At 44.0% G+C, this 288,358-nt stretch overlaps 3 protein-coding genes across 8 annotated transcripts in view; 2 read left to right on the top strand and 1 right to left on the bottom strand.

Annotated features, from left to right (window-relative positions):
* Positions 1 to 4,925, top strand: part of SYNCRIP (synaptotagmin binding cytoplasmic RNA interacting protein) — a 40,665-nt gene extending 35,740 nt beyond the window's left edge. For 3 of the 6 annotated variants that reach the window (XM_082249075.1, XM_082249073.1, XM_082249071.1), the window contains exon 11: positions 4,174 to 4,925. In XM_082249075.1, the coding sequence (XP_082105201.1) occupies positions 4,174 to 4,212 (39 nt within the window). In that variant the 3' untranslated portion in view covers positions 4,213 to 4,925. Of the gene's footprint in view, positions 1 to 4,170 lie in introns of all 6 variants that reach the window. The other 3 variants (XM_082249074.1, XM_082249072.1, XM_082249070.1) reach the window with 1 other exon arrangement.
* Positions 4,926 to 69,931: 65,006 nt separating this feature from the next.
* On the top strand, positions 69,932 to 201,137 carry SNX14 (sorting nexin 14). Its single transcript, XM_082251197.1, has 29 exons — positions 69,932 to 70,116; positions 95,152 to 95,272; positions 96,633 to 96,709; positions 96,794 to 96,872; positions 99,550 to 99,593; positions 99,957 to 100,044; positions 102,476 to 102,560; positions 102,654 to 102,810; positions 107,170 to 107,245; positions 118,794 to 118,838; positions 118,936 to 119,016; positions 119,165 to 119,279; positions 120,431 to 120,586; positions 120,864 to 120,988; positions 122,715 to 122,773; positions 125,802 to 125,828; positions 129,145 to 129,277; positions 135,447 to 135,648; positions 142,416 to 142,499; positions 159,191 to 159,291; positions 159,705 to 159,816; positions 160,024 to 160,064; positions 160,855 to 160,974; positions 162,827 to 162,950; positions 164,880 to 165,044; positions 165,776 to 165,871; positions 172,527 to 172,618; positions 174,534 to 174,590; positions 200,877 to 201,137. The coding sequence occupies exons 1-29, from the start codon at positions 69,980 to 69,982 to the stop codon at positions 200,913 to 200,915; spliced, it is 2,838 nt and encodes a 945-aa protein (XP_082107323.1). The 5' UTR covers positions 69,932 to 69,979; the 3' UTR covers positions 200,916 to 201,137.
* A 74,493-nt stretch (positions 201,138 to 275,630) lies between these two features.
* The window catches only part of NT5E (5'-nucleotidase ecto), a 167,828-nt gene continuing 155,100 nt past the window's right edge, over positions 275,631 to 288,358 (bottom strand). Inside the window, exons 7-9 of the mRNA XM_082252485.1 lie at positions 285,437 to 285,586; positions 279,552 to 279,752; positions 275,631 to 275,853 (exon numbers count right to left, since the gene is read on the bottom strand). Coding sequence (XP_082108611.1) covers positions 275,672 to 275,853; positions 279,552 to 279,752; positions 285,437 to 285,586 — 533 coding nt within the window. The 3' untranslated portion in view covers positions 275,631 to 275,671. The remainder of the gene's footprint in view (positions 275,854 to 279,551; positions 279,753 to 285,436; positions 285,587 to 288,358) is intronic.

Genomic DNA, 288,358 nt, shown 5'->3' with positions numbered 1-288,358 from the left:
ACGGTCATAATGAATGTCAATGGCATCCGCTGACATCCGATTTTCTTCCTTTCAGTTCTATTCCGTTTTTTGGAACGGAACAGAACCCTATTTTTGTTCCGTTTAGAAAACGGAACGGATGCAAAATCGGATGTCAGCGGTGACATCCGCAATGCCCATAGACATACATTATGTCCGTATATCATCCGCAAACGGATGGGATGATATGCGGACATACGGAGCGGATGACACAAGTGTCATCCGCTCCGTGAAAAAAAAAGTGCTGGAGCGGATCGCAATGCGGTCCGCTCCGTGTGAAAGAGCCCTAAAAGACCCAAAATATAGTTGTGTGTCCAAAGCATTAAACATTTCCTTATGGTAGACACTGCAATCTTAACTCAAAATATATATGTTCACTGAAAATACTATACTACCTTTTAGAAATAATTCACAACAGGGTAGTGTGATCCCGTACAGTATCTAGTAAATCAGCCTGTGTGCTTCAGGTATCCTGATCAGTGCTTCAGTTTGAATGTGGTATATATTGCTTTGTGCACCTTTTTACTTTACCTTTACTGTCAATGTGCCACATGCAAAACTTCATGTTTGACTTGCTCTTTACGTTTATTGCAGCTAGCTAAATTTCGTAGCCTGCAAAAATGTGCTACCTAATCTGATTAGCCATACCATCAAAACTCTGAAATGGCTTTGACTCTTCCATTACTTAAAGCAAATCTGTCAAATATTAAGTCCATTGTTGCGTCTGTCCCATAAAGACCTATTAGAGTACCAAAATACTTTCCTGTTATTTGATGTGGGTTCCATTTGGGTCCCACCGATGCACTCCATCCACTTATGCTTTTTCTTGGCTATATCTCTGTGACATAGCCACTGATTGCATAGGCAGTTGGTCTGTGTCTCAGACAGCTTCTGTGAAGGTTACAGCTGCCATGACCCATGTGGAGCCTACAGCAAAGGACGAGTATTTTCAGCACTTTGGAACAGTTGCAGCAGCCTGGCACAGTGGAGCAAAAGTCAAAATGTGAGCATCAGCACGCACAGCACAGTAGATATGAATGAAAATGAATTTTTCCTAATACGTTAGCGCAAATAGTACACTGCTTTAATGCATGCTTCACTGCAAGTGCTTGCAGCATGAGATGTGCACTGTGAAATGTATAGGTTCTGGTAATGCAGTGTACCTAAAATATTCAATAAAGGGCTTTGCTGCATATGTGTTTCTGCAGCACAGTATGATGTGAATGGGCCCTCAAAAAATAAATATTCCTCAAGAATAAATGGTATTCACACTTTTTTGATAGTGATTTTAATCAAGGCTTTTGTGGGTGGCTACTCATATTTTCGTTTTCAACTGATTTACCCAGTTTTCAATTAGTTATAATTTTTGAGCCTATTCATGTTGAGTTTTATAACCAGGTATGATTCTAGGCCTGAATAAAGCAATTCATTTCATTTTGGCAGTTTGTTCATTCTAGACTTACATAAAGTACTCAATATGATGAATGCTGATTTCCAGAAATTCAGCCACTTTGTAAAAAGTGAGGGCACGTTTTGACTTGAGTCCAACTTGAGTGCATGACATTTCCTGGAAAACTTCTTGTTTTACATTTGACAGATTTATTGCTCTCCGGAAGAGATGTTGGGAACAGACATGAAAGAAGCACACAGAGCAGCTATGCCCCTCCTTCCCTGCTGCCCATTCACAGAAGCCTTGATATTTTGTAATTGTATTCACATAATACCAATGTTTCTCTGATTTAGAAGGGCGGCTATAGCAGCTGCAGTAACTCTGTTGAATAGGCAGAGATCAGAAGCTTCAGCGTTGGGATCCTGGAAATACAGTGGTAGCTGTCCTGTGAGTACTATAAATCTGTCGGATATAAATAAGACAAATCCAGGAGATTTCATGCTCCTCCTTGTCTAATTTCTGCTTTGTATTGGGGATTAAGGGTTTAGTTAATGCTTACTCTAGCAACTGTCGCCAAGACTAGCATGTCAATATGTTCCTATGAAAGAGAAATCATCTCCCAATGTAGTCTGCAAAAAGTGACACTTCTGGGAGTATCTATCTTTTTATCCCACTGCGTTCAATGGTTTCTCATGCCAGTGTCCACATCTTTATAGGACACGGTGATGTGGAGGCTAACGGGAGTTACCAAGTTTCTGGGGACAATTTTTCTACATCAGCGCTTAAGCAGTATTTAATTTTTACAGGGTCATTTTAAGGGTTATCCCCAGGGTTGCTTTAGGCTAGATTTTCCACGAACAGCTGTGTACAGTATATTTTTAACTTGCTGCACCAGCCAGCTTGCGTTTCTGCATCACTTAGTTGAATATTGTTTTGCCAGGGCAGTGCATCCAGTTAATCTTGTATTCTTGGGAATGACAGACATGATTTAATGTTGCATAGAGATTTACTTGTTTTTCATATTCTTTTCTTTAGGATATATGTAGTTATTTTCAAGGGGCACATTTGTATAGAAATTAGCCAGGCAGTCAATCCAGACACAAGCCAGCTTTTAAAGTGCTTGGAAACATATGGGCCTAACCCTACCACCTATTTGTAGAGTATATGGAAACCTATGGGCAAGTAGGTCTCTGGTATGTATGGCAAAATGCCATTGCCTGCAGGCTTGTAGATTTAAAAGAGCACCATAGGTATAGGTGATCTTGTGTCTGAGGTTTATCAAGGGTACTAAAAGTTTTGGCTTGAAATTCAAGACCTTAAGGATCAAGACAGTTTTTTTTTTTTTTTTTTTTTTTTTTTTAAACTGGCACAGAGGACACTTTTGTAGGGTCTGTTCTTCCGTATGTCCATTTTTTTTTTTTTTTTCATCAAAATATTTTATTCGAATGCAAGAAAAAGGGGTTTACAAACTTTGCTCCAAGGAGCGCATGAAAATACAACAAACATTTTGAATAATAACACGTTGTACAATGACGAGGCAGGTAAAGGTGTCCAGAGCATGGGACACAGATTGTGGCCATGTGGGTAACAACCAAAGAGGAGGTAACAGTGCATATACAGAGGAATGGAGCAGCCCGACCCACCCAGGGGGTCAATCACAGTTGGGCTCTCCAACACGTCAATACCGGGAGGGTTAGGGAAAAAAGAAAAGAATAGAGAGGGAAAAAAACAAATGCATAAAGAAAAGGAAGAAAAAAGGGGGAGAGGGAGGTGATGGGCAGTGAGAGGGAGTAGGGGGGGGAGGTCCAGAGGGAACAAAGAAGGTTATAGGAAAAGACGAAGGCCGAGAGGAGAGGAGACTAAGGCCGAGAGGAGGAGAGAAAGTGTGTCCGTTTTTCATCCATCCGTTTGCGGATGAAAAACTGACATAATGTATGTCTATGGGATTGCGGATGACATCCGCTGACATCCGTTTTTGCGTCCGTTCCGTTTTTTAAACTGAAGTAAAATGGGGTTCTCTTCCGTCTCAAAAACCAGAATGGACGCAAAACGAATGTCAGCGGATGGTCATCCACTAACGTCCGGAATCACATAGACATACATTATGTCCGTTTTTCATCTGCAAACGGATAGGAGGAAAAACAGACATACAGAATCCGCCTGTGTGAAAGGACCCTAAGAAGCAAATACGTGGTTTTTTTTTTTTTGTTTGTTTATGGCCAACTGGCTCCTGAAACTATCCCGACCTTGGTTTTTACAAAAGCAGAAATCCAATATGAATAAAAATATTACAGCTCCATACTAGTTGTTTAGTTTGGAATATGATATAGTTACATTAACAAATGCAGTTGCCATGCTATTCCAAATGCCTTTCTATAGTTTGTCAAGCAGTTTTTCAGATAACCATTCCATTTAAATGTTTTGTCTGTTAGCATAAAAATCTAAAATTTCAAAGCCTTTTAAGCAATGTCTAACTTTTTCTAGCTATAGTTTAGTTTTACTTTTTTGTACCTTTTTTAAAAATAAAATCAGTTTGTGAACAAAAGTTTAAATTAAAAAAAAAAAAAAAAACTTCCAAAACTCAAATCCAAATTAGCAAGTTAGTGGCAATCATATACCTTAACTGCATGCTTTATTTTACTGTTATTCCATGCATGAGTATTCCTTTTTTATGTTGAAATTGAAAATCTTGCTTTTTTTTTTTTCTATTTTCCTCTAAATATGAACTCTGTCTAATTGATGCCTTTTTGTTACCTGGCTAGCAGGGAAAAGGGGTCGAGGCCGGTCCTGACCTGTTACAATGAAGACTGACTTGGTATGTGGGATTACACCAGAAGCTTGCAGTGGAATAATGGTAAGAAAATCAAGAAACCATAAAATCTCAATGTATAGGAGCATTTCTGTCGCAGAAGACCTTCAAGCAAAGATCATGGATTCTAATATTGGACTTTGAACTAATATGTGGACTTTGACATGGATTCCTTTAACTTTTTTTTTTTCTTTTTTTTTTTTTTTTTTCTTTTTTTGCAGTGCAAGTTATTAAACTTAAGTTACTTTAAGTCTTTCTTCAACAGAAGTACTTCACAACTTTATAGAGTATTTGGTTTTATTGTACAAACGATAAAAATCTGCCTACTGTAGGTTTGTTTTCTTAACGTGTGGTTCCAATGGTGTTTGCTCTGCCATTTTTTTTTCTCTTTAAGCTTATTATTGAGCTGCTTTACCCGTGTTAACCTGAGCATTTTGATCAACATTTGATTGCATATATAGGCCTGCAGGAATCCTGCCTATTAAGCCTGCCTGGTAATGTGAAGACTCTCCCAGTGGTAGGACACATTAATGTTAAAAATTGGGCCCTTGAGGGCTGGTGCATTGTGTAGACTGTGCTGCAGATGTTATAGTGGTTAAAGCAGCGGATAATGTGCAACCTATAAATGGCATAGTAACCTAGTGTTTGTTCCGCTTGAGATGCGTTCTGAGGAAATCATGCTATTCAATGCAGGTCTAAACTCTATTATAACACCAATGTTTTCGACTTGTTAAAGTTACTTTTTAGAGCCTGCCACTCCTGACCTATTTTTGAGAATGCTAGTTGACTGGCAGTATTAATGAGCCTTCAGGTCTAGGTCCTGGTTCACATATGTGCGATGACAGACCTCGCATGTGATTCGGAGCGCACTGCTCTGAAAATCATGCTATTTCTATACGATGTGAATTCAGCCATACAGATTGGCTTAGTTCGCATCAGATTCGGACACAACTCGCAAAGGACCCTTTTTTTTTGGTCTGCACCAGAAACTGATCGCATGGGTGTTCACACCTATGCGGTCCGATTCATGTCCGAACATTCGCACTGCGATATGCGAACTGATCTGGGTGTGTCAACTTTGTATTGACACCCCCGCGATTTGCATATGGCAGTGTGAACAGTGTGCCTGCGAGTTGAATGCGATGCAGGAATCCGCAGTGGATTCGCAGGGTTCCCGCATTGCATAGATGTGAAGCGGCACTTAAACCGTGGTATCCTTGACCAAGAACAAGCATGCAGATCTGGAAAGTCAGATATTATCTGTATCTTTGTTTCAGGTGAAAGGGGCAGCATAACAGGAAAGGTCAGCAATAGCTGCCTGTTTAGTTAGCCTACATTTTGGGTCGGTTCACACATGCGTGGGCAAAGTGTGTGACTCTTGAAAAAATGGTCTGTGGCCGCCCCTTACATATGTGAACTGGCTCCATAGAAATCCAGTTCAGTTCACATGTCATGCGAAATTGGATGCGGTTCAAAACCCATTTGATTTGCATATATGTGAACTGAGCCTAAAAGACAACTGCAATACCTGCTTAAGTGGGTCTGGTCTGCCCTGCCTTGATCCTTATGTCATCTAGCATTGAGCCATGGAGCAAAATCTGTGCAAGTAGCGCTAGTGGTTGACAGCTATTAAGCAATAATGCACATAGATCAGCCCTGTCCCGTAGCAGCGCTATGGTACTAGGGGCAAAGAGTATTGCGTGTGTGTTCTAGGTAGATTGGCTTAGGAGAGTGAGGGGTGGTTGGAACAAAGATGTGTTGTAATAGAGTTAAGACTGACTTGTGGGTTAAATTAAAAAAAAAAAAAAAAAAAAAGCGGAACAACAAACCTTGCAATTTTATCTTTATCACCATTGGAACCCTTATTTCTTTCTCCCTTCCAAAAGCTATTAATGAATGTGTTCTTACAAGAATTGTGTTGAAATACAGAAGTTTCGGGTGTAATCATCAGAGCCAGTTAGTCAGGCATTCCAGATAGTGGTTCTTTTCAGAACCTTTTTTAAAGGGTTGGTTAACTACCTCAGTAGCAGAGGATTGAACTATACCCTGTGTGTACTGTATATAGAAAATCTTTGTTGATAAAAGCCAGACTTGTTTAGTGTGCCATGAGGAAGCAACTCTTGAGCTGTACCAAATGTAATATTCTTCTGATGCCTTTAGTGAAAGGCTTGTGAGGCTTCCTGATGAGTCCAGCAACAAGCCTAGCTCTTGTCGTATTTTGTGGCTGAAAAAGCAGCCTTTGCTCTTTCAGATATATTGTAGTTATTTGGATGTATAATAGTTTAGCGAGATGTTACTTTTCTAAGACATCAAATGTTCCAAAAGTACATCAGCAACTTGCTCAAAGTACTGCAGTGTCCCTTTTTGATTAATCAGGCTTAAGCTTTAGTGTACACTTAAGCATGATCTTTTGGATGAGATTTGAAAATGTTCATAAAACATACTACATAGCTTAATCTTATGAATTGTCCCCCTTATTTCGACCTGTTTTATGCATTTCGCGTACTGGCGTTCTGCGGGTCAGTCACCTTGTTTCTATAGCAAACAATATAATTACAGTGCAGTACAAATCTAGGCTTACTTTAAAAATTTCTTAAGCACCTTGATAAGTGGTAAAATAGTGGCAAGTCCTGTAATGGAGCACATTTTCCACTGTATAAAACACTTCACTTTAAAGGGGCACTGCAGTCAAACTACATATTCATTAGGCACCATAATAGTTGATCAATCCTGTTACCCTTGGGTAGTTTCATACTCTTATTTTTTTTCCCAGTTAATGCAAATTTTAAGCAGAATAAATAGATCTGTCATCTGTTAAAAAAAATGCTCATGACAAACAATCATTTTTGCATTCCTGCAAATAAAATTGTTTTATACTGTAAGCTGGAGGCGAGTGTAACTTATTTTTGTAATAAAAGTTTTTTTTATTTTTTTTAAGTGTCATTAATATAAGTGTGTGTTAGTCCAGAGATTGTTTTGATTTATAGTCATACATTGCAGTATGTTTTTGTACTGTACATTACTTCTATCATAGTGTTTGCCAAGAAGTCTGTATGCTTTGTTTTTAATTGGACTTTTTTTTTTTTTTTTTTTTTTCTCAAACGTTTCATTAGTAAGGAGGATAATTCTAAGATTCTGTTTGCAAAGTTCACATTATAGAAACTTCAGAGATGTAATTACAAGAGCTGAAATATTTGTGCCCATCTTTCCCCAATTTTGGCTTTGAAAATTTGATATATAGCACATTTTATAAAGAAATAGTATATAGTATTACAATTGGATATTCTTAATTACTTTTTTTTTGTGTGTGCAGTTATTTTACTTAAAAGAACTATATTCTAGCTGTGATGTATTTTGTGTCAAAGCATGCAGTAGTGATCTTTTAAAGCTGCCATTTTTGAGTCACCTTCACTGTGTCAGTATTTAAAGAGCAATTTTATGTAGATAATTAACTTGAAGCGAGCACACAAGTGGAAAATAAGACACTATGAAAGCAAGCAAATACCTTGAATAACCAGAGTGGTTATTGATAAGGTTAGGATAAACTATTTTATAATCAAGTAAATGCATTAAACTACTTGGTGATTTGTTAAGGGCTTCATATACTTGGCAATGGCATGTGGGATTTCTATATTAGAGCTCATGTAGAGGAGCACTTAAATATCTGAGCCCTGCCTGTTGTGGGCTACAGTTGAAGCAAACGACAGGGCCGTCTGAGGCTGCCTAAAGGTTTTATTAAACCCACATCACATCAGCTTCCATTCAGCAGTGGCTGTGTATAAATGAGTACTCCTAGAATTAAGGGGGAAAAAAATCATCCGTTTCTTGTTTACCTCAAGTGGTGTTTAGACTAGGTGAGGGTCAAGTGTGCACTGTAAGTGCCTGGCCCCCTCCCAAGTTTTTGATTTTGCTGCTTCTACAGCCCTACAGTGGTCATCCTAGATTCCTTAGTCTCAGGTGTTTGTATTACAAACTCCTCGTTAAAGGTGGAACTCAAGTCAAGCGTTCTGTTTGGATTGAGGGGGGATGGGGAGGGGGGAGTACTCTAGACTTATTGCACTGACCCCCATTGGGTCCATTTTACTTGTATCCTAGAGACACAACAGGAACTTGGGAAATCTAAAATAGGGGAGCACAATTTTACAGCTTTGGTTGGAGTTACACTTCTTGACCAGAAGGTTTTACCCCCCCCCCCCCCCCTCTTGACTAGGCCATTTTTTGCGATACGGCACCACGTTCCTTTGACAATTTCAGGGTCATGTGACACTGTACCCAAATAAAATTGATGTCCTACCCCCCCCCCCCCCCACACACAAATGGGGCTTTCTTTTGGTGGTATTTGATCACCTCTGCGATTTCTTTTCATTTTTTTGCACTATAAACAAAAAAGCGACGATTCTGAAAAACTGTATTTTTTTACTTTCTGCTAGAAAACATTCCCAATTAAAAAATAGAAAAATATTTTTTCATCATTTTAGGCAAACATGCAATCTGCTACATGTTTTTGTTAAAAAAAAAAAGAAAAAAAAATCCCAATAAGTGTATATTGGTTTGCCCAAAAGTTATCGCGTCTACAAACTAGGGGAAAAATTTGTCATTTTATTTTTACTAGTAATGGTGGCAATCAGCGATTTTTTTTTTTTTTTTTTTTTTTTTTTTTTTTTTTTTGCGGATTGTGGCGGACAGATCAGACACCTGACATTTTTGGGGGACCAGTGACATTACTACAGTAATCAGTGCTAAAAATATGCACCATTACTGTAATGACATTGGAAGGGAAGATCAAAGGGTTAAATGTGTCCTTAGGGGTTGCTTTCTAACTGTGGGGATGGGCTTGCTGAATGAACACAGTCCTGTGTTCCTAAATAGGAGGAACACAGGATCCCTGTGTTTTGTTACTGACATAACAGCGGTCTGCCGTGTTTACATTGGCAGACCGCCATTCACTCTCCACAGGGAGCAATCTTGGGTGCCTGGTGGACATAGCGGCCGCCAGACCCGCTGATTGGCTTCCCCTGTGGCCAATCTGCGCGTGCCCCCACTAGATTTCTCATGAAGCGGCGTACAGAAACTTAATTTTGCGGGACAGAGCCAACCTGCCACCGCATAAGTACAGCGGCAGGTTGGCAAGTGGTAAATGGAACCTGTGAAAACAAATACAGGATTGCCACTTTGATTCTTTTAACGGTGCATACTTTTAATTTTTTAGAATAATTATGCAGCCATTGAAGTCAGGACTGTTTGTTCTAAATGCTTGCTCAGTCATTGGCTCATAAGTAATGAGTGGCAATTGCAACCCGGAAGTTTTCATATTTAAAGTTAGGTTAGCAATGTCTGCTTCTTTTCAGTTGCCACAGATGTGGACAACCATAGTGATAGCTTTTTTAATTGCACAGGTTTTATTACTTGTCGCCATAGAGATCAGGCAATGTTGACCTCAGTCAGCCATGCAGATACTGCTTCAAAGAAGCTATATGCTGATGAATGAAGTCCACATCTCAAGTGCCAGTGTTGATGAGCCCTTAGAAGATTCAACAAGCTGGAAGGGTTTCTTATGCTTAATTTGCCTGGCAATGTACACAAAATGCGAAGAGGTTTTTTTTTTTTTTTTTTTTTACAACCCTTTGGTTATTTTTGTACCAGGGTCAAGCAGCTTAAGTTCTTCCACAGAGATAAAGAAAAGTTTTAGGGCCATGTAAATTTCCTCGTACAACCAGTTTATGGTACAATTTTAATTTGCATTAAATTGTCCGTTTAGATTTTGTTGGGTTCAGTGTTAAAAACACCTTATTTTGTTTTTGCTTGCCAGCTTTTCCACTCCTATGCATTATACCAAACCACTTCATAGTACTAATGGGGAAATCTGAACTCTCGTCTAAACTCAGTATTGCTTGGAATTAGTGTTTTGAAAATAGTTTGCTGCCTAAATTCACCAACATAATTGAAAGGTCTGAATTGTGTGGTTACTAATTAATACAACATATTCCTATCCAGCTGTGATGTGACTCAGCCAATAAAGTTAATATAAATGTATACACTTCTGCCACCAAAATGTCTCCAAAACCTCAATTCCATTGATGCGACTTCTTTTATCTTCCATTCAAAATATTTGCATACAATGGTTTGGCAGAACTGGATGATGAGGCTTGAAAGTATTTTTGTTTTTTTTTGTTTTTTTATTATTCGCTACTTTTGCCAGTTGGGTTGTAGACATTTATAACATTCATTTTGGTTTTGGGACTGCACCAGTGATTTGCATTTTACTGGCTTTGGATTTTCCAAACATATTTTTAAATGTATATAAATAAAGTGATTTACAAAAACATATGATGCATTTGTTTTTTTTTCCCGTATATATGCGTTTAAGCTTTTATTTTCAATACCTTTTTAACAAATGTGCAACACATTGCATTACTAGTTTGCATTTTTAGTATTCAATTATATTATATTTTTATTAATACTGGAGAGCATTGGGTGAATGTTTTAATCTGTATCTGCTATGCTATTTTGATTAATACACTTGTTTTAAGAGAAACATGACTGCTTTTACATGGGTACTTTGCCATGTTTCATTTTGGCTAGCTTGTGGGTTAGAACTCCAGGATGTAAAAGGAAGAAAGGTGAAAGTTTTTAGACAGGAAAAAAATGTGCTGCGCTTTGTGAACCCACTTTCCCTCATGCACATATGCAAAAATGATTCAAAAAAAAAATATAAACAAACCATGTGCTTAACAGGATTGTGAAGTCATTTTTTTTTAACATGTTATACTTGCATGCCCTGATTCCCCCCCCCCCCCCCCCCCTCTTCTCGGGTCCCCTGCCAGTCCCCCTCTTGGTGTGCCACCGTAGGAAGCAGCTTCCTATAGTCACGCACCTGCATGCTTGAGCCCAAATCATGGTGCCTGCAGACAGACAGCACAGCTCTGCCCTGCTCATTCATCACAGAATTTGAAACCTCTGGCTCCTCCTGGTTCTTATCTGCTCATAGTAAACTGCTTTAAAGAAAAATGGGCTAGCAGAGGCAAAGTCTCACTAAAGCTCCTTTCACATGGGCGGTGCGCCCGATGGAGTCCGTTCTGCTCAGCGGAGATTGATCCGGTGAGCAGGCAGATGACAGCTCTGTCTCCGCTCTGTGAGCAAAGATGGAGCTATCGGATCACCGCTCTCCTCTTTGGGAGATCAGATGAGAATGGCCGCCTGTCCATTCTCATCCTATCCTCCAAACGGATGTAAAATGGGGTTTCCATCAGACCGAATAGCAGCGGGTGTCAGCGGAGATGTCTCCGCTGACACCCGCTGCTCCATAGGGCTGCATGGAGCTTTCGAGCCAGTCTGCATGAAAAACTGACCGGCAGATCGGATTGGAAAGCATGTGTGAAAGGGGCCTAAATATTGAGTACCAGCTTATACTTTGTTCTTCCTTGCCAGCAGTAGTTGGCCTGCCCACAGCTGTGGGAGGCTTTATACAGTTAGTAAAAGCAGTATTGTAATGCAGCTTGTATTTGCAGTAACTTGGCTATGGCAACTTCACCCAGGAATCACAGCAGTCCTTTGCAGCTATGAAGTGGGCAGAAGAGCTTCTGTCTACGTCCTTTTTTTGTGATTTAAAAAAAAAAAAAAAAGTTTGAGAAAGATCAACCACACATAATACAGAAAAAAAAAAATTCATGAGATTCCGTACATGAATTGTAGTGTCAAAGAATGCTCATATAACCTAATCCTGACATTTTATAGAGGTAAAGATTTTGCTCCGAAGCTTAGCTGTAACCCAAAACAGCCAGTCCGTACTTTTTTGATAGCCTTGGACCTTACAGTAAGAATCTATCCATAATTAAGTCTACCCGACCCAGGCCAGGTATGGCTAGCCAGTTTCCCCTACACTCTCAAATGTATATGGATTACCCTTGTGTTTGTGAATCACTTTTTCATATCGAAGTGTGGTGTCCATCTGATCAGCCCACATCTGCATTGTTGGTACAGTCTGGGAGATCCAGATCATAAGCTTACAGGCCTGAAACACAGCCCTACCAGCTGCCTCTTCAAAGAAATGCATCCTGTGCGCTACATCCTCCAAGATGCCCAGGAGGCAAGGCGTAAAATCCAACGTATATCTATAGAAAATGCATTGTTGTCCCCAGGATAGACTCCAAGTATCTGAAGTTTTGGACAACCCCAGAGAAAATGGATAAGGTCTTCTGTCTCTACAACACTTTGGGTAAGTAGGGTCTGTGCGCAATCCCATAGTGTGATATTTGATAGGAGTGTGATGTACACTTGATATTATAGTTGAGTAAATCTGAGACAGAAAATACACACAAGAAAAAACTAGCCGGTGCTCTGATCAACAGTTTAGTATAGCCCTATGCCTATTGATCCTCTGGGTGGCAGGAACACATCCAGGCAAAAAGCGCAAAGCCACCCTAGTGTAACTCTGCTTTAATGTGGTAAAATTAAAAACACTACAATGGTGAAACTAACATTGTTGAAAGATTGATTAAGCATTAAGATTCCACTGTGGCCGCACTCCTAAAAAAACATATAGGCATTGATTACAAGTGTGGGACTATAGCAACTAAATAAACAACATAAACCTGACAGGTGGTACTAAAAACAATACATTTATGTAGCACCCTACAAGGTAGGTGCTAGGCAAAAATATAGTGGGCCTTGGCTGCCTAACAGCAGGGCCTTGATTTTCAGCTGGGCTGTCATGTCTCCCAGGTGCTGCCATTGAGAGGGAGTCTCCCCACTGGCTCCATAAGAGTGTTCTTATTGGGCAGTGGAGGAAACCCAATCAGACACATTCAGGCTTGTATCTACCCCAGGAAGGCAGATTCTGCCGCACTGCATTCTGGGAGTGGGTATAAGTTTGAGGGGAGCACATGACGCAGCATCTTTGGCGGGAAGCAGAGTCCCAGGAGGGAGAGTATGGCTCTTTCTCCTGTCAGAAGGATCGGGTGTTGAGGACCAGCGGAGTTGAGGGGGCCTAGTTTCAGGAAAGCATTCCAAGTTCGTGAGTACTGTAACTGCCCTTGGGGGTCTGCCTAGCTGAGAGGAGATCGCCTCGGTGAAGGTCCAAGGGATCCAGGAGCTAGCTAGCGGTAAAGGGGGTGCCAGAAGACCCTGAAGTGTCAGAGGGGGTGCCTAGTGAGAGGACCCTGAAGTGCAGAGGGGGTGCCTAGTAGAGGACCCTGAAAGTGTAAAGGGGGCGTCAGCGGTTGGGCCCTGAAGAGTTAATGTGTACAGCGTACAGTGTTGAGTTGCTGCAGCACAAGGAGCTACCTCAGTGGAGGGAGCTGTTCACAGGACTTTTGAGCTTAACAGTGTGTCAAGAGTCAAGTCTCGCTACAGTCCAGGATCTTTGAGTTAACCAGAGGGTTACAAGTAGAGTTCTAGCACAGTTCAGTAATAAAGCATTTTTCAAGCGTCAGTAAGTTTTGGTCGGCATCCAGCTGGCATCAAGACAGCGCGAACAGGCATTTTTCTGCAGTGTCCCAGTACCTAGTTGAGCCAGAGGAGTATTCCACTCATTCTCTTCTCCCATCCCCATTCTCAAATAAACAAAACAAACCAAAGATGCCGGAATGGTCATTGTCTCAGCTCTCACACTTGGGTATTCGGCTTAAATGGGCTGAAGGTGTCATCGGTAACAATGGCAGACCCATATCAGGCCCAATGTCTGGAAAACCTGCTACATTTATAAAGCTGTATCTGCTCCCAGTGTACACTAATGTTAAAGTTAATAATTTTAATATGCTTAACCACCCATGGATCAGGCCTTTTTCTGACACTAATTTACAAGTTAAAATGAGTATTTCTCTTTCGCTCATTGACACACAGCTTCATATCATCTTTGACAAGTGGGTTTGCTGCTCTTCCTAGGAGTAGGACACTAGGCGGAAAAGGGTTAACAAAGCTTAAAGCGGAGTTCTGGCCTCAGGGGTCAATTTGAGCTAAAAATACCCCCGGGACAGTCAGGGCTAGTACATTCCATAATGGATAGCCTCTGAACTGTCCCGGGTCGCACTTGCCTGTAAGAAGAAATACTTACCTTGATAATTTCTTCTCCAGCGCTGCCATCTCAGGTGTGGGCAGCTGAAGCCGCAGCGTCACTCTTGGTGACGTCTGAGTCCCACAATGCACTGCACCGACCCCGCTCGTCACTTCCGGTGCAGGCGCGGAATCCCTGTACAGCTTCTGGGCATGCCCAGAAGCTGTTAAGCAGTGAATGCCTCGCCTGCACCAGAAGTGACGAGTGGGGCCGGTGCAGGCGCATTGATTCCTGGGAGCGATGACGTGCAGCACCCAGGAATCATCGTAAACCGGAAAGTGACGGCGCTTGCCGCGGCCGCAGAGGGAGGAAGTGGAAGGAAGGTGAGAATATTTTCTTCTATAATGTAAGTGACCAAAAAAAAAAATTGCCAGTATCCATTTCTTTTTCAGGTTGCCCTCAGCAAGCGAATGGCCCAAAATCGATTTTATTGATTTTGAGGCCGGAACTCCTCTTTAACCATGCCTATAAGGCAGTCCCAGGGGGTATATTTCCACTTCCTGCTCTAGGATCTGATTTTTCTGCCTAGTCAGGAGTAATGACCTAGCTCCCTGCTTGGGATCTGGTGAAATAGGTGCTGGTGGATGCACTGTGTGTCAGTGCGTGAAACTTTAAAAATTTGAGGTTTGGCTAACCAAGTCCATTCACACGTTGCTCGCATCCCTGCATCAGGGGGATTTTCTTGACCCTATCGACATCAAGGATACTTACCTTTACATTGCAATATGTGCCGGTCTCTAGTGCTTATGCCGCTTTGTCGAGGGGGGGCACAATATCAGTTTGTGGTGTTGCACTTTTGGTCTCGCCTCTGCTCCTTGGGTCTTCACAAAAGGGTTAGCCCTGGTGCTAGCGTTAACGCCAACGGGGGATAGTGGTACTGGGCTACTTGGACTATACGACCTCCTGCAAGCGGAGTCTCCTACTGCTCTGGTGGAAAACCTGGCGATCACCATACAAACTCTAATGGGAGTTCGAGTGGATTCAGAATTTTCAGAAATCTGCTCTGGTTCCGTCCACAAAGTTGACTAGCTGGGTCTGACTCTGGCCTTAGCCAGAGTGCTCCTTCCTCTGGACAAGTTCCGGAAATTGCAGGCTGCAATTCGTCTCCTGCTGTCTAGCAGATGGTCATCACTCCGGACTTGCATGCGGGTGCTGGGCCTAAAGTCTACCTTTTTTGAAGCAGTTCTGTTTGCACAGTTCCATACGAGGTCCCTGCAAAGGGAGATTCTGCCTAAATGGGCAAAGACTCTGCTGTCTCTGGACAATCCGATCCGGCTGAGCTTGGGATTGAAGGAGTTCCTGATATGGTGGCTTTGTTCTTCGACTGGGCAAATCTTTCCTTCCCCTTGTATGGGACAGTGGTCACCATGGATGCCAGCCTCTCCGGCTGGAGAGGCGTCCTCGGCAAAGACTACCGATCAATGTCTTGGAACTCCGAGCGATGAGTCTGTGCCTGGACCATTGGATGGATAGTCTTCATGGAAATTCAGTGCACATTTATTTGGACAGTGCCACAGCTGTCGATCACCAGGGGGGCACAAGACGTATCCTTGCGGTTCTGGAGGTAGCCGGCATTCTAAGGTGGGCAGAACGGTTTGTTGCAGCCCTCACTGCTGTACACATTCCGGGGGCAGGCGTTGGACCAAAGGGGAGTGGTCCCTTCATCTGTAGATGTTTCATTTGTTCTCTGTGGGGGGCATCCCCAAGGTGGATCTGTTGGCGTCTCGGCTCAACAGAAAAATGCAGAGGTTTGTGGCTGTTATGGGGTCTTCTGGTGCACTCCACAGCTGCGCTGCTGGCCCCGTGGGGTCGGTATCGTCTGCTTTATGCCTTCCTTCCAAGCTTCTGCAAAGACTTCTATGTCGGATTGAGGCAGACAGGATTCCGGTTATCTTAGTGGCACTGGCCTTGCTGGGCTTGGTATGCCCTTCTGGTGCGGCTGGTCACCAACTTTCCTTGGAGGCTTCCTCTTGGGAAGGATCTGCTGTCCCAAGAGCCAACCTTCCATCCTTCTTTACAGTCGCTGGCTGTGAGGGCTTAGCTGTTGAATGCCCGGTGCTAATGGATAGGGGTTTGTCTGCGTCAGTGATTCCAGTGCTGTTAGAAGCTAGAATATCTACTTCTAAGGAGATCTACCATTGTATGTGGAAGACCTACATTGTGTGGTGTGATTCTCTTGGGGTTCATCCTTGCTCTTTCGCGGTGGCTCGGATCTTGATCTTCTTTCAACTGGGGGGGGGGGGGGCTTGAGCAGAAACTGGCCTTGAGTACTATCAAAGGTCAGGTGTCTGCCTTAGCGGTCTTCTTTCAATGGCCCTTGGCCACACACTCCCTGGTACCTACTTTTCTTCAGGGAGTTAGGCACTTGGCCCCTCCAGTGCAGTCTTCGTTGCTGCCTTGGGACCTCATTTTGGTGCTCTGTCCCTCAGAAGCCTCCATTTTGAGTATCTTTGGAAGATTCCCCTGCTTACGCTGTCTCAGAAAGTGGCCTTTATGGTGGCTATCACTTCTTCGCGCAGGGTGTCATAATGGCGGCGTTATCCTGTCCACCTTACTTGATGGTTCTTTGTCCCTGTCCGTCGTCCCTTCCAAAGGTTGTCTCTGATTTTCATTTGAATGAAGACATTGTGTTGTCTTCCTTGTGCTTCAGGCCAAAATATCCAAAGGAAATTGCTTTGCATGCCTTGGCTGTGGTTTGGGCAATTAGGATGTACCTGGCACCTACAGAGTTTTTAAGGAAGTCAGTCTCACTATTTGTGTTTTTATGGATGGGCCTCTGAAAGTGTTGTCCGCTTCCTCTGCAACCATTTCCAGATGGATCAGACAAACGGTGATTCAGGCCTATTCTATCAAGGGCAGGTCCCTCTCTTCCCTGTCAAGGCGCATTCTACTCGGACGCTCAGTGCCTCCTTGACCTTCTGTTGTTGGGCGTCGGTGACGCAGGTTTGCAAGGCGGCCACCTGGTCGTCGGGGCACACTTTCACAAAGTTCTATAAAGCGGATGTGTTGGCATCTGCGGATGCTTCCTTTGGCTGCAAGGTTTTGTAGGCTGCTGTTTAGAGGTCCTGGTCCTCTGAGGGTGTGTGTTTTTTTTTCAGGTGAGCTCCAGTTTTTAGTTGGCTCCTGTTTACCTGGTTGGCGGTAGTTAGCCTTGGGACTTTCTTTTTCGCTGTTCCCACCCCTTATGTTGCTGGCACCCTTGTGGATCGATGGCTGACGCCTGGCAGTTTGGGTGGCTGGCTGGCCCCCTGTTGTGGGTCAGGTGGCTGGCTTGGTGTCACCCTGTTGTGGGTGGGTGGCTGGCTTGCAGGAACACTGGTGGCGGCTGGCTTGGTGTCACCTTGTTGTGGCTTGCTTGCAGGAACACTGTTGTGGGTGGCTGGCTTGGTGTCGCCTTGTTGTGGGTGGCTGGCTTGGTGTCGCCTTGTTGTGGGTGGCTGGCTTGCAGCAACAGTGTGGTGGCTGGCTTGGGGTCACCCTGTCGTAGGTGGCTCGTTTGCAGGAACACTGTGGGTGCTGTGGCTGGCTTGCTGGAACACTGTGCTGGGTGGCTGGCTTAGGGTCACCCTGTTGTGTGGGTGACTGGCTTGGTGTCACCCTGGCCTGTTGTGGGTGACTGCTGGCTTGCTGGAACACTGTGGTCACAGTGGCGGGTGGCTGGTTTGCTCGCTGGAACCCTGTTGTGGACTGGGTGGCTGGATGCTAGCCTGCTGGCACCCTGTTCTGTTGTGGGTTGGATGGCTGGTACTCTGTGGCTGAGGCCAGGGCCTGTGGATGGGTGGCACTGTGACCGGACTGCAGCTGGCTTCGCACGAGGCTGTCCGAGGCGTGGGAGGTGGTATTAAGGCAGGGACCGTGTGCAGCGTGTGGTGAAATGACGTCAAGTATGGGCCGCGCAGGCGTGGGAGGCGGTGTTAGAAGGCAGAACGTGTGCGTGCAACATACCCAATGATGTCACTAAAATATTGGTAAATCCAAAGGCTGATTCCGATATATCGGGGAAAGTGCATATCGGCCAGTGATAATCGGTCGATCTCTAATATAGCCTGTGTGGCAATCCTAAACGGGGAGATAGGTGCTGGGGGCAGCACAAGGCTGCACCTAGCTGATAGCCAGGGAACCTGTGTGTAGTAAGTTGGCAAGGGTTTATTTTCATGTTTCTTTGTTTTGTTTTTATTTTTTTTACCTTGTATATAGTGTAAATAAACCGCACCTTTTGTCTTTTTCACCTACAATGCAGTTTGCTTTGCCTAATTTTGTGACGTGAACTCGTGCAGGGGGTCACACACACCTGCTGCCGAATGAACCCCTCATAATTTGTTGAGAAAGTGGCAGTTTTGTAAATGCCAGCATGGAAGAGTTGCTGAGACAGATTGTTGTGGCAAATGCCAGTCAATAACAAGCGAACCTTGAGCAAAGGTGTGCAAATGAACAGTTCCAGCGGAGTCTGGAAGCTCACCAGCAGAGTTTGGAGCTTAGCAGCAAGTCCAGCAGCAACCTGAGGATCGCTTCATAGACATGTTGCAGGAGCGGAGACTCCAACAGCATGTTGAGACATTAATGCAGCAGTGTCCGCAGACCAGCGAGGCAAGTGGTTCCACTAATACACCATGATTTTGTGTGAGCCGTTTACTGCCAGAAATAACTAGTGAGGATGATCCTGAGGTGTTTTTGACCACATTTAGGACTGCTAAAAGGGAAAAAATGGCCTAAGGAGCAGTGGGCTGAACTGGTGGCCCATTATTATCTGGTGAATCACAGAAAGCTTATGAACTGGAGTCTGACAAACCAAAAGAATATGATGTGCTGAAAACAGAAATACTGGCGCAGCTGGGTGTCACCCTGGCTGTCTGGGCTCAGCGTGTGCATAACTGGACTTTTTGGCTTGGGAAACCCCTTGGTCCTCAGATGTATGAAGTCATTCACCTGAGCAGAAAGTTGCTGGAGACTTTGACCGCTCCAAAGATTGTGGAACGTGTGGTTATGGATAGGATCTCTACCAACTAAAAGTGGGTAAGCCATGGAGACCCAGAAACTGCAGACAAGCTTGTGGATCTGGTTGAGAAGAGGTGCTTAGCCACAGAGAACCTGATCTCCTCCCATGGAATCAGACTTTCCACCCTAATAGCAGACCATCCCCAGCGGCGGGTAAGATGATACCAAGGGGTGAGGGCGGGGGTTCTTCCTAATGTCTGGCGAGAGCAGCCTGGGAAGTCAAGGCCGCAAGAGGCAGCGAAAAAGATTATTTATTGCTCCCGGCAAGAGGGACAAACTGCAGCAAATTGCAGCAAATTGCCCAGTTATGGATGAACCTATGCAATGTGACTTTCTAAGGGACAGACGTTAGTTTTGTACAGTCGCATGCACGGCTATTCGGGGAACTGAGAAAGATTTATGCCAAATGTATATTAATGGCCGTAATGTTGTTAAGTTGCTGGATTCAGGTAGCCTGGTAACATTGGTAAAAGCTGAATTAGTTACTACAGAGGTCTCTGGGCATAAAAAGGTAGGCTCTGTCAGAAGACAGGTTAATGCCTGCAGGCAAGTCCCTGTTCCTAAAAGCTCCCGAAGAAGAGCGTCAGTGCGTGTTAATGTGCAGGTGAACCAATATGGAATGTGAACAAATGCGTGCATGCATGCACAAATATGCGCGGCGCATCCCGGGACAGATAGGGCCCAAATGGGCTATTTAAGCTGGATTAGCACCCAGGATCAGTGCTGTCTCGCCTACAGTGTTCTGTGATTGGCCTGTTACCTGCATCTGCTCTTGAAATACTGACCCAGCTTGCTCTTGACTATTCCTGCTCTCCGCCTGCATCAACCCCGGCTTGTTCCTTGATCATTCTCCTGTCTCTTCATCTGTACCTGACCTAATTCCTCTGTATGACCTGGCTTGTCTCTCTGCTTATCTTCCAGTCCGCTTGGAGCTACCAAGTTGCTAACACCTGTCCATCTGCTAACATCTGGTGTCCTACTCAACCAGCAGCCTAGCAGCTTGCACGTCCACTGGCACTCGTGCAACTCTGCACTCCTGTGCCACCTGTATACTCTACCAGGGTCCCTGAGTCAGAGGTGTAAGAGAGGCCTTCCTCTGCATAAACCAGGCTCTACCCACCAGGTATGTGACAGTACGAGACAGCCATGTCTGAGAGGAACCTCTTCTCTGGATGAACTGTGTCAACATGTAGCCGGCCTCACACAAGCCGTCAAGAACCAGCAGGAAGGTTATATTGGGCTTGAGGAAAGTGTCCAGACTTTATCATCGCCCTCCACTTCTCCCAATGCTACTTCCTTATCTTCCGCTGGAAGCTCTGCTCAGCTACAGTCATGATGTTCCCACCAGAACCCAGAGTGCCTACTCCAAAAAGGTTCTCTTGTGACCGCAGCAAATTCAGGACTTTCTGCGTGGCTTGTGAACTATACTTTGCCTTACAGCCCGGCACCTTCTCTTGGGAAACCACTAAAGTTGGATTTGTAATTTCTTTGCTGCAGGGTGAGCCCCAGTCATGGGCTCATCTACTGGAACAGAAGACCACTTCTCCAAACACTTTGTCCACCTTCTTCAATGACATGGCTCAGATCTATGAAGATTCTCAGTTAACTGCTGCTGCAGAAGCAGTACTCCACACACTCCAGCAAGGCTGCAGAGCGGCCGGGGATTATGTTTCTGATTCAGGCACTGGAGTGTAGATACCAATTGAAACGATGCGGCTCCTTGCTACCAGTTTGGCATGGATCTTTCGGAGGCCTTGAAGGGCGAACTAGCCCGAGTTGGGGTCTCACACTCTCTGGACGATCTTAAAACTATCCAGATTGACCAAAGATTGAGAGAGCGCAGATCTGAGCGATCTGCTGGACCTTATCGCCCTGTATGGATGTTACCACAGATTGCCAATTCACCAGGCCCAAATCCTTTTGAACCCTCAGCACCTGCTCATGAACTCTGACGCCAGAATAATCTGTGCTTATACTGCGGGGAGCCAGGTCACTATGTGAGAACCTGCCTAGCCAACCCCCCTAAGTGCCTGTCTATTTCTTCTGCCAAGTGACTAGTCTCATCTAGCTCACCTCTATTCTGTTACAGCTTCCATGAGGAACTATTCAAGTACCAGCTATTATTGATTCTGGGGCTTGCAGTTGCTTCATTAACCTATCCTCTGCTGCTGAATACCAAATACCTTTGCAAGTCATCAAGTCTGGATTAGTCTCTCAAGAGACCACCCCATTACCTGCTACCATTACTACCAATCACAAGGAACTATTACGCTAAGATGCCATTGCCTTACCCTTTTTCCCTATTATACTAGGCATGCCTTGGCTGCAGGCACACAACCCACACCTAAATTGGGTTACACAGGAAATTCAGATTAGATCACCCTACTGCAATCAACATTGCCTACTGCAATCAACATTGCCTATCGGAACTGCTATGTTCCCTGTTATGTATGGATTCTGACCCTGAAGCATGTAAACCTGTTCCTGTTGCATATCAGGATTTGTTGGAAGTTTTCAGTAAAAAAAGGGGCAGAAACTTTTCCTCATAGGTCTTACAAATGTCCAATTGAGCTGCTTCTGGGGGCCGAGGTGCCTTTTGGAAGAATCTTTCTTTTATCTGAATTTGAACTCGTAGCTCTTAAGGATTACATTGATGAGTTTGAAGAAATGTTTCATTTGTCCATCTACCTCTCCGGTTGGGACTAGCATTTCCTTTGTAGAGAAAAAGGATCATTCTCTTTGACCCTGTGCCAAACTACCGTGCGCTCAACAAGGTCACAGTCAAAAACTAATACCTCTACCCTTGGTACCTGAACTTTTTTCAAGTGCTTAGGTCAGCAACGATATTCACAAAGCTGGATCTCTGAGGGGCGTACAATCTGGTTCTCATACTAGCTGGGGATGAATGGAAGACAGCATTCCGTACTTGATTTGGGCATTTCGAATACATAGTGATGCCTTTTGGCCTGTGTAATGCCCCTGCCACAGTCCAGCATTTTGTCAGACATATTTTGAGATTTTTTTTTTTTTTTGGACCCTTATGTTATCTATCTAGATGATATTCTAGTTTTTCGTCCTTCATTAGAGATTCACAATGAACACGTAAAGAAGGTGCTGACTCGACTCCGACAGCATGGTTTATATGCCAAACCAGAGAAGTCCGAGTTTGAGCGTCGGAGCATCCAGTTCCTAGGAATAATAATCTCTACAGAGGGCATAAAGTTGGATCCCCAAAAAGTTACTGCCATTCTGGATTGGCCGGCTCCCACGGATAAAGGAATACAATATTTTGTAGGATTCACAAACTTTCATCTATCAGAAGTTCATCAAGGGATTTTCAGCCATCATTTTTCCTATCACACAACTGACCAAGCATAGCAACCGGTTTTCATGGACTCCCGAAGCCCAATCTGCTTTTGAGACTCTCAAATAGTTGTTTACTTCTGCATCTATTCTAAGGCATCCTACCCCAACTCTACCATACATGTTGGAGGTTGATGCATCAGAATCAGCAGGCCAAAGCCATTCTACACCCAGTTGCATTCTTTTCTCATATTCTTTCACCGGCAGAAAAGAATTATGATGTAGGGCAGTTGTCCTCAACTCCAGTCCTTAGGGCCCACTAACAGGCCACATTTTAAGTATTACCTTGGGGAGATGCAGACTAGAGTGCTGCAATCATTGAGCAGCAAATGAGATCACCTGGGATGTATTTCAGTTATCTTGCAAACCTGGCCTGTTAGTGGGCCCTGAGGGCCAGGGTTGAGGACCACTGATGTAGGGGACCATGAACTTCTTGCAATTTAGGCTGCAATATAAGAGTGGAGATATCTACTGACTATAAAAACCTTTGTAGCACCCTACAGGTAGGTGCTAGGTAAATGTAAAAGTAACAGTTTCCTTCACGTTCCTTCTTGCTTGCCATCAGAGCAGCCCTCAGTGCTTATGAGGAGTGAATACATATGGACTTTTGTATGGACTGTTTTATTCACATATGTATTTGATATCTATATCTTGCATGTAACCCCTCAGTGTGGAAATTGTTGGTCCCTTATTTCTTGCGCCAGTATACATAAATGCTAGGTAAATGTGTAGTGGGCCTTGTCTGCCTAACAGCAGGGCTGTGATTTGTTTAGATAGGGTGTCAGGACTTCCAGATGTGCCTGCTGAGGGGAGAAGTAGGGCAGTGTGGGAAGCCCAATCAGGGGACTCATCCCCAGCATGTAACTACCCCAGAAGGCAGATTAGGCTGCAAAGGATTCTGGGAATGGGTATATGTTTGGGGGGGAAGTGCGTTGCACGGTGTCTTTGGCGGGAGCAGAGTCCCTGGAAGGAGAGTGCGGCTGTCTCTACTGTCTGAGGAAGTTGGATGTCTCAGGGTGTCGCCTGCGTGTCCAGAGGGAGCTGATTTGAGCTGAGGGGATCCGGTGTGCCAAGAGCCTGTGGAGAGAAAGAGGGGGACCAGTCCCAGGAAAGCCTACACAGGTTGTGAGTAGTGAGGATTGCCCCTGGGGGTTTGCCTGAAGTTAGAGGGGACCACTCCGGAAGAGGTTCTGGGATCCAGTGTCAGCTAGCTGTAAAGGGGGTACCTAGGTTGAGGACCCTGAAGCTACAGAGGGGGTACATAGTCAGTGGACCCTGAAGAGTTCAAGGACTAAGGGGGCACCTGCAGTTTGGGCCCTGAATGGTATAGAGTGTACCAGTTAAAGTGACAGCTTATACAGAGTTCTACTACATACTACCTCAAGCTGTCAGGCGGGGGTAAAGTATTCAGTGACTTTCACAGTGCAACAGTATCAGGAGTTCTACAGTTCTCAGTTTTGGATCTTCTGGACTATAAGTTGATGGATTCAGCACTTCTTTTGTTCTACAGTGTTCTCAGTGTCGGTGAGCGTTAGCTGGCGCCAAGGAAGCACCAACGGGCATTTCAGAAGTAAAGTCCCAATTTTAATTAGTTAAGCCTCAAGGAGTTTCTCACTCATTCCCTTCTCCCATCCCCTAATTCCAATAAAAACCACAAAGATGCTGAAGTTGTCGCTGCTTCAGTTGTCACACCTGGGGACTCTGCTCACATGGGCTGGAGAGGATTCCGGTACTAATGGCAGACCCACATCAGGCCATAGGCCTGGAAACCTTGCTACACCTTGAAAACTTGAGAACAGCAAAACATTTGAGGCCATGTCAAGCCAGGTGGGCATTGTTCTTTTCTAGGTTTGCCTTCCATATATAACGTAAAGGCCTGGGTCAAAGAATACTACACCTGACGCTCTATTCCGCATGTTTGGTAAACCTGAGGAAACAGAGCTCCCTGAGAGCCGGTTCACACTGCCGCGACCTCTAAGTCGCCTCATAAGGGGCGACTTGTTAGCACGACTTTCAGCGCGACTTGTATGATAGACGACTTTGTATTTGGCCAATCAGAATATGATGGTTCTGGGTCATGCTCAATCACACAAAAAAAGTTTATTAAAAATTGTCGTTTTTGATAGAGAGCCAATTATTGAAAAAATTATTGAAAAAAAAATGAGATTTCTTTGGATTTAGTGTCTGGGGGTCTAAAAAGTGTACCTGAGAAGTTTCAGCTCTGTAGCATGTCCAGAACCAGAAAAAAAGATAATTTTTCTTAGAATTTTTAGTAGCACAGGGATATGGCTCCGCTCCACCTGGGCATTTTTGTTGCAGGCATTTATTGGGCATTTTTTGGGCGTCTTTGGAGGCAGGCATGCCACCCAAAAAATGCCCGATAAATGCCTGCAACAAAAACACCCAAGCGGAGCGGAGCCATATCCCTGTGCTACTAAAAATTCTAAGAAAAATTTTTTTTTTTTTTTTCTGGTTCTGGACATTCTACAGAGCTGAAACTTCACAGGTACACTTTTTAGACCCCCAGACACTAAATCCAAAAAAAGTCATGCCTGCCTCCAAAAATGCCCGATAAATGCCTGCAACAAAAACGCCCAGGTGGAGAGGAGCCCTATGCCTGTGCTACTAAAAATTCTAAGAAAAATTATCTTTTTTTCTGGTTCAGGACCATTTTAATGGAAAGTCGGATCACAAGTCGCTTCAAATAAGATAAGGAGGCGACTCCCATTGAAGTCTATGGGACAAGTCGGATACAAGTCGCCTCAAAGTAGTACAGGACCCTTTTCAGAAGTCGGAGCGACTTCAGTAGTGCCAATTAAGACGGCACTCATTGATTAACATTGCTTTTGTTATGTCAAGCGTCTTGAGGGCACACAAGTCGCGGCAGTGTAAATGGACTCTTACACTATTCTGTCCCCTGGAAACTTCCTCCTGTTGCAAAAAGATATCTCTCAAATCAAGCAGGCCACTGTGGGAGTTCCCTCTGCCCCCGAGATACCCTTACAAATATGGGATGGACTATTATGGCTTTAAGACAAGATCTTTGTTCCAGAAGAAGTACATGTTCCTGTTCTGAAGTTGTGCCATGACCATGCGTTAGCAAAACACTTTGGAGCCAGTAAGACAACTGCGCTAGTACCACATACATTCTGGTGGCCCCATTTGGAGAAAAGACTACAGGAAATATGTGGAGGCATGCACCACATGTACCCAAAATAAGAGTAACAGGACCAAAGCATGGGGTCTGCTTAAACCACTGCCAATCCCAGACAGACCATTGAGAATGATTTCGATGGATTTCATTGTGGAACTTCCTTTATCAGAAGGTTGTACAGCCATCTATGTAATGGTTGATCGACTGTCCAAAATGGCACAATTTCTACCCATGAAAGGCACACCATCTGCTGTGAAAACAGCACAGATTTTCATTAGAGAAAGAGTAAGGCTCCACGGGGTCCCAGCTAATATTGTGTCTAATCCGGGGGTTTAAATCACAAGATTTTGAAAAGCTCTCTCAGAGACTCTGAAGATCGAATTGTCCTCTTCCTCAGCCTATCGCCCCCAAACAAATGGTCAAACGGAAAGGAACAACCAAACCCTGGAGCAATACTTACATTGTTTTTCTTCCTTCTCTCAGAATGACTGGGTATTATTACTTCCACTAGCTGAATTTGCATATAACAATTCCAACCGCTCCGCTACTAAACAATCTCCATTCTTTGCCAACTATGGCTTTCATCCATCATTTCTACCCAATACAATTCCTGAATGCTCTGTTCAAGCTGTGATAGAAACAGTAACTTTCTTGGAATCTAATAACAAACTGTTGCAGGAAACAATAACCAAAGGGCAGGAATACAACAAAAGAGCTTTTGATAGGAAGAGACGTAGGGAATTATTCGTGGAATCCGGCGATCAGGTATGGTTGTCTACAACCAACTTGAAATGAGCTTGTCCATCAAGGAAACTAGGACCTAAGTTTGTGGGGCCATTCCAGTGAAAAGAAGGATTAATGATGTGGCTTAAGAATTTGAACCACCATCTTCCTTTAAAATCCACCCGGTCTTTCATGTGACCCTACTCATACCAGCAACCCCCGTTCCTTTTCCTGAGAGGAATACAGACCCCCTGAGCCGATGATAGTAGACGGGGAAAGGGTGTATGAGGTTTAGGCAATATGGATTGAAGAAAAAGGAGAAATCAAACCCAGTACCCAATCAAGTGGAAAGAATTGGCCCTGAAGATATTCTTGGGAACCGAAAGACAACATCCATGCCAGAAGACTCATCCAAGCATTCAACCAGGCCCACCCAGAAAAGATGGCCTAGTTGGGGCCATGTCAGGAAGGCTCTGTCAGAAGACAGGTTAATGCCTGCAGGTATATCCCTGTTCCCCCTGAAGCTCCCGAAGAAGAGGCGCGTTAGTGCATGCTAACATCTGCACGCATCTGCGCAGGTGAACCAATATGCGCCGGAATGCGAATGAAGCGCATTCTGTAACAGATGAGGACGCCCAATGGGGTATTTAAGCTGTATAAGCACCCAGGATCAGTGCTGTTTTGTCTACAGTGTTCTGTGATTGTCCTGTTACCTGCATCTGCATTTGAAATACTGACCCAGCTTGCTCTTGACTATTCCTGCTCTTCACCTGCATCGACCCCAGCTTGTTCCTTGACCATTCTCATGTCTCCTCATCTGTACCTGACCTGATTGCTCTATGTATGACCCGGCATGTCTGACTGCTTATCTTCCAGTCTCCTTGGAGATACCAAGTCGCTAACACCTGTCCATCTGCTACTGGGGACATCTGCTAACATCTAGTGTTCTACTCAATCTGCAGCTCAGCCACTTGCACGTCCACTGGCACTCATGCGACTCTGCACTCCTGCACCACCTGTATACTCTACCAGGGGCCCGAGTCAGAAGTGTAAGAGAGGCCTTCTTCTGCATAAACCAGGCTCTACCCACCAGGTACCTGACAGTGGCTGTTATTTGTGTGCATGGGGGACCACCAGAGAGTATCCTTTGGCCACAGTGTCTTTTGAGCCCCCCCCCCCCAACAATTTTCCAAATTTCTGGGAACCCTGGGATATTCCTGACCCCCCCGCCTCAGGCTCGCCCCTTTAAACCAGGAAGGTAAATCCCAGAAATCCTCTGAGAATGGTGAGGACTCTCCAGCATTCCCCTCGTTGGTATTACCAGGGTAGACTCGAGAAACTGGGGAGGAGTCTACATCCTCAGACGAAAACGTGCCATCTGTTGAGTTTTCTGACCTAGAGGTTCACAGGGAAAACTTTGCCACTGAACAGTTAAAAGACCCCACACTGAAAGGAGCACGGAAAAATGTGGTTAAAATGGATGGCCAACTAGTGAACACAGATAAGACTTGTGCTTACCCGTATTTCATTGTGGAAAGAGATCTATTGTATAGAGTTGCTCAAAAGGGAGGAGAATCCATTGAGCATTTTGTGGTGCCCAAAACTTACAGGAAATTGGAGTTGGCCAATGGGCACATTCTTGGAGGTTATTTGGGGGCAGAAAAAAACAGAGACAGAGTATTGCAGAGATTCTTTTAAACTGGGATCATTAAAGAAATCGAAGATTATTGTTCCTCCTGTCCTGTCCTCAGAAGTTGGCACCTATGCTACATTTCTGTAACCCGCTGTTACCCCTTCCCATCATTGATGTCCCCTTTCAGAGGATCGCAATGGATGTCGTAATTTCGTTGGTGAAGTCCGCTAGGGGGCATCACTTAATTTTGGTTATAATGTCACCCCGCTATCCAGAAGCGATTCATCTCTGAAATACCTCTGCCAAGACGATAGCAAAAATCTGTTTCCTATTTTTAGCCATGTGGGTATTTGTAAGGAATTGCTTACAGACCAAGGTATGTCCCGGGTTATGAAAGAGCTGTGCAAGTTGTTCAAAGTGACACAGTTGCGTACATCCGTGTATCATCCTCAAACAGCCTGGTTGGTTGAAAGGTTCAACATAACCCTAAAACAAATGTTAAGGAAGGTGGTGGATAGAGATGGAAAGGATTGTGACTGTCTAATACCCTATTTGATGTTTGCCATCATGGAGGTACCCCAATCCTCTACAGGTTTTTCACCCTTTGAGTTACTCTGTGGGAGACACCCAAGAGGGCTGTTGGACATCACCAAGGCAATTTGGGAAAGTGAGAGTTCTCGTCACAGGAGTGTGATTGAGCATGTCGCACAGATGCAAGATAGAATTGCACAGGTAATGCCAATCGTAAAATAACATTTGGCCCAAGCGCATTTAGCACAGCAGATGATGTACAATCATGGGGCTCAGACCCGTACATTTTCCCGGGGGGATAGGGTACTAGTGCTAATCCCTACTGTTGAAAGCATATTTCTGGCCAAATGGCAGGGCCCATAGAAGATAATTAGTGAGTGAGCTGAACTACAGGGTCAGACAACCAGGAAGGCAAAAGTCAGGACAAATATATATCATGAATCTGTTGAAGCCTGGAGGAATAGTGCAACACTGGTCACAGAGACTTGGTCGTCACCGGCTCGGTCTGATTGCTTGGTTCCTAAAGTTGAAATAGCAGTCACCTTATCGAAACCCCCAACAACAGGAAGTTAAAGAGTTTATGCTCCGCAACAAAGAGGTTTTCAGGAGCTGCCAGGATAAACATCTGGGGTAGAGCATGACATTATCACCCTGCCAGGTGAAAGGGTGAAACTAAAACCCTATCAAATACCAGAGGCCCGTTGGGAGACAATACATGGGGAAGTACAGAGAATGCTTGAATTGAGTTTGATAGAGGAGTCCCAGAGTGACTGGTCCATTCCCATAGTGTTAGTACCCAAGCCTGATAGATGCTGGTGATTTTGTAACGATTTTCCACAGTTAAAAAGTTACAAAATTTGACACCTCTTCCATGCCACGTATGGATAAATTGATCGACCGACTGGAAGCAGCCTGGTACATGACAATGCTCAATCTGACCAAAGGGCATTGGCAGATTCCCCTAGCTGAGTCAGCAAAGAAGAAAACTGCATTTGTAACCTTGGGTGTGGCATTCCAGTATAGAAGAATGCCCTTTGGGTTACAGACTGCGTCGGCAACATTTTCAGTAGAAAATTCATAAGATTCTGCGGCCACAGCTTACCTGGACGATGTGATTGTCCATAGCACAGATTGGGCCTCACATCTGCCAAAAGTTTAAGCTGTTAGATTCTATATGGGAAGCTGGGTTTAAGGCCAATCCAAAGAAGTGTACCATTGGACAGGAAGAGGTAAGATATCTTGGGTACACTAATTGGGAGGGGAGTAATAAAACCCTAAATCAACAAAGTTGAAGCTATACAGAGTTGGCCGTGCCCCAACAGCAAGAAGCAGGTACAAGCATTTTTAGGAGTTGCTGGCTATTATCGGCGATTCATTCCCCATTTTGCTTCTCAGGCTGAGCCCCTAACCAACTTGACAAAAGGGAAGGAGGGTGTCATGGTTAAATTGTGTAAATTGAAGCAGAATTCCAGTTTTTAAAAAAAAACCTTATGTAGCCAGCCAGTGTTGTATTCACCTGACTTCTCTAAGGACAGCGTTGTATAGACTGATGCATCAGGTGTTGGGTTAGGAGCACTGTTGTTGTCCCAGGTTGGGAAGGGGGAAGAATGTCCAGTCATTTACCTCAGCAAAAAATTGAAATTCCACGAGGTGAATTACACCCTGATTGAGGAGTATTTTTTTTTTTAAATTTCTTTATTGAGAACAAAGCACCGTACAAAAAGGCAGTAGGAGGACGGGAACAAAGTCACTCCAGTTAACAGAAAAAGTCAACAGTGAAATACAGCAGCAGTCAGGCACGAAAGTGAACATGGTGGTAACAAATACGCAGTGACCGTGTACAGATCTATGCAGGTGCCTCATGAGAACAATCTGCAAAAATATAGCAAAGGAAGGTGCACTCGGTGAATTTGCATGCCAGGGGAGGCGCAAAGACGTGCCGCCAACCCCTAACCGAGGAGATTGAGGAGTATTTAGCTGTGAAGTGGGCTCTGGATTTCCCTTGCTACTATCTGCTAGATAGACATTTTGACCTGGTTTCTGATCACGTTCCCTTAAAGTTGATGGCTTAAAACAAGGAGACCAATAGAAGGGTAAATAGGTGGTTCCTTGCCCTACAAGAATTAAACTTTACTGTAAAGCATCGCCCTGGTGTTCAGGTGGGGAATATGGATGCTTTGTCTCGGGTTCATGCATGCCTGACTACTTGTGTTCCAGCCCCAAGGTTGAAACAAGAGGAAGGGGGTATGTAACAGCAGGCAGGTAAAATTGTTTGGTTTTATCCAGGTTTGCAGGTATGTGTGTTCTAGATTCAGGCTCTATGCAGATTTGTTCCACTGGGGGGAAGTGCTGAGAGTTCTTCAGTGGTAAAAGTAATGAGCCCAGCTGAAAAATAAGTTGGCTCATTAGGGTCTCTACAAAAACTCGCAGCCTGCATAGAGCAGTGGCGGCTGGTGCTCAAAATTTTTTTTTTGGGGGGGGGGGGAGGCGCAAAAAGAAAAATGTAATTGGTATTGCTTCGCGGCAAAAAAACGCGGTAAAAAATTGCGCTACTTTGAGGTCATGGTACAGGCATGGCACAGGTGATGGAATAGGCATGGCATAGGTGATGGTACAGGTAGGGCACAGGTGATGGAATAGGCATTGCACAGGTGATGGAATAGGCATGGCACAGATGGTACAGGCATGGCACAGGTGGTGGAATAGGCATGGCACAGATGATGGTAAGGTCATGGCACAGGTGATGGAATAGGCATGGCACAGGTGATAGAATAGGCATGGCACAGATGGTACAGGTGATGGAATAGGCATGGTACAGGTGATGGAATAGGCATGGCACAGATGGTATATGCATGGCACAGGTGATGGAATAGGCATGACACAGATGGTATAGGCATGGCACAGGTGATGGAATAGGCATGGCACAGATGGTACAGGCATGGCACAGGTGATGGTATAGGCATGGCACAGGTGATGGAATAGGCATGGCACAGATGGTACAGGCATGGCACAGGTGATGGTATAGGCATGGCACAGGTGATGGTATAGGCATGGCACAGGTGATGGAATAGGCATGGCACAGGTGATGGTACAGGCATGGCACAGGTGATGGTACAGGCATGGCACAGGTGATGGAATAGACATGGCACAGATGATGGTATAGGCATGACACAGATGGTATAGGCATGGCACAGGTGATGGAATAGGCATGGCACAGATGGTACAGGCATGGCACAGGTGGTATAGGCATGGCACAGGTGAGGGAATAGGCATGGCACAGGTGATGGTATAGGCATGGCACAGATAGTATAGGCATGGCACAGGTGATGGAATAGGCATGGCACAGGTGATGGTACAGGCATGGCACAGGTGATGGTACAGGCATGGCACAGGTGATGGAATAGACATGGCACAGATGATGGTATAGGCATGACACAGGTGATGGTAAGGTCATGGCACAGGTGATGGAATAGGCATTGCACAGGTGATGGTATAGGCATGGCACAGGTGATGGTACAGGCATGGCACAGGTGATGGAATAGGCATGGCACAGATGGTACAGGCATGGCACAGGTGATGGAATAGGCATGGCACAGATGGTACAGGCATGGCACAGGTGATGGAATAGGCATGGCACAGGTGATGGAATAAGCATGGCACAGATGATGGTATAGGCATGGCACAGGTGATGGTAAGGTCATGGCACAGGTGATGGAATAGGCATGGCACAGATGGTATAGGCATGGCACAGGTGATGGTGTAGGCATGGCACAGGTGATGGTGTAGGCATGGCACAGGTGATGGAATAGGCATTGCACAGATGGTATAGGCATGGCACAGGTGATGGAATAGACATGGCACAGGTGATGGAATAGGCATGGCACAGATGGTACAGGCATGACACAGGTGATGGTATAGGCATGGCACAGGTGATGGAATAGGCATGGCACAGGTGATGGTATAGGCATGGCACAGATGGTATAGGCATGGCACAGGTGATGGAATAGGCATGGCACAGATGGTATAGGCATGGCATAGGTGATGGAACAGGCATGGCACAGATGGTATAGGCATGGCACAGGTGATGGAACAGGCATGGCACAGATGGTATAGGCATGGCACAGATGATGGTATAGGCATGGCACAGGTGATGGAATAGGCATGGTACAGGCATGGCAGAGGTGATGGAATAGGCATGGCACAGATGGTATAATACACAGGTACCCCCCTATCAATGCAGAGAGAGACCAGCGTGCGTGCCCCCTTCAAAGCACCAGACTGTGACAGTGTGCAGGCCGGCCCGGTCCCCCCCCCCCCCTGGCATCACTTACCGGCTCAGTCTCACTGCTGCTGCAGGTCTGTCTGCGGCCTGCGGGAGTAGCGTTTCTCTCTGGGCTGGCTCTGCGTTCTCTCACAGCAGCGTCGGAGTGTCACTCCACTGTCTGTCAGTTCAGGTGGTCACTCCTGTAGACTTCTTCTGCCTGCGGACTGCTAACGAGTTTTTCATCCACGGAGTTCGCCTCAGTAGTCGAGTCCTCACACGCTCTCCTCTATCTCAGCCGGGCGGGAAGTTCTCGGGAACGGAAGGTGATTACGACATGACGCCGGTGCGGTGCACTGCCCCCACTCGTCACGTCCCGGGATGTCCTCCTGTGATTGGTCCAGGCTAGAGTCTGGACCAATCACAGCCAGGAGTCCAGGAAAGTGGGAGTGTCGGGGCGTTGCTCTGCGCCCCGATGACCCCCAGAAGGCCGCCAATCGGCGCCTCTGTCTGCCTCCTCCCCCCCCCCCCCCCCATACCAATCACTAAGTCCGGCGCCCCTAGTGGGCGAAAAATAGACTTTTTTTATTTAACCTTTTTTTTCTTCTTCGTTTTTTTTTTTGGGGGGGGGGGACGGCGCCCCCGCGCCCCCTATTGGCCGGCCGCCCGCCACTGGCATAGAGAGTTGCTCCATCCTGGAACCAGTTTTGTGCCTATGTAGACTGGGGGAGCTTGATTCCTGCCTGTGTGGTGAGACAAAATCGTATGTCCTTTGTGGTGAGACATAGCCTGTGTTGCAATCCTCTTAAACAAAAAACCCAAATCCTAATGTCCTACAAGGTATCAGCTCTATTTCCTACAATTTTAACATACTCACACTCCAAAAATGGATGCAAGCTCTACCCTTATCTACATGCTTCAAAAATATCTTTCAAATCATCTTTGGGGGTGGTAAATGTGTGGCTACTACCATCTGCATACAAAAATTACCTGTATTGTAGAAAAAAAATATAAAATCCACATATACATCATACATCACAAGACATCTTAAAAACAAATTCCAGCCAGCCTGCTCTTATTTATATTGCTTGTATATGTCAAACAGTGTAACTATCATACTGGTTGTCACCACTTGTACTGACTGTGTAATCATCTCATATTCTGCTACTTGGCCATCCATTAAACAGATTTCCTACAGTCCCTCGGAGGATGGCAGCTGCATCTTAAACCAAACAAATTTATCTTATAAAGTCTTTGTCATATTTATTAATCACTTTTCCAAAAGAGAGATCTGTCATTAATGTTCATGAAACTGGGACTAGAAGTAGGACTACATTATTCACACAGTGATTCATGGAGTGTAAGTGGTAGCGTGTCCCAGAAATTCCATTACTTCATGATCCAGAGATACACACACCGCGTTAGAGTACACTGTGCTTAAAGGTCCAGAGGAGGTCAGTTATGTAAAGTTTCTTGCCCTTATGGACAGACTCTCCCTCTCAGGAACATTTGAATGGATTTTGGATCAAAACACTGTTATAAGTTTCCTGTATCACAGTCCAGCTCACTTGAATCCTGTAACATGACTGTGGCATATATATATATATATATATATATATATATATATATATATATATATATATATATATATACACACACACACACACACACACACACACACACACACACACACACACACATATACACACCTTTCTGTGAGCTGTGCTCCACACAGACCCAGCTCCTATGGCACAGTCCTAGGCCTTAGTCTTTATCCCTATTTGGGGCAGAGGACATTGCCCCATAGATATATATCACTTGGCAGTTACTAGTATAAACAGAGTTTCTATAGAAGTATATAGTACTTATCAGATAGTTGTCATTGGTAATGGATTGCTTTCACCGGATATCATCACCACTATCTGTGATAGGTTCCATGGACGCCTGGATGGTCAGAGGAGCAGGTAGCTGGGTGGAAAGTAAGCCTGGCCAGTTTTGCCAGGTGCCCTAGCTGCTTCAGAGGCTATTAGCCTCTGGTCAGGCTTCATTTCCTACCCTTTTTTCACAGAATACTAAATTTAAGGCAAAATTTACACAGATTATCAATAAATGCTCTTTGATACTATGACTCTAACAGTACAATATCTACAGCAGGAGCAGTTTATTATAAATCAGCAGATACTGGACATTGAAAAGCAACCTAATGAATTTTCTAAGATTAAGTATACAAATGAAGAGAAATCCACCGTGTTTAGGAGAAATATTGAAATACACAAATGATCTAAATTGGAGTTGGATTGTGAGGACTATGCTAATAATCGTGTCTGTAACTGCACTAATCCCCATTACTTCCAAGGCAGGCCCTTCAGTAGAGGGAAAAGAAACCAACAGCATTACATGTCATCATTTTCTCTAGCATCAACAGGTTCATCAACCAATATATCAAACTCCTGTTTTTTTAGGCTCAACGGCTACAGGTTACGGACAAGGAGGAGGGGAGGTAAACGACACAAGAAATCCACCCTCCAGGGGAGTCACAACGAGATTGCGGAATCGGCAGAGATAATCGAGAATGTGGTACACAAAATTTCTTCTGTTACCCTTACTGATATAGAGACTTGTGTTTTGAATAGGGGTTTGGGCTTTTGTCCAAAAGAAAAAATTAACGATTTTGTCGTTTAATTTACATATTAGGTAAAAGCATACTATTCTACCAGACTCGATGTGAAATCTATTAAAGCGGAGTTCCACCCAAAAGTGGAACTTCCGCTTTAGGGAGTCCTGACCCCCTGACATGCCACATTTGGCATGTCATTTTTTTGGGGGGGGGAGCGGGTACCTAGTTTTGACAGGTACCCGCTCCCACTTCCGCTCGGAGCGCCGCGGCGCCCTGAACGGAAGTTCTCCTCTCCCCCTCCCTCCCTGCAATCTTCTGGGACACGTCAGAGGTCCCAGAAGATTGCCGGCCAATCACGGCGTGCAGCACAACTCGCGCATGCGCAGTGGGTACCCGGCTGTGAAGCCGCAAACTATCACAGCCGGGTGCCCACAGCAGTGATGCCGAGGGAGAGGATCGAGGCTTCGGGCGGCCGCATCGCTGGACCGTTGGACAGGTGAGTGAATGGCTGGAACTCCGCTTTAATGTATTACCACTATCCATTTGTAATTTAAATCTGAGAATGAAAAATAAGTCGGCACCTCTGACCTCTTTTTCAGCTGTAGAGGTATTTATTGATAAGGTAGCTAGGGATATTGGATCGTTTCTGATAGACAATACTAAAACTTTTAGTCTAAAAGGGACCATACACCTAACAATTTATCTAGGGTTGAAGCAGATGTGGTATCTTCCTTGTTGACTCGGCAAGAGATTATTATCAAACCGGCTGACAAGGGGGTTGTGGTCATGGATATGGATAAATATGAGGCTTAAGTGCTGAGACAGCTAGCAAATACACAAACATATAGATCTTTAGATACATGTCTGGTCTTTCAAATTCAAGCTAGGATTAAGAAGGTGGTCACCTCCGCTGTACGTGTAGGAATTATTGACCATGACAGAAAGTCTTTTTTTGTGTGTGAAATCTCCGGTGTCCCCGGTTCTATACATGTTGCCGAAGATCCATAAAGATTCCTTAAAACCTCCTGGGTGACAGATAGTGTATGGGATGGAATCACGACATCAATTTCTTGATGATTTCTTGATGCATAAATGCTTAACCCCTTGAATTATAAACACCAGATCATATATATACGAGACACAGGGGATTTTCTTCAGAAGATAAGTGAAATGACAGTCCTGCCCGATTCTATTCTAGTAACTTGGGATATTAGTAGTCTTTATACAAACATTCCTCATGACTTAGGTGTGGAGGTATGTCGTTGCCTTCTTAACTAGTCTGGGGTCTATACGATTAAGCAGATGTTGTTGCACTGGAAGATAATTATTTTTTGTTTAAATATACACATTATTTGCAGATTAAAGGGGCAGCGATGGGTTCCAATGTTGCACCCCCCATACGATAACACGTTCATAGTAATGATAGAAATGTTATTTATTTAGGGAAACTGATTATTTTTAGAAAACTGCCAAGGTTGGTACAGGTTCATTGATAATGTGTTGGGGTGTGGGTGTGCGACACTGGAACCTTAATTTTGTTTAACGATTATTTGAATTTTTTGATACCAGGTTTGAAATTTAATATCGCATATAGGTTTAAAGAAATTGCATATCTAGATACCTTATTAGGAATTAAGGATGGTAAAATTGAGAATAATCTGTACATTAAATCCACAGATTCACCCTACTGGCGTTTTTAAATCAATCCCTAGAAGCCAAATATCCTGAGTAATTAGGATTGTGAATAATCCAGATGTGCGAGAAAGAAAATTAGATGGGATGGAGGAAAGACTCCAAAAAAAGAAAGATACAATTTGACTAAAACAATTGGTAAGTAAAATACCCAGAGGAGAATACCTTTTGTGGTACAGTTCCATCCATTTTAACCTTGGGTACAAAGAATTGTACGGGGACACTGGCATATATTAAAAGAAAATTATCCTTTTGTCACTGAATTTCCCGTACCTTCTTTACCCTCGGATAGGAAAGGTAGTGCGAGATAGGCTGGTGAAAACTGTTCATTATACTGCACCCAGCCCTATAACTACAATACGGTCTCATATTCACGTTTAAGCTGTCTACAGTGTAACTCTATAATTAAAGGTAAAAGTTTTACACATCCACATAAAGGACATAATATTACTATAAAAAAACACTACACGTCAATCAAGTTTTGTAGTTTACATCTTTAAATGTCAGTGTGGTTTATTGTATGTAGGGGAAACTGCACAGAAGGTTATAGACAGAATTGCTAGACACAAATACTTTATTCAGGATAAGTTAGTACAGCTCCCCCTAGCAAGGCATTTTGTAGAAGAAAAACATTCAGTGTCTCCAGAGGCATAACTAGAACCTTCAGGGCCCCAGTGCAAGAAACCATAAAGGGCCCACCGGACCTCTGGCCAGGGCCCTTCCCTTCAAGCCTGGGGCTCTTCTCACTGATCCTGGGGCCCTCTACTGTCATTGCGGGGCCCTTTATTAAAGTCCCGCAGTGGGACCCTTTCACAAGTTCTGCAGTGGGGCCCCTTCCTGCCATCTTGGGGCCTCCCCATGGTGGTGGAATGCCAGGGCCTGGTCACAAGTGTGACCTTTGCAATCCTGGAAGTTCACCCACTGGTGTCAGTAGTTTTTATTTTTTGGTATTTTACATGTATTATTTTTTATCATTTTTTTTATTCTTTTACAATGTCACTGACTATGACTCTGTCCATTCAGAAAAGGAAGGAGCTGGTAAATTACATATTTACCAACCCCTTCCTGGTTCTCTATTGTGACACATCCAACAGCAGGGGAGCACACAGGGGCCCAGAGACAGCAGAACAAAAGTGAACTGAATAGGAGGAGTGGCGGGGGCCGCATACAGAGGAACCATCTCCTCCATTTTCCTCCTGCAGCTACAGGAGGAAAAGGGAGGACAGTGATTTCTCTACATGCTGCCCCTGCCGTCCCTCCTATCCAAGTGAGCAGGGGAGACGCTGTAGTTACGCCCCTGAGTGTCCCAACTTAAGTTCATGGTTATAGATGGAATTAAAAAAAACAGAGAAGCCAGCGATCGTGAATTTTTATTAAGGAGTCTTGAGGTACAATGGATAGATACTCTTGATAGTTTACAGCCAAAAGGGTTAAACTCGGAATTGGATCTTTATCTTTTTATTTATTTATTTTTGTTTAATATTGATGGTTTATAAGTCTATTTTGATTGATATTGGATGTATGTGATATAATTTGATACATTTATTGTATATTTTTGTAATAATAGAATGACATTTGGATGCTCCTGACAGGTGTGGGGTGACTGATCTGATCCACTCGAGCCATTTCCTTGTCCACCGAATGATGTATTCAACATGTGATAGTCTGTTTAAATTGTTAATTGATAGGAGAGGTGGTTCCAAAAATACATTGTATTTAAATAGTGACGTATAATATTGTCACTAGATATGTTCCAGTCTGAGGAGAGGGGTGCTAGCATGAAAGCCCGAAACTGTTATTGAACGTATTTTTGACAAACTGACATGTTTGTTTGATTTTGATCTTTTTCAATAAAGACGTTTATGTGCAGCAATCCCTCTGGATGTTTGGTCTATATACACTATCTCAAAAAAGTGAGTACACCCCTTACATTTTTGTCAAGATTTTACTATATCTTTTCATGTGAGAACACTGAAGAAATTACACTTTTCTACAATGTAAAGTAGTGTGTGTACAGCTTGTATAAAAGTGTACATTTGCTGTCCCCTCAAAATAACTCCACACACAGCCATTAATATCTATACTGCTGGCAACGAAAGTGAGTACACCCCTAAGTTAAGAAGTATTATGGAAAAATCCACGCTTAGGATAGAGGAGGGTAGTAAGGTAAGGGCACTAAAAAAGTCAATCGGCTGCAGCCCACTTCGGAATATAACGCCAAAGGATTATACACTGAATATGCAAAAAAGGAAGGAAGTGTTTGGCGCTGCCAATATGTATGTAATAAATAGAGTGGTTATTAAATTGTTATACCTGGTGTGTTGTTTATGTTGTAAAAGTGCAGTAGTGTAACATAATATCACATAAAACTCATAATCATATAAAACAGCATTAAAGAGGAAGTAAACCCTCCTCAGGAAGTTGTACCTATAGGTAAGCCTATATTAAGGCTTACCTATAGGTACTGTAAATATCTCCTAAACATGTACCGTTTAGGAGATATTTACCTTTAATGCAGCCAGTGACGTCACTGGCGCATGCGCTCTGAAGGAACGGCAGATCGTGCCGTTCCTTCAGAGCCCCGTGCCGTGACCGTCGGCTCCCGCGCGCGTGCGCGGGAGTGACGTCACCGCGGCTCCGGCCAATCAGATGGCCGGATGCCGCGATCCCGGAAGACGGGCGACTATACATGTCGCCCGTCATACAGGTAAGCGGACGGCACGGCGGGGGCTCGTTCTGAGGTAAGTATTTCATAATGAGCTACTATGCGATGCATACTAGCTCATTATGGGTTTCTCTTTCAGGATGTAAAGAAGAGAAAAAAATTTTTTCTCGGTTTACAACCTCTTTAAATAAATTACATGTGATGCTATAACATGTATAAAACACTGTAAAAATGAGTAAAAATTGGTGCCTCTCAAGTGCAGGTGAGAAAAGTGATATTGTGATACGTGCAGTATGAGTGGTAAGCACCACCCAAACTTAAAAGGAGAAAGAAAATGTGCCCACAATGATTGAAGTATACAAATGTATATAAAGTGAGCAAGAATAAATGGATAAATAAATATGGTGTAGAAAATCACTATACCGTGAAGCAAGATGACGTCAGTACGACGAAACATGTAGAGTGCAGTGCTACTCCCGATGACGTCAGTACGACGAAACATGTAGAGTGCACACCGCATCACTTCCGCTTTTTTTTTTTATTGTACCGGCTTGGGACGCAGATCCGATCGGTGGAGCAAACGCCGCTCATCGCTACACCGCTAAAGAGGACCTTGCGGCTCCTATAGCATATGATTGCATATTTCTGCTGCCACTTATGTGAGTACCTGTTTTTACTTGGATAGAATAAAGATTGTTAAAACGTTACTTCACTATTGGAGGCATTTTCTTTGCATATATCCTGGGATGGCCATTATGGAGCAATAAGGTTGGGACATCCATAACATATACACTACTCATTCTGGACACGGGTGACGGGATTGAGCAAAGTGGACCAGGTGTTAAGCGAACCAGGCGACCGGACCCCCCTTCCTTGGGAGCGATCCCTAAAAATATCGACCTGCATTCTACCCCTGTGTGGGGAAATCTTTCTGGTAAGCTCGGTATTTAATAGAAAGGGGAGCACCGGACCCACGGCATAGGGGAGCACCTGACTAATTTACACCACTACTATCCACCCCGCGGCACCAGAATTTTATGGCACTTATTACTACTACTTTGGACTGTTTTTACTATATTTGGCTTTGAGGACTTATATTTTTATTGGCAATATACTCCTTTTAAGGCATTTATATTTATATTTCCTGACAGACTCCATGGCAGCATACGTTCGGGTAGGCTCCGCCTCCTCTTCTACCTCATAGGACCCCACTCCCATAAATCTTTGCTCCCTTTCAGCATCAGTGTTCCTTTTTCGTCCTCCTCATACATATGTCTGATGTTCCTACTATCTGGTCCTGTATATCGGTGGCAGACTGAGTTTTGGAGTCTCCGATAAGCCCTGGCTCTTAGCGGGGTATGGAGGGGACAATGGAAGAGACCCTTAGCTGGAGCTATGTGGCTTGGCCGAGAGAGCCCTGCTGCTGCGGGTGGCCCTTTATTGCCCGAAGGCACAAGCCGGTGTTGCGTCTCCTGGACTCGGTTATGCTATCGGAGGGTGGTAAGCCCTTATATGGGACCATTTCTTTTTCCTCATCGTCTTACTTATCTTTCTTTTATAGTGCTCGTGTCTAGGGTGTTTTTTATCCGTTATTGCTTAAGTTTTGTCAGTTTTTGCAGCTTAGAACTTACTTGTGTTGCTTCATGGCTGCGCCACGGTCTTTTGCCGCTACTTCCGGGTTGTCCGGCGCTTCTGGGCATGCGCAGTACGCTCCGAGTATTGGAATCGTCTCGCATGCGCAGTAGCGCGGTCTGACGTCACGCGCGGTTGCGCAATACGGCACGTCGCGGTCCGGCGGTCTATTTAAACCCAAGATTAGACCGGAGCTGGTGGGAAGGTCGGCATTTCGGTAGCCTCCCCCAGACTCCGGTCCTGTGGTTAAGGTAAGAAGATTCCTTCACCCTGGGGGTCTTGTTTTTTTGGGGGTAATGGGACTGATGGTTATGTCCTCTTCCTATTAGGATACTTATCCCTATCTAGTGCACCATTGAGATTACTCGAGCTATGGACTCATCGCCGCCCCCTAGTGGCCAGCCTGCTCTTTCTAGGTATGTGCTGGTTTTGACAGTTTTATGCCCTGTTTCTCTTTCATCTTTCATATGGCTTGCTGTATATGTCTGTCTCAGCTCTCTTAGGTCTGATCAACAGCCCCGCACACGCAGCGAAGACAGTCATTCAAATACGCAACACCGGCGCTCCTCATCTAAATCTAAGCGCAGCTCCTCCCACGGCAGGGGACGTGAGGTAGAGCTGCACGATTAATCGTATGAAAATCGCGATCTCGATTCACCCCCACTGACGATCTAAACCTGAAATATGCTCGATTCTTTGCATAGCAGAGAGAACAGCTGTGGAAAAAAAAAAAAAGCCTCCCGGCAAACGCCTATCAGCATTCTCCCAGTAACTATAAACAAAAATGATTACATTTTATCTTTTCCTTCCCTCTGCCAGGGAGAAAGGAAGTTTAACCTCTTAAAGACTGGACCTTTTTCTGACACTTGTTGCTTGCAAGTTAAAATCAGTTTTTTTTGCTAGAAAAGTACTTAGAACCCCCCAAACATTTTATATATTTTTTAGCAGAGACCCTACAGAATAAAATGGCGATTGTTGTAATATTTTATGTCACACTGTATTTGCGCAGCAGTCTTTCAAACGCAATTAATAGACTTTAATGAATAAAAAAAAAAACGTAACAGTAAAGTTATCCCAATTTTTTTTTTGTTACACAGAGAATCGTGATCTTTATTCCAAGCTAAAAAATCGTGATTCTCATTTTGGCCAGAATCGTGCAGCTCTAACGTGAGGGCCAGTCTTCCTCGCACCATGGCAGCTCAGAACGCCCGCAGGGGAAAAAATGCTGGGGTTGCCGTACCCTGATACCAGATGGTTCCTCCTTGTGCAAACCCTGTTATACCCAAGCTACGGGTGAAAGGGAAAAAACGGACCAACATATTGAGGAGGTGGTGCGCAGAGTTTTAAAGGACTCTCTGGCTGAGTTGCATAAGCCAAGCACTTCTGCAGGTCCGTCACGCTCTCCTGACAGAGATTTGTCGGTTCAGGATCCGTTTGAATCTTCCCAACCCAGCCATCCATCTGTTCTCCCGTCAGAGTCCGATTCGGATGACTCCGGTACTGGATTTGAGTTTGCCCTAGTGTCTCCGTTAGTTAAAGCGGTGAGAGAGGCCCTTGATTGGGAGGATCCTGCTGTCTCTTCTCCTAAGCAGAAGAAATATTTCAAGCAGTTATGCAAAGAGCGCTTGAATTTCCCATTTCTAGAGGAACTGGGAGATATAATGTCTGAAGAATGGAGCAAAGTGGAAAGGAAAAATTCCATGACCACTAAAGTAGCGAAGCTCTATCCTTTTAAACAGGAAAAGGTGAAGTATTTGGAGTCGTCTCCTAGTGTAGATGCCGCAGTGATGCGTCTGGCGAAACATGTCACTCTCCCAATGGAGGATACAGCATAATTTAGAGATCCTTTGGATCGGAGGATTGACGCTGATCTCAAGCGAGCATACCTATCAGCCGGCATGGCCTGTAAGCCAGCAATGGCTTTGGCTACAATTTCCAAGGCCATGGAAGTTTGGGTTAATGCCCTTGAAGATACTCTGGGAGGAGTTTCGGAGGAAGTGCTCCAAAGTTCTCCTATCCAGGAGCTGAAGATGGTTGCGGACTTCTTGGGGGAGGCTTCCTTGGACACCATTCGCCTCTTGGCCCGGGTTATGCTGGCCTCCGTTACGGCTAAACGTGCCCTTTGGCTTCGGCCGTGGGTTGCTGATGCTGCCTCTAAACAGGCTTGGTGTAGGATTCCCTTTGAAGGTTCTTCCCTCTTTGGGAATAAACTAGATGCAGCCATAACCCGGGCCACGGGCAGAAAATCTGGGTTCCTTCCCCAGGACAAACGCCCAAGCATTCAGAAGCGCTCTTTCCCAAGGAGGCAAAACGCTAATCGCTCTAGGGAAGCACGCAGCTACAGACCAGGAAAATCCTATGGGAGAAGCTGGAAGTCAAGACAGACCTCCTTTCAGAAAGGCCCCAAGGGCCCTTCGTCCGGTGACTGGGAGGCCACCAAATCCTTTTGAGGTTGGACCCGTCCAGTCTGTTCCGGTAGGGGCCAGGTTGCTCCAATTTCGGGACGTCTGGGCGGCCTCGATCCAGGATCCCTGGGTTCTAAATGTTGTGTCTCAAGGGCACTCTTGGGCGTTCAACAACGTTCCCAAACCCAGGTTCATTGCAACTTCCCTTCCTCCTGCAGCAGAAAAGAAGAAGGTTCTTCTCAGTTATGTGGATACCCTACTGGATCAACGAGCTGTCGTACTAGTTCCCGAAGAGGAAAGGGGTCAAGGAGTATATTCGCCTCTCTTCCTCGACCAGAAAAAGAACGGCACATGGCCTTGGTAATAGATCTCACTTATCTCAACAGATCTATCCGTCGAGAGAGGTTCAAGATGGAGTCCCTAATTACAATACAGCATTCGGTTCTCCCAGGAGATTGGTTGGCATCAATAGACCTAAAAGATGCGTACTTCCACGTTCCTGTGGCAAAAGAGTATCATCAGTTCCTCCGATTTGCTGTCAATCATGTCCACATGCAATTTACATGTCTTCCCTTTGGGCTCTCGACTTCGCCTCGCACCTTCTCCAAGACGTTATTGGCAATCGTGGCTCTCATCAGAACCAGAGGTATCAGATTACATCATTACCTGGACGATCTTCTTCTGTCCCAGGACAGGGCCCAGTTACTGATACATCTGGAGCAGGTGATTCGTACTCTTCAAGAGTTCGGGTGGATTCTCAATTTGGAGAAGAGCCATCTGGTGCCCACGCAGTCCCTGGTATTTCTCGGAGCACTGTTCAACACGTTGAATTGCACCATATCTCTACCAGAAGAGAAAATTCCAGTAGTCCAGAGCAGGGTGGCTCTCGCTCTCGCTCTCGCTGCCTCCCATCTCACTGTTTGTCAGTGTCTAAAGGTGGTAGGGACTCTAGTGGCTACCTCGCCCATGGTGAAGTGGGCTCTGTGGAGGCTGAGACCCTTTCAGAAGGGGTTTCTCCACCAGTGGACGACAGAGAACCTGTCACAGATTATTTATCTAACACCATTCATGAAAGGGTGTCTTCCTTAGTGGCTACGCCGTGCAAATCTAACCAACTGCCACTCAATTGCTCCAATTTCGTGGGTGACGATAACCTCCGACGCCAGCAGTACCGGCTGGGGAGCTCACTGCCGGTCAGAAGTGGCACAAGGCAGGTGGAATTTCGCCAGTCACTGAGTGGTGTCCAACATCCTAGAGCTACGAGCCGCCTTCAAAGCCCTCCAGGCTTTTCACCATCTGACTCAAGGGGCCTCAGTGTTACTCAGGATGGACAACACCACGGCAGTGGCATACGTCAAGAGGCAAGGTGGAACCCGCAGCATGTCTCTACTCCAGGAGACAGATCCAATTATGTCTTGGGCCCAGCAACACCTGGCCAACCTTTCAGCGGTCTTTCTCCCGGGGGGTATTAAATACGGAAGCAGACTTCCTGTCCAGATTCCAGTTGGACAACAACGAGTGGTCCCTCCATCAGGAGGTGTTCAATTGGGTTCTGTCTCTGGGAGTCTCACCGGAGGTGGATCTTTTTGCGAGTCCACACAACAAAAAACTTCGGAAGTATTATACGAGGTTCAGGGATCCTCGAGCCTTCGGAGTGATGGAACTTCCAAGTTGCATATGCCTTTCCACCGGTGCCAATAGTACTCCAATTCCTTCGGAGACTGAAGATGGAGGAAGTAGAGGTCATAGTGATAGTTCCCTTCTGGCCCAACAGGCCTTGGTTTCCTCTGCTGTCCCTTCTCAGCTTCAGGGATCCGATCCCTCTGCCTCTCAGGCCAGACCTTCTATCGCAGGGGCCTACTCTACATCCATGCCCTGCGCGTCTACACCTCAAGGTCTGGTTCTTGAGAGGGAGAGGCTGGAGGCCCTCGGATGTCCAGAAGAAGTGATTCCCACTCTTATGAGCTCAAGAAGGGCTAGCACCAACAGAGTGTATGAGAGGATCTGGGCAAGGTTTCTGAGTCATCAAGCCCAGGGTTTGGGTCCAGCAGGGGCGCCTACCATTCAACAAATTTTGAGTTTCCTGCAGTCTGGTTTAGATCTGTCCCTCTCGGTTTCTTCTCTCCGGGTGCAAGTTTCTGCCATCTCAGCTTTCACCGGAATTCAGTGGGCAAGACATCAACTGATCCAACAGTTTTTTAAGGGCGCAGTCAGGCTCAGGCCTCAGAGAAAACCTAGATTCCCGAAATGGGATCTCCCGTTGGTCCTGGACTTCTTTGCTTCGAAAGAGGTTGCTTCCATGTCCATCAGGGAGCTTACGCTGAAGACGGTATTTCTGGTGGCTATCACCTCTGCCAAGAGGGTCTCGGAGATACACAATTTGGGCTGCAAGGAGCCTTTTCTGACCTTCTTTCAGGACAGGGTGGTCTTAATCCCTATGCTGGGGTCAAACCCTAAAGTAACATCTGTCTTCCACGAAAATTCTGAGATAGTTCTGCCCACCTTCAGAACAAATGAAGAATCCTTAGTCCATCCTTTAGATGTGGGAGACACTCTGAGTCAATACTTAGAGGCCACATCCTCCTTCCGTCAATCGGACTTCCTGTTTGTTCTTCTCCATGGGAATAAGAAAGGAACACGTGCATCTTCAAGAGCGGTGGCTGCATGGATTGTTCAGGCTATACAATGAGCATATAGAGCAAAAGGCTTGGCTCCTCCAGAGGCGATTACGGCTCATTCTACCAGAAGCATTGCTACATCCTGGGCAGTTTCAAAACACGTTGCTCCTGATGTGATCTGCAAAGCAGCCGCTTGGTCATCTGTGAATACCTTTCTTACACATTACTGTGTTGAACCTGCTGCTTTATCTTCAGTTAACTTTGGCGTTCAAGTTTTGTCAGTTGACAGTGCCAATTAAAGTTTTTTCTTTGTTCAGCATCTTCCCACCCGGGAGTGTATAGCGAGTTATTTCCCGAACGTATGCTGTCATGGAGTCTGTCAGGAAAACGGAAAATTGATATCAAATACTTACCGTAATTTTCCTTTCCTGATGGACTCCATGGCAGCAGGAGTCCCCTCCCAATTCCTGAGTAGGCTAGTTACAGAACACTGATGCTGAAAGGGAGCAAAGATTTATGGGAGTGGGGTCCTATGAGGTAGGAGAGGAGGCGGAGCCTACCCGAACGTATGCTGCCATGGAGTCCATCAGGAAAGGAAAATTACGGTAAGTATTTGATATCAATTTTCCGTTATATATACACTTTGAATTTGTATTTTTTCCACCACCTTTTTACTGGTTCACTGCATTTTTTGATCACTTTTATTACGTTCTTTCGGAACCTTTTAAGGCTGATACTTTTTGTTGATCACTTCCTGGCACTGTTTTACTTTATTCACGCAGCCGGGTTCCAATATCCTTTGTCACATTTATTATATTGATTATTCTCTTGGAGGATCTATTTTTTTCTGCTTCACGGTATAGTGATTTTCTACACCATATTTATTTATCCATTTATTCTTGCTCACTTTATATACATTTGTATACTTCAATCATTGTGGGCACATTTTCTTTCTCCTTTTAAGTTTGGGTGGTGCTTACCACTCATACTGCACGTATCACAATATCACTTTTCTCACCTGCACTTGAGAGGCACCAATTTTTACTAATTTTTACAGTGTTTTATACATGTTATAGCATCACATGTAATTTATTTAATGCTGTTTTATATGATTATGAGTTTTATGTGATATTATGTTACACTACTGCAATTTTACAACATAAACAACACACCAGGTATAACAATTTAATAACCACTCTATTTATTACATACATATTGGCAGCGCCAAACACTTCCATCCTTTTTTACACCCCTAAGTTAAAATGTCCAAATTGGGCCCAATGTGTCAATATTTTGTGTGGCAACCATTATTTTCCAGCACTACTTTAACCCTTTTGGGTATGGAGTTCACCAGAGCTTCACAGGTTGCCACTGGAGTCCTCTTCCACTCCTCCATGACGACATCACGGAGCTGGTGGATGTTAGCGACCTTGCGCCCCTCCACTTTCCATTTGAGGATGCCCCGCAGATGCTTAATAGGGTTTAGGTCACATGATTGGCCAGTCCATCACCTTTACCCTCAGCTTCTTTAGTGAGGCAGTGGTCATCTTGGAGGTGTGTTTGAGATCGTTATCATGTTGGAATAGTGCCCTGCGGCCCAGTCTCCGAAGGGAGGGGATCATGCTCTGCTTCAGTATGTCACAGTACATGTTGGCATTCATGGTTCCCTCAATGAACTGTAGCTCCCCAGTGCCAGAAGCACTCATGCAGCCCCAGAGCATGACACTCCCACCACCATGCTTGACTGTAGGCAAGATACACTTGTCTTTGTACTCCACACCTGGTTGCCACCACACACGCTTGACACCATCTGAACCAAATAGGTTTATCTTGGTTTCAGCAGACCACCGGACATGGTTCCAGTAATTCATGTCCTTAGTCCGCTTGTCTTCAGCAAAGTGTTTGCAGGCTTTCTTGTGCATCATCTTTAGAAGAGGCTTGCTTCTGGGATGACAGCCATGCAGACCAATTTGATGCAGTGTGCGGCATATGGTCTGAGAACTGACAGGCTGATCCCCCACCCCTTCAACCTCTGCAGCAATGCTGGCAGCACTCATACGTCTATTTCCCAAAGTCAACCTCTGGAAATGACGCTGAGCAATGTGCACTCAACTTCTTTGGTCGACCATGGTGAGGCCTGTTCGGAGTGGAAGCTGTTCTGTTAAACTGCTGTACTGTCCTGGCCACCATGCTGAAGCTCAGTTTCAGGGTCTTGGCAATCTTACATCCTAGGCCATCTTTATGTAGAGCAACAAATCTTTTTATCAGATCCTCCGAGTTCTTTGCCATGAGGTGCCATGTTAAACTTCCAGTGACCAGTATGAGAGAGTGAGAGCGATAACACCAAATTTAACACACCTGCTCCCCATTCACACCTAAAACCTTGTAACACTAACAAGTCTGCTTTGAAACCTTGGCTTGGGAGAGACCTTGCTGATATAGTATAACTACCTTGTGTCTAATTGCTGTCCTCAGTCTTGCCATGGTTTATGACCTGTGACATGAAACTGTCTTCCACAACCTCCCCTTAGTAGGAGAATTTTGCTCTTCCTCATCCAGTTTTAAGTCTCCTACACAGCTGTTTCTGTTTCAGTTAATTACGGTGTTTCAACCTACATATGAAATTGATGATCATTAACATCTGCTGGGTATAATTGGTTAATCATAGACCTTAATTGAAACCTTAAGCAATCCCTGACTTTGTGCAAGTGTACAAGTGTAAGAATTGATGCTGGCTTGAAATCAAAGGGTAGTCACACCAAATATTTATTTGATTTAGAATTTTCTTTTGTTCATTCACTTTGTAAATTGATAAAAATAAACAACTAAATAGATTTTTTTTTTAAAGCATTCTTACTTTTCTTTCTACATTTCTTCACATCTGCCTAAAACTTTTGCCCAGTAATGTATATATACAGTATAAACAATGCCCAAGCACTCAAAAATATAAACTCAGTATGTAAACTAAACACAAAGGCTAAGTTTACATCTATGCATGTGGGGAACACGCGCAAAACTTCATGCTTTCCCAACATGCACAGAAACGCGTTGCCCTTTAGCAGACGCACAGCAGTGCTATTATTTTGGCATGCTTTTCCGTGTTGCTATTTTCAATGGGCTGCCCTTCATGTGATGCATAAAAACACATGCCTGCATTGGTGGCACCATGTGTGAATCATGCCTAACTGTCACTAGATACAAAATAACAATTCCTCATGAAACCTAAATCATTCTCTAAATAAGGGGTCGGCAACCCCTGGCATGCATGCCAGACATGGTACGCAGCCACATATATGCTGGCATGTGAGGAATGCCTGGGACACCCATCTCCCACATGTCAGCAAAGCTGGCCGGAAGTTCCGGGTGATTACACAGAAAGAAGCACGGTTGGAATCATCTCACTGCCAGCCTGCCTCTTTTCTCACCCATTTCACTCGGCTTGCATATATCTGACATTGCAGTAGTGGATGGCTGGATGTAGGACTTTGTTGTGCCGTGTCACGCCCCCGCCCTTCCTCCTCCCTCCCCCCCCCCCCCCTGCGCCTTATCCCCACATGGATGCTGTCTGCTGTGTCTTGTTCAGTAAGCTCTTCCATCCTTGGACTTGAAACAGGAAATGCAGCAGGTCGGCTCTTCCCCACACTGCACACAGCTAATCTGTTTCTTTTCCAGACACAACCTTGATTACCACAGCATATAGCCGGCAGTTGTAGTTCTGATCTATGAAATCCTCAGCCTGCAACAGCCAGCTACACACTGTGTAAATCCAGGTTGTGTCTAGAAAATAATCGGATCTTAGTTGTGTGCAGTGTTGGTGATCTGAGGTAGGAAGTTGGAGGGTGCAGAATTTGGGGTGATCTGAAGTGTGAAGGTGCAGTAATTGGGGCTGATGTGAGGTGTGAAGGGGCAGTAATTGGGGCTTATGTGAGGTGTGAAGGTGTGCAGTAACTGGGGCTGGTGTGAGATGTGAAGGTGCAGGAATTGGGGTGATGAGAGATGTGATGATGCAGGAATTGGAGTTATCTCAGGTGTAAAAGTTCAGGAGTTGGAGCTGATCTGAGGGATGAAGGTGCAAGGATTGGGGCTGATCTGAGGTGTGAAGGTGCAGGAACTGGGGTGTTCTGAGGTCTATAGCGCAGGAATTGAGCTGATTTGAGATGTGAAGGTGCAGGAATTGGGATGATATGACATGTGATGGAACAGGAATTGCAGTGATGTGAGGTGTGATGGTGCAGGGATTGGGGTGATCTGAGGTGTAAAGGTTCAGGAGTTTGGGCTGATCTGAGATGTGAAGGTGCAATAACTGGGGCTGATCTGGCTTGTGAAGGTGCAGGAATTGAGCTGATCTGAGGTGTAAAGATGCACGAATTGGTGCTGGTTTGATGGTGAAAGAATTGGGCTTTTTAGAGATCTAAATTGAGTTTGATCCAAGGTGATGGAATTGGGCTGATTTTAGGTTTGAAGGGGCAAAGCTCAGTGTTTAATATTCACTGTTATTCAAGTCGTTACAGAATGTAGTGTAGAAAAATTCATTTTCATGATTGAGTGTGGGAAGTTGGCCTTTTTTATGTAGCTGGCACTCTCAATTTCTTAAAAAATAAATTTTGGCACATTATGTTTAAAAGGTTGCCTAGCCCTGCTCTAAATAATCAGTGTTCACACAGTTGTGCTACCATGCAAATAAAAGTAAACACTATGCTCCGCTCTGTTTTAAGTGAGAATTGGTTTTTTTTTTTTTTTTTTTTTTTTATAGAGTGTTTACTTTGTGGTGAGTTTACATTTTTAATTGTACAGAGTTTTGATCAACACAGGGTTCTGTAATGGTCATTAATTAAATTCATATTATCTGGACATACAGAGTGATTGGGGAATGCTTATATAGTGATGTGTGCCAGCCTGAGAGATGTCCGTCAGCTGTGGGGGGAGCTGCAGATTCAGCTGGCTCCCACACATATACCCCCTGCTTTTCCAACCCAGCTTGTCAGTGTAACCCTTCTCATGTCCGGGAAACAAATCCCTCCTGAGTCCTGACATGAAACACTGCCAACTTACCTCCCCAAACAAACTTTCCTCATAGCATTGTCTCAACTCACGTCCCTCCCTACACAGTGTCCGCAGCAGCCAGCAGTAGTAGCTATGATCCGCTCTGACAGCCCTGGGGATCAAGGAGGATTGGAATGAATGAGAGCTCAGAGTGAGGCCCCATTCGCACCTGAGTGATTTGTAGCTCAAATGTTTGAAGCTCCAAAATGCTCAGGGAGAAAATGATCAATTAGTCTGTATGGTGATGGTTCACATCTCCACTCCAAATCGCCTGAAGCTAAACACTTAACACTCCAAAAAGTTTTGGCGCTGCTTTTGTAGCTTGATTTTGGCAGATTGGTGTTTCTTTTCTATGTACAGTAATCTTTATTTGCAAAACAGAGAACACATCGTAGCCAACAATCCCCTATTTATGAGGGGTTGCGAATACAGTAACAAAGGTAACTGCATTGGCGAAGTGAACTACAAACACAAGGGGCATAAAAGGGAAGGAAGGAAAAACTAGGTAGAAGGGAAGAGGTGAAGCATCGTAACTGATGGGATCACCCCTAGTTTGACCCAGTGGTTTCCATAGGCAGACTTTCTGACTGTACAAAACACGAGACCTACGTTGAAGGCCAAATCAAGCACTCCAGGGTGTCCCACCATGAAATGGCCCCATGGAGATTGGTGTGTTTCTGAGGCAACTGAAAGCAGAAACACATAGCAGCAAATTATGTGTAGCACCCTACAGGTAGGTGTTAGGCAGACAAGGCCCACTATACCTTTACCTAACAGCAGGGCCATGATTTCTTTTGGTTAGGGTCACGGGTGTCATGGTTTCCAGGTGTGCCTGCTGAAGGGAAGTCTCCCCAATGGCTCCTGTGAGAGGCTTCTCATAGGGTAGTGGAGGAAGCCCAATCAGGGTACACATTCAAGCTTGTAACTACCCCAGAAGGCAGATTATGTTGCAAAGGATTCTGGGAGGGGGTATAAGTTTGGGGGAAGCGTGTGACTCGGCGTCTTTGGCGGGAGCAGGGTCCCAGGAGGGAGAGAAGGGCTGTCTCTCCTCCTGTCTGAGGAAGCGGTTGTCTCGGGGTGCCGTCCGAGAATCCAGAGAGTGCTGAGTTGAGCTGAGAGGATCCAGTGTGCCGAGAACCAGCGGAGAGCGAGAGTCCCAGGAAAGCCTACACAGGTCGTGAGAACTGAGGATTGCCCCTGGGGGTCTACCTGAAGAGTTAGAGGAGACCACTCCAGAGGAGGTTCTGGGATCCAGTGTCAGCTAGCTGTAAAGGGGGTACCTAGGTTGAGGACCCTGAAGTAACAGAGGGGGTACATAGTCAGTGGACCCTGAAGAGTTAAAAGTGTAAAGGGGCGCCTGCGGTTTGGGCCCTTAATTGTGCAGAGTACCAGTTGAGTGTTGCAGCAATACAGTAATTCGAAGCAAGCTACCTCAAGCCAGTGCCAGGCTGGAGAGAGTGGTCAGTGACTTTGCAGTGCAGCAGTGTCAGTAGTTCTATGCTCCACAGTCCTAAATCTTCTGGACCTAGAGTCGAGGATTCAGCAATTCTGTCAAGTTACAGGGTGTTCTAAGCCTCAGTGAGCGCTGGCTAGCGTCGGCTGTCGTCAAGGCAGCCTTAACAGACATTTTCTGGATGAAGTCCGAAATTGTATTTAGTTAATCTTAAAGGAGTATCCCACTCATTCCCTTCTCCCATCCCCTTTATCTACAATAAAACCACAAAACCAACATGCCGGAGTTGTCAATGTCTCAGTCCTCACACCCAGGGTCGCAACTCACATGGGCTGGAGAGGTAACCGGTAACAATGGCAGACCCACATCAGGCACAATGCCTGGAAAACCTGCTACATTTGGGGGCTCCTTTGGGATTTTGCCATTAGTTACTGGGCCAGTTGCCCTTGGCAACAGCAAAAAGAAACGTCCAAAAAGTCAATTTTTGTGTCCGGAACTGCTATTCAAACGCCAGGCCGGGTGTGAGACTTCAACCATGGGAGGCAGGGAGAGTGGGTGGAAATTGGAAGCCTACATGGAAGGATGTTTGTGGCAACGTAAATGTAATGTGACAAAGACCTTTTATGTGGATTATGAAATGTATTCTGCTATCAGAAAATGGAGAGCAGGAGGCAAATGTGTCCGAGTGTATGAATGCTGCAACTGCTTAACAGTGAGAAGCCCCAGGATGGGCAGTGAAGATGGCGTCAGGGGTCCAAGGGAGGACAGAGAAGAGGACGGCGGAGGTCCTAGTGTAGACAGTGAAGATGGAGGCCCGGGGCCTGGTGGTGGTGCACGCTATGTGGAAGGATGTTGACCGGGCGTTTGACAGCGGGACATTTATTCTTTATACAGTCAGGTCCATAAATATTGGGATATTGCCACAATTCTAATCTTTTTGGCTCTATACACCACCACAATGGATTTGAAATGAAACAAACAATATGTGCTTTAACTGCAGACTTTCAGCTTTAATTTGAGGGTATTTACATCCAAATCTGGTGAAGGGTGTAGGAATTACAACAGTTTGTATATGTGCCTCCCACTTTTTAAGGGACCAAAAGTAATGGGACAGATTAACAATCATAAATCAAACTTTCACTTTTTAATACTTGGTTGCAAATCCTTTGCAGTCAATTACAGCCTGAAGTCTGGAGCGCATAGACATCACCAGATGCTGAGTTTCATCCCTGGTGATGCTCTGCCAGGCCTCTACTGCAACTGTCTTCAGTTCCTGCTTGTTCTTGGGGCATTTTCCCTTCAGTTTTGTCTTCAGCAAGTGAAATGCATGCTCAATCTGATGCAAGTCAGGTGATTGACTTGGTCATTGCATAACATTCCACTTCTATCCCTTAAAAAACTCTTTGGTTGCTTTTGCAGTATGCTTCGGGTCATTGTCCATCTGCACTGTGAAGCGCCGTCCAATGAGTTCTGAAGCATGTGGCTGAATATGAGCAGATAATATTGCCCGAAACACTTCAGAATTCATCCTGCTGCTTTTGTCAGCAGTCACATCATCAATAAATACAAGAGAACCAGTTCCACTGGCAGCCATACATGCCCACGCCATGACACTACCACCACCATGCTTCACTGATGAGGTGGTATGCTTTGGATCATGAGCAGTTCCTTTCCTTCTCCATACTCTTCTCTTCCCATCACTCTGGTACAAGTTGATCTTGGTCTCATCTGTCCATAGGATGTTGTTCCAGGTTGTTGTGGCATCAACAACCTGGAAAGGAGCTTGGACATTGCCTATCAGGCGCTGGTTGGGGCCAGCATAGAGGAGGGAGGAACAGAGGAGACGCAAGCAGCAGAGGTACGCAGCTGGGTGACTGTTAGGAAGGGTAGAGGGATGAGTGCCAGGGAGGCCAATCCTGAGTTGGTACACCCTAACAAATTTGCCGAGTTGCAGGTTGAGGGGGATATCAACTCAGGGGTGGCAGAGCTGGAGAACGCGCCCTCCCCCAGCTGCCAGGGGGGGTCGGCTCCAGGAAGAAGGGGGGCGGTAACTCAGGAAAGGTTAGAAAGGTTGTGGTAGTTGGGGACTCAATTTACAGGGCAATCTGTAAAAAAGATCTCGTGAACCGAACAGTTTGTTGTTTACCGGGCGCCCGAGTTCGGCACATCGCAGATCTGGCAGACAGATTGATGGGGGGGGGCTGGGGATGACCCAGCGGTCATGGTGCATGTGGGCACTAATGACAAAGTTAAAGGTAGGTGGAGGATCCTTAAGAACGATTTCAGGGACTTAGGTAATAGATTGAGGAAAAGGACCTCCAAGGTGGTTTTCTCTGAAATACTGCCTGTACCTCGAGCCACACAGGAGAGGCAGAAGGAGATTAGGGAACTTAACAAGTGGCTAAGGAATTGGTGTAGGAAGGAGGGGTTTGGGTTCCTGGAGAACTGGGCTGACTTCTCAGTCGGCTACCGGCTCTTTAGTAAGGATGGGCTGCACCTTAATGGGGACGGTACAGCTCTTTTGGGGAGAAAGATGGCCACCAAGTTGGAGGAGCTTTTAAACTAGGAGACGGGGGGGAGGGCTCAGGAGCAGAGGACTGAAGGCAGCTGTAGGGTCAGCAGCGACAGTAGGTCCACAATGTCAATTGGCAGGTCTGTGCGGGAAAATCTCAGACCAAACAGGAATAAACATAACCGCCAATTGCGCTTAACTTCCGTAAAACTAAGAGGGGTATATGCTAATGCCAGGAGCCTAGCTAATAAAATGGATGAGTTGGAAATATTGGTACATGAGGAGGACATAGACCTTTTGGGAATAACAGAGACTTGGTTCGACCCCTCACATGACTGGCTGGCCAATATCCAAGGGTATTCGGTGTACCGGAAGGACAGGGTAGGAAAAAGAGGGGGAGGGGTATCTCTCTATGTCAAGAACAATATAAAGGTGATAGAAAGGAGTGACATTACGGATGGGATGAGCATGGATTTAGAATCTGTGTGGGTTGAACTCCATAGGGAAGGAGAAAAGGGGAAAGTAATTGTGGGGGTTTGCTATAGGCCACCTAACCAAGGGGAGGAGGTAGAGCTGGAATTCTTAGCACTAATGAGTAAAGTGGCAAAATTGGGATCAGTCGTCATATTGGGGGACTTCAATTATCCCGACATTGACTGGGACGAGGGGACTGCACACTCACAGAAGGCCCGCCTATTCACGGAAACCTTACTGGATAATTACATGTCACAGTTGGTGGATTCTCCGACTAGAGAAATGCAGTCCTGGATCTATTGATCACTAATGACCCAGACCTAATCTCGCAGGTAGGAGTCCAGGACAATCTGGGCTCTAGCGATCACAGGATGATCACATTTAGTATAAATAACAATATAACAAGGCAAGTGGGGAACATAAGAACCCTAAACTTCAGAAGGGCAAACTTTCCAAAATTGTACTCATTGATGGAAAGGGTAAACTGGGACCAAACCCTGGGATCCCTGACCACAGAGGAAAAATGGGAATGCTTTAGGAACATATTAGGCAAAGGCATCTTGCAGTGCATTCCTATGGGAAATAAATTTAGAAGAGACAAAGCCAAACCTGGCTGGCTAAACCGTAGCGTCAAAAAACTTATTAGGGGAAAAAAATTGGCCTTCAAGAAGTATAAATCAGAGGGCACAGTATCGACTTTCGAGCAATACAAGGAGGCAAATAAGAAAAGTAAACAAGAAATCAAGATGGCTAAAATCAACTTTGAGAGACAAATAGCGGAGGATAGTAAAAAAAACCCAAAGAAATTCTTTAAATATATCAACAGCAAAAAAACTAGGGCAGAGCATATTGCACACATAATTAACAATGATGGGAGGATGGTTACAGAGGACACTGAAAAAGCAACCGTGCTGAATGCTTTTTTCTCGTCAGTCTTTACACAGGAAACGGAGGGGTACACTGACCATGACTGTTTGGTTAGTAGTAATACACAGGACTTGCCACTATGGCTAACAGAGGTTGAAATCAGGGAAAGGCTGGATAAACTCAACACAAACAAATCACCAGGCCCGGATGGCGTACATCCGAGAGTACTCAAGGAACTCAGTAAGGTTATATCCAGACCACTGTTCCTGATCTTTGCTGACAGTATTAGGACAGGAGATGTACCAGGGGATTGGAAGAAAGCTAACGTGATTCCGATATTCAAAAAGGGCCAGAGGCATATCCCGGGAAAGTATAGGCCTGTCAGCAGGGCAGCTGTTAGAAATCACGGGGCCCCGTACAGTCTATCTGATGGGGCCCCCAAAAGCCCGCCCCTTACCCCGCCCACCTGCCTTAAAAAAATGCAGCTTTGTCTTCCAGGGATAGTTATCTTCGAAACAAAGTCGGAAGCTGACGGTCAGGCCCCCCTGATAAGTAACTTTACAGGAGGCCCGATGGTACCCCCTTTATTGGCAGCCCTGGGTGGACCCAATCAGACCCTCAATTTACCTCTATGGAGCAGCGGATGTAAACCTACTTGTGTCTGTTTACACTTGCCTACCTCTGATCTGGTCCGATAAAAAAACCCTAAGGGGGTCTGTCCTGCTCCATCTAGGTGGTCGGGTGTAAATAGACAATGGAGTCCATTTACACCCCACTGCCCATAGAGTAGAGTGGGCTCTGTCCATGTCTGCTCTGCATAAACTGAGTGGACATGGACCTGTCATCTGCCCACTCTGCTCTGATCAGTAGAGAGATCCTCCGCTGAACAAAGCGGAGTCCATCCAATGTGATAGGGGCCTAACGCAGGCCATAGATAATGCGATTTTATTTCCTGCAACCATAGTCAGGAGAAAACAATGATTCTGCCACCTGGTCCCCTTTAGGAGAACACAATGATTACTTGCTAGCTGCTAGCAATAATTGCATGTGAAATCTGACAGGCTGGTTGTATGCAAGTCTATCAAGTGGATCAACTTGGGTACAATCAGCCTGTCCATAGATGGTTTGAATCTCGGCTGGTTCCTGCAGCCATCTCACTACCTGCTTAAACTTCTTGGTACAGTCTATAAGGGAACCTACCCTCTTCGGTGGTGGCTGTCACTATTCACCACTATTGGATTTTTAGTTATCACTATTTGGGTGTTATCATCGTTTGTTTTATGGTTTTACGCTATGGCGTTTGCCTTTTTTTTCCTTTTTTTTCCTCATTTAAACGTATCCCTGGACACCTGCATCACCACGGTACGGGTTGCTGCCTTCTGAGGTCTGTGGATTCGGTTCCCATTATTTTGGCTACAGTATCTGCTACTTCTGGTAAGCGGTACCCGCACAAGTCACAACGCATTTTTTCCCATTTTTGTTACTGGTTTACACTATGGTGTTGTTTTTCTCCTTCTATTCATATACCACTGAGGAGATTTACATCGGAGCCCTATGAAGCTTGCTGTGTTCCACATTTGAAGACTCTGCCTTTAATTTCTTGGCTCTTTAATGATTGGAATCTGGTAAGCGGTACCTGCACAAGGGTCATCATTTTTCCCTTTCATTTATGGACATTCACATGGACTGTTTCATTTGTTAGCGCAGCTTTATTTATATATTTTCTTCTTGGGGTGTCAGTCGCACTTGAAGCTGCTGCTTTGCTTTTTTGAATTAGCGCAGTTGTTTTTTCTCCTTTATGGTTCCTGCAGCACCTGCCGGGGATTCGAACCATATATGGCCGGCTGGACCATTTTGGTCTTTCATTAAGCATTGTTGTCATGGATAAATGGATCTCTCTTCTTTCTTTCTTGTGTTTGTATTTGTCTGAGCTGCGCCTCGGTGCACTGCCCTGTTTTGCAAGCTTTGTTTTACCACTTACTAAGTCCCGGTTCACATTATTGCGGCTGCGGAGATCGCATGTAATTTGGAGCGCACTGCTCCTTCATTACATGTGATCTGATGTGCGGATGCGAATTCAGCCATACACTTTGTATGGCTGAATTCGCACTGTATCCGCACCAAACTCGCACATGACCCTTTTTTTCAGCAGCATCAGGATCGGATCGCACAGTGGTTCACACTTGTGCGATCCGATTCTGTGCGTACTGTCAGATCGCACTGCGATATGCGATCAAACTGGGGGTGTCGTTAACATTTAATTGACACCCCCTGCGTATCGCATATGGCAGTGTGAACTGCCAGAGGTGCGGATGCGATGCGGGAACAGGCTGCGAATTCGCAACCTTCCCGCATCGCACAAGTGTGAACCGAGCCTGAGTGTTTGTTGTTGCTGCAATGTCTACAAAAGTTTAATAAACATACCCTTTAAAAAAAAAAAAAAAAATCTATGCATTTCACTGTTCTTTCTTCAATGATGATCTTCATTATCATCATGATAATCACACAGTACGTGGCTCAAAGCACCTGTACTGTGTGAGTGTGACTGTCATGATGATAATGATGACCATATTTGGCTGCTCCCTGCTATATAAATATATATAATATAATATGATATAATATAATATATATATTAAAATAGGCAATATACCAGGGTATGGGGAAAGGTGTGTGCTGTGTCATGTCATGAGACTGTACCTTTCCTGTGTGACTTATGCCAGATCCCTCTGTGTCTGCACTGCTGGACAAGCTGCTGAGTGGAGATCACACAAGGACTCATCTGTGTGCCTGCCCTGCACGGATCGTTTCCAGTTCCAGGCTCCAGCTAGCTGCCCCTAGCCTGCCAGCACTCTTCTGCCTGGTTCCCTCAGCACTTACTGGCTAAAGGAGTCAGGCAATGTGCAGGCCAGCAGCGGGGACTTACAGAGCCGGGACTTCCACATTACAAGAAAGTGTGTGCAAGTCCGTGGGGACGCCCGAAAATGAAAAAAATAGTCCCCAGAGGCTGCAGCGATCTCCCGGCTCTAGAGGTGAACAGATGGGGCCCCCCCTCAGCCCAGCAGGGAATATGAATACCCAGGACTCTGGCGGGGAACAGTATATTATGTACACTAACTGACTGTACACAGTCACATCCTACATGAAGTCTGAAGCTGCCGGCCGGGCCCCCCTGATAAGTGACAGGCCCAGGGCCCCCTACAGAAGGACCGGTGGTACCCCCCTATCAGCGGCCCTGCCTGTCAGTTTGACATCAATAGTATGTAAACTTCTGGAGGGGATGATAAGGGACTATATCGTAGAGTTTGCTAAAGACAACAACATCATCAGCAGTAATCAGCACGGGTTTACAAATGGGCGTTCTTGTCAAACCAATCTATTAACATTTTACGAGGAGGTGAGCAGTGAGCTAGATAGGGGGAGACCAGTGGATGTGGTGTACTTGGATTTCGCTAAGGCGTTTGATACAGTTCCCCACAAGCGCTTAATTTCTAAAATAAGATCTGCAGGTATCGACAGCAGGGTTTGCTCTTGGATACGGAATTGGCTTAAAGGGCGTGTCCAAAGAGTGGTAATAAACAGCGCATACTCAGACTGGTCTGAGGTAGTAAGCGGGGTGCCCCAGGGCTCAGTCCTGGGACCAACCTTGTTCAATTTATTCATAAACAACATTGAGGTCGGGATCAGTAGTTCGATATCAGTTTTTGCAGATGACACAAAATTGGCCAGAGCAATAACTGCACAGCATGAAGCAGATATCCTACAGAATGACCTGGACAAAATTACAGAGTGGGCAACGACATGGCAAATGAGGTTTAACGTGGAGAAGTGTAAGGTTTTGCACTTGGGGACTAAAAACATAAAAGCACAATACACGTTAGGAGGGGAACCCTTGGGGGAATCAAAAATGGAGAAGGATCTGGGAGTCTTGGTTGATGATAGATTAGGCAACAGCATGCAATGTCAAGCGGCAGCTGCCAAAGCCAGCAGAATATTGGCATGCATAAAGAAAGGGATGTATTCCAGAGATAAGACTATAATCCTTCCACTTTATAAAACTCTGGTCCGACCGCATCTGGAGTATTCTGTCCAGTTCTGGTCGCCAGTCCTCAGGAGGGATGTGTTGGAGCTGGAGAGAGTCCAGAGAAGGGCAACTAAACTAATTAGGGGATTGGAGGACCTTGACTATGAAGAGCGTCTACAATCGCTCGATTTATTCTCCCTGGAGAAGAGACGTCTGAGGGGGGACATGATAGCAATTTATAAATATCTTAATGGGGATCCCAGCTTAGAAAAAAAGCTGTTCATTCGAAGGGATTGCATGAGGACTCGGGGGCATACAATGCGATTAGAGGAGAAGCGTTTTAACCTCAGGCAACGTGGGGGGTTCTTTACTGTTAGGGCTACAAGATTGTGGAATTCTCTACCACAAGAGGTGGTTTCTGCGGGTAGTATGGTGGCTTTCAAAAGACTCTTAGACTTACATCTCAAGGATCAGAACATTCAGGGGTATGTGAGATGATTACAGCCACACACACCTACACAGGTTGAACTGGATGGACTATTGTCTTTATTCAACCTCATCTACTATGTAACTATGTAACTATGTAACTGTGAAGGCTTTTTTAGATGTTGTTTGGCAAACTCTAATCTGGCCTTCCTGTTTTTGAGGCTCACCAATGGTTTACATCTTGTGGTGAACCCTCTGTATTCACTCTGGGGAAGTCTTCTCTTGATTGTTGACTTTGACACACATACACCTACCTCCTGTAGAGTGTTCTTGATCTGGCCAACTGTTGTGAAGGGTGTTTTCTTCACCAGGGAAAGAATTCTTTGATCATCCACCACAGTTGTTTTCCGTGGTCTTTTGGTGTTGCTGAGCTCACCGGTGCGTTCTTTCTTTTTAAGGATGTTCCAAACAGTTGATTTGGCCACACCTAATGTTTTTGCTATCTCTCTGATGGGTTTGTTTTGTTTTTTCAGCCTAATGATGGCTTGCTTCACTGATAGTGACAGCTCTTTGGATCTCATATTGAGAGCTAACAGCAACAACAGATTCCAAATGCAAATAGCACACTTGAAATGAACTCTGGACCTTTTATCTGCTCATTGTAAATGGGATAATGAGGGAATAACACACACCTGGCCATGGAACAGCTGAGCAGCCAATTGTCCCATTACTTTTGGTCCCTTAAAAAGTAGGAAGCACTTATACAAACTGTTGTAATTCCTACACCTTTCAACTGATTTGAATGTAAATACCCTCAAATTAAAGCTGAAAATTTGCAGTTAAAGCACATCTTGTTTGTTTCATTTCAAATCCATTGTGGTGGTGTGTAGAGCCAAAAAAGTTTAGAATTGTTTTGATGTCCCAATATTTATGGACCTGACTGTGGTTGCTGCACATTTACTGTGGCGATCGTAGTCGGCCATGCCGAGAAGGGCAGTGGGGCTAGTCCCGGAGCCAGTATGGAAGATGAGGATTGCACGTGTGTGGCAAGGAAGAGGAGTATCGGCCGTGCAACCAGCAGCGGGATGCTACTCTTGCCGAGCAAGAAGGGACAGCTGGCTTCAGTCAGAAAAAACGCAGTGGATGCCCTAGTGCAATTGAGATGGGCGGACGTGTGTCTAGCAAGTGACACAGTCCGCTTTGCAGCTACTTCCCAAAGGTTTGCAGCGAAGCAGCATGGAAGGGGAAGCATTAAAGTACCGTGCCGGAAAGCACGCCACGTGCAGGTCTGCACAGTGGGAGGAGTAACCGCCCAATATGGCGAAAGGGTGGAGATAGCGGGAACCTCCGGCCAATCAGGAGTGATCCAGGGGACTCTATTAATATTCCTTCCTTCGGGTGCGGCTGTGCGGCAAAAACGTGTAGGAGAAGGACACAGTCCGCTTTGCAGCTACTTCCCAAAGGTTTGCAGCGAAGCAGCATGGCAGGGGAAGAGTTACAGTACCGCGCGGGAAAGCACGCCACGTGCAGGTCTGCACAGTGGGAGGAGTAACCGCCCAATATGGCGAAAGGGTGGAGATAGCGGGAACCTCCGGCCAATCGGGAGTGATCCAGGGAACTCTATTAATATCCCCTCCTTCGGCTGCGGCCGTGCGGCAAACACGTGTAGGAGAAGGAGGCATGTCGTTCACCAGAGGAGCGAAGAGTGTTCCCGATATTACTGCCACCATGGGCAAAAACCCTGCGGAGCAAAGCCAGGAGCAGATCCAACAGCCAGATCCCCCCCCTAGTATCCGGATGGTGCCGGACGGCGGACTCACATTGTGCACCAGAGGAGGTCGAGAGTTTCTTGGAGTGGTATGTCCCCAATGTGTCACCATTACTCTGAAAGTGAAGGCGTGGGTTCAATGTGGGCAATGTGGTGATCTGCTGCTCAGGGCTGAGAAGGGTGAGGGCCTCACCCAGGAGGTGACGGGGAACGAGTCCAAGTTCCTCTGCGGAGCAGGAAGGGGCATGTTCAGGTTGATGATGCGGCTGGATGCCCTGCCAGCAGTCGGTGGGCCTACAGTCTGCGGGAAGGGAGTTCAGTCGCAGAGCTCCATAGGGAGGGGATCCGTGTCCACCCAAACTGTAGGAGAGTGGCCAGAAATGGCTACAGCAAGGGCCCTAATGGGATCCGCCCCTATTACTGTCACACAGCCTGTCAAGACAGAAGTCACCCAGCTGTCCTCTTCCAGCACCAGCAGTGAGGGTGGGAGATGCCCTGTTAGAGTAGATTCCCCATCATTTTACATGAAATACGGATCATTTGAAGACGGCATGGATGAGTGGGGATCGATGGATGAGACCGAGTGGGAATGGGGGTCAGAGGCTGGGAGCAGCTCCCCAGGTCCCGAAGTGACTGAGTGACTGTGCCTTTAGACCAGGTAGCCAAGGAGAAATCGCCCAGAAATTGGGGTTCTGTGATGCCTATGTTGCAAGAGTCCCAGACCTCACCCCGCCGGGGAACATTGCCAGGGCCAGAGACCAGAACACAGCCTATGAAGAAATGATTCAGAGGATATGCACCCCTTTTTCTCCACCAGGGAGAGGAAACCGGAGGACCCTTCCCCGGTTGTCTAGAATGCAGTGATGGATGCAGAAAAAGGTTGCATTGGAATACGGGTATGACTACCCTTATGCACCAAGGGAAGTGATGTTGCTAGTAGAAAAGTATAGGGACTTTTGGTGCGATTAATTCATTTGGGATTACCTGTTTGTCCCAATACCCTACCGGGACTATCCAGAGGAGGGACTAAAAGAGAAGTTTAATAAAGTAAAAGTCCAATGGTATTACGGGCACTCCATCTACAACGATAGGGTGGAGGTCTACCGCCCGGATGGGTCAAGACATGCTTGGTCCATCCGGGTCAAAAATTAACAAGGGGAGTATTTTCAAGTGCCCCGCCCTAAGTACTACATCTGAGGATTGTCAATGCATTTAAAAGGAGGAGATTCAGGAGCAGAAGAAAAATTGTGTGGCCGGCTGGCTATCACAACTGACCAAGGAAACTTTTAAAGGATATAATGCTGGAATTCAAGTTTACAAGTGGTTGAAGTTTAAGACTGACCCCTTGGGCCATTGGGCCAGGGTCCTTGGAAAAGTCAAGTGTTGTAATATTAGACCTTTGGGACTATGGGTCCGGGTCTTCTGGGAGATTCATTTTGTGTGCTAGGTCCCTTGGGCCATCGGGCCAGGACCTTATGTGGATTACAAATGGCTGTGTGGGACTTTATCCACAGTCTTTACAGATGAAGATGTTGCTACAAAGTTCAAATGTCTAGGAACTTTGGTGGGGGGTGCCCTGCTGGACCCCTGTGATGTTTCCCTGATTCAGCAGGACAGTAGGTCATGAGAGACTGTGGCCTGCCCTTTTTGCTCACTGAAGTGCTCAAAAGGATAGCAGAGGGCACTGTACTTCACTTCAACAAAAGAGGACTCTGTCTAGACAGCTAGTGTTAGGGGACAAGCTCTTCCAGTTAAAGGAGGACCCTGGCGTGTCAAGACACTGGTTAGCAGAGGCAGTCAGGGAGGGAGAGGAAAGGTCGCGCTTACATCTAATGAAGGAGGATCTTTCCACTCAACTGTTCAGATAGTTAGGCTTGTATTTCATATGTGATGCAGTTGACTAACTTTTGCTTCCTTTTTCTCTATACAGGTGGGACCACCTTAGAGATAGACAGTCAGGATGTTTGCATTGTATTTTTCTTTGTTCTTCTCCACCAGGTGAGTTCATTTGGTAGGGGGTGCATCCGTTAACCATGCACCTTAAACTGTGTATCAATACGAAAAGGCCAAAGCTCCAAAACAATTGGAAAATTATGTACAAAAATGCTCAAGGATGCACGATAAAACACCCAACGCTTTCTATTAGGCCTGATCACGTTCCCTTAATAGAAAGCTTGTATCATGGAGAGGGGAGGAGCCTCTGACCCAGCCAGCTAATCAGCTTCAGTGAACAAGTGAATTGCTTTGTTTGTACATTGAAGAGAGAAGGCGATTAGCTGCTCGGGTCAAAAGCCTCTCCACTGTACACAGGGAAGTGATCCGCTAGCCGAAGGGAGATCCCACGGCCATGTTTTCACAGCTGGAAGCTTCGGCCGCCCTGATGATCTGACGGGTCACACACAGAGCACCAGGACAAAGCCAATTTCCCGTGATTTTTCCTGGGACATGGACAGACCGGGACATGGGTCTTAAAATCATGATTGTCCTGGGAAAATTGGGACTGTTGGCTTGTATGCTGTACTCCAATGGCCTCCACAGTCACCAGATCTCAATCCAATAGAGCACCTTTGGAATGTGGGGGAACAGGAGATTTGCATGAAAAGATAAAAATTCCTGCGAGCAACCTTCCTAATATAGATCTTTAAAATGCCGCAGACACTTCACTTCTCATAAAAGTGTAACAGAGCCAATAAATATAAAATAGTGTTGCGCAAAGTAAAAATCGAATCCAATGTGTAAAACGAATTGTTTCAAAAATAATAATAAATATATGTAACCCTCAGGTACTGGATCCCGATTCTAAGATCTGGTGTGTATAAAATCCGCCACTGAGAGATAAAAATGTAAAAAATTTTATTAATAAATGTGATTCCTAAAATTTATGAAAAATAGAAAAAATATGGTGTATATAAAATCCGTCACTGGAAGATAAAAATGTGAAAAAATGTTATTAATAAATGTGATTCCTAAAATTAATGGAAGATAAACAAGAAAGTGCAAATCCCCCTGAGGAAGACACGTGGTTTCTTGTGTCGTCACGCGTAGGGGAAGGGGCAAGGACGGACGGAGCGCTTTGCTGGATTGTATGCGAGACTCTCAGGCTGTCGGCTGAATCCACTGCAGAGGATTAGGACGCGGCTGCGGCGTCTCCCACTATACCACAACGGTACCCCGGAGAGTGTTAATTCCTGTACGGCTTGTTTAAAGGTGCATGGATGCACCCAAATGTGAGTGCAATATGATTTCATTTTAAGGAATAAATTGATTTTAAACGGTATAAGCGCTATTGTGAGCTTCCTTTCCATGTTATGCTGATTGCTGTGGAGAGAAACGACCAGCATATGGGCTAAGATCACCTGGGATCGTCAGACGCTCAGCATTTGAGCCTAATTTTACCAAATATAAGGTGAGCGCCCAATCACAAGGGGGTGCACGTATAGAAGTAGTGACACCCTGGTCGCCCACCTGGTTTGGGATCACCGCCACAGATTGGTGGCTTGAGCACTTGTAGAAGAAAGTATAGCACTGTGTGTCACCAAGATCTCATTGGACATTTGACTGTTTATTGTTTTCTGCTTTGGAGTATGGACACTTATCATCTATAATATTTCTATTTATTTATTCACGGACATCAACATTATTTTACAAAGTATATTAATTGTTATATAGAACTTTTGCACTATATTTTTGTGATCTACACGCACATCCCAGCACTTTGCACTTTTCTTGTTTATCTTCCATTAATTTTAGGAATCACATTTATTAATAACATTTTTTCACATTTTTATCTTCCAGTGACAGATTTTATATACACCATATTTTTTCTATTTTTCATCAATTTTAGGAATCCCATTTATTAATAAAAATTTTTACATTTTTATCTCTCAAGGCCCGTACACACGTACCGATCGTCGGCATACAAACGTCGGTGGACGAAGGATCTGCCGATTGTACGCGTGTTAGTATGGTGCCTCCGACAGATGTCTGCGCACAATCCGCGGACAAAAGTCTTTCGTGCAAACATGAAAATATTTGTATGCCGACACCAGAACGGACGATTGTTCGCCTGTCAGTACACAATTCGGCCGACAGACCGCAGATTTGCAAGACTGGGCATGCTCAGAAAATAGAAAACACAGGGAAAGTTAACCATTACATGACATCACTTCTGCAGTCGGCGGACAAAATTCTTGTGCTGTCCTTGTGCTGTCTTTGCACTTTTCAGCAGACACCGACATCCCGGGGAGAAAAGAGGAACATTTGTAAGCCGACCATCGGTACGTGTGTACGGGGCTTTAGTGGCGGATTTTATACACACCAGATCTTAAGCCCCGTACACACGTACCGATGGTCGGCTTACAAATGTTCCTCTTTTCTCCCCGGGATGTCGGTGTCTGCTGAAAAGTGCAAAGACAGCACAAGGACAGCACAAGAATTTTGTCCGCCGACTGCAGAAGTGATGTCATGTAATGGTTAACTTTCCCTGTGTTTTCTATTTTCTGAGCATGCCCAGTCTTGCAAATCTGCGGTCTGTCGGCCGAATTGTGTACTGACAGGCGAACAATCGTCCGTTCTGGTGTCGGCATACAAATATTTTCATGTTTGCACGAAAGACTTTTGTCCGCGGATTGTGCGCAGACATCTGTCGGAGGCACCATACTAACACGCGTACAATCGGCAGATCCTTCGTCCACCGACGTTTGTATGCCGACGATCGGTACGTGTGTACGGGCCTTTAGAATCGGGATCCAGTACCTGAGGGTTACATATATTTATTATTTTTAACACAATTAATTTTACACATTGGATTTGATTTTTACTTTGCGCAACACTATTTTATATTTATAGGAGATTTGCATGGATGTGCGGACAACAAATCTGCAGCAACTGTGCAATGCTATCATGTCAATATGGACCAAAATCTCTGAGGAATGTTTCCAACACCTTGTTGAATCTATGCGATGAAGAATAAAGGCAAAAAGGGGGTCCAACCCGATATTAGCAAGGTGTATCTAACAGGGTTGCCAACCTCCCATGGCATTTTTTACTAGCAAAACATGGGAAATTTACTGACGAAACATTTTTTACTGACAATCTGAAAAATGACAACTCCTATTCAAAATGAAGACAAACCTATAACAACTTCAGCCCTGGAATGTTTTGCTCTCTTAATGACCAGGCAATTTTTTGTGATTCGGCACTGCGTTACTTTAGCTGACAACTGCGCGGTTGTGCGATGATGTACCCAAATAAAATTGATGTCCCTTTTTTCCCCCACAAATAGAGCTTTCTTTTGGTTATATTTGATTACCTGTGCGATTTTTATTTTATTGCGCTATAAATAATAAAAGAGCGACAACTCTGAAAAACAACATTTTTCACTTTCTGCTATATAACATCCCCCCCCCCCCCAAAAAAGTTAAAAATCACATTTTGTTTGTATCCTTTTAGGCGAATTTGTGTTCTGCCACATATTTTTTGGTAAAAAAATTCCAATAAGCGTATTTTGATTGTTTTGGGCAAAAGTTATCGCGTCTACAAACTAGGGGAAAGATCTATGTCATTCTTATTTCATTTATTTTTTTTACTAGTAATGCCGATGATCTGCGATTTTTAGCGGGACTGCGACATTGCGGCGGACAGATTGGACCCCTAACTGGCATTTTTGACACTTTTTGGGGGACCAGTGACAATACTACAGTAATCAGTGCTAAAAATATGGACTGTTGCTGTATTAATTACACTGGCAGGGACGGGGTTAACCTAGGGGTAATCAAAAGGGTTAAGTGTGAGCCTAGGGGAGTGTTTTCTCACTGTATGGGGGAGTGACCTGTGAAATCAACACAGAGACCTGTGATCCTATATAGCAGGATCACAGGCGCTCTGTGTTCATTTCTGAGAGAACAACGGTCTGCTGTGTTTACAACAGCAGATCGTATTTCTATCTTCATGGGGAGCGATTGCGGGTGCGCGGCAGCAATTGCGCCTGCCGGCCCTGTGTATTGGCTTTCCTGCTGCCTAATGGGGGTGCGGGCGCGCCCCAGGAGTGCTCCCGTGAACCGCCATACAGGTATGGCGGTTCGTGCAGCCGAGCCAGCTTGCCGCAGTAAATCTGCAGTGGGCGGTTGGCAAGTGGTTAAAGCGGAGTTCCACTCAAAAGTGGCGCTGTCCCTCTGAAGTTCGGCCCTCTCCTTTTTCCTCCGCCGCCGGGCGAATTACAAAGTGCAGCATGCTTTGCGCAGTAGGGAACCAGCAGTGAAGCCAGAAGGCTTTACTGCCGGGTTCTCTTACTGAATGGCGCCGGCGGCAGCAACCGAGAGCCGATACGTAAATCGGCTTCGGGTGCCGACATCGCGGGCTCCCCGGACAGGTAAGTTCTACTATTTTTTAAAGTCAGCAGATACAGTATTTGTAGCTGCTGACTTTTAATTTTTTTAAGGGGGGGGGCGGAACTCTGCTTTCAACAGTATAAGCATGATATGGAAACACTAACAATACACATAAGTAATTTGCCTGGTTTACGCAAAAGTCAACACAGCATGACAAATTAAAAGCCTTCGATATTTACGAACAGTTGTAAAAGTCACTGATTTTTACAAAGTGTCAATACATTTACTGACTGGTTGACAACCCTGGTACCTAATAAAGTGGCTGGGGAGTGTATATACTTATATATTTTCAATATATGGACAGGCCGTGTATTTTCGTGACCTAGTTTACTACTGTAGTTAGCCCCACTCGGATACCTACTCCAAAATGGCGGAAGTAGTGCAGCCTGTGATGACGTGTGTGACGGCCGCCTGGTCACGTTCCCGGAAGAAGAGCCTCAGGAGGAGAGGGCTGGATACGGGAGCTGTCATGTCACCGGCCCGTAGAATGTGGGCACATATAAAGCAACGTGCACGGATCGGAGCTGTGCGGGAGATCTGCAGGCAGTACCCGCTGTTGTGCTTCATTCTGCTCACCTTGTCCCTGTCCACCCTCCTACTGCTCAGGTAACGGGCTCCCTCCCCCATATTGCTCTATGTATCCTGCTTCTGACAGCCCAGCTCACTGGAATTTCCATTGCGTTCTCTGGTGCTTCATATTCACAATCCACTGACACTTGTGTTAGCATTGTATTCTGCCCGCTCAGCATATCTCTATCTATGTCATTGTCTGACTAGTTTACAGCACAGTTGGGAAGTATCCCAAGTAGAATGTTTGGGTTTACACCTCTGCTGGAAAGACTTGCTCAAGTAGTAGTAAAGGTCAGTTCAACTTTGAAATGTGCAGTCCAGGGGCTCTAGTAGTGTACATATTGTGGTGCAGTGTAGAGAATAAACCACTTACCTGTAGGACCAACTGTGGCCTCGGCAAGCATCCTGCGTGATCTGTGCGCACTACATATAAGCTACATTCAGTGTGCTCCCATCACTGGAACCAACAAGGAGCTGCGCTATTGTTTATCTACAAATCCACGCGTGTGCACTACCATCCACAAATCCACGCATGCGCAGAGCGCATTCACATCTGAAAATCCACACATGCGCTGAGCTCTCTCGTCCACAAATCCACGCATGCACAGAGCGCTCTCGCATCCTCAAATCCACACATGCGCTGAGCTCTCTCATCCACAAATCCACGCATGCACAGAGCGCTCTCGTATCCGCAAATCCACGCATGCACAGAGTGCTCTCGTCCACAAATCCACACATGCGCTGAGCTCTCTCGTCCACAAATCCACGCATGCACAGAGCGCTCTCGTATCCGCAAATCCACACATGCGATGAGCTCTCGTCCACAAATCCACGCATGCACAGAGCGCTCTCGCATCCGCAAATCCACACATGCGCTGAGCTCTCTCGTCCACAAATCCACGCATGCACAGAGCGCTCTCGCATCCGCAAATCCACACATGCGATGAGCTCTCGTCCACAAATCCACGCATGCACAGAGCGCTCTCGCATCCGCAAATCCACACATGCGCTGAGCTCTCTCGTCCACAAATCCACGCATGCACAGAGCGCTCTCGCATCCGCAAATGCACACATGCGATGAGCTCTCGTCCACAAATGCACGCATGCACAGAGCGCTCTCGCATCCGCAAATCCACACATGTGCTGAGCTCTCTCGTCCACAAATCCACGCATGCACAGAGCGCTCTCGCATCTGCAAATCCACACATGCGCTGAGCTCTCTCGTCCACAAATCCATGCATGCGTAGAGCGCTCTTGCGTCCAGGGATTCATGCATGCACAGAGCACGCTCACATCCACACATTCACAGAGCACTCTCTTGTCCACAAATCCACACATGCGCAAAGTGACCTCTCGTCAAATCCACACACGCGCGGCGCGCTCTCTCTCATCCACAAATCCACACGTGTGCAGAGCACTCTCTCGTTCACAAATCCACGCATGCACGAAACACTCTCTAGTCCACACATACGGAGCGCTCTATCGTCCACAAATTCACACATGCACAAAGGACTGTCGTCCACAAATCAACACATGCGCAGAAAACTTGTCCACAAATCCACACATGCACAGAGCGCTCTCTCGTTCACAAATCCACACATGCGCAGAGCGCTCTCTCGTTCACAAATCCACACATGCACAAAACACTCTCCAGTCCACAGGTGCAGAGCACTCTATTGTCCACAAATCCACACATGCACAGGTTACTTGTCCACAAATCCACCCATGCGCAGAGCACTCTCGTCCACACATGTGCAGAGCATTCTGTCGCCTACAAAATTCACACATGTGAAAGCAATCTCTCTGCAACTCTTCGCATGTGCAGAGCGTTCTTGTCCACAAATCCACACATGTGCAAAGCGCTCTATCATGCCCAAGTCTACACAAGCACAGTGCGCTCTCTCATGCACAAATTCACACATGCACAAATCGTTCTCTCGCATACAACTCCATACATGCACTGAGCGCGCTCTCTTGCCCAAGTCTACACATTGGCAGTATGCTCTCTCTTACGCAAATCCAGGCATGCGCAAAGCGTTCTCTCATCCACAAATCCACACATGCGCGTTGCACTCTCTCATCCACAGATATACACATGCCCAGAGGGCTCTTGTTCCACACTTGCGCAAAGCACACTCTCGTCCATAAATCCACACATACACGGAGCACTCTCTTGTCCACAAATGCGCTGAGCACTCTCTCTTCCACAAATCCACACATCTCGTCCACACATGCATAAAGCGCACTCTCGTCCACATGTGTGCAAAACACTTGTCCACAAATTCACACATGCACAGAGCACTCTCTTGTCCACAAATCCACACGTGTGGTGCGCTCTCCATTGTCCACAAATCTGCACATGCGCAGTGTGTTCTCCATTATCCACAAATCTCGACATGCGCAGTGTGTTCTCCATTATCCACAAATCTGCACACGCGCAGTGTGTTCTCCATTATCCACAAATCTGCACACGCGCAGTGTGTTCTCCATTATCCACAAATCTGCACATGCGCAGTGTGTTCTCCATCATCCACAAATCTGCACACGCGCAGTGTTTTCTCCATTATCCACAAATCTCGACATGCGCAGTGTGTTCTCCATTATCCACAAATCTGCACATGCGCAGTGCGCTTTTTCCCTTGTCCACAAATCTTCACATGCTCTTTCCCTTGTCCACAAATCTGCACATGTGCTTTCGCTTGTCCACAAATCTGCCCATGTGCAGTGCGCTGTCCCTGTTTCACGAAAAACCTGGAAGCTGATTGATTTCTTTGTAGAGCTGCACCAGATTTTGCACTCTCCAGTTTTAGTAAATCAACTCCTGTGTGTTCTCCCTTGTCTGCAACTATGCAATGTGCTCTTTCTCAATCCTTAAATCTGCATACGTGTAATGCGCTTTCCCTCATCCTAAAATTTACACATTTAGTGCTTTGCCCCTCATCCTGAAATCCGCACATGTGCAGTGCACTCTCTGTCGTCCATTCACAGTGGCCCTGAGCACAATGCTGCAGTGACAGGGATGGGAGAGAGTGTACTGTGCATGTGCAGATTTATAACAGGGTTAGTAGTGAGGTGCTGCTACTAGTATGTTAACACATGTAGGTACATATACAGGATATACATTTCATGCAATCTTAAATGTGCTGGGGTGGATGTGACTTTTCACTCAAAAGTGATCAAAATAAATAACAATGGATAGTTTAAAACAGGGCTTGACAAATTTGCCTGAAATCTAGGAGCCAGCTAAAAAAGTTAGGAGCCAGTTTTTTTTTTTGTTTTTTTTTTTAAACTAACAACCAAGCTTTATTTAATAAAACGGATACTAAATTTACACATAAATAGGACTAGAACCCCACTCTCCTCTATAGTGCAATTGGATGGAAACAGACTGTCTGTCTCTTTCCATCCGATGCCATCTGATCCGATCCACGGGATGGATAGAAAATAGAACCACCATCCGTCTGTTTTTGGCGGGCAGGGTCAGATGGCGGCAGATTACTGCTCCATAGAGGAGACTGAACGGTCCGATCAGGTCTGCCTGAAAAACTGACAGGCGGACCTGATCAGACAGCCCGTGTGAAAGGGGCCTTCGGCTGTGGCACGGCGATGAGGAAAAAAAAAAAAAGATTATATATATATATATATATATATATATATTTTTTTTTTTTAATAAGAATTGAAAAAAAAAAAAAAAAAAAAACATTTTTTTATTTTTTTTTTAATAATTAAAAAAAAAAGAAAAAATTATTTATTTTTTTTACATTTAAAAAATAAAATAATAAATAACCACACTCCCTGTCCACTTACCTTTAAGCAAAGGTAACTGGACAGAGAGATGAAGCCTTAAAAAAATTCCCTCTCTTCTCCTCTTTGGCATTGAGAACATGCATTACTCCCGGCCACCACAAGAGGGCGCCAGTTCCCCTAGCTTCTCATCTCACAGAAGAAGGCCGAAAAGCCGGGGACTAAATTTTTGGACGCCGCGGAAGTCCGTGAACTCGAAGAGGAGGTGGGGGGCGCAAAAGGGACAGGACACATCCTGCAGGGCACCCCAGGCGCCAGGTCGCTAATTCTAGTCGCAAATGCGACCTGGCGCCCGGGATTTGTCGAGGCCTGGTTTAAAATAAATAATAAAGTGGTTGTGGCGGACCGTGCTGTTTTTTCAATGTGCTGAATCGAAATTTGTGCAATATTTAGCATAAATAAATATATCAATTAAATAGTGTCATGCACATGATGAGTGCCAAAGAACCGAAATTCACAACAGTAAAGGTGCTGTATATGAAGTGTGTTTAAAACTCTTTAGATAAATCAATAATGTAAACGTGGTATAAGGTGCTCAGTGCTGTATCCAGGTATCGTAAACAGTAAAAAATATTCCTTGGCATATAGTGCAGGACAACAATACATATATTAAAGAACGTATTTGAAAATAGTATCCATAAAAGTAGTGCCAAATCGTGTGTTATCCTTTTTCCCTTGGTGCAGTCCAATAGTGCAACAGATTTCTGATCCTCCACCTAGTAAGCAGTGGCCACTCACCAGAAGCACTCAGACCTCTGGGACCTAAAGTGCCTGTAGGACTCCTCTTTCCTTGGGAACCACTTCTTTCTAGGTGTTGATCAGGGTCACATCTATCCAATAGTGCTTAGATCTCATGAAATGCGGAAAAAACCTCTCATAGTGGAGTATATTTTATTGAAAAATTTTATGCAGAGTTAAAAGGTAATACACTCACATTTGTAGGTGCCTCAAATGGCACTTGATGTAAGCTAAACAAACTGACAGATATCCAGGAACCGCCGCTCTGCTTGTTGCGTGCGTTCCACTGTATGTGTCACCCCGCTCCGGTCAGCCGCAAACCGGAAGTGATGTCGTACTGGAACCTCAATGCATTTCACCAGGAAGTGGCGTCATCAGGAAGTATCCAGCAAATAATATCAGCGGCGTCATAAAGACCAGATGGTGCTATGATTGGCTAATACCGATGATTGATTTTTGCATCTTTCCAAATAAAATTTTAGTTCCAATCAAAACCGATTTATTGCAGATCGGTCGCGTGGTGGTGTACACATATAATACAATATAAAAATACATACAGATAAAAAAACTGACATTTCTGGATCTTTCTGTAGTAATCAATTTAAATCAGTGATGCTCATATCTCATAATTTAAGGATAAGAGGGGGCATTTAACAGGGAAGCATGGTATCATGATATCCAAAATTAAAATTGTATTAGAATTCAAGTTAAGCATTCACCATATATAATTATCAGGAAGCTGTATATATCAAGAACGCCCTCTAGGGGGTATCATATAAAGTGCTAGTGGTTTAGTAAACTGGTAAAGTGACGTGTATGATAAATATGGCAAACGCCATCTAGTGGATGACGTGTAAAATGCTATTATTTCATGATATAATATCAACGTGACATATATGGTGAAAATATTGATACTAATATTACTATTAAAGAGAGATAAAATGTGTACAGTGTTAGGGAATATTGAATAAATACTTTTATACATACAGGTATACGGTTGTGTGTGAGGGCCCCAAAATGTAGATAAATGCTTATTTTGGTGGTTTGATTTTCTCAAATCTAAAATGTTGACTAAAACGCTATATTATAAAGACTAAAAATAATGTATACATATAATGGTATATAAATTGGTATATAAAGTGGGCAAGGAGGGGTTGGTTAGTCCAGGTTGTTATATAGAAAGATGTGTGTGTGTGTATATATGTATGTGTGTGTGTGTGTGTATATATATGGTACATGTGCTGGAGGCACTCATAGTACAAAGAACATTTTAAATGTGAGGATCCATGGGCATAAGAGTTCTAAAATGCATTAATAATTGTGAATGAAGCAGTTCAGATTAATGTCGAGGTTCAGACCTATTAAATGTAGGGCATTTAAATCCAATAAGTTTCACTTTTTGACACTTCTTTTTTCATGTGGCATCCCCTTCAGTGGGGTTTGATTCTATTGATACCCCAAGACCTAAATTTAGATGGATCCCTGTTGTGCTTCTCTCTAAAGTGTCTGGTTACACTGTGGTTTTTGAATCCAGTTTTTATTTTGTAGATGTGATTGTCATTGATTCTCTTATATAGACATCTGGTGGTTCTTCCCACGTATTTTATTCCACATGGACACATAAGTAGATACGTTACGAATTTGGTTCCACATGTGATAAGGTCTCTTATCTTGTGCTCTTTACCATCTGTGCCTCTAAATGAGGTAGTTTTTTTTTTTTTGTCTGTTTTTATGAGTGACTCTACCCCCTTGACATTTTCCACATTTAAAGAAGCCATCCCTATGTAGAAAGGTTCTTTTGTTTAGGAGGGTTATGGATGTTTTTAGCTATCCTTTTCCTTAGTCCTGGCGCTTTTCTGTAGATGAAAGTAGGTTTATCTGGTAATAGATTTCTTAGGGTATGATCCCTTAAAGAGGTTGTAAACCCATGAAACTTTTTTTTTTTTTTGCTGCAACCTGAAAGAGAAACCCATAATGAGCTAGTATGCATCGCATAAGAAAGAGAAACCCATAATGAGCTAGTATGCATCGCATACTAGCTCATTATGAAATACCTAAGAACGAGCCCCCGCCGTGCCGCCCGCTCACCTGTATGACGGGCGACATGTCCAGTCGCCCGTCTTCCGGGATCGCGGCATCCGGCCATCTGATTGGCCGGAGCCGAGGTGACGTCACTCCCGCGCACGTGCGCGGTCACGGCATGGGACTCTGGAGAAACGGCACCAGCGGCCGTTCCTTCAGAGCGCATGCGCCAGTTGACGTCACTGGCTGCATGTAAGGTAAATATCTCCTAAACGGTACATGTTTAGGAGATATTTACAGTACCTATAGGTAAGCCTTATCATAGGCTTACCTGTAGGTAAAAGTGTCAGAGGAGGGTTTACTTCCTCTTTAAGAGAATGGGCCAATACTTTTTAATACTGTTTTTTAACACTTCTATAGTTGATGTTATAACCCGTAATAAACGCTAATTCCCCTCTCTTAGGTTTACTAGTTTTATCTTTCAATAATAGTTCTCTATCCATGTGGCCTATTTTATCTCTTGTTTTAATTAATTCATTTTTCTTGTTTCCTTTTTCAGAGAATCTTTTAATTAATACATCAGTCTGTGTCTGGTAATCTTCTTCTTTTTCATTGCAGTTTCTTTTTATTCTAGTAAACTGTCCTTGGGGATGGCTTTCGTCAATGTTGGGTGATGGCAACTCTTGGTAGAGATGTAGCCATTGCTGTCAACAGTTTTGAAGAAAGTTCTTCCAAGTTCTTTAATTTCTCTTTATAATAGAGGTGTATCCACAAAGGAGTCCGCTAATTTTACTATCGATGTTTTGTAATTTAATTTTTCTCCTATTTATGATAATTTCCATAAGTTTTTTTTCTCACATGAATTGAAAAAAACAAACCATTCATTCATTAGGTGGGGGTCCGTTAGTCCATCATTGGAATTATTATCCCACCTCAATCTTCTGGGGGGTTGTCCTTCTTAAATATATTGCTCCAGTGTTGTCACGTCCCACCAGGCTCCTATTTCTTTTTCCAAATTATATTTTAGATGTTTACCAATTTATATACCAAATTATATTTTAGATGTTTACCAATTTATATACCATTATATGTATATTTTTACCAATAAAATACCTGACCAATGTTATGAACTAATCTGTACACTAATATGATCCACCCTTTACCAAGATCAATAAATCCTGGATAATTTTATGAATTAATCTTTACAGTAACATTTACCAAGGTAAATGTCATTTCATTTATTTTAGTCTTTATAATATAGCGTTTTAGTCACAATTTTAGATTTGAGAAAATCAAACCACCAAAATAAGCATTTATCTACATTTTGGGGCTTTCTCATACAACTGTATACCTGTATGTATAAAAGTATTTATTCAATATTCCCTAACACTTTATACATTTTATCTCTCTAATAGTAATATTAGTATCAATATTTTCACCATATATGTCACATTGATATTATATCATGAAATAATAGCATTTTACACGTCATCCACTAGATGGCGTTTGCCATATTTATCATACACGTCACTTTACCAGTTTACTAAACCACTAGCACTTTATATGATACCCCCTAGAGGGCGTTCTTGATATATACAGCTTCCTGATAATTATATATGGTGAATGCTTAACTTGAATTTTAATACAATTTTCATTTTGGATATCCTGATATCATGCTTCCCTGTTAAATGCCCCCTCTTATCCTTAAATTGTAAGATATGAGCATTATTGATTTAAATTGATTACTACAGAAAGATTGAGAAATGTCAGTTTTTTTATCTGTATGTATTTTTATATTTCTTTATTGTATTATATGTGTACACCACCGCGCGGCCGATCTGAATAAACCAGTTTTGATTGGAACTAAAATTTTATTTGGAAAGATTTGTTTGGAAAAATCAATCATCAGTATTAGCCAATCATAGCACCATCTGGTCTTTGACCTACATCATAGGTTGAACTGAATGGACGGATGTCTTTTTTCAACCTCACTAACTATGTAACTATCTAGAGGAAAGGCGGTTTAACCTTAAAGTGCATAAGGGGTTCTTCACTGTAAGAGCGGTAAGGATGTGGAATTCTCTTCCACAAGCAGTGGTATCAGCAGGGAGCATTGATAGTTTCAAAAAACTATTAGATGGGCACCTTAAAGACCACAACATACAGGGGTATACAATGTTCGGTTAGCAGCAAACACACACTCACACACATCATAGGTTGAACTGGATGGACGGATGTCTTTTTTCAACCTCACTAACTATGTAACTATCTAGACACCATTGTTATTGTTAGCTGGATACTTCCTAATGACTCCACTTCCTGATGAAATGCATTGAGGTTCCAGTACGACATCACTTCTGGTTTGCGGCTGATCGGAGCGGGGTGACATGTACAGTGGATCGCACGCTACAAGCAGAGCGGCGGTTCCTGGATATCTGTGAGTTTGTTTAGCTCACATCAAGTGCCATTTGAGGCACCTACAAATGTGAGTGTATTACCTTTTAACTCTGCATTAACTTTTTCAATGAAATATACTACACCATGAGAGTTTTTTTCGCATTTCATATACAGCACCTTTACTGTTGTGAATTTTGGTTCTTTGGCACTCATCATGTGCATGACACTATTTAATTGATATATTTATTTATGCTAAATATTGCACAAATTTCAATTCAGCACGTTTTGAGAAAAACTCACTTTATTATTTATTTTCAACTATCCATTGTTATTTATTTTGATCACTTTTGAGTGAAAAGTCACATCCATCCCAGCATGGGAGTTGGAGTCACCCATATAAGATTGCATGAAATGTATATCCTGTATATGTACCACCTACATGTGTTAACATACTAACCCTGTTACACATTTAGGTATTCCCACTTAAATTGGAGGCAGCTCGACCCAACTATTGTTAATCCACCAGGGGAGGCGCCGTACTCCTTATACTATCTCACATATGCAGATTTCTAGTCAAGCACTACAGCATCTCCATGCTGGTTTCTGTGATGAATGGGGGAAGACATCTGTCCTAGCTTTTATTCAGGATGACACGGATCACGAAGAATGCTGTTTTATTTTGGCCAGGCTTTGTGAAAGATATGGTAGGCCTGTACGTTTGCAATTTAAAGGAAGCTTCGTTTCTCTATGCCGTACCATGATATGTAAACTACCAGGGCCCCTTGGCTGCATGGAAAATTTTATTATAAGGGGTAACAATCCATTCAATCAAAGTGGTTATTCTTGTTCTTCACTGCATAACAGGCCTTTTTTGTAACCATTTTTGTAACAATGTATAGTGTTAACATGCTAGCAAAAGTGTGCATAGTTGGCCTATTGGCTTGGATCTGCACTGAAAAAGTTGGGACAGTATTGGTAGATATGTTACCAATGTACACTATATTACCAGAAGTATTGGGGTGCCTGCCTTTACACACACATGAACTATAATGGCATCCCAGTCTTAGTCCGTAGGGTACAATATTGAGTTGGTCCACTATTTGCAGCTATAACAGCTTCAACTCTTCTGGGATGGCTGTCTACAAGGTTTAGGAGTGTATCTATGGGAATGTTTGACCATTCTTCCAGAACAGCACTTGTGAGGTCAGGCACTGATGTTGGATGAGAAGGACTGGTTCGCAGTCCCTGCTCTAATTTATCCCAAAGGTGTTCTGTCGGATTGAGGTCAGGACTCTGTGTGGGCCGGTCAAGTTCCTCCACCCTAAACTTGCTCATCAATGTCTTTATGGACCTTGCTTTGTGCACTAGTCCAAATCATTTGGTGTGGGGTGTGAAGAGAACTTTTAAGGTGTCAGCATACCAAGGCATTTTGGACAAATTCATGCTCCCAACTTTGTGGGAACAGTTTGAGGTTTTCCCATCCAGTTCCAACATGGCTGTGCACCAGTGCACAAAGCAAGTTCCATAAAGATATGAGGGAGTTTGGGGGGGAGGAACTTGACTGGCCTGCACAGAGTCCTGACCTCAACCCAACAGAACACCTTTGGGATGAATTAGAGCGGAGACTGTGAGCCAGGCCTTCTCATCAAACATCAGTGCCTGACCTCACAAGTGCTGTTCTGGAAGAATGGTCAAACATTTCCATAGACCCACTCCTAAACCTTGTGGACAGCCTTCCCAGAAGAGTTGAAGTTGTTATAGCTGCAAAGGGTGGGCCAACTCAATATTGAACCCCACAGACTAAGACTGGGATGCCATTAAAGTTCTTGTGCATCTAAAGGCAGGCGTCCCAATACTTTTCTTAATAAAGTGTATACAGTGCCTTGAAAAAGTATTCATACCCTTTGAAATTTTCCACGTTTTATCATGTTACAACCAAAACCGTAAATTTATTTTATTGGGATTTTATGTGATAGACCAACACAAAGTGGCACATAATAGTGAAGTGGAAGAAAATAGATAAAAGGTTTTTAAAATGTTTTATAAATAAATATCTGAGAAGATTGACATGCATTTGTATTCAGCCCTCTTTACTCTGATACCACTAACTAAAATCTAGTGGAACAAATTGCCTTCAGAAGTCACCTAAATGGTAAATAAAGTCCACCTGTGTGTAATTTAATTTCAGTATATACACAGCTGTTTTGTGAAGCCCTTAGAGGTTTGTTACAGAATTTCAGTGAACAAACAGCATCATGAAGGCCAAGGAACACACCAGACAGGTCAGGGATAAAGTTGAGGAGAAGTTTAAAGCAGGGTTAGGTTATAAAAAAATATCCCAAGCTTTGAACATCGCACAGAGCACTGTTTAATCCATCATCCGAATATGGAAAGAGCATGGCACAACTGCTAACCTACCAAGACATGGCCGTCCACCTAAACTGACAGGCCGGGCAAGGAGAGTATTATTCAGAGAAGCAGCCAAGAGGCCCATGGTAACTCTGGAGGAGCTACAGAGATCCTCAGCTCAGGTAGGAGAATCTGTCCACATCACAACTATTATTCTTTGTGCACTTTACAAGAGTGGCAAGAAGAGAGCAATTGTTGAAAGAAAGCCATAAGAAGCCATGCTGGGGACACAGCAAACACGTGGAAGAAGGTGCTCTGGTCAGATGAGACCAAAATTGAACTTTTTGGCCTAAAAGCAAAACACTATGTGTGGCGGAAAACTAACACTGCACATCACCCTGAACACACCATCCTCTCCACTAAACATGGTGGACATCATGTTGTGGGGATACTTTTCTTTAGCAGGGAAAGGGAAGCTGGTCAGAGTTGATGGGAAGATGGATGAAGCCAAATACAGGACAATCTTAGAAGAAAAAAAACAAACTGATAAGGCCCCGTTCACACTGGGGCGATCCGACTTCCCGGGGCGACCAGACAGGTCATGGCGCGCTGCTCGCACCGCGACCTCGGAGCGGCCGGCACGGACTTCATAACATTGAAGTCAATGCAGGTCGCTCCAGGTCGCCCCAAAGAAGCTCCGGACCCTTTTTCTAAGTCCGAGCGACTTGTGTCGCTCCTATTAGAACGGGTCCACACCTTCTCTATGCCAGGCGACCTACGGCGACCTGTCAAGGGGCCAAGGTCGCCTGACAGGTCGCCCCAGTGTGAACGGGGTCTAAGAGTCTACAAAAGACTTTAGACTGGGCTGAAGGTTTACCTTCCAGCAGGACAACGACCCTAAAAATACAGCCAGAGCTACAATGGAATGGTTTAGATCATGGGTGTCCAACCTTTTGGCTTCTCTGGGCCACATTGAGTGTAGAGAAATTTTCTCGGGCCGCATAGAAAATATATACTATAGTTTAGGTACATAAGTAATAAAACGCTGCCGCGCCCTTCCCACGCTGCTGCGCCCCCCCCCCCCCAGAACTAATTTAACACAACTAGTGGATGATCCTCTGCCTACAGTTAGTCGGAAGCCGCTGTGGCCGTGCCCCCGACTCGACTTCCTTCCTCCCCAGTAAAAAAAATAAAAAATTGGCAGTGGGCCTCATTGCCTGCGGTTCCAGGCCGCATGCAGCCCCCGGGCTGCAGGTTGGACATGTCTGGTTTAGATCAAAGCATATTCATGTGTTAGAATGGCCCAGTCAAAGTCCAGACCTAAATCCAATTGAGAATCTGTGGCAAGACTTGAAAATTGCTGTTCACAGATGTTCTCCATCCAATCTGACAGAGCTTGAGCTATTTTACAAAGAAGAATGGGCAAAAATTTCACTCTATAGATGTGCAAAGCTGCTAGAGACATTCCCAAAAAGACTTGCAGCTGTAATTGCAGGGAAAGATGGTTCTACAAAGTATTGACTCAGGGGGGCTGAATACAAATGCATACCACACTAAGTTTTCACATATTTATTTATAAAGGATTGTGAAAAACATTTACCATTTTCCTTCCACTTCACAATTATGTGCCACTTTGTGTTGGTCTATCGTATAAAATCCCAATAAAATACATTTATGTTTTTGGTTGTAACATGACAAAATGTGGAAAATTTCAAGGGGTATGAATACTTTTTCAAGGCATTGTATGCTTTCTCCATGTAGAATAAAATATTATGTTTTTTTAACAATAAAATAAGTGTATAGGTGTTATAAGCCTCGGTTCACACTAGGGCGACCTGTGAGGCGACCTGGTCGCCTCACAGGTCGCCTCCCATATTGAAGCTGCGGACCCGTTCTAATAGGAGCGACACAAGTCGCTCCGACCTAGAAAAAGGGTCCGGAGCTTCTTTGGGGCGACCAGGAGGCGACCGCCATAGACTTCAATGTTATGAAGTCTGTGGCGGCCGCTCCGAGGTCGCGGCGCGCTGCTTGCACCGCGATCTCGGAGGTCGCCCCGGGAAGTAGCGTCGCGGTAGTGTGAACCGGCGCTCAATGAAAGTGTGTGTTTGTTTTGTTTGTTTTTAGTAGAGAACCCACTCTATTTCTGTCTAGTTAGGACATTAAACCCTGTGTGTCTTGGTGACCAATGGCAGGGGGACAGAAAGATATGTGGAATCCAAAAAAAATGGCAGTTGTTCCTGAAGCAGGAATAGAGGGTACATCTTTATAGGGCTTGGTGCACACCTATGCCATTTGCTTTTGATCCGTTTCTGCAGCGTGTTTTGTATTTTTGCACATGCAACACTTTTTTTTTTGTTTTTTGGGCCAATTTGTTGGGCAGATTAAAAAACGCAAGCTGCAGTAAAATCACGGCAAAAACACATTACATGATTTTCTGCAGCTTCTCCATTGAAGTCTATTTAACCAAAAAAAGCACTGTTTTGCGTTTTAATAAAGTCCCTGACCCTTTCCAAAAACCCAGCGGCTGAAAAAAGCATAGATGTGAACATGTCTCGAAGGAATCCATGGTAAATAAACTGTAGTGCGTTTCTGCAAAAAGCACCAAAAAAGGCATGGGTGTGAACCAGGCCTAACAGGGAGACCTGTTATGGTGACAGCTGTCCTACAAGGCATGATGAGGAGGGGTGAGGATGGCAGGGCCTTCAGTTTGTGGAGTGTGATGAACGAAGTAACTATCAGTCGCAGTGTGCTATACGGCTGTCAGGCCATGTGTTGGGCTGTAGGTGAAAAAGCAGCCATTGGGGTACAGTTGTAGGTTTTCTAGGGAGAGATATACAGTGGTGATCGAAAGTTTGGGCACCCCAGGTAAAAAATTGTATTAACCACTTAAGCCCCGGAAGATTTTACCCCCTTCCTGACCAGGGGGTATTTTGCGATTCGGCACTGCGTGACTTTAACAGGCAAATGTGCGGTCGTGCGACGCTGTACCTAAACGAATTTGACGTCCTTTTTTTCCCACAAACAGAGCTTTCGTTTGGTGGTATTTGATCACCTGTGCGATTTTTTGATCATGCGCTATAAACAAAAAAAGAGCGACAATTTTGCAAAAATAACAATATTTTTCACATTTTTTATATGAAATTCCCCAAAAAAATGTAAAAATCAAAATTTTTTAACATTTTAGGCCAATTTTTTTTTTTACCATATGTTTGGTAAAGAAATCGCAAAAAGCGTATTTTGATTGGTTTGCGCAAAAGTTATTGCGTTTACTAACAAAGGGAAAGATTTTTGTCATTTTTGTTGTTTTGTTTTTTAACGCGTAATGGCGGCGATCTGCAATTTTTTTTGCGGGACTGCGACATTGCAGCGGACAGATCGGACCCTTGACTGACATTTTTGACACGTTTGGGGTTACCAGTGACATTACTACACTAATCAGTGCTATACATATGCACTGTTACTGTAAAAATGACACTGGCAGTGAAGGGGTTAACTTTATTGGAGAGGGAGGGGTTAGGTGTGTCCCTAGGGGCGTGTTTCTAACTGTGATTGGCTGTGGCTTTATGTGTAAGAACAGTGATCAACGGTCTTGCATAGTAGAACCGTTTGATCACCATTCTTACACAGGGAAGAATGACAGGCGGCTTTGTTTACATTAGCCGCCTGCCTTTCTTCTTCGGGTGTAACGGAAGATCGCGAGTGCCCGGCGGACATTGGGTCCGCCGGGCACACGCGCGGGGGGGGTGTCTGTGACCACGCGGGAGCGCACCTCCGGCGGCGCACACTTGCTCCCAAAACCCTTACAGGCTAGCAACGTAGTACTACGTCGCTTTGCCTGTGAGGGGCTGACCGCTGCAGTAAATAGTCGTGCAGCTGTCGGCAAGTGGTTAATTTGCATAAAGAAGCCAAGGAAAGATGGAAAAATCTCCAAAAGGCATCAAATTACAGATTATTCATTCTTATATGTCAACAAAAGTTAGATTTTATTTCCATCATTTACACTTTCAAAATAACAGAAAACAAAAAAATGGCGTCTGCAAAAGTTTGGGCACCCTGCAGAGTTAATATCTTGTACTGCCCCCTTTGGCAAGTATCACAGCTTGTAAACGCTTTTTGAAGCCATCCTCTCTTTAACTTCAGCTTTTTCACAGACGGCATAAAGTTACCATCCAAAATTTGCTGAAATTTTATTGAATCCATTTTTCCTTCTACCCGTGAGATGTTCCCTGTGCCACTGGCTGCAATACAACCCCAAAGCATGATTGATCCACCCCCATGCTTAACAGTTGGACAGAGGTTCTTTTCATTAAATTCTGTGCCCCTTCTTCTCCAAACGTACCGTTGCTTATTCCGGCCAAAAAGTTCAATTTTAACCTCTTCGGTCCACAGAACTTGTTTGCAAAATGCACCAGGCTTGTCTATATGTTCATTTGCATTTTTGTGGTGAAGACGTAGAAGAGGTTTTCTTCTGATGACTCTTCCATGAAGACCATATTTGTACAAGTATCTCTTTATAGTGGAAAAGTGTACCACAACTCCAGTGTCTGCCAGATCATTCTGGAGGGATCGTGCAGTCAACTTAGGTTTTGAATTGTTTTTCTCACAATCCTGTGAGCTGTTCTGTCTGATATTTTTCTTGGTCTTCCAGATCTTGCTTTAACTTCCACTGTTCCTGATGACTGCCATTTCTTAATTACATTCCGAACAGAGGATATTTACATCTGAAAATGCTTTGTTATCTTCTTATAGCCTTCTCCAGCTTTGTGAGCGTCAACTATTTTCAGTTTCAGTTTTCTAGACAATTGCTTAGAAGATCCCATGGCGCTGATTGTTGGGGCAAGGTCAGATGAGTCTGGGCATTTAAAACCTTTGAGATTGACATCACCTGGTCTTCCCAGACGATGATTGATAACAATCCATGACACTGGCAGGTCTCAGCCTTGCAAAGGGGGCAGTGTATGCTATAAATTCTGCAGGGTGCCCAAACTTTTGCAGACACCAATGTTTTTTGCTTTCTGTAATTTTAAAAGTGTCAATGATGGAAATAAAATCTAACTTTTGTTGACATATAAGAATGTCTAATCTGTAATTTGATGCCTTTTGGAGATTTTTCCATCTTTCCTTGGCTTCTTTATGCACATTAATACAAATTTTTACCTGGGGTGCCCAAACTTTCGATCACCACTGTAAACTGGTATATATTGGGGGTGCATGTTTTTGGCAATGAACTATACACTGTGAAATGATTCATTCTGTTACACAGCAGGGCAATGCTAAAAAGGAGCAGTGAGACAGATTGTGCAACAGATTTATTGCAAGGGTTACGGCTTGAGTCATAACTGCCTCCTTTGGCTGCTCTAAAGTTGCACAGAGATGTAGTGAAGCCTTCCCTTGACTACCTCATAATTGTGCATCTGTTTAGAGTGAAAATCTGTCTCATCTTCAGTAATAGATCCATCCAAGATCTTTCAAATCTGTTGCAGTTTGCTGCCCAGAATTAGACGTACGGGTCTTTTTTCGAGACTTTGCATTGTGCGAGGCAGTCTGCATCTGTGTTGCTAATCGCTTGATTAACCACTTCAGCTCTGGAAGGTTTTACCCCCTTAATGACCAGGCCATTTTTGTGATTCGGCATTGCGTTCCTTTAACAATTGCGCGGTCGTGCAAAGCTGTACCCAAATACAATTGATGTCCTTTTTTCCCACAAATAGAGCTTTCTTTTGGTGGTATTTGATCACCTCTGCGGTTTTTATATTTTGCGCACAAAAAAATAGCAACAATTTTGAAAAAACACTAATATTTTTTACTTTCTGCTTTAAAACATTCCCAATAAAAAATTTTAAAAAATCATATTTTTTTATCAGTTTAGGCCAATTTGTATTCTGCTACATATTTTTGGTAAAAAAATCCCAAAAAGCGTATTTTAATTGGTTTGCGCAAAAGTTATAGAGTTTAGAAACTATGGGATAGATTTTTGGACTTTTTATTTATTTTTTTTGTTTTTTTTTAGTAATGGCGGCAATCAGCCATTTTTAGCGGGACTGCGACATTGCGGCAGACAAATCTGACATTAAGTGACACTTTTTGGGACCAGTGACATTAATACAGTAATCAGTGCTAAATAATATGCACTGTTACTGTATAAATTACACTAGCAGGGTAGGGGTTAATACTGGGGCTGATCAAGGGGTTAAGTGTTAGCCTAATTAATTGTGCTTGCTAACGGGGGGGGGGGGGGGCTCTGTGAAAGGCACGCAGAGATCTGTGTTTCAGCTTAGCTGAGACACACAGTCTCACTCTGCCTGTCTGACAGGAGGACCGCCTGCTTTGTTTACATAGGCAGGCGGCTCTCCTGTCAGTTTCCCCGAAAATTGCGGGAGGCCAGTGGCGGTCTGGTTCCCACTGTGTCTAATCAGATCTACGCGATTATGCACAGCCGAGCCACCCTGCGTGGGGCGGTCGGCAAGTGGTTAATTTCCCCAGGGGAATCATGAGAAGACATTCAGGGGCCCCATTATAAAATAACTACCACTTGACCAAATCTGATGTGGAAATATCACTTCTTCAGTTTGCTTACATTACCACAGCAGATAGGGATCTGGCATATTCAATAGGAGTGCGGCAGAGTAGGTCATTACTCATAATGATTTAGGCTAGATTTACATAGCGACATGATTGACATTGGATAACATCACTAGACATTATCGCACTCCCCCTTCCCTCCTAAATCATATCAGGCCCAAAACAATAGGAGGATACTAGGGGGGGAGGGGGGAGCTAAGCCTTCCCGTCCTTGCAAGGCACCTTATCCCCAGGTTGATGTAGTCAAGGACCCCATCCCCACATGACCCAGAAGGGTGTGGGGAACTTATTGGAATCTGGAAGCCCTCATTAGACTAAGGCGGCCCCCAGATATCTGTCCCTCCCACCTACATGGATGAATATGAAGTATATATTACCTATTGTTACTCATTCACAAAAAACATTTATTCCAGTTTGTTGGCAGACCATTTTCAGTTCTCAGTTTGCTGCTTTTCAGCTTGATTTGATAGTTTGACTGATAATTACTCAGTCGTGCAACATTGTACTCAAATGAATGTTATAAACAAGCTTTGTTTATATTTGTGATCTCTGTGATTGACCAATATAGTGATCACAAGGCACAGAACCACTCCGATTGGCCCTGTGCCATTTGTGATGCAAGCTGTCTAAGGGCTCTTTCACACACTCCGTCCCCTGGGCGGAGATCGTTTTTCTCAGCGGGGGATCGAGCCGCTGATCCCCCGCTGAGCAGCAGGAGGACAGCTGTGTCTCCGCGCTGTGTGCGGAGACACAGCTGACAGTTCCCCATGCATCTCTATGGGGGAAATCGGATGTCAACGGACCGTCAGTTCGTTCTTACCCGATCCCATCCGATCCGATCCGCTGGGCGGATGGAAAATAGGGTTTCCATCCGTCCAGATTTGACGGATCGGATCGGATGTCAGCGGACATGTCTCCGCTGCCATCCGATGCCCCATAGGAATGCATGGGGGGACCGTTCAGATCCGCCAAAAAAACGGACAGGCGGATCTGAACGGTCCGCCTGTGTGAAAGGGGCCTAATACTAGCTTCATCATAGACGTTAAACAGGTACTCCAAGAAATGTTGAAAACTGTAGGTTTTTATTGCTGTGTTGCCGTTGGGAAGATTCACTCTTTCTGTTTTCACCAAAACAGTAGATGGAAGGAAATCCTCTGATGGGGACACCTATTTAAGATGAGATTACTTTCACATTGAAAAGATACAATCTTTTACTTTTGAAAAGTTTAATACAATATACTTAAAGAAAAGATACAATCTCATTCCTGCTCAGTCTACAGGAAATGAAATCTCCCTAAGGCCCCTTTCACACTAGTGCGACTTGTCCCGCGATTTTGGACCGCAAAATCACATGACAAGTCGTTTTCCATTATTTTCAATGAGCCCCATTCATATCAGTGCGACTTGAAGTCGCACCAACTTCAAAGTAGTCCCTGCACTACTTTGGCACGATTTTGAGGCCAAAGACATTCAAGCCCAGTCAAAATCATGGAAAAAGTCGCTGCAAAATCGCGGTAAATCGCATGACTTTGAAGTCGCACTAGTGTGAAAGGGGCCTAATTAGACTTGGCTGGCAAAAAATGGCTTTAACCCTCAGTTCTAGATACACTTTAAGTGCTTTTCTATTTTACTATTCTATTCTTAGTATTGCAGAAAGTAACTTTTTCTATTTTTCACTTAAAGTAATGTAGAAGATGGAACACGTTAATTTTGCATCCGTGTTTTATATATATAAATATATATAAAATAGAGTGTGCATCTGGAAAATATTCACAGCGCTTCCCTTTTTCTACATTTTGTCATGTTTCAGCCTTATTCCAAAATGGATTAAATTAATTATTTTCCTCAAAATTTTACAAACAAAGGTGTTTCAACAAAGTATTGAGCAATAACTGTGAATACTTATGTACATGGGATTATATATATATATATATATATTATACACACACAGTGGGGAAAATAATTATTTAATTGCAGATTTTGTAAGTTTGCCTAGTTATAAAAAAAAAAAAATGGAGGGTGTATATTTTTTATCATAGGTGTATTTTAAATGATAGAGACAGAATATCAACCAAAAATCCAGAAAAAAACACGATACAAATGTTATAAATTGAGTTCCAGTTCAGTGAGTAAAATACGTATTTGATCCCCTACCAAGCAACAATATTTCTGGCTCCCACGGACTGTCCGGCCACACTATGTGCTCATGTGGTACACAGATTAGAAAGCAAAGAAAACAAAAAGAGGGCGCACCGACCTAGCGCATTATCCTCAATAACAGGCTTTATAGTGTAACATTAAAAATGGCTACTCACAGACGTAGATGATAGTAAAGCATGTCGAGCTTAACTGCTGAAATGTCCGGGTCAGTCCATGTAAATGTCCATGACCGATGAGATGATGGCTGACGCGTTTCGAGGCTCAGCCTCTTCCTCAGAGCTACTGTGTAATGGCTATCTCCTTGGTTTAAATAATAAGGCAATGGTCCAGTCCCCACCCCCAGGTGGGAGTATCCCCTCCCCCGGGGAGTGGCCTGAGCACCATTACATTCTCCCTCATGACATCTTTGGTGATAGTCTCCCCATGGGGTAATATACAATGTCATATATCGATCATGCAGTTAGAGTATAGCCATTGTATATTACCCATTTGAGCAGTTAAGCTCGACATGCTTTACTATCATCTACGTCTGTGAGTAGCCATTTTTAATGTTACACAATAAAGCCTGTTATTGAGGATAATGCGCTAGGTCGGTGCGCCCTCTTTTTGTTTTCTTTGCTTTCAGTATCGGTGGACTACCCCAGTCCATTTTGGGCAGCAAGACCATAGCCATTTGAGAAGCCAGGATTGAGTCCCGTGAGGAGTGCGGTAGTGGGGCTGGGATACCAAGCGCAGGAGAAAGGTGGTCACACCTTATGGTCTTTTGGGGTACACAGATTAGTCCTGTCAATTTAAGAAGGTGCTCCTAACGACAACTCGTGTGTATAAAAGACACCTGTCCACAGAATGTCTTTCTTCCATTCAAACCTCACTTTCATGGACAAGACCAAAGAGCTATCAAAGGAAGTCAGGGGCAAGATTGTAGACCTGCACAAGGCTGGAATGGGCTACAGACCATCGGCAAGAGGCTTGGTGAGAATGAGACAGCTGTTCACAAATGGAAGAAATACAAAATAACAATCAATCGCCCTCGATCTGGAGCTCCATGCAAGATTTCACCTCATGGGGTAAGGATGATCATGAGAAAAGGGAGGGATCAGCCCAGAACTACACGGGAGGAGCTTGTGAATGATCTCAAGGCAGTTGGGACCTCAGGCACTCAACAAACCATTGGTAAAACCATACGCCGCCATGGATTGAAATCCTGCAGCACCTGCAACGTCCCCCTCCTCAAGAAGGCACATGTACAGGCCCGTCTGAAGTTTGCTAATGAACATCTAAATGACTTAGAGAAGGATTGGGAGAAAGTTCTGTGGTCAGTTGAGACTAAAACTGAGTATTAACTTGACTTTCCATGTTTGGAGGAAGTAAAATGCTGACTATGACCCTAAGAGCATCATCCCTACAGTCAAGCACGGCGGTGGAAACATTATACTTTGGGGCTGTTTCTCCACTAAAGGTACTGGCCAACTTTAAATCATTGAGGGGCCAATGGACGGGGCCATGTATTGTTAAATCTTGGATGAGAGCCTTCTTCCCTCAGTCAGAACACTGAGGATGAGTCGTGGATGCATGACATCTTCCAGTCTTCCAGCATGACAATGACCCAAAACATACTGCCAAGGCAACAAAGGAGTGTCTCATAAGAAGCACATTAGGTCATGGAGTGGCCTAGCCGCTCTCCAAACCCTAATTATATAGAAAATTTAGGGAGGGAGCTGAAATTTCGAGTTGCCAATCGACAGCCAGGAAACCTTAAGGAGTTATAGAAGATCTTTAAAGAAGAGTGGACCAAAATGCCTCCTGAGATGTGTGCAAACCTGGTAACCAACTACAAGAAACGTCTTACCTCTGTGCTTCCCAACAAGGGTTTCTCCACCAAGTGCTAAGTCATGTTTTACTTGGGGATCAAATACCTATATTACTCATTGAACAACAGCTCAATTTATGACATTTTGTATTATGTGATTTTTTTTTTAATTCTGTCTCTATCATTTACAATAAACCTATGCTAAAAAAGATATAGACTCTTCATGTATGTGTTAGTGGGCAAAATTACAAAATCGGCAGAGGATCAAATAATTATTTTCCCCACTGTGTGTATGTGTGTGTGTGTGTGTGTACATATATATATAATTTTTTTTTTCTTTTAACATTTCAGTGTGGTGCGGGAAGGCTCTCCCTCACTGCATTCTAGTGTGAATGGGCCCTTACTTAGAGAAGATGAAGGCTACAATTGCTGATCTCTACTTTTGAAAAATGCTAGTTGTTGCCTGTCATACCAACACAGTTGCTTACATATATCGAGCTGATAACCCAGAACAAGTATACAGACTATGAGATGTAACCTGATTTATAATCTGCCTAGTTGTTTTAGGTCAGTGATTCAGATTGGTATTGCAGTCAGTTACAGACAGCAAACTAGCATTCTCAGAAACTGCAGCTTTCATATTCCTCTTAGACTTGTTTTTTATTAATGTTTTTTTTTTTATTTTTATTCATTGCACTATTTTCTGTAAACTTTGGAGACCAATCATTGCCTTGTGCCGAAAATAAAGAATTGGAAAAAATTCTGGAGACAATAGTGTGTGAATTCAGAGATGTTGTGATTTCCGAGATGCTAAAATTATTCTAGTGAAGACACAGACAGCAATAAAAATCCAACAGAGACTCTAACACTTCCCCACTCTATCCAAAACCTAAGGCCCTTTTCACACGGCTCCGATTCCATCGACGGAGCCGTTCTGCTCATCCGCCGATCCCCGCTGAGCAGGCAGATGACAGCTCCATCTCTGCTCTGTGTGTGGAGACAGATGTCAGATCCCCGCTGTTCTCTCTGGGGGAACCGGATGAGAATGGACTGCCTGTCTGTTCTCATCTGGTCCGATCCGCCAGACGGATGGAAAATAGGGTTTCCATCCGTCCAGATTTGACGGACAGAATCGGATCAGAAGTCAGCGGACATGTCTCCGCTGACATCCGCTGCCCCATAGACACATAGGGCATCCGTTCAGATCCGCCTGAAAAACTGACAGGCGGATCTGAACAGACCGTATGTGTGAAAGGGGCCTAAGAAAAAACTTTGGCTAGAGTTGAGCCCTATCTTGAATGCAAGGGTTCTCTTTTAGAACGAGGTCAAGAGTCAGGTAGTGACTTGATGATCTCCACCTCATCCAATCAAAAAACACAAAGTGTTTTTTGAATGGCACCCTTGCTGAGTAAGCAAACATTGGTGTTCAGTAAGCAGCAGGGCAGCTACTCAGCACTGGACCCAGAAACTGGTAGTGATCTCTTTAGTAATGCATACTAAAATGATTTCCAGCTTTTCACGGGGAATCGGATTGGTATTGAACACATATACTTTCATTAATCCAAGCTGGACCAATGTAACTATGCAAAAACAGCTAAACTTAAATTTCTGCTTTAAACTGTCACAGTTGCACCAGTATATATACCTGTGGTTATTTGAGTTGAGAGGTGACAGCTGGTTTCTGATAAGGAATTGTAGTCAATTACCCTTGTTGACTTATCTCTTTTGCAGCTCAGTTATTTTCTCGGAATTCCCCTGAAAGAACCTCCATTGTTACTCACTTCATCTACTAGTGTTAGCTCACATAAGTATAGTACATGAACATGTGTTGGCCAAACATCAGTCAATGCACATAATAAGGGCTTTGGATAAGAGTGGCAACGCATGTTAGTGCATGATGCAGCACATCATAATTGTGCTGTAAGTACACAAATGTGAATCCAGCTTTAGGCTCCTTTCACACGGCCGCTCCGTGTGAAAGGTCCGCTGCGGGACTTTTTTTTTTTTTTTTTTCCACGGAGCGGATGACATTTCTGTCATCCGCTCCGTGTGCCCGCATATCATCCCATCCGTTTGCGGATGATATGCGGATCTAATGTAAGTATATGGCACTACGGATGTCAGCGGATGACACCGCTGACATCCGATTTTCCTTCCTTTCCGTTTTTTACACAGATGTAAAAATGGGGTTCTGTTCCGTTCCAAAAAACGGAACAGAACTGAAAGGAGGAAAATCGGATGTCAGCGGATGGTATTCCGCTGACATCCGCAGTGCCATTCACTTACATTGATGTCCGCAAATCATCCGCAAAAAAATAGGATGATTTGCGGACACATGGAAAGCAGCGGAGCGGCCGTGTGAAAGGACCCTTAGAGTTCTTTTTTATTTGTGTTTGTTTTCTTTTGTATGTCATTTTCATATTCTAACAAAACCTTGGCTTTGTGTGCTTTCTAAGTGCCGGTTCACACTATTGCGATGCACAGACATCGCATGTGATGTGATTTTAGGAGCAGTGCACTCCGAATCATATGCGATGTCTGTGATCGCAATAGTGTGAACCGGCACTAAGGCTCCATTCACGCCTGACTGACACCAAAGTTGTGCAACTTTAGATGGGTGCGACTTAGATGGACTTGTTTTCCCTCTGCAAAGTCAGACACACTGTTACATGTAAAACATTCAGGTATGACTTTCATGCAACTTGTGAGGGTAAACCTTGAAGTCTATGGCCCTCGAGTTGCATTAAAGTCTGACCAAAGTAGTGCATGAACTACTTTGAAGTCACTGCGTCTTTGCGTTACACATACAGTAAATGAATGGTTATCATTGAAAAACATAGGGTAGGACTTGTCTGGTGACTTTGATGTCCAAAGTCTCATGACAAGTTGCACAAGTGTGAATGGGATGTAAGTCATTAGATTGAATTAATGAGGAATTAAAACTCTTATTCTTTACAGGTAAGGAAGCTGCCCTTTTTAGCCTCTGTTTGATCTGCTCTTGCCATGGTGCTGCACATGTGATCAGTTACGACAACAGCCATTTGATGGCTTGACAGTTCAGTTGAGAGCACAAGCAATTATGACAGCCACCATTCTCCGAAAACCTTGAATGTAACTTTTGGACAAAAGATCAATGGGTTTACGTTTACATCAACTTTTCTAAGTTACCTCTGTGTATTTACATTTTGCTTCATTTTTTGTTTTTCCAGATATCTTCACATTCTTATGATCTTCTGGTCTTTCCTTGCTGGAGTTGTTACGTTATACTGTTCACTGGAACCAGATTCTCTTCTTCCTAACATTCTATTTAATATCAAATACAAACCAAAGGTATGTAACTTTGAGAGTTGAGCTTCTCTGATTGTAAAAACAGTGTTGGCCCAAAAAAAAAAAAAAGATTGCTTAATAATTTAGGGAATTATTTTTATTTAATTTTTTTCTGTTTTCTGAATAAACAGTATACAACTTGCTATAAGAGCCGGTCCACACTACCGCGACTTGTCAGCCTGACAAGTCGCGCTCCCTCGCGGACCATTGACTGCTAAAGGACCCGTTCTAATAGGAGCAACACAAGTCGCTCCGACTTAGAAAAAGGGTCCTGTACTACTTCGGGGCGACCTCGGAGCGACTTGCATAGACTTCCATTATGTGAAGTCCCTGCAAGTCGCTCCGAAGTCGTGGTGCATGGTAATGCACAAGTCGCCCCCGAAGTAGTAAGGAGTCGTGTCGCCTCAGTGTGAACCGACTCTAATAGTTGCTTTACAGAAATAAGTAACTAGTCCTTAAATTAAACAGTGTCACTATTTAGATTGTAAGCTGTCATGAGCAGGGCCCACCTAATCCTCTTGTATTGAACTGTATTATAACAGCGCTATCTGTCTTTATTTTGTAATGGGCTGAACAGTTTGCTTATATTAATCCTGTATAATAACCTTTGGGGGGCTTGGATCACAAAAGTTAGTCAATGCAGTTAAAGTTGCCTTTTGATCAAACTTAAGAAGAAAAAAACTCTCAGTTTCTCATTCGGAACACAACCTAATTGTTGTGTCCCTCTGATTTGCAGTCTGGCATTTCATTTGGGCTGGTCTGCTTACTAAATCTGTAAAGTTGTGTGAAGTATACTTTCTGAATGGGTCTGACTTTAAACCTGTGAAAACTTAGACTAGTGCATTTCCTAATTTCTCCACGTCTTTCTTTTATAGTTATGAAAGGGGTAGATTGCAGATTGTGATATGACTGCTGTCCCATAAAGAAGCTTGCTCAAGGGTATTTTAAAAACAATAAGTAAAAGGTGGAGAGTTCTCAGATTGTCCCAGATACTTTTTAAAGCCTTAATGCTACCATAATAAAAAAAAAATATGTGAAAATCAACACTAGCAGCTGCTTTCATTCAAATCTGTAAGCAGAGAGCAAGAGGCGGGGCTGAGCTGTGTAGTGTGTGCGTGTGTCAATGGACGCACACAGCTTGGCTCAGGAGTGAGTCCGCAGATACGGCTTGTTATGGGGGCACACTCAGAAAAGGAGAAACCTCGAGCACCAGTGAGGGGACCCCAGACGAGCAGGTTCAGGGCCGCTCTGTGCAATATAGTTGCACAGAGCAGGTAAGTATACCATGCTTGTTTAAATTAAAAAAAAAAAAAACAACAAAACTTTACAATCCCTTTAACATAATGCATTATTGTATCTTTAGCAACCTGAACTTCAAGAACTTTTCCCACAAGGACATAGTTGTGCTGTGTGTGGCAAGGTTAAGTGTAAAAGACATAGGTAAGGTTTAAAAAATTAAATTATTAAATAGTATTTTCTATTATTTAACTATTGCATAATCATAACATTTTCTACTACTTTCAGACCTACTTTGCAGTTAGAAAACTATCAGCCATGGCTTGATTTGAAGGTTCCATCAAAGGTTGATACATCTCTGTCAGAGGTAACATTTTATAAACTTGACGTCAGACTGTAATGGTAAAAGCCCCCTGTTCTTATCAATATTCTCAGTGATAACAGGTTAAAAGTGTTCTAACATATGGCAATTAAAATTGTAAAAGAACCTGATCCCCATACCATGCTCCTGAATTTACTAGGACATTTTACCCTATTTCAGACTTTAATCTAAAGATTACCTACATAATATCCTATGCTGGGAATATTATTATTAACCGTTACATATTGCCAACATTTCTTGTTCATCTGGAAGGCAGATGCTGTACCATATCTTGGCATTAACCTCCCTGTGAAACTCTCCAAATTCTATTCTAGAAACTATGTACCAGCTTTACAAACCATACATCCTGATATCAAACAGTGGGACGCACCTCTTTTCTTGTGGTTTACCAGAGCCGCCTTCTTGAAGGATAACATTTTACCCATACTGCCATACATTATGCAAACATTCCCCATTAATTTGCCCCCTGCCTTTTTTCTTCATTCAAAAAACACTGCACTAACTTCCTCTGGTACAACAAGCATCCCCTGATCAGCTATGCTCACCTTGTCTTACCCAAGCCCAAAACATAGGGCTCCCTGATCTTAAAAAATATTATTGGGCATGCTACCTTACTAGGTTAGTTGACTGGAACATCCACACCTCCATGAAAGGTTGAGTCAGAACGGAGCACACTTTAGCCCTTATGCCTCTTGGGTCGGTGCCTTGGCACACTCCCAAGCACCTTTCTTCAACTTTATTGGAACATCCTCTCAAAGGCTCTTCTCTACACTGCTTCAAGGAGGTCTGTAGAAAGCGTCCATTTTCCTCTCCAGGCCTTCTGATACCATTTCTTCCCTGGGATGTTCTGACAGTTTCTCTCCGGAGTTTGGCCTTATCTGCAGGAATTGGCCAAACGCTTTTTTCAAAATGAAAAGCTCTGTTTTGTGTGTGGTCCCTCAGCATCATTATATACTGTGCAGGGCTAATAACTCTACATTGTACATGAGGAAGCGTATGAGTGACTTGTGAGCCTGCATGGAGGCAAGCCTTAGAGAGGACACAGTAGGGAACCTGTCCTATAGATTGTGGAACCCTGTTGGAGCCAGAACTGGGGTAAGTAATACAGCTTATCCCTGTACACCTAGATTAAATTCGCATTTACCCCTTGCATTGCGGGGTGGCCTTCTCATTCCCAGAGTTCATCCTTAATTGAAAAGCTGTATGCAATTAGCATTTATTTATTCTCTTGATAATATGCTTATCAAAATGTGCAATCCACATACATAAATAATAAATAGGTGCAAAATGGGTATACTATTCTTTGTAGTGCACCCCTGCGGCTTCTTTGTCACATTCCCTGCAATATACCAGGTGTCAGCTGATGTCAACTTACAGGGAGTGATGTTGTCACCCATTCCATCATATGACAGTGTTTGTGCCTAGTGGTAGGTCTTGCATGGTAGGCTCCTGCACAGCATCACCAGACAGAGGAGCTCACATGTTCACCCATACTTAGAAGTCTTGGTTGTTTGCTGCAACTGCAAAAGAAAATGGAACTGTGAGTGAGCACTGTCAAGGTGATAACAACTAGGGGTGGGCTGTACCCAGTTGAGGACACTGTTTGCTGCACCCAGAAAATCTCTCTTGATGTATACATAGGCTGTGTAGTATGCCCTGTCCTTCTGTTCTGAAGTCACTCTGCCCCACGCCATCCCATACTCACACTGGGCAGAAATGTCTATCAACATGAGACACAGAAATTGCTGTGTAAATACAGCCTCTGTTCAGGTGTACCATGCAAAGTAACAATGTTAGGCCCCTGTCAGTTTTTTAGGCGGACTCAATTGAACCATCCATTGCCCTCTATGGAGCAGGGGATGTTAACGAACATGTCATTTGGCATCCGCCGACATCCGATCCTATCTGCTCAAAACAGACAGATGGGGGATCCATTCGCCATCCGTCTAGTGGATCAGATCAGAAGACAGGCAATCTGTTTACACTGGACTAGCCAAAGCGGGCTGTGTCTGTGCCCGCTCTGCATAAGCGGAACAAACACGGACCTGTCATCCGCCTGCTCAGCGGGTCCAGCGGACAGATCCCCCCCGCTAAGTAGGCGGATCTGCTGCTGGAGTCTTCCCATGTAAAAGAGCCCTTACTTTGTATCTACTCTGTTTAATTGATCTGCAAGATCAAAGGGATGACCTTGGATCTGCATATGATCTCAGTTAATGCTAGTTATTAAAGGCTGAACTATACTCACCTCCTCACCAGCAACATCCTTGAGCTCCCTTGCTGGTACTGTAATCTTCACCCAGTCTTCTTATGAGTCCATCTTCGACCATCTTGAGTGGCCATATCAGGATTGTGTAACTTTCGGGTGTGTGCTGGAATTTTTTCATCCTGGCACCAGGCAGAAATGTATACTGAGCTGCGCATTCATAGTTTGGGTCTACATTGTCAAAAACATTGCAAACAGGCAGGTAAGAATCCTTTAGTATGTTTCTTCTGCAATATAAAGCCTGCCTGTTTGCACATGTACATTTTTTTTTTTTATTTTTCATGTGAAGTCTATTTTTTTTTTTTATGAATATCAATGTATTTTAAACTTTAAAAATCATCTTTTATCGTTGCTTAGTAATAGCACCTTGTGCTTATACTGTATATATTTCCTGTGCAGGTGTTTGAACTGGTGCTAGAAAATTTTGTTTATCCATGGTATCGGTAAGTACTGTGTTCCTTTTACTCTATTAATAATTTAAAAATAGACACAGAGTACCTTGTCCACAAAAGGGATTTTACAAGGATTAAATACAATATTACATTTTGAATAATTTTCCTGTCATTGAATTCTTAAGTTTTGTTTGTTCTACCATAATCAAATAATATACTAGTAATTAAGTGTGTGTATAAGAGACTGCAGCTAGGGAGCCAAATGCCTGTCCGGTGGACAAAAACCTGAAATGATCAATATAGGCTGCTTTAAATACCAGAAACATATTTTGTATTTTTTTTTTTTTTTTTTTTTTTGGGAGGGGGGATAGTAAAGTTTTCTCAACTGTTTTTTTTTTTTTTTTTTTCTGACAGTGATATTACCCAAGATGAGTCTTTTGTTGATGAATTGAGACTGGCCCTAAGATTTTTTGCATCTGTACTTGTGCGAAGAATACAAAAGGTAATTTTTGTGTGTGCTTTTTTGAATGAAGCTAGGAAATATACCCAATATTAATATTTTCTGTATTCTTCTGTTTTCTTCTAATTCCTTTTCCACATTCGCTGAAACGAGAGGTACTTGAGTTCCTACATTTGTATGCCCCTTGGCAAAACAGAGCAATTTTTGCATTTTGCCTGAGCCTACCTTAAAGGCGAACTTGGGAGATTACTTTGAAGCCAGCAACTTTCGAGACTATGAATACTTTAGTCAGGAGTATATTATGAAGTGGAATAGCCAGGAATGCAGGACTGTATCAGGAGTTTGCACTGTGCAGAGTGGTATGTGGGAAAAGTGCCCTCTTAGGCTCCCTGCATCTGCTCCAGTCCCTTCCACAGCCTGGTGTTCCAGTGAGCGAGTGAAGGGGAAGATGACTAACAGTCACTGCTCTTTGCTCAATGAAAACCAAGAACCTGAATGATCAAAGGTCATGTGATCGTTCGGTTCTCTGTTTTAGGCTCCTTTTACATTAGGGTGTCTCTAAAGTCACACAGTTTACAGTGCAACTTTGGAGCGACTTTTGGTGTGACTTTGATCCGACTTTACATTCTCTGGACCAAATTCGCATCAAAAGTTGTGTCAAAGTAGTGCAGGAACCTTTTCTGAAGTCGAAACTTCAGTTTGGGTTGGGCCTGTGACGTCATTTCCGTTGTTTCCGGTTCCCGGAAGTCGGTGAGGAGGCGTTCTTCTGAGTTTTCTGTAATACTTATGCTATTTACAAGTGGTTTTATTATTACACCCGAAGTGAGTGGAGTTGATCCAGGTCTATCACAAGTGGAATATGCTGATCCAGTTGGATGCCATACTTTTAGAGATTAATAATTTAAAGGCGTTTTTTTTGACCTTTTGGTCATATAAGAAGGTGAGCGGCCAAATTCACTCACAGGTGGCAGGTGGTGGATTTCTGTGCATGGAGGATCACTGCAACACTATTAATGTAGAAGTGGCCTTTGTTGCTCATGGAGGATTCTCTGCCTGCTAATGGCAGGATCTTTATACCTATTTGGACTGATTGTGTTCTCACTAATTAAATCACTATATGGGTTTTTGGGCACGATGTAGAGTGATTTTGGATTCATGTGTTATTTTTGCATTTATGTATTTCATGTGATGCAAGGATCTATATGCAGAATTTTTAGGTCAAAATTTTTTGTTTATAATTTTGAACAAGCGCACCATTCATTTAAAATGTATTTTCTGATTTAGAGTGTCAGTAGGAATGGTGTCCTGTCAGAATACCGCCACCCATCAGAAAATGTAACAGAAGTGACGTTCTGAGGAAAAAATGCTTACAGTGCATGCTCCATGCGTTCCAACATGGCCGCTATGTGTTCCAATAGGTTTCCTAATCTGACAGGACACGAAGGCATCGGCGGACACCTTCCTACACCCAGGAAAGTCTTCCAATGTCAAACTTTTTTTAGCAGTAAACTCTCTTTATATAATTAAATATATCAATACATTTGTATTATGATAGTATTCTAATAAATACAGTGACAAGCCTGTAGGCAGAAGGTGGCGATGGCCATCTTGGTACACCCCGCGCTGCTCAGCGCCAAACTGATTATATAGTGAAATAGACTATTTCCCTCGGTCGTGGTGAAATAGTCTATTTTAGTATATAAGGTGAATTAACTGCTACAAAAAGTGTGAGATTGAAGACTTGGCTGGGTGATAGAAGATGTCCGCTGGCGCTTTTCGTGTTGTGTCAGATTACGAAACCTATTGAAATGCATGGCGGCCATGTTGGAACGCATAGAACATGCGCAATAAGCAATTTTGTTCGCAATATCACTTCCCTTGCATCTTCTGATGGGTAGCAGTATTTTGATAGAACAAGGGCTCTCATAGACAAAAATTTCACAGGTCCCAATTCGCACAAGTGTGAAAGGAGCCTTAGGACCCTTTCACATGGGCTTTCCAATCAGGTCCGCCTGTCAGTTTTTCAGGTGGACCTGATCAGACACTCCATTCACCCCCATAGAACGGCGAATGTCAGGGGTGACATATCCGCTGACACCTGCCGCTATCTGATCTGATCCTGTTTGCCAAATCCAGACAGATGGTGACCCTTTTTTCCATCTGTCTGGCGGTCCGTTTATCCAAACTCCCCATAGAGGAGAGTGGGGCTCTGACAGGTCTGTCTCAGCACAGTGAGCGGAGACGGACCTATCGTCTGTCTGCTCAGGGGGATCAGCGGATCGATCCCCCACTGAGCAAAGCGGAGCTTGCCAAGATGGGGACAGCTGAAGCATCGTACCGAGTATGGATACTTGTTATTTTGTAACCCCACACTTCTCTTTTAGGTATCCATCCATCCATCCAAGACTTTATAGACAATATTTTACATGTACAGGAGGGACAATTCATAAAATGTTTAACTGATCATTTCTAGGTGGATATTCCAACGATAATTACAAGAAAACTGCTGAAAGCTGCTATGAAGCACATTGAAATAATTTCAAAAGCAAAACAAAAAGGTAAATTAAACAATCTGTCCAACATTCTGGTTAAGGGTATGTGTGTGTTGCATTTTGATGGAACCATAATTTGTGCGATTGCATTCTGTTTAGTGAAAAACTCAGAGTCCCTGCAGCAGGTAGCCCTGGAAGAATATGGGCCTGACCTTCATGTTGCATTGAGAAGCCGCAGAGATGAGCTTGGCTACCTCAGAAGTCTTACTGAGCTGCTTTTTCCTTTTATTCTACCTCCTAAAGCAACAGATAGCAGGCAAGTTTTCGATTGTATAAAGATTACATATTCTGCTTTTACTCCTTCATGTTTACTGGGTTTTTTTGCTGCAAGTAAGGGCTAGCAGTGTAGGCATTCCTGTTTTAACACTACAAATAATGCAGTTGATAAATATAGAGGCAGATACACATTTTTCTGACACTATTGCAGAAACTTCTGTAACAATGGACTTTACATCATGGCTTATTCTTGTCTGCATGCAAACACAAGGAACTGGTTAAAGAGCTTGGAGCATTTATTGGGTTATAAATCGAAAGTTATTTTGCCTGGTGCTATGCCAAGAATGAGAGTGCCCATCCCTTTGTTTAGAAGTGGGGTCTTATGTAAAGTCACCTTTTCAGTGAAAGTACAACTGTAAAGTATCCTGTATGAGTCTGAGCAAATCTCAAATCCACTCACTATGTGATGCACAATATTCATAGTACACAAAAAAACATTGTTTACCATCCCTGACTGAGCAGAATCTTCCTTCATTTCTACCTCACACACTTTCCCCTCCGAGGCACTGCAACTCACAGTGGGAGGGTTGAATCGATAACAGTGCTATCACTGCTTCAGCAGAGGAAAGGCATACAGCATGGCATAGTGGTTCTATGGCACTACCAAGGCATTCGATATATACACCCTTGGATCTTTGGAGACTAATCTGTCCAATTTTTCATGTTAAACTGAGATGCTATTAGATCCATATTTAGCATCCCCCAATGCAGACATATGCATTAAAAATCCTCCTGAAGCAGAGACCATCCCCCCCAGATCCAGATTTTGTCATCTGAGGAAATCTGCCTGCCTATTCTCCATCCCAGAGATTAGACTGTACTTCTGTTTTGATGCAGGATATTAAGCTGCTTTGGAAAGCAAGTAATCTTCCCCACCACAGTGTTTTTAATGATCTCCTTCAGCAAAGAGCCAGAACGACTGTCTTTCATGAAGGGTAGTCCTAACAAGTCCTTAAACAGTTGCTTTGTTCAACAACACTTAAGCCAGATTGCTAGAATCTGAATCGAAAAAAAGATACCCGGAAGAAAATTGGCATCCAGTATCACATTGCAAATAAAATGTAATACAATAATCATGTGGTGAGCACAGTCAATAAAGTGAGGGTCATTGTCAGAAGCCACCTGATTCCTACGTGGTGATTTAGACCAAGTAGATCTAGTATGAAAAATAAGAACAGTGGCTAGGAAAGGATGACTGGCAAATCCCATTAAGGATTAGAATAATTGAGAAGTGTTGTTAATTTCTTGTCAGTGTAGTCTTTAAATGACAGAGCATCTTTGACAGAGATGGTCAGAATCTTGTTAAGATGAGCCACAGGAATATCAACCTTGGGATAAGTTGGCCATTTCCTGACAAAATCATCTGGATAGGGATATACAGTGCATGTAATTAATGGAAATTTGTCTGGTAATTTCCAGTTATTGTTTTTAAATCTGTCAAATAGGGGACGAAGAAGAAAAACTTTTGCGGCATGTTCAAGGTTATGGAAACTGCATATTGTCTTGTGGCACAAATGCTCACTGAAATTTGGTGATGGAGTCTTTCTTCTCCAGGAAAGAAATAGGTGGGCTGTCCAATAACAGGTCATCTGGAGGCTCTTCAACAGACCCTGAATTATTAGGCATCTCTGCTTCATATTCTGCTAGGGATTGGGTTCTGCAATTGAGAAGTAAAACTTTCCATAACAGAAGAAAAATGACCTCTAGTGAGATAGAGAAGGAGGAATGCTTGGAAAAAGAAAAAGCAGATTCAGGAAGACTCCCTGACAGACTTTTCAGAGTCAGACGTCAAGTACAAGATACACAATTTTTTACTTCCACTTTTTACCTTAGAGGAGCTCCAGAGTCCTCCCAAAAAATTAAGTATTAGTTGCCGATGACTTATTTTTGGGGGGACCCTGGAGCTCCTATTTTAATATAAGGACACTTGCCTGTCCAGGGATCCAGCGATATCCTCACCCAAACCGTTTATTGAATCCGCTTCGGGTGCAGGCTCCGGCATCTTAAGTAAGGGAAACCGGCAGTAAAGCCCTGCGGCTTCACAGCCAGTCTCCTACTGCTCACGTGAGAATCACGCTGTGCTTTATGAATGGTCCAGTAGTCTTCTGCAACCTGTGATGTGTCCCAGAAGGCTGCGGGGGAAGAAGGGGGGGGCCAAATTTCTGTCTCTGATCGCCGAGGCACAACGGAGCGGAAGTGGTACCTGTCAAGACCAGATGCCTGCTCCCCCCTGCCCCCCAAAATGTGGCAGTGCAGGGGGGGGGGGGGAGGATGCAGACAAGGGGAACTTCCCTTTTTGGGTAAAGTTCCACTTTAAGCAGGTCAAAGATGATTCAATTTTAATTCCTTCCATTACAGTCAGTGTTGATGGGGGAATGACTCCGACAGCGTATTGTGTTCTGCCGGCGGGGGTGGAGCCTTCTTGGCCATCAGAACAAAATGATTACTGCTAGTGGCTATAGCTACTGGCAGTAATTGAATGTAAAACATCCAACAAGATGGTTGTACCCAAGTCAATCAATGGATTAACTTGGGTACAAACAGCGTGCCCACACATGGAATAAATCTTGGCCGGTCCTTGCTGTACTGGTAGAATTTCGATCCATGTATGGCCGGCTTTACACACATTGCAGACAATGTCAGGAGCAGAAGATTTGTCTATAGTCGCAGAACGATTGCCCTTTTTAATTTGGAAACAGACAAAAGGTGTATGTACCTTTACAAAGGAGCTACATATACCCTAGGAATACTCATGGACCCAGAGTGGTGTACCAATAGTTAAAACAGAGAAGGCTTGTCACTTCAGATGGTGGCAGGAAAAGTAGTGAGGAGACCGTGGCAGAGCTTCTGAGAGTCCTGATACACATACGCAGTAGTATGGAACTGTGAGGGAGGACAGCTGTCTGTATCCTCAGCTAGCTCAGACCCTTGCAGAGCTCGGGAAGGAAGTGGCGTGCTGTGTACATGCTGGCAAGCTTGTGCCTCCACTGTGCAATCTCATAGATAGAGCAAAGTGAATCAGGCAAACTGTAATGCAGCTAAATTCATAGACCGTGCATGGCCAGGAAGCTGCTATTGCACACGTGCATGGATGTGTGTGTGCACGGAATTAAAACTGCATCACCAAGTGTCTCGCAAAATACAAACAGCAGGAAACTACAAATAGTCGCATGGGCAAGAAAACACACCTCAGCTTGCCAGCACAGATACATTTCAGCAGCAATTAGAAAAGGTTGGGAAGACCCAGTCCTCTAAAGTCCAAAGGCAATACCAGCTTGTATTGGCAATATTAAAGAGTTTTTTTCTCTATTTTAAATATTAAGTGTTTTTCCCTGCAATAGTGCTGCACAATGAAATAACTGCAAAACATGATTTAATCCTCAGCACAGACTAATATAACTGCACATACTCATACAATGGAGAGGTCAGAAACAGGGTTAGAATGACATCCAGGGCTCTGGTCCTGACACCCAACAAGGAATCCCCAAACACTGGTCTGAGCTTAAATGAAGAGTCCTGTGATAGCTGAAACACAGACAGGGTTGTCCTTTCTAGGAATGCAGGATCGTTGCATAGAGGACACCAAAATGGAAAACTTGGAAAACCAGCTCTTGTTGGTAGACTGGAAAAACTTACAGGATTTAATACACTAGGCATCAATCTACCAGTGCTTGTTGGCTGACTTCCAGGATTTTAAAATATCTGACATGAATTTATCAGCAGCAGTTGACAGTAGAAAATCTTCTAAAACAAGCAAAAAAAAAAATAAATCTAGCAGAGAGGAAGGAGACATCCATTGTCCTGAGTACACTAAGCATAACAAGCAAGTAGATGAAAGCGGGTTATAGTCTTAGCCCTAAACGGCTAATATGTGCGAGGATGTTTCCTGCTTAGAGCAACACAGCAATTGTCATTTATTTATCTTATTATCTAGTTGCAAGTCTTTGGGACTCCCCAAAAGACAATGTAATCGCCACAGGGTTTGCTCTCTAATATCTTTTTTTTTAACTTACTTTGGGTGCAGATTACAGATTCTAACATATAATTAGCTACAAGGAGAGGCTGCAAATGTGTGTATTAAATACTATAATATAAATATTACACTGCTAGCAAGTAGAAATGTGAACATCACAATTACGTATTATTATTATTAAGTTTAACAATGACTCAACATTTGTACCCTATAGTTTTCTTTTAAGAGAACATAATAGATAGTAAAACTGAATTATTTTTATCTGTCATTGTAATAATATAGCTTTAGCATGATAATTTTTGTGTTACAGTAGCAACATTTTACTCCTTTAAACCCAGATTTCATAGCTTATGCATTGTTTTTCAGACCTCTTACATTGCTGGTGAGAGAGATTCTCTCTGGATCTGTGTTCCTGCCCTCAGTGGATTTCCTTGCCGATCCAGTAGGTTTTGGGGATTATTGTCTTCACGGGCATACTGAACAATACCTTAAAGTTATTTTTACAATTCTGCTATATCGATAAATACAAAGTTACGGAATGGTTGAAATACTTACATTCTCAGATGTTGCATGAGGCTCCCCCCGAATACATGATCAAACACTGGCTTTCGGGCACAATATATCACAAGAAAGTATCAACAAAAATGAACATGGGTACTCCTGTTTTGATTGATGTTACCCGACAATCAGCTTATGCTATGCATAAGCTTTTGCTTTTATAAGCAACAAGGAAACAAATTCAATTCTTCTCATCCATGATTATTTTTCCATCATATAAGCCTATTAACACATGTATTTGATTATAGATTCCAGTTTAATTACCTTTTTATTTTAGAATTTCACTATTAGCAAAAATACTACAAATTGAACCCTGAATCTAGGAATGGAGCTATGGTTTGCACTGCAGCATGTTATATTTACTAGTTCAATTATTAATTGTGGTTTAAAAGGAAGTAAAAACCCTGACTCCTACACATATTTGGGCATTTGTTGATTTTTTAAGATGGTGCAGGTGTTTCTATGGCAAATTTCAAATGGAAAGTTTCAAACAACCAAAAGCTCTGAGGGACACTGCAAACAGACATATATTTACAAACGAAAAAAAGAAATTCTGGGACAGCTCCAGGATAACCGTATAGTATCCTAGGAGGATGGATGTCTTTTCTCCAGATCTGCTGAGAACAGTCTAAACCAGTCTTTGCTAGCCTTTTTTCTTCAGTTTTCTTTTTTCTTTAGATACTTACCCCATTGATTTCTTTCTACAATGCTACTTGAGCTGGATACTACGTAGAAAATATGATTTCTTTCTACATCGCTACTTGAGCTGGTTACTACGTAGAAAATATGATTTCTTTCTACATCGCTACTTGAGCTGGGTACTACGTAGAAAATATGATTTCTTTCTACATCGCTACTTGAGCTGGTTACTACGTAGAAAATATGATTTCTTTCTACGCTACTTGAGCTGGTTACTACGTAGAAAATATGATTTCTCTTACGTCCTCCGACAGTCGCCGCCTCTTCATATTCGTCACATATGGGGTATTAGACTTTGCTCCGAAGGAGTAGCTAGGCAACAGAATATGTTAACATTAAAGCTTTTAACATATCCCACCCTCAAGGGGTGGTCCCCTCAGTCAATACCCTCCTACTTCCTGCAACCATATCTCAGTTTCAATGTCTAGCTTGTCAGGAGTGGCTGGCTCTCTCTGTGCTGGGGCTTTGTGCCCCAGACTCTTTCTTCTTTTTTGATTTTTTGTTTGAGTTTTCTCTCTACCTTTACTTAGCTGTTCTTTTTGTCAGCATTAGTTAGTTCTTCGGATGAAGAGGATCATGCGGGCTGGGTCTCGGGCTGATCCCCCTGGTCGCAGGTCGTGGGTCAGTGGCTTCCCAGCCTGCCATCGAGCGTTCAACCAGGTAACGCTCCTGGCACAGTGAACGACCCATCCCTGTTCGGTGCAGGGATGATTGGTGAGGTGGCTACCTCACTGGACGCTGTGCGGTTTCTTAACCCCCATTCTGTGCGTCTTGTATGCGACTCTCCCTGCCTCATGTGCAGCGGCTTGTTCGCCTGTGCGGGTCCCCCACGCCATTGTGAGGTAAGTGTATCTATGTGGGGACCTGTCTGTCTGGGGGGGTGTCAGTCTGGGACTGTGTAACCTGCCTCTGTTCACACTGTTTGTCTCCCTATCACTCGGCTGCTTGCTGTGGGCTGCAAGGGGGGGGGGGGAGCTGTGTGACACTGTGTGTGTCAGCCTTGTCAGTGTGAGAAGCTGTGTGCTGTGGGGCATGTTTTGTGGCATGTTTGGGCACTATACAGCGATCGCTGCGGCGATCTAACATGTTTTTTTATACATGGATGACATGTGTGCATTACTGTACTGTGGAGCGGCAGTTTCGGCGCCAAACGGCGCCATTTTGCCTACACTCGCTCCGGCCGCATGTTCTACATGCATGGCGGCCATTTTCTTGTAGCCTCCCATAGGCTTTCATAGAGCGCCCTGGCCGCATCACTTCCTCTTCTCCAGGAACACCGATCGAGGCAGCAGCAGCGGCGAGAGTCTCCTCAGGTTATATCCTTCTTATCCATTGCCTGTGTCAGTTTTATTGTCCCTGTGGGGGTCTCATTGTGCTTGTGTGTGGTGCGGTGGGCTGCGCTCGCCGCGCTTGTTAAAGGGGCAGTTAACCCTTTATTATCCGGCATTTGTAATAGGGGCAATGGATTCTCAGGAGGGCAAATTTCCTACCGCCTTGGTGGAAAGCCAGGGGACCGCTGTTTCCCCCCCAGGGGGGGATTTAGCCACTATTGTGGCTGGCCTTGCTGCTCAGGTGCGGATGCTGGTGGCTGCTCAATCTACTAAAAGACCCAGAGTTTCTCTTTCCTCTGATTCTGAGGGTGAAGGTGATGGGGCTGTTATGGCGGGGGCCTCCTTATCGGGGTCCCGCTCCTCCCTGGATCTAGTGGGGTCCGAGGTGGAGGCTGAAGTTGAAGGGGTTGATAATTCTCCCCCTGGCTCGCCTGAAGAGCTTGCAATCATGGATGAATTGATTGCTTCCATAAAACAAACGCTGCGTTTGCAGGATGAAGTGTGTCCCCCCGCTGCCTTGGCGGCTTATGGGACGCAGAGGAAACGCAGGACGCCGCAGGTTTTTCCCTGCAATGATGATTTTCAGCGCGCTGTTAAGGAACAATGGCGCAATCTACGCAAACCTTTTGCTGTACCAAGTAGGTTCAAGCTGCGTTATCCTTTGTCGCCTTCCACTGATGAAAGGTGGTGTGTGCCACCCCCAGTGGATCACGCAATTGCGGTTTTAAACAAATCCACTGCGATTCCTGCAGAGGATTCCCCTGTGTTCCGTGATGCCACGGATAGGAGATTGGAGTCTCTTGCCTGTCATACTTATTCTGTTACGGGTTCTATGCTTAAGGCTCTGTTTGCCTCTCTCATGGCGGCCCAGGCGGTCGCAAGTTGGACGCAGATGCTTAGGCGCGTCCTAGTGGCCGATTCGGCCTCGCCGGCGACCCTGGATATGGTGGATCAAATCCACCAGGGTGTCATGTATCTGTGTGATGCGGACTTGGACCTAGTCCCATTGGCTGCACGTGTGCACAGCGTGGCGGTGTTGTCTCGCCGCCTGGTTTGGTTGAAATGTTGGTCGGTGGACCAATCTTCACGTAAGACCTTAGCCAATCTGCCTTATGATGGGTCTCTCCTTTTTGGGGAGTCCTTGGATGTGTTGATTAAGGGGATCACCGGAGGTAAGAGCACTCTCTTGCCCCATTTCCCCAAGGCTAAGGGGGCTTCTGGGAAGAAGCATGCTAATTTTCGGCCCTCCTTTCGTGCCTTTCGGTCGCACTACAAGGGCAAACCGTTCAAAGGTCAAGGCTCTCAGAAGAAGCCCTGGTCTGGAAAACAGAAGTCCGGTCAATCCGGATCCGCAGCCCATAACAGTGCGGCCTGAAGGGGCGCCCTCACCCAGTTTTGGGGTGGGGGGACGCTTGCTCGGTTTTCTTCAGCCCTGGTTGGCCCGCGTGCGGGACAGATGGGTTCAGGAGATTGTTCGATCTGGTTACAAGATTGAGTTTCTCTCTCGGCCGGAGAGCAGATTTTTTCCCTCAAATCTTCAACTGTCTCCAGAACGTTTACGGGACCTGCACCTGGCGGTGCGGGACCTGAGGGCTCAGGGAGTGGTAGTTCCGGTGCCTCATCGGGACAGATTTCGGGGGTTTTATTCCAATCTGTTCACCGTGCCCAGAAAGGAGGGCAAGGTTCGTCCAATTCTGGACTTGAAGGCTCTGAACCGCTCTGTGCGGGTTCGCAAGTTCCGCATGGAATCCCTGCGGTCGGTGGTGGCTGCCCTGGTTCCGGGGGAATTCATGGCCTCCATCGATTTGAAGGATGCGTATCTTCACATCCCCATTTTCGAGGGTCATCAGAGGTACCTTCGATTCGCCATTGCGGAGGATCACTACCAGTTCGTGGCGTTGCCTTTTGGTCTCGCCTCGGCTCCGCGGGTCTTCACCAAGGTGCTTGCACCGGTTCTGGCATTATTAAGGGCCCAGGGCATTTCTGTCCTGGGGTATCTGGACGACATTCTGGTTCGGTCTGCGACCAGCCAGGGTCTGGAGAAGGACCTGTCTGTCACGATGCAAACTCTGCAGGAGTTTGGTTGGACGATAAATTTTCCAAAGTCGACACTGAGTCCGTCGGTTCGTCTTCCCTACCTGGGAATGATTCTGGACTCGGTGCAGGCGAAGGTCTTCCTGCCGGAAGACAAACTCAGAACTCTTCAGGAGGAAGTCAGGTCCCTCAGGGACGTTCCGCACTCGTCTCTGCGGACGTGCATGAGATGTCTGGGATTGATGGTCTCGGCCTTCGAGGCGATTCCCTTCGCCCAGTTTCACACGCGGGGTCTCCAAGCGGAGATCCTGTCCATGTGGGACGGGCGACCTCAATCTCTGGATCTTCAAATCTCGTTGAGTCATCGCACCAGAAGAGACCTTCTGTGGTGGCTCCAGTCCCCGATGGTGTCCGGGGGCAAGTCGTTTCGTCCTATCTCGTGGACGGTAATCACTACGGATGCCAGCCTGTCGGGCTGGGGTGGTGTTCTGGGCGTTCTGTCCGCCCAGGGGACTTGGTCGGAGGGGGAGTCCTCCCTTCCGATCAACATTCTGGAATTGCGTGCGATAAATCTGTCTTCATCGCTGGATGGACCGGCTGCAGGGCTGCCCGGTTCGGGTGCAGACGGACAATGCCACGGCGGTGGCCTACATCAACCACCAAGGGGGACAACAGGACAAGGAGTGCCCGAGCGGCTCGAGAAGTGGCCGACATTCTGTCTTGGGCCGAGACTCATGTCCCGGCGATAACGGCGGTTCACATTCCAGGGGTGGAGAACTGGCAGGCGGACTATCTGAGTCGCCAGACCCTGGATCAGGGGGAATGGTCTCTCCACCCGGCTGTCTTCCAGATGTTGTGCGCGAAGTGGGGTCTTCCAGATGTGGACCTGTTCGCGTCTCGTCTCAACAACAAGGTGAGAAGGTTCGTGGCAAGGACGCGCGACCCTCGGGCAGACGCGTCGGACGCGTTAGTGGCCCCGTGGCATCAGTACAAGCTGATGTACGCGTTTCCACCGATTCAGTTGCTGTCCAGGTTCCTTCGCAGGTTACACTCGGAACGCAGCACGGTGATTCTTGTGGCACCGGACTGGCCTCGCCGGTCCTGGTACGCAGACCTCGTGAATCTGGCGGTCGACGCTCCGTGGCGTCTGCCTCTTCGAGACGATCTCCTGTCTCGAGGGCCGATATACCATCCTGCTTTACAGTCGCTGGCTTTGACGGCCTGGCTGTTGAGACCGAGGTCCTGAAGGAGAAGGGTCTCTCCCCAGAGGTCGTTCATACCTTGATCAACGCGAGGAAGTCTTCCTCGGGGAAGGTTTATTACCGTACTTGGAAGGCCTATTTTGCCTGGTGTGAGTCCAGGGGGTTTTCACCCCGCACGTACTCGGTTTCCCGAGTGCTGCCCTTCCTTCAAACGGGTGTCGATCAGCGTTTGGCGCTGGCTACGATAAAGGGTCAGGTGTCTGCGCTGGCCGTTCTGTTTCAACGTCCCGTGGCTTCCAACTCCTTGGTTGGCACTTTTGTTCAGGGAGTGCGGCATCTGGTTCCTCCTAGGAGGGATCCTCTGCCCCCTTGGGACTTGAATCTCGTTCTATCTGTGTTACAACGTGCTCCTTTTGAACAGATCAGGGAGATCTCGTTGTCTATGTTGTCCAAAAAGGTCGCCTTTTTGGTTGCGATCACTTCGGCTCGCAGAGTGTCGGGGCTGGCGGCTTTGTCCTGCAAGTCTCCGTATCTGGTTGTTCATTTGGATGAGGTGGTTTTGCGACCTAATCCTTCTTTTCTTCCGAAGCGAGTTTCGGAATTCCATCTTAATGTGGATATTGTCTTGCCTTCGCTGTGCGCGAAGCCTAAACATCCAAAGGAGGTGAGACTACATTCTTTGGATGTTGTTCGGGCGATAAGGGTTTACCTTAAATTGACTGAGTCTTTTCGAAAGACGGATTCCTTGTTTGTTCTTCCAGAGGGTCCTCGGAAGGGCATGGCGGCGTCGGCCTCTACCATCGCCAAATGGATCAGGCAGACCATTGAACAGGCCTATGCTTTGCAGGGGAAGGTTCCCCCTGTGCCTGTGAAGGCGCACTCTACAGATCTCTGAGTACGTCTTGGGCCTGTCGTCATGGGGCTTCTGTAGCCCAGGTGTGTAAGGCGGCGACCTGGTCGACCGTGCACACTTTCACAAAATTCTACAAAGTAGATGTTCAGGCATCGGCGGATGCTTCCTTTGGCCGCAAGGTTCTTAGTGCGGCGATTCCCTAGGGTCCCTTGTTGGGGACCTCTGGCTGTTGGGATAAGTTTTTTTATCCCCTGGTTATTTGTCTTTTCCTGGGTTGTTGCTCCTGTTGAGCACCTGTTTTTTCCTGTTGCCCAGCTGGGTTCCTTCCTTTGGTAAGGTTCCTTTCTTTGTTGCGGAGACTGTGTTGCCTTTCGGCGCGGATGCGTTTCCCACCCCTCATGTTTGCACTGCTTTGGGACGTCCCCATATGTGACGAATATGAAGAGGCGGCGACTGTCGGAGGACGTAAGAGAAAACGAAATTTTTGTAAAATCTTACCTGTAAAATTCCTTTCTCTGAGTCCTCCGACAGTCGCCGCCCCCGCCCCTCTTTTGGGGTTTGGTTGTATACTCTACTGCTATTCCACTGAAACTGAGATATGGTTGCAGGAAGTAGGAGGGTATTGACTGAGGGGACCACCCCTTGAGGGTGGGATATGTTAAAAGCTTTAATGTTAACATATTCTGTTGCCTAGCTACTCCTTCGGAGCAAAGTCTAATACCCCATATGTGACGAATATGAAGAGGCGGTGACTGTCGGAGGACTCAGAGAAAGGAATTTTACAGGTAAGATTTTACAAAAATTCCGTTTTCTTTCTACATCGCTACTTGAGCTGGTTACTACGTAGAAAATATGATTTCTTTCTACATCGCTACTTGAGCTGGTTACTACGTAGAGAATATGATTTCTTTTTACATCGCTACTTGAGCTGGTTACTACTATGCTCTTGAGGAAGGTTCTTTGGATTCCTTTCCTTGTCCACTTGGGGATAGGACCTCTTTCCTTGGCAGATCTGCACGCTCTTGAGGAAGGTTCTTTGGATTCCTTTCCTTGTCCACTTGGGGATAGGACCTCTTTCCTTGGCAGATCTGCACGCTCTTGAGGAAGGTTCTTTGGATTCCTTTCCTTGTTCTTTCCTTGACGCTTTTAGCCATAGTGGATTTTTACCACCACAGTTGAGGCTCCGCTGGAGGGTTGTTCTTTAGCAGGATCCCTCTGGAGTGTCCCATTAACAACTTTTGTGAGCCATGTGTATTAGCTTCAACTTCACCTCTGTCTATTGACACCCATCTCTGCAGTCTGGGGCTTGGGCCTTAATTCAATTTCTTTCCAAACCTAATGGGGTGCCTCCCATGCATGACCTCTACAGTCACATTGACCTTGTGGGATATAGAGTTTTTTTTGGTGGAGTCAGGAGTGTTTGCTGATACAGGGTTTTCCTTTTGTAAGTCTCGCCTAATGAGATTGGTTGTCTAGCCAGACCGCTTCTTCCTCAGTCGGATTTTTGTACTCACTGTAAAATGATCTTTACATCAATTAATGGAAACAGGTCTCACTCCTCTGTTTATGTTCATGCTCTTGGTACTGCTTGCTACAAACTGAGCTGTACTGGGTGGTAGAAAAGGGGTTATTCTGAGGCTACCCTACATTTTATTTTCTGCTCTCTGTCCAGTCCTCTCTGTAAGCAGCAGTATACCCCCAGCAGTATCTGAACTTCTGTGTTGCCCAATCTACTTTAAGAAATGGATTTTAAGAGAAGTAAAAAACAAAAAAAAAAATCCTGTTCTACTACATCTTTCCCCAGTGTATCAATTATACTGTATTTATGAATATTATGTTTCATCAATTTAAATTAACAAGAGGATTTACTTCACTTTGTAAGTAGTTCTTTCCCAAATAAAAGACAATTACATGTTAATGTTAATAAATATTTTATATTAAACACAGGTATCTTTCCCTACAGCTTTTGAAAAAAATGCCAATTTGTTGCGTTACTTTACAAAAAAATAAATCCTGCATCCAGCAGCATAGCCAAGTCATTGTATTATCTGTAAACTGTCTTTCCCAAACCACCACTAGAGGGTGATATTTACATACAGAACATCTGCTCTACATTGAGATGAATATAAAGCCTATCTTCCAGGAGCAGATTTTTCAGATCTTCACAAGATGTACTCAGAGCCAAGAATCTGCAGGCATTAGTGATGAAAGCATGACTTATTCAGTAAGGGTAACACATCATTTTGGCATTTTGCAGAGGCATTTTTTTAGGGAAAATATAGTTCTTCTTTTAAATCATGTTTATTATAATATAATATAATCATTTTTTTTGATGAAATGTGTTAGAAGTTTAGCATGTGATGAACAATTTACACTCATAGGCCATAGACTTAGTGCAATATGGGAAGAGCAGTTTACTGTGTGTGCTCATGACTTGTTCACACCTGTGTGAAGATGTGGGTTTTTCTGTTTTCTGTGGGCACTGATCACATTGCAATGCCAGGTGGCAGTTGCAGAGAATCGCTGTGCAGAAAATGCAACAAATCTGTCGGCAGCATTCTGCAGCTCTCTGTCACAGCCCACGTTTCTAAGCACTGCAGAGGAGCTTTGTGACATTTCAGTGAAGGTAAAAAAGAATAAAGTTAAACCATGCCTTGTGTTGTAAATATGCAAGGCACCATCTCCTGAAGTCCACCTAGCACGGACCCTAGCCATTTCTGTAGTGTGATCCAGCTCTTAAAGTGGAAATAACCCACTGATTTAACAGTTTCCCCAAATCATTACTTTCAAGCCATGTCTCTAAACTGCCACAGCTGCCGGTGTGCTTATTTCAGCTCTCAACTGAACTTTCTGGCCCTCAAGTGACTGATGTCATAGCTGATCCTATATGCAGCACCATGGCAGCTGGAGCTCTAAATAGAGGATCAAATGGTTCAGTCTTCGTCTGTAAGGGAAAGAATCGTTTAGTTCTACTTTAATGCCCAAATCCAATTTCAAGTTTTCTTTCATCTTTTTGAACGTCTCCCTCTTTCCTAACCACTTGCCTACTGGGCACTTATACCCCCTTCCTATCGAGGCCAATTTTCAGCTTTCAGCGCTCTCACACTTTGAATGACAATTGCGTGGTCATGCTACACTGTACCCATATTACATTTTTATCATTTTTTTTCACACAAATAGAGCTTTCTTTTGGTGGTATTTAATCACCTCTGGGTTTTTTATTTCTTACAAAAAAAAGAAAAAAGACAGAAAATTTTGAAAAAAAAAAAAAGTTTTTATTTTCTGTGAGTAAATTTTGAAAATACATTTTTCTCCTTCACTGATGTGCGCTGATGAGGCTGCACTGATGTGCTCTTATGAGGCTGCACTGATGGGCGCTAATGAGGCTGCACTGATGGGCGCTAATGAGGCTGCACTGATGGGCGCTAATGAGGCTGCACTGATGGGCACTGATAGGCTGCACTGATGGGCACTGATAGGCTGCGCTGATGAGCACTGATGAGGCGGCACTTATGGCCACTGATGGGCGGCACTGATGGACACTGATGGGCAGCACCATCAGTGCCCACAATCAGTGCCCATAGTCCTGCCAGTCAGTGCCCATCAGTGCCTAGATGAGCAGGCACTGACTGGCAGCACTGTGGGCACTGATGGCGGGCACTGATGCTGGGCAGTAACTGGCACTTTATTTACATCTTGTGTAACCAGGGCACTGATGATCAGTGCCCTGATTACTTGTTTTGTCACCCCTGTGAGGAAGAGCCGCTGATCGGCTCTCCTCGTCTCACACACTGACAGTGTGAGACGAGGAGAGCCGAATAACGGCACTTCCTCATTTACATGTAACCGGCTGTGATTGAACACAGCCGATCACATGGGTAAAGAGTCATGTCATTAAATCTTTACCGAGATCGGAATCGCGCCGTGTTGCCAATATTGCCAACGTGTCTAAGGGGCAACAGTTCCCACCCCCCCCCCTTCATCAGGACTACAACAGAAACCTAAAAAATAAGATCTTATGTCCATATAAACATATAAAAGATGTACCATTTCATAATGCACCATAAAAGACACTGGGGGATTAGCAAAATCTGTAAGATCAAATGAAATTTCATAACATAGACCAGCGGTCTCCAAACTGCAGCCTGTAAATAAAAATATACACTGTCACTGTACTAATGACACTGGCTGGGAGGGGGTAACATCTAGGGCAATCAGAGGAATAAATGTGTGACTAAAGCCCCGTACACACGCACAGATCGTCGTCATACAAACGTCGGCGGACGAAAGATCTGCCGATTGTACGCGTGTTAGTATGGTGCCTCCGACAGCTGTCTGCGCACAATCCGCGGACAAGAGTCTTTCTTGCAAACATGAAAATTTTTGTCTGCGGACACCAGAACGGACGATTGTTCGCCTGTCAGTACAGAAATCAGCCGACAGACCGCAGATTTGCAAGACTGGGCATGCTCAGAAAATAAAAAACACAGGGAAAGTTAACCATTACATGACATCACTTCTGCAGTCAGCTGAAGTCTGCGGACAAAATTCTTGTGCTGTCCTTGTGCTGTCTTTGCACTTTTCAACAGACACCGACATCCCGGGGAGAAAAGACGAACATTTGTATGACGACGATCTGTGCGTGTGTACGGGGCTTAACAGGTGCTTGATACATTCACTGGGTGCTGTTTTTATTATTGGATGTGGCGTTTTTTTTTATGCCTGCTTTGCAGGGAAACAAAAACCGGCACATCTCCACTGACAGGACAGAGCTCTGTGTTTACATTCAGAGGGCTCTGTCCTTTCATCCTCTTCGCTAATCAGTGGGTGCTGGGGGTCAGTCATTGGCCATCACCTGTTAATGGGCTTGTGCTGTGACTAATCACAGCCGGTGCGCCGGCGGCGAGCATGCACCCCCTACCCAGAAGTGCTGGATCGTGTGTACTAGATACATGATCTAGTGCAGGACAGCCACTTTGCCGACGTTCTACTTGAGGTGGTCAAAGTGCAATATCCCAAAGCAATCTCATAGAAAACTGCTTTCAAATGGTGTGGACATAACAGCTTGTGTCATAACGGGTACAGGAGTCCTTCTGCCATGACACACTTGTAGAAGGGGGTGGTCTTAATGAGAAAATATAGGAATGGCATTTCATTTATAGATCCAATTGAATTCTTTTGAATGTTCCTTTTGTTCATTTTCTGAAGGATTTGTAATGTTTATATGGAGTATCTCCTCATATATTGAGAATACGTTTTTTACGTTTTTTTTTTTTTCTTTTTTAATGCATTTTATTTCCTTATTTTCTCAAGGATAATGTGAATCGCTTGCTACTCCTTTTCATGGATAAAAACCCTGTAAGTGTTTTCTGTAGCAATAATTTGGGGAGGTTTTTGCTAAGATTGCAATGTCAGTAACTTGTAATAATGAACATCTCACTTTTATTTTATGCAGCCTGAAAAAGCAACAGAACCAGCCTCTAATTTAGTTGCATTTCTGCAAAAGTTTTCTGAGCCTATGAATAAGAATCCCTCGGTATGTGCCATTCTCCCAATGCTTCTAGTTTTACTAACTATTCTTTGTCATCTTTGTGAGTTTCTTGAGAGCCACATGACCGTCCATATAAGAGGGTTCATGCAAAGGTTAAATAGAGCTTTAATATTATAATTTTTTTTTACTTAAGGTTCTGAAGCTGGAGTTGAAGGAAATCAGGGAAGAGCAGGACCTTCTGTTCCGGTTTATGAACTTTCTAAAACAAGAGGGAGCTGTCCATGTACTACAATTTTGCTTGACAGTGGGTAGGTTCCAATATTCATGCAGTTGTTGCATAACACTTGAATTACAGCGAGGGTGTAGAGAATGATATATTTACTTTAGTGTTTACTTGGGATCCGCAGATGTCCAAAACCGATATGTGTATTCTGTCCTTAGTCATTTGTTGGAAGCTGCAGTTCCCTAAAATGGACCTAAACCCTCAAAAGGAATTTTCAGTTTTTTTTTTTATAACGACCAACTGAAGTCAAAGAAATAGATATTTGGTCCCATAGACATTTGTACTAACCTCTGCTTGCTTCTCACAGTTGTGCATGCAGTCTATGCCTAACCATGGGTATTTTTCTTTTTCTTCATGTTCCGTTACAACTTTCAGTATATTGAGGGGTCCTTTCTTGTCTGTACCTACTTTAACCATTTTAATACTGGACACGTTTACCCCCTAACTGCCCTGGCTAATTTTCAGCTTTCAGTGCTGTCACACTTTGAATGACAATTGCGCGGTCATGCAACACTGTACCCATATGACATTTTTTCATTTCTTCACACAAATAAAGCTTTCTTTTTTAGCGGTATTTAATTACTGCTTTATTTTTTATTTTTGCTAAATAATTTAAAAAAGACAGAAAATGTTAAATGGTTGATAAAGACTATTTTGGCCTTTTTTAAGAGAAAATCGGTTTAATATAACATATAACAGAGAAAAAGTGAGATTTTCATGGATCTTTAAACATGATGATTGGAAAATACACAAAAACATTCATAACTAACCAATTGAGGTCATCCTGCACACACTTAAAAAAATGTTCTTAGAGCATAAGGATGTCCAGTCCTTCTGCCCTGCTGCTGCTAGTACATCTAACACTCTCATTCCCCCAGACTGACAATGCTGCTGCCCAAAGGTGCCCCCTGTGCCCATTTATCCAGAGTGGGGACACTCTAATACAGGAGGTGTGTTACTGGCTAGATCACCAGGTGAAAACAGAGGGGAAAAAAAACTAAAAAAAGAAAATGAATGCGGCCATCACATCTAAGGATTGGAAGGCTACAATAATTTATACATTTTTTGGTTCTGTTTTTGATACCGCTTTAGGTTGCTGTTTCTATTTTAGGTGTTTTTCAGGTTATTTGTCTGTCTCTACTTATGTCATGTTTCAGAAGCTTATTGTCTTTACAGAGGAATTTAATGACAGGATTTTAAGGCCAGAGTTGTCTGATGAGGAAAAGTTCTCTCTTCATGAGGAAGTGAAGAAAATCTATCAAACCTATTGTCTGGAAGAAAGCATTGATAAAATCAGATTTGACCCATTTATCGTGGAAGAAATACAGCGAAGTAAGTGTGTGACATTGGGAGCCATGACTTTTTACTAGAACCCCAAATCGCTCGCTTCTGAACTCTTTGGCCAAGTTGGCATAGGTTTCCATTTGGAAGCACAAGTCTGAAGAGCAGCGTGTACAGAAAACATTCATAGATCTTAATAGTCATGATGGGTTCAACCTTTACAGTCTCTTAATGGGCTTTAGTAGGCTATTTTGCTAAAGGCTTGTGTTAAAGCTTATACTGTATTAATTTTTATTTTAAAATTGTGTAAACTTTGTTGATAATCTAGTTGCAGAAGGTCCTTACACAGAAGTGGTTAAACTCCAAACTATGCGTTGCCTGTTTGAAGCCTATGAACATGTTCTCTCCCTTCTTGAGAATGTTTTCACACCAATGTTTTGCCACAGTGATGAGGTAAGCCCTTCACATGGATCCCATTTGCTCTAACATATTTCATTGGTCTAAAGTTTAAAATATGAGGTTTGGGATTTTAGAGTTAACTTACTTAGTAGCTACTGCTCACTTAGTGAAGTGAATGTAAATGAGACAAAGCTGTGTTCACATTCAATGATGTGCTAGAAATAATCCTTTTTTATTTATTTTTTGTGAATGGTTTCAAACTAAATACAGCTTCACTATATTTACAAAGTGCAGTACATGTTCACTTTGTTAAGCCTTCATGTACACTACAGCTCCTAAACTTAAGTTTAGGAGCTTTTGGCATTTCTTTTGGCACATCTGTGTATATTAAGAAATTGGTCGCACACCACCAGGAGATTCAGTGAAGAAGATGATCTTTATTGTACATGCAAAGGTACAACAGGATGGATATGGTAGACATGTTTCACACAAATTCCACGTGCTTGTTCACTGGAGCGCACGTGGAACTTGTGTCTACCATATCAATCCTGTTGTACCTTATACCTTTGCATGTACAATAAAGATCTTCACTGAATCTCCTGGTGGTGTGCAACCAATTTCTTTATATATGCTGTTTGCGGTGGCGAGCCGAGGTCCAGCATCCTCCTTGGGTTGTAGACACAGACTCACCTGAGTGGTGTTACTCCTCTCTACATAAAAACCTGTGTCCAGCACACATGGGCTTTTATCATCGTTTAGGCGCTGCTGCAGTTTGGGGAAGTGAACGTGGAAGAATCGCGTTTCGGATAGAAACATTTTGGCCATGGGAAACGATTTGTGTTTTCCTGTGGCTGCGGTACATCGCAGTCAAGTGTACATGAAGCCTTAGTCAGCATTCTCCGCTCTACTTGGTCTCAAACCTTATGTCTTCTTCAACAAGCCAGATGTGATTCTTGTTGTTCTGAATGCTACTGTAATCTTCTGTAGGCAATACCTACAAAATTTCCTTCTATAGTTGCTGTAAAACCTCAGTACAGGCGGTCCCCAGGTTACAATCATCCGACTTACAAACGACTCCTACTTACAAACGGAGGGAGATAACAGGAAGTGAGAGGAAATCTACGCCTAGGAAGGGAAATTCACTCCTGTAAGAGTTATCATGGGAAAAATGTGTCTCCACTGAAGCTTTATCACCAAACCTGGTTTCTACTACAACCCAAAATTTTCAAAATCCAATTGCCACAGAGACAGAAAGTGGGGTGAAATCTTCTGAACAGGGGCACAGACAGTAAAACAAATGTTACAGGGGTGTTAACCCTTCCATATGCCATCCAAAAAAACGTAAAAATGATTTTTTTGGCTGGAGCTACATTTAAAAAATGTACCTGTTCCGACTTACAAATTCAACTTCAGAACAAACCTAAAGACCCTATCTTGTTTGTAACCCGGGGACTGCCTGTATATCAAATAGATCATAATAATTTGTCTAGTACGTTTTGTTTAGTTTACCAATTCTGATTTTTTTTTTTTTTTTTTTGGTTTGTATAAATACTTTTATAGCTGCAGTTTTTCATCTGTAATTGTCGCTATAGTATAAAAAACTATACATACAGCATTTGTTCCATTTTTTATCAATTTTTACTAAGATTTGAGAAATACTAAATTAAGCCTGTAACGTGTTTTAATGAATGCATAGTTACATGAGACATACGTTTAGAATTGGAATAGACTTTGTCAGGTGTGAACTATGATACATTTTTTAAGTTTTTGCTTTTTTTAGTATTTTAGGCAGCTTCTTGAAGGTGCAGAGTCTCCAACACGCAGCTCAAAATTTAACAGGTATAGCTATGAAATATTGAAATTTGTGTGTGAGTACATGTATAGCCTCTATTGATGGTATACATTTCATGGGGAAAGCAAAACAAAATGGTTGTTACTGACATTTTAGTGGATTGTGGTAAACCTTTTTTTAAGGTGGTATGACTATTTTTTTTTTTTTTCCTTTTTTTTCCCAGTTTTTTTTTTTTTTCAGTTTAGTGTACATAAAAAGACTTTAATGGCTGAAGCGTATGAATAAAATTAGGCCTGTGTGATATTTCCTATCCTACAGCCCTACAGATAATATTTAAAGCCTTCTTAGAGAGTGTTCCCCCTTTTTAATCATCTGTCCTCTTGGAATAGGAAGATTATAGTGGCTTGGCTATTGTAGTAGAGAGCACCTGTCAAAAAAAAAAAGGGCTGCTGATTTTATTGACTCTAAATTGTGTAAAAAAATTTGAAGTTAAACTTAAGGTGTTACTAAACCCACAACAGTAAAATCAGTCTGTATATGCAGTCAAATATGTTTGTTATGCTCACTGTGGAACCTAAGGGGTTAATCCTGCGCATTGTGTAAAAAGCACTATCCAGACAGAGGGTCAGACGTCCTGCAGCCTCATAGGACAGTTAGAGTAGAATGAAAACTCCTCCTACATACTTTAAAGAGGAAGTATGCATTTAACCGTTTCAAAAAACAGTTATATTTCCGGTACGTGCCAGGAATGTAACATTCCCATTAGTTGTGCTCTCAACCAAACTGTTAAACCATCCAATGACTGGTGTTATAAATGATCACCTGTGCAGCATCATGGCAGTTGAAGATTACACAGAGGCCAAGGTGGCAGCTTCCTTGGCTGAAAACGGTAGGAGGGTTTACTTCCACATTAAGCGGACACTGATATAAGTCACAAGATTGCTATATACTGCTGATGAGAAAAGATATTAGTTTAAATTTACAAAAATAATTGCATTGCCATGTTCTGTGTACTGGGGGAGACCAGATGTAGTGAATGCAGGATACGGGGTGTAGTAACACTTTAACCTGAAAGAATGTTAAATCTTTTTACGGTGGGTTGCACATGACGTGCTTTAGATGAAGAGTGGAAGTCAAGCCAGAAAATGTCGATAAACATTTTAGTGATGTATCTGCTCAGTGCAGCTTGTGCTATAGACTCATTGTCCCTTTAATGCATGCCAGGAGATTCCCTGGTTTCTGCAATATGCTAATTACAGCAATTTGCATTCAACCCAGGGATGAGAATAGCCTCTTCTGGGTGCTGAGACATTTGTGAGGGCCATGTAAATCTTACTAACCAGACTTTATAATTAAAAATAACTATTAATTTACTAGAATATGTTGTAATACTAATGTTTTTACTGTAATGATTTAAGTATAGCTACTTGCTGAGGGCCATGTAAATCATACCAACCAGACTTTATAATTAAAAATAATTAAATTACTAGGATATGTTGTGATACTAATGTTTTACTGTAATGCTTAAAGTATAGCTAAAGTTCTCTTTTTTTTTTTTGTTTTAGTTTTGGATAGAGTGGAGAAGAATTGGAATACTTGTCAGATTCTATTGCTGTCTGTGCCCCTGTTAGGGAGATTCACCCTCTCTATTTGTCCTGTTTACTATTATCACTGAGAGTAAAATTAAAAGAAAATACCAAATTATGGGTTGAAACCAGAACAGGAAAAGGGCAGAAATCTTCCAGTGGGGATATTAGTTCTGTTGACCCTGGTGACATCCCGGGATTTCCTCTCACTTCTTGTTTTGGCTATGGGAAAGGACGTTAAGGTAATTCTCCCCAATGGGGACACAGATGGCAAAGAAAAAAACCTGATGGGTTATAACCCTCCCTTACTGGATTCAAAATAAAAAGGTTTTGCCTTTAGTTCTACTTTAAAGTAAACCCTTTGAAATTATTTAAACAATAAGCATGTCATACTTACCCTGCTCCGTGTAATGGTTTTGCATGGAGCAGCCCCGATTCTGCTCTTCTGAGGTCCTTGCCGGCACTGTTGGCTCCACCCGCCAAGTGTACCTATAGTAGCCCCACTGCTTCCTATGGGGCACTCGTGTGGGCTCGCTCCTGAGCCAGGCTGTTTGCATCTATTCAGACATGGCCTCACCCACCACTCTGCTCACAAGTTTTGACTGGCAGCAGCAAGAACCAAGCCTGTGAGAGCCAGGAGAGGGGAGAAGAGATGCTGCAGATGTGCACAGCACTGGATTGATATCACACTCAGGTGAGTATTTAGGGGGGGGCTGGGTGAAGTTGCATGTAAAAGGCAAAAAGAGAATGCATTAAGGCAGAAAACCTTTTACCTTTACAACCACTTTAAGTTAGGCAGACCTTGGCAAAATATTTTATGACAATAAAAGGTAAATTATTTAATACTGATTTAATAGGGGCTCATTACAATTTTCATTTTTCAAAGAAAGGTGCAGCTGCTTTAAAGCAGCTCTGTTACTAAGGTAAATAGAGTTAAAAAAAAGGAAGAGGTTTTACACTCCCGACTTGTTCCTCTGATTTTTGCCTCTTCACGTCCGACACACTTCCCCCGGATAGGCCCTACGTCACTATAGTAGACAAGGGTCAGTGGATGGAACCACAGCATGAGGTGATAGACACAGGTGTCAGACATTCTAAAGTGTGTTTGATGTGCAGATTAGGGATTGATTTACTAAAACTGCATGGTGCCAAATCTGGTGCATCTCTGCATAGAAAGCAATCCGTTCTTAGTTTTTTGTCAAAGCTTAACTGAAGAAGCCGGAGTTAGAAGGTGATTGGCTACCCTGCACCCTGCGCCAGATTCTGAGTGCTCAAGTTTTAGTAAATCTCCCCCATTGAGTCTGTAGCTCTTAAAAAAAGTCAAGATTGGAGGAACTGTGGTAGGAAAGCAACAATCACTTAAATTGTTAGAGTACAACAACTGTTACATTCTGTGATACCATAAAACATTCGTTCTTTTTGTCTGGTCAAGCAATATGCTTGTATTTTAACATTGACTGTAAATTGTATTTCCGTGTACCCATTGCAGAAATAGCCTAAGTTTGGATGATATACGGTGAGTTTTCTGACAGCATGTTGGAATTGCTTCACTGTGTAGTGTTGTGATTGCACTTTTGTACTTCTTATGTCTACACCTCATTGTCTTAGGGGAAGTGTATGTCCTCTTTTCACTCTTATCTGGTGTATGTAATCATAAATCACTCACATAATTAGAACAATTAGCTATACGCTGATACGTTTGACAGTAAAAAACTTTATGAAAAGTTGCAATGTAACAGATGATTAAGTAAGTTTTAGCTGCCTTATCAAGGTGTTTACCCAAAAATCAGGGCAGTATATGGCCTTGCAGCTGAACTGGATAGCCCTGCTATAGAGCAACATGGAAATCCTATAATTGCAAGATCTGCACTGAAGCAGGCTTCTATACCATGTAGTTGGTTGTGATCAGCAACAGCCATTCACAACTTATTGGCTCATTGTATGCTTTGAAAACTCTGTGTAATAATGTATATGCATACTATCAGGGGTGAAAATAGGATATGACATCTCTTAAACAAAACATATACTGCCTTTACATTTTAAATTTAAATAGTAACTTTATAGCAAGTTGGACATCTGTTTCCTGCATAGAATGAAAATGGAGCCAGAGGCTATAGTAAAGGCTTCTTTGACAGGTTTTTTAAATAAATATTATTGAAGTAACAGGTAAGACTCGTAAAGGCAGTATGCCTGGCTGTTATGTCATTACACTAAAGCATGGAAGCAAATGACTATGCTGGACTTGGAAATGTTGGCAGAAGATCCCTCTAACATGGCTGCCTGAATATTTATATAAACGTGAATGTAATTGAAATGTTGAGAAAGATTGTGTTAGCTCACTTGTATGAATAGATACCTGTTTATGTGCTGTAACACCCTCCATACTAACTGACAGCCTTTACAATTTCTACTGCTTTGCTTTTTAGATGGCAGTATTTTACACAGAGCACATCTGTAGAGACAGGGAAGAATTGATACATTTATTTTACTACTTTTTTTTTTTTTTTTTTTGCTAAAGACAGATGGCCACCCCTGAGCCTTTGCAAAAATCTCAATAGTCAGTGATATATTATTACAGCTGTACAACCTTACCTCTGACAGAATTAAAGTGTATCTAAACCCTAAATCAAAAAAGTAATATATTGCAGCTTAATGATCCTAGGTGTGGTGGCTGCATTAGTGTTTTCTTTTTCCAAGCTTCTTTTGCTTTATTTTCACTGGTAAGTATGCAAATAGCACAATTCCTGTCCCTGGGTAGCTATATCGTCAATCCTCCGTGCATCTATGAAGGGTGCCATGGTTGTCACCCATGGTGGTCAGCCTGCTCTCCTGATATGGACTACAATGTTAATCCATTATTATTTGGGTCAGGGTCGTTTGTAGATTACAGAAGCACATGGTTTGAAACGCGTCTGCTGACCCAGTGTCGTCCTGTATGTCGGGTGTTGGAACTATGTATCTGCAATAAATCTTCGTTTCCCAGAGTGCTGGAAGTACCGCTTCTTTCTTTTATCACATGTCACCCATGGTGGTCAGCCTGCTCTCCTGATATGGACTACAATGTTAATCCATTATCATTTGGGTCAGGGTCGTTTGTAGATTGCAGAAGCAAGATATTTCTGCAGCTCACAGGAAGTGACCAGGACGCTCCATTTCTGGCAAGATCAACTGATATTTTCTTTATTTGCTGGAAATGTTCTTCTCTTGAAAAAGAAAATAAGGCAGTCGGCACATCTAAGGTCTGCAGGATGCAATATATTTTATTTTTGTTCTTGGGTTTAGTTGTCTTTTAACATTCACCCCTATACTTGGCTTTACTAAGTTTTTTTTGACTCCTCAGCTTATAGCGAAAGTATACTTACCTTGAATCCAGGGATGCACCATCTCCGGAACTCACCAGCAGCTGCTGACCCGCTTGGGCAGCCAACTTCTGGGTCTTGATTGCCGGCCGCTGTCGTTGCCCGGGCCTAGATGACGTCAGATTCGGCATTGCTGAATTTGTACAGTGAGCTGTGCTTGTACAGGGGTGGACAGGCAGGTTAGTAGCTTTAATGCAGAAGAGACAAAGTATGTCGCTTTTGTATTAAAATTCCTGCCTGTATGCATATCTTCATTTTGGACCCTAAAGTTCCAATTTAAAGTGTTTCGAAGCTCAAAAACAAAGATGTAATATATTACATACCCTTTTAGACGTTGTAGTTGCTTTTAGGGGCCTTTTTTTTCCCCCCTTTATATTCATGTGATGATCTTATTATAACATACATCCTCTCCTAGGGTGACAATGTTCACTCATAACAAAGGTAAACTGGGCAGATATTGGTATTTCAGTTCAGCAGAGGCGTTAGGTTATCATTTCTCCTCTGGAAGTTGCAAGCTAACTTGATGACAAGCAGAATGTTTTGCACAACAATTCTAACAAACACTTTAGATCCACAAATGTAACGGACCATGTTAATAGTTGCTGCACTATCACCTGCCTTTTACAAACTGTCTCACAGTTTCTTAGCATTCATTACATTTGTTAGGAATGCTAAGAAACCCTTTATTAAAGCTCTCTGTTTTTTGACACTGTTATGTACTCTCAGAAACTGGGAAACTGTATAGGAGGATGGGCAGTTTATAAGGCATCATCTGTCAGATTTCAGGTGACATCTGACTGCTGACTCAAAAAAGTTCAAGGCTAGTGCTACAATGTCCTTAAGGTGGAACTTCACTCTCTCATCAACATGGACTATTTCTAATCCTTATGCTGCTATCATTAGTAAATAGATAGGAAAGTATATCATATTTACTTTTTTTGCATTTCTTCAGTTACTTCCTGGTTTTCTTGCCAAAGCAAATGATATCATACATCCCAGGAGTCGTGAGGAGGGGAGGATTCTCAGCTCAGCCAATGCCTGAGATGAATTCATCTGCCCTTACTCAAGTTGGCCACGGCCAGAAATGCCAGGGGGGCGTTTTTCGAAATGATTTCTCAGCAAAATAAAGCATTGAGACATGGATGAAATGGGGGAGTTTGCTTTAAATACTAAAAATGAATGAAATAGCGTTTTTGGTTTGTGGTGCCCAGATGCATTGCAGTTCTACTTTAGCTCCTTCTTATCCAGAACTAAAAAATAAAATAAAATAATAAACACTGACAATATACTGAACATATAGTAAGACAAACATTGTATTGAGAGGCCACTGGCATTATTTTTTTTTTTTGCATGTTTCTTGCTACATTCTAATATGCACCCTTTGAGCACAAAAATTACTTTTATTTTTAATCACCAGGACTTATTAGCTTGGGTCATGATGCTTTGATACATTTTTGATGTACTTTATCTCAGAACCACACGAAGAGGAGGAGAACCCTCGGGGATTGGAAAAATTGGCAGTAAAATAAAAGGAGTATTCAAGAGCACAGCCATGGAAGGGGCTATGCTGCCCAGTTATGTCTTGACAGAAGGAGATGATTATGCTGTAAGTAAATATTTTTTTCCCATCGTGATTTTTATTGCATCAGGTACATTATATTTCCTATTATAGGTATGCACAACTGCTATTTAGCATATTCTACAATCTATTTTAGTTCATTTACTGTATGTTGTAGTTATATAAAAAAATGTTAAAGCGGAACCCTGCCAAAAGTCCTTAAAACCCTAACAGATATATCCTAATATACAGTATATGTGCTAGAGTGCACTGAGGCATGGGAGTGAACACCATCAGAAGCAGCCTGAAGCACAGAGTGGAATTTATGAAGACTGGAGCAGATAGAAGATAGATATGGAACAGCTATACGTTGTAACCAATTAGCTTCTAGCTAGAAGCTTTCATTTTCATAACTTAATGTGGTTGTAAACCCTTATGTAAACCCACAGAAGTGACTAGCCTCAGGTGATATACAGCGATGAAACAAATCTTCCTTTACAAGTTGTACCTGTTTATGTGCATCCCTCTCTCCTCTACAACAGTTCAAAGTACACAGATCAAAGGCTATTTTTCAGCTCAAGAAGGCAGGAGGTGGGGCTCTCATGTCACACACTGCACAGCACAAAGATGTGTATAGTTTTACACCTTGGTGGTGGGAAAGTTCAACCCCCCTCTACACAATCTCATAGGGAAACATGCACAGCTGAGACTGTCAATTAGATCTGTTGGGATGGGACATCATCCCCTGGGATTCTATGGTGTTGGCATAACCTGTCAGAAGTGACTCCTGCAGAAAGCAGAGGGAAGAGGCAGCAGATAGGAATCACACAAGGTGCTTTGGTTTGAGACTAGTACAGAGTATATATAGAGGGTTTTCTTACAACCACTTTAAAGCGGAGTTCCAGCCTCACACACTCACCTGTCCAACGGTCCAGCGATGCGGCCGCCCGAAGCCTCGCTCTTCTCCCTCTCTGCTCTGCGGCGCCGGCATCACTGGTGTGGGCACCCGGCTGTGACAGTTTGCAGCTTCACAGCCGGGTACGCACTGCGCATGCATGAGTTGCGCTACGCGCCGTGATTGGCCGGCAATCTTCTGGGACCTCTGACATGTCCCAGAAGATTGCAGGGAGGGAGGGGGAGCGGAAGTGGGAGCGGGTACATGTCAAAACTAGGTACCCGCTCCCCCCCCAAAAAAATGACATGCCAAATGTGGCATGTCAGGGGGTTAGAACCACCTAAAGCGGAAGTTCCACTTTTGGGTGGAACTCCGCTTTAACTGAACAAGCTGTGGCTAAACCTGATTGGTTACAGTTCACAGCTGCTCAAGATTCTGTCTGCTCCAGTTTTTGAAAAATTCCCCTCGTAGTCTCTTGATTTCAGCCTCATTTACACATAAACTACTAGAACTTTGCAGCCCCCTTCAAGGTAAGCATGGAAAGAAATTGGGTTTCATAATGCTACATAATACAAATAGTACTGTATAACTGAAAACATTAGGATCTTTCTAGATGTACACTCTTATTTGGAAATACAGTGAATTTTCAGTTCTAATGCAGGGAATATCAACAACACCAAGACTGCTGTCTAACTCTTTACCAGTTGTTAATTACTAGAAAATGTTTGACCCTTAACAAAATAATTCCCTAATACTGGACTTAGGAGTTTACAAGTCTACTCACCAACACCTAATGGATTAACTGCCATTCTCATGGGCTGAACATATTATACCCTACCTAGGTATACTTATAACACCTACTAATTCCGCATTGGCTGGTGCCAATTATAAATCACACAAAGAGGAAATCTGTAAAGAACTTCACCGCTTATCCAGTTTTGAACTCTCTTGGGCAGGCAGAATAGCCACCTATTAAATGGTAATTTGGCCTAAAATTCTGTATGTGTTAAATACTTTTTGCACCGATTCCTCTTCCTCTTAAACCCAGACTTTTGTGTATCCTCTCGGTACAGCTTAAAAAGTTTCTGTCAACGCAAAAGAGCAAGATGTTCCTTCATGCATCTGATTAAGCATAGGAGAACTGGGGGTGTGGGTGGATATTAAGGATTATTATACTGCTTCCATGCTAGCTCAAATAAAACATTGATTCAACCCTCATTCAGAAGCTTTATGGGTTGAGAAAAATATTTAGGGGGAACCTCTGACTTAGCTTAACTACTTTTGGCAGATACATTATGTAGAAATCACTAGATTTAAGTTCCTTCCCTCTAGCCATTCAAGCCATGGCTTGGTGAACGCTACTTCTACAGCCCCCTCAAGCCACACAAAGACACCAAATATGTTTTCCTATTAAAACCTTGGAAAACCTTATCCCTTATGTGAAACTTGGTAAATGGGTAGATGAGCGTTTGCTGTGGGTAGATGCCCTTTTTAATGGTACCACACTAAAGGATATAGCGTTACTTAAACAAATTCAAGGACTCACTAATGCCGATGAATGTACATTTCTCCACAAAGGAAAGTTCTTATCTAAACACCCTCTTCCCACAGTTTTGGTTGACCCATCAGCCTTGTCATTCTTTTCCTTGCTCCATGCAAATACTAGGGGGATTTTGTTGTTTTATAATCTACTCCAACAGAAGCTGATCTTTGTAAAAACAAGTCCAATTCCTAAATGGGAATCAGATCTCAGACAGTCATTCACCTCCTCCCAATGGCTTTCCGCCTTTAAATTAATATACGCATTATCCCATTATGTCAATCATTGGGATTTGTTGCAAAAATGAATCATTCGATGGTTTTTCACCCCTTAACAATTCTCCATATTCTCTCAATGTAATCTTGCTCTTTGCTGGAAAGAATGTGGACAGACAGCTACTCTTTATCATATACTTTGGTCAAGCAAAAACTTTTCCAGTTTTTGGAGAGAGATATTATTTAAATTACTTTCTGGCATCACAAGTACTTTTCTTAAACACATCCCTGCCCATTTTGCCTGCCAATTTTGAACCTACAAATTGATGACTTACCTCTACCCTTCCATACAGTGACTACTCACATACTCATAGCTCCCAGGCCCCTAACAAATCGGAAGTCCTATCCTTAGTTCAATCTAATTACTATTATGAAAAAGCCCCTTTCATCAGAACAGGCAAAAGCCATCTATTTGACCGATTATGGAACCCGTAGACATATTGGTGCAACCATTGATCTTAATATCCCCACCTTTTATCGAATGATCTCTAGGCATAGTGGTGCTCTCCAGAATGTGCTCAATACTTATAGTATGATACTCTGTATAGTTTTAAGAGAATGAGACAAAAAGGTTTTGTATGGCTCTTCTTGACTTGATATTTGTTAATGTCTGATTACTTTTTCTAATCTTTTGTAACCCTGTATACACTCTTGTTACTTCTTATTATTGATGTATATAAAAAAAATAAACAAAAAAATAAAAGATTTTTGTAGATTAAAGCGAGGTTCCACCCAAAAGTGCACTCACCCCCTTACATGCCACATTTGGCATGTCATTTTTTTTTGGGGGGGAGGGTGTGAGCGGGTACCTCGTTTTGACAGATACCCAGCTTCCACTTCAGCACCATGGCACCCCTAGCGGAAGTTGTCCTCTCCCTGCCAGCAATCTTCTGGGACACGTCACAGGTCCCAGAAGATTGAGGAGGCGCAGTGTGCACCCGGCTGTGAAGCCGCAAGCTGTCACAGCCGGGTGCCCACACTTGTGATGCTGGTGCCAGGGAGAGGCAGGGGAGAGAACTGAAGAACTGAGGGTTCAGGCGGCCGCATTGCTGGATTGTGGGACAGGTGAATATGTGTTTATTAAAAGTCTGCAGCTACACATTTTGTAGCTGCTGACTTTTAAAAACACAAAAACTACTGGAACTCTTCTTTAGGCAGATCACATTCTCTGCTTTGGTTGTAGATCTGCTTTAAATGACAAGCTTTCAGGGTGTTTCCCTCAGTCCAATCAGTTCTGATACTTTTTTTTTTGATCATTCTCACCTCTGTAAACCTGGTCATATGTAGATTGAAACTACATATTTTGTTGGCTGGTCCAATCCATATATTGCATGTATGGTTCATGACCTTCATTAACTTCTCTTGAACTGTCTTGCTGGAAGGCTTTCATTCAAACAGCTGCAGCGCTAATCAAGTCTATTCTGACAGCAGCTGACTGCTGGCTGAACGAAAAAACGGACCCATGTACTTAACATTTGTGTATCATTTGTGTAAAACTTTGTGTATCAGTACTGCTTGGACTGAGAATAAGAGAACACCATGGAAGCCTTTGTTAGGGCAATTAAAAAAAAAAGTGTCACGGACGCATTCAGTTGTTTTTGTTGTAAGTGCACTAATATGGCTACAGCCACAAGTAGCTGTTGCACTTCGTTGCAACTGTAGCATCCCATGTACAGAATGCATCCTGAAAGCTCATTTCCTGCTTATCTGTGATTTTCCTATAATTCTTCTGAACATCAAATTATAGACATATCATGTAAAAGAGCTTCTGTTTTGGTGTGATACCAACAAAGACTTAAAGTAAAGCTATAGGCAAAACTTTTTTGTTTCATTTTCGATGGAGTAAGGGTGGGTTATAACCTCTGTCAGATTTTTTTTTCCGCTTTCTGTGTCCCATTGCGGAGATTTCCCTTCACTTCCTGTCCCATAGCCAAACAGGAAGTGGGAGGAAATCCCTGTAAATCAAGGGAATTCCTTGGGGGCCTCCAGGTCTAGTGTACCCATTGGAAGATTTCCCCTCTATTACTTTTCTAGAGACAACCCAAAATTTGGGTAATTTCTTTTATTTTCACATTTAAATGATGATGGTAAACAGGACAGATAGAGTGATAGGTGAATCTCCTTAAGAGGGGTACAGACAGCTATAAATAGTGACAGGTGTTGTAATCCCTCTCCACTCTATTCAAAACTAAAAAAATGTTTTTTGCCTTTAGTTATACTTTAAAAGGAAGCTTCATTTAAAAAAAAAGGAAGTTCTGCTTTTCCTTCTCTCCCCCCCCCCCCCTCTACCACTAATGGATGTCTATTTTTTTTTTCTTGGAGCAGGTACCTGCTTGACTGCACAGGCGGTCTTAGTAGAAGTTTGGCCGGCCCCCCCATAGTCCACAGTACAAAGTCAGGTGCATTTAAAAGTGGTAGTAAACTTAATAAATGCAAAATTCGCTTACAGGCAGGGCTTTTATAGAGACCCTAAGGCCCTTTTCACACAGGCGGACCATTCAGATCGGCCTGTCAGTTTTTCAGGCGGATCTGAACGGATGCCCCATGCATCTCTATGGGGCATCAAATGTCAGCGGAGACATGTCCGCTGACATCCGATCCGGTCCGTCAAATCTGGACGGATGGAAACCCTATTTTCCATCCATCCAGCAGATGGGATCGGATGAGAACGGACAGGCGGTCCGTTCTCATCCCATCTGATTCCCCCATAGAGAACAGCAGAGACCTGACAGCTCTGTCTCCACACACAGCAGGGAGACAGAGCTGCCATCATCCGCCTGCTCAGAGGGGATCGGCAAATCGATCCCCCGCTGAGAAAAACGGAGTTCGCCGATGGACTCCAAGTGTGAAAGGGGACTTAAGGTCTCTTCTGTCAAAAACCTCCCCCTACCTGTCAGCAGGTAATGTGATCTGAGCCTCACATGCTGTGGCGATGTGACTCCCGTGTTTATGCGCAGGAGTGAGGTCACCGCTGCCCGGCCATTCGATCGGCCGAAGATTCTGAACCTGGAAGGAAGACCGGGTAAAGATGAAAGCGCCCAGGAGCTGAAAGGCTCTATTTGTAGGTAAGTCTGTCATAGTGTGTTAGTATGCAGTGCATACTAGTAGATTATGACCTAAACCTGCACGAGGATACCTTTTTTAGGTAACTACCTCTTTAAATCATGGTCAGATTGCAGCTTTTCTTATTGCAGCACAGGGACCATTCTGTTTTTGATAATAAAGGTAGATTCATCAAGGATGTATAAAGTTTGTATGGGGGCATTTCTTTTTGTTAGCATTTCCTAGCTCTTAGCTGGAACTTTTCTTTAATGTTAGCAACATATTCTATAACCTCAGACTGGCTCAAAAGCTGTCCTTGGACATGTTTGAGCAATTCTTTCCTACAACGTGGGCAGTCTAGCAATAAAGAGCAATACACAGAGGTGATTTAGTGAAATCTCTCTGCTGCGGTTTGTTTCTTTTACAGTACTGTTCTCTGAAGGTACCTTTTATGTCCTCTTTCAGATTGAAGAAGGTATTGTGGTATTAGAAGATGATTCACCTGTGGAGGTTCTCTCTGCAACTACTCCCAACACACCTCGTAATCTTTCTGCATGGAAAATCAGCATCCCTTATGTGGACTTCTATGATGATTTTGAAAAGAGAGATCGAAAAGAGAGGATACCTGTTTTTTGTATAGATGTTGAAAGAAATGACAGAAAAGCAGGTACTTTGTTAACTTTAAGTACAACTAAATTCCCTTGTATAAGTCTCAAATAGAATTAAATGTGATGCACAAGCCTCATAAAAGAAACAAAAAACACTTCCTTTATCCTTTCTGAGTGAGCCAAATCCTCCATCATTTGTGTCTCAAGTGCTCCCCGCACAGACACTTACAATGGGAGGTTTCAGTAACAGAGGTAGTGCTGTCAATCCAGAAAGCAGTAGGCAGGATAAGGGGTGGCTAAGTGCTGACTGGCAATATTCAGGTTTGTGATCCAGCAGTGACAATGCTGAGAGCCACACCCTCTTCAATATTTTCTCATCTCACCTTGCTGGTAGACCATGCCTACCTGGAATGTCTCATAGAAATGACAACTCTGCGATGAATTAAGAAGCAGTCCAGCAGCGTTACATTGGTCCAATGTAACTGTGCAATACAAAACCCAAATCTGGAGCTTAGCTTTAAAACTTCGAGGTTCTAGTAAAATATGTAGATTTGTATTCACATAGCACAGCAGTGCTTAAAGAGTTACTAAACCTACAACCATAAAATCATGTATATGCAGTTAAGCATGCTTGTTATACTCACTGTGAAACCTACGCGGTTAACCCCTTTGTGTTGTGTAAAAAGGCTTTTAGATCCTGTCTTCTCTGTTCCTCCCCTTCTTCCACTGTTCCCAATCCATCTGCTAATAGTACAGAGCCTCGGAGTGACTCTGCACATGCTCAGTTTGGTGTGTGTTGCTGGAGAGTCTTTTTTTTCTTGGGAGGGTACATGTAATCGGCACAGGGCCATTCAGCACTGAGATTGAGATCATATTCTATAAAATATTGAAGAAAGGAGGTTAAAAAAATCTGTTCCTTTTTAGAAACGCAACAGTGCAAGAATGTATTGTTGAATAAGTACTAGGAATGTGTGCTTACACTAGAGAATATAAGGCAGGAAAAAATAATGTAGGGTGGAAAAGGTAGTGTAGGAAATACACTGTTGAAAGTGAACATTACAGTGCATTGCGAAAGTATTCGGCCCCCTTGAACTTTTGCCACATTTCAGGCTTCAAACATAAAGATATAAAACTGTAATTGTTTTTGAAGAATCAACAAGTGGGACACAATCATGAAGTGGAACGAAATTTATTGGATATTTCAAACTTTTTTAACAAATAAAAAACTGAAAAATTGGGCGTGCAAAATTATTCAGCCCCCTTAAGTTAATACTTTGTAGCGCCACCTTTTGCTGCGATTACAGCTGTAAGTCACTTGGGGTATGTCTCTATCAGTTTTGCACATCGAGAGACTGAAATTTTTTCCCATTCCTCCTTGCAAAACAACTCGAGCTCAGTGAGGTTGGATGGAGAGCATTTGTGAACAGCAGTTTTCAGTTCTTTCCTCAGATTCTCGATTGGATTTAGGTCTGGACTTTGACTTGGCCATTCTAACACCTGGATATGTTTATTTGTGAACCATTCCATTGTAGATTTTGCTTTATGTTTTGGATCATTGTCTTGTTGGAAGACAAATCTCCATCCCAGTCTCAGGTCTTTTGCAGACTCCATCAGGTTTTCTTCCAGAATGGTCCTGTATTTGGCTCCATCCATCTTCCCATCAATTTTAACCATCTTCCCTGTCCCTGCTGAAGAAAAGCAGGCCCAAACCATGATGCTGCCACCACCATGTTTGACAGTGGGGATGGTGTGTTCAGGGTGATGAGCTGTGTTGCTTTTACGCCAAACATAACGTTTTGCATTGTTGCCAAAAAGTTCAATTTTGGTTTCATCTGACCAGAGCACCTTCTTCCGCATGTTTGGTGTGTCTCCCAGGTGGCTTGTGGCAAACTTTAAACAACACTTTTTATGGATATCTTTAATAAATGGCTTTCTTCTTGCCACTCTTCCATAAAGGCCAGATTTGTGCAGTATACGACTGATTGTTGTCCTATGGACAGAGTCTCCCACCTGAGCTGTAGATCTCTGCAGTTCATCCAGAGTGATCATGACCCTCTTGGCTGCATCTCTGATCAGTCTTCTCCTTGTATGAGCTGAAAGTTTAGAGGGGCGGCCAGGTCTTCGTAGATTTGCAGTGGTCTGATACTCCTTCCATTTCAATATTGTCGCTTGCTCAGTGCTCCTTGGGATGTTTAAAGCTTGGGAAATCTTTTTGTATCCAAATCCGGCTTTAAACTTCTCCACAGTCCACAACAGTATCTTGGACCTGCCTGGTGTGTTGCTTGTTCTTCATGATGCTCTCTGCGCTTTAAACTGACCTCTGAGACTATCACAGGGCAGGTGCATTTATACGGAGAATTGACTACACACAGGTGGATTATTTTTATCATCATTAGTCATTTAGGTCAACATTGGATCATTCAGAGATCCTCACTGAACTTCTGGAGAGAGTTTGCTGCACTGAAAGTAAAAGGGCTGAATAATTTTGCACGCCCAATTTTTCAGTTTTTTATTTGTTAAAAAAGTTTGAAATATCCAATAAATTTCGTTCCACTTAATGATTGTGTCCCACTTGTTGTTGATTCTTCACAAAAAACTACAGTTTTATATCTTTATGTTTGAAGCCTGAATTGTGGCAAAAGGTCGAAAAGTTCAAGGGGGCCGAATACTTTCGCAATGCACTGTACATACACTGAACAAAATTGTAAACTTTTATTTTTGCCCCCATTTTTCATGAGCTGAACTCAAAGATCTAAGACGTTTTCTATGTACACAAAAGGCCTATTTCTCTCAAATATTCACAAATCTGTCTAAATGTGTGTTAGTGAGCACTTCTCCTTTGCCGAGATAATCCATCCCACCTCATAGGTGTGACATATCAAGATGCTGTGGTCAGCCTAAGGCACACCTGTGCAATAATCATGCTAATCAGCATCTTGATTTGCCACACCTGTGAGGTGGGTGCATTATCTCGGCAAAGGAGAAGTGCTCACTAACACAGATTTAGACAGATTTGTGAACAATATTTGAGAGAAATAGGCCTTTTGTGTACATAGAAAAAGTCTTAGATCTTTGAGTTCAGCTCATGAAAAATGGGGGCAAAAACAAAAGTGTTAGGTTTATAATTTTGCTTAGTGTATATGTACAGTGGGTACGGAAAGTATTCAGACCCCCTTAAATTTTTCACTCTTTGTTATATTGCAGCCATTTGCTAAAATCATTTAAGTTCATTCTTCTTCCTCATGAATGTACACATAGCACCCCATACTGACAGAAAAACACAGAATTGTTGACATTGTTGCAGATTTATTAAAAAAGAAAAACTGAAATATCACATGGTCCTAAGTATTCAGACCCTTTGCTGTGACACTCATATATTTAACTCAGGTGCTTTCCATTTCTTCTGATCATCCTTTAGATGGTTCTACACCTTCATTTGAGTCCAGCTGTGTTTGATTATACTGATTGGACTTGATTAGGAAAGCCACACACCTGTCTATATAAGACCTTCCAGATCACAATGCATGTCAGAGCAAATGAGAATCATGAGGTCAAAGGAACTGCCTGAAGAGCTCAGAGACAGAATTGTGGCAAGGCACAGATCTGGCCAAGGTTACAAAAAGATTTCTGCTGCACTTAAGGTTCCTAAGAGCACAGTGGCCTCCATAATCCTCAAATGGAAGACGTTTGGGACAACCAGAACCCTTCCTAGAGCTGGCCGTCCGGCCAAACTGAGCTATCGGGGGAGAAGAGCCTTGGTGAGAGAGGTAAAGAAGAACCCAAAGATCACTGTGGCTGAGCTCCAGAGATGCAGTCAGGAGATGGGAGAAAGTTGTAGAAAGTCAACCATCACTGCAGCTCTCCACCAGACGGGGCTTTATGGCAGAGTGGCCCGACGGAAGCCTCTCCTCAGTGTAAGACACATGAAAGCCCACATGGAGTTTGCTAAAAAAAACACCTGAAGGACTCCAAGATGGTGAGAAATAAGATTCTCTGGTCTGATAAGACCAAAATAGAACTTTTTGGCCTTAATTCTAAGCGGTATGTGTGGAGAAAACCAAGCACTGCTCATCACCTGTCCAATACAGTCCCAACAGTGAAGCATGGTGGTAGCAGAATCATGCTGTGGGGGTGTTTTTCAGCTGCAGGGACAGGACGACTGGCTGCAATCGAGGGAAAGATGAATGCGGCCAAGTACAGGGATATCCTGGACAAAAACCTTCTCCAGAGTGCTCTGGACCTCAGACTGGGCCGAAGGTTTACCTTCCAACAAGACAATGACCCTAAGCACACAGCTAAAATAATGAAGGAGTGGCTTCACAACAACTCCGTGACTGTTCTTGAATGGCCCAGCCAAAGCCCCGACTTAAACCCAATTGAGCATCTCTAGAGAGACCTAAAAATGGCTGTCCACCAACGTTTACCATCCAACCTGACAGAACTGGAGAGGATCTGCAAGGAGGAATGGCAGAGGATCCCCAAATCCAGGTGTGAAAGACTTGTTGCATCTTTCCCAAAAAGACTCCTGGCTGTATTAGATCAAAAGGGGGCTTCTACTAAATACTGAGCAAAGGGTCTGAATACTTAGGACCATGTGATATTTCAGTTTTTCTTTTTTAATAAATCTGCAACAATGTCAACAATTCTGTGTTTTTCTGTCAGTATGGGGTGCTATGTGTACATTCATGAGGAAGAAGAATGAACTTAAATGATTTAGCAAATGGCTGCATTATAACAAAGAGTGAAAAATTTAAGGGGGTCTGAATACTTTCCGTACCCACTGTATGTATATGTATATACTGTGTATGTGTATATGTATGTATATATATATATATATATATATATATATATATATATATATATATATATGTGTGTGTGTGTGTGTGTGTGTGTGTGTGTGTGTGTGTGTTCAAGTTAAGTGCAGACCTAAAACATTTAACTTTATTTAAAAAAATGTAAAAAGTACTAGGTGATGTTTATTACATATGCAGAAAAGGCAAACTGCCATTAGTTTATGAAGATTTTTTTATGGTGACAACTGTAATATTACTCAGCTTTCCATCTTTAGACTGCAAAGACCCTTTTCACTTGCCTTTCAGCTTAGGTACTACAGGTACACTGTAAAAAGCTGTGTTCTTCTCTTTCCTCAACCAGTCAGTAGATGACAGCACTGTACTCACGTAATGATCTGTAACATGACTTGTGCAACAATTCTGCAGTGAATTGCTTACTCCTCCCTTATCTTACTTTGTCTTTTTGATTTGTAAAAATGCAGATTATCTACTGTATCAATAGTTATGTGAGTTGATAGGATGAGTAATGCAGGAAACAATTCTACCACAAATGAGCACAGAAGTTGTGATGTGTGCTCCACAATAACGCATGTGTATATATCTTTGTATGTACAGTATGTATGGGACAAGCTATACAGATATTTACATTTTTAATATTGACATACAGAGGCGTAACTAGAACCTTCAGGGTTCCCGGTGCAAGAAACCATGAAGTGCCCCCTGACCCCCCCTTCCATTTGAGCTCCAGGCTTCCAGTTCTGGGAGGGCGTCCATGGACATCCCCCCCAGAATCCTTCCTCCCACCTGCCCCCTGGGGCCCGCATCCACTATGCTCTGTGACTGCTGTGTTCTTTGGACAATCACAGTGGCCCTTTACCATGTGATCAGCTGATCACATGTAAACAGACTTGTCGGTTATCAGCACTCCTTTCTTCCCACGCTGTGTCTGTGTGAGAAAAGGAGAGCCGTTAACCAGCAAGACTGTCAGCACATGGTTTACTCTGATAATCAGGGCTCTGATCATCGGTGTCCTGATTATCAGTGCAGCCTGTCAGTGCTACCTATCAGTGCTCATGAATGCCGCCTATCAGTGCCCTTTAGTGTTGCCTGTCAGTGTTACCTATCAGTGCTCATGAATGCTGCCTATCAGTGCCCTTTAGTGTTGCCTGTCAGTGCTACCTATCAGTGCTCATGAATGCCGCCTATCAGTGCTCATGAATGCCATCTATCAGTGCAGCCTACCAGTGCCACCAATTAGTGCTCATCAATGACCATCAGTGCTCATCAATGCTGCTTATCAGTGGCCATCAGTGCTGCCTATCAGTGCTCATCAGTGCCGCCTATCAGTGCTCATCAATTCCCATCAGTGCTGCCTATCAGTGCCCCCTATCAGTGCTCATCAATGCCGCCTATCAGTGCTCATCAATGCTACCTATTTATGCTCATCAAAGCTGCCAATCAGTGCTCATTATTGCTGCCTATCAGTGCTTATCAGTATTGCCTATCAGTGCCCATCATTACTGCGTATCAGTGCCACTTATCAGTGCTCCTCAATGCTGCCTATCAGTGCCCATCAGCAGTACTCTGAGCTCCTCTCGCAGTGATCGCCCCCTTCCCTCCCAGTGACAGAACGATGGGCCCCCCACAGTGGAGGAACTCCAGGGCCCACTCGCAAGTTCGACTGCTGTGACCCTGGTAGTTCCGCCACTGCTGACATATGTTCATGCTAGGTACTTCTGAAACTGTAACTATGTTTGTTTGTTTTACTCGTATTATTGCTTATCTTTAAATTGGTTTAATCCAAATGTATTAGTCATTTATAGTTCTCTATTTTCTTACATGGTTCCTTAGACATATAATTCATATTTGGTGGAAGTAAGATGTTTCATTAGACCCTGGAAATGTAGCAAGATGGCAGACTGCTCCTAATTGTTGAATGCATATTTATATTTCAGATTTATTTGCTTTTTAATGAGTATCGGCAATTCTCTTATATATTTCACACTTCATTTAAATTCCCTGTTATTTTGCAGTTGGACATGAAGCTGAACACTGGTCTGTCTACAGAAAGTACATAGAATTTTATGTTCTGGAGTCAAAGCTTACAGAGTTCCATGGTATGTTTTATGCTCTGGACTTACTTTAATGTCATATTCCTTTTAACTATTTGAGTAGCCTGTAATATCCCTTCATTACCAGGCTATTTTTAGTTTTAAGCGCTGTGATAGTTTGACCATCAATTACTCTGTCATCATGCAGTGCTGTACACAAATGAGTTTTATATCATTTTTTTTTAGAAAGATAGAGCTTTCTCTTGGTGTAATTTATTTACCGCTTGTTTTTTTTTTTTTTTTTTTTAATAGTAAAAAAGACCAAATAGTTAAAAAAGAAAGAACAAGTTTCTCTTTTTAAAAAAAATTCCAGAATAGTATGAAAATCCATGAAATGACCCCCCCCCCCCCTTCACAGGCACAGAGAAACAGAGCCGAGGGAATGAGTCATCTGCTGTGTGTGTTGGAGGGGGTGGCTTGCATCTCCTGGGAGACTGATGTGTTGACTTAAAGTAGAACTATAGGCAAAACTTTTTTTTTTTTTGGATAGAGTAAGGGAGGTTTCTAACCCCTGTCAGATTTTTTTGCCATCTGTGTCCCATTGGCAATGGGAAAAGGAAGTGAAGGGAAATCTCTGCAAACAGAAAGTGAGCAGAGATTCCTGCAAATTAAGGAAATTCCTTGAGGAACCCCAGATCACCTTAACTAGTGTCACTATTTAAATATTTCCCCTCTATTACTTTTCTGGGAAAAACCCAAAATGTGGGACTTTCTTTTACTTTCACTTTCAGTGATAATGGTAAACAGGTTAATCAGAGAGGGTGAATCTCCTTAACAGAGACACAGACAGCAATACGTACTGACAAGCCATCTAATCCCTCTCCACTCTATCCAAAACTAAGAACTAAGTTTTGCCTTTAGTTTTACTTTAATCTATTAGGAGTGAGTCATGCAGAGAGAGGAAAGATCAGAGAGGAACCAGACTCTGTGATTTGGATTCATACCCACTAAAGTAGGATTTGCTTTGTTCATGTTTGAGGCTTACAACCACTTTAATGCACAGGTCATACACAGAGGATCGAGGAAGTGAAGAGGTTAAATGTACAGGTCACTTACAGTGGCAGGATGTAGATAAAGAGGTTAATGTTTACATAGGCAGGGTACAGGAGTTAAGGGGTTAATTTACAGGTCATATGGAGACAGCATAAGAGCTAGTATGATGTGTAGAGGAGGTTGGCCTGAAAAAAAAAAAACCCTGTGTAACTCTTGCAGCTGCTGATCCATTCATTCTGTGCCTATTTATATAAGTACTGATCTCTCTCCTTCCCCTGTTTTAATGACGGCAGGGTACACAATGATCACCTAGCAGATTGGCTACCTAATGGCTCTTTATCCGGGTCCGTTCATAAATGGCACTGGGTAAATAAAGGGCCACCGATCTGTCATTGAAATAGAAATATCTCAGTGACATGGAGAGAAAGATGGAGGAGCCTCTCATAGTGGGAATTTCCACGACACGTCACTTCCATTATTTGGAGAGCAGATGGAATGCAAACTGGCATTTTTAGGTTTAGGGATCAGTGGTGCATTTAGCTGCAGCCCTAATACCTGGGCTCTGAAAAGGTGTTTGGTCATCTCATGTTCCTGGATGCTTTAAAACTTATCATTTTAGGATACCAGGGATTTTTTTTAATTAGGCCTAGAGAATTTTGTAGAAACTGATATACAAGATAAATTGTATCTGGCCTTTTCCCTCAGGAAATATTTATGGAAATAGGCACAAGTCAGGAATGTCTACTTTCCTTTCTTCTGATTAATTCATCTCTGGAACCACTGATAACTACTTTACTTTCCTTGTTTCAGGAAGTTAAAGCAGGAAATAGGTTTGACATGTCCTTACTTATGCTGACTATGTGCTGTTGGCATTTAGTGATCTATTCAGTGATTTCTTCATTATTGACATCTTTAAAGCTATTTACGCCCCTAAGAATAACATCACTTTTGATTATCCCTCTAATCTCCAAGAAAATTTGCAAAGTTACTTTACCAAGGGTGATTGAATAAAGTGACTGCCTGAAAACCTCTGTGGTAGCGTTGAAACGCTTAAAACCATTTTATTATTGAAATGTACATATCTCTTTCTTAACCCCTCCATGACTACTTTAATGCATTGGGCTGTAACGTGAATTTTCTTGTATTTGAGAGCCTCCCTTTTAGATTGTTTTTTTTTTTTACACTTAAATTTTTTATTGATTAATAATCAATACATACATAAAGAAGAGAAAAAACTAACAAAACTCTCAATACTCATATACAACGACACACACAAAGAAAAAAAAAAAAAAAACACTCCTAAACTGCCATGTCTATTCCATCCCCTTGTAAGCTCTTGTATGCATCTAACGCATCCTAAAGTGGATCCATGGTTCCCATAACTTTTTAAACCCTCTTGTATTCTCCCTGGCTACCGCGACTAATTCCTCCAAGTCATAAATTGAATCCACCGCTCCCACCCATTCCTTCAAAATAGGTATTCTAGTCGACTTCCAGTATTTAGGAATAATAGATTTCGCAGCATTCAACATATGCCTTACCAACGACTTTTTATTCTCGCTAAGTGACCGACCTGTTATATTCAAAAGGCAACATTCAGGGGTAAGATCGACCGGAATATTAATTATTAATTGGATCTGCCTCGACACTTCTTTCCAAAATTTTTGTATGTCTATACAGCTCCACCATATGTGTACCATTGTGCCCCGATCCTTGCCACATCTCCAACACAACTCTGATATTTCTGGATACCACGCATGTAGCTTAACGGGTGTATAATACCACATTGTCAAAATTTTATATGCCGTCTCTTGTATATTTGAACTTATCGAGCATTGGTGCGCCATGGTACAAGCATTAGACCACTGGGTGTCAGAGAATGAGGTTTGTAATGCTGATTCCCACTCCACCTTATATTTAGAGCCTAGATCCGAAACCTGCATTTGTATCCTATCATACATTTTTGATGTTAATTTCTCAACCGGCTTACCCTCAAAACACATGACCTCAAATTGTGTCATTTGTCTAGAAAAATTTGACCGATTTGATCGGGCTCCCAACATAGCTATGAAGTCTAAGATATTGCCAGTATGTAAACTGGTTTCCAACTACCTGAGTTCGCAGCTGGGTGTAAGGCCTAAGTCTTCCTGCCTCCATACAGTGAAATATCGTCAAGGGCACTGTCGATTCTCCACCACCCGGTTCTATCACCTTCTTATTTTGTGCCCAGTCCATCTTGCCCTCCAAGGGGGTCAATGGACCCGGAACGGAAACCAAATCCCTATGCTTAACCACCTTATGGAATATCTCTAATGTGGGTCCGATGGTTGGATGTATTCTAACTTCCAATGGAAGAGATTTATATGGGATCCATGGTAGAAATCTTAATGGTAATGTAGATTGCAAGCTTTCCATATTCACCCAATCTTTACATTTAGAGTGACAATTCCAATCAACGACCCTTACAAGATGTGTAGCATAATGATAATGCAGAAAATTTGGTAAATTTATACCTCCCGCCTCTTTAGGTCTGGATAATATCTGAAGGCTTATTCTCTGCTTTTTATCCGCCCATATAAATTTCCCTATCAAGGATAGGAAAAAACCCCTGGGTAATCTAATGGGCAGACTCCTTAGGAGATACAGTACTTTTGGGAGGACCGTCATCTTTACGGCCGCTGCGCGCCCAAACCACGAGAGTGGTTTTGCCCTCCAGTTTTTAAGATCCCCCTTCAATTTTTTTAATAGCGGTAGAAAATTGTGTGTGTAAATACCTGCCATATCCCCCGGTAGTATAATTCCCAAGTATTTTAAATGGGACGCCACCCACCTAAATGGACAATTTATTTGGGTCTGCTGTAGTAATGTTTTGTTTAAAGAAATATTAAGCACCTCTGATTTATGAATATTAATTTTGAAATTAGATAGATAGCCAAATATCTCAAACTCTTTCATTAAATTCGGTATTGTAACCAGGGGCTGTGTCAAGGCAAAAAGGCCGCAAGCTTGTAATTTTGCCCTTTTATATTAATGCCATTGATAGAGGGATTCTTATTAATCGTTCGCAAAAAAGGCTCCAAAGTAATGATAAATAAAATAGGAGAAAGTGGACACCCCTGCCTAGTGCCATTATTAATTTTAACAGGATCCGACAATATTCCATTAGCTTTCAGTCTCGCAGTTGGGGATTGATAAAGCGCCTCAATCAATGCCAATATATTGGATTGAAGTCCAATATGTCTACAAACCGAGAACATAAAATCCCATGATATCCTATCGAAGACCTTCTTCACAACCTCTTTTAAGCTCATGGATAAAATTCATTGCTTTTATAATATTATCCCTTGTCTCCCCTCCCAGTGTGAACCCAACCTGTTCTGGACCAATAAGTTTGGGCAAATAATGCCCCAATCTCATGGCCAGAATTTTCGCTAATAACTTAATATCCGAATTCATTAATGATATCGGCCTATAATTTGAACATTCAACAGCGTCCTTTCCGGGTTTATGAAGTACAGTGATATAAGCCAGGTTAAATAAGGGTGGTGCTTTTTGAGAATTTTGAAGGGAATTTAATGCTTTTAACAAATGGGTTACCAAAAGTGAAGCAAATGTTTTATAATTTCCTGAAAAGCCGTCCGGGCCTGGGCTCTTTCCAGGTTTAAGAGACTCAATTGCATTTTTAAATTCCCCAATCTCAATTGGTTGATCCAATGCAGAGATTTCCTGAGCAGACAATTGAGGCATTCCACTGCTTTCCAAATATTGCTGCATTATCTCTCTTCTATCACCCTCTAAATATGGTGGTTTATGTGATGGAGGGATATTATACAGCTTAGAATAGAAGCGGTGGAACTCAGAAGCTATCTGCTCATTCCTAACCACCAACTTATCCTCAGCTGTTTTAATTCTATTAATCTGCGTGGTTAATCTCGCATCTTTTAATACTCTTTCTAGATACTTATTATTTTTATTCCCATGCTCATAAAAAAAATCTCTGTTTAGATAACAAAACCCGTTTAATATTCAAATCCAATTTAGCCTGCAATTCCTTTCTTGCATTTAAAAGGTCTGTGGCTGATTGCACCGCCACAGTCCTTTTTATGTTGTTGTTCCAGTTTATGAATGTTTTCCACCAGTCTTGTAATCTCTCTATCCCTTTCCTTCTTCTTTCTCGCCGCGACACTAATCAATTCCCCCCTTACTACACACTTGTGGGCTTCCCACACCGAGAAGGGAGAAACCTCCTCATTGTCATTCTCCCGAAAATAGTTCTCAATCACCTTTGAAATATAAGCTGTATTACTGACATCTGCCAATAATGTTGGGTTAAGGCGCCAGGAACAAGGCTTAGATTTCTTGGCCCCTATTTGAAGTGTTACTGACACAGGCGCATGATCAGAGACTGATTGAATTCCTATCTGCGCATCCACCAAGATCGCCAAATCTCTCTGAGAGGTAAATATACAGTCGATACGTGAATATTTATTGTGGACTGTCGAGAAATAGGTGTAATCTCTACCTTGTGAATTAGTAATCAGGAATCAACCAGAGTCAAAGAGGCCAACATTGACTTAAGCTTCTTTAGTATACTATACTTGACTGCTGACTTTCCGTTAGATGTATCCTCAAGAGGCTCCAACGGCGTGTTAAAATCCCCTCCTAGGACAACACACCCAGCTGCGAACCAAGTAAGTTCATCTATCATCTGACGACAAAACGAAACATGGGCCTTATTGGGAAAATAAACATTAGCCAAAGTTATCATCATGGATCCAATTTTGCCCTTGATAAACAAATATCGGCTAGTTGTTGGTCAATCACAAAACCTGAATGTTTGCTTATTAAAATAGATACCCCCTTGGTCCTTGCAATCGGATTGGTGGAATGAAAAGCTGCATGAAAATTTTTATCAGTCATCTTGGGTATCTTTGATGATTTAAAATGCGTTTCCTGGAGAAAGACAAACTTCGCTTTAGTCCTTCCCAGGGAACGCATTACTTGTGTCCTTTTTTGAGGAATATTCAAACCCCTTACATTATGGGAGATCACTGTCGGACATTTACCAAATGGGAATACACCATTATGGCGTATAAAAATTACACCTGACCTGGGGGACAGAAACAGATCGAACAAACAAACGGAAGAAGGAAAAAAAAAAAAAAAAGAAAGGACAAGTTTTGAATGCCCTCCTCTCTTAGAGGGCACAAGAATGACTAATAACCCCTGGCTCTGGGTGCCCCGACCCGCGACAGAGGCAAAAATAAATTGGTACTGTGGTTCCTCAAAAGGAGCCCCGAAAAAAAAAAAACCCTTATCGGGGAAAACAAAAAATACGGGAGGGTAGAAAACATAAACCCCCCCCCCCCCCCCCCGCTCCATTTACCTACAGAAAAAGACCCACAGTACCCCTACCAGGGGCAATGGGAGGTTCCGGCAAGTGCAGGACTGGAAAAGCCCGTCAACTCCCCACCTGCCTCAGCCCGAAATCAAACCTATCTCATATATATTACTATAATCCTAGACCCCAACCAAAGCATATCTGTATGTTTATCTTTATATTTTTTTATATATGTATATATATACCCGCCTGAACTCATATCCTATGTTAGAATATCAAAACAGGATTAAAAAAAATGGGCCCCCTCCTTTGTCTTTCCCTTCCCTTTCTTCTTCTTTTCTTTTCCCTTCTCCTCCCTTGATCCATCTTCAATCTTCAAAAGGGATAATGCTCAGAGGAGGGATAAAGGTTACTTCCAAAAAAAAAAAAAAAGAAGGGGAGGATCCCCTTAATTCCAATCCCCCATAACCACCTTCACAAGGGGGACGGAGAGGAGAAAAAAAAAAAAAAAAAGCTTAAATCATTTTTTCTGCTTTTAATATGTCTCCATGGCGCGTGAATGCGATTCACTCCTCACTATGCATTCTTCATCTTTTTCCCCTCCTTTAATTGGGTTTTGCCCCTTTTATCTTGCGCATACTTGCTAACTTGCACCATTTCATTCGAGTTTGGGTTCAGTGTATTCGATACACCCAACGAGCTTGAGGCATCCAATACCCTTGATCCGGCTTGCGTACCCTCCCCTAATGTTTGCACTTTAAATTCTTTATACCAGTCCGGCAAGTCCACTAATGGAATCTTTAAATTGCTGCAAAATGATTGTAAATCATCTGGGGTGCGTAAGAGATTATATCTACCCTGGGAAATCACTTGTAGGGCAAATGGAAATTTCCATTTGTATATCAATTTCCTTTCCCTTAATATTTCCAACAAAGGCCGCAGAGCCCGGCGATTATTTAGGGTGGTTGGTGATAAATCCTGAAAAAGACTAATCCTTTGACCATTGAACATTATTGGATCTTTCATTCTTGCTCTCATCATAATATCCTCCTTAAGTCTAAAGTCCATTAAACAACAGATTATGTCCCTAGAAGAGGATTGATCTTGGGGGCATGCCCTCAGTGCCCTATGAGCCCTTTCAGATTCAATGGTAGAGTCTATTTGCCGAACAGCTTAAAAATGATTTGTAGCGTTGGCTCAATCTGCTCTCGATCAACCGCCTCCGGCACCCCCCTCACTCTAATATTACGCCTCCGGCCTCTATTATCCAGATCCTCTGTAAGTCGGCTTAACTCAATCAAATGTGTGACATGTGCGCTGGTAACATTCTCCAACCGATTAATAGCCTCATCCCGCCTGTCATTCTCTCTCTCTCCACTCCCAGAATTTTATCCGACAAAGCTGTTATATTCCTTTTTAATTCCGCTTTTAACTCAGATATAGTGGTGACTAATGTAACAGAGAAAGCCCTTTTAATATCCTCTGCAATCTTTGTCATGTCCGAAAGCGTTAATAAACGATCAGAAAACTCATGGCCCGACCTCTGATCACCACCGCCAACATCCTTTGCAACAACATGACTTTGCTCCGTTTGTTCAATTTGAGAAAGCCCCGAGGCTTGTGCATCCACGGTGGTCAGTACATCCCTCATCCCTTGTGCATCTACCAATAAAGATTGTGCGGTTTGTGCCATTTGTGCAATTTGAACGCTCTGTGCGGTTTGAGCAGTCTGAGCGTTCTGGGCAATTTGTGCAGCTTGTACATGCTGTACATTTGGCACTTCTACTATTACTTGCTGTGCTTGCTGTGCTTGCTGAGCGTATAAGGCACTCTGAGAAGCTTGTAAAGCTTGTGGGGCTTGAGCATCCCTAGCATTCAGGGCTGACTGCGCAGGTTGTATGGGTTGTGTAAATTGCGAAAATTCTAAATGTCCTACTTGATCCCTTTGTGCTCCTACCACAGTAAATTGAGTAAGTTGAGTCTGAATCGCCAACTCATCTTTTCCTACATCCCCTAAAGCGCTTGTACCTGCATTTGTGCCTACACTTAAGCTTATACCCGCCTGAACAACCGCCTGGACCTTTTTTGTGAGCAATACCGCTTGTGCTGCTTGTGCCTGCTGCAAGCTTTGAACATTTTGTGCATTCTGAACCTTTTGTGCAGTTTGTGACTTTAATACAGCCTGGGCCTGTGCTTTCTTAATTACACGTACCTCCGTCCCAGGCATAGTTCCAGATGGTGTGTTTGGTTCAGTTTGCAAAGCTCCAATACGCCCTTCTTCCTCATCAAGCCCCTGCTCCACACGCCGCTCAGCCATCCTGGCCTCCCGCTCTCTCAACTGGACTCTCGGATGTGCCTTAAAGATGTCCGGGATAGCAACTCCAGGAGCAGAGATTGTCCGGCGTGTCCTTGTGCTTAAGCTAATACTTGGGCTCTGACGAATCTGGCGGGTGAGCCTTCCCATGACACCACAGCACCCCCTCTGGTATGATCTGAGGTATTTCAGATATCCCTGGTATCTCAGGAATGCGATATGCTAGCAATCTGGTATGCCAATGCCGATATGCTGCCGCTGCTCCGGCTCCAGTCACCTCAATCTTTCTCTGTAATTGCTGATATTGCTCCTAGTACCTAGTCGAGGCTGAACAACTGAGGCTGATACTGATATTGAAACAGAAGCCGTTCATAGCTCACAGCCTCGGAATGCTGCCCCTCCGCTGATACACTCCGCTCTGCTCTGCTATCGCTCCGCTCCGCTGCCGCTGCAGTGCTCTCCTCTCCTCCTCCTCCTAACACTGGCATTGAATGGGAGACATTATCGTGCGGACATCAGGCAGGCATCATCTAAAAGCGGAAAAAGGCTGATCTTTATCAGGTCCCAGGTCGGGTCTCGGTCTCAATCTCCTGCGGACATACGCTGAGGCAGCGTGGGTGTATGTCAGGGCGCCTCTCCTAGCCGACTAGCCGACAGCCATCCTCACCTGCCGTTCTCAAGCCACGCCCCCCCCTTTTAGATTGTAAGCTCTAACGAGCAGGGCCCTCTAATTCCTCCTGTATTGAATTGTATTGTAACTGTATTGTCTTCCCTCATATTGTAAAGCGTTTTTCTACATTTTTCTTTATAAGAAGTGTTGTATTTTCTTTCATTCACTCACTATCTCCAGTTAGTCAGGGGGATCCCTGGAGGACTACAAGCGACAGCAGAGCTGGGCCTCGCACTGGGTAATATAGACCCTTATGGTGTCCCAGCCTGCCACCGAGCGTCGCAGGTCTGCGGTGCGCCCAGGCCTCGCCACGACTGTGCCCCTCTGGATGGGGACGAGCCTGCGAAGATTCTTCGCCGGGATGTCTCAACTTTGGTACGCCCTGGGTTGTTAGCGTCCCTTCCTGGCTGACGGCACCCACTTAGGGTGGGAGGTGTTTCCTGTCTTGGAGAGGAGCCAGCGAATCGTGGTATGGGGAGTGATGCTACCCCCTTGTCCTGGAACAGTCTGCGGGGGTGTCATGTGGGCCCACTCCTGGGGGATGGCAGACATTAAGGCCTCTGTAATATCCCCATGCCCGACTGTTTTCTGAGCCGGCCCCGCTGGGGGCGCTGTGCGCGCTGATGAGAGAGTGCGTGGTGGAGTGTGGGGGCTTGCTTCATGAGTAGGGGGGAAGATATTGTAGAAGAACCCTCTGTTAGGTAAGCGGGTTTCTTTCGGGTCCCGCAAGGCCTAGAGGTCGGGTCAGGTTTTTCCCTGTCCCGAGGAGTTTCACGACACAGTGAACGAACAATGGCGTCGCATAAAACATATGCTGCAGTACCTAAGCGCTTCCAGTACCGTTATCCCTTTGCGGATGCAGTGGACAACCGCTGGACAGTGGCGCCTAAGGTGGACCATACGGTATCTAGATTGAACAAGTCCACATTAATGCCCGTGGAGGACTCCCCGGTTTTTAAAGACCTGGCAGACAGGCGCACGGAAATGCTTTCCCGCCATATCTTTTTGTTGACGGGTTCCCTATTCAAACCAGTTTTTGCTTCTGTGATGGTGTCTCAGGTGGTCACCGAATGACTCAAGGAGCTGAAGCGCATCCTGGTGGCGGAATCGCCCCGCCCCCCCCTGCGGCCCGCGATCTGGTGGATCAAATGGACCGATACGCTATATTGTATCTATGTGATGCGGCTTTGGATGAGGCTCCTTTGGTCACAAGGCTGTCTGCGGTGGGGGTCGCTATCCGTCGAATTATGTGGCTAAAGAGTTGGTCGGCTGACCACACCTCCAAGAAAACTGTGTCAGATGTCCCATTTATGGGGATTCCACTTTTTGGGGGATACTTTGGATGAATTGATCAAGGGTCTTACGGGTGGTAAGAGTACCCTACTGCCCCAAAATTCTAGTGGTAAGCAGCCCCACCCTCGGAGGGGTCCTTCCTTCAAGTCTTATCGGGGGGTCCTTTCGTGCCTCAGGGTCACAGGACAAAGGAAAGTCCTTCAAGGTCCCCGAGGGGACCAAGAAATCCTGGTCTGGTAAGTCCAAGATGGGTCAGTCCGGCTCGGCGGCCCAGTCCTCCTCCGCCTGAAGGGACGCCCTTACCCGTTGTAGGGGTGGGGGGACGTCTGCGTTACTTTCAGGTACCATGGTTGTCCGAGATTTGGGACAGATGGGCTCACTAACTGATTTGCTCAGGGTACAAGATAGAGTTTCGCTCTCGTCCCGCAGACTGATTCTTTCCTTCAAACCTCAGTTTGTCCCCCGACCGATTAAAAGATCTCAAGGGGTGGCGGTGCAGGATCTGGTTGCCCAAGGAGTGATTGTGCCGGTTCCTCAGCTGGACAGGTTCCATGGGTATTATTCCAACCTATTCACGGTGCCCGAAAAGAGGGCAAGGTGCGTCCGATTCTGGACCTCAAGTCCCTGTGAACCGCTTTGTGCGGGTGAAGAAGTTCAGGATGGAGTTCGTCTGCTCGATGGTGGCATCCTTGAGTCCAGGAGCCTTCATGGCCTCCGTCGACCTAAAGGATGCATATCTGCACATCCCGATCTTTGAAGGTCATCAGCGGTATCTCCGCTTCACAGTGGCCGAGGAGCACTTTCAGTTTGTGGCCTTACCCTTCAGTCTCGCTTCGACTCCCAGGGTGTTTACCAAGGTCTTGGCTCCGGTGTTGGCTTTGCTGCGCATGAAGGGGATTGCAGTCATCGGCTACCTGGGCGATCTCCTATTGAGGGCGCAATCCAACGCGTCTCTGTCGAGCGATCTGTCGGTTACCGTTCAGACGCTCCAGGAGTTCGGTTGGACCATAAACTTTCAGAAGTCTACACTAACCCCATCAGTTCGTCTTACTTATCTGGGGATGGTCCTGGACTCAGTTCAAGCAAAGGTTTTTCTCCCAGAAGAGAAGCTTCGGACCCTACGGAGCGAGATCAGGTCCCACAGGGAAGCGGATCTCTCCTCGCTGCGGACCTGCATGCGGGCCCTGGGTCTGATGGTCAAAACAATTGAGGAAAGAAAAAAGTGGGTCTTTGCAGGCCGATGGGAGGAGAAGGATCACGACAAAACCAAGATATATAAAAAATACATTTTATTTTACAACTTTAAAACACATGGGCAAAAAAGCACACGTTGAACAAAAAACACTGAGAAAAAAGTATAAAACTAAAGACATGTAAATGAGATCACAAGGTAGAAATATTTTCCAATAAGGGAAAGCTAATAGCCTGTATAGCTGGATGGTATAGAGGTCTCAGATGGAGCAGGTCAATGAAGGTCCCCAGCAAGCCGACGCGTTTTGCTCAAGGCTTCCTCAGGGCCAGAGAGACCATAACAGACCGATATTTCCTTTTGTGACTCAGGGGGTGGCAGACAATAGCAGGAAGCAATAAAGAAAGATAGCAACAGTAGAATTGGTTATCACACTTGGCACCTGTGGCTCATAGCTACTCTTATAGTATATATGAATATATGTCCATCTCCTTACTCCATGCCGGAAAACCACTTAATATATTCAAGTGGATAACATCTAATCACTCCCAAATGAGGGGATAGCTGAAGCCAGTTAACTAGAGAGTCCAAAAGCCAGGTCTCTAGAGGCGGCACTTCATGTACTATTAGTCAGTGACCGATCATACAAGGAGGAGGGAGCAGTCCTTATTCAAAATAGAGGTGCCAAATAATTAAGGCCTATGTACAGTATATAGCTCGCCCCGGGCAGGTGATCCTTCACGACATCACAACATCCTAAATTAGGAAAGAGGGTACACACAGGTACCAGGCCACCAGTAAGCCTTGCGTGTGTTCTGCGTTGTCATTCCTGCCCGGATGCCAGCCTGTCGGGCTGGGGGGGTGTCATGGACATGCTTTGGGCCCAGGGCACTTGGTCGGTGGAGGAATCATCCTTGCCTATAAATGTCTTGGAGCTCAGGGCGATCAAGCTCTGCCTTTTTCATTTGACGACCCGGCTACAGGGTTGTCCGGTCCGGGTTCAGACGGACAGCGCCACGGCGGTGGCATATGTCAATCACCAAGAGTGCCTGGGTGGCCAAGAAAGTGGCCGAGATCCTGTCTTGGGCCGAGATGCACATTCCAGCGATTTCGGCCATCCACATTCCGGGAGTGGAGAACTGGCAGGTGGATTATCTGAGCCGCCAGACCTTGCACCAATGGGAATAGTCCTTACACCAGGAGGTCTTCCGTCTCCTGTGTGCCTGATGGGGAACTCTGAATGTGGATCTGTTTGCCTCCCGTCTCAACAGAAAGGTAGAAAGGTTCGTGGCCAGAACCCGCGATCCTCTGGCGGCTGCCACGGATGCTTTGGTGGTGCCTTGGCACCAGTATCGGCTGCTCTATGCCTTTCCCTCGATCCAACTGTTGTCCAGGTTGCTACGCAGGTTGGCATCGGAGTAGTTACAGGTAATTCTGGTGGCTTGGTACACAGATCTCGTGCAGATGGTTGTCGAGCCTCCCTGGCAGCTTCTGCTGCGAGATGATCTACTGTCTCAAGGGCCAATCTTCCATCTTTCCATTCCAGCTTTACGGTCTCTGGCTTTAACGGCGTGGCTGTTGAAAGCCAAGTGCTTAGGGACAAGGGTCTCTCAGATGCTGTCATTCCTACCGTGTTGAAGGCTCGGAAAGCTACCTCTAGGAAGATTTACCATCGTACCTGGAGGTTGTATATTGCTTTGTGCGAGTCGCAAGGGTTTCATCCCTGCTCCTTTTCGGTGGCAAGGGTTTTGGCTTTCCTGCAGGTGGGTGTGGATCAGCGTTTAGCGTTGGCCACTATAAAGGGTCAATTGTCGGCCTTAGCCATCTTCTTTCAGCGTCCCTTGGCGACTACTTCCTTGATTATAAAGGGCGTTTGTCATCTAGCTCCCCTGCAGACGGCTCCATTGCCACCGTGGGACTTGAATTTGGTTTTGTCCGTTCTACAATGGCCTACGTTTGAGAATATCAGGGAGATAGCTTTGCCTGTGTTGTCCCGGAAAGTTGCCTTTCTGGTAGCTGTTACTTCTGCCAGCAGAGTGTCTGAATTGGCGAAGTTATCTTGACGTTCGCCTTATCTGATTGTTCATAGAGATAAAGTGGTCCTGCGACCAAATCAGTCTTTTCTTCCCAAGGTGGTATCTGCCTTCCATCTTAACGAAGATATTGTTTTGCCTTGCATTCCTTGGATGTGGTCCGGGCGGTCAGAGTTTTTCTGGCTGCCACGGAGTCCTTTCGGAAGTCAGATTCCCTGTTTGTCCTTCCCGAGGGACCTCAGAGGGGTTTGGCTGCGTCCCCTGCAACCATTTCAAAATGGATCAGGCAGACTGTTGTTCAGGCCTATTCGCTCAAGGGTCAGGTGCCTCCTTTCCCTGTGAGGGCTCATTCTACGAGGGCTATCAGTGCCTCTTGGGCTTTTCGCCATCGGGCTTCTGCGGCTCAGGTGTGCAAAGCAGCGACTTGGTCGTCGGTGCACACCTTTCACTAAATCTTATAAACTTGACATGATGGCATCGGAGCCGCCGGTCACACGCGCTGGCTCCCCAGCTAACGGCTCCCCAGCTAACGAACGCTTTCCCAGCTAGGCGGGAAAGCGCCGGCGGCGGCGCACGCTCACCCCCTAGAGTCTCCTGAGCAAGTGATGTAGGGCTACGTCGCTTTGCCCAGCAGCGGCAGAGTGCCGCAGTAAATGTACGGTGAAGTGGTTAATATCAGTATCTGGTAAGCAGAATACTTACTGGTGGTGGATACAGCACTTCTGGTGTATAATTTGGATTCACGCTTTTTTCACTGGAGTTTTGGGATTATTTGGACTATATTAGAGACTGTCATTTCAGCACTTGGTCAATATTAATTCACTATCTACTGACTTTTATATTTGTTTGTTTACACATATTATTGCTGCATTTAAATGTAATTCTATTTGCATTTATTATTCAGTATATGCATTTATTATTATTTTTGACTAATCACATGTCTTCACTCACTTAGGGCAGCTTGTTTATACTTTATCTGTCATTTACTTTGCCTGGTGATTCAAAGAGATAAGGTGGTTCTTCGCCCCTGTCCATCGTTCCTCCCAAAGATTGTCTCTGATTTTCATTTGCATGAAGACATTGTGTTGCCTTCCCTGTGTCCCAGGCCTAAACATCCGAAAGAAAATTGCCTTGCATTCCTTGGATGTGGTTCGGGCAATTAGGGTGTACCTGGCAGCTACGGAGTCTTTCAGGAAGTCAGACTCACTATTTGTGATCATGGATGGGCCTCGGAAAGGGTTGTCGGCTTCCTCTGCGACCATTTCCAGATGGATCAGACAGGCAGTGATTCAGGCCTGTTCCATCAAGAGTCAGGTTTCTCCTTTCCCTGTTAAGGTGCACTCTACTTGAGCACTTAGTGCCTCCCGGGCCTTCCGTCGTCATGTGTCAGTGACGTGGGTTTGCAAGGCGGCCACCTGGTCGTCGGTGCACACTTTTACGTTTTTATAAAGTGGATGTGTTGGCATTTGGGGATGTTTCTTTTGCCTGCAAGGTGTTGCAGGCTGCTGTTTAGAGGACCTGATCCTTTTCGAGGGTGTATTGTTTTTTTCAGGTGAGCTCCAGTTGTTTGAGTTGAGCTCCTGTTGCCTGGTTGGCTACTGTTTATCTTTGGGAATTTTGCTGCTGTTCCCACCCCTCATGTTTAACACTGCTTTGAAAGACCCCAATGGCTATGAAGATCAGGAGCTGTGATCGTCAATGAACAAGAGAAAATTGGATTTTTGACTTATGCAAAATCCATCTCTCTGTTCATTAACGGACACAGCACCCACCTCTCTGTGTAGTTGTAATTCTTCTGACACTGATTGTAACTAAACTGAGTACCTATAGCAGGGGGAGGGAGTATACCCCCTGGGACTGCCCATAGGCGTAGCCAGATTATTTTTTAGCCTAGTGTCCTACTCCTGTAGGGGGCAGTGTGACCCAATGGTTATGAATATCAGGAGCGGTGTCCGTCAATGAACATCAGAGAAATGGATTTTATGGTAGGTCAAAAATCTCTTTTTTTTTTTTTTTTTTTTTTTTATCTACATTGTCACCGTCCTTCTCTGGTACCAGTAAAGTCCACTAGGTTCTTACTCAATTTTTTTGTTGGTATATTAATCTGCTTTAAGAAACAAGGGTTAATGGTAAATTAAATGAGGATTAGGAAACTTTAGTGGTGAGGATTGCAGTGTTAATATTAGTGTCATGAAGTTTTTACATGGTATCTTATCTTGTTTCTTTCCTTGATTTGGTGATATAAAATTACACTATCTTAAAAAAAAAAAAACAAATCTTGCTGCAAGTAAAAAAAAGTATTCCTGGCATTTTTATAGTTTGTCTATCCTCTTGCTTTTACTGGACAACTTGGTCTGCATGTAAATATGGAAGAAAATAGAAATAATGGCTCTCTTAACCCAAGAAAAAGAAAATATAGCAGCTTACCAGTCCGTAGATCTGGTGGCTGCATTCATTTTTATTTTTCAGGCTAGGGACATTTTCAGCAAGTACAGAAATTATTTTCTCATCTTGCCAGAAATGCAGTGCTTTTATTGCTTCCTGTGAGCTAACCTGAAAGCACAAGGCTTTCCAATAATTTTTTTTTCTATTGGACTGTAGTGTGGAAGCAAGTACATTCAAGCAAAATTAAATGGCATGTGACGTTGGATGTAATTAGATGTAATTTTGTATTGTGGCAGCATGTGAAACGGAAGACTTTGTGTGATCACTGAATGATGTTTTTAAATGGATTTTTGTAAGGTTGTAGTCATGAAAATAACACCCTTAAAATTAAGCATCGTATGTGTTTTATTTATAAACTCTATTGGGTAGGTGTAGAATTAGTGGATTCATTTTATATATAAACTTAATGTAATTCACAGGTACATTTCCTGATGCTCAGCTTCCATCAAAAAGGATCATTGGACCCAAAAACTACGAATTTTTAAAATCCAAAAGAGAAGAATTCCAGGAGTATCTACAGGTACACAATTTAAATATTTTTTAATTTTACGAGAACTGTAAGCTGTTAAATACATGTACAAACCTGTATGTAATTTAGTACTTGATCTTGACAGCTATTATGCAGCTATTTCAGGACTCTTTTTGGTTGTTTTAGGATCTGGGAAGAACATTGGTGCAATTTTCTTAAATCTTGCTGAGTTACTGATAAAAAAAAAATATTTTTTAAAAATAAGCAGATGTCTCTGTAACAGGAACAACGAACTTTAATAAAAACCTGCAGACTTGTTGCTCAATCCAAAACTAAAAACAAAGAGCTGTATTTCTACTAAATCAGAATGGTGCACCCTGCCTGTAGGCACTGTGGGTAAAAATGATTTAAAGCTCAGATTCGTTTATTCATTTTAATAGGCTGTTTATTTTCTCTCATTCCAGAAATTATTACAACATCCAGAGCTTAGTAACAGCCAATTGTTAGCAGATTTTCTGTCACCTAACAGCCTGGAAACACAGTTTCATGACAAGATCCTTCCAGATGTCAACCTTGGTAAATTGTATACTTTGCACAAAGGGGACTGTTTATTTCAGAAACAAAAACAAAGTGCAGAAAGCGATGATTTGTACTGAAAAAAAAAAATAAAGACTGCATACATAATTTTTAATCTCAATTTATGTAGTTAAAACTGAGTTGACACTTCCAGTATCTTGCCTAATAATATTATTCCTGTCATTACTCTCGGACTATCTCTTACAGGTAAAATGATCAAGTCTGTACCAGGAAAATTAATCAAAGAGGTAAATTGTTATCTATTACTTATACACCTAAAGTTACATCTATGTTGCTTAAAGTGACATTAAAGGGTAATAAAAAAAAAAAAAAAAAACGAACATGTTATACTTACCTGCTCTGTGCAGTGGTTTTGCACAGAGCAGCCCTTTCCTCCTCTTTTCGGTTGCCCCATTGGCTCTCCTGGCTCTTTCCCTTTAGCCAGTGTCCCCAATAGAAAGTCGATTGCTCTGGGGGCACTGGTGCGTAGGTGCGTGCTCGCTCTTGAGCCTGGATCTATGTATCCATAAGACACACAGACCTGAGGCTTGGCCCCGCCCCCACTCTCCTCATTTTCTCACTGGCTGTGATTGACAGTAGCAGAAGCTAATGACTTCCGCTGTCTCAGCCAATGAGGAATGAGAGACCCGGGAGAAGTGAACTCTCGTGCACATTGCTGGATCAACAGGGAGCTCAGGTGAGTATTTTAGCCTTAAAAACCACTTTAAAGGAAATGTGCACTGTACTGTAATAAATATAGAGGCTGCTATTGTTGGCCTCTCATTCTGAAAATGCTAATTGCGTGGCCTTCATGTTGATCCACTGGTTGCAATAAATATATTGAACTGAAGCAAGTATGCAGATCAGTTCTGACTCTACCTTCTTGTTTTTAACCACTGATGTAGACAGTAATGAAACCTGGAAGATTCAAGCAGCTAGCATTTTTTAGGAAAAGGTTTGCATGAGCACCTCCCGTTTTTTTGTTTTCCCAGTATAAGATTACTTTGTCACTGTGCTAAATGGTGTTCTTGTTTGCAGAAAGGACAACACCTGGAACTCTTCATTATGAACTTCATCAACTCATGTGAATCCCCAAAACCCAAACCAAGCAGACCAGAGCTGACTATACTCAGCCCCACTTCAGAAAACAATAAAAAGGTGTGCAAGACCCCCACAATGTCTCTTTACCACCCTATGTGCTAGTTTTAATGTAATATCATTAGAGTTATCCTCGCTATTACTATACATTGCCAGTGAATTTTTTTTTGGCAAAGGTAGGTAGGTACGGGTAGATAGGCCCATGATATCTATTTTTAGGTTATTGTGTTGTGCTAAAAGATGTGTACACTGTATTTTAATTGCCCCATTCTCCTAGATGTACAGTGGGGATCAAAGGTTTGGGCACCCCAGGTAAAAAATTGTATTAATGTGCATAAAGAAGCCTTATGTTTTACATTTATATGACTGTATTCTCCCTGGCAGCACATTTAAAGCCCAAATTTATCTCTCTGTCCCCTCCTACCTCCTTGGTAGAGAAGAAGGGGGAAAATTTCTAGCTGCTTTCACAGTAGGGATGGTACCCCATTAAGACAAATGTATACAATACAGTGAATGTCCCACCACTACTAGTACTTTATTGTATTACTAATATTCGTCTATTAAAAAAAAAACAAACTCTGCAACACTCACTAAAAATGTAATTTGAATAAGGAAAACAACCTTGGGCAAATACAGTGGGGATCGAAAGTTTGGGCACCCCAGGTAAAAATTTGTATTAATGTGCATAAAGAAGCCAAGGAAAGATGGAAAAATCTCCAAAAGGCATCAAATTACAGATTAGACATTCTTATAATACGTCAACAAAAGTTAGATTTTATTTCCATCGTTTACACTTTCAAAATAACAGAAAACAAAAAAAATGGTGGCCTTCGCCAGTGCCCATACATGCAGCCTTTGCCAGTGCCCATACATGCGGCCTTTGCCAGTGCCCATACATGCGGCCTTTGCCAGTGCCCATACATGCGGCCTTTGCCAGTGCCCATACATGCAGCCTTTGCCAGTGCCCATACATGCAGCCTTTGCCCGTGCCCATACATGCAGCCTTTGCCCGTGCCCATACATGCAGCCTTTGCCAGTGCCCATACATGCAGCTTTCGCCAGTGCCCATACATGCAGCCTAAATCAATTTGGATTTTGTTTTATGCTACATATTTTTGGTAAAAAAAATCGCAAAAATCGTATTTTGAATGGTTTGCGCAAAAGTTATTGCGTTTACTAACTAAGGGAAAGATTTTTGTCATTTTTGTTGTTTTTTTTTTAACGCATAATGGCGGCAATCTGCGATTTTTTTTTTTTTTTTGCGGGACTTCAACATTGCGGCGGACAGATCGGACCCTTGACTGACATTTTTGACACTTTTGGGGTTACCAGTGACATTTCTACAGTAATCAGTGCTATACATATGCACTGTTACTGTAAAATGACAATGGTAGTGAAGGGGTTAACTTTTTTGAGAGGGAGGGGTTATGTGTGTCCCTAGGGGCGTGATTCTAACTCTGATTGGCTGTGGCTTGAGGTGTAGGAACAGTGATCAACGGTCCTACATAGAAGAACCGTATGATCACTGTTCTTACACAGGGGAGAATGACAGGCAGCTTGTTTACATCAGCTGCCTGCCTTTCTCCCGCTCTAACGGACGATCGTGAGTGCCCGGCGGACATCGGGTCTGCCGGGCACACGCGCGCGGGGGGGGGGTCCGTCCCCAGAGCCTCACAGGCTAGTGACGTACCGATACGTCACTTTGCCTGTGAGGGGCTGACCGCCGCAGTATATGTACTTGCGGCGGTCGGCAAGTGGTTAAGTTCATTAGCTGAGAGTGAGTGAAGGTGCCTAAAAAGTGTTTCTAAAATATGCAAACCACAAAATAGATGTGTTATTGCTGCAGTACGTGTTTTTTAGGAGAGTGCTTTTTAAGAGCATTGTATTAAATATGATATTGTCTGTTTCTTAGCTTTTTAATGATTTATACAAAAATAATGCCAACCGATCTGACAATACAGAAAGGAAGCATAACCAGAATTGCTTCATGGAAGTGATGACGGTGGAAGGGGTTTATGATTATCTTATGTACATAGGTAAGTCAAAAGATACAATAAACTGTTTCTTCATTCTGTGCTTGAATGAATTATACTAACTTGTGCTCCAAATGTGTTTCTGTGTATCCAGATTGTCCTTTGAATCAGGTAAAGTGTCAAGGCTTTACTGTGATACATGCACACAGAACAGAAGATATTTCTGTCTTTTCTGTACTGGTAAACCGTTAAAAGCTCCTTCTAGTTTTCCACATCTTATTCAATCGCTAAGCAGTGTTTGCATGTAAACAGAGTGCATAAGACACCAGGGGTTGGTTTAAGTTGTGGAGACTTGTGTTCAATTTGCAAAACAAATGTTGGTAAATAAGGTGAACTTATATTAACTTTGAATACTCAATAAGGTGAACTTATATTCACTTTGAATACTCAGTCTTGTGCAGGGGGAAAGAAAAACAGTAAATTCCTCCACCTAAGACCGCATTCACACTGGTCCGACTTGGACCGCAACTTGTCAGTCTGACAAGTCGCGGTCCTAACGCTCCCATTGTGTAGTACAGGAGCCGTTCTAATAGGAGCGACACAAGTCGCTCCGACTTAGAAAAGGGGTCCTGTACTTCTTCGGGGCGACTTGCATAGACATTAATTTTATGAAGTCCGTGCCAGTCGCGCTGCACGCGACTTCACAGGTCGCCCCCTAAGTCGGAGCGACCTAATGTGAACGGAGCCTAAAAGAGAACTTTTGAGCTAGGGAAAAAGCTTAGGCTGAATGATATTCTGCTCATGTGAAACCGCTCATAGTGTACTGCATATCTGCTTGGTTCCCATTGCAGGAAAAAGAGCCTAGTTGTTCACAGGTTATATAAATGCACAGCACTGTGCAAACGTTTTTTGGCAGGTGTAAAGAAATCAAGGAAAACTTAACAGAATTGCGCCAAGGAATTACCCAAAATTTAAAGTGTAAAAAATGCGCGTGAAATAAATGTGAAAAGGAAAGCTGCTATCCTTTTTTGATACACAATCAATACAACACAAATGGGCAGCTCAATCTGTTATTGTGCTAACACCCTCTACCACTTCTTAATCGGTCTTAACAACTTCTGGACTGGAAGGATGTGCCCCCTTTAATGACCAGGCCATTTTTTTGCAATTTGGCACTGCTTTATGTACTGTCTCTTTATGTAATCCCAGACATCATATCTATCTGGGATTACATAAAGAGACAGAAGATCTGTGGTTAGTTATTTGGAACAACCTACCTGCCAAGTTCCTTCAAAAACTGTGCACAAATGTATCTAGAAGAATTGATGCTGTTTTGAAGGCAAAGGGTGGTCACACCTAATATTGATTTGATTTGGATTTATATTTTGTTAATAGATAAAAATAAACTATTAACACCGCTATTTCTGAAAGCATTCTTAGTGTGCAGCATTTTTTCACACCTGCTTTAAACATTTGAACAGTACTGTATGTACGTATGTATGTGTGTGTGTGTGTGTATATATATATATATATATATATATATATATAAAAACTGTGATTTGTTACTTTCCCCACTTCAGGTGCAGTATAGGGTTATTAACCTCTTCCCAGGGGCTTTCCAAAGAATTAGTTCACCTTACTGACCATTTTCATGTTACACCCATATTTTGGATGTAAAAGGAAACATGGTCATGTTCCCCAACCTCCCTCCCTCAAACTGCCCCCCAACCCCTATTTACCTAATTCGCAGGTTAAATAGCAACAGTGCTCTCCCTCCCTCCCCCCTGATGCATTTGACAGTATGAAATAATTTTCAAAAACATAATAGCCCTGGCTGCTCTAACGAATCCTTATGCCAGTGTGTGGGATTATCACACTAATAATCCTGTCCATTAACATATGTACCTGTATATATTGATATGTTTTTACACTCCATAGGATACAAAGTATTGTAGAAATTCCTAATCTCTAGTCTATGTGGTTTGCTAACAGGCCGGGTTGTTTTCCACATCCCTGACTGGTTTCATCATCTATTAATGGGAGGAAGAATCCTGTTCAAAAACACACTTGAAACCTACACAGACCACTACCTGAAATGTAAACTAGAACAATTTAGTCAAGAGCATCGGCTAGTGTCACTGATTACACTTCTTAGAGGTATGTACCACCCTTCACAGTAGGCACAGCAAATACAGATCAGTTGCAAAATTACCTTCTTTTTTTTTTCATAAAATGTTACATTTTCTCAGTTTAAAATGTGATATGTTTTCTTTTTTTTATTGTGAATAAAATTTGGGCTTCTGAGATTTGAAAAACAATGTATTCTGTGTTTATGTAGATTTGACACAGCACCCCAACATTTTTGGAATTGGGATGGTCATTTTTTATGTAAAAATGCAATATTTATAACTCCGTATTGAAATATACAACACCATTTCAAGATAAATAGATACAAAGTTTTGATAATACCAACCCTCACAAATGCCAACCTGGTCTAGTCGCTTATATCTTTCTCACAAATGGTGTGGTGTCTCTAATGTTTTAACATTTTAAATTACGTCTGCCAACCCTCTACCACCCCCTGAACCTGGAATCATTACGAGCGTTCTGGTAAATTTTATCTATCTAAAAAATCAAAATTACAGTATATGCATATACTCTTGACAGAGATATCATGCAAACATCTTAGTTTTCATTATTCTAATTGCCTTGACATATTCAGAAACCTATTCATTGACTTTGTCTTTCTAGTGTGTGGCCATCATGTTTTCTTATACTTTGTCATGTTGATTCATGTCATGTTACCATACCGTTTGTCTTGGATTTGAGAATAGCAATTAGAGTCCTATGCAGCATGAACATTTTTCAATCTTCCTGCTTATTTTTAGATGCTTTGTTTTGTGAAAGTACAGAGCCACGAACGGCAGCAGCTAAGCAAAAGCGGGCTAAACAAACGTTTGATGAAATGATGAGCTACATTCCAGGTTTGCATTGTTATGTGATACTTATTTAAACAAGGTTGTGTTTCTTTTCTACTTTTATTTTTTTTTTACAGCTTTTACTTCAGAAGTGAAGAAAATATTAATAAATAAAAAGATTAACTATAAAAAAATCTATTTTGAGATTATTCTGTTATTCTCAATAATACTTTTAGTTACTCTATGCTTTTTTAGTAATTATTATCTTGCCCTAATCCCTTAATGCACATCAGTTGAGCCTTTTTTTGTCATGATTTCTTCCAAATCACATATATTACGTTTTTTTTGTATTTGTGTTATGGGACATGTCAACAGATTGTAATGCTGGCACAAATACCTAATTTTTCCAGTTTGGAAAATAATGAAATTGAGCATTATTTCTAGTTCGTTGAGGAGCACAAGGAGTACTATAGTGTTGGGTTATACTGCCTACAGGACACCGGCAAAAAAAAATTGCAGGCATGCCTCCGCTTCTGATAGTGTCTTGAGGAAAGGAGAAATGTTCACCCTTTTCATAAGCTTTTTTTTTTTTTTTTTTTTTTTTTTTTTAACACAATTCCTGCTACACTGCAGCTTGAGCTGTTCTCTGTATAGTTGCTATCCAGATCAGCCTTTCCTCAGCCTGATTTTGGAGTGATGAAGCCAGACCCTGGCAGGGTCAATTTCATGGGACAGATGGTGAATGCACTGACAAGAAACAATGCGGTACTTGACCTACTGATTACCAACAATACAGACCTGCTCACGGATATAGAAATACGGGCCAACTTGGGAAACAGTGACCATAGGTCAAGTAGTTTCAGTATTAATTACAGTAATATGAAACACAAGGGTAATATAAGGACACTGAATTTCAAAAGAGCCAATTTCCCAAAACTGCGTTCTCTGCTAGAAAATATCAAATGGGATAGAACCCTGGGAACAAAGAACACAGAGGAAAAATGGGAATGCTTCAAGAGCATACTTAACAAAGGGATTGACCAGTGCATTCCAAAGGGAAATAAATTTAAAAAAGCAAAACTAAACCCTGGGTGGCTAAACTCCAACATAAAAATGCAAATTAATGCTAAAGAAAAGGCCTTCAAAAAATAGAAGGCTGGGGGGTCATTGGCAGCATTCAAGCATTACAAAGAGTGTAATAAGAAATGTAAAGAGAAATCAAGACAGCTAAAATAGAACATGAGAGACATATAGCGGAAGAGAGTAAAAAGAACCCCCAAAAATTCTTTAACTATATAAACAGTAAGAAAGCGAGGCCAGAACACATTGGCCCCATAAAAGACAACGAGGGAGATTTGGCCACAGAGGACAGGGAAAAGGCGGTAGTGTTAAATAATTTAGTCTCTTCAGTCTTCACAAAAAAATTGGGGGGCTACACTAACCCAGCTTGTAAGGCCAAACTAACCAACACACCTCAGGAAGTACCGCCATGGCTAACAGAAGATAGACTTAAAACTAAACTAGAGAAACTTAACATAATTAAATCACCCGGACCGGATGGCTTGCACCCGGGGGTTCTTAAAGAGCTCAGCCAGGTGATTGCCAGACCATTATTCTTGATCTTTAAGGATAGTTTACAGATGGGTATGGTGCCAGCTGATTGGAAAAAAGCCAACGTGGTACCAATATTTAAAAAAGGGCCGAGATATATCCCGGGTAACTATAGGCCGGTCAGCCTAACATTAGTAGTCTGCAAGATTTTGGAGGGGATGTTAAGGGACCACATACAAGACTTTACTACTAATAATACCATTTTCATTACTAATCAGCATGGATTCATGAAAAATCGTTCTTGCCAGACCAATCTATTAACCTTCTATAATGAAATGAGCTGCCACCTAGATAAAGGTAAGCCTGTGGATGTGGTTTATCTGGACTTTGCAAAGGCCTTCGACACCGTTCCCCACAAACGCTTACTGTTTAAACTAAGGAAGGTAGGTATGGACCATAGGGTGAGTACCTGGATAGAGAACTGGCTCCAGAGGAGAGTGCAAAGGGTAGTGATTAATGGGGAGTACTCGGATTGGGCGGGTGTGGAAAGTGGGGTCCCCCAGGGTTCTGTCCTGGGGCCAATCCTGTTTAATTTATTCATAAATGATCTAGAGGAGGGGATATCTAGTACAATCTCAGTATTTGCGGATGATACTAAACTAAGCATGCCAATATCGTCTATGCATGTGAAACCTTACAAGCGGACCTGAACAAAATAATGGGGTGGGCAACTACATGGCAGATGAGGTTTAATGTTGAAAAATGTAAAGTAATGCACTTGGGTGCCAGAAACCAGAAAGCAAGCTACTCACTAGGGGGGGACACCTCTGGGGGAGTCTAGGATGGAAAAGGACCTGGGGGTACTGGTAGACAACAGGCTTGGCAGTGGCATGCAATGCCAAGCCGCTGCAAGCAAAGCCAACAGAATACTGGGATGTATAAAAAAAAGGGATTCACTCCAGAAATAAAGAGATTATTCTCCCTCTCTACAAGACTGGTCCGGCCACATCTGGAGTATGCGGTCCAGTTCTGGGCACCGGTCCTCAGGAAGGATGTGCTGGAATTGGAAAGAGTCCAGAGAAGGGCAACAAAAATAATTGGGGGAATGGAGGACATCAGCTATGAGGAAAGACTACAAGCACTGAACTTATTCCCTCTGGAGAAGAGACGATTTAGGGGGGATATGATATCAATGTACAAATACTGTACTGGCGACCCTAGCATAAGGAACAAACTATTCAGAGAAAGGCAATACAATAAGACACGTGGCCACTCACTAAAACTAGAGGAAAGGCGATTTAACCTTAAAGTACGTAGGGGGTTCTTCACTGTCAGAGCAGTAAGGATGTGGAATTCTCTTCTGCAAACAGTCGTATCAGCAGGGAGCATTGATAGTTTCAAAAAACTATTAGATGGGCACCTTAAAGACCACAACGTACTGGGATATACAATGTACGGTTAACAGCAAACACAAACACACACATCATAGGTTGAACTGGATGGACTGATGTCTTTTTTCAACCTCACTAACTATGTAACTATGTAACCCTGCTAGACTGGAGATTTTGGGGCTAAACTGGAATGTGACCTTTGGGCACAGGGTTCTGCCTGTGAAGCTTTTTTTCAGACTTCACTAACTGGTACAAATTACAGTGGCTGCGGAGCCCTTTCCAGGCCTATTCATGCTGAGCATCAGGTGCTACCTTCTTAATCAAACTGTTGAGTGCCTTAAAATTTCCCACTTTCGGTTTCCCTATGTAAAGGTTTATTGCTGAGGGATTGATTGCTGACATCATCCTCATGGTGAAGTCTTGTGCGCACGTGCTATTTATAGTCATTCAGTGTTAGGGAAGCATCATCCTGGCTGCTGTTCCTACTTGTAGGAGCCACATCGAACTCTTATCCTTGGTCCATTCCTACTGACCACCCACAGTGGCCTGGTCACCTATGACTGTTTGACCCTGAACCTGCTTCCAAGAAGTTGGGGTTCTGAGTACCTAAAGCTTGAGCTACATAGCCTGTCTGTCTTGTGACTCAACATGTTTAATTCTAGGCATGGGGGGCCAGTCCCACTATACTGGCAGCCTCTAGCTCACAATCAACTTACTGCTCAAGTGCTGTCTACTACATGCCTACTGATGTGACTTATGGTGGCAGCCTTGGTTTTTTTTGTTTTCCCTCTGCTAGAGTTTATGCCATTTTTGTAGCCTTCCCAAGCTCTGTCATTTATGACTGCCTCCTTTGCGGTATCCAGGGAGGGTTTGTGGTCTAGGTAGAACAGACGCTTGTTGGCCATAAGCTTGCTGTTTCCCATGACTTCCCCTAGGGATTTGTTATCCAATCGACCCATTGGCTTAGGCAGCCTCTAAATCATCATCTGCCGAGACTGTCTCACGCCGAGTCTCTCCAGACCTTGAAGAACAAGTCTTCCTTCCTTCCCAGATTGAAAGAGACAATTTCTGCTTTTATTGATGAGGTACACATCTCTGTGAAACTTGAGGATCAACCTGAACCCTCTTTCAGTGCTGTCCCCATTCTAGGCTCCTTTAGGGCTCTTAAGATGACCAAGACCTTCCTGATGCTTGCACTGTTTGCTTTATGGAAACCAGAAACATCCTGATAAGAGATTTGTACTGCCCAATAACCAGTCCTGTACTCATTTCTGTTGGACTTTCCCACTGCAGAAAGTATGATGCCCCCATCTGTGAATCTAGCAGTATCCTATTTTAACAAAGCTTTTATAAGCCTAGTGAAGGATGCAACTGTCTTTAAGGATCCCACCGACAAGCAGCTGGAGGCCCTTTCTTGAGCTTTGTTCTCCCTGGCATATCACTCAACCTGGTTTAGCTGTGCACTTGATGTGTCAAACCCTGATTGACTAGTCTTATTAGAAGGGATCTGATCACTATGGCAGTTGATGATTAAGTGTGTGAAATTCATGCCTACAGCCTTAAAGTGAAATAAATATATATATATATATATATATATATATATATATATATATATATATATATATATATATATATATATATAAATTTTTTTTTTTTTTTTTATATAGTAAGGAAGGGTTTTACCCCCTTTAGGATATTTGCTTGTCATCTATGTCTGGTTAGGTAGATTTCACTTCCTGTCCCATTGCCAAATCAGGAAGTGAGGAAAATCCCTGTTTGTCTCCAGGACACCAGAAAAAAAAAGCTACAACATGTTAGAGGTCCTCTGTCTTATTTCCCATTTGAATCTCCTGTCAATGAACATGAGAAGAAATCTTTGGCTGCAGAGCCTGCATTAAAAAAAGTGCTCTACCTTGTCTTACTCATTTAGAGCAGGTTTACTCCAGATGCAGTCCAATGCATTTTTAATCTGCATTAAAACATGTGCACAGTGTTTTCCATGTATTCCAATGGCCCTTGTTCACACCATTTTAGCCAGGTCCAGTGCAGTCAACAGAAGTAGAACCTGCTGCATTTTTTTTCTGTATGAAACACAGCAAAACTCATGTAAACACTTCAGAATAAATTTTTTTGTGAGATTTTTCAAATGTCAAAATAAAAAAAAGGAAAATGCACTGGAATGTATTGAAAAGGCATCCTAAATGTATGTAAATGCATATGCAATAACACATGTGGAATGCAGAAATTGTGGTGTGAATTAGCCCTTAAAGAAGCCTAAGGCTGCTTGGAAGGACTTGTCTCTTGTTAGAGGCCAAGAAAAGTCTTTTTTGTTACTGCACAAACTCAGACTCCAGATCTATAGCCAAATATGGTCTTTTATAGCGGTAGGCCTCATGCACACTGGTTTAATGTATATCCTGTTTCTCCTGCATTAAAAACACACCTAAGCTGCAGTTTTTCAAAAGCATTTAGACACATTTGGCATTTGGGTGTTTATTTAATTTGCCAGAATTGTAATTTATTCTAGCCACTAAAATGAATAAACACGCCTAGCAAACAAAAAAAAACGGACGGAACGTCGTCCGATTTTTGGATCGTGTGTACTGGGCATTAGGCGTGCTTGGCTTTTTTTTAATGCCTAAAAGGTTCTTTCCCTAAATGTGATTCTTCTGCAATTAGAAGAGGAGGATTGACTGCCTCTAAACGCTTCTGTTTCTCAACTCCTCTGAAAGCCCATGTGTACATGGACACATAGGGGGTTATTTACTAAAACTGGAGTTTGCAAATTCTGGTGCAGCTCTGCATAGAAAACAATCAGCTTCCAGGTTTTATTGCCAAAGCTTAATTGAACAACTTGAAGTTGGAAGCTGATTGGCTACCATACACAGCTGCAGCAGAGTGCACCAGTGTTAGTAAATATCCCCCCGTAGGCTTTTATTGAGGGGAACTCAGGGGCTTAGGCAAAAAACACCCAAAGCCCCAAAAAAACATCAGTTTAGGAACCCTTAGAATGCTTACCTGCATTTCCCCATTTTTCAGAGCACCAGAGCAATTCCTGTGATTTGCTGTGAGTCCTTAGCACTTGCAGATACTGTATATTTCTGTCTTTTTGTTCACCAATGTGCTGGCTGCGGCACTTTGACCACCTCCTGATGGAACCAGTGAACACAGATTCTGGTGGACAACTTAGCCCTGACTGTCCAGATCAGATTTTTGATGGATCCTGAACTGGAACCAACTCATCAATTGGAATCTCTGGGTCTAGTCCTAGACACAGCTCAAGCCAAAGTTTTTCTTCCACAGGTTTGGACCATAAAGTAATAGCAGTAGGGTTAATGACATAAGAACTCATACCAAAGGGTCTACTAATCCAATACAGAGATGTGCATGGCTCTATGGTTATGTTAATGTGTTGTCATGTTGTGTATTTGAGTGTGGTTGATCATCAAAATATTCAATACAGGCAGGAGCTGGAGCATTTGTGTGTCATGACCACATGATGAAAAACTACGGACAAGGCACCAAAGCTTCCTTTGTAGCTGTGCCATGAATAACACTATTTGAAATCTCTCAGCAGAAGTCCACTGTGCACATAATATGACAGCTGTGCTTGATCACTGCAATGTGATTTGAGTGGTATTGTCTAACCATTATATTACTAATAACTTGTATGAGAAGACTATGACTAATGAAGCCACTGACATGAAGTAACGGTCTGTATTATTCATGATTTTCCTGTACATCCTAATCCTCGTTTGTTTATTTTATTTTTTGGATAGATTTAATAGGAAAATGTATGGGTGATGAAGCCAAATATGAAGGCATTAGATTGCTGTTTGATGGTCTGCAGCAACCTGTACTTAACAAACAGGTAATATGATACAAAAGCTACATCTAGCACAGTTTACGTTCACACTGGTTAAATGACAAGAGCCCATGGTGCTTGTACCCCCTGTGACGAGACGATGGTGTCCTAAGGGTGCCAGAGTATCTATTGGTTTGGGACCCCACTGTAAAGCCCAGACACACAAGCTTTTTTTTCCTTCATTTTACAGAAGTCAATGCAAGTCGGTATCAGTGCAACACTAATCCTAGATATAAAAATTTTGGATTCCTGGTTTAGGAGATGAGCTAGTTTTTATATAAGCAATGTCCCAGGTGTCCCCAAGTCCTTTGTCTGGTATGAGACCAGCTATCTCTGTGTAGCTGTTCTAAACACCCTCCCTCTACTCCTCCCACCTTTGCCCACTGGCTGAGAGCTTCCCAATCAGCAGAGAAAGAGAACACTTTGCTGATTTGGGAGCTCTAGGTCTAAGTAATTTAGTGGTACATTTGGGACCTCTGAAAAAACACTGCTGCTCTTAAATCAGGGCTCGATTAGAAATTGCGTTGCCATGATGACTAGAAATTTTGCTTCCTGCCGCCCGGACTTTTGCCGGCCCATTCAATGTTGCAGTGAACCCCCCTCAACCTGTGCACGCCCCCCGCTATGTATCCTGGGCTCGCTTGCCCATCTGAGGGCCCAGCATACCGGGTACCGCAGGGTAGAGGGGAAGGAGGAGAGCAGACACACGTCCGCTCTCCTCATCTTGTTCCTGATTCAGAAGCGACGTGTATGACATCACTTCCGGCTCCCTGTTGACAGTTTCCTCGAAGGAATGTAATGCAGTGCGATCTCCACTGCATTACATTCAGTGGAGCACAGGGGAGACATGCAGAGGCCTGTTGGTCTCATTAAAGGGAACCTGTCACTAAAAAAATCATCACATAGGGGGCTTTTTGTCCCCTATATAATGAAAATAAAAAGTTGGGTAAAAAAAATGTTTTTCATTGTAAAAAATGTAAGTTACACCCATGCACCTAAAATCCCCCCCTGGCTCGTAGATTCAAAGCAAATTTGTCAAGCCCTGTCTTAAATGAAATTTAGGGTTTAAGTTCTGCAGCCCATGGCCTGGAAACAGGATGTTGTTAAGCTGCAGGAAATTATTTTCTGCAAAATTAAAAGCAAGCCATTATAATATGATTTTTTTTGCAGAACTCTAGCTTTAAAGAGGAAGTAAACCCTCCTCTGACACTTCCACCTATAGGTAAGCCTATGATGAGGCTTACCTATAGGTACTGTAAATATCTCCTAAACATCTACCGTTTAGGAGATATTTACCTTTCATGCAGCCAGTGACGTCACTGGCGCATGCGCTCTGAAGGAACGGCCGATCTTGCCGTTCCTTCAGAGCCCCGTACCGTGACCGTCGGCTCCCGTGGCTCCGGCCAATCAGATGGCCGGATGCCGCGATCCCGGAAGACGGGCGACTGGACATGTCGCCCGTCATAGAGGTAAGCGAGCGGCGCGGCGGGGGCTCGTTCTAAGGTAAGTATTTCATAATGAGCTAGTATGCGATGCATACTAGCTCATTATGTCTTTCTCTTTCAGGATGTAAAGAAAAAAAAAATTTTTTCTCGGTTTACAACCTCTTTAACCTTTTTTTTTTTTTCCTGAAGGTACAGTTGAGCTTGAAAATGTACGTAGCAGCTAAACTGTTTATTTTATCAGTCAGGGGCCTCTTGTATCACCAACTGTAGAAATTTGCTTAAATACATTTGAAATCACATTTCACTGAGTTACAAAGTTCTTACAATACTATATTTTATGTAAAATTGTGAAGAGTTATAATATGTGCATGGTCAGCTATAGAAGAACATTTTTTTAACTGTAAATTTCATATTCACATTGTGATAAGAGTAGGGTTTAAACAATATGTATTAATAGCATCTGTATTCTTTTTCAGCTGTCTTATGTTCTACTAGATATTGTAATGCTTGAGATATTCCCAGAACTCAACAAGGTACTGTATAAAGGTTCTTTTGCATGTATTTAAATTTTCCTATGTTTGCGCACTATGTTCAGTAATAAATACTGTTAACCACTTGCTGACTGCCCCAGATCATGTATATATGGGGGGGGTGATGGATTTTCCTTAGGGAAAGAAAAACATCACTTCCCTTAGTAAATGCATCTCACACAGCACACAAAAACACTGGCTAGGCACACATTTAACCCTTTCATCGTCCTAGATGTTAACCTCTTCCCAGCCAGTGTCATTAGTACAGTGACGGTGCATATTTTTTAGTACTGATCTCTGTAATATGAAAAAAATATACAGAGTATATTCCTCGCGCCAAGGGACTAGAGTGGAAAATTAAGTGTACTAATAACCTATGTGCCTAAAATTAAATGTAGATGGATGAATGAGCAGCTGCTGTACAATAAGGGTTATACTGAGAGATGAATGGTCTTATGGGAAGACCAAATACAGCGCTTGCTAATAGATAACTAGTAGATAGCATTATCCATACCAATCTCTATGGTAAGTGTATAGTATCAATCAAAAAATGTGTTATAAATATATCAATTAGAAAAATATATAAATAAATAAGTATACATATAGATCATCAAAACCTCCCAATAAGTAATTAAATAGGTGCCAAATAGTGCATATGTGACTGGTGAGTATTGTATAAAAATAAATATATAAAGACAAATACAATCAGCAGTAATTAAAATATAAATGAATAATAAATAGTTCAGAATAAATGGTGACTTTAGTGCTCAAAAATTTGATAGAGTCCTTAGTGAAAGTGAGTCTTCAAAATCGAAGGTGCAAGTGCTCAGGTGTGATTGGCCGTATCATTGATTTCTTGCCAGTGTGAGTAAGTAGATTGGATCACTTACCGGATCTAGTGGGTCCTATATGCCATATGGCATTAGAACCATTCGCGCTTAAATGCCCAATAGGTTTCCCCTTTGTGGTCCTATGAGCTGCTGATGGCTCCTTTAGGCTCTGGGGTAAACGACCAATATGTGGTATGAAAGGAGAAAGAAGGCTCCAAATAGTGTAGTAGTATTAGGTATAGAATAGTTTATTTCCCATAAATCGGGTATATTGCATGAGAAAATGGATTAAAACATCACTGGTGGTTTAGCGGTGCGGGCTGCGCGTCCTCCTCGCATAGTGGCGGGCTGGCTTCCTGCTTGCGTTCCACCTAGACTTGATGACGCTATGCAGTCCAAACTGATGCGTTTCGTCACTTCTGGTGACGTCCTCAGAGTTTTGGGGATGAATGCACAATTTCTCCATTCTCGCTTTTAATTTTTGGAATATGGGATGCATTTTTTTTCTCCCTCACTACTTATGCTAGCCATTTCCCAGGTTTATTTCCCCATTGATATTTTTCCTTCATGACTATATGAAATGCGCTTTTTGTCTCCTGTTCCATAAGTGCCGCCAATTTCCCTCTCTTCTCAATCAGCTCTCACTTCTCTGGGATGCCTTTGGGTCAATTCCATTGTTCCTATGTACAGTGCCTTGCGAAAGTATTCGGCCCCCTTGAACTTTTTGACCTTTTGCCACATTTCAGGTTTCAAACATAAAGATATAAAACTGTAATTTTTTGTGAAGAATCAACAACAAGTGGGACACAATCATGAAGTGGAACGAAATTTATTGGATATTTCAAACTTTGTTAACAAATAAAAAATTGAAAAATTGGGCGTGCAAAATTATTCAGCCCCCTTAAGTTAATACTTTATAGCGCCACCTTTTGGTGCGATTACAGCTGTAAGTCGCTTGGGGTATGTCTCTATCAGTTTTGCACATCGAGAGACTGAAATTTTTGCCCATTCCTCCTTGCAAAACAGCTCGAGCTCAGTGAGGTTGGATGGAGAGCGTTTGTGAACAGCAGTTTTCAGTTCTTTCCACAGATTCTCAATTGGATTCAGGTCTGGACTTTGACTTGGCCATTCTAACACCTGGATATGTTTATTTGTGAACCATTCCATTGTAGATTTTGCTTTATGTTTTGGATCAATGTCTTGTTGGAAGACAAATCTCCGTCCCAGTCTCAGGTCTTTTGCAGACTCCATCAGGTTTTCTTCCAGAATGGTCCTTAATTTGGCTCCATCCATCTTCCCATCAGTTTTATATCTTTATGTTTGAAGCCTGAAATGTGGCAAAAGGTCACAAAGTTCAAGGGGGCCGAATACTTTCGCAAGGCAATGTATGTATCTCCTTAAGTAGCTTGTTCATCCTTTCCTTCTTTTGCTTTTTTCTTTGTATCCCAATGCCTATTAATATCCCCCTTATATAAGCCTTATGCGATTCCCACAGTGTAGTTTGTGAAGTTTCTGGTGTATCATTGATAAGGAAGAAGCTCTCCATCTCCTTCTCTACTCTCGACTATCTTGGGATCCTGAATGAGGGAGTCGCTTAGTTTCCAGTCCCTTCCTCTAGGTGCTGCTGAAACTAAATCTAACTGCACTATCACCAGGGCATGATCAGAGAGTGTTAATGGGCTTAATTATCGCATCCTTAAGGGATACTAGAAGTTGATGCTCTATTAAAGTGTAATCGATCCTTGAATAAGACCCATGTACTGAAGAATAGCAAGTGTAATCTCTAAGTTCTGAGTGTCTCACCCTCCAGGCATTGCTAGCTGATACTCCCCCAATAGTCTCCTAGTTTCGTTCTGCCTTTGTAATGGGAGACGGGAAGTCCCCGTCAATGAATCCAAACACAGATTTAACCCCATATTTAAGTCTCCCGCTACAATAATCCTCACCTCTTTGAATGTCATCAATCTTTTCAGGGTTTTCCTCAAGAACTTATTTGGATCTCTTTTAAGGGAAGTAAATATTTGCAAAGGTACACTCCATGTCAAATAATCTTCCCTTGATGAACAAAAACCTGCCCTCGGGATCTGCTAGCTGCTCCTTTAATGTAAACACAGTGCTCCTATCACATCCGATCGCCACTCCCTGTGAATGGCTCGAAACCGAGTCGCCGTAAAACCACACAGGAAAAAGCCAGGAAGACAATTTAATCCCTGAGGTGTGTGTAATATGCGTTTCTTATAGTCAAGACTGCTCCAGCCCCGTAATGATGCAATTCTTTAGTTACCTTATGTCTTTTGCTTAGGCAAATAATTTCATACATCCCAGGAGGGGAGGAAGGGTTTTCTCAGCCAAGCACACCTTCCTGCATGCATGCCTGAACTAAGGGCGGATGGATTCTAAGAAGTAAATGCCATATGAATCCTCTGCCCTTACTCAAGGTGGTCACACCCAGTATCGCTAGGGATTGTAATTCAAATTGATTTCTTAGCCAACTAAAAGAAAGCATGAAGACATGGATGGATGAGAGAGTTTGCTTTTATTATTAACCACTTCCAGGCCGCCCACCGTGTATTTACATCGGTTCTTTGACGTTAAATACCGGGGTTATGACAGCAGATAGCTGCCATAACCCCGGTATTTTTCTACACAGCCGGCAGTCCTCTTTCACATAAAAGTGGTCCAAGCTGCGGATTCGTCCCATCCGGTCATTTTCCCCGCTTACCGGTGTCGTCGGTAGCAGGAAAACTGATCCAGTCCTCTCAGGTCCTTGGCAGGAAGTCGAGTGAGGGCAAGATGTCCCTTTCTCGATGCTCTGGCCTTGGAGAACCGGAGCGACGTCATACGTCACTTCCTCCCAACGGCCTTAAAGGCCCATTTATTTTTTTTTTTAAATCTTTTTGACCCCAGATCTTACAATAAAGAGGACCTGTCCTGCTTATTTCTATTACAAGGGATGTTTACATTCCTTGTAATAGCAATAAAAGTGATCAAAAATGTTTTTTTTTTAAAGGGGTAGTGTAAAAATATAAAATAAAGCAATAGGGAAAAGTTTGGGACTTTAAATGAGGTGAGTAATCACCTCCATCCCGGTTCAATAGACAAAACGGAAAGAGTTGAGACTTTACATGAGACGTGTGACAAGACCACTGGAGTAAAGCCGTAATAATCATTTTATTGTCTGAATGCATATACATTTGGCTTGGAAGTGGGATATATGATAAAACAGTATGAACATGATAAACACCAAAATTGTGTAATCAAACACACAGTATTGAACAGGTATGATGCACAGCAGTAACCCATAGTAACAATGATGATCGACATCAAAAAGCTTGACGCGTTTCTGTGGACTCTGTTCCACTTCATCAGGAGAAAAAATACACTGTGAATCTGCAAAAAATGTATATAAGGATATGTTCCAAACAAATGAGAGAGAAAAAAAATAAGAAATAACCAGCTAAGGTTTACTCACAATGTAACCAAGATCATTGCAAATAACGTTGGTATGAACTGCTGGGACCGGCCAAAGGACCTAAGTACTAAGTCATTTTTTGCGAAGGGGTCAAATACTTATTTATTTCACTCTTTAAAATGAAAATCAATTTATAACTTTTTTAAAATGCGCTTTTCTCGATTTTTTTTTTTTGTTATTCTGTCCCTTATTGTTAAAATAAACATACCATTAAAATTTTAGACTGATCATTTCTTTGTCAGTGGACAAACGTACAAAATTAGCAGGGGATAAAATACTTTTTCCCCTCACTGTATCTGTAGTGTTTACTTATCTCCAGAGCTCTAAGTGTTGTTTACCCCTGGTGCTTCGTTCCTCTGTTATCTGCATATGTCACTTATGACAAGTTCTCTGACATATTAGATAACAGTAGCTAAAAATATTTGTTAGGGAGAGAGTTTAGAGGGAGATTAGCAGGGAGCTTGTCTATTCATAATACAGTACTGCACTTTCCTTTATTCCTCTGCCTATGTGGAGGGGAGCTGTGTCCCTTTCCTCCAATCTGCTCTCACAAAGTGTAAGTCCAGTCTCTCCACCCACCCCTATGTGCTGCTGAAAGAGGAAGAAAGATTTCTGACAGGATCTGCACCTTTCAAAGAGTGTAGAAAGGGAAAGTCAGCTGATATACAAGTAAAACTTATGTAGGAGGATTTGTTTAATCTCTGGGTATCACCTGAGGCTAGTCACTTCACTGGGTATAGGAGAGGGTTTACAACCATTTTAGCTGAGGTTTTTACTACAGTCATGCAGGACTTCATGTACCAAATTACTCATTTGTTTTCTGACTCTGACTGTAGAGGCTGCAAGTGCACTATAGCGCCCTCTGCAGCAGATTTTATAACAGATTTGCATGCTGTCTTAGCGGCTTCTAAATAATCAGGCTTAGATACTTTGATTCTATGTTTTCAAGTTTTTGACTGATGAGCTTACCCCCAAAGAGTTGCAGTCCTCTGCTATCACTCCCAAGTTTAAAGCAAACCATTTTGGTTCTTGTTGATGTGGTGCACTGCACACCACTCCTGAATCTAGAGGATCAGCCTGTAGCTTCTTTCAGTGCAGCCTTGGGTCTTAGAGGACTCCCAAGGCCCCCAAAATGCTTTACACCTGCTCTTCCTATTATTTATGTAGGAAAATTGGAAAAGGCCAGATTAACTGTTTTCTTCCTTTTAAAAGCTTGCTGCTGTCTCTGTTTCTGCTTAGTGAGGAATTTGTTCAGAAGTGAATAGTTCCTAATGTGGATCCAGCCTGGTCTTACTTTACCAAGGTGACTACCATACTCGTGGAGGATACTTTTGAGGATCCAACCAATAACCGACTGGAGGCCCTTTCCAGAACTATGTTCTTTTTGGCAAAATCCTGTCTTACACCTAAATTTGGCTGTAGTTTTTTTTTTTTAGACTATTTCTAATTGGTCAAAATCCATTGAAAGGGATCTAACCACTGCTGCCATTGACCTTCTGATCATTGATCAAGTTGAACAGTTATCTGTGGCTTTGAGCCTAAAAAGGAACTCAAGTCTCACCCCTTACCCTCTGCTTTTTTTTTTCTCCCCGCATACCTGTTCAGTTTCCCAGCTCAGTTCAGGAACTCACCTGCCCAACAAATCCAGCATTGTCTGTTGCGATAGGCTGCTCAAGACATATGCTGACATCTTTTGTTCTGACATTATTGGGAGCCTGTCTGCCTCTTCCAGGTTTTGGCAGCTGAGCCCCAATGGCAAGCTTTATGCTTGCCCACCATCCTTATTCAGCCTCCTGGGATATGTGACATACACATTGTTCTTGCCTAGACGGGAATGGCTGAAGAGATGTGCCTCAGTAATTAAAAAAAAAAAAGAAGGTAATTTCAGATTGTGGAGGGTGGGGGATTTGCAGGGAAGAAAACAAATTATTTTTGTGACTGAAAGTCAACTTTAAGCTGTGATAGCCTACCAGGTTAAATCTCCTATTATTATCTTGTTCGTACATATGCGCAGGGTCCTTTGATTAAAGTGCTCATCTACTAAACTCTCTTACGAGAAGCAGTTGAAGAACATCAAAGATGCTGCTGGGGGCAAAATTTAAAATTTTCTGGTCATTCTTCAGCAGAGGAAGCCTAAGGAGCAGACTGTGAAGTCTCTATACCTGCTAAGAAGTGTCCCTTCCATTTCTGCTTGCCCTGAGCTTCCACAGCATGACCACTGCCCCAAGATGGTTCCCCATATAGCCACATGGTCCGGCACTCCAAGGCTACAAACCACCAACAAGCTCCCCTCCACGTAAAGATGTGCCCTGACTTTCTAGAGTGGGGGACGTCTGTTGACCTTAACTGTTACCTGGATGTCTTGCATCCATGATGCTTAGGTGCATTGGGGGGTGTCTCAGGGCTACAAACTGGAGTTTCATTTCCCTCCCTCTTTCTCAATTTTCTGGCATCAAGCCTCTCTGTCTCTCCCCACTAGCTTGTCCATCCTCATGGGGCCCCCTCTGAAATTATGGAGCAACAGGTCATAGCCTCAGTCCATGTTGCAGAAAGGTTTTAGAGATTTTTTTTCAGAGGCTTCTCTCCAGCATATTCTGTGTTTTTGCTGTAGGACCCTTGCATTACCAGTTTGTGGACCTTCCATTCAGCATGTCTTCTGCACCTTGGGTATTCACCAGTGTGCTTGCTCCAGAGTTAGAACTGTTGAACTCCTGAAGTATTCCGTGTGATACTTGGCGAGCTCCTCCTTGTGGGAAGAGTTGGCAAGGGCTCTGGAGGACAAATGTGTCTTTGATCAAAATTTGCAGAGATTCGGACAAAGCTGGAACGTTCTGAAAGCAATGTTGACTGTGACTCAGCGCCTGAAGTATCCAGGGCCGGTTTTGGACACTTTCAGGCTAAAGTGTTACTTCTCTAGGATAAATTTCATACTCTGTCTTAAATCCATGTTCCCCATCCAGAAGTTGTTTAACCCTCTGCTAATGCATGAGGGTCTTGGAGTTCCATATAGCCTCCTTCAAGGTAGTTCACTTTGTCCAATTCCACTCTAGATATTTGAAGCAGAATATTCTGTCAATGTTAGTGTTGTCTCTGGACAAACCAAACCGGTTGATGTGCGGAATCAGTTTGCCCCTGGTTGGTGGCTCCAGCATCTAGTGTTGGAATCAGGCAAGTTGTTCTAGTGTCGAATTCTTTCTTCGGTAGCAGTGCAACTTTGAGGTTTTAGGTTTCCCGTGTCTGTCACTCCAAGAAAAGGATTTTACAGTGAGTACAAAAATCAATTTTGCGTAAGAAAACTGTATAAAGTGAGAGATGATGCTACACATACTGAAAAATAGATTATAGATTTGCAAAGACTATGTTTTTATTTTATTTTTTTAATACCCTACCATTTCACACCAAACCTAACCCCGAAAAATCCCTACTGCAGCATTATATACAGGAACAATATGCATTCCTTTAAGAACTTATTTATGTGACTTACATTCTTCAGTATGTTATTGTAATAACAATATCGTAGAAAAGTGTAGCCTAACCACTTTGTATTTGCCTGCAGTTTTCTTCTTCTCCCGCCTTAGCAATTTATAAATGAAGAAGCCTGCCTCAAAGGCAGTTCATTGTCTTAAGTAGATTGACTGACCGATCCCTATATTCATGTTGTGAAAATGATGAATAAAAGTTCTATCCCCGTGGAGCCCTACCAAGCAAGAAGCACAATCTGCATATGTAGTGATGAAAGGTGTCTCAGTTTATGTATATAAATACAAACTATATGTTTTTAAAATTTGTAAGATTGAAAGTTAACATACAACAGGTAGAAAATCGCAGTGGTTGTTGACAAAGGCAAAGCACAGACCTCACATTACTAAAGGAGGGCAAACTAGAAAAGAAGGAATTTGAAGGATTACAGCTGGCAAACAGTGGTTAATATTGATTAAAAATTGTTTTGTGCATGGTCAGTATTAATATTACCTTAGCCACCTAGTCCCTAAACTAATCCTGAGCACTAAATTAACTCCTGCTGCAACAAACTTGCCTTATTATATTATGCTTGTGATATAATGGATTGAGCAAGAGAAATCTACATGTGTGAGATGGGGTCTGTAGAAAGGTTAGGGTATGGTTATTCTGTGAACATGTTTGTGTCTGCACACTTTTTAGTTTTGCACTTTTCTAATTTGATTTAAATCAAAATGGTTTCATGCATAAGAAAGCTTTATTTAATGATGTGGATTAAGGGAGAAGCTGAGAGAAGAGAAAGAGAAAAGGAATTGAGATACAACGAATTAGCTAAGCAATTACTTTTAGCTGATATACTGAAGGCGCCTTAATTTGGTGCATGCATTGGCTTGACAACATAGTACAATCCTTTAATACTTCACTCCTATTTATGAATCATGCCTATGACATGCTTAACAATGCTGCATTGCTGTAATCCACCAGTCGTCATGGCACTTCTTAATTACTACTGCCACTCCTAGATAGCTTCTATCTAGCATATTTCATCATCGTGTATTATATTATTTTATTCAGGAATATTTCATCATCATGTATTCTGTTGCTTTATTCAGAGCTACATTTTATTTAAATTATTTACCCCTTAACCACTTGCCTACTGGGCACCTTTACCCTCTTCCTGTCCATGCCAATTTTCAGCTTTCAGTTCTGTCACATTTTGAATGACAATTGCGTGGTCATGCAACACTGTACCCATATGAACTTTTTATCATATTTTTTTGCACACAAATAGAGCTTTCTTTTGGTGGTATTTAATCATCACTGGGTTTTTTATTTTTTGCCAAACCAACAAAAAAAATAAATTTTTCTTTCGTTCATTGATTGACACAGCTCCTGATTCTTCTCAACCATTGGGTTATACTGCCCCTACAGGAGTAGGACACTAGGCACTAGGAAAAAGCTTGACTACGCTTATGGGCAGTCCCAGGGGTTATACACCCATTCTCAGCTATGGCCCTCAGTTTTTTTTCTGCCTAGTCAGGAGTAAGGACCTAGTTCCTTGCTAGGATCTCTGGTCCTGGTGATTTATTTCTTTTTATATGGAATTTTTTCCTATCTTTATTTTGTTCCTTGGAGAATCAACAATCAATTTCTGGGTGACGGACTGGATAATCTAGATTCAGAGAGTCCCCCCAGTCTGCCCAGCGAGCACGTGTAGATTGAAGCTCCGCGCTAGGTCGGCTGCGACAATGCCCCACTGAACAGGGACTGGAGGGGGGCTGGCCTGTGAGTTAAACATCTCACGAGGATGCATACGACCTGGCCTTGGCCCGAGTCGCAGAATCACCCACATTACGATGGAGCGGTGCCCACCCTGTTCTTGGTATGGGAAGTAGCTTCCCCCCTCTACTCCTGAAGGGATTTGGGATGGACGTGGGCCCTTCCATTGGACCCCTGGGTTCCCCTCCTTCCCCCCAAGCCCCTCTAAAATTTTGGTGGTCACTGTGGATCTTTCGGCCCCCTCCCCCCACCCTGGGTGAGATTATGAGCTGGCTGTTGCCACATGCTCTTAAGGGGGGCTGGTTGGAGTTGCTGCTGACCGGGTTTTTCCTGGTGCGCAACTGAGGGTTGAGCGGGGTTACCTGTTACCCTGGGGGTTGGTGACTGGGGCAGGGATGTCCTCTGGGCTCTCTATGGCGGTTGTTGGGCTGGGGGAGCATATAGTTTTGCATCCGAGGGTATACGCCTCATGCGGCCGAATCTGGCCAAAAAGTTAGGTCGCAGCTTGCGGCCTACTAGGCCATGCGGCCAAGTCTGGCGCCTCTGTTGGAGGGCTTCCCCAGTGTGTTTAGCTGAAGCCCCCACTCCTCCTTTGAGCATCTGCCGGGCTGGGATTCGTGCACTTGCGGCTGGGTCTCCCCAAAAATTTAGGCCGCGGCCTGCTAGGCCTTGTGGTCAGCCTGGCGCCTCCCTTGGAAGGGGTGGGGCACTTCATTTTTTATGACAGCCTTACCACTATTATTGTGTGGTGCACCTGCCCCTTTTAAGGGGGCTATTTCCTATTATGCCCTCTATGGAGGACTCGGAGGGTAACCCCCCCCCCTTGTTTTTTGCGGGGTCCAGTATGTGGTCTATTCATGGGCCCTTGGTCAGCATCCCCTTTGCGGGATCACAGTTGGTGGCCTCCCCTGATTGTTATGTTTTCCGGGTGAGCTTAGTATATAGCAACCCTACTGGGTCTGCGTCCATGCACTCTGAGTGCTCAGATAGTGAGAATTATTCCTCTGCTCCTATAGCCGCGCATGTAAAGGCGCTGGTGGATGCACTGTTTGTGTCAGTGTGTGACACTTTAAAAATGGAGCTGATGCTCCATTGATGCTGCGCCAGAGACGCCAGTCCTTTTGGCACCCACAGGCCCTCCAAAGCGGCGAGGGTGTTGCCTTTCTTTGACAACATTGTCACAAAACAGTGGGGTTGTCCAAAACGCAGTGGTTCCTAAGCGCTTTTTGCTTGCTGTGTCCTTATAAAGATTAACAGCATTAAAGGTTTCCAGATTAAATAAAGCGTCCTTCATTCTGGTTGAGGAGTCCCCGGCCTTTAACCACTTAAGCCCCGGAAGATTTTACCCCCTTCCTGACCAGGGCCTATTTTGCGATTCGGCATTGCGTGACTTTAACGGACAATTGCGCGGTCGTGCGACGCTGTACTTAAACAAATTTTACGTCTTTTTTTCCCACAAACAGAGCTTTCTTTGGTGGTATTTGATCACCTGTGTGATTTTTTTTTTTTTTTTGATCATGCGCTATAAACAAAAAAAGAGCGCAAATTTTGCAAAAATAACAATATTTTTCACATTTTTTTTATATAAAATTTTTTAACATTTTAGGCCAATTTGTTTTATGCTACCTATGTTTGGTAAAAAAAAAAACGCAAAAAGCGTATTTTGATTGGTTTGCGCAAAAGTTATTGCGTTTACTAACTAAGGGAAAGATTTTTGTCATTTTTGTTGTTTTTTTTTTAACGAGTAATGGCAGCGATCTGCGATTTTTTTTTTTTTTTGCGGGACTGCGACATTGCGGCGGACAGATCGGACCCTTGACTGAAATTTTTGACACTTTTGGGGTTACCAGTGACATTACTACAGCTATACATATGCACTGTTACTGTAAAAATGACACTGGCAGTGAAGGAGTTAACTTTATTGGAGAGGGAGGGGTTAAGTGTGTCCCTAGGGGCGTGTTTCTAACTGTGATTGGCTGTGGCTACTAGTGTAAGAACAGAGATCAACGGTCCGACATAGTAGAACCGAGTTCACCGGGCACACACGCGCGCGGGGGGGGGGGGGGTCCGTGACCACGCGGGAGCGCGCTTCCGGCGGCGTACGCTCACTCCCTAGAGCCTCACAGGCTAGCGACATAGTCCTACGTCACTTTGCCTGTGAGGGGCTGAACGCCACAGTAAAAAGTGTGGTGGTCGGCAAGCGGTTAAATATCCAGCTAATAGGAGGGTGGAGGCTCTGGCACACCATATGTGCACTGTGGCTGGTTCGGCACTTGGGCTGGTATTTACTATAGCCCTGATGTCGCAAGCTCTAACTGGGCTAAACTTTTACGTCGGGACCTGGGGGGGGGGGGGGGACTGCTTCCCCCTGTCTCGCAGAGCTGCCGCATCAGTTGGTCCAGGGGCTACAGTTTATCTGTAAAACTGAATCTGATTTGGCTGCCGCGGATGTGGGTCACCCTGCTGGGTCTGCGACCACGCACCCTGAATTCTCAGATAGTGAGGAGGATTCCTCCACTTCTGCAACTGCGTAGGAAAAGGCGCTGGTGGACTCACTGATTTTAGTGCGAGACCTTAAAGATGGAGGATGCAGCTGAAGCTGCAGTGGAGGCGCAGGTTCCCTTTGGCATTCCCAAGCCATCCAGGAGGGAAAAGGTGTTCCCTTTTCCTCCTAATTTTGACAGAATTGTCACTAAATGGCGGAAGATGACAAAAGCGTCCCCTTGGGGTCCCTAAGCGATTTTGAGGAGTCCCTTCTTAAGAAGTGGACCCTCCATTTTCAAGATTAAACAAGGCAACTATGATTCCGTTTGAAAAGTGCCCAGCCTTTAAGTACCCGGCTGACAGGAAGGCGGAGGCTGTAGCCCGCAATATGTACACCCTTGCTGGTTCGGCACCGCGGCCGTTATTCACCATTGCCCTGGTGTCGCAGACTCTGACCGAATGGGCTAGGCTTTTGCACTGTGACCTGGAGGGGGAGTAGCTCCCCCTTGCCTTTGCTAAGCTGGCGGACCAGCTGGTCCAGGGACTGCAGTTAATCTGTGATGTCTCTTTGGATGTGGCTCCCCTAGTGGCTTGTCTGTTTCGGCAGTGGTCTGTCAGCATGTCTTTTGGCTCAAATGCTGGTCTGCAGACCAGACTTCTAAAAAGGCTTGACTGATCTTCCCTTTCAAGGAGATCGCCTCTTTGGTGCTACCCTGGATGACATCAATAAAGGTCTCACAGGGGGGAAGAGTACCTTTCTTCCGCAGGCTACTAAGGGCAAGGACCCTCGTCGTAGACGTGGGCCCTCCTTCCAGGCTCAAAAGAAGTTTCTCTTACGTCCTCCGACAGTCGCCGCCCACTCACAAGTCTTCACCAATGGGTATTGACCTTTGCTCCGTAGGAGTAGCTAGGCAACAAGAATTGTTAATACAAAATCTTTTAGCATAGACACACCCCTAGGGGCTGTCCCCTCAGTCAATACCTCCCTGCACCAGCATTCCCAACTCAGTTTGATCTTGCCTAGCTTAGGAGTAGCTGGCTATCCTGTGCTGGGGCTCAGTCTCAGCCTTCTACCCTTTCTTTGATTTTATTTCAAGTATTTTTCTCTTTTCCTTGCTAGCTGTTATTTTGTCAGCCTTAGTTTAGGGATCTTCTGATGAAGAATCATCATGCAGAGCTGGGTCTCGGACTGGTCGCCCTGGCTCCCAGGGCTGAGAGCCAGATGAATACCCCAGCCTGCCATCGAGTGTTCAGCTTAGGTTTTACCCTGGCACATTGAACGACCCATCCCTGTTTGCTGCAGGGATGCTGCCTGTGAGGTGGCTACCTCACTGGACGCCATGACTGCGGTCCACAAGCGTCCTGGCTGGGGCACTCCCTGTCTGCCCTGATAGCGGTTTGTCGCTGGAGACGGCTCCCCACGCCATCTGGTACGGTAAGCACCTTCTGTATGGGTGTCAGTCTGTGGCTGTGTATTACCCTCCATGTCTGTGTAACTGCGGGCTCCCTGTCCGATCCCTGTGTGGCTGCACTGCCTGTGGGCTGCGAGGGGGGGCCATCCTGCTCTGCTGTTTATTATGCTCTGGGTGCAGTTTGTGTGCAGACGTGTGTGTGCGGCGGTCGCTGCGGCGATCCGCCATTTTATTTGCCTGTATACTGTGACCGGCCCTGTCCCTATGCAGCGCCGTGTTTTGGCGCCATTCGCCGCCATTTTGGCGGGCGGTACTCATCATGCACATGGCGGCGCCATTTTATTGTAGCCTTCTCCCTCGGCCGAGCGGCCATTTTGCTGGAGCCTTCCATAGGCTATATCAGTCAGTCAGCATTGCATCACTTCCTCTTTCTCTGGGAACAGCGATCGGTGGCAGCAGTCTGGTGTGCTCTCTCCAGGTTTTTACCTTCTTGTCCTGTCATTCCTTGCTCAGTATTGTCTATCCCTGCGGGGTCAGTGCATACAGCAGTGTGCGGTGGGCTGCGCTCGCCGTGGTATTAAAGGGCCAGTACCTTTATACTTTTCTGTACTGGGGCATGGATTCTCAGGATAGCAAGTTTCCCCCCGCCCTGGTGGGGGACCAGGGGGCTGCTGCACCCCCCGAGGGGACCGATCTGACCACTGTAGTGGCTTCCTTAGTGTCTCAGGTGCAGATGCTGCTGGCTGAATGATCCGCAAAAAGGGCCAGGTTATCCATTTCCTCTGATTCAGAGGGCGATGCTGCTGCTGTGGCTGGCGTGCCCTTCTCAGGGTCCCGCTCATCTTTGGACCTTGTGGGGTCTGAGGGGGAGCCTGAGGTGGAGGGGGTTGATGTTTCTCCCCCTGGCTTGCCTGAAGAGCTTGCACTCATGAATGAGCTGATTGCTTCCATAAAGGACACCTTGCACCTTGAGGATTAGCCTACTCCTCCTGCTAGGATGTCTTCCTTTGGGACACAGAGGACTCGCAAATCAGCGCAGGTTTTTCCCTTCCCTGCTGAATTTCACCATACGGTTAATGAACAGTGGCGCAATTTAAAGAAGCCCTTTACTGTGCCAAATAAGTTTAAATTGCTTTATCCGTTTGCTCCTGCCACCGACGAGCGTTGGTGGTTGGCGCCTCCGGTGGATCACGCGGTAGCCGTTTTGAACAAAGCTACTGCGGTGCCTTCTGAGGATACCCCGGTTTTCCGGGACCCTACGGACAGGAGAATAGAGTCTCTTGCCCATCATGCCTATATGGTGGCTGGTTCTATGCTGAAGCCTATTTTTGCTTCCATTATGGCGGCACAGGCTGTTGCTGATTGGACCAAGATGCTCAGGCGCACCTTGGCGGCTGATTCCGCTTCACCTACCACGTTGGCTATGGTGGACCAGATCCATCAGGGTGTCATGTACTTGTGCGATGCGGACTTGAATTTAGCTCCCTTGGCTGCGCGCCTGTCCAGCGTGGCGATACTGAATCGTCGTCTGATCTGGCTGAAGAATTGGTCGGTCGACCAATCTTCTCGCAAGACGCTGGCGGATTTTCCCTACGCGGGATCTCGCCTTTTTGGCGAGGCTTTGGATACCCTGATAAAAGGGGTTACGGGGGCAAGAGTACTCTCCTGCCTCAGTCTTACAAGCATAAGTCTTTCCGTGGAAAACGGAATTCCTTGTCTAGGCCCTCTCAGGGGTCCTTTCGTGCCTTTCGGTCACAGTCCAAGGGCAAGCCCTTCAAAGGCCAAGGCTCCCAGAAGAAGCCGTGGGCGGGGAAGCAGAAGTCCGGCCAGTCCGGTTCAGCTTCCCATACCACTTCCGCCTGAAGGGGCGCCCTCACCCGTTTCTGGGGTGGGGGGACGTCTGCGCGGTTTCCTACAACCTTGGCTGGCCCGCATTCGGGACAGATGGGTTCAGGAAATCGTTCGATCTGGTTACAAGATCGAATTTCTCTCTCGGCCGGCGGGCAGATTTTTTCCCTCAAATCTTCAGCTGTCTCCGGAGCGCTTGCAGGATTTGCACCTAGCGGTCCCGGTGCCTCATCGGGACAGATTTCGGAGGTTTTACTCCAATCTGTTCACTGTGCCCAGAAAGGAGGGCAAAGTGCGTCCGATTCTGGACTTGAAAGCTCTGAACCGCTTTGTGCGGGTTCGCAAGTTTCCCATGGAATCCCTGCGCTCAGTGGTGGCTGCCCTGAGTCCGGGGAATGCATGGCTTCCATCGATCTGAAGGATGCGTACCTACACATCCCCATTTTCGAGGGTCACCAGAGGTACCTTCGATTCGCCATTGCGGAGGATCACTACCAATTCGTGGCTTTACCCTTCGGTCTCGCTTCGTTTTTTACCAAAGTGCTGGCGCCGGTTCTGGCCCTGTTGCATGCACAGGGCATTGCTGTCTTGGGGTATCTGGACGATATCCTGATAAGGTCAAACGCCAGTCAGAGCCTGGTGACCGACCTGTCCACCACGATGCGGACTCTGCAGGAGTTCGGTTGGACCATAAACATTCCGAAGTCGACTCTGTGTCCTTCGGTTCGCCTTCCCTACCTGGGAATGATTCTGGACTCTGTCCAAGCGAAGGTCTTCCTGCCGGAGGACAAGCTTCGGACTCTTCAGGACGAGGTCAGGTCCCTCAGGGACAACCGGCACTCGTCTCTCCGGACATGCATGAGATGTCTAGGTTTAATGGTCTCGTCTTTCGAGGCGATCCCTTTTGCCCAGTTTCACACGCGGGGTCTCCAAGCGGAGATTCTGGCCGAGTGGGACGGGCGGCCGCAATCCCTGGATCTGTGGATCTCGTTGAGCCACGACACCAGAAGGGATCTTCTGTGGTGGCTCCAGTCCCCGGCGGTGTCAGGGGGCAAGTCTTTTCGTCCATTATTATGGATGGTACTCACCACGGATGCCAGCCTGTCGGGCTGGGGTGGTGTTCTGGGCGTTCTGTCCGCCCAGCGAACTTGGTCGGAGGAGGAGTCCTCCCTTCCGATCAACATTCTGGAATTGAGAGCGATAAAGCTTTGCCTTCTGAGATGGACGGACCGGCTTCGGGGCCGTCCAGTTCGGGTTCAGACGGACAATGCCACCGCGGTGGCCTACGTCAACCACCAAGGGGGCACCAGGAGTGCCCGAGCGGCTCGGGAAGTAGCCGACATTCTGTCTTGGGCCGAGACGCACGTCCCGACGATAACGGCAGTTCACATTCAGGGGGTGGAGAACTGGCAGGCGGATTATCTGAGTCGCCAGACCCTGGACCAGGGAGAATGGTCCCTTCACCCGGATGTCTTCCAGATGTTGTGCGCGAAGTGGGGTTCCCCGGATGTGGACCTGTTCGCGTCTCGTCTGAACAACAAGGTGAAAAGGTTCGTGGCACGGACGCGCGATCCTCGGGCAGACGCCTCAGATGCATTAGTGGCGCCCTGGCATCAGTATCGTCTGATGTATGCCTTTCCACCGATTCAGCTGCTGTCCAGGCTTCTTCACAGGTTAGCCTCGGAACCGCACAAGGTGATTCTGGTGGCGCCGGACTGGCCTCGCCGGTCTTGGTACGCAGACCTCGTAAATCTGGCGGTCGACGCTCCGTGGCGTCTGCTACTTCGAGAAGATCTTCTGTCTCAAGGACCGATATTCCATCCTGCTTTACAGTCGCTGGCTTTAACGGCCTGGCTGTTGAAAGCCAGGTCCTGAAGGATAGGGGTCTCTCTCCTGAGGTCATTCCCACTTTGATCAAGGCTAGAAAAGCATCTTCGGGGAAGATTTACTACCGTACTTGGAAGGCATATTTTGCCTGGTGTGAGTCCAGGGGGTATTCCCCTCGCTCATACTCGGTGTCGAGAGTGTTGGCTTTCCTTCAAACGGGCGTGGACCAGCGTTTGGCGTTGGCCACGATCAAGGGTCAGATTTCTGCACTGGCCGTTCTCTTTCAACGCCCTGTGGCGTCTAATTCATTGGTTAGCACCTTTGTTCAGGGGGTGCGACATTTGGCCCCTCCTAGGAGGGACCCTTTACCTCCATGGGACTTGAACTTGGTTCTGTCCGTGTTGCAACAGGCTCCCTTTGAAAAGATCAGGGAGATCTCGTTGTCTATGTTATCCAAGAAGGTTGCCTTTTTGGTGGCGATCACTTCGGCTCGCAGGGTGTCGGAGCTGGCGGCTTTGTCCTGCAATTCTCCCTACCTGGTGGTCCACAAGGATAAGGTGGTCCTGCGGCCTAACCCATCTTTTCTTCCGAAAAGGATCACGGAATTTCACCTGAATGATGACATTGTTTTGCCTTCACTCTGCGCGAAGCCTAAGCATCCGAAGGAGGTTGCCTTACATTTCTTGGATGTTGTCCTGGCGATCAGGGTTTACCCGTCGTCCACTAAATCTTTTCGCAAGTCAGATTCCCTCTTTGTCCTTCCTGAGGGACCTCGGAAGGGCATGGCGGCGTCGGCTGCGACCATCGCCAAATGGATCAGACAGATCATTGAACAAGCCTATGCCTTGAAGGGGAAGGTTCCTCCCTTCCCTGTGAAGGCTCACTCTACCAGGTCTTTGAGTACGTCTTGGGCTTACCGTCATCAGGCTTCTGTGGCCCAGGTGTGTAAGGCGGCGATTTGGTTGTCCGTTCACACCTTCTCAAAGTTTTATAAGGTGGATGTTCAGGCATCGGATGATGCCTCCTTTGGCCGTAAAGTTCTCAGTGCGTCAGTTTCCTAGGGACCCTTGTTTTTGTGGGCCTTTGGATATTGGGGTGTTTTACCCCTGGGTTACTTGTTTTCCTGGGTTGTTACTCCTGTTGAGCACGTTTTCCTGTTGCCCAGTTGGCTCTCTTACTGTGGTAAGGTTTCTTTCTCTGATGTGGGTACTGCGTTGCCTTTCTACGGTTGCGTCTCCCACCCCTCATGTCTACACTGCTTTGGGACATCCCATTGGTGAAGACTTGTGAGTGGGCGGCGACTGTCGGAGGACGTAAGAGAAAACGGAATTTTTGTAAAATCTTACCGTAAAATTCCTTTCTCTGAGTCCTCCGACAGTCGCCGCCCCCCCGCCCCTCTATTGGGGTTTTTGTGTACTCTTACTGCTATGCTACCAAACTGAGTTGGGAATGCTGGTGCAGGGAGGTATTGACTGAGGGGACAGCCCCTAGGGGTGTGTCTATGCTAAAAGCTTTTGTATTAACAATTCTTGTTGCCTAGCTACTCCTACGGAGCAAAGGTCAATACCCATTGGTGAAGACTTGTGAGTGGGCGGCGACTGTTGGAGGACTCAGAGAAAGGAATTTTACGGTAAGATTTTACAAAAATTCATTTTTTTTCGTCCCTCAGGGTCGACTGACATAGGATCTGAGCCCTTCGGTGCCTCCTCTGGAGGATCAAAGTGAACTCGGTCTGGCAAATCAAGAGCGGGCTTCTCAAGACTCGCGGACAAGGCCCCTTAAGCATTAAGGTGCGTGCTCACCAATATCTGGGGTGGGGGGACGTCTTTGCTGGTTCCAGAACCCATGGACTCCCCTGGCACAAGTTAGGTGGGTCCACAAGGTCATTCGGTCCGGCTACAAGATCGAGTTTCGTTCTTACCCTCCGTTAAGGTTTTTCCTTCCAACCTGCAACTGTTCCCACTCCGCTTACAAGCTCTTTTTGGGGCAGTGAAAGACCTTTTACTTTAAAGGGTGATGGTCCCGGTTCCGACTTCGGAACGTTTTCAGCGGTTTTCCTCAAACCTGTTTCCAGTCCCCGGGAAGGAAGGCAAGATGCGTCCAATTCTGGACATCAAAGCGCTGAACTGCTTTGTGCGGCTGCAGAAGTTCAGAATGGAGTCCATTGGCACGATGCTGGCTTCCCTGCATCAGGGGGGTTTTTCTTGCCGCCATCGACATCAAGGACGCTTACCTTCACATTCCAACATGTGTCGGTCTCCAGAGCTTCCTCTGCTTTGGGAGAGGAGCAATATCAGTTTGTGGCATTACCCTTTGGTCTCGCTTCTGCTCCTCGGGTCTTCCCAAAAGTGTTAGCACCGGTGCTAGCAATAGGGGATCGCGGTACTGGGCTACTTGGATGACCTCCTTCTGCGAGCGGAGTCTCCTACTGCTCTGGTTGAAAACCTGAAAATCACCATATGAGCTTGAGGGTGTTTGGCTGGATTCTGAATTTTCAGAAGTCTCCTCTGGTTCCGTCCACAAAGCTGGAATATCTGGGTCTGACTCTGGACTCGGCCTTAGCCAGAGTGGACACTGGAAGAGTCCAGATTACCTATCAATGTCTTGGTACTTCCTAGCATTTAGACTGTGCCTGAAACATTGGACGGATCATCTTCAGGGATGTCTAGTGCGCATTCAATTGTACAATTACACGGCCGTAGCTTATATCAATCACGGGGGGTGCACAAGAAGTGTCCTGGCGGCTCTGGAGGTAGCCGGCATTCTAAGGTGGGCAGAACGGTTCATTCCAACCCTTTCCGCCATACACATTCCCGAGTTGGAAAACTGGCAGGCGGATAACCTCAGTCGGCAGGCGTTGGACCAAGGGGAGTGGTCCATTCATCTGGAGGTGTTTCATCAGTTGTGTCTCTCGTGGGGCATCCAAGACTTCTGGCAAGACTTCTACGCAGGGCCGACGCAAAAGGGATTCCGGTCATCTTAGTAGCCGCAGACTGGCCTTGCCGTGCTTGGTACGCCAATCTTGTGCTGCTGGTCGCCGACGTTCCTTGGAAGCTTCCATTTTGGGAGGATCTGCTGTCCCAAGGACCAATCTTCCATCCTGATTTACAGTCGCTGGCTTTGACAGCTTGACTGTTAAATGCCAGGTGCTGATGAATAGAGGTTTGAGTTGGTGATTCCAACGCTGTTAAAAGCTAGGAAATTTACTTCTAGGAAGATCTACCGTTGTAAGTTTTTTGGTGGCTCGCATCTTGACCTTCCTTCAATGGGGGGTTGAGCAAAAACTGGGCTTGAGTACTATCAATGGTCTGGTGTCGGCCTTAGGGGTCTTTCAAAGATGCTTTACCGCATACCCCTTGGTGCGTAATTTTCTTCAGGGAGTAAGGCACTTGACCCCTCCAGTGCGGTCTCTGTTGCTGCCTTGAGACCTCAATTTGGTGCTCTCAGTCCTCCAGAAGCGTCCTTTCTAGAATCTTCAGGAGATTTCCCTGCTTACGCTGTCCCAGAAGGCAGCCTTTTTGGGGGCTTTCACCTCTGGGCACAGTGTGTCAGAATTGGCGGCATTACCCTCTCATTCACTTTACTGGTGGTTCACAGTGATAAGGTGGTTCTTCGCCACTGTCTGTCGTTCCTTCCTCAGGTTTCTCTGATTTTCATTTGAATGAAGACATTTTGTTGACTTCCCTGTGTCCCAGGCCAAAACATCCGAACAAAATTGCTTTGCATGCCTTGGATGTTGTTCGGGCAATTAGGGTGTACCTGGCAGCTGTGACCATTTCCAGATGGATCAGACAGGCCGTGATTCAGGCCCATTTCTTTAGGGGTCAGGTTCCTCCTTCCCCTGTCAAGGCGCACTCTACTCGGGCACTCAGTGCCTCCTGGGCCTTCTGTCATCAGGCGTCAGTGACGCAGGTTTGCAAGGCGGCCACCTGGTCGTCAGTGCACACTTTCACGTAGTTCTATAGAGTAGATGTGTTGGCATCTGCGGACGCTTCCCTTGACCTGGACCTCTTTGAGGGTGTATTGTTTTTTTCAGCTTTTCAGCTGAGCTCTCTGTTTACCTTGTTGGCTATAGTTAGCCTTGGGAATTTCTTTTCACTTTTCCGACTCCTCATGTTTATCAATGCTTTGGGACATCCCAATGGTTAAGAAGATCAGAAGCTATGTCAGTCAGTGAACGAAAAAGAAAATGGGATTTTTGACACCGTAAAATCCATTTCTCTGATGTTCATTAATAGACACAGCACCCACCCCTCTGTGGAGTTGTAATTCTGCTGAAAGTGCTCGTAACAAAATTGAGTACCTATAGCAGAGAAAGGGAGTATACCCCCTGGGACTGCCCATAGGCGTAGCTAGACTTTTTCTGCCTAGTGTCCTACTCCTGTAGGGGGCAGTAAAAACCCAATGGTTAAGAAAATCAGGAGCTGTGTCCGTCCATGAACCAGAGAAATTGATTTTATGGTAAGTCAAAAATCCAATTTTTTCTCCTTCACTGATGTATGCTGATGAGGCCACACTGAGGCTGCACTGATAGGATACACTCGTGGGCACTAATCCGGTGGCACTGGTAGGCACTGATAGGTTGCACTGATAGGCTTCACTGATGGGCACTGATAGGCTTCACTGATGGGCACTGATAGGCTTCACTGATGGGCACTGATAGGCAGCACTGATAGGTGTATACAAAGATAAATAACCTCACGCTTATGGTATATACTGTGCATGAAATTGATAAATTAAAGAAATAAATTAAATATGTAGCTGCGGCTGAAGAGTTAAAGTGCTAGTGCCTTTAAAGTGATGAGAGAAAAGATTATTCAGCGCTGCTACTACTATTAATCAAAATAGGAATGTGCAAATGAGCAGATGTGCAAACAAACTGCAATAAATTATATCAATACTTTGTGCAATCAATCAAAAGTTCAATAAACCCATCAATATAAATTTCCGTATGTAAAAATGTCCATACAGTGCAAATTTAAAAAATAAAGTGTCCATTCAGTGCAAAAATAATAAAGGTGCTTCTGTGCTCCACTTGATATAAAGTGCCAGGTGCTCCCCCTGTGGTTCCCTACTTACCACACGACGTTATAAGACTGGCAGTGTGCATATATCCTTGTGTATGATCACAGCTCCTTAGGAAAACACAGCCTTGGATATTCACTCTTTCAGTGGGAGAGATCCTTAGAGATAGCCATTCTTATATTCTTATATCCAGGATGCCATCCATAGTGAAGTATGTATATATAAACAATTTATTAGTGAAGAAAACCTACTTACAAAACATATAAGATAAGCAGACAGAGCACGGCACGGTGGTTCGCTGCTCCCGCAACGTGCGTTCCACCGGCCGGAAGTGACGTCAAGGTACGCTCAGCCAATCGCTAGACGCGTTTCGCCATCCAATCAAGGCGTCTTCCGTAGTTGACAGCTGTTCACATGGTGATGGGTTGCTGTGATTTGCCCTTTACCCCGATCTGTGATCAGCCAAGTCCTTAGGACTCGACGATCACAGAGCACAGCGCCTGCATGCCACAGGGGGCGCACAAGCAGCAGAAGCGCGATAGAACCCCCATGGATGCCCTCCCAGCATTGTAAGTCAGTGCTGTAGCCATCTTTTGGCTATAGCATGGGCAGGAACTGGTTAAAGTAAATATATATATATATATATATATATATATTTTTTTTTGGCAAATCTAATAGTAAAGTGGAATTACATTTCATTTAAGCACCACAAACCAAAAATGCTATTTAATTCATTTTTAATATTCAAAGCCAACTCTCCCAGCCATCCAGGTCTCCATGCTTTATTTTATTGAAAAACAGAAAAACATTTCTAGCCATGGTCATATTGAGTAAGGACAGATTCAAGTAGCATTAACTATCTGGAATCCACCTGCCCTTAGCTCAGGCATTCAAGCAGGAGAGGGTGTGCATAGGTGAAAAAAGCCCCTCCTCTCCTACTGAAGACTACTGGGAAGTATGCCAGCATTTGCCTAGGCATGGAAACCAGGAAGTAACTGAAGAAAGTTTAAAACCTATATTATTTACATTCCTATCCATTTACTAATGCTAACAGCATAAGGTAATAATGACTGAGAGAGTGAAGTTCCACTTTAGGTAGATTGATCTACCTTGGTGCTAAAGCATGGTATGTGAATTAGAAAATGGCCCTTTTGCCCCTTTTTCTTGAATATCTATGTGCAGTTGTAAATATACATAACTAGCTATATGGTTAGAGAACAAACTATCTAATCCACTCTGAGAATAACCGACAGAAGAGATGTATATACTATTAGAGGTTGAATCTGGTACATCATCATCAGACTCAGAGAGCAACATTTTTATTTAAAGGGAAAAAATGTTTTAAAGACCTAAAACGCTGTTTTGCAGATTTATTTAGTCAGGATTGTTATATAATATTATGACAAGACCCCCTTGTCACAAGCTACCTGAGCCTGCTGTCACTCTTGTTGGTCATACATTTAGTTTAAAGAACACATTGTTCAATTTTCTAATCGTTAGTGGAGTCAAATTTACGTTTAATTTCGCCGACCTTGATGGGAGAATTCGAAGGAGCAGAAAAGAAAACTTTTCTCGATAGAACAAATTTTCATGCCGTGTATGTGGTTTTTGTTCAGAAATTACATTCATTTAAAATTGCTGGCCATACACATCGATTTATGTATGAGAATATTCATACAAAAAAATGTTGTACATTCGATAGATGAACGAATGTCGTTTGAAAATTTCGCTTCCCCTCTGCATTAAGGGGGGCACTGATCACTCTGCATTAAGGGAGGCACTAATCGCTCTGCATTAAGGGGGGCACTAATCACTCTGCATTAAGGGGGGCACTAATCACTCTGCATTAAGGGGGGCACTAATCACTCTGCATTAAGGGGGGCACTAATCACTCTGCATTAAGGGGGGCACTAATCACTCTGCATTAAGGGGGGCACTAATCGCTCTGCATTGATGGGGGCACTAATCGCTCTGCATTGATGGGGGCACTAATCGCTCTGCATTGATGGGGGCATTAATCACACTGCATTGATGGGGGCACTAATCACACTGCATTGATGGGGGCACTAATCACACTGCATTGATGGGGGCACTAATCACACTGCATTGATGGGGGCACTAATCACTCTACATTAAGGGGGCACTAATCACTCTGTATTGATGGGGGCACTAATCACTCTGTATTGATGGGGGCACTAATCACTCTGCATTAGGGGGGCACTAATCACTCTGCATTAAGGGGGCTCCAAGATCCAGCAGTACCAGCCAGAGCCAGCAATACCCACAGCAGAACCAGCAGTACCCACAGCAGAACCAGCCTGAGCCAGCAGTACCCCCACAACAATATTAGCCAGCAGTACCCGCCAGCAGTACCAGCCTGAGCCAGCATTACCTACAGCACAGTACCAGCCTGAGCCAGGAGTACCAGCCAGCAGTACCCACAGCATTACCAGCCAGCTGTACCCACCAGCAGTACCAGCCAGCTGTACCCGCCAGCAGTTCTTTTCAAAACTTACCACCACAAAGAGCCGACTGCGCTCCAGACTGATGCAAACCTGGAAAACCAGTTGCCAGTAGCAACATCTTCAATACCAGCTAACATCATACACCTCACCAAAGAGAAGCAGTTGCAGCCATCACATTAGGCATGAGTTAATTAAATGTTTGACCAAATATAATAGGCGATTTAGGTTGATAATTTTGTACGGCCCCCGAATGATTTTATAAATGGCCCTTGGCAGAAAAAAGGTTCCCCAACCCTGCTGTAAACCATCATCATCAAAATTTAAAAGAAAAATGCTTGAAACATATCACTCGGTGTGCAATTAATCAATATAGGAGTTTCAGTTTTTGAATTGAATTTCTGAAATTAACTTTTTGATGATATTCACAATTTGTGAGATGCACCTGTATTTATCAGCCTACTTAAAAGAGCATTGGTGCTCCAGGCTGGTACATTGAAGGTTCCTAGGTAAAATGTATTTTCTGCCATCTGGTTCTTTTCTGTGTAACTAAACTACCAAGTCATAACTCCTGATCAGTCAAGCTCCTTCTCTTTCAGTTTTAGTAGCAGAGTAGCTTTTATACATTTGGGGCTTTAGTCCAGTGCTCACTGCCCAGCCTAGAGGACCAGGAATTCTTTATTGGGTGTTATCATGTTCAGCCAAGAGGGTCTGCTTTTAAGATACTGTCCTGGGCTGGTTTTACCATGTGTTGACCTCAAGTCTGGATCCAAAGCATGAGGGTAAATGATTGGTTAAGTAGCCTTGGGGACGGTGGGAAGGGAGTTTCACCAAGTAGGTACAATCACTGAAATCCAAAAAATGCTAGGGTTGATATTCCTGCTGCCAGTGCGACAACCCAATTCTGTCTTTCACGAGAGAAGATCTTGTGTGTGAATTTTCTACCCTAAAATCGGCCATAGAAGTCACATAGTCCTATAATGTCCTATACCCCTTATCTTGTTTGTGCTTTTTTACATTAACATTAAAAAACAAAATGCCATTATAGCAGTCAGTGCTTTGTTAATTTAAAGTGTGCAAAGAGGAGTAATGTCCAGAAAATCTATAGCAACCAATTTATATTTTGTAATGTCACTAAACTGTTCAACTGGTCAGGGATTGGTTGCTGTTGCACTTTATTTATCTGAACTGTTCGATAAGTATTTGTACTGGTAATTAACAGTAAAATTAAACAGTCAGAGCACTAGAGTGATATTTCAGGTATAGGTAGAGTATAGTGGGCTGATTTACCTGCTGACTTCTGTCTTGTGGGTCCTAATGGTGATATCTCCTTGCCACAAACCCTGCTTATATTCCTACCCACCTTGAAGGATTGAACGTTCCTGTCCACATTTAGGTGTTCCCACTCTGGTTTTAATCTATCATAATATTCCAGCAGTTAAATAGAATGTCCTAATGGAAGCTTCAGGGGTGCAGGCCTAGCAATTGACTACTAAAGGTCTAAAATCAAAAGATTTTAGAAAATGTTGGATAGTTTAGCATTCCAATACCTACTAAAGTTTGAAACATCAGATATGGGTAGATTGACCATTACATTTTTCATTGAATGGCCTATTGTTCTACGTCCTAAAAATAATTGTGATATTGATGCAAAAATAATATAAATGTATTTTCTTTTGGTTGTTTTTCAGCCTCAGAAAGAGGTTTCATCAACACCAACCTGGATGTGAAAAAGAAAACTGAGACCTAACTGTACGAATGTGTTCTTACAGTGGTTTGCTCTTTCTGTGGCTCGGTTTTAGTAGTGTCATATTTACTTCAGTTTTCTGGGAGAAGAATACATTTTAAAGTCAAACATCAGTCAGCACTGTTTTTTTAAGCATACCTTCCATTAAAATAGGTTGGCTTTACTGATAGCCCTCAATATCAGGTCGCCTACAGAGGCTTTTAAAAAAAAAAAAAACAAGCTATTACAAAAAATATTTTAAAAAGTACTGAAATTGGCTCCAGCTTCCAACCAATCCCAGAGGTGAGGGTGATGTCTCATCACTGATTCCCAGGAAACAAGGCCCTTGAAATCTGGCAAGAATGGAATCTGCAACTGGCCATCTAAAACTGAAAAATGTTTAGGTTGCAGCTTCACTTTAAATCACCTTATGTTTCTGTGATTATGTAAATTGTTAGTATATTTGATGTTTCTGTGTATATTACTTTGTAAATATTTTCACTGTAAACTTATTAAAACTAATTTTAAGGAGTAAAATGAATACTGAAGTGTGAAATTGTGTTTTGGGCTATTAATCTACAGTTTCTGTTTACTGGTTGGCCAATCAATTTGTAAAGCTCATCTTTGTATCTTGAACTTGATATACAAATCAGTAGTGTCTCCTATGGTACCCTGGGCCCCTAGTTGAGAACCAGTAAACTGTAGCAGAGCATAATCATACTAGCCTTAAAGATTCTGGTTGGCAACCCTAATTAAACTTTTAGTTATGCCTCCACTGCACCTTCTACTGTAGTTAAACCTTCCTAATCCCTAATTTTAGGGATTACTTTCAAAATGTTATGTCAAATTTAGAGAATATCACACCATGAGTCATCTTGGTGTCTAAAAAAAACAAAAAAAAAACCCAAAAGGATTTTTTTTACCAAACATTGCATACCTGTATTTTTTAAGTCCAGAAACAAAGCCTTTTGGCTAAGATCAAGTGTAGTATCTGTTCTTATCAGTTGGTATGGGCCTTAGCTAGTACCAGTATGACCGAAACCCGGAGCGCTCTGAGTACTGAGGTATGGGGAGTAGGTCATCTGGGAAAGCATGTGGGGCCCGCCGCCTTCTGATTTGAATGGGTTGAACTGTCCTAACCAGTTTGAAGGGAGCAGGAAAGCCGGTCTGGAGGGTGAGCCCGGTGGAACTGCTCCTGGATGTAATGGGCTGAGGAACAGGATGGCGAGGGGAGGGCTTTCTCTCCTGGGTTTTGATCTGGCTTGGTGACGGGCCTGTCCCCAGTTGTAGGTAAGCTCTCTCTAAGCTGTCCAGGTTCTGATGTCTGCTGGTGGGGATAGGCTACACTCGGTCTGGCCGGGGGCTGAGATTGAAAAAGCCCGTAGTGTAAGTGCCCCTGGGGTGGCAGCCCAGGGGTGCCTTAATTTCTCACTGGTGAGGGGCAGCTCGCTGTGAGTTTTTTCGGCACCTTGGTCACTGCACTATGCACACCTTTTTCGCACCTGCCTCTTGGGACAGGCCTTTTGGCTTGCACCAGAGGAATTTTTTATTCCGGCTGGAAGGCCTGCCTTGGTCCCTCACATGGCACCATCGCACTTTCCCCACTTCCCTTCCCCCACTTCTTTGTTTGTTTGTCCTTTTCTTTGGAGTTTGTCACTGCACTGTCACCTTTTTTCTTTATTTGCGCGACTGGAGTGTGTGGGTCCTCGGGCCCAGCCTTGAGTCTTGGGAGGGGGTGGATATGGCCTTTTGGCTTAGTTCGCCCTCTCCCATGGGGTCTCCCTTCGGGGGAGCCCTACTTAGTACTCGGTGGGGGCTGTTTCGGCAGTCCCCCTGAAGAACGGGGTCGGTCTGGTTTCGGCCAGACAGACCATGCGTACCTTATATCCCTGTCAGGAGTCTTGTGCCCCGGGGATTGAGGTTTCAGGTCCTACCTCTTCGGAGGGAAGACCATACGTTGTCGCACACCCTGTGCTTTTTTGTGTTCTCACTTTGTGTGTGCACTTTTTTATGCACCGGGTGGAGTCTTTTGAGTGTGTTGCACACGCTACGGGCTTAAAAAAAAAAAAAAACAAAGAGAAAGATAATTGCAAAATACCCAACACCTAAACACAAGAGAAGTAACCTGATATATGCTGTCCGAAGACTTGTACAACAGGGGACAAACAACCACTCAACGACTAATGGCCTAACATAGGACAAACTCTGTGGGTCAGGGCTCCTCAATCTTCCTACAAAAAGGGACATTCTTTCAGGGCTTGTCAGGTTTTCCGGGAGAAAATATGTTGGGGCAGGTTTGTTGGGACTGCATAGTCCATTATTTAATGCACACATAGACAAGGCTAAATGCCTTGTTTTCAATGGTAACTAATCACACCCACATCATTGTGTTGGTGTGTGCTAAAAAAAAATTACTTTCTCTTTTGTTTGACGGACACAGCTCCAGAATCTTGGGTTATGCTGCCCCCTACAGGAATAGGACAATAGGCAGGAAAAAGCTTTACCACGCCTATGGGGCAGTCCCAGGGGGTATACTCCCACTTCCTGCTTTAGACATTCAGTTAACCTTGCTGGGTCTGCGTCCACGCACCCCGAGTGCTCTAATAGTGAGGATGATTCCTCTTCCACTACAGCCGTGCATGAAAAAGCACTGGTGAATGCACTGATTGTATCAGTGTGGGAAACTTTAAAAATGGAGAAAACCGCTACGCGGAGGCATCGGTCACCTTCGGTACCCGAAAATCCTCAAAAGCGGCAAAGGTTTTTCCTTTTCCCACCTATTTTGACAAATATTGTCACGAATCAGTGGGGTTGCCCTAAACGCAATGTGGTGGTTCCTAAGCATTTCGCTAGAGGGTACCACTTTAAAGGGACCCTGTTAAAGTGGACGGTCCCACCTGTGGTGGATTCTCAGGTTTCCAGGCTGAACAAATCCACTCAAATTCGGGTGGAGGAGTCTCCGGCTTTTAAGGACCCTTTTGATAGGAAAGCGGAGACCTTGGTCCGGCACATGTTTACTATGCTGGTTAAGTCCTTAGGCCTGTGTTCACCATTGCCTTGGTGTCCCAGACCTTGATGGAATGGGCTAAGCTTTTGCGCCAGGATCTGGAGGGTGAACATCTTCCCCTTGCTTTTGCAGAGCAGGCAGACCAGTTGTTCAAGAGGTTACAGTTTATCTGTGATGCCTCTCTGGATGAGGCTCCCTTAGTTTCTAGGCTGTTCGTGACAGCAGTAGTCCTTCGGCGCTCGATATGGCTGCAATGCTTGTCTGCGGACCAAGCTTCAAAGAAGGCCTTATCGGATCTCCCCTTTGTGGGGGATAGTCTGTTTGGGTCTTCCCTGGATGAAATCATTAGGGAAGCACAGGAGGGAAGAGTACTCTCCTCCCACAGGCTTCCAGGAGCGAGGAGTCTCGTCGCAGACGTGGTCCTTGTTTCTCGGCTCATAAGCGGCTTTTTTGTCCCTCAGGGTCTCAAGAAAAAGGATCCAAATCTGTTACGGCCGTCTCCGGAAGTTCCAAGAGGCCCTGGCCTGGTAACCCGAGAGCATGTCCTTCCAGACCTGCAGACTAGCCCTCTTCTGCCTGAAGGGGCGCCCTCACCCGTATCTGGGGTGGGGGGACGTCTTAGTTTTTTTATGAACCCGTGGAGCTCTCTGATTCAAGACAGATGGGTCCACAAGTTGATTCGGTCCGGCTACAAGATCGAATTTTGGGCTTATCCTGCAGAGAGGTTTTTTTCTCTCCAACCTGAGTTTGTCCCCAGACCGCCTGCGCGGTCTCTTCGGGGCGGTACAAGATTATCTACTACAAGGGGTGATTTACCAGTTCCAAACTCGGAACGTTTTCGGGGTGTTTATTCAAACCTGTTTACAGTTCCCTGGAAAGAAGGCAAGGTTCGTCCAATCCTGGACCTTAAAACCCTTAACCGCTTTGTGCGGGTAAAGAAGTTCTGGTTGGAGTCCATTCGTACAGGAGTGGCATCCCTTCATGCCTTTCCTCCTCTGAAACCTCTGCTGAGACTTCTGCGGAGGATAGAGGCAGAAGGAATTCCGGTAATCCTAGTGGCCCCAGACTGGCCTAGTCAGTCTTGGTCCATGGATCTAATTCAGCTGGTCGCCGATGTACATTGGCGACTCCCTCTCAGAGAAGACCTATCCAATCCTGCTTTACAGTCGCTGGCTTTAACGGCTTGGCTGTTGAAAGCCAGGTGCTGAAGGGTAGGGGGTTGTCTGACCCCCTGATTCCTGCGCTGTTAAAAGTTAGAAAATCTACCTCTAGGAAGATTTACCATCGCGTCTGGAAGTCATACTTTGCGTGATGTGAGTCTCTGGGGGTTTCTCCCCGTTCGTTTTCGGTTGCTCAAATTTTGTCATTCCTCCAAAGAGGTGTGGAACAGTGCCTGCCTTGGCGATTTTCTTTCCACGTCCTTTGGCTATGCATTCCTTGTTTCGCACCTTTTGTTCAGGGGGTTCGCTACTTGGCTCCACCTGTACGGGTCTCTTTTGCCTCCGTGGGATCTCAATTTGGTACTGTTGGTTTTTCAAAAACTGCCTTTCGAACTATTTGCGAGATTCCTCTGCTTGCATTGTCCTAGAGGGTAGCCTTCTTGGTGGCAATTACTTCTGCACGCAGAGTATCGGAGCTGACTGCTTTGTCTTGTGGTACACAGAGATAAAGTAGTGCTTCGCCATTGTCAGTCATTTCTTCCTAGGGTTGTCTCTGGTTTTCAGAATGAAGACATTGTGTTGCCCTTCTTGTGTCCTAAGCCTAAGCATCCTAAGGAGATTGCCCTGCATTCCCTAGATGTGGTTTGGGCAATCAGGGTGTACTTGGCAGGAACTGAGTCATTTAGGAAATCAGACTCACTTTTTGTCCTTATGGATGGACCTCGCAAAGGGTTGGGCACGTCTGCTGTGACCATTTCCAGGTGGATCAGACAGACGGTAGTGCAGGCCTATTCACTCAAGGGTCAGATGCCTCCTTTCCCTGTTAAGGCACATTCTACATGGGTGCTTAGTGCCTCCTGGGCCTTCCGCCATCAGGCATCAGTGGTGCAGGATTGTTTCGTCTCGTCTGTGCACACTTTCACAAAATTTTATAAACAGGATGTACTGGCATCTGCGGATGCTGCTTTTGGCCGCAAGGTTTTGCAGGCTGCTGTTTGAGAGGACCTGGTCCTCTTTGAGGGTGTATTGTTTTCAGATGAGCTCCAGTTGTTCCTGGTTGAGCTCCATGTTACCTGGTTGGCTAGGTTTAGCCTTTTGGGAATTTTTTTTGCTGTGTTTTTTTCCCACCCCTCATGTTTAACACTGCTTTGGGACGTCCCAATGGTCAAGAAGATTCTGGAGCTGTGTCGGTCAATGAACGAAAGAGAAAATTGGATTTTTGTCTTACCGTAAAATCCTTTTCTCTGATGTTTATTGACAGACATAGCACCCACCCCTCTATTGAGTTGGATTATTTTTCTTCTGACACTGCTTGTAACTAAACTGAATGCCAATAGCAGAAAGTGGGAGTATATCCCCTGGAACTGCCCCATAGGCGTGGTAAAGCTTTTTCCTGCCTAGTGTCCTACTTCTGTAGGGGGTAGCATAACTTATTGTTCAAGAAGATTTCCTGTCCATCGTTCCTTCCTAAGGCCGTTTCGGGGTTCCACTTAAATGAAGACATTGAGTTGTCTTCGTTATGTCCTAAGCCAAAACATCCAAAAGAAATTGCCTTGCATTCCCTGGATGTGGTTCGGGCCATTAGGGTGTACCTGGCGGCGACTGAGTCGATTTGCAAATCGGATGCCTTATTTGTCCTTACGGATGGTTCTCTCATAAGGTGCAGGCCGCATCCACTGCAACCATTTCGAATTGTGTAGTTTGTGTTATCCTTTGTGTAGTTTGGGTTATGTATTCTTCTGACACTGCTTGTTACGAAACTGAGATCCTATAGCAGGAAGTGGAAGTATTCCCCCTGGCACTGCCCTAGAGGCGTAGTCAAGCTTTTTTAACTCTTTTCTGCCTAGTGTTCTACTAAGGAGAGCAGCATAACCCAGCTGTCAAAGAAGATATGGAGCTGTGTCCATCAATTAATATCAGAGAAAAGGATTTTACGGTAAAACAAAAATCCAATTTTTTTTTTTTATTTTCAGCGGTTGCAATGCGCACCAAAGCAATACTGATTTGATAACTAACTGTATTAAAATGCCATTCTTGACATTTCAATAAAATTTGGTGAAAAAATAAACTGTTCAATGTGCAGGAATCGGCGCATTGGAACTGTATCTCCCTGTGCACACCAGTGGTCATGCATTCAGCTCAGTTTACTGGTGTAAATGGGCCCTCAAGGACAGTAAAGTGCACATTTTGGACACAGAGAACTGATTTGTGAAAGGTGTAAAAGGGGGCCATCTGCATCAAACTAGAACACTCATCATTTAACATAAACTGTCACCTGTTTCTGATAGGAGGAAAAAACAGAATGACAGATTAGCTCAACACAGTTCTGCTTCTCCTTTATTGCCCACAAGGACTGGTCCATGACCTCCTAAGATAACAGGAAGTGAGGCATTCATCCAGAAAAATTAGCGCATTTCCCGCAGGAAAATAAATATTTCAGGGTTCTGCTCAGAACTTCAGAACTGTTTTTCTTTTGGAGGGGAGTTGTTGCAGAGTGCACACAGTGGCTGTGGAAGGTTAGATACTTTGGAGTAGTAGCAGGAGCAATTCCAAGGATCTGGTGGAAGTGTGTGTTTCCAAGGCATAAATGGCTAGTCATTAAAGTCGTAATAGTACAGTAAAAAAGCAAGGGAACCGAAGGTAACAGGGCAAAACGTCAGGGATGTTGGTAGTAGGTAATAGCTGTGAACAGCAGCAGAATGAAAGCTGTAAGGGCAGTTTAGGCCTTGTGACGGGGGTCTCCTGTGTTTCCCAGAGATGCTGAGGGACTTTCATCCAGTGGAGGTCAATGAGCCTGACGTGGGGGGGGGTTTCAGATGGAGATCTGTGTCATGGGGACCTCTGGAGATACCAGTCCATGGGATCTTCTTGATGGCCTGCATTCCATTGAGGTGCGGTGGGCGCTGTACCAATCAGGGAAATCTAGGATGGGGATATCCAGGGCGGCACAGAACTGTGGTAGGTCCTCCAGGACTCGGGGCAAAGCGGACCACCCCATTGTTAAGGCAGAAAGACAGAAGGGGAATTTCCAGCTGTAGGATATGTTCCTAGAATGAAGTAGGTCAAGGAGCAGACAGAGGTCCTTTCCGATGCTGCAGGGTGATGGGCAATAGATCCTGAAAGAGCTTAATTTCGATCCCATCGTGCAAGACCTGGCATCTCTCTCTGGTGTGTTTGAGGATCTCCTCTTTCAGAGTCCCTTCCCCTGGGGTGTAGAGCCTTATGTTTGCCCTCCATGTCAATTGAGGAGTCATGGGGTTTGTCTAGCAGGCCAATCAAGATGGATTGTACACACTGGTGTAGGTTCACAGATTCAAAAGCTTCAGTAAGCCCCCTGACTCTTATGTTGTGTCTGCATCCCCTATTATTGAGATCCTCCAGGTGTCTGCACCTCTTGCAGTTGGAGTGAGAATTGGCTACCTGTTGGATTTGAGTATTGTTGGTCTCATGCTTTTTAGTGGTGGCTTTAACTCCCTCTAGCCGTATCACCACGAATGTATGTTAAAGTGCAGGAAGGCTATGGCTGCCGATAAGGTGTTCTTTATATCCAAAGCTATAGCTTGCATGTTCCCTAGACAGAGAGGTTTAGAGGAGATGGCAGTGGAGGAAGAAGCCAAGCAGCTGTGTCTGTCACGCTCTGAGCTACAGCTGGAAGACCGCTTGGCTCGGGAAGTGGCCTGTGAGGGAGGCTGTGTGTCCCATTGATACGATCTAAAGATCTCGGGGATATTACGGCTCAACTGTGTCTCCCCCATCCTAGGGAGAGCAGGACCATGTTGCCGAGCTGCTCCTGTCATTCTTCCCCATCTTGGCTAGAGAAATCACCTCCTCAGGTAAGTTAGTTGTCCTCGTGTAGCGGGAGCCAGCAGATCAGGCAGCCATTCTCGACCAGAGCTAAACCATGCCCCCTTTTTTTTTGGGGGGGGGGGGGTTAATAAGCTGATATTTTTTACTAGAGCTCCTCTTTTAACAACTCCAAGAAGCCAAATATCACTAAAGTAATTTGGAAATATTTATTTTCTGGGATCTGCATACAATGCAAGATTTATCGGGTGTTCTATTGTAAATCTAGACCTTATACACTGCTCAAAAAAATTAAAGGAACCGCTCTCAATGGGGAACAATATCATGCTGGATATCTATACTGATATGGACTGGGTAATGTGTTAGGAATGAAAGAATGCCACATAATTTGATGGAAATAAAAAGTATGAACCTACAGAGGGCTGAATTCAAAGACACCCTGAAAATCAAAGTGCAAAAAAATGATGCGGCAGGCTAGTCCATTTTGCTGAAATTTAATTGCAGCAACTCAAAATGGTATTCAATAGTTTGTATTGCCCCCATGTGCTTGTATGCATGCCTGACAATGTTGGGGCATGTTCCTAATGAGATGACAGATTGAGCTCTGGGGTAGTTCATCTCAGATCTGGACCAGGGCATCAATGAGCTTCTGAACAGACTGAGGTGCAATCTTGTGGTGTCGGATGAATCAAAACATAATTTCTCTTACGTCCTCCGATAGTCGCTGCCTCCTCTAAGTCATCACTATTGGGTATTGACTTCCGCTCCGCAGGAGTAGCTAGGCATAAGACTTAGTCAAAAGAACAAAAGCATTTAGCATAGACACACCCATGGGGGCTGTCCCACTGGTCAATACCCCCCTGCAGTGATCCATCCCAACTCAGTTTGTCTCTGCCTAGCGTCAGGAGTAGTCAGGCTTGCCTGTGCTGGGGCTCCAGTCTCAGCCTTTCTAATTTTTTCTTTGAAAATGTCAGTTTTTTTTTTTCTTTGCTTTCCTAGCTGTTTATTTTGTCAGCTTTAGTTTTAGTCAGATCTTCGGATGAAGATGGATTCTTGCGGAGCTGGGAATCGGACTGGCCACCCTGGCTCTCCAGGGCAGAGGGTCAGAGGGATCCCCAGCCCGCCATCGAGCATTCAGCCATGTGTTCGTCCTGGCATTATGAACGACCCATCCCTGCTCGAAGCAGGGATGCAGCCTGTGAGGTGGCTACCTCACTGGATAACATCTGCGGTGCTGCAGTGTCCTATTCTTGGCTAACGGCATTCCCTGTCAGATGAGGACAGCGGCTTTCCGTTTATAGAGGCACCCCACGCCATCTGGTACAGGTAAGTACTTTCTGTGTGGGGCCTCTGTCTGGGGTGGCAGTCCTGTGTTGCTGTGTGTTCCCCATGTCTGTGCTTGTGTGGAGCTCCCTGATGCAATCCCTGCGGGGGTCTCTTGTACATGCGCTGCGGTGCTGTGTGGTTTTGGGAGCCCCTTCCCCTGTGTCACTGCGGTGTTTTGGGGGTGCAGACTGCATGTGCGGCGGCCGCAGCAGGTAAAAACCGCGCGGTCCGCCATTTTAAGTATGGGCAAGCGTGTCTGGCTTCACTGTGGGCTTAACTGCATGCTGGGTCTTGCAGCTTATAGTTCAGCCTCTGACCTCACTTCCTTTTCCTCTGAAGCTGCGATCGGTGTGGTAACACTCTGTGGGGGCTCTGCAGACTGTCTCTTCCATAACTCTGTTTTGTCCTTCCTGGCTCAGTTTTGTCTCCTTTTGGGCGTCTGTGTTCACTGCGCATATAGCGGTGGGCTGCGCACTCCACAGCGATCTTAAAGGGCCAGTACCTTTTATTGCATTTTTTTATATAACTTGGTCAATGGAATCTCAGGACAGCAAATTCCCTCCAGCCCTGGTGGGGGACCCCAGTCCTGCTGTGCCCCCTATTATACCTGATTTGGCCGCCGTAGTGGCATCTTTAGTGTCCAAAATGGAGGTGCTGATGGCTGAACGTGCTGCTAGGAAAAGGCCCAGATTATCTATCTCCTCTGATTCAGATGGTGATGTGGCTGCTGTGGCGGGCGTGCCCTTTTCAGGGTCTTGCTCATCCCTGGACCCGCTGGGGTCTGAGGGGGAGGTGGAGGGGGTTGATGATTCTCCCCCGGGGTCGTCTGAAGAACGCACGACTATGGATGAGTTGATTTCTTCTGTGAAAGAAACGCTACACTTGGAGGAGGAGCCTAGTCCTCCGGGCATTGTGTCCTCATTTGGTACACACAGGACCCGCAAGTCGGCGCAGGTTTTTCCCTGCCCCGCTGAGTTTCATTACACTGTGAATGAACTGTGGCGCAATTTAAAACGTCCATTCACGGTACCTAGTCGGTTTAAACTGCTTTATCCCTTTGCGCCGGGTACGGACTCACGCTGGTGTGTGCCTCCACAGGTGGATCACACCGTGGCAGTGTTAAACAAGGCTACTTTGATTCCCACTGAGGACACCCCCGTGTTCCGGGATCCCACGGACAGGAGGTTGGAGTCTCTTGCCCGCCATTCCTACACGGTAGCGGGTTCCTTGCTCAAACCTATTTTCGCGTGCGTTCTGGTGGCTCAGGCGGTGACGGATTGGACTAAGGTGCTTAGACGCAACCTCGCGTCTGATTCTGCCCCACCTGCCACGCTGGCTATGGTGGATCAAATTCACCAAGGAGTCATGAATTTGTGCGATGCGGCCTTAAATGAGGCCCCTGCACGCCTGTCAAGTGTCGCGGTGCTTAACCGTTGACTGATCTGGCTGAAGAGCTGGTCGGCTGACCAGACATCACGGAAAACAGTTGCTGATTTTCCCTATGCAGGTTCTCGCCTTTTTGGCGAGGCGTTGGATACCTTGGTAAAAGGCGTCACGGGGGGAAGAGCACGATGCTGCCCCAGAACCCGAAAAACAAGTCCTTTCGTGGCAAGCGGGGTTCCGCCTCTCGACCCAATCATGGGTCCTTTCGTGCCTTTAGGAATCAAACCAAGGGCAAGCCCTTCAAGGGCCAAGGTAGCCAGAAGAAGCCCTGGGCGGGCAAGCAGAAGTCCGGCAATGCCGGTGCGGCGGGTAAATCCGCCTCTGCCTGAAGGGGCGCCCTCACCCATTTCAGGGGTGGGGGGCGTTTGCGCGGTTTCCTCCAACCTTGGCTGCTCCGCATTCCGGACAAGTGGGTTCAGGAAATCATTCAATCAGGGTACAAGATCGAATTCCTTTCCCGGCCGGCGGACAGATTCTTTCCCTCAAATCTTCATTTGACCCCAGGGCGCCTGCAGGACCTTCGTCAAGCGGTGCAGGACCTCCTTGCCCAGGGGGTGATTGTCCCGGTGCCTCATCGGGACAGGTTTCGGGGGTTTTATTCCAATATGTTCACTGTGCCCAGAAAGGAGGGCAAGGTACGTCCTATTCTGGACCTAAAAGCGCTGAACCGCTTTGTGCGCGTTCTGAAGTTCCCTATGGAATCTCTCCGCTCGGTGGTGGCCTCCCTGAGCCCAGGGGAATTCCTGGCCTCTCTAGACCTGAAGGATGCGTACCTACACATCCCCATTTTCGAGGGTCACCAGAGGTACCTTCGGTTCGCAATAGCGAGGACCACTATCAATTTGTGGCGTTACCTTTCGGTCTTGCTTGGGCTCCAAGGGTCTTTACCAAAGTGATTGCGCCTGTTCTGGGCCTGCTAAGGGCACAGGGCATTGCGGTCTTGGGATATCTGGATGATCTCCTCTTAAGATCGAGTGTCAGCCAGGACCTACTGCGCGATCTGTCCACCACGGTACAGACGCTCCAGGAGTTCGGATGGACCATCAACGTACAGAAGTCGACCTTGTCTCCTTTGGTTCGTCTTCCCTATCTGGGAATGATCCTGGACTCTGCTCAGGCGAAGGTGTTCTTGCCGGAGGACAAGCTCCGGATCTTACAGGACGAGATCAGGTCCCTCAGGGACAAGCCGTCCTCGTCACTCAGGACCTGCATGCGGTCCCTAGGGTTAATGGTATTGGCCTTTGAGGCGATAACCTTTGCTCAGTTTCACACACGGTCTCTTCAAGAGGAGATCCTGGCCAGGTGGGACAGACTACCTCAGTCCTTGGATCTGAGTGTCTCATTGTGTCGCTGGACCAGAATGGATCTTCTGTGGTGGCTCCAGTCCCCGGCTGTGCCAGAAGGGAAATCCTTCCGTCCGTTACTGTGGACGGAGATTACCACGGATGCCAGCCTGTCGGGCTGGGGTGGAGTCCTGGGCAACCTGTCTGCCCAGGGCACTTGGTCGGGGGAGGAATCTTCCTTTCCGATCAACATATTGGAATTGAGAGCGATCAAGCTCTGTCTCTTCCAGTGGTCGGATCGACTTCGGGGCCGTCCTGTTCGGGTACAGACGGACAATGCTACCACGGTGGCTTACATCAACCACCAAGGGGGCACCAGGAGTGCCCGGGCGGCGAGGGAGGTGACCGACATTCTGTCTTGGGCCGAGACGGCAATTTCAGCAGTTCACATTCCGGGTGTGGAGAATTGGCAGGCCGACTATCTGAGCCGCCAGACCCTGGACCAGGGGGAATGGTCCCTGCTCCCGGAGGTCTTCCAAATGCTGTGTGCAAAGTGGGGATCCACGGACGTGGATCTGTTTGCGTCTCGGCTAAACCACAAGGTGGAAAGATTCATGACAAGAAAGCGCGATCCGTTGGCGGATGCCTCGGATGCGTTGGTGGCCCCTTGGAATCAGTATCGTCTGATGTATGCCTTTCCTCAGATTCAGTTGTAGTCCAGGTTCCTTCACGGGTTATCCTCGGAACCGAACTTGGTGATTCTAGTGGCACCGGACTGGCCACGCCAGTCTTGGTACGCCAACGTTGTTCACCTGGAGGTCGAGCCTCCTTGGCGGCTGCCAATGCGGGAATATCTACTGTCTCAGGGACCGATCTTCCATCCTGCTTTACAGTTGCTGGCTTTAATGGCCTGGCTGTTGAAAGCCAGGTCCTGAGAGACAGGGGTCTCTCCCCAGAGGTCATTCCTACTCTAATCAAGGCTAGGAAAGCCTCGTCTAGTAAAGTTTATTATCACACCTGGAAAGCCTATTTTGCCTGTTGTGAGTCCAGGGGGTTTTCTCCTCGCTCATACTCGGTGACGAGAGTGTTGGCTTTCCTTCAGACTGGCCACGATAAAGGGCCAGGTTTCTGCACTGGCTGTTCTTTTTCAGCGCCCTGTGGCGTCTCATTCCTTAATTCGCACCTTTATTCAAGGTGTGCGACATTTGGCTCCTCCCCGGAGGGAGCCTTTACCTCCATGGGACTTGAACTTGGTTCTGTCCGTATCACAGCGTTCTCCCTTTGAAAACATCCGGGAGATATCGTTACCTCTGCTGTCTAAAAAAGTTGCCTTTCTAGTGGTGATCACTTCGGCTCGCAGGGTGTCAGAGTTGGCGGCGTTGTCTTGCCGCTTTCCTTATTTGGTGGTTCACAAGGATAAGGTGGTCCTGCGACCTCATTCGTCTTTTCTCCCTAAGGTGGTCTCTGAATTTACAATTGTATTGTAAAAACATACTAGGATACATGATGGAGCATTCACATGGAAAGGAGACAGCCAGCTAGAATAAAGCTGTGGTTAGGATACTTGCACCTACACATCCTGTTAGGGCATGCATCTATGTCAGCGGTCATCCTCAGACGTGTGCTGTGGTTAAAATGCTGGTCAGCTGACCTAGGTTCTAAAAAGACCTTGACAAATCTCCCCTTTCAGGGGAATCGTCTATTTGGGGCCAACCTAGATGAAATCATTAAGGATGCCACTGGGGGCAAGAGCACTTTTTTGCCACAGGCTGCTAAAGCTAAGGGACCTCGCAACAAGCGAGGACCTTTCTTTACCGCCCATAAAGGGCGCCCGGCTGGAACAAGCGGGAAAGGCAAGACTCCTCCAGGAGGGTTTAAGAAGGGCTGGTCGGACAAACAGAGGACCAACCCAGCCAAACCCGAAGCAAAGGAGTACACAGCCTGAAGGTGCGCCCCCACCCGGTTTCAGGGTGGGGGGACGTTTTCACCGGTACTCAGGACATTAGATCGAGCATCAACCACTACTACCGGTGCGATTCTTCCCTTCCAACATTTAAGCACTACAGGAAGCGGTAGTTACCGTTCCCTGAATAGATCTTTTCCTTTACCTTTTCCTTTACCTTTTCCTAAGATTAGTCCCTATACCTCACAGGAATCGGATCTGGTTGACCAGATAGGCCAAGAAGCCTCTAGTCGGGTGACTTCGGTCCCTGAGGTTCAACCAGAAAAGATCACCCTTCCTGATAACAATCAGGTATCTGATAAATGTGTGGGAACAGAAAACGACCAGACTTTCTCGGATGGTCGGGGCCAGATAGCTCTAGGGACGCCTGGTTCAGATCCAGTCAGCGCCAGTGGTCCTAGAAATTCTAGGCTGGCCTCGTCAAGCCGGCCTGGCCGACTTGGACATGCTAGTCGCAGACGCTCCATGGGAACTTCGTCTCAGGGAATGTCTGTGGTCTCAAGGACCAATTTACCATTGTGCTTTACAGTCGCTGGTTTTAATGGCCTGGCCATTGAGACCCAAGTACTGAAGGACAGAGGGTTGTCAGCTTCAGTCATTCCTACCCTTATTAAAGCAAGGAAAGCGACTTCCAGCAAGGTCTATTATCACACATGGAAGACTTATATTGCGTGGTGCGAATCTTTAGGATTTCCTCCACGTACCTATTCGGTGACTCGAATATTGGCTTTTTTGCAAAAAGGGGTTGAGCAGAAACTAGCCTTGAGCACCATCAAGGGTCAAGTTTCAGCATTAGCAATCTTCTTTCAGAAACCTTTAGCTACCAAGTCCTTGGTGCGGAATTTCATCCAGGGGGTGCGGCACCTGGCTCCACCAGTCCGCGCGCCCTTACCGCCCTGGGATCTTAATTTGGTTTTGTCGGTTCTACAGAAACCTCCCTTTGAAAACATCAGGGAGATTCCCTTGCTTACTTTATCCCAGAAGGTGGCCTTCTTGGTGGCTATCACTTCTGCTCGCAGGGTGTCAGAACTGGCTGCATTATCATGCCAGTCCCCATACCTAGTGATTCATAGGGATAAGGTAGTACTTCATCCTAAGCCATCCTTTCTTCCTAAGGTGGTTTCAGATTTTCATCTGAATGAAGATATTGTACTACCTTCCTTGTGTCCTCAGCCCAAGCATCATCGGGAACATGCGTTGCATTCCTTAGATGTGGTCCGGGCAATCAGGGTATACCTGAAAGCTACGGAATCATTCCGTAAGACCTATTCACTTTTTGTGATCACGGATGGCCCCAGAAAGGGTTTGCCTGCATCTGCCGCGACCATTGCCAAATGGATTAGACAAACGGTGGTACAGGCTTATTTTATTAAGGGTCAGAGTCCTCCGTTCCCTGTTAGGGCGCACTCCACTCGAGCGCTCAGTACTTCCTGGGCCTTTCGCCATCAGGCGTCAGTGCTCCAGGTATGTAAGGCGGCCACCTGGTCGTCGGTACATACCTTTACAAAGTTCTATAAAATTGATGTGACGGCATCGGCGGATGCCTCATTTGGCCGCAAGGTTTTGCAGGCCGCAATTTGAGGAGACCGGTGGTCTACCTCGAGGGTTTTTTTCTGTTTTTTGTTGAGTCTCATCATTAAGGATGAGCATTGTAAACTTCTAGTTGGCACCGGTTGGGCCTTCTAGATTGGGATTTGATTTCATTTTCCCACCCCTCATTTGTGATACTGCTCTGGGACGTCCCGAAGGTGCTGTATCACCGAGGACTACGTCTGTCAATGAGCGCTAGAGAAAAATGGATTTTTGTAAAATCTTACCGTAAAATCCTTTTCTCTTAGCTCATTGACAGACGTAGTCCCCGCCCCTCTGTTTTTTGAGTTGGGTTGGGTTAAAATCTCTAAAGACTGCTTTTTCACATAACTGATTTGCTGAGGCAGAGAGAGAGAGGATATACCCTCTGGGACTGCCCCTAGGGTGTGGCCAGAGCTTTTTAATTTCCTGTCTAGTCCTGCTCCTGTGGAGGCAACATAACCCGAAGGTGCTGTATCACCGAGGACTACGTCTGTCAATGAGCTAAGAGAAAAGGATTTTACGGTAAGATTTTACAAAAATCCATTTTTTCATTTGAGGAGACGAACCCTGCAGTTATGTTAGGACCAGTGTTTGAATCTCAGCACACCATCAAAGCTCAAGTCTGCTCTTTCCATTTTGTTTTAGAGACCGTTGGCCACTCATTTTTTAAGATCTTTGTGCAGGGAGTCTTTAGTGTGTGTGTTTCTTCCCACCCTCCCTTTCCCCTGTGACTGTGTGGGATCCTTATTTAGTTATACATTTTCCTCGCTCACCCACAAGGTTGCTTTCCTTGTAGCTTTCACCTCTGCAAGGCAAGTGTTTAAACTGGAGTTGTTTTCTTGCAAAGAACCTTTTTTTTATCTTGCACAGGGACAAGGTGGTGTTGATGCCCAGGACTTCTTTCTTGCCTAAGGTAGACCATCTTTCACCTTTACCAGGACATTGTTCTGCAATCCCCCTGTCCAACTCTGGTTCATCAAAAAGATTTCCCTCCATTGTCTGGATGTGGTTAGGGGCTCTTGGCCACTGCTTCTTTCTGAAAGACTGGTTGGGTCTTCTTTTGTCATTTCAGAAGAAAAGACAGTTTGACTTCTTCTGAGTTCCACTGTCTCTAGTGGGCTCAAGCAGAGCTTTTTTTACATCAGGCCACTGTTTACCAGAATTGTAAGGCTGCCACCTGGGCCTTTTGTTCAAGTTCTGCCAGGTGGCCATTTCTGTGACATATGGTGCTAGCTTCGGGTGTTGGCTTCTTCAGCTTTATATTTGAGCTGCAGGGAGTCCCCTGTTACCGTTATTGTTGAGCCTGTTAGAAATTGTTTGTTGTGTTACCAGCCCTTCATTTGGACGTTCCCAAGGTCTATAGCCGTATTAAAGCCAAAACCAAAAGTGTAGTATATTACTTACCAGTTATTAGCTGTGGTGGCTGCATCCTTTTTTTTTTTTAGGCTTTTTTCCCCTCTGTTTTCACCTGGTGATCTGGCCAGTAATATACCATCTGTATTGCAGTGCCCTCACTCAGAATGAATGAGCACAGAGGGCAGAGTGTTAAGCTGGATACACACTATCCAACTTTTGTGGTTAGATTTCCTTTAGATTTACCTTTTCTATGTAGTGCAAGGGCCTGCCAGATTGCATACAAATTGAAAGTGTTTAGGTTTGACCTCATATTATATGGTTTTGGTAAGTCTAAAGGAAAAAGTCTTCAGAAAATCTTATAGTGTGTATGGCCCATTAGATGTACTAGCAGATTTCAATACACAAACAAATTGAAGCCGAACTGCAGCTAATACTTTATAAGCAGTAAAAGCAAACAGTTATTGGCCATATCACCAGGTGAAAACATAATGAAAGCCTAAATAAGAAAATGAATGCAGCCATCACATTTAGGAAATGGTAAGCTGCAAAATAAAAAAAATGATTGCTTATGGGTTTAATACAACTTTTAAGATTTTCTGTGTCCCTCAATGACTGAGAAAGAATTTTAAATTTTTTTCGTACCTTCCGTAAAATCCTTTTCTTGAAGTACATTGAGGGACACAGGAACCACCCTTCTGTGTTTATGATCTTGGGTACTACTTTGGTACAAAAGGAAGGCATGCTGATAGTAGGAGATGTTCTACCCTAGGCTGGCCCACAGGTTTTTGTCAGTGTCTAATCCTTTTGTAAGCGACGGCAAAACACGATGGTTTAAAGCAGTGTTTCTCAACCTTTTTTCAGTTGCGGCACCCTTTAAAATTCTGCACAATCTCGAGGCACCCCATTCTAAAATATAAATAAAACCCTGAAACTAATAGTTTTACATATAGCAGCAACATCCATACACATGGGTTCATCCAACCTTAGAAGTGATTTATTCCTCAACTATTACAAACTTATACTGACTAGTATTCTAGCATTTCTTTTCTCCCTTAGTTTCTCTTCTACTTGCTAATGTGACCCCAGTGCTGATGGAGAGGGTAAGAGGAGGAATAAACAAGGATTCTTTGCAAGCACCTGTCATTCTCCTTATCAACCAGTGATGTCATTGGTTGTCAGGATGCCAGTGGCTTGACCCGCATGGTGCCCAGGATTGTACTGCTGCAATGTAAAAACCTGTTTTAATTTGTTGCAATTGTTAGGCATTTTGCCAAGGCACCCCTGAAGAACCCAGGAGGCACATCAGGGTGCCACGGCACCCTGGTTGAAAAAGGCTGGTTTAAAGCCTAGTATACACTAGTCAATTATTTTTTTTTCATTCAACCCAGGGGGGGCGGAACGAAAAAAAAAACTGACAGCTCCAGAGGAGCTGCTGCACTGACCATGTAATGTTAGCACATTGATCTCTCCTGCTGTGCTATTGTGCTCTGGCAGGGGGGCCGTCTCCCCCGCCAAAACACTCCGGTCAGCGCTCTCCGGCCCGGCTGCAGTACACATGGGCCGAATTTTGCCCGGTTTCTATTGAAGCGGCCGACATTTGGCCTGTGTGTACTAGGTTTAAGACTTCTTGTGTTCCTCAATGCACTACAAGAAAAAGATTTGATGGTAAGTGCAACAATCCTAATTTCTTTATCGTTCATCAACAGATGCAGCTCCATCTTCATCACTAGTAGGATTATGCTCCTCCCATCAGAAATAGGCACTAGGCAGGCAAAAAGATTAACCAAACCTATGGGGGCTGTCCCTGCAGGCATAACCCCTTACACTCTGTTATCATTAATCAGTTTGTTCTGCCTAGTGTTAGGAATAGGACCTAGCTCTGCTGGGACTTCTGTCTCAGCTGTAACAGGGGGCGATTAAGGTTTATTTGGAGGCAACCAAATCTTTTTGAAAGTTAGACACTCTTTTTGTCCTTTCTGATGGACCTCGTAAGGGATTGGCTGCGTCTGCTGCGACCATTTCCAGATGGATCAGGCAGACGGTGGTACAGGCTTATTCACTGAAGGGTCAGGTTCCTCCTTTTCTGGTGAAGGCGCATTCTACGAGAGCGCTGAGTGCCTCTTGGGCTTTTCACCATCAGGCTTCGGTGCTGAAAGTTTGCCCTGCGGAAACTTGATCGTCTGTGCATATGTTTACAAAATTCTACAAAGTAGACGTGTTGGCATCCGCAGATGCTTCTTTTGGCTGCAAGGTTTTGCAGGCTGCAGTTTGAAAGAGAACTCTTTTTTTTTTTAGTTTCTCTTTGAGGGTGTAATTTTGTTCTGGGAGAGCTCCAGTTGTTCCTGGTTGAGCTCCATGTTTCTTGATTGGCTTAGTTTAGCCTTTGAGGGAATTACGTTCATATTTTGCGTTGTCTTTCCACCCCTAATAAATATACTGCTTTGGGACATTTTCTACTAATAATGGAGCTGCGTCTGTCGATGAACGATAGAGAAAACTGGATTTCTGTAAGAACTTAACGTAAAATCCTTTTTTCTGAAGTTTGACAGACACAGCACCCGCCCCTCTACTTCTGAGTGTATGGGGTCTTTTGTCTTCTAAACACTGCTTGCAACTAAACTGATTAACCACTTTAGCCCTGGAGGATTTGGCTGCTCAATGACCAGGCCCCATTTTGTGATTCGGCACTGCGTTACTTTAACGGACAATTGCGCGGTCATGCGGCGCTGTACCCAAATGAAATTGACGTCCTTTTTTCCCCACAAACATAGCTTTCTTTAGGTGGTATTTGATCACCTGTGCATTTTTTTTTTTATTTTTTGCGCTATAAACAAAAAAAGAGTGACAATTTTGAAAAAATAATATTTTTCACATTTTTTTTATATGAAATTCTCAAAAAAAATGTAAAAATCAAAATTTAACATTTTAGGCCAATTTTGTTTTCTGCTACATATTTTTGGTAAAAATCGCAACAAGCGTATTTTGATTGGTTTGTGCAAAAGTTATGGCGTTTACTAACTACGGGAAAGATTTGTCATTTTTATTGTTTTTTTTTTTTTAACTAGTAATGGCGGCGATCTGCATTTTTTTTTTTTGCGGGACTTCGACATTGCGGCGGACAGATCGGACCCCTGACTTACATTTTTGACACTTTTGGGGGTACCAGTGACATTACTACAGTAATCAGTGCTATAAATATGCACTGTTACTGTAAAAATGACACTGGCTGGGAAGGGGTTAACTTTACTGGTGATCAAGGGGTTAAGTGTGTCCCTAGGGGCGTGATTCTAACTGTCAAGGGGCGTGGCTAGTGAAGTAACCACAGAGACATGTGATCCTATATAGCAGGATCAGATGGCTTCTGTGCTTACTTCAGGGAGAATGCTGCGGTAGATCGCGAGTGGCCGGTGGCCATCGGAGCTGCCAGTCACATGCGCTGGTTCCCCAGGGAACGAGCGGGGGCAGGAGCACGCCGGCGGCGGCACGCGCTCGCCCCCTACAGTCTCGTGGGCGAGCGACGTAGGTCTGTGTCGCTTTGCCTGTAAGCGGCAGAGTGCCGCAGTAAATGTACGGTGGGCGTGGCGGAAGTGGTTAATGATAGCACAGTGTGATGGGTTATGCCTGCAGGGACAGCCCCCATCGGTGTGGTTAAGCTTTTTGCCTGCCTAGTGCCTATTCCTGATGGGAGGAGCCTAACCCTACTAGTAATGAAGATGGAGCTGCGTCTGTCAATGAACTTCAGAGAAAAGGATTTTACGGTAAGTTCTTACAAAAATCAATTTTTTTAATTGGAATAAATAAATTTGATTGTTTAAACCCTAATTTCCTCCCTAATCCTTATTCTACAGTATGATATAAAGCTTTATATTATTGCCACCTGAAAAAGCTAGTTTTTCTGCTTTCCTAAGTAGAGATTTATTGACACTATCAGACACTGTGAATTACCTATTACACCGATTTTATCATAACAGTTATTAACATGATATTGACAGTATTCTTCTAGCAATGGTATTGGTAAAATGCCAATACTCAAAGAGCAGGTTAAAAAAAAAGTATACTATACATGTTTGTGAATTGAGTATTTAGATATAAATGCGAAATAGAAGGTGTGATATGAAGAAGATAAATGCAGAAAGAAAGATAATCAGCTTGCTGAATTAAGCCTAAAATTTTTAATTCCAGAAATAAGAGTAGAAAGGTCTATGGAATTATTTCTGTGTTTGGACAGACATATACAGTGGATATAAAAGGTCTACACACCCCTGTTAAATGTCAGGTTTCTGTGATGTAAAAAAATGAGACAAAGATAAATAATTTGAGAACTTTGAGAAACTTGAGAAACTAATACTTTGTTGAAGCACCATTTAATTTTATTACAGCACTCTGTCTTTTTGGGTAGGAGTCTATCAGCATGGCACGTCTTGACTTGGCAATATTTGTCCACTCTATCTTGCAAAAACACTACAAATCTGTCAAATTGCAAAGGCATCCCCTGTGCACAGCCCTCTTCAGATCACCACACAGATTTTCAACCAGATTCAGGTCTTGGCTCTGGCTGGGCCATTCTAAAACTTTAATCTTCTGGTGCAGCCATTCCTTTGTTGATTTGGATGTATGCTTTGGGTCGTTGTCATGCTGAAAGATGAAGTTCCTCCTCATGTTCAGCATTCTAGCAGAAGTCTGATGGTTTTGTGCCAATATTGACTGGTATTTGGAACTGTTCATAATTCCCTCTACCTTGACTAAGGCCCCTGTTCCAGCTGAAGAAAAGCCGCCCAAAAGCATGATGCTGCCAACACCCTGCTTTAGCGGGTATGGTGGTGTTCTGGTGATGTGCAGTGTTGTTTTTGTGCCAAACATATCTTTTGGAATTATGGCCAAAAAGTTCAACTTTGATTTCATCAGACCGGAACACATTTTCCCACATTATTTTGGGAGACTTCAGATGTGTTTTTGCAAAATTTATCTGGGCTTGGATGTTTTTCTTCATAAGAAAAGGCTTAAGCCACTGTACCCCATAGCCCAGACATAAGAAGAATACGGGAGATTGTTGTCACATGTACCACACAGTCAGTACTTGCCAGATATTCCTGCAGCTCCTTTAACCACTTTACCACCGGAGGATTTTGCTGTCTTACGTCCAGGCCACTTTTTGCGATTCGGCGCTGTGCGACTTTAACTGACGATTGCGCGGTTGTGTGACGCCGTACCCAAACGAAATTTACGTCCTCTTTTTCCCACAAACATTCTGCAGTCGGCTGTAGTCGGCGGACAAAATTCTTGTGCTGTCTTTGCACTTTTCAACAGACACCGACAGCCCGGGGACAAAAGACGGCCGATCGTTCGCCGACGATCTGTACGTGTGTACGGGGCTTAACCACTTAAGCCCCGGAGGATTTTCCTGCTAAACGACCAGGGGGTATTTTGCGATTCGGCACTGCATGAATTTAACGGACAATTGCGCGGTCGTGCGATGCTGTACCTAAACGAATTTGACGTCCTTTTTTTCCCACAAACAGAGCTTTCTTTTGGTGGTATTTGATCACCTGTGCGCTTTTTACTTTTTGCGCTATAAACAAAAAAAGAGCGTACATTTTGCAAAAATAACAATATTTTTCACATTTTTTTATATGAAATTCCCCAAAAAAATGTAAAACAAAATTTTTTAACATTTTCGGCCAATTTGTTTTATGCTACATATGTTTGGTAAAAAAAAAACGCAAAAAGCGTATTTTTATTGGTTTGCGCAAAAGTTATCGCGTTTACGAACAAAGGGAAAGATTTTTGTCATTTTTGTTGTTTTTTTTTTTTAACGCGTAATGGCGGCGATCTGCGATTTTTTTTTTGCGGTACTGCGACATTGGGGCGGACAGATCGGACCCTTAACTGACATTTTTGACACTTTTGGGGTTACCAGTGACATTTCTACAGTAATCAGTGCTATACATATGCACTGTTACTGTAAAAATACACTGGTAGTGAAGGGGTTAACTTTATTTGGGAGGGAGGGGCTGTGTGTGTCCCTAGGGGCGTGCTTTCTACTGTGATTGGCTGTGGCTTGAACTGTAAGGACACTGATCAACGGATCTACATAGTAGATCCGTGTGATCAGTGTCTTTACACCGAGGAGAATGACAGGTGGCTTGTTTACACAAGCCGCCTGACTTTCTCCCTCTCCCCCGCCGATCGCCGAGTGACCGGCGGACATCGGGTCCGCCAGTCACACGCGCGGGAGGGTCCGTGACCGCGCGGGAGCGCGCTCGCTCCCCAGAGCCTCACAGGCTAGCGACGTAGACCTACGTCACTCTGCCTGTGAGGGGCTGACTGCCGCAGTAAATATACTGTGAGCAGTCGGCAAGCGGTTAAGGAGACCCGCCCGCTCTGTTTACACAGGCGGGCGGATCTCCAAACTAGAATCCCCGACGATCGGGGGAGGAGCGGCGTCGATCGCCGCCGCTCCTCCCCTGGCCCGACTCCCACTGTGAATGAAAACAGCGGGAGCGCGCCTCCGTCGGCGCGCAAGCGCCGCCTACAAGGGGAGGAGTCAAGCGACGTAGGTCTACGTCGCTGGACGATAACGAGCCACTGTGCCGCAGTAGCAGCACAGTGGCTGGTGGTAAAGTGGTTAATGTTGCTGTAGGCCTATTGGCAGCCTCCCTGACCAGATTTCTTCTGGTCTTTTCATAAATTATGGCGGGACGTCCAGTTCTTGGTAATGTCACTGTTGTGCCATATTTTCCCCACTTGATGATGACTGTCTTCAGTGTGTTCCATGGTTTATCTAATGCCTTGAAAATTCCTTTGTACCCTTCTCCTGACTGATACCTTTAAACAATGAGATCCCTCTGATGCTTGGGAAGCTCTCTGTGGACCATGGCTTTTGCTGTAGGATGCGACTAAGGAAATGTCAGGAAACACTTACTAGAAAAGCTGAACTTTATTTGGGGTTAATCAGAGGCACTTTAAATAATGGCAGGTGTGTACTGACTCCTATTTAACATGAGTTTGAATGTGATTGCTTAATTCTGAACACAGCTACATCCCCAGTTAGAAGACGGAGTGCACACTTATGTAACCATAATATTTTAGTTTTTTGGTTTTAGTCCCCCCCCCCCCCCCCAAAAAGATTTCGGTTTTTTATTTTTATTTGAGTTATACAGTTTATAGGTCACATTAAGGCTACATTCACACCTGAGCATAGCGTTTTCGCGCGGTTTTTACCGCGATTTTTACCGCGATTTTTTCCGCGATTTACAGGCGTTTTTACAGGTGTTTTTTGTGCAGGTGTTTTTATATTGAATAGAAACCAATGGAAAACGCCTGTAATCTGCCCAAAAAGAAGCTCATGTACTTTTTTGAGCTTTGGGCGTTTTGCTTACAGCGTCAAAACGCTCAGATTTGAACAGGGGCCATTGAAATTAATAGGATTTGTCTTGTTGGGCGTTTTGAGAGCTGATCCTAGAGCAGAAAAACTCCCAAAAAATGCCCAAAAACGCCTACATGTGAACGGAGCCTAAAGGTGTAAAAAGTTCTGAAATTACTTATCTTTGTCTCATTTTCATTTTTTTACATCACAGAAACCTGTAGACTTTTTATATCCACTGCATATACATTTTCTGCAGGGATATCTCCAGCTGACTGTTGACCTGCAGATGAGGTTGCACATGAAATAAAAAAGGAGGCGCAAACAACTAGTGCATTACCCATTGTAGCAGAGTGTCCCAGAGAGAGCCAGGAAAAGTCCTGTTCGGGGTTTATACATCACCCAAGCATCTCTCCTATACCTTTAGGGATCTCTGAGCCATGATCCAGTTCGGATCTTCACCAGGCCAATTTAATCTCACCTGAGACAAACAGCAGTGCTCTCTCAGCCTGGGAACACAGACAACGTTTTGTCTATGAGAGCGGAAGGTCAGTAAAACTACCTGTGTCTGTCTTTGGAAGCTGACAAGCTGTAGGCTTGCTCAGTCTGTGTTAGTTAGGGACTACATTGTGTGTAGTAAGCGCCGGGACACAGCTAGGATTTTGTTTATTCTTAGTATTCCTGTTTGTTTTCCTTAAAGCACTGTACAGCACCTGTTTATAAACTTGTATATAGCACCAATAAACACCGCACTGTTTGTCACTACATCAGAGGATTTGGTATCTGTGCCTTAAAGACTGCGCATCCCAGGGGGTTTTGCACCCGCTACCTGTTCCCCAGCTTACATATGGTGGAGGCCTGCGGGCAGTGGTAGTAAGTTACTACTTAAAGGGCCAGTACCTGGAGTGACTAAACATGGAGGAAATCTTCAAACAGTTGGTGTTATCGAACGCTGCACAACAGCAAGAAAACTCTTTGTTTAAACAACAGATTGGTGTTGTACAAGAACAAACGCAACGAGCAAACTCTTTGCTTCAACAACAGATTGGTGCTGTACAAAATCAAACCCAGTTAATGTTTGAAAAACTGGCAAGTGCTGCAGAAGCAGACAGAAAGGTGCTGGTTGAGATGGTGCAGACACTTACACAGGAGCCTGCTGTAAAATCAGAAACAGTTAGAGACCGCTCCTCAGCCATCCATGTTGGTCGCTTCCTGTCCAAGATGACTGCTGATGATGACCCAGAGACCTTTCTGGTTACATTTGAGAGAACCGCTGAGAGGGAAGGCTGGCCCAAAACCCAGTGGGCAGGATTGATCGCTCCCTTACTGACTGGGGAATCGCAGAAGGCCTATTATGATTTGGAGTCCATGGATGCAGGAGAGTATGAAAAGGTCAAGCAGGAAATCCTGGCACGTCTCGGTGTCAACTTGGCCGTTCGAGCCCAGCGGGTCAACAGCTGGTCCTTCCGAGATGAGAGGCCCCCAAGATCACAGATGTTTGACCTAATCCACCTGGCGCGAAAATGGCTACAGCCGGAGTCCTTGTCTGGGCCACAAATAGTGGAATGTGTAGTCATGGATCAGTTCCTGAGGTCATTACCAACTCCTTTGCAGAAGTGGGTGAGTCAAGGAGACCCCAAGTCGGCGGACAACCTTGTGGAGCTCGTTGAGAGGTACTATGCTGCAGAGAACCTGGTCACCACCCCTACAGCCGCACGGACTTTCCACCCAAAGCCACGGTCTCCCCAGGCAACCGGTAAGACTGTTCCAGGGGAAGTGAGTGGTCAGCATGGCAAGGAGACAGGGGGAGGATTTTTGGTGCCAGAGCTGAAGTTTGGCGTCCCAAACAAGGGAAGCCACTGCCTGTCAGCAAACCTAACTGGGGTAACATCCGGTGTTTCCGTTGTCAGGAACTGGGACATGTTGCAGCAAACTGTCCATTGACAGATGAACCCATGCAGTGTGACATGTCTCTTAGAAGGCAGTCTATGTTTGCTGCTGTTTCATGCGTTGCAGCGCCAAGTCTAGGAAAACACATGTGCCAAATGACTCTTAATAAAAAAAAAAAATAATAAGCCTATTGCAGCCTTGCTGGACTCGGGAAGTCTAGTGACTTTGGTTAAAGCAGAAATGGTTGAAAATGTGAATTTAAATGCTAAAAAAGTTGCTGTGATCTGTGTACATGGTGATACTCGGAAGTATCCTATAGCTACTGTTAGCTTTGAAACTGACTTAGGTGCGGTGACCCATCCGGTTGGACTTGTACCCCACTTAGTGCACGAGGCCATCATTGGTAGAGACTTCCCTAAGTTTTGGGAACTGTGGGATCGTCCCGACTCGGTCACAGTAACTGACTCAGTGGTGGAGCCAGAACCCCTGGCCATCACCGACAATGTGGGTTTAAGGGATTCCTCTCAAGGTTCCCCGAATCTTCCTTTCTCTGTTATGGCAGGAGCACTGGAGGAGCCTGAGGAAGTCCCCACAGCCAGTCAAGGTGGACAACCTTCTGCTAACCCTGAGGCTACATTGGAGTTTGCTGATCTTAATGTGCACAAGGAAAACTTTGGTACCGAGCAGAAAAAAGACCCTACCCTTGCCAGGGCCTGGGAGAATGTAGCAATGTTTAATGATGTACCTGTTGAACCAGGGGACAGGCCCTGTTTTCCTTTTTTCAGCAGCAATGAAGATTTATTGTATCGGGTATATAAAAAGAACGATGAAATTGTTAATCAATTGGTGGTCCCTAAGCCTTACAGACGGGTGGTGCTGGAATTGGCTCATGGACACTTACTGGGAGGTCATTTAGGGGTTGAAAAAAACACTGAAAGGGTGTTACGCAGGTTTTACTGGCCTGGGATACAGAAAGATATTGACAATTATTGTCAATCCTGTCCTGTGTGTCAGATGTCAGCCCCACTACCCCACTTCCGAAGTCCTTTAGTGACCTTACCCATTATTGAAGTGCCCTTTGAGAGGATCGCCATGGACCTTGTAGGTCCACTCCCCAAGTCTGCCCGGGGTCATCAACCCATTCTGGTAATCATGGATTATGCTACACGTTACCCCGAGGCAGTTCCCTTACGCACTGCATCCGCTAAGAACATTGCTAAAGAGTTGTTCATGGTGTTCAGTCGTGTTGGGATCCCTAAGGAGGTCCTTACGGACCAGGGCACTCCATTTATGTCACGAATAACTAAAGAGTTGTGCAAGTTATTTAAGGTGACCCAGTTGAGAACCTCCGTGTACCACCCTCAAACTGATGGCCTTGTAGAACTCTTCAATAAAACATTAAAGAGTATGTTAAAAAAGGTTGTGGACAAGGATGGAAAAAACTGGGACTTCTTGATTCCGTACTTGATGTTCGCCATCAGGGAAGTACCCCAGTCCTCTACGGGATACTCTCCTTTTGAATTGCTGTATGGGAGACACCCCTCGGGGACTCTTAGACATAGCCAAGGAAACCTGGGAGGGGGAGCAGACACCCCACAAAAGTGTCATTGAGCACATCGCTCAAATGCAGGACAGGATTGCAGCGATCATGCCTATGGTAAAGGAACACTTACTGCAGGCCCAGGCAGCCCAACAGAGAATATACAACAGGGGAGCCCTACTCCGTGTCTTCTCACCTGGTGACAGGGTCCTTGTGTTCGTTCCCACTGTCGAGAGCAAGTTCCTAGCTAAGTGGCAGGGTCCCTTTGAAGTATTGGAAAGAGTTGGGGAGGTCAATTATAAAGTGCATCAACCAGGGAAAAGGAAGCCAGAGCAGATTTACCTTATTAATCTGTTAAAGCCCTGGAAGGATAGGCTGGCCTTAACTGCGAGGTCCGTCTCTGTAACATCTAGGGGTACTGAGTCCCCTCTGGTCCCTGAGGTCACGATTCAAGACACCCTGTCTTATTCCCAACAACAAGAAGCTAGAGAGTTCCTGATAAGGAATAGAGAGAAGTTTTCAGAGTTACCTGGTACGACTTCCACGGTTCAGCATGATATTGTTACTGAAACTGGGGTCTGTGTCAAGCTAAAACCATACCGAATTCCCGAAGCTAGGAGAAAGGACATTAGTGACGAAGTAAAAAGGATGCTTGAGCTAGATGTCATTGAGGAATCCAATAGTGATTGGTCAAGCCCCATCGTTTTAGTCCCAAAACCGGATGGTACTTGGAGGTTCTGTAACGACTTCAGAAAACTCAATGCAGTGACAAAGTTTGACACGTACCCAATGCCCAGAGTGGACGAACTTATAGACAGACTTGGCAAAGCCCGCTATCTAACTACTTTAGACTTGACCAAAGGATATTGGCAAATACCCCTGACTGGTAGCGCCAAAGAAAAGACTGCGTTTGTTACCCCAGAGGGTTCATTTCAGTATAAAAAAATGCCTTTTGGGTTGCAAAATGCCCCTGCGACATTTCAGAGGGCCATGGACAGGACCCTAAGACCTCACCGACAGTATGCAGCGGCCTATCTGGACGATATAGTGGTACATAGCACTGACTGGGAGTCTCACTTGCCCCGGGTACAGGCTGTTCTGGATTCCCTCTTCAAGGAAGGTTTTACAGCAAACCCAAAAAAAATGTGCCATTGGTTTAGAGGAAGCCAGGTATTTGGGCTACACTATTGGTCGTGGAGTCATTAAACCACAGTTAAACAAAGTAGAAGCCATCCAAGAATGGCCACGTCCTGCAAACAAGAAGCAGGTCAGAGCCTTCCTTGGAATTGCAGGGTACTATAGGAGGTTTATCCCGAATTTTGCAACTCTAGCTGCCCCACTGACCGACCTTACTAAAGGGAAAAAATCAGTAATGGTAAAATGGTCCCCAATAGCAGAGGAGTCTTTCCAAGTCTTAAAGAAGGCTCTTTGTGCAAAGCCAGTGTTGTACTCCCCTGATTTCTGCAAGGATTTCTTGGTTCAGATGGATGCGTCTGATGTAGGTATTGGGGCCGTATTGTCACAGGTACACAATGGGGAAGAACACCCTGTGGTATACCTGAGCAGAAAGCTTAATGAACACGAGAGAAAGTATGCAGTCATTGAAAAGGAATGTTTAGCCATAAAGTGGGCCTTGGACGCACTAAGGTACTATCTATTAGGGCGCCAGTTTGATTTGATAACTGACCATGCTCCTCTGAAATGGATGGCCCAAAAGAAGGAGACTAATAGACGGGTGAACCGGTGGTTTTTGGCTCTACAAGATTACTCCTTCACTGTAAAACACAGGCCAGGTGTTGAGATGGGGAATGTAGATGCCCTGTCCCGTGTTCACTCCTGTTTGGCCACAGGTGTTTCAACCCTGGGGTTGAAACAAGGGGGGGGATATGTAGCAGAGTGTCCCAGAGAGAGCCAGGAAAAGTCCTGTTCGGGGTTTATACATCACCCAGGCATCTCTCCTATACCTTTAGGGATCTCTGAGCCATGATTCAGTTCGGATCTTGGCCCTCTTCACCAGGCCAATTTAATCTCACCTGAGACAGACAGCAGGGCTCTCTCAGCCTGGGAACACAGACAACGTTTTGTCTGAGAGCGGAAGGTCAGTAAAACTACCTGTGTCTGTCTTTGGAAGCTGACAAGCTGTAGGCTTGCTCAGTCTGTGTTAGTTAGGGACTACATTGTGTGTAGTAAGCGCCGGGACACGGCTAGGATTTTGTTTATTCTTAGTATTCCTGTTTGTTTTCCTTAAAGCACTGTACAGCACCTGTTTATAAACTTGTATATAGCACCAATAAACACCGCACTGTTTGTCACTACATCAGAGGATTTGGTATCTGTGCCTTAAAGACTGCTCATTCCAGGGGGTTTTGCACCCGCTACCTGTTCCCCAGCTTACACCATGGACACCTTTTAAAAAAGTTTACTAAAATGCCAAAGACATACTTACAGACCTGAAGAGCAAGAATCGCATATAGAGAATCCACCACTTGTGGAAATTAACGTCCCTGTATTTGGACTACTGACGCGTTTTGGGGGTCACGCTCCCTTCCTCAGAGCTCTGGCATTTTAGTAAACTTTTTTTAAAGGTGTCCATGGGTAATGCACTAGGTGTTTGTGCCTCCTTTTTTTCTTTCATGTGCTTATGTTTGGAGTTCCCTGCCTGAGGAGAGCGGCACGCCTGTCATCCCCATCGGAGTGAGCGCTTGGGTGATTCGGTTGTTTGGAATACTGCAGATGAGGCCTGAAGATACCTTTTCTCAACAGCTAGCTGCTGCCATTATGCCAAATCTGATAGCTATATTTGTTTTTATTGAGGGCACCCACGTCTGTTGTACAGAGGATAATGAATACAGTCATGCAACAACCACATACTGTACATTACAGGCAGTCCCTGAGTTACAAAAACAATAGGTTCTGTAGGTTTGTTCCTAAGTTGAATTTTTATGTAATTTGGAGCATGTACATTTTTTTAAGTGTATCTCCAGCCCAGAAATTTTTTTTTTACATTTTTTTAGATAGCATAGGGAAGCTTAAAGACCCCTATAACGTTTGCTTTGCTGACTTTGCCCCTGTTCAGAAGACTTTCTATCCCTATGACAATTAGATTTTGAAATCGAATTGTCATATTTCATAAACAGCATTGAGGACGGGATCAGTAGTTCGATATCAGTTTTTGCAGATGACACAAAATTGGGCAGGGCAATAACTGCACAGCATGAAGCAGACATCCTACAGAATGACCTGGACAAAATAACAGAGTGGGCAACGACATGGCAAATGAGGTTTAATGTGGAGAAGTGTAAGGTTTTGCACTTGGGGACTAAAAACATAGAAGCACAATACACTTTAGGGGGGAACCCTTGGGGGAATCAAAAATGGAGAAAGATCTGGGAGTCTTGGTAGATGATAGACCAGGTAGTAGCATGCAATGTCAAGCGGCAGCTGCCAAAGCCAGCAGAATATTAGCATGCATAAAGAAAGGGATGTATTCCAGAGATAAGACTATAATCCTTCCACTTTATAAAACTCTGGTCCGACCGCATCTGGAGTATTCTGTCCAGTTCTGGTCGCCAGTCCTCAGGAGGGATGTTTTGGAGCTGGAGAGAGTCCAGAGAAGGGCAACTAAACTAATTAGGGGATTGGAGGACCTTAATTATGATGAGCGTCTGCAATCGCTTGGTTTATTCTCACTGGAGAAGAGACGATTGAGAGGGGACATGATAGCAATTTATAAATATCTCAATGGTGATCTCGGCATAGAAAAACAGCTATTCAGTCGAAGGGATTGCATGAGGACTGGAGGGCATACAATGCGATTAGAGGAGAAGCGCTTTAACCTCAGGCAATGTGGGGGGTTCTTTACTGTTAGGGCTACAAGATTGTGGAATTCTCTACCACAAGAGGTGGTTTCTGCGGGATGTATGGTGGCTTTCAAAAGACTCTTAAACGTAGATCTCAAGGATCAGAACATTCAGGGGTATGTGAGATGATTACGGCCACACACACCTACACAGGTTGAACTGGATGGACTATTGTCTTTATTCAACCTCACCTACTATGAAAAGGTTGGGTTGTCATGGAAACAAGGATTGGTGATAAAGATTCAGTGGAGATACTTTTTTTCCGTGATAACTCTTACAGGAGTAAATTTTCCCTTTCTAGGGGTAGATTTCCTCTAACTTCCTGTTGTCTCTCTCCATTTGTAAGGATGAGTCATATCTAAGTCAGATGTTTGTAATGTGGGACTTCCTCTACATACACTAAAATGACTGCATCTTCCATCCTGCTTGAAAGATATCATTTGAGATGAACTAAAAAGATATTTACTAGCCTATACCAATACCTGGTAAGGATTATTTTGGAGAGTTTCTGACAGTCTATGTATAATATTGTGTACAGTATATTATATTATAATGTACCATTTATGTTCATGCTGGTACTTCACTTTTCCAGAGTGTGGTTTGGCTTTTACATATTGTTGTTGTAAGCGGTCCCTGCCTTGTTACTGCTATAAACTATATTTGATTATGCTAATCTTTGCCAGACCCACAAAACTTGCAGACTTGCCCAGAATCTTGGTTTAGTAACAACGAAGCATGAAACAAAACATACAAATCTGAAATGATTTGGATTGCCTTCAGTGAAAAAAAAAAATAACTGAAATACATTTAAAAATGTACGTTCTCCTAAATCTTCATTCTATAACTTCATTAAAAAAAATAATTCATGAAAAAAAATACCAATAAAAATTGCTTTGTTGCTTATGGTACCCCTGTTATGTGGGAGATATAAGGGCTGAAAATGCTATTTGCTTTATTATCCTGATGCATTTCCTTTAGAACATATTTTAAGGTAACATACAAAGAAAACCTATTTTGTAAATCTCTGGAAAATGTTTTACTTCTTTAGTCTGACAACACAATCAGGGGAATTAAGGCACCTTTTACATGATCAGACCGATCATGTCCGCCTGTCTGTTTTTCAGGTGGACCTGATCGGGCCACCCATTGTCCTCTATAGTGAGGTGGATGTCAGTGGATATGTGTCCGCTGACACCCACCTGGTATCTGATCCGACAAGATCCACTGAAGATAGACAGATGGGGATACGTTCGACATCCGTCCTGCAGGTCAGATCGGATGAAAACAGACAGGTTGTCTGTTTTCATCTGATCTCCCCATAGAGGAGAGCGGGACTCTGACACGTCTCTGTGACGGCTCAGCAGGGATTCATTGAAACGATCCCCATTGAGCTAGCGGAGTCTGTCCTAACACGCCTGCCCCATGTGAAAGGGGCATAACAAAAAAAGTTATGCACCACGTGCTAAAGTGCACTGAGACCTGAGCTTCAATATAGACTCTTCGTTCTTGTGAAACTGAGCTCCCACAAACCCTTGTACTGCTGTTAAAATTTACGGGGCCCCATAAAGCCCACCTGTCAGCTCCCCACCCCCCCCCAAAAAACATATCAAAACTATATTTCTCTTACGTCCTCCGACAGTCGCCGCCACCTCTAAGTCATCACTGTTGGGTATTGACTTCCTATCCGCAGGAATAACTAGGCATATAGACTTAGTCCAAAGACCAAAGGCATTAGCATCATTAGCATATACACACCCATGGGGGCTGTCCTATCTGTTTTAATCTGCCTAGCATCAGGAATAGTCAGGCTTACCTTGTGCTGGGGCTTCAGTCTCAGCCTTCCTAATCTTTTATTTGATTTTCTTTGAAAATGTCAGTTTTTTCTCTTACTTTACTAGCTGTTTATTTTGTCAGCTTCTAGTGTTAGTCTTCTCTTCGGATGAAGATGGATCATGCGGTGCTGGGATTCGGACTGGCCGCCCTGGTTCTCCAGAGCAAAAGGGTCAGATGGACCCCCAGCCCACCATCAAGCGTTCAGCTATGGTTCGCCCTGGCATTACGAACGACCCATCCCTGTTCGCTACAGGGATGCAGCCTCACAGGACTCATCTGCGGTGCTGCAGCGTCATGTCCCTGGCTCACGGCATTCCCTGTCAGATGAGGACAGAGGCTTTCCGTGCATAGAGGCTCCCCACTCCATCTGGTAAGTACTTCTGTGTGGGGCCTCTGTCTGGGGTGGCAGTCTGTGTTGCTGTGTCCCCCCCATGTCTGTGCCTGTGTGACTCCCTGTGCGATCCCTGTGGGGATTGCTTATGCAGATACTGTGTGTGCCCTGGGCTCCCTGTCCCTGTGTCACTTAGGTGCATTTTTGGGGGTGCAGACATTTCTGATGGTGCGGCGACCGCAGCGGCGAATTTTCACGCGGTCCGCCATCTTTACTATGGGCTTACATGTGTAGCTCCTCTGGGGCGATCCTGCATGTTGTTTTGGCGCCATTCGCCGCCATTTTGTGGGCGGTGGAACGATCGGTCCGGCTGCATGTCGGCGGCCGTTTTGGCGTAGCCTCCAATGCATCCCTATGGGGCAGCCATTTTCCCAGAGTCTGGCATATGGTCCAGCCTACTCCAGCAGCGCTTCCTTCCATCAGCAGCAGGACATCGGTAGCAACGCTCTGCGAGCTCTGCAGGTTATCACTCTGTTTCTCTCTGTGCTATCGCTTCTAGCTCAGTTTCTTTTCCCCTTTTGGGGGTCTTTTATCACTGTTGCAGTAGCGGTGGGCTGCGCACACCGCAGCGTTTTCTTAAAGGGGACAGTACTTTGTATTACACTGTAGTTTGTTCTGATAACTTGAGCAATGGATTCTCAGAAAAGCAAGTTTCCTCCAGCTTAGTGGGGGGCCCCAGTTCTCCTGTGGCCCCGCTGCGACCCGATCTGGCTGCTGTGGTGGCGACTTTAGTGGCAAATATGGAAATGCTGATGTCTGAACGGGCTGCGAGACAGAGCCCCAGGTTGTCTCTCTCTCTTCTGCTCAGATGGGGATATGGCTGCTGCTGCTGCGAGCGTGCCCTTTTCAGGGTCCCGCTCATCCTTGGACCCCCCGGGGTCTGAGGGGAAGGCTGAGATGGAGGGGGTTGATACCTCCTCCCCAGGGTCGCCTGAAGAACGGGCGACCATGGATGAGCTGATTGTGTCTGTAAAGGACACCTTACATTTAGAGGATGAGCCCTGTCCTCCGGGCGTTGTGTCCTCGTTTGGGATGCACAGGACCCGCAAGTCTGCGCAGGTTTTCCCCTGCCCAGCGGTATTCCATTACACTGTTAATTAAATGTGGCGCACATTGAAACGTCCATTCCTGGTACCTAGTCGGTTCAAATTGCTTTATCTTTTTGCGCCGGCTACGGAATCACGATGGTGTGTGCCTCCACAGGTAGATCACACTGTGGCCATGTTGCCCAAGGCTACCTTGCCTCCTACTGAGGATACCCCGGTTTTCCGGGATCCCACTGACCAGCGGTTAGAGTCTCTAGCTCGCCATTCCTATAAAGGTGGCGGGTTCGTTGCTCAAACCCGTTTTCGCGTCCGTTCTGGTGGCTCAGGCGGTGGCTGCTTGGACAAAGATGCTTAGGAGCGATCTTGTGTCTGATGGTGTTTCCACCTGCCCGGCTGGATATGGTGGATCAGATCCACCAAGGAGTCATGTACTTGTGTGATGCAGCCTTGAATGAGGCCCCCTTGGTGGCTCGCCTCTCTGGTGTCGCGGTGCTTAACCGGCGACTGATATGGCTGAAGAGCTGGTCGGCCGACCAGTCCTCAAGGAAAACAGTTGCTGATTTTCCCTATGCTGGCTCTCGCCTTTTTGGCGAGGCGTTGGACACCCTGGTGAAAGGCGTCACGGGGGGCAAGTGCACTATGCTGCCCCAGAACCCGAAGAACAAGTCTTTTCGAGGCAAGCAGGGTTCTGCGCCTAGATCCAATCAGGGGTCTTTTCGTGCCTTTAGGAACCAATCCAAGGGCAAGCCCTTCAAGGCCCAGGGCAACCAGAAGAAGCCCTGGGCGGGTGAGCAGGAGTCCGGCAATGCCGGCTCGGCGGGTCAATCCGCCTCTGCCTGAAGGGACGCCCCATTTCAGGAGTGGGGGGATGTTGGCGCGGTTTCCTCCAACCTTGGCTGCTCCGGATATCGGACAGGTGGGTTCAGGAGATCGGGTTACAAGATCGAAATCCTTTCCCGGCCGGCGGACAGATTCTTTCCCTCCAATCTTCCTCTGCTTCCGGGACGTCTGCAGGACTTGCATCAAGCGGTGCAGGACCTGCTTGCTCAGGGAGTGATTGTCCCGGTGCCTCATCGGGACAGGTTTCGGGGGTTTTGTTCAAATTTGTTCGCTGTGCCCAGGAAGGAGGGCAAAGTGCGTCCTATTCTGGACCTGAAAGCGCTGAACCGCTTTGTGCGTGTTCGGAAGTTTCGAATGGAGTCTCTCCGTTCGGTGGTGGCCTCCTTGAGTCCAGGGGAATTCCTGGCTTCGATAGATCTGAAGGATGCGTACCTGCACATCCGCTTTTCGAGGGTCATCAGCGGTACCTTCGGTTTGCTATCGCAGAGGACCACTACCAGTTTGTGGCGTTACCTTTCGGTCTCGCTTCGGCACCAAGGGTGTTTACCAGAGTGTTGGCGCCGGATCTGGGCCTGCTAAGGGCCCAGGGCTTTGTGGTCCTGGGTTACCTGGACGATCTGCTTCTGAGATCACGTGCCAGCCAGGGCCTTGTGCGCGATCTGTCCATCACGGTACAGACGCTCCAGGAGTTCGGATGGACCATCAACGTTCAAAAATCGGCATTGTCTCCATCGCTTCGCCTTCCCTACCTGGGAATGGTTCTGGACTCTGCTCAGGCAAAGGTGTTCTTGCCGGAGGACAAGCTCCGGTCTTTGCGGGACGAGCTCAGGTCCCTCAGGGACTACCCATCCTCGTCACTCAGGACCTGTATGCGGGGCCTGGGGTTGATGGTTTCGGCCTTCGAGGCGATACCCTTTGCTCGGTTCCACACGCGGGCTCTCCAGACGGAGTTCCTGGCCGGGTGGGGACAGACTGCCTCAGTCCTTGGGTCAGGATGTCTCCTTGAGTCATCAGATCAGATTGGCTCTTCTGTGGTGGCTCCAGTCCCCGTCGGTGGCGGAAGGCAAGTCCTTCCGTCCGTTGGTGTGGACGGTGGTTACCACGGACGCCAGCCTATCGGGCTGGGGTGGAGTCCTGGGCAACCTGTCTGCCCAGGGCACTTGGTCAGAGGGGGAGTCCTCCCTCCCGATAAATGTGCTGGAGTTACGAATCAAACTCTGTCTCTTCCAGTGGTCGGACGGTCTCCGGGGCCTGCCTGTCCACGTACAGACGGACAATGCTACCGCGGTGGCCTACATCAACCACCAGGGGGGCACCAGGAGTGCTCGAGCGGCCCGGGAGGTGACCGAAATTCTGTCTTATGGGACTCGAACTTGGCTCTGTCCGTGTTACAGCGTGCTCCCTTTGAAATCATCAGGGAAAGATCGTTGCCTCTGCTGTCGAAAAAGGTTGCTTTTCTGGTGGCGATCACTTCGGCTCGCAGAGTGTCGGAGCTGGCGGCGTTGTCTTGCCGCTCCCCTTACTTGATAATTCACAAGGATAAGGTGGTTTTGCGACCACCCCCATCATTCCTTCCCAAGGTGATCTCTGAGTTCCACCTTAATGAGGACATTGTCCTGCTTTCGCTTTGTACGAAGCCTATGCATCCTAAGGTGATTACATTGCATTCTTTGGATGTTGTAAGGGCGATCAGGGTTTACCTGTCGTCTACGGAATCCTTTCGGAAGACGGATTCCCTATTTGTCCTTCCTGAGGGATCTCGGAAGGGCATGGCTGCGTCTGCAGCAACTATTGCCGAATGGATCAGACAGACCATTGAGCAGGCGTATGCCTTGGAGGAACGGGTTCCGCCCTTCCCTGTTACAGCGCACTCTACCAGGTTTTTGAGTGCGTCCTGGGCCTATTGGCATCGGGCCTCGATGGCCCAGGTGTGCAAGGCTGCGACTTGGTCGTCGGTGCACACTTTTTCAAAATTCTACAAAGTAGATGTTCTAGCATCAGTTGATGCTTCTTTTGGCCGCACAGTTCTCAGTGCGGCAGTGCCATGATGGACCCTTGAATTTTTTTCTGGGTCCCTGGCTGTTGGCATTTGCTTTCCTGGGCTGTTGCTCCTGTTGAGCATTGTTTTTTTCTGTTGCCCAGTTGGTTCTCTTACAGTGCATGTAAGATTCCTTTTTCTGATGTGGGTACTGCGTTGCCTTTTCTACGGTTGTGTCTCCCACCCCTCATGTCTATACTGCTTTGGGACATCCCAACAGTGATGACTTAGAGGTGGCGGCGACTGTCGGAGGACATAAGAGAAAACTGAATATTTGTAAAATCTTACCTGTAAAATTCCTTTCTCTGAGTCCTCCGACAGTCGCCGCCTCCGCCCCTCTTTTGGGGTTCTTATTACCTACTGCTATGCTACCAAACTGAGTTGGGAGTGGTGATGCAGGGGGGGGTATTGACCAGATGGGACAGCCCCCATGGGTGTGTATATGCTAATGATGCTAATGCCTTTTGTCTTTGGACTAAGTCTATATGCCTAGCTATTCCTGCGGATAGGAAGTCAATACCCAACAGTGATGACTTAGAGGTGGCGGCGACTGTCGGAGGACTCAGAGAAAGGAATTTTACAGGTAAGATTTTACAAAAATTCAGTTTTTCACTAAAAATACGATAAAATCATTTTTAACAGACACAATTGCAGCATAACTTACAAAATGCCTGTTGAATCTTACAGATAAAATTGCACTGAGTTAAGAAAAGCTCTGTATGTGGATGAGGTCTTGGGGCACTTTCATATGGGTGCTGTGGCCTGCACAGTGTTAATCAGCATCTTGTTCACGTCGTTGAAGTTTTGTGCAGTCAGCCTATATTACACTATAGAGACGTAGTGACTGTACGAACACAGCCACAGGTCCCAATTTTCACTGGCATGTGGGTGCAGGTGTATGGCCCCAAATACAGATAGTGTGCATTCATGATGCCTATTCACCCACACCTGCACACCTGTCAAAGTAGGACCTGTGTAATACAACTGCTCTATGGATATATGATTTTTACCCTCAATCCAAAATGCTGCTGATCAAAAATACTAATATTTTAAAGGTGACAAAAAGGATACATAGTGCAAATTGGGATATGCAAAATAAAGTGACTGGTGCCAAAAATATGATAGTCATTATATAGGTGGTTGATAAATAAAAGATGTGCAATGTTGCAAATAAATAACTAAATAAATAACTTCACCCTAATCTGAATCATAAGGTGCTGCAATAGTGTAAAATCAAGTGCAAATATTAGAAACAAATATACATGCATGATTTGATTGAGCATAAATAACAATCCATAAATCAATACATATTGCAATAGTGCATATATAAATTAATTAAATACATAAAGTCCCAAAAAAGTTCAATTCCTTAAGCAAGTAGCCAGTGAAAGTGCAGTGTGCTTAAGTGCTCCTTAATATACAAATTGGTGACAATCCGTGCCAAAAGATAAAGTGCAATGGTGCGAGGGTCCACTTCCCATGGATACTTGCACTTACCAGACTGCCAGGACCCCTTAACAATATTGCATGTGGGTCAAATGCACTTAGTCCGGTGTGGAGTGTGGTCTTTTCTTTTAGGGCTGGTCTTGTGGACTCCAGTAACCAATCTTTCCTCGGTGGGCCAATGAGTATGGGACCATAGGAAGGAAGACTCACAATAGTGTAATCCCGTTTTAAAACTTTATTTGATAATGCAAAGAATAAAACTCACATTGTAGAATTAATAACAAGCCTTGTAATGATACGATCTCCTATAGCAGAGGGGACTTCCAGACTTGCGGTGACTGCACGGGCTGCGCGGTCCCAGCTTGCGTTCCACCGAGACCGGAAGTGACGTATGCTACAAGTGTAAACCGGAAATTGCATTTCGCCCTCCTTCAGGGCATTATCAAAGATGTAGACGTAAGAAGTAGGACCTGTGGTTGTGTTCGCATAGTTACTGCATTTTTATAAAGTAACAGGCAGCTCCAGCTGCAAGTGCAAACTACTCATTTACATGGCCATAGTACCCATGTGAATGAGTCCTTAGGGCTCTTGTTCACATGTAAGGTTGGGGGGACGATAAAGAACCACAATTGTGATGCTCTTTTACTTCCCCCCAACTGCTGCTTCCTTTAGCTGTAGAGGCAGCGCCTGGAGGTGTACACATGCTGAAGCTATGATGCTTTGCTTCATGGCCATTGCAGGGATTATTCCCCCTGTTGAACACAACCCATTTACGTGAATGGCGCTGCTCTGCAAGAGCCCCACAACTGCATGCATAGCACAGGGTTGTGGAATGCTAGTGGGGGGTTGAAGGGATTAAAGCAGGCAGTAAGGAGGTGATACGTCTCCTTGCTGCCTATCACTCTGAAGAGTCTGTCCAAACACGCCCGACCATGTTTGGGCGTGTTTGGACAGACTGAATGCCATTTGCCCTTGAGAGACCAAAGCACGTGTGAACAAACCCTTATTTATTTTTTCATTTCATTTTTTTTTTTTACAGTTTTTAGAATTTTTTTTATATACATTTTTGAGGGGACTTGGGTGAAATATTAGGGGTCTAAATAGACCCCCTGATGTCTCACTTCTGATACAGAGAAAGAGATTGAAGACAGCTGCACTTGCACAGTGAATGAACAGAAAGCGCTCTGTGCACACTGGCTTTCCTATTCATTCACATCACTCATTGTTTTCATACAGGAAAGGAAGGGGCCAGTTAATATGATCTATTTATCGGCTATCTTGAAAAGATGCCCCTGTGTGTGCTGCAGCAGCCAGTGAAGGAGTACAGGAGGGAAGCTGGCAGAACTGTGTGGGGGGGCACACAGGGGTAATCTGAGTTGCAGCCTGCAAAGAGGGGGTGGGCCAGAAAGGGAAGGGGGTGGCACGACTGGAACTAATCCCCCTGTTTGGCTCTGCCTGCAGCAGCTGCAACCGGCGTAAGGGAGAGGAGGGGATTTTTAATGAAATCCCAGGACAGTCCGGCCCATTCTGGAACAGTTGGGAGATAGGGGTAGAAGAAAAATTAGCAGTGTTATGCAGGCTAGGGGATAATAGTGGGCTGGAATTTGGGTAAGGTAGAGAGAGACTAATCTTTCTGTTCCTGTCTTGGGCTGTCAGGCTGATTAAAGAAGCAGGAAGCAGAGGTCAGTTCACAGAGGCAAAAGCCACTGTCTAACAGTGGCGTCACTAGGGTTGGTGTCACCTGGTGCAGTAAAACATGGTGTCACCCCCCCCCCCCCCCCAATCATTTTTTTCCCATATAACACTGCCAAAATTATCACTGCTCTAGGGGCAGCCAACAATGCAATATATAGGGATCTGAATAAGTTCAGAGTAGACAGTGCAGTATTTGGGGTATGGACTGCCTATGAAGAGGATCGTATCTGTCTCTGTCACCACTGACATCCGCCGCTCCATAGGGGTGCGTGGAACATCCGATCAGGTCCGCCTGAAAAACTGAAAGGCGTACCTGATCAGAGAGCCCATGTGAAAGGGGCCTAAGGAGTGAGTATGCCCCATGGTTTTGAGAAGTGGGATTTATCTTTCATTCTATGGATAGTGTAGGATCGGCTGAAAATAGGGTACTTTGACGCAGTAGTGGTCTTAAGCACTGTATGGCCATATGGTGTGACTAAATCCCCATATTTACTTATTAGGATCAGGTATTTTTAAGTAGCCTTGCAGGATTTGAAACCAACCTTTTTTGTGTATGTGTGCAGTATTCTCTATGGTTTAGTATTCAATAGTTTTTTATGAGTTTAAACAAAACAGTACAATAGTAAAACATAAAATATAGAAAAAGAGGGGGGTAGCATACAGAAAAGTACCCCGCACCAGGACAGTGTATGTCAGAACATGACTCATAACATTATTGGCAACTAGGAAGTCAATAATAAAAAGTTAAACAGCAAGATACAACAAGTCCCAAAACCGAGGCTCCTCAAAAGGAGGTACATCTAGAGTCCAGAGGACCCACCAAGCCCACTATGGGCCCCGCCCCAGACACACCGAATGGGCACAAACTGTGTCCACGAAAGGGTGAGCCCCCCCCCAACCCTCCTCCCCCAGAAGAGGAAACCAATGGGCTCCCACCCATGGCCAAATAATATATAACGACCCAGACCCATAGCAGGAAACCCAAACCAGAGCTCCGATGTCAGAGCAAACAACGCCTCTCCTGCAGCCAGACCCCCAAAAGTATTCTCTATGGTTTAATTTGTATATTGGTCTTTATAGCAGCACCAACCTTAGAAATGTATGTTTAAGGTGTGTCCCCAACACTTTGTTTGTTTCTTTGAGTCCTGACCAGACTTATGGGTGGAGCACCCCACTCTTCCACATCAGTACTTCATTATCAGTGTCAACCAGTAAGTAGTTATAGAAGGAGTCCCTTTATAGTGTAGTTTAATCAGAGAAATCTGCAGATAGCACACTTCTCCCATGTAGGGAGTGAATATGCCCCCATGGTTTGGAGAAGTGGGATTTATCTTTCATTCTATGGATAGTCTAGGACCCACTGAAAATGGAGTACTTTGACACAGTGGTAAACTTAAACACGGTATGGCCATATGGTGTGACTAAATCCCCATATTTGTTTATTAAGATCAGATTTTTTGTAAGTAGCCTTGCAAGATTTGAAAGCAACCTTTTTGTGTATGTGTGCGCTATTTTCTATGGTTTAATTTGTATATTGGTTTTTATTGCAGCACCAACCTTAGAAATGTATGTTTAGTGTCGGTTCACACTTCTGCGGATGCGCTGATCGCATGTAATTCGGAGCGCACTGCTCCTTCATTACATGCGATCTCCTGTGCGGATGCAAATTCAGCCATACACTTTGGCTGAATTTGCAGCGCATCCGCAGCAAACACGCACATGAGGCATTTTTTGAGCCTCCTCAGAATCGGATCGCACAGTGGTTCACACTTGTGCGATCCGATTCTGTGCGAACTGTCAGATCGCACTGCGATATGCGATCAAACTGGGGGTGTCGTTAACATTTAATTGACACCCCCTGCGTATCGCATATGGCAGTGTGAACTGCCAGATGTGCGGATGCGATGCGGGATCACGCTGCATATTCGCAGCGTTCCCGCATCGCACAAATGTGAAACAAGCCTTAGGGTATGCCCCCTAATCCTTTGTGTGCTTCCTAAAAGAGCTCATCAATCAGGGGAGGATTCAGTGCAGCTGCTCTGCTCGGATAGTTGAGCTGTCACTTCTAAACACAGAAGCTGGGTGGGCTTCTGTATTTAGAAGTGACAGAATTGAGACCCTGAGAGGAAAACGCACACAGGGCTAGCGCCATTCTGTTTGAACAAAAGCTCTGCCTCACCCTTGCTGCCCTCGGTATGGTGCTACCCCTCTGGCGGGTGTCACCCAGGTATGGTCCACACCCCCATAGCAATGCCACTGCTGTCTACACATGCAGATGCGCAGGCAATGTTATGTGTATCTAGGGTGCCTATCAATGCCTCTCACGTTGCTGAAGCACTATGCAGCAGGGGAGGGTCTGCTGTGTGCAATCCTGCCCCTCATGCAGGAGCTCAGTTTCTGGCTGTCTCCTACATGAAATTACCCCGTGGTGTGCTCTGTTGGTAGTGGCAGTGGTAGCAAGGAAGGCGGACTGGGCCCCCCCCCACCCCACCCCTCTCCTGATATAAAATACTTGTGCTTCCCTGCCACCGTGTGAGTCGCAAAAAGACATAAAAGAGTGAGTTTGGGGTGAAGGAACTTGACTGACCTGCACATAGCCCTGATCTCAACTCGATAGAACACCTTTGGGATGAATTGGAGTGGAGACTGCGCGCCAGGCCTTTTCATTCAACATCAGTGACCTCACAAATGTGCTTGTGAAAGAATGGTCAAACATTCCCATAGACACACTCCTAAACCTTGTGGACAGCCTTCCCAGAAGAGTTGAAGCTGTTATAGCTGCAAGGGGTGGGCCAACTCAATATTGAACCCTACTGACTAAGGGTCCTTTCACACGGTCCGCCTCCATAGGCGGATCGGTGCTGCTCAGCAGGGGATCGTAAACACAGATCCCCGCTGAGCAGGAAGGTGACAGCTGTGAGCGGCGAGGGAGGTGTCAGAGCCCCATGCATCTCTATGGGGGAATCAGAAGAGAGCGGAACGCCTGTCCACTCTCATTTGATCCGCTGGACAGATGGAAAATAGGGTTTCCATCCATCCGGATTTCGCGGACAGGATGGCAGCGGGTGTCAGCGGACATGTCTCCGCTGACATCCGCTGCCCCATGGGGATGCATGGGGCATCCGATCAGATTCGCCTAAAAAACTGACAGGCGGATCTGATCGGAGCGGTCATGTGAAAGGACCCTAGGACTGGGATGCCATTAAAGTTCATGTGTGTGTAAAGGCAGGTATCCCAATACTTTTGACAGTATAGTGTATTTCTCAAGTTCAAAGTTTACTTTCTGGAATCAGTCTCAACTTAACTCTCTTCTTCCTAGTTTCCTCACTGTTAGAAAACAAGCTGTAATGTATGGTGTTATATAGCACATACAAGTTCCATAATAAAATGTCAAAAGACCCACCACACCCAGCTTGTTTAGATTATTGCAGTCACAGCTCAATGTGCTCCAAGCCTCAGTCTCTCTCTGAATCACTCTTCCAGTTACAAGCATTCAACTGACCACGCCAAGCTGTCAGATTTTTCCCAGTGTTGCTTCCCTCAGTCTTGCACCAACCTGCCTCTCCACAGGATACTGTGTCACACACGTTCCCAATACATTATTCTGCCATAATGAAGATATAAAAAAATATACATTGCATATATTTCAGATCCATGCAAGAGTAAAAATAATGCAGTCAAATAACGATCATCCTGTCAGCCAGAAGGAAAAGAACAGACAAGGAGGAAAAAAAATCTTCATAACTTCATTATGGCAGAATAATGTATTGCTTGTATTATTCACCAGTTATAAACAAAATAAAGATTGGTAAACAAAGTGGATCCTGAGGAAGCCCGTTATGGGTGATACACGTTGATCCAACTTCTTTTTGTTGTTGCTTGATGCTTTGGTGTTTGTACTATATGTTTGGAAGCATTTATTACGTGTTTTTAAATTGCATTTAAATATTTTAACTGTGTTAAAGAAAAATAATCTTTTTTAATATAATTTTTTTTTTTTTTTATTGTTAGGCATGTTTAAAGTCCCCCACTTCCTCTAATCTTTCTGTTGGGGAGACGTGGATATTTCTCCCCTAATCTTACATATTAGGGTCACCTCCTCTCCACTTGGTCAACATTTCTAGATCACTAAAAATGTTTGTGAATTGGTTTCCATTAATGACAGCATCTAAAATGTTCTGGCATGCTATGATTCTTTTTCCCTTTAGTAATTTTCCTAGCATGCTCCCCTACCCATCACTCTAGAGTGCTTTTCATGCTTCCAACGCACTGTTAGCACACAGGTATTCTAATAAATAAATGACCTTTGGTAATTTTGCAGGTCAGAAACGCTGTAATTTCATATTCCTTACTCCTAATATTTCACTTGATTTTTTGAATGTTTCTTCTCATATCCCTTGTATGCATACAGGCAAAGCACCTCCAAAAGCTTTTTCCCTCTGTCAAAAAAATTCCTTATGGTTTTTTTTTTCCCAATATGAAACTACTTACCAATAAAACCTTCATATTGGGGTCTCTTTTACATACAATCTTTGGGTTACTGGGTAAAATACTTAAGGTCTCTTTTACATACAATCTTGGGGTTACTGGGTAAAATACTAAGGACTGAGATATTTGCAGGACTGAGTGTGCAAGACCTGCTATCTTTTCCAGGGGAGAGAAAAGGGGATTTAGGAGTGCTGTCTTTTTTGTGTCTTATAATTTCAGAAGTATGCTATCAATAATGGCCTCCTTTTTTCTCTGATGGCAGATGGAATTTAAATATGAATTTGGGAACTGCTTAAATGCAGGCCTGCTTTGGTATAGTATCCTAGAGCAAACAATATCCACACCTCCGTCTAAAAACAGGCACAGTTACTCTTACAGTTATGGAACCAGTAGTTTTGTCGTGACAAAATACATTTCTTAATTTAAAGGGTAAGTCCACTTTTGTGAGGAAAAATATAGCAAATAAAAAAAAATAATATAGCATATACATTTGCTACACACACCATATTGTAATATAATAGTAAAAATTAAACTTCCTTTTCAAACTGCAGCTGCTGTAATTTTTTTGTAAAATCCAATGCAGTATGGCAACCCGAAGGCCTTCTGTACACATTTGGCAGAATTTCCCCAAAAAATTTAATTTTTTGCTTGGGTGAAGAACTCTGAGCTAAGATACAAGTCAGGTTTTAGGCATCCTCTGCAACAAAAATATAGTTTTTGGGTTTTAACCACTACTGCTCGGCCTATAGACAAATGATGGCTGGGCAATGGTTTTGTTATCCTGAGTGGACGTCAAATGACGTGCTCTCAGTATGCGCAGATTGCGTTGCGGCCCGATCTCTCACCAGCTGTGTCTACGAGACACAGCTGATGACTGATCAAAGTACCGGCTCGCTGCCGGGACCATGTGACTGCCATGAGGATTCGCAGCAGGTCTCATGACAGTTGTACATAATGGATGGCTTCCTTTCATGCCATCCAATGTGTACAATTGTGTTGCTAGCTGTGATTGATCTATTTGACCATGTGGTACAGACAGGGCCAATCACATCCCATCTGTACCATGTGATTTAGTTTTGGCCATTCACAGCTAATCCCAACAAAACTGACTAAATGATTCAGTGTCATTCAGTAAAATGCTTGCTTATAGCAATGTAATGCACTGCTATAAGCAAACAATGTGTGAAAAAAAAAATCCTGATCACTTCCCCAGAGTACTATAATTTTACTATGATTACATTATATTGCTCTGGTCGCAGTGTGTTAGAAAAAATCGTATTATAACATTTTTTTTTCGTACTGTCACCAGTTTCGGTTCCACCAATTATATGATGACGCTGTACTGCACTGGTAACAGTATGTAAGAAAAAAAAAAAAACAGAAAATTTCTCTCAGATACTTACCGTAATTTTCCTTTCCTGATGGTCTCCATGACAGCCTACGTGTGGGTTAACCCCGCCTCTTCTCCAATGGTATAGGACCCCCAGTGTTCCATATCTTAGCCGAATCCAAGACCAGAGGGTGGGAACTCCGGCTGCCATGGAGACCATCAGGAAAGGAAAATTACGGTAAGTATCTGATAGGAATTTTATGTTTTCCTGTCACCAGTTTCGGTCCCACCAATTATATGATGACGCTGTACTGCACTGGTAACAGTATGTAAAAAAAAAAAAAACGGAAAATTCCTATCAGATACTTACCGTAATTTTCCTTTCCTGATGGTCTCCATGACAGCCTACGTTTGGGTTAACCCCACCTCTTCTCCAATGGTATAGGACCCCCAGTGTTCTATATCTTAGCCGAATCCAAGACCAGAGGGTGGGAACTCCGGCTGCCATGGAGACCATCAGGAAAGGAAAATTACGGTAAGTATCTGATAGGAATTTTATGTTTTCCTGACAGTCTCCATGGCAGCCTACGTGTGAGAAATAACTAGCCCAAACCACACGGGTGGGAATGCTTCAAATAAGGAAAATTTAATTCAAATTTTTAGCAGACAAATCAGTTAAGCCAAAATTAACTGAAGACAAGGAGGCTGGCTCCACACAATAATGTGTCATAAACGTATTAACTGAAGCTGCTCTGCAGACTACTTCTGGAGCCACGTGATGTGAAGCCGCCTAGGACGTCGAGATGCTTCTTGTTGAGTGGGCTGTCACCACCTCTGGAGGAGCCAAACCCTCTACACTGTAAGCTTGTTGAATAGCAGACACAATCCAGGCTGCGATAGACCTCGACAAGGTCCGCTTCCCTCTGTTCCTGCCTGAGAAGAGAATGAAGAGGTTGTCTGATTGCCTGAAAGGAGCTGTTGCCTGAAGGTAGTCCCTTAGAGTTCTACCTACATCCAGGGGATGAGGTTCAGTATCATCAGAGGACCGAAAGGTAGGAAGAACAATCTCTTGGTTCTCATGAAAAATCAATGTCACCTTTGGATTGGAATTGAGCATCGGAATGAGGACCACACGATCCGGAAAGAACGTGAGGAATGGTTCTTTGTGACCAAGGGAACTGATCTCAGAGACCCTCTTGGCTGAAGTGATTGCCACCAAAAAAGCTGTCTTAATGGTAAGATCCCTGATAGAGATGGAGTCTGTCGGACTAGTTCTTGAGAAGACGTTGAGAACAAGAGGAAGGTCCCATTTCGGAAATCTTGGTTTCCTCTGAGGTCTGAGTCTGACCGCTCCCTTGAAGAATTGTTGGACAAGTGCATGCTTGGCCCAAGGAAAACCGGAAAACACAGACAAGGCTGATATTTGATCGCTGAGAGTGCCAACTGAGAGAGATTTACCTAGACCTGCTTGGAGGAACTTCAGTACTTCTTGTACTCCAAGCTCCGAGGATGAATTTCTCTCCGGATATGTGAATTCTAAGAATCTGGCCCAGACTCTGCAGTAAACCTTGTTCGTGCTTGGTCTTCTAGAATTCATCAAGGTAGGTATTGCCCCAGGAGGGCACCCGAGGGATTCCAACCTCTCCCTCTCCCCTCTCCCTGCCCTGCTCCGGTTGACCAGAGCATCAGAAACTTTGCAGAAACTTGAGGATAATGGGAATCGGGGAAAAGGCATATGCCTTGCTGAATTCCCATCTGTCGGTCAGAGCGTCTATTCCGCAGGCTTGGTGACACCTGCTGAGTGTGAAGTACCTGTCCAATTTGTGGTTGCAAGGAGATGCAAACAGGTCTACTTCGAGTGAGACCCCTAGAGACAGAATCCATTTAAAAGAGTCGATGTGGAGAGACCATTCGTTGTGATTCAACTGGACTCTGAAGAGAAAGTCTGCCTGGACATTCTGTGGCCCAGGAATGTAGACCGCCGAGATGTTGGACAGATGGGCTTAGGCCCATGTCATGATTGGGTCTACTTCTAGAAGAATGGAGAGACTTCTGGTACCGCCCTGTCTCTTCACGTAAGCCACTGCCGTGGTATTGTCCATTCGGAGAAGCACGGATTTGCCTTCTACCAGATGATGGAAAGCTTGAAGAGCTAAGAAGGCAGCCCAAAGCTCCAGGATATTGGAGACCGGGGAGTGGGTTTGTGGAGGCCACTTCCCCTGAGCCACTTCTGCCATGCAATGGGCTCCCCAACCAGAGTTGCTGGCGTCCATTGTGATAATGGTCCAGGAGATGGGGGACTAAGGAATGACAGTTGAGCAAGTTCTTGCATTGTAGCCACCATAACAGACTGTTTCTCATGTTGTGGGAGATAAAGATACGCTGCTCGTGTTCTTCCGGATTCCATTGAAGAAGGAAGCCTCTTTGAAAAGGCCGTGTGTGCTATAACACCCACTTGACCATAGGGGCCGTTGAGACCATAGTGCCGATGATCTTGAGACACTGGGATGCCCTCAGAAAGGAGGAGGAGAGGGCTGGAAGGATCATCTCTCGTACCAACGGAATGTTCTCTAGAGGTAAAGAAATTGTACCTTGAATGGTGTTGAATTGAGCCCCTAGATAGACTAGGTCAGTGGTTCTCAATTCCGGTCCTCGGGACCCACTAACAGGCCAGATTTTAAGTATTACCTTGGGGAGATGCAGACTAGAATACTGCAATCACAGAGCAGCAAATGGGATCACCTGTGATGTAATTTAGTTATCTTGCAAACCTGGCCTGTTGGTGGGTCCCGAGGACCGGAGTTGAGAACCACTGGACTAGGTGTTGAGTAGGTTCTAGATGGCTCTTTTGTAGATTCAACAACCAGCCGAACTCTGTAAGAATCGCAGTGACCTGATCCCTGTGGGACAGAAGTTGATCTTTGTCTTGGGACAACAGGAGGAGGCCGTCTAGGTAGTGATGTAGACGTACACCTTTTGTCCTGATTAGGGCTACCACAGCCAGAAGGAGGCGCCTATCCTGAGGGAGAAAATCTGATTTTCCACCAGTAGCTCTTGTAATGACACTATCCAATTTGTTCCCGAATAGGAAAGAACCATCAAAAGGAATTTTGCACCGTGCTTGCTTGGAGGCTGGAGCCGCCAGCCAGGGGCGCAACCACAGGGCTCGTTTGGCTGTGACAGAGGACAGCATTACCCTGGACAGGAGACGTAGAACATCAACAGAGGCTTACCCAAGAAAAACTGAAGCTAGCTTAAGCTCTTGAATGGGAGTGTTTTCCACCGCATCTTTTGCAATGCTTCCCAGCTTCAGCTCCACATCAGAAACCCAGCTTTCCATGGGTTTAGACATGGCTGCCAGCGCTAACGCTGATTTACAGGCCGCACCAGCCGTAATATAAATTTGTTTCAAATCTAGATCCATCTTCCTGTCTAAAGGATCTTTGAAAGAAACTGCATCGTCCAGCGGCAGGGTAACATGCTTCGCCAGTCTGGTGACTGCGGCATCAACCAGGGGGCCGACTCCAGATGACTAACATCTTCTTATTTGAAGGGGTATAGTTTCGCCAATTTAGAGGATAGGGAGGCCTTGCCATCCCCTTTGCTCCATTCCTCCAATATGACATCCTTTAACTCTGAAAGGAGTGGGAAGCAGTGTTAATTTTGGCAGCAAATTTCAATTTAGTTTTAGTCTTAGTCTTAGGACTAAAATGGCATTTTAGTTTTAGTCCCATTTTAGTCTTCTGCAAGTGTTTTAGTTTTAGTCGTATTTAGTCGACTAAAACTCCAGTACATTTTAGTCGACTAAAACGTCCTACATTTTAGTCGACTAAAACTCATTTTAGTCATCTATAATCGAATGGGTGTAGTTCAATTGTAATTTGTAATGCATTATTTAAGCATTTCTCTACAATTTCCAAACTCATTATATACTACTGCTGGTCCTGGAGTGAAAAATCGAATATGTTATTATTTATGGTGGTATTAAGCTTTCAGCATGCACCAGTGTTAATTTTGGCAGCAAATTTTGATTTAGTTTTAGTTATAGTCTTTTGACTAAAATGCCGTTTTAGTCATATTTTAGTCTTAAGACTAAAATGCCATTTTAGTTTTAGTCGTATTTTAGTCATCTGAATTGTTTTAGTTTTAGTCGTATTTTAGTTAACTAAAATTGTGTTAATTTAGTCGACGAAAACGTTTTAGTCGGTTTTAGTCGACAAAATTAACACTGGTGGGAAGTTCAGACGCTCTTTCCCAAACGTTTGAAGAACTTGCGCTGTTTCGTCTGCGGAGTGATGGGATCTTCCCATTTCAGAGCGTCCTTGACTGCTCTGATAAGAGGTGAAACAAGGGCAAAATCAAAACCCCTAACTGCACCTTCTTCTTCTTCCGAGTCACTTTCTGAAGATCTACCGGAAGTGAAGCTCGGTTGAGAGGGGCCTTGGTCTTCAGGGGCCTCAGCAGGAGAGCTGGATGTAGCAGGACCAGGTGCGGGACTAGTACCCCATTCTTTCAGGGATTGTTCAACAACCCGCTTCACCAGGGACTCCAACCTCTGGTCTTCAGTCTCCCTCTCATCGGCTGCACGAGCAAAACAGGGCTCACAAAGGGACTTGTCCTCCAGGACATGCGCCCCACAACCCAAACAGGCTCTCTGGGCCGTATGTCTACTGTGACGGTGTGCGCAGTGTCTGGAGGAGGAACTTGAGCATCTCCTCTGAAGCCTGCTCCCTGTTGGAGACTCATGGCGTCTGGACCTTGAAGATGATTTTCTTTGTGGCCTGACAGGGTCTCTTTCATGAACACCAGACCTGGAAGAAAGAGAAATTCAGGGAGACACAGGATTTAGCCATGAATCATGAGCCAGCATCCCCTCCTTCACGCCCCCCAAAATGTACCAGCACCCACCTGTTGTGAGAGGGCTGGCCACATGAGGGCGGTGGCGCAGGATCCATGCTTCAGGCAAAACCACAACTGACAAGGGAAAACACAAAGGATCATGAACAAAAGGCACAGAAAGCTATGAAGTGTCTTCCCCCATCCATCCATCCATCCACCCCCCCCCCTCCACACCACCAGTAACATGCAGCATCCGGCAAACCAGTCCCCACCACATACCTGGATCACTCAAGGTAGAGATACAGGGAAGCTGTTGCTATGCCCACAGTACTTCCCAATAGCACTGGGGCTGACAGTTGTTTAAATTTTGTGCCAGGATGACGTCAGCGGTGACCTGGCTGCGATCGCAACTGCGCATGCGCGAGCCGGGAACGGAGCTACGTTCCCCTACTGCGCCGGCGCCCAGCTGGACCGAGGCGGAGGGGGGAGCAGGAAGAAGATGGCTGCAACGCAGCGAGCGTTCCAGCAGCCATTGGACCACCAGGGATACATAGGAAAGAAGTAGACAAATAATACAAACACACTGCCATGGAGGAAGTAAATATCTTCAGACCCTGCCAGGATGTCCGCCGGCCAAATGAAGCACCGCACAGAGCCAGAGGGGATTTAAGTGTCACTCACCCGTGGCTGGGCCCTGGACACAGACACCGCATTGAATCCTGAGGTAAGCCGGCCAGAATTTTCACAGGAATAATCCAAGTAGGGTCCTTGGAGGAGGACAAAAAAAGAACACTGGCTGTACCTGCAAGCTGAAATTTATAAAGGGGGATCCTATACCATTGGAGAGGAGGCGGGGTTAACCCACACGTAGGCTGCCATGGAGACTGTCAGGAAAACAAAACGTGAACATTTTTTTTGTATACAGTAAACCCCCGCTCCATCGCGGTTCAGTTTTTGCGGTCCCGGTATATTGCAGGTTTTTTTGTAATGTTATTTTACTATATAAATCATTAAAAATGAAATATTTTTGTGTTTTCCATAGCTCTTGTTATATCTCTCAGTATCTTTTATGTGTTTAAATGAGTTTCTATTGTTTTAAAAGTGTGTTTAAAGACCTTAAAATGCTTTTACACGTACAGTGACAGTAAAAAAAAAACATGCCTACAATGCATTTTAATAGGGTTTTTCTATTTCGCGGATTTTCACTTTTCGCGGCTGGGTCCGGAACGTAACCCCCGCAATGGAGGGGGGTTTACTGTACCTTAATTTTCCACAAAGTTATTATTATAACAATCTGAGGCGCTCAGATTGTTATAAAAAATTTTGAAATTTGTTTTGGGATTTCCCCAAAAAATTGATGGCACCTGCCGGGTATATTTTTTTAAATCACATATAAGAGCCGCTATTTTTTCTATTCTACTTTATTCCACAAAATGACAAAAAAAATTATAACTTCAAAAAACTTTCCATGCCTCTTACTAAATACCTTGGACTGTTCTTTTGGGGTGTATTTCTACTGTCCTGGCATTTTAGGGCCTCAAGAAATGATAGGCGGTCAGTACATCAGGATTGATCAATTTTCAGATATATACCATAGTTTGTGAACTTTATAACTTTCACACAGACTAAATAATACACACTGATTTAGGTTATTTCACCAAAGAAATGTAGCAGAATACATTTTGGGCTAAACTCATGAAGAGCAATTATTTATTTGCCAAATTTTATAACAGAAATAAAAAAAAAAAGTATTTTCAAAATTTTCAGTCTTTTTATGGCTATTTAGCAAAAAATAAAAAAATAGTGGTGAATAAATATCACCAAAAGAAAGCTCTATTTGTGTGAACAAAATGATAAAAATCCAATTTTGGTACAGTGTTGCATGACCGCGCAATCGTCATTCAAAGTGCGAAAGCGCTGAAAATTGGCCTGGGCAGGAAGGGGATAAAGTGGTACTGAAGTGGTTAAGCGTCAATGACTTTTAAAGGGATGCAGACACTTCAACTTTTCTCGTTAGAACCCTGAGAGTGCTGATGACACAAAGTGGAACAAATTGCTTTTTCTTCAGAGCAGAAACAGCTAGAAATCTGCAAAAGAGTTTGTTCAAATCCTTGCGAAGTACATTGATCGGCCAGAAGGTATTTAGTGGAGTTACTTTTTAAAGCAAACCTACAAAAAAAAAAAAACCTGACAAATGGATTTACTGCCTCGCCGGTGTGAAAGTTCAAGACAAAGTGAAATCTTTCAGGCTACTGCTTAAGCATGATTAACATTTCCTTATGTTCAGTATAGAATAGCAAATCTTCAAATTTTGAGTTTAGGTCCACTTTAATAGTACTCTTCATAGTACACATTGAATGATTTTAGTGTATCCACTTGATTGAACAAAAATCATTGAAAATCACGTCATGATAGTACATAGTTATGGGATAGGGAGAATGGCTCAACTGCACACTGAATAATCCCCTTAATCAAAAATCTCCCATTTTATTCTAGCCGTATAGGTCTATGTTTTCACAGAGATCACAAGAGGATAACATATATTTGTATGCTTGTGTTTATTTTGCAATTTTTTGTAAACCTGCCAGCAATAAACACATTCGTCTTTTGTCCATGCTTCAGATCTAAATGAATCCTATGACCCAAACCACTTTCAGTATTAGAGGAGCATACTGAAATCACTGAACCTGTCAGTAAGATATAATTTGATATGAAAGGACGTCACTGAATACAATTAAAAACTTTGTTCTACCATGTAATTGTACATTCTCCTTAAAGCAATTTATTCCTCCTAAGCTTTTTGTGTCGGACTCATTATTATGATCTAATCAAGTGTTGGTAATGACACATCAATCCTATTAAACTACAGAAAACTTTTTTTTTGGCAGAGTTTAGTAATCAAGGTTCATTAATGGTCCTTAGATGGGGAGCCAAATTTTTTCCTAGTACCATAATAAAATGCTGGGATGCGTCATGTGATCTCCAGATCATTTATTTGCAATTGAAGGAAAACACATTGCTAACTATGAAAAAACAAACTTGCATAGTTATTTTAGAATATGTACCTATACCACTGGGGATAGCTAGCATCCATGCTACTCAGATGGCAGCCTAATCTGTATTTGTCATACATCATACATATTACATTTGAATTACCATTACACAAGTCTTAAAAGCATCTCTTACCCAGTTTTTGTTTTTGCTCAAGGTTTCCATTAGGTGTTTTAGACCACTGTTCCATTTTTTAACTCAGAGTGGGTAAACCATCTCCAATTCCAGCATATATGACCGCAGTAGTAGTTTGAGCACAATTCGTTTTAACTGATGTTTTTCGTTTGTTTTTTTTTTTTAGCAATGCAAAAAAAACTTTAAGTTGACAAAATTGGCACACACATACAGGTATATAAGGAAAGTATGACGGAACGCCTGGCACCCAGCCTGGGTATCTCTGCCAAGATACAGCTTCCTCCGCTCTGGAACCAGAAACTGTCTATTATAGCTGAGCATTACACCCAAGAACTTGATGACACTAGCTTAGGTGCAAACTGGAACTCTATTGAAAACTCACCCAGAATTTATACCACACAAAATCAGGTAAGAGCTTGATCATATTATCCTAAACAATGCATACTGTAAACAGTAATATCATGAGTACATCTAATGAACAGCTAACATAAACATCCCACAATTGTTTGGTAGTGAAGTAACAGGTACACAATACTAGCAGACAGACAGACAGAAAGAATAGGTGACTCAATTAACAATGAGGATTCACACATAGGAGGCACACAATGGGGAATTATACAATGAGAGACAGACACCTTAATAAACAGATTACACAAAACAACAGGAGACACCGGCATCAGGTTGTTTTGAGCTGATTATTTTAACATCTATTCTGAGTCTAGAAGGGGATGAATCAGTCATTGCTGGTTTGGGCACAGAGGCCCCAAATCTGTATCCAGGTCCTAGGTTCGCAAAATCTGCGTATTTTGGGAAGACATGGACCCGACTCCAATGCAAAACCACTGCATTGGCCTACTGACCAAAAAATAAAAAAAAACAAGGCCCATAGTCAGTAGGCAAGGGGCTCCCCTGCAGTCCCCCTCTAAAGGCCCTGTCCCGGTTTGGTCAGTCACAGAAAGAATCCACATTTGTTCATTTTTGTCAGCTGAGAATTTAGAAATATGGTATTAATTATAGTGTGTAGATATGGTGTGCCTGTCAGGGTCACTATCTATGGACAATTTTTGAACGGAGTCACAGGATGATTGAAAAATTGGCTGAAGAGATGTCCGAGAATGATCCAATTGTATTACACATCGGATCACAGGTCATTTTCTGAAAGGAGAGCCACAAGGAGTATTACTTAAAGTAAAAGCTCCCATGTGTATCAAGCTATCAAATTAAGGTTCCCAACAATGGGGTAAAAAGGGGAGTTGGACATTGGGAATTTTAAGGCCTTTTTAAATGGCTGTTACAGCTAAAGAATTGCTTCACAGTCTAGCTGGCTTGTGAGACCATTTAAACAATGAGATATGGGGGCTTAACTGTATTCTTTAAAGGTATTGAAAAACTCCTTTGGAGCATATTGATTTCCTCCTACTGTATGGTGCAAAGAGAAATAAATTGTATTATATTGTTTATGTAGTGCATTTGTTTTTATATTACTTTGTGCTACTGCATTTTTTTTCCCCATATTTGAAAAAAGTAGATTTACGTGTCAGGGCAGAGAGTTTTCAGAGTATAACAGGCAAAGGTAAGTTTGGCCTCTACTCTTGATGTTGTGATTATTGAGTTCAAGGGCCTATATTTCCCACAGGAGACCAGTTATGTTTGCTAGCTTTTTTTTTTTTTTTTTTTGTTTTATATGAACTCCTGGACATTTGCCACCCACACCACAGCCTCTGGCATGGGATTGATTGTAAAATACATATCTAAGTGTCGTTGAAACTTCCTTACGGTAAAGAGAGCTCCAGAAATTGAGGAATAATCTAATAAAATTATATTGTCTATATATGAGGAAGGAAAGAGGGTTAGGCAACCACATTTGACCCCGAAATAATAAATGCATGTGTAGAGGGGAGTAAGTTCACATTGGAGCGACTTGTCATGCAATGTGACAGGTCAAATCGCATGATAAGTCACACCCTATTGTCGGCATTGGCCATGTTCAAATCAATGTTATGTCGCATCGATTTGAAAAAGTAGTTTTTGGCACTACTTTTGGCAATTTCAGGTGCGACTTGCATAGACATCTGTGCATGAAGCTGCACCTGAATTTGTACTGACATGGGGCTTTGAAATCGTGCGATTTTAGACAAAGTCACACAATTTCAAAGCCACATTCAATGTGAACGAGGGCTTAAACATATATTCTCTAGCTATGGCATGATAAAATAAAAACTATACTTTTGTTAGTATAGTTAAAATTTTACTTTACACTCTATGAGTTGGTGTTGGCCAAAGCTCTATGGCATACCGCGTGGTAGTTGCAATTGGTAAGTTTGGGGATTTTGCCTTTGAAGTGGGTCTCTTGATGTATAAGATACGCATTTTGTCTGTGTAAGGTCACATAGTAGAACTTTGTGTTTCTCTGGGATTGAGCCCTTTATCATTTAGAGAGATACATTTAACATGAGCTATCATGGTGTCAATAGGTCTCTATGGGAGAGTAGGGTAGGCGTTAATTGGCTGGGAGAGGGATAGGTGACAAAAATTGGATATAGGAAATAAGATGGGGGTTGTCCTCCAAAGAACCTGGGTAAACTAAGTGACCCTAGAGGTAGGTTCAAGTCTTCTTCCCTAAATGCATTATTTTGCATTTAGAATCAAATTGCATTTTCCACCGTGATCTGTGTGTCTGCAATGGGGACACATACAACCAGGACTTTTTTTCTGCTGGAACTTGGTGGAACTCAGTTCCACCACCTTTGGCTCAGGCCCTCTGCTCCCTGCTCATCACTATCACTTGTAAACACAGGAGTCTGGCTTCCTGTGTTTTCCAAGTACAGTATAGGGACAAAGGAGATGCCGATGCCTGGGGCGCAGTGCAACTGCTGACACCCCCACTGGATGATCTCCCTGCAAGTGAGAGAGGCGAAGCCATCTACAGTGTGAGGGGAGGTACTGAAGAAGAAGAGGGGAAAAAAGTGAGATGTGGATGGGGGATGCAGAGCTAAGCAGCTGTGGAAAAAGGATGAACTCTGCACTCTGTGTGTAGCGCACCCCTGAACTCTGCACTGTATACGTAGCACACTCCCGAACTCTGCACTCTGTATGTAACCCCACCGAACTCTGCACTCTGTACATAATGCACTTCTGGTATTTAATGCCCTTTTAAGATCCTCCCACTGTTAATTAAATTTTGACCAGTTTGGGGAGAAGGTTTTTTTTTGGGGGGGGGGGGGGGGGGTCGTGGTTGAGTTCCTGCACCTTTTTTCTGAGAAAAAAAGCCCTGCATACAACACATTTTTATGATTGGGGGAAGAGCCAAGACATTCTGACAATGTTTTTATAGCTGTCTGTGCCTTTTTGCTCTGGTGTCACCCATTACCTCAGGTTTCTTGTACAGGCATCACAGGGCCAACAAGTAAGGGACACTCTCCTCAAAAGAGCATTTTGGCCATGGTTATGCTTTAGGAGTAGTAGTATATGGACAGTATACTAATGTAATTGAGGCAGCGTGCATCAGTGGGCCGCCACAACATAAAAATGACCCAGGAGCTACATAAACATAAAGCTGTAGCATTTTTTCTTAGAGGAGAATGAGCGCAGAGTAACAGATATTAAGCGTATTTTCTCTGCCCTTGTCACAAAGCGTAAAACATGTTTCTATATAAACATATCAACAGTTTCAAGCTAAGGTTCCCAAACTAAACAAAGAGACAGTTCACTGTCCGTCAGACAGCTGTGGATCTGTGACAAGTAGGGGTGAAAAAGTGTCTTAGTGTTGGAGATCATAGAGTGCAAAAAAAAATTTTCTTCATTAGTGGTCAAGGGGAATAATTACCCTGCAGAAATGATCAATGGGAGTAATACATTTCAGTCAGTGGCAGTATTAATTACCCTTGCGGCAGTAGTCAGTGGGAGTGATAAATACCCCTGAAGCAGTGGTCAGTTGCAATAACAGATGCACCTGTGTCAGGTCAGTAATCAGTGGGAGAAATAAATGCCCCTATATTACTAGTCAGAAGTAGTAATAAATGCTCCTAAGTATCTGTTCACTGGGAGTAATAACTGCACTGAATCAGTTGTCAGAAGGAATAATAAATACCTCTGAGACTGTGGGACTAATAAATGTCTCTGAGTCAGTAGAAGTATTAAATACCCCTGCAGCATTGGGCAGTGGGAGTAATAAATTCCCCCCGTGGCAGTGGTCAGTAGGAGTAATAAATGTCCTTGCATCAGTGGTTAGTGGAAAGATTGGTGCCCCAATGTTTACTGGCACTTACCTCTGGGTAGGCTCTATGTTTCACTGTTTTAAACTCTGCAAATAATGTGATTGCAAAAGAGCTGGTTGAAAAAGCCCATATGTCACCACCCTAAATGACCTTCTGCAATGGGAGGTTCATGATAACATCTGCTAATTGCAGGGGTCATAGAAAGAACCCTCAAATACAGGATATGTACAGAGGCTCTTTGTCCCTGTCCATTGTTCCTACCCAAGGTTGTCTCTGAGTTCCATTTGTATGAGGACATTGTGTTGCCTTCCTTGTGTCCCAAGCCGACTCATCCCAAGGAATTTGCTCTGCATGCCTTAGGTGTGGTTCAAGCGATTCCGGTGTATCTGGCAACCACGGAGTCCTTTCGGAGGTCAGACCCACTTTTTGTGGTTATGCAAGGACCAAGCAAAGGGCTGGCCGCTTCTTCGACTACCATCTCTAGATGGATCAGACAGGCGATGACTCAGGCCTATTTTATTAAAGGTTGGGTTCCTCCATTTCCTGCCAGGGCGCATTATACTTGGGCGTCTAGTATTTTCAGGGCCTTCCGTCATCAAGCGTCAATATCTAAGGTTTGCAAGGCGACCACTTGGTTGTCTGTGCATACTTTTACAAAGCAGATTTTTTGGCCGCAAGGTTTTGCAGGCTGCTGTTAAAGAGGCGCTGTTCCCGCTTTAAATTTTTATTTCAGATGGGGCTCCTGTGTCCTGGTTGAGTTTCTGTGACCCAGTTTTGGCATTGCTTTTTGACGTCCCTATAATCAGGATTAATGAAGTGCTGTGTCTGTCGATGAATTAAAGAGAAAATAGGATTTTTGTACTAACCATAAAATCTATTTCTCTGAGTTCATCGACGGACACAGCACCCACCCCCTTTCTATGGAGTTTTGATGCTTCTGTAGCTCTGCCCCCTTAAGGATTGCTAAATTCTTCACCTTTCGGATCCCCTGGGTTACCGTTAGCAACTGCATGCAGAAACTTAACACTTTACTTCCTGGCTCAGTCAATGACCAGTCTAGGGGTTTTAGTCGTTTTATTATAAATAGGGATGGGAGAAGGGAAGAGTGGGATACTCTGGAACTTGAACTCTTCACAATTCTGAGGACTTCTATCTGAAGATGCAGCCAGGCTGCTAATTTCACCTTGTCACTAGATGAATTGTAGATACTGAGTCTCTGAACAAAAGACTTGGTTACACACTATAATCAGGATACTCACCTAACACCCCCTCTCATTCCACCAGCTGACACCCGTCCTCTGACTACTCTACTCCGGGGTGGCCTCCTTCCTGGTCAGGCCCTTAGACATGATCCCCTGTACTCCCGATACTGTTTTTCCAGGTTCTCCAGGGTCTCAACTCCTCTAGTCAGCTCTCCTGGACCTCTTGGTTCAGCTCCTTCCTTCTGGGCGGCTGACTGCCTGTGACCATACACCAATTGCTGCAGAAGAGGAGGCAGCCGCCACCCTCCTTCCGGGGGACTGCTCACCAGCCAAAGGCCCCGAGCACATGTGCTCCTGGCTTTTATGCCACACCCCACAATGGACGGAGACAGCAGTCTGTGCCAATCACTGGTTCTGTATCAAAGCCTGTGTACCCATTGGTCAGGTTTTCTCCACCGTCCAATATACTCTCCTAGACCAGATGAATAACACACAGCACCATGAGCAGACCTAATTTAAGGATCCTGCTCTCTGTTAAGCAGAAAGCAATAAAGAATTTGCCTGCTGCTCCTCTGTGCAATTTTTGTAGGTTTGTCTATACTATAACTTGTTACTGCAGTGTGAGTATTAAACACTAAATTTAACATAAAGTGAATGAAGTAATAAATAAATAAATAACTTGTGTTAGACCAATTAATGAACTTCTCAATAATGATCTAAAAAGTGCTAGTGCTTGAGAAAGTGGTTTGAAAGGAACCGTGCAGAATAATGTTGCCAAAGTGCAATTGTGATGTGTCTCTCCTGATGATGACAGCTGATTATTAATCTCTATCCCAATGTGTTTTATATACCCGTAATGATTTCTTGTAACCCGTTGTTTTGTATATGTGTGGATAGTGACCAATTTAATCCTCCAATTAGGAGAGTGCTAGTGCTATTAAATATACTATGTTATGAAAGTGCTAGTGCAAAACAATATGTGTGCAAAATATACCAATTGTTGTATCAAATGACCACAGTAAATATAAGATATAAATATGACAAAAAAAAAAAATTGTGAATTTTAAAAGTCCATCAAACAAAGTCCATATTAAATCATCCAGTGTCAAAAGTGCTGATTTTCCACACACGAAGTGTACACGGTGTTCACACGTGAGGATTCTTCCACCCACCGTGCCTTATTAGTTTGCCTAGATCAAACTCACCAGAGATTTTGCTGGTAAAATTATAAACCAGCCAGCAAGCAAAACCACACAGAGATCAGCCAGGAACTTGTTCTCCTTAATATATAACCATTCACCAGGATGAATCAAGACTCAGGATGGTCCATATGAGAAGACATAAGGAATGCCGACCATAGCGTAAAATTGTATAATGCTCGTTTATTTGAAAACAGAGGATTAAAAACACTCACATAAATGGTGTCTCGCAGACACTAGGGGAATCTGTATGTTGAAAAAGTCCTCTGCTGCCGTTCGATAAACCACGAGTGTGGATACAAGGTTCCAGTGCGTTGCGGTATCGTTTCAGCGTCCTTCACCACGCCCTACCGGTTTCGTCATCTGACGTCTTCACGGGGCGGACAAACCTACAGAAATTGCGTTAATTTTTTCTTTGTCACATTATCCACATAGTTTTGCTATAGGTGATTGGCTGCATTTCTGAAAGTTTCTCCTTTTCTTAGTATCACGAAATAGCCCTTTGCTTCCAAAAATACTCCTAGGTGCCAGATCTTTTTATCATTGACAGCTCCTCTGATAGGCAGACCAAGCCAAAACTATACTCACTCTCTAGCACCTACCTAAGAGGGTGCTACACTTCTAATACTGCTTGCTACTAAACTGAATACCTATAGAAGAGAGAGGGCTATATTACCAGCTGAGGATGGCCCATGGGCGTAGCCAAGTTATTTACTTGTTCTGCCTAGTCCTACTCCTGCAAAAGACGATATAACCCTATAGTCAGGGTAATGAAGCGTTGTCTCTGTCGATGAACTCCGAGAAATAGATTTTATGGTGAGTACAAAAGTCCTATTTTTCCTTCACTGGCTAGAGTAAGCACCTAGGTATGGAAAACACAGACCACTGTCTGCATGAGCCATTAGGGATGCAAAATATGTGCAATAGGGCCTTATGCGACCCAGGGGATGCAAGTTGGGCACCAGGGCTATCGAGTCTAGCCTCTCCTAGTTTAAGCATAAAGAAAGGTGTGGGCTAGAGAAACGCTTTTAAAATACACATCTAATCTAAATACTCTATTATTACTGATGCAATATATTTTATCTTATGTAGAAACCCCCAACCCCCAGAAGCCATGGTGGTAGCCCCAGAAAGAGGGGGGACTGACAGGTGGTCATTCCCCATCCGGGGGTCACTGATCTGCGCTTCTGAGGAGCATCTGGAGGACGCGCTGCATGCTGCTCTCTCCTTGGAGGAATTGCCTGCTATTTTATCCTATGCCCGGTTATGTATGGGACAGTGCGTGCTCCTCCAGCTGCCTCAGCAGGTCACCCCTCGTGATTACTAATCATACTATTGGTTTACTACCCTCCTGGTGCCTTTTGGTTGACTCCAGCAACATCTTCCTATGGAATCTATATTCCAAACAGCTCCGGATGAAGTCTGAACACCAGGCGAAACATGTAGAGCAATTGGACATATTGGTTTACTTCCCTTTGGAAGCTGTTACTGTATTGTACAGGACGCTCTGCGTTGCCTGCACCGTGGTGCGGCTCGTTTGCGGCGTATAGCGTCCTTTTTCCCTTGTTTATCATCCAAATGTATATTTTGTATTGTTCGTTGTATTATATGTCCTAGGTGGTGAGGTTTTTCCCCCATTCACCCATCACTTGTATCCTCTGATCAATGGTCTCCGCCCATGTTGGTCGGTCGACATATACTTCTGTGGTTTTAATACTTATCAAAAAAAAAGTGTTGTTTTTTATTATGGTGCCTTCAAAGTCCATTTATTCTTCCCCCATTTTGTAATACTGACATTCAGGACGTGGCACATGGTCTTATATTGTACTACGCCCCTGTTTTTTTGCTGCATCAGGGATAGGTGTAGATATTCTATTTAGGGACTGACATGTCACCTCAGGGTGTAGATCTCTCATGCAATAGTGGGAAGTTGTGAAGTGATGGGCACCAGTCACTTAAGATGCAAAGGAAAAGGAGTTTATTAACCCACACTTAAACTGCAGGAAGAGAGGTGCAGAGAATTCAAAACACTCGTTACTGGCCTGCAGACTCAATAGCATAATCGCAGACCCCTGTACAAGAAAAAGGCCCTTTAAAGTAGAACTTTGGATAAAACGTTTTTTCATTTTGGATAGAGAAAGGGAGGATTTAAATCCCTGTAAAATTTTTATTTTGCCATCTGTGCCCCATTGCGGAGATTTCTTTTCACTTCCTATCCCATAGCCAAACAGGAAGTGAAGGGAAATTCCTGAAAATTATGGGAATTCCTTGTGGACCCCCAGGTCACCAGAAATAGCATCCCCATTGAAGGACTTCCCCCTATTATATTTCTGGGGACAACCCAAAATTTGGGATTTTCTTTTACTTTCACTTTTAATGATAATGGTAAACAGGACAAATAGAGAGGGTAATCTCCTTAATGGGGATAAAGACAGCAATAAACATTTACTGATGTTCTAATCCTTCTCCACTTACTGATGTTCTAATCCTTCACTCTATCTACAACTAAAAAAAAAAAAAAAGGTTTTGGCATTAGTTATACTTTAAGCTTAAGCCAGCAGCCTTTACTTTTGTAGTAGCAGCCGTCTCCATTAGCATCCATCACTTTCTCAGTAGCAACCGCCACAGCCTTGATGTTCCCACCTTGCTACTTTTCCAGGCTCTCCACAAGTTCCTCACCCAAGAGCTCAAGCAGGAGAGTGACCTCTGGTACTCCATCTCAGACATCACCTGTTCCTCTCCTGTCCTCTGCGATGCTCCCGAATCACAGGACCTAAAGCAACTGGTCACACTGGATAGGCAGGCGCCTTCTGTTCTAAGCACAACCATAGATAGGCCTCTAAGGTTTCAGGTCTAATCACTCAGTTGCTCATCACACAACCTCCAAGGGGAACCATAAATATTCATAAGTCAGTTTCCCTGTAGTGTCTTATACGAATACAAGTGGTACCAGAGTGGTACCAGGGATACCTATGGGCAGAAGGGAGAAACCACATCTCCCCTGAATTTAACCACTTTAAGACCGGAAGGATTTGCCCCCTTAATGACCAGGCCCTATTTTGCAAATCGGCACTGCGTTATTTAACGGACAATTGTGCGGTCGTGCGACGCTGTACCCAAATAAAATTGATGTCCTTTTTTTCCCACAAATAGAGATTACTTTTGGTGGTATTTGATCACCTGTGCGATTTTTATTTTTCGCGCTATAAACAAAAAAAGAGCGACAATTTTGAAAAAAAAAAATATATATTTTTCACATTCTGCTGCTATATGACATTCTCAAACAACTTAGGCCAATTTGTCTGCTACATATTTTTGGTAAAAAAAATTGCAATAAGCGTATTTTGATTGGTTTGCGCAAAAGTTATTGCATCTACTAACTACGGGAAAGATTTATGTCATTTTTATTTTTACTAGTAATGGCGGCAATCTGCGATTTTTTGTGGGACTGTGACATTGCAGCTGACAGATTGGACCCCTGACTGACATTTTTGGGGGGACCAGTAAAATTACTACAGTAATCAGTGCTAAAAATGTGCACTGTTACTGTAATAACACTGGCAGGTCAGGGGTTAACATTGTGGGTGATCAAGGGGTTAAATGTGAGCCTAGGGGAGTGATTCTAACTGTGGGATGCATGGCTTCTGAAATGACCATAGAGACATGTGATATTATATAGAAGGATCACATGGGCTCTATGACCATTCCAGGGAGAAGAACGGTCGGCTGTGTCTACAACAGCCGACTGTCCTTCTCTCTCAGCGGGGAGTGATCGGAGCCGCCTGACACACGCATCGGCTTCCCCGTTGATGAGCGGGGGCAGGAGCGCGCTGCTGGTGGCGCACGCTCACCCCTAGCTGCCACCAAGCGAGCAACGTATCCATACGTTGTTTTGCCTGTACGACCCACCCTGCCACTGCGTATATATATATATATATATATATATATATATATATATATAGTAAGCGGTCGCCAAGTGGTTAAGGGAAGCCCAAAGGAGCAAGTAGACTAAAGCAGCTAGATTATCTACTCCCCAACAGGACTAAATTTAGACAGTAGCCCCTCTTTAGGACAGGGGAGCTTCACTTGTACAGCAGCACAGCAGGTCAAGTGTCTGTCCAGCCTCCAATATTGAGCATCATAGAGACCATAATTATTTCAGGCTAACTGGATCTGTTATTCATAACATTGTTTCTGTTCAAATATCTTGCCCTACAGACTATTTCAGAGCAAAAAGATAATTCCATGGCAAATTTTCAAATGACATTTTCCATTTATAAAACTGAAGCTAGATATGCCAGTTGTGAAGGTGCCAATTTGTTTGTGGTTTGTCACCCTGTAATAGGACCATTTACAAATCCTGAAAAATGTGTTTAATGCTAATAATTTACAAAGAAACATGACAGACAGCAAGGCAGCTTTATTCCAGATGATATATTCCTTTGGTACAAATAAATGAGGTATATACAACGTGGGGAGTTCTGGCAGTAAAGATCCAAAGCTGTAAAAACACTATGTAAAAAATTTCAGAAAATTGTCCTCTTTGTCCTTCCATTATTATTTACAGTTTGATAGCAATTGTATAAATGGCACAAAGAACAAATACACAGAAAATCATTTTATTTTCTAAATGGTGAATACCATTCAGGTAAACTCAATAGCTGTAGGACCTCATGTGCAATATCCTAAAACTGGCATATAATTATTGGCGATTATATTTAATAAAATTACAAAAATGGTAAATATGGACATGTGCACGCCAGAAATTTTCATTTAGTTTGCATCTATTCATTGAAGAACTTCATTTTTTTCATATTCTTTATGTTGACCTGATTCGTTTTTACGATTTGTGTCATATTATCCGCATTTGTTTTGTATATTCATCCAGGTCGATAAAAAAAAATGTTGCAGTTTTCCAGAACATTGCTATATATTGCATGTATTATTGAATTAGATGGATCATTTTGGGCGTTAGTCTAATCCACCAAAAGAAATGGCACGAGCTGGTTTGACTATATCGACTGGCATCATGTGCATCCAAATTAACAAATGGAATGAAATTTGGATCCATTTGTTATTAAACTTCAGGAATTAAAATTGTAGACAACCTTGTGTGTATTGAATAAGTATGAGCTTGTCAGGTCCATAGTGCAAAAATGTTGTTATCAGAATCCAAATGATCTAATGAATTTGAAAATGTAATTCGTTTTTCCATGGGCCCGAACTACTATTGCATCATAGGATATCATCTAAATGAAACAAATGCATTCACAGATCTCTATCACTGAAAAAAAAAAATAAAAAATTGCACTACAAGGATATAAACTGTAGCTGCCAGCACCTCAACTTACATAAATTGACTCAGAATGTACAGTATATAAAGAAACAGTGCAGCGCTAAATGTGAAAAAGGAGCATATATGTACACTTACATGAAAAATCATTAAGGAAATAGTGAAAATAAATTAAATTTAAAAAAAAAACAAAAAGGTAAATGCCCTGGAATTCTAGATATATAAACACCAATGTGAATCAAAAAAAAAAAAATATATATATATAGAAGTACAAAGAGTGTTTATACCACAGTGATGATCCACACAGTAAATCCAAAGAAAATAAGAATCCCAATGTGTGTGTGTGTGTGTGTGTGTCCGTTTATGACCCTAAAGTCACCCAGTGATCCACCATCTTTTGAACAGCAGGCACTCTTACCAGAGCAAGTGGATTCTCTACCATAAGTAGAGAGTCAGATAGGCTGTGATTTGTAACTGCGTTACTTTAACCGAAAATTACGCGGTCATGCGACACTTTTGAAATTTTGAAAAAAAAAAAAAACAATATTTTTCACATTCTGCTATATAACATTACCCCCCAAAAAAATTTAAAAATCAAATTTTTTTTAACATTTTAGGCCAATTTGTTTTCTGCTACATATTTTTGGTAAAAAGAAAAAATCACAATAAGCGTATTTTGATTGGTTTGCGCAAAAGTTAAAATTTACTAACTATGGGAAAGATTTATATCATTTTATTGTTTTTTTTTTTTTTTTTTACTAGTAATGACGGCGATATGAGATTTTTTGCGGGACTGCGACATTGCGGTGGACAGATCGGACCCCTAAATTACATTTTTGACACGTTTGGGGGTACCAGTGACATTACTACAGTAATCAGTGCTAAAAATATGCACTGTTACTGTAATAATGCCATTGGCAGGGAAGGGGTTAATACTATGGGTGATCAATGGGTTAAATGTAAGCCTAGGGGGGTGATTCTAACTTACAGGTCTTTGCCTGGGAGAGCCAGCCTGCCGTAGTACATCTGCGGCGGCTGGTCGTTATGTGGTTAATTTTTCTCTAGTAGACCGGGCCCCCCTGTATGAGTTTCCACTGGTCTCCACCCACTCCAAGATTGGTTCAAATTGGAAAATCTTGGGGTGTGTGGAGACCAGTGGAAATTGATACAGATGGGCCCAGTCTACAAGAGAATCCACTTGCTCTGGTAAGTGTGCTGGCTGTTCAAACATTGGTGGATCACTGGGTGATGTTGGGGTCATAAACTGACACTCTCTCACACAAGTCAAGATTCTTCTACATTCTTCAGATTCAGTGTTTGGATCACTGTGGTGTTAACACACGTTGGACTTCTCATATATAATTTATTACACTTTTTTTTTGTTATTATTCAGAGTGGCATTTATGTGTCTGGAAATCCTATGCATTTACCTTTTTTTTTCCATTTATTTTCACTATTTCCTTAGTGATTTTTCATGAATGTACATATATGCTCTTTTTTCACATTAAGCGTTGCGCCGTTAATTTCAATATACATTTTTTTTTGGATTTGTTGACATTAACCGGTTGCCGACTGCGCACAGTATATTTACTGTGGCAGTCAGCCCCGGCCAGGAAGAGTGACGTAGGTCTAAGTCGCTCGCCTGTCACTCCTTCTAGAGCCAATAGCGGGCGGGCGCACGCCGAGGCTCGTTCACGGAGGAGTGCGGGAGTGTGACTAGCGGACCCGATGTCCGCCGGTCACACTACGATCGCCGGTACAGCGGGAGAAAGACAGAGCGGCTTATGTAAACAAGCCGCCTGTCAGTTCTCCCTGTGTAAAAGTGAAGATCAGACAGTTCTATGTAGAACTGTTGATCTTTGTTTTTACACTAGTAGACCTGTCCCTGCACAGTTAGAATCACGCCCCTAGGACACACTTAACCCCTCCCTGTCCAATACTGTTAACCCCTTCCCTGCCAGTGCCATTTTTGCAGTAACAGTGCATATATATAGCACTGATTACTGCAGTAATGTCACTGGTACCCCCAAAAGTGTCAAAAATGTCAGTCAAGGGTCCGATCTGTCCGCCGCAATGTCGCAGTACCGCAAATAGGTACAGCGTCGCACGACCGCGCAATTGTCCGTTAAAGTCACGCAGTAAAAAAATCGCAAAAAACCCACCTGGTCTTTTAGCAGGAAAATCCTCCGGTGGTAAAGTGGTTAAGTACTATGTCCATTTGGAGATTCGTATACACTAATATGAATCTCGGAAAATGAATTTTTAAAGTATAGAAACAAAATGCACGTCTAGTTAAATATATCTTCTTATTAATCCACACATTGCTCTAAACAAGAGTGTTGTTACATGACAGGATGTCTACATTTATTCCTTCAAAGTGGATTAAGGGCTAACTATATGGGCAATATTCAGTCGCATCAATGAAAGACAAAAAGTTTCCCACTGTTATTGATGCACAGCAATGAGGATCGATTAGTGAGCTTTTCTGCCTTCCTATAAAGCTGAACTGCAAGCAGACATAAAAGACACAAATTAATGTAGCTTTGAATAAGTTAAGACGTTTTTCAATGTACTTTTATTGCAAGCAGTAAAAGCACCTGACTCTAACCTGGTATCAGCTTCTTACAGTCCCTGTACAGCAGAGCTCAAGTTAAGATAGGGAGAAGCAGCACTAGAATCACAAGATACATATGGATAGGAGGAGAGACTAGAGTGATGTGCGCATCAGTCTGCTGCTTCAGATTTCACTATCTAGTCACAGACTGATGAAAGGACAAAATCTGGGTTATCCAACAGGAACAGAGAAACATCAGTTCTCCTACCCTACAGACAGGACTGTGCATTGTGATGGACTGTGTAAATCTCAGGACTGGACGAACACAAATACAAATCCTTTGCTAGGTAAATAACTGTATTTATTCTGTGTATTTCTGGGTTCAACTTTAAAATGTCCATTGGCTCTAATGTGTAGGCTTATAATGTATGAAAGTACACCATTTTCATTATTCTATTGTTCAGAGTTTGCTGATTAGTATTCACCTTGCTAGAGGTGGCACTTTGCTAAGAGGCAGATCTGCACAGAAATCCAGGCAAAGAGTCAATTGCCATTAGATGACCTATGCAAAAGTATGGAGCAGAGTGTTTGCTCTGCAATAATTTATGCATACGCAGGCAGCACAAAATATATATCTTTATGTCTAACAGTGCTGTGCCCACCAATATATAAGCTACACACCCATCAGTTTGACAGCAGTCCAAGTGTAGAAACCGGTTTATAGGAGAACTCATTCTCCAATACCTATACAGTTGGTAATTGATGAGTAAAGCGACATATATTTATACCTTTATCCCCGCACACCCCTCCTTGTGGCCTCACATCCCTCTGAAAAAGGAAAATCTTCAGTATTCATGGAGCAGGAACAGCAGCTGTAAAGCTACCTCCAGAACCAGGTCTAGCTTTTTCATCTTTCTATGTGGCAGAGAATTTGATTTCTATAGATACAAACATATTTTTTTTATGGGGATGGGGCAGAAACTGGCTGCTGTTACCAAAAGTGGATAACACCAAAAAAAAAAAAAAACTTTAAAAATGAGTTGATCAGGACCACATATTGTACAATCCTTCCAGCTCTACTTAATCCACACCCCAAAAAAGTTGGCTTTAATTACATCAAAAAGCAATGCAGGATTATGTAAACTGCATTTAATTTCATTATTTGCAAGGGACAGACATAACTGTGAAAAAGTGTATATTTTCAATCTATGTCAACTGTGGGACCTATTAATTGATTGTGTGGCTTTAAAGCTCATCTACAGCCAAAATTGTTTACCTTTCGGCTGGTGATAAAGATGTAAAACCTCTTGTCGATTTTTTTTTTTTTATTGCAGTCAGTTTCCCTGCTTGGGAGATTTACTGTTTTTAGTTAGCCCAGTGACCATTGCAAATAATAAAAAAAAATAAAATAATAAATTCACATGGGTTTTTCTACTTTGTTAAAAAACTATAAATGTGTTGGCAACAGATACATTATAAGAGTAAAGAGCTACAGTAGTGCCAAGGGAGGCACAAATCTGTGTTCTCACGTATACCTAATGGTCAGCTGGGCTTACATACACTTAAAGATAAATGAGTAATCAATAATAAATTCAAGCTCCCAAAACAATATTTTCATCAAAAATAAATAATCTACCCAACAAATAAAAAATTTGATGTGGTTGAATTCAATAGGATTTTACACCAGGACTGACTTCCCTTTTTACCACTTATTTTTTAACCAAAAAATGGAATGTATTTACCGTAAAATCGAGTTAATTGACAGACATAGCGCTCCATAAATCATAACTACTGGGTTATATTGCCTCCTCCAGGAGTAGGACTAGGCAGAAAAAAAAACCACCTGGCTACGCCTATGGGCCACCCTCTCTACTCTAGGTAATCAGTTTAGTAGCATCAGAACTCCATAGAGGAGTGGGTGCTGTGTCCATCAATTAACTCATAGAAATGGATTTTACAGTAAGTACAAAAATCCCATTTTCTCTTTCGTTCATCGACGGACACAGTGCTCCATAAATCATAATTACTGGGATGTCCAAAAGCAGTGCCATAAGGCAAATAAAGGGTGGGTAAAATAACCCAAAGCTAAAACATAAGAACCCTTAACCAGGACTCAGGAGCCTTAACTGGGTCACAGGAGCCCCATCTCAAAACTAAAAAGTTTAAAGAAAAACACCCCTCAAGAGGGAACAGCCCCTCTTAAACAGCAGCCTGCAAGACTTTTCAGCCATAAGAAGCATTCGCAGCTGCCAAAGTATCTATCTTAGACCTATAAAAACCTGAAAAAAGGACAAGCTTCGTACCCCCAAAAGATAATTTCGTGGATCTCCTTGACGCTCATGAAGGAGGTCCACGAGGCAGGAAACAAGCGAAAATGTCCCCCCCCACCCCAAAACTGGGTGAGGGCAGACCTTTATGCTGAAGGGGTCTTGTCTTCAGGTCAGGAGAAGCTTACCAGACCAAGGATGCTTGGAACCTCCCAGGGGAGATCTGAAAAGTCTATTTCCATTATTCTCCGTCTCAGAAGCACAAAATTATTTTCTTTGTGCTGAGGAGGGCCCTCATCTGCGACAAGGCTCCTTCCCTTTCCTAGACCAGTGGTTCTCAAATCCGGTCCTCGGGACCCACCAACAGGCCAGGTTTGCAAGATAACTAAATTACATCACAGGTGATCTCATTTGCTTCTCAGTGATTGCAGTATTCTAGTCTGCATCCCCCAAGGTAATACTTAAAATCTGGCCTGTTAGTGGGTCCCGAGGACCGGATTTGAGAACCACTGTCCTAGACTATGGCAGGAAGGTACTCTTCCCCCCCCCCCCCCCCGTGATACCCTTAATGATGTCATCCAGGGTAGCCCCAAACAGGCAATCACCTTGAAAGGGCGGATCAATAAGAGCTTTCTCAGAAGTTTTGTCTATGGACCAATTCTTAAGCAACAGCACGCGCCTAATCATTACCACCACTGAAACAGAAAGTTTGGACAGCACTGTATCCAAAGCTACATCACAAATAAACTGCAGCCCATGGACCACTAAATCCGCTAAATCAACATGAGCAGTGGGGACCTGCTCACCCCCCCCCCCCAGGCCCTGGCACAAAAGCTTGGCCCATTCAGTTAGGGTCTGAGACACCAGGGCTGAAGCAAAGACTGGGCGCAATATCAAACCAGCCATAGTGAACCTGCTGGGTGCCACAGCCGCCACTTTTAAGCTGGCCATACACTAGCCGAAATATCGGGCAAACTCATTTTTGAAAAATGAAAAATCGGCCGTGAGAGCAGACGATCGTGCCATCATGTAATGACTGAATTTTGAACGATAAATCTTTCAATGGACATAAATGAATCAGTTTTTCGTTCAGTTTGTCACATATGCCTAGTGCAAACAGGTCAGCCGAGAAACACATTAACCTTTCAATTTATTGTTCATTTATCGTTCGGTCAGCGGATTTTCAAAACCGTTCCTTCGATTTTTCAGCTCTGAAATGTTAAAAACGATTTTCTATTTGTGCCCATTAACTGGACTAAAAACAAACAGACAAAATGACAGATTTTCAAACGATCTTTCGGCTAGTGTATGGCCAGCATTACTGTCAGTCAGGTCCTTAAAAAATGGGGATTCCTCTACTGGGATCATGGTAGCTTTGTTCAACCTGGAAACAGGAGGGTCCACCACCGGTGGACTAGTCCACTTTTTTTAAAAGGGACTCCTCAAAAGGGTAACGTACAGCAAAACGTTTGGGGACCACAAAGGGTAATTTTGGTGGTTCCCACTCCTTACAGGAAAACCTGTCAAAATAAGACACATAGGGAAACACCTTTGGAATACGAGGTGACTTATGTGTACCAAACCACACAGCCATGTCCGTGACTACACAGCCGAATCCTCCATTTTTAAAGTCTCACGCACTGCAGTGATAAGTGCGTCTACCAGCACTTTTTAATTTGCTGCTGCAACCATGGAGGAATCATCAGCCAGGTGTTTTTTTTTCTTCCTAGTCCTACTCCTGGAGGAGGCAAAATAACCCAGTAATTATGATTTATGGAGCGCTGTGTCCGTCAAACGAAAGAGAAATGATCATTTATTGATCCAACCGCCACTTTAATGCAGGAAATTTTTCTTTAAACATGATGTAAAGGGGAACATTGATGTTTAAAGGAGGCACAGAAATGTAAAAGGGCAGAGTGATGCGTAAAGGGGAGCAAGATGATGTGTAAAAGGAGCACTGTAGTGTAAAGTGGCATTGTGATGTGAAGGGGAACTGAGGACAATGTTGAAGTGCTTTAAAGGGTGATGTAATGGATGTCTGTTATGTAAAGGGGGACTGTGGACACTAATGTAAAGGGGGAGCTGTGATGTGAAAGGGGGCAGAAGACACTGATGTACAGGGGAACTGTGATATAAAAGGAGTCTGCGTTGTGTTATAGTGCTGCGTTGTGTTATAGTGCAAACATGAGATTCGGACCTCTGCCAGAACAAAATATTACCAACCGGACCCCCATAAATTTCAATTCAAAACCCCAGCTGTAAACTTTCAATGACAACCGGACAACTTTCAAAGATGAGCACAAGGTTTAAAAAGGAAAATCAGGATACTGCTAATGTTATTCCAGAATACAAAAAAAAGTGCATTTGTTTGCTTTTCTCCTTTTCCATCTCCATTACAGTTATATTTATTTTTATGTTGTCTGTTCCAGAAAGCAAATTGGCAGGTACTGTCTGGTCTGGAATACGTTCTTGTCTTCCATATAGGATGTTCTTGGACTAATATGGAAAATCTAACAGCAAGCCCTGTGTTCTCCTCTATCCAGGCAGCTGCTTATTTCAAGGTTATATTTTATTTAGAATAGAATTGTCCATGTTGTAGCTTTGTAATACTGTAGCAATGCACTGCATGATGAAAACAAGGGTTATAAAGTTATTACAATCTTTACTTATCTTCACACCAAAAATATGAGTCAATGACATCTCGCAAGTGGCCTCTGTGCCAATAAATTCATTTTGTATCTTTAAATGGATAAAAATAAATTTGATGAATAAAAATAAATTTGATGGCTTTATTTCACAATGTTGACTTACTAAAATATTGTGTATTCATTAGTGATCGACCGATATCGTTTTTTTGATGCCGATACCGATATTTTGTCCAATGCAGATCGGTATCGGCCGATATTGGTCAATTGTTTTTTTTGACAGGTACTTTTGTGGAGGGATCTGGGGTCTAAAAGACCCCAAACCCCTCCTCTTCACTTAAAAGCATTCCAAACGCCAAGTTTGGCGGTTTTGAATGCTCGCATTCTTTTGAATTTGCTGCCGAGGAACCCAAAAGTGATTTTGCATGGAGACCCGATCAGAGCCGAATACGGCTTTGATCAGGTCTTCGGCGGCCATGCAGACTGGTTACCCGGGCGAGCCGCGGAAGGTGTTGGGAGGGGGGGATGTCCCCTCCCACTCCTTGTAATGGCGGCCGAGTGGCCTACTCTGATATATCAGGGAAAGTGCAGATCGGCCCTCAATATATCGGCTTTGCCAATACTCGGTCGATCCCTGGTATTCATTATTTTGTGCTAAAAAAAAAAAAAAAAAAAAATCACTATTTAGAATAATTGTAGCAACACCAGAAGAGCTGTGATGTAAACCAGTGAATAGTTCATATGGGTAAAATGTGCTGATGACCGGCAAGAGTCTTTAGAGGTAAACAGGATCCTTCCTTCCACAGCAGGGTAAACCCGTATCATTTTATGAATGTGACTTCCAACAACAGCAATATCAAGATCCCCTGTGGAGAAAAGAAAAAGGCAACAACTAAAGTGAGACAGTGGAAAAGCGTGGTGTTTAAATATATCAGGCCATTGCGTCTTAAATGATGTCCTCAATTAATACTGCTGTTAAAATGTATATCCGATTAAATAAAAGGCACTAGTTGAATGATATAGTTTCCCTCGGTTTTTAAAGAGAGAGTATAATGACAGTCACTTCAAAGGCTGTCCACATTAACCCTAAAAAGGAGTTAGGAGTTATGTCAGACTTCTGCTTGCTAGGGATGTTTGAAGCAGAACTCCAGATCAGAAATGTTCTAACTCAAAAAGTGAATCCCACTGAAGTCTACAGGAGCCGAACAGAAGAAATTGAGAGTACCCATTTTGAAGACTTATATTCTAATAATTAGCCATAAAAGGGCTATGGTGGTCTGGGTACTGCCCTGGGGGGCACGTATCAATTGAAAAAAAAAAAATAAAGTTAAAAATCGTTTGTTTTTTCAGGAGCAGCGATTTTAAAGGGGTTGTAAAGGCAGAAGGTTTTTTTTCTTAATGCATTCTATGCATTAAGATAAAAAGCCTTCTGTGTGCAGCAGCCCTCCTAATACTTACCCTGAGGTCCCTCTAGCTCTAGAGAGGTTGTAGGAATGTCTCTGCCATCCGAGACTCCCCTCCTCATTGGCTGAGACAGCAGCACAACGCCATTGGCTCCTGCTGCTGTCAAAGTCAGTCAGCCAATGAGAATAGAAAGTGGGACGGGCTGGGCCGCAGCTCCGTGTCTGAATGGACACAGGGAGCTGTGACTCTGCTTGGGTGCCCCCATAGCAAGCTGCTAGCTGTGGGGGCACACAACAGGAGGGAGGGGCCAGGAGCACCAAAGAGGGACCAGAGACGAGGAGGATCCAGGCTGCTCTGTGCAAAACAACTGCACAGAGGAGGCAAGTATAACATTTTTTTTAAATTAAAAATAACAGACTTTACAATCACTTTAATTATGCTTAAAGTGCAACAATAAAAATGAAAAATTCCTTTAAATATAGTGCCTGGGGGGTCCCCTTAATATGCTTGTAAAGTAGTGCATCTGAAGCATGCATAAAACATGCTACTGCAAAAATGACATATCTAAAGAAAAAAAACAAGTCAAATTCCATTTAAAAAGGCTCGCATTTACAATTGCAAGCACCCGGCCATTGCAAAAATAAAGAAAATAATGGCATGGTGTAAGAGGACCCTGGTATGGATTTAAGTGGACCCTTATCCGAGCATGCAGCCCGGCAGGTCAGGAAAAGGGAGGGGGCGAGCAAGCGCCCCCCCCCCCCCCCCCCGAACCATACCAGGTCACATGCCCTCAACATGGGGGGGTGGTGCTTTGGGGCAGTGAGGGTGCTCTGCCCCCCCCCCCCCACCTCAAAGCACCTTGTTCCCATGTCGATGTGGACAAGAGCCTCTTCCTAACAACCCTCTTCCCGACAACCCTGGGCCAAAATTTAGTATGCTGACACCTTAAGAGTTACCTTTACTGGAACTAAAGGGACAAGCCCAACCCCTGAAAAAAACCCCACACCATAATCCCACCTCCACCAAACGATTTGGACCAGTGCACAAAACAAGGTCCATAAAGACATGGATTAGCGAGTTTGGAGTGGAGGAACTTAAAGCGGAGTTCCACCCTGGATTTTTTATTTTTTTTTAATACCCCCGGGACAGTCAGGGCTAGTACATTCCACAATGGCTAGCCTCTGATCTGTCCCGGGTTGCACTTACCTGTTAGGACAAATACTTACCTTGCAAACGTCTTGTCCAGCGCTGCCATCTCAGATGTGGGCAGCTTGAAGCCAGCGAGATCCCCTTCGGCGTCTTCTTCCGCCTTCTTTGGTCCCACGATGCTCTGCGCCGGCCCCGACGTCACTTCCGGGTCGCGCGCGTCATCCCTCTACAGCTTCTGGGCATGCCCAGAAGCTGTTTAGAAGGGGATGACGCGCGCGACCCGGAACTGACGTCGGGGCCAGTGCAGGCGCAATGATTCCTGGGAGCTATGACGTTCAGCTCCCAGGAATCATTGCAGAGCCAGGAAGTGACGACGGGCCGCGGCCGAGGAAGGAGGAAGAAGGAAGTAAGGTAAGTATTTTTTCTTCGCTACGAGGTAAGTAAAAAAAATAAAAATATGCGATTATCCATTTCTTTTTCAGGTGACCCGGAGCGAGAAGATGGAGGTAAGTATAAAAATAGGGTGGAACTCCACTTTAACTGGCCTGCACAGAGTCATGAATGGTCAAACATTCCCATAGACACACTCCTAAACCTTGTGGACAGCCTTCCCAGAAGAGTTGAAGCTGTTATAGCTGCAAAGGGTGGGCCAACTCAATATGGAACCCTACGGACTAAGACTGGGATGCCATTAAAAGTTCATGCATGTAAAGGCAGGGGGTCCCAATATTTTTGATAATATAGTGTACATTGGGGTGGATTTACTAAAGGCAAATAGGCTGGTCATTTTGCAAGAGCATTTTTCCTTCACTTAGTGAATGTGGTGAAAGCTTACTTTGGATAGAATACCCAAATATGTGCAAGGAAAAAAAAAAAAAGTATTTTTGCTTGCACATGATTGGACGACGGGAGTCAACAAAGCTTCCCCCTCATCACTAAACTAAGGGAAAATTTAATTGCAAAGTGAACAGCTCAGTTGTATGTAGAATATATACTCTGTTGCATTTTTGTTTTATAAAGAATCATGAACGAAGTAGAGCACTACGAATTTAAAAAGATAACCGTTTTCTGTTTTTACTTATTTTAAAATAGATAACATTTGTTTTCTTTTCAAACATTCTCTAAATGAAACCTTGGACAGAGCAGAGAGAGATACGAGTAACTGGTTTGAATTATTCACTTGTGTGTGTAAATTTTAGCTTCAGCTATTGAGCTCTGTAGTCAAAGGATTTTTTACGATAGAGTGAGGGCTTGAAAAAAAACCCATGTTCCTTGAGCTGTGTTTTTCTGCACACCACCGCACATGTATGGTGTGAACAGGGCACATAAAAAACAAACAACTGTGAAAGGGGGCCTAAAGTTCCATCTATTGCATATTCATATGCAATCTTATATAATAACCTCATTAAAAACATAATAAATACATTTGGTACAAATCCACTGCATAAGCCCTTTAAGAAACTGCCAATTTGAACAATGCTTTATATTCTCTCAAATTTGCAGCCTGAATCAGCAATACTGAACATTTTTCAACAAAGAGTGGGCAAAAAGTACTGAGCACAGTGCTCATGGTATACATAAGTATTCGGTTTTTGTTCTTGTTTACCCTAATACTGCAGCATAGTCATGTTACCAGACGCACTGATTTCATATGTTGTGCACATGGTTACTTTAACTTACTTAACTTTAGAAGATAAACAGAAAACAGAAATCTGCTAAAAACTCCATGTGTACCTTTCCTGTTGTGTGGTCTTTTTTTATATTTGAGCGCACAGCATGCCTTTTAACATACATAAACATTTACATTTTTATAATTGCATTGCTTCTATTTTTTTTTTTTTCTTAAAAAAAGGCAAAGTCATACTGAACTTTCCTTCAATGTACTGTAAATATACAAGGTCTGGAAGTGTATAATGATTTATCTGCAGCAGAATTCACTCCCATTCAAAGTGCACTTGCAGATAAATATGTTTCAATTACGAGTGTACCATATTCCATTGTTAAAACTTACCACTGTCATGTCTCAGGCTTTCATTTTTTAACATACTAAAGCCATCCCCCCCCTCCGCGAGGAAGGCTGGAAGAACTACTTTATAAACTTGGTCCTTTTCCACTGGAACATATCTCGGTACTCTGCACTTGGTGCACATAGCTTCTAATCTGATGACTCTCTGCCCAGGTTCTTGGTCTATATTATACACCACTCTAAATCCTACAAAAGAAACAAACAGTCAAATATATATGCTAATAGAGAAATTACTTAGAATCTAGAAACAGAATATAATAATTTAGGTTTTAAAAAAGAACTAAATAAAATCTAGGTATGTACTTGAAGAGGGTGGACTATTTCATTTGAACCTTTACACCATTTGATTGATTAGTGCACCTGATATATACATTCTTATCCACTTCACCATAATTGGCTCCAAGGTAGCAGCTTTTCAATATTTAATCAGCGCACTTTTATTTTTTCACTTATCTCCTGTACCATGCCCGCAGCCTCTGCATCTCCAGCACCATGTCCGCACAGCCCCTGACATCTCCTGTACCATGTCTGCAGCCCCTGACATCTCCTTTACCATGCCCGCACAGCTCCTGACATCTCCTGTACCATGCCCGCACATCCTCTGCATCTCCTGTACCATGGCCGCACAGCCCCCGACATCTCCTGTACCATGTCCGCACAGCCCCTGACATCTCCTGTACCATGCCCGCAGCCCCTGACATCTCCTTTACCATGCCCGCACAGCTCCTGACATCTCCTGTACCATGTCCGCACAGCCCCTGACATCTCCTGTACCATGCCCGCAGCCCCTGACATCTCCTTTACCATGCCCGCACAGCTCCTGACATCTCTTGTACCATGCCCGCACATCCTCTGCATCTCCTGTACCATGGCCGCACAGCCTCTGCATCTCCTGTACCATGCCCACACGGCCCCTGACATCTCCTGTACCATGCCCGCAGCCCCTGACATCTCCTGTACCATGCCCACACGGCCCCTGACATCTCCTGTACCATGCCCACACGGCCCCTGCATCTCCTGTACCATGCCCGCACAGCCACTGACATCTCCTGTACCATGTACGCAGCCTCTGACGTCCTCCTGTGCCATGCTCACACAGCCCCTGACAACTCCTGTACCATGCCCGCAGCCCCTGCATCTCCTGTACCATGTCCACAGCCCTGCCGTCCTCCTGTACCATATCCGCACTTTTAACCAGGATTTGCTTATATATATATATATATTTATTTATTAAGCCCTATGTGCTTTCATTTCGGTCTTATCTATATATCTCTATATAAAAAATACACTCTTCAAGTGTGGCTCGGGGTTAACAGGGCACCAAGGACTGGAAAAGCACAGGCAGGGCACTGGAAAAGTCACCAGGTGAAATCCTGTGGTGAAATGACATGATACAGTGTAATCAGTTAGGATCACAGCTTTGTATCATGACATTTAGTGTATTTACACTTTTGAATTTGCCACCGATTCCACCCCGTGTCGCAACGCTCGCAGGGAAGGGAACTGAAAGGCAAGTGCCGGCATCGGCCGAGCACACAGCGGGAGGACGGCGGGGGATCGCAGGGGAAGGGGAGTTTTAAAATATAGAAACAACAGATTTCTATGCAAAAGAATGTACCGCTTTTAGCATAGAAATATGGACATAATCAGACCGCCAGGGAGGTTAAAATGCATGGTTTTACCTTTTTTAAACAAGAAAATAATGACGGTATGCTATTGGGCTGGTATAATAATGCTATGGGGCTGGTATGACCTTATTTCCAGGCCTGAATTTTATTCCCAGTCTGGCCCTGCTACTAAGTTTATTAGAAGACATCCGTAATATGTCTACATTTGCAGCCATGCATGTATTCTGACCACTGGTGTCAGTTTACGGTTACACTGATAATAGAAGTTTATCTAATATACAGCTAAAAATGTCCAACCAGTCTGAGCCAGCTTTCCTTTAACCACTTGACCTCTGGAAGATTTCACTCCCCCCCCTTCACGACCAGACCATTTTTTTGCGAAACGGCACTGTGTTATTTTAACTGACAATTGTGCAAGTCATGCAATGCTGTAGCAAAAAAAAAAAATGTATTTATTTTTTTTTCCCACAAATCAAGCTTTCTTTTGATGATATTTGATCACATTTTCTTTTTTTTTTTGCACTCTAAAACAAAAAAACAAAAACACAATTTTGAAAAAAAAAAAAAAAAAAAGTTTTCATTTTCTGCTATGAAACATATCCAATGAAAAAAATTGAAAAAAAAATTCTTCATAAATTTAGACCAATATGTATTCTTTTTTTTTTACTTTGTTTTTATTTGCATATAAAATTTCAATATACAACAGTATTCCACCAATTTGATCTAGATTCACAAAATTACATAATAAAATTATGCGAGAAAAAAAAAAAAAAAAAAAGGAGGAAATACAGTAGTTCAAATATTAAATATCATACATATTTTCCTTTTTCCACCCTCCCCCCCCCTCCCAGGATTCCTCCCCTTCTTGCCAACCGTTTCTTTTCTACAGTGCCTCCCCATGGTAGATATGCTTAACTATTTAATTCAATATATTTAGTTGATTTTTTAAATTCTATCCATTTCCCCCATTTTCTTTTCATATTTCTTGGGATCTCCTCTTGTGTATTACATACATATTCCATATTAAAGTTGTTATTTATCTTTTTACACCATTCCTTTATTTTCGGGCTCTCCTTTTCTCTCCACTTTTTTGGTATGGTTCCTTTTGCTATATTCAGCATGGTTGGGACCAGAGTCATATTATATTTTTTTAAAGGTATTGTTGTTTTATGAAATAGGCAGGCCCATGGGTCGTTTGGTATTTTTATTTCGGTGATTTCTTCAATCAGTTGTCTAACCTCTAGCCAAAAATCTTTTATCTTGGGGCAGTCCCAAAACAAATGATACATTGTCCCTATGTTGCCACAGTCCCGCCAGCATTTGTCTGTCTTGCCTGGTTGGTATTAATTTATCACTTCTGGAGTGATATACCACCTAAATAGACATTTATAGTTTAATTCTGTAGTGCTTACGTCTATGGCTGTGGATCCTACCATCCCCAGTACAGTCCCAAGTTCCTGTCCTTGCTAATGTGTCCCTATTTCTTTCTCCCATTTTGCTATATATGGAGGTTTTTCCAGACTGTGCCATTCCGTCAGCATTTTGTAAATCTGAGAAACTCCGTGCCTTTGCATGGGAGAGTAGCTCAGTTTCTCGATGTTATTAAGATTTTTTTCAGACCTAATCGGCTGTGGTAATGAGCTGACAAAATGTTTCAGCTGGAGATATCTCCAATCGTCTATTTTTATATTATTATTTTCTTGTTTTAATTTCTGAAGTGTTTTTATGTGACCTTTGTGTAAGATATCTTTTAATTGAGTGTTCCCTATCCAATTTCCACCCTGTTCTTCTTCCCCTGGTGGGAAGTATTTAGTGCCATTTAATGCTATCATTGGTGAATTGTATTCCCATTTCAGTTGTTTGTTTATCCCATCCCATATTTTATAGACTACCTTTGTCAGTTCATGTGCTCCCTGTGTTTCCCTATATTTTGGTGGGATCCATATTGTTTTGTGTAGGTGATTTTTATTTTGTGCACATTCTATCTCTACCCATCTTTTTTCCCTCCTTTCTGTTTTTGTCCAATCCACCATTCGTGTAATGATTACTGCCTTATAATACCTTTCTATATCTGGAGTTGCTAATCCTCCTTGTGTTTTGCTTCTTGTAAGGATCTTGTACTGTACTCTGGGTTTTTTCCACTGCCATATATACTTTGTCAGTAGGGTTCTAATTACTCTAAAAAAAGTTGCGGGGATGTTTATTGGCAACAGAGAAAAGGTGTATAAGATTTTTGGCAAGATAAACATCTTAACAACATTGTTTCTTCCGATCCATGAGATTTGACCATTTGATTTCTTTCTTATTTCTGTTTTTATTTCGTTCAATAACGGTATATAGTTAGCTTGGTATAATTTTTCAGTTTGAGGTGTTAAATATATCCCTAAGTATTTTAATTTTTCTTTTGTCCACGTATATGGGAAGTATGTTTTTATTATTTGTTCTTCCTGAGTGTTTAACCTTATATTCAAAATCTCTGATTTTATTGGATTTATTTTAAAGTTTGACAACTTTCCATAATCTTTTAACTCCTTTTGAATGTTTGGAAGAGTAATCCTTGGATTTGTGACGATGAATAATAAATCGTCAGCGTATGCTGCGACTTTGTGTTCATCTTGGTTTACCGTCACTCCTTTTATGTCTACATTTTGTCTGATTTTTGCCAATAATGGTTCCAGGGTTAATACGAACAATAGGGGTGACAGGGGACATCCCTGTCTCGTCCCATTACTCATTCCAAATTTCTCTGATAGACTTCCGTTTATTTTGATTTTTGCCGTGGGGTTGTTATATAATGCCTCTATCCATTGCCTCATTCTTAACCCAATCCCTAAATTTTTTATGGTTTCTTTCATGAAGTCCCAATCCACCCTATCGAAAGCCTTTTCGGCATCAATTGATAATAGGATGGAGGGGATCTCATGTTTTTTTGTTTTTTGTAAAAGAAGCAGGGTGCGTATCACATTATCCTTCCCTTCTCTACCTGGAACGAATCCGGTCTGGTCCGGATGGATCCACGTTTTTAGTAAATCTTTTAATCTCGTTGCCAAGATTTTCGCAAATAATTTTGTGTCTGCGTTTAACAACGCAATTGGCCTATAGCTAGAACAAAGGGTTTGATCTTTCCCTTCCTTCGGTATTACCGTTATATATGCCATTAGAGATTCTTCTCTTAGATCTTCCTTCCCTATTTTATTCAGATATTCTTGCATTTTTGGTATTAATATTTCTTTAAATCTTTTATAGTATGTATTCTGCTATATAACATATTGGTACAAAAAAAAAAAAAAAGAATCACAATTAGCTTGTATTGATTGGTTTGCCCAAAAGTTATGGCGTCTACAAACTATGGTATATATACTGAAACTATTATTATTTTTTTATACTAGTAATGGTGGCGATCAGCGAGTTTTAGCCGGACTACGATATTGCGGCGGACAGTCAGAGTCACTGGTTTCCGCAAAGTGTCAATATGGGGTTTTATTTACTAAAGCTAGAGAGACCAAAATCAGTCACAATTCTGCAGCGAAACCAATCGGCTTCTAACCTCAGCTTGTTTAAGTTTTAGCAATAAACCCCGGAAGCAGATTGGTTTCTCTGCAGAATTGTGACTCATTTTGCCCTCTCTAGCTTTAGTAAATAAAACCCCTTTGTGTCTAATGCACTGATCAGTGCTAAAAGTATGCACTGTCATTGTACTAATGACACTGGCTGGGAAGGGGTTAAACATCTAGGCTGATCAAAGGTATTAACTGTGTGCCTAGCCAGTGTTTTACTGTACTGTGGGTGCTGCTTTTATTCAGGGTAGTGATGGATTTTATTCCCTGCTTTGTAGGGACACAAAATCCATCCATTTCCCCTGTCAGAATGGAGATCTGCCTTGTTTACATAGGCAGGGCTCCATTCTGCCTCTCTTCCTAACAGACATCCAGTGCCTGGCACCCGGAGTGCACCCCGAGGCGAGAGTGCAGGATCACGTATATATACGTAATTCGCCACAGGAGGGCCATCCTGTAGCAGGAAATATGCTATAGGTTGGTACTTAACTGGTTAATGTAAGTGTGCCCATACTTCACACAATTTTGAACACAGGAGGTTTTTAAATTATAGATAACATCAAAACAAATGAAAAACTAAATCAAAGTAAAATTTTATCTGATTTTCAATATTTTACTTGCATACATATATCTATACATTGCATAATCATTATGCATTGATGTAAATGTGAGAAAATCAACATACCACCCACTTGCAGGAACTCTCCAGTACTAGCACCATAGCGGTGTACACTGTGCTCAAACGCATTTTTTAGGGTAGACCCTTTAACTTCAATCAGATCGAATGTACCTCCAAAAGGTAACACCGATAGCAAGTCTTCAGTAGTTATGCTACCTGTCAAACAAAATCACATTTGTATTAATTATTATTTTTGTATGAAATTATTGATGTAGTTCTTTATCCAGCATTTTCAGCTCACATGAAGGGAGAAACCTGGGCCAAGCCTTGTAGCACGATAGTAAGTGCAGAAAATTACCACCATTGCTATTGAAGCCCATAAAGATCTCAACATAGGCCCTTTCACACGGGAGCTTCCGCTAAGCGGAATCTGCTTGCTCAGCAGGGGATCTCTCTGCTGATCCTGGCTGAGCGGGCAGAGCAGACACAGTCCTGCACTCTCCTCTATGGGGCAATCGGATGGAAACGGATTGCCTGTCCATTTCTATCCAATGCCATCCCATCCGCCGGACGGATGGAGAATATGACCACAGTCTGTTTTTGGTGGATAGGATCAGATCGGATGGTGTCTGCTGACATCCGCCTCTCCAAAGAAGAGACTGGAGGATCTGATTAGGTCTGCCTGACCTGACCAAATAGCCTGTGGGAAATGGGCCTTCATCTTTTCTCATGAGTCATGAAAATAAATGGCAATATTTGGCATTCTTTACCATGTCCCAACACTGAATATTTAGTGCCAAACAGGATAATATCTTTAAGGATACATGCACACGGGTGGTTTGGCCCATCAGCATCAAATCCCAGCATTTTGGGTTGCTCGGGTGGGATAGGTACAGCACCGCTGCCATCACCCTTTCAAAATCCACAGCAGACTTAAAAACGCAGTGGTTGTACACCATATCGTGCAGTACTAGTGTTTAGGGCTGTATACATTCAGGGACATATATGATCACTCAGTCCAGCAACCTGCCATGTCCCGCCACATATTTCAGACTGTCATAAATTTGGATGCTACACCTGTGCCTCCTTAGTGCCCAAAAAAGATGCTAAAGGTCCAAACTGCTCATGTGTATGACGCAGGCACAGGACCCCAAATGGCTGTATAGCAGGTGCAGTGTACAGTTATCGCCAGTTATCCTGTGCAAATGAATGGCAGTTGGTTGCTGTACGCGTATATACGCAATTTTGAGCAGCATGTATATGTGTACAGTCACCACCTGCCATTGAATTGTACAGGATGACTGGCAGCAGCTGTATGCCGCACCTGCCATTCCATTCAGATAAAATACAGTTGTATTGTACGCTATAAGACTAAAAGCAACCGTGTGCATGAAGGCTAAATTGTCACTGTCACTTGGGTTATTCAGGACAAAGGCACTGTGTGCGGATGTCCCACAACACCCCCTGGCCATTAAACGTATTGAGCCACACTTTCAGGCCACCTCCCCATACTGCCAAAGCCCTTACTAACAGGGTGGGATTCTGGGTATGGGCAGCTAATCATTAGGCTCAAAACAATGTCATATGCATCCCCCTGCCTAAGCTCCAAAAACCAGCCAACAGCCAGAATGCTGCAGAAAAGAAGTGGTGAGGGAGAGTGGTTTATCAAGTATAAAGGTGGGATGTCTGTGGGTGCCCAAATCTAACCCACAGCTTTTTTTCTTTTGGTTGGACGAGTTAGAAGAGCTGTTTGGTATTAACTGCATTCTGTGACCCCGTTGGCGAGACCTCTCCTTACCCATGTGACTAAGACCAGAAATGTGGAATATGGGTTTTACCAGGATAGGAAGACAGACAAAAATGTAAAGTGGAACGTTATCCATAACAACGTGATAAAAAATAATGTTCTTTAGCAAGTAACATACATTCCACATTATTTATTTGCTACCAACATCAGTGTGTGCTGTAAATTGCCTCCAGCTTTGCTCCTGTTTCTTCTTGCTGGAGGCCATCATTTTGTTCAAGCCCAGAGCCCCTAAACAGCAGTAAATCATAAAGCGGAACTAAATCCATAGACTTATGGATTTAAAAAATTGGATTTTTGACTTGCCGTAAAATCCTTTTCTCTTAAGCTCATTGACAGACGCAGACTTCTTGATTAATATCAGAAGGGATATACTGCCCCCTACAGGAGTAGGACACTAGGCAGGAAAAAAGTTCTGGCCACAACTTATGGGCAGTTCCAGGGGGTATATCCTCTCTCTCCCTGCTACAGGATGTCAGTTATGTAACAAAGCAGTGTCAGAGAATTCAACCCAAACCAACTCAAAAATAGAGGGGCGGGTCCTGCGTCTGTCAATGAGCTTAAGAGAAAAAGATTTTACGGCAAGTCAAAAATCCAATTTTCTCTGTCGCTCATTGACAGACGCAGACTTCTTGATTAATATCAGAAGGGACGTCCCAAAGCAGTGCCACAAATGAGGGGTGGGATAAAAGAAATAAAAATACAATCCAGAAGGCCCAACCGGAGCCAACCAGAAGCATCAAGGACTCATTGAACAAAAGGATGAGACCCAACTGATAAAAACCAAACCCCCGAGGTAGACCAACGGTCCCCTCAAACAGCGGCCTGCAGAACCTTGCGGCCAAAAGAGGTATCCGCCGATGCCAGCACATCAACTTTATAGAATTTTGTAAAGGTATGAACCGACGACCAGGAAGCCACCTTGCACACCTGAAGCACCGACGCCTGATGGCGGAAGGCCCAGGAAGCACTAAGAGCCCGAGTAGAGTGTGCCTTAACAGGGAATGGAGGAACCCGACCCTTCATAGAATAAGCCTGCACCACCGTTTGTCTAATCCATCTGGAGATAGTCGCTGCAGACGCAGGCAACCCCTTTCTAGGGCCATCCGTGATCACAAAAAGTGAATCAGCCTTACGAAAAGAGTCAGTAGTAGCCAAGTACACCCTGATCGCTCGAACCACAT

Source organism: Pelophylax lessonae (genome assembly GCF_965119305.1).
Source record: "Pelophylax lessonae genome assembly, chromosome: 3".
Classification (NCBI taxonomy): Eukaryota; Metazoa; Chordata; class Amphibia; order Anura; family Ranidae; genus Pelophylax; species Pelophylax lessonae.
The sequence above is the reverse complement of the archived record's forward strand: the minus strand, read 5'-3'. Positions and strand labels throughout refer to the sequence as shown.

Excerpts from the sequence above, each read along its gene's own strand:
- SNX14 (XM_082251197.1), top strand. The coding sequence starts at position 69,980 with ATGTCACCGGCCCGTAGAATGTGGGCACATATAAAGCAACGTGCACGG. Across the intron at positions 99,594-99,956 it reads TTTGTTTATCCATGGTATCG|TGATATTACCCAAGATGAGT; the intron begins GTAAGTACTGTG and ends TTTTTCTGACAG. Across the intron at positions 162,951-164,879 it reads TGATTATCTTATGTACATAG|GCCGGGTTGTTTTCCACATC; the intron begins GTAAGTCAAAAG and ends GTTTGCTAACAG.